The sequence below is a fragment of the Mesocricetus auratus genome, unplaced genomic scaffold, assembly GCF_017639785.1.
Source record: "Mesocricetus auratus isolate SY011 unplaced genomic scaffold, BCM_Maur_2.0 Super-Scaffold_100013, whole genome shotgun sequence".
Classification (NCBI taxonomy): Eukaryota; Metazoa; Chordata; class Mammalia; order Rodentia; family Cricetidae; genus Mesocricetus; species Mesocricetus auratus.
Window position 1 is genome coordinate 6,192,475 of NW_024429196.1, and position 211,311 is coordinate 6,403,785.

At 46.5% G+C, this 211,311-nt stretch overlaps 6 protein-coding genes and 1 long non-coding RNA gene across 11 annotated transcripts; 3 read left to right on the forward strand and 4 right to left on the reverse strand.

The window, feature by feature from the left end:
• Positions 1-2,275: 2,275 nt before the first annotated feature.
• On the reverse strand, positions 2,276-34,360 carry LOC106021872. Its single transcript, XR_005880657.1, has 3 exons — positions 34,016-34,360; positions 15,145-15,455; positions 2,276-2,333 (listed from the first exon to the last, which is right to left on the reverse strand). It is a non-coding gene; the product is annotated as an uncharacterized LOC106021872 (long non-coding RNA).
• A 370-nt stretch (positions 34,361-34,730) lies between these two features.
• On the forward strand, positions 34,731-73,775 carry Egln1 (egl-9 family hypoxia inducible factor 1). Its single transcript, XM_005064687.4, has 5 exons — positions 34,731-35,595; positions 67,238-67,357; positions 68,933-69,069; positions 70,678-70,745; positions 71,578-73,775. The coding sequence occupies exons 1-5, from the start codon at positions 34,774-34,776 to the stop codon at positions 71,634-71,636; spliced, it is 1,206 nt and encodes a 401-aa protein (XP_005064744.3). The 5' UTR covers positions 34,731-34,773; the 3' UTR covers positions 71,637-73,775.
• Positions 73,776-76,896: 3,121 nt separating this feature from the next.
• Positions 76,897-85,768, reverse strand: Sprtn (SprT-like N-terminal domain). Its single transcript, XM_005064686.4, has 5 exons — positions 85,250-85,768; positions 84,166-84,265; positions 82,970-83,098; positions 81,189-81,456; positions 76,897-80,428 (listed from the first exon to the last, which is right to left on the reverse strand). The coding sequence occupies exons 1-5, from the start codon at positions 85,468-85,470 to the stop codon at positions 79,638-79,640; spliced, it is 1,509 nt and encodes a 502-aa protein (XP_005064743.1). The 5' UTR covers positions 85,471-85,768; the 3' UTR covers positions 76,897-79,637.
• Positions 85,769-85,816: 48 nt separating this feature from the next.
• Positions 85,817-88,325, forward strand: Exoc8 (exocyst complex component 8). The gene has a single exon (XM_005064685.4). The coding sequence runs from the start codon at positions 86,008-86,010 to the stop codon at positions 88,156-88,158; it is 2,151 nt and encodes a 716-aa protein (XP_005064742.1). The 5' UTR covers positions 85,817-86,007; the 3' UTR covers positions 88,159-88,325.
• Positions 88,326-95,099: 6,774 nt separating this feature from the next.
• Gnpat (glyceronephosphate O-acyltransferase) lies at positions 95,100-125,267 on the reverse strand. Of its 4 annotated transcripts, XM_005064684.4 has the most exons (16): positions 125,128-125,267; positions 114,514-114,696; positions 111,329-111,505; positions 110,534-110,663; positions 107,404-107,531; positions 106,910-106,985; positions 105,954-106,105; positions 105,710-105,840; positions 104,019-104,242; positions 101,358-101,600; positions 99,845-99,924; positions 98,996-99,136; positions 97,981-98,080; positions 97,807-97,900; positions 96,878-96,939; positions 95,100-95,380 (listed from the first exon to the last, which is right to left on the reverse strand). In XM_005064684.4, exons 1-16 carry the CDS (start codon positions 125,200-125,202, stop codon positions 95,337-95,339), a joined length of 2,040 nt encoding a protein of 679 aa, XP_005064741.1. In that variant the 5' UTR covers positions 125,203-125,267; the 3' UTR covers positions 95,100-95,336. The 4 variants fall into 4 exon arrangements, 3 of the variants coding, with proteins under 3 accessions (XP_005064741.1, XP_021086251.1, XP_021086257.1); XM_021230592.2 differs by lacking the exon at positions 114,514-114,696 and having other exon boundaries at positions 125,128-125,263; XM_021230598.2 differs by lacking the exons at positions 114,514-114,696; positions 125,128-125,267 and adding an exon at positions 112,926-112,947.
• Positions 125,268-125,415: 148 nt separating this feature from the next.
• CUNH1orf131 (chromosome unknown C1orf131 homolog) lies at positions 125,416-137,259 on the forward strand. Its single transcript, XM_005064683.4, has 7 exons — positions 125,416-125,549; positions 127,274-127,617; positions 134,678-134,734; positions 135,378-135,473; positions 135,598-135,684; positions 136,059-136,111; positions 136,845-137,259. Exons 1-7 carry the CDS (start codon positions 125,462-125,464, stop codon positions 136,975-136,977), a joined length of 858 nt encoding a protein of 285 aa, XP_005064740.1. The 5' UTR covers positions 125,416-125,461; the 3' UTR covers positions 136,978-137,259.
• Positions 137,260-142,394: 5,135 nt separating this feature from the next.
• Trim67 (tripartite motif containing 67) lies at positions 142,395-186,610 on the reverse strand. Of its 2 annotated transcripts, none has more exons than XM_040755310.1 (10): positions 184,623-186,610; positions 164,718-164,813; positions 162,905-163,027; positions 157,423-157,533; positions 156,556-156,709; positions 153,731-153,876; positions 152,010-152,148; positions 150,847-151,150; positions 148,755-148,917; positions 142,395-147,916 (listed from the first exon to the last, which is right to left on the reverse strand). In XM_040755310.1, the coding sequence occupies exons 1-10, from the start codon at positions 185,634-185,636 to the stop codon at positions 147,851-147,853; spliced, it is 2,316 nt and encodes a 771-aa protein (XP_040611244.1). In that variant the 5' UTR covers positions 185,637-186,610; the 3' UTR covers positions 142,395-147,850. The 2 variants fall into 2 exon arrangements, with proteins under 2 accessions (XP_040611244.1, XP_040611243.1); XM_040755309.1 differs by having other exon boundaries at positions 156,550-156,709.
• Between the last annotated feature and the right edge of the window lie 24,701 nt (positions 186,611-211,311).

Consider the following 211,311-nt stretch of genomic DNA (forward strand, 5'->3'; position numbering starts at 1 on the left):
TAGATTGAAATAAATGAGTTTAAGTTATAAGAGCTAGTAGGCCAAGCTTACATAATTAATAATGTCTTTGTGCAGTTATCTGGGAGTTGACCATACAAAGAAAGTCTTGCTAGAGTGGGGAATAGAAGGAGAGAGAGAGAATATATGAATATCCTAGTCAGATTTAACTGTCGACTTGACACAACATAGAATCACCTGAGAAGGGAGTCTTAATTGAGATCAAATCAGATTGGCCAAGTCTTTAGGGGATTATCTTGATTGTTAGTTGGAGGAAGACCCAGCCTACTGTGGACTGAGAGAGAGACAGAGAGAGAGAGAGAGAGAGAGAGAGAGAGAGAGAGAGAGAGAGAGAGAGAGAGAGAGAGAGAGAAACCTAAATAAATAAGATATTATTTAAAAAGCTGATGAAGGGCTGCGGGTATAGCTGAGTGGCAGGGTGCTTGCTTGCCTAATGTGTGAAGCCTGGGTCTGATTCCAGGACTTCCTGAACCAGCTGTGCTGGTGCACAACTGTAGTGGCCTTCAGGAGATGAAGACAGGAGAATCAAGAGCTCAAAGTCATTCTTGACCACATAGTGAGTTCAAGACCAGTCTGGGATGTGAGATCCTGGCCCCAAAACAATAATGAATGAACGATGTATGTGGAACATGCAGTGCCTTCGTTGTCAGCAGTGCCAGGACATTTGGATGACCCCCCCTTTTTTTTTCCAGACAGGGTTTCTCTGTATTGTTTTGGAGCCTGTCCTGGAACTCCCTTGGTAGACCAGGCTGGTCTCGAACTCACAAAGATCCGCCTGCCTCTGCCTCGTGAGTGCTGGGAGTAAAGGTGTGTGCTACTACCTCTCATTTTTATGGATAGAGGAATATAAGTTTAACAATGATGGCAGGTAGCCTCTAAATGAGAGGAGAGGGTGTCAACTATCTAGGAAAATGAGGGTGCTTCACGGTGGTGGCAAGAGCTGTGGGGTGATCTGGAGGGGATATAGGGCCATGCTTGTTAGAAAGATGGCAGATGTGAACGCCCCAGCCTATGCTTCATCTGTAGTCTAATGACATGGATGCTGGCTCCAGCTCGAGATGAAGAAGCCCTGCCAGTGCTTGTGGCTCACTGCCACCTCAGTGTCTTGCAGAGACACCCATAAAGTCCCACACAGCTCATTTCCCTAACGGCCTTCTCAGCTCTCCACCAATGACCTCCCCCCCAGTCACCCTGGGCTGCTTATTTATTCCTTTATCAGTAACTGTTCTGCAATCCCTGCTTGTTAACGGTATTAAGAGGGGCCTAGTGACGTGTTCCTGAGGTCACTTCCTATAGCTAGTGTCACACTGGGGCTGCACAGACAAAGACTGGGAAACACTGCAGTCAGTTCCAGTTGACCCACAAAGAAGCATGAGTGTAGCCAGGATTTAAGAAATGATACATAGAGGGGTGGCCACGGGCTGGTGACTGAAGACCAGCAGGGCTCTGTGTTGGTGAAGAACATGAAAAGGACCTCACAGCCTTTTTATTTCCTTATATTTAAATTTTTAATTAGTAGATATAAAAATAATGAGTTTCAGTATGGCATTTTCACAAACAGGTATAATGCATTTTGCTCTCCCCCTTCCCAATCTTCCTCTTGTTACTCCTGCACCCTCCTGCTTGTCCCCTTCCTCTTGGTTCCCATTCTGCATATAATCTAGATTCTGCATATGAAAAAACATGAATTTCTTTTTCCCCATGATTACCTTCTCTTGCCCCCCCATTGGTCCCTTCTTTCGTTCCTCTTTCTTTTTTCCCTCCATATATGTTTTTATTTAAATTAGAAACACGCATGCTTCACATGTCAATCCCAGCTCCCTCTCCCACCCCTCCTCCCTTGTCCCTTCACCAGCCCCCTCCCCCAGCCCAATCCCCACATCATTCCCCAGGGAGGGTGAGGCCCTCCTTGGGGGGATCTCCAGAGTCTGTCATTTCATCCAGGGCAGGACCTAGGCCCTTCCCCCTGTATCCAGGCTGAGAGAGCATCCCTCCATGTGGAATGGGCTCCCAAAGTTCATTTGTACGCCATGGTGAACACTGATCTACTACCCAATGTCCTAGTGATTTCTGAGGCCTCCTCACTGACACTACATTCATGGAGTCTGGATCAGTCCCCTGCTGGCCTCTCAGCCATTAGTCTAGGGTTCAAGAGCTCCCCCTTGTCCAGTCAGCTGTCTTTGTGGGTTTCACCAGCATGGTCTTGACCAGTTTGCTCATCACTCCTCCGTCTCTGTCACTGGGCTCCAGGGGTGCAGTTCAGTGTTTAGCTGTGGGTATCTGTCTTTGCTTCCATCATTCACTGGATGAAGGTTCTAGGATGGCATATAAGGTAGTCATCAACTTTATCATCAGGGAGGAGCTATTAATGTAGTCTCTCCGCTATTGCTTAGTTTGCCAGTTGGTGTTACCCTTGTAGATCTCTAGAGATCTCACTAGTGTCAGCTCTCTCCTCAAACCTATAATGACTCCATCTATTATGGTATCTCTCATCCTGCTCTCCTCTATTCTTACCCCGACTCAACCTTCCTGATCCACCATGTCTTCTTCTCCCCTCTTCTTATCCCCCTCTCCTTTTCCTGTTTCCTTATCTCCTCCCTCAGTGTTCCCAATCTGCTCAGGAGATCTTGCTTCTTTTCACTTCTCTGGGATATAATACATATCTCTTGGGAACCTCCCTGTTTCCCAGACTCACTGGCACTGGGACTGTAGGCTGGCACTCCCCTGATCCATGTCTAAAATCCATATATGAGTGAGTACATACCATGTTTGTCTTTTTGTGACTGGGTTACCTAACTCAGGATGGTTTCTTCTAGTGCCATCCATTTGCCTGCAAATTTCAAGATTCCATTGATTTTTTTTTACCGCTGAATAGTGTTCCATTGTGTAAATGTACCACATTTTCTCTATCCACTCTTCAGTTGTGGGGCATCTAGGTTTCTTCCAGGATCTAGCTATTACAAATAATGTTGCTATGAACATAGTGGAACAGACACCCTTGTTGTATGAATGTGCATCTTTTAGGTATATGCCTAAGAGTGGAATTCTGGGTCTTGTGGTAGACTGATTCCCATTTTCCTGAGGAATCTCCATACTGATTTCCATAGTGGCTGGTTTTTCAAGACAGGGTTTCTCTGTGGCTTTGGAGGCTGTCCTGGAACTAGCTCTTGTAGACGGGGCTGGTCTCCAAACTCCCAGATATCTGCCTGCCTCTGCCTCCCTGGGATTAAAGGCGTGTGCCACCCATGCCGGGCCATTTTAGTCTTCTTTATGACTAAATAAAACACACACTTTGTTATATAAGTGTAGGGGGAGTTTTTTGTTAAGACCACCAGCCAGTCAGCTCTGTCCTGCCAGCCAGCTACCAAATAACCACACAGAGACTTCTTATTAACTACAAATGCTCAGCCAATAGCTTAGGCTTGTTACTAACTAGCTCTACGTCTTAAATTAACCCAAATATATATATATATTTGGTTTTTTGAGACAGTGATTCTCTGTGACTTTGTGACTTTGGAGGCTGTCCTGGAAATCACTCTGTAGACCAGGCTGGCCTTGGACTCACAGAGATTTGCCTGCCTCTGCCTCCCAAGTGCTGAGACTAAAGGCATGCGCCACCACTGCCCGGCTTAAATTAACCCATATTTCTTATCTACGCTCTCCCATGTGATGGTGCCTTTTCTCAGCACAGCATGTTCATCTCCTGTTTCCTCTGTGTCTGGCTGATGACTCCCCATCACTCAGCCCTTCTTCCCAGCACTGTCTTTCTGTCCACAAGTCACGCCTAACCTCTACTTGCTTAGCTACTGTCCTGTCAGTTCTTCATTAACAATGAGAGCAACACACCTTCACATGTAAGTTTTATTACACATGCGCACATACACCCCACATTCATCTGTTGAGCATCTAAGCTGCTTCTTGTCCTAGCTGCTGAATGGTGCAGCAATAAGCAGGGTATGGCCGGGCGTTGGTGGCGCACGCCTTTAATCCCAGCACTCGGGAGGCAGAGGCAGGCGGATCTCTGTGAGTTCGAGACCAGCCTGGACTACCAAGCGAGTTCCAGGACAGCCTCCAAAGCCACAGAGAAACCCTGTCCTCGAAAAAAAAAAACAAAAACAAAAACAAAACAAAACAAAATAAGCAGGGTACGCATATCTCTGTGGGATGCCTACTTGGCCTTCTTCAGTTAGAATCCAGCAGTGATAAAACGGAGTCACACAGTCCAGGACAGCTTTGAGGAACAGCCACTAGTCATACTGCCCAGAATTCAGTTCCTATCTGGTTTGCTCCCTCTGCTGTCTCCTCCCTGACTGTCACTCTAGTGGGATGCTGCTGTGTAGATCTCTGAGGTGCTGGGATGGCAGCCTCCCTGATACCATTCTACCTCCTGCTTCCAACAACTTACTCAGAATGAACTTTGTCAGTCCAGAACTCACACTGCTCCACTGCATAGTAATCATAATAACCTTCAGCGGGGTCTCCAGTCACATATACAGGACAAGATGGGGCTTTTAATGCTTGGCTGCCTTTTCCCCTCTTCAAGTCCTCACCTCTCGTCACAAGCACACACACAGATACACACACAGATACACACACACACACACACACAGACACAGACACGCACACACATTCATTGGTCCTTTCACACGCATGTGCTGCTGCTCTTTCATATCCATTGGAGCTACATTCTTTGAATTCCTCTCACTTTTTCTTCCACTGAAGAAATGAATAGAGAGGCGGTTACTTAGACAGGGACAAACTAACAGACTTGGTAACAAAGATAAAGAGGAAGAGAAGCAAGAAGAAAGAAACAGATCAGTTGAGTCTACAAAGTTTAAAAACTTGTTACATTTAAAGAGACCCCCATTGAAAGCAATCCTGTGCCTTCTCGAGGAGCCGGCTCGGAACTCTAAGCATGCCTGGAGAACTGAAAGGAATCCAGACAGAGGTCAGCAAAACCAAAGGAACTTAAATGCAGCCTTACGGCTGTCCCTTTAAGAATTAATTTTTTTTTTTTAAATCTGGTGAAGCCCTGATAATGGAACACTCTCCAGTGATGAATGGGCCACAGGGCTGCACAAATATGTGGGCTTCACATTCCTGGAGGCTAAAGTCCTGCTGCTGTCAGGGAGCCAAAGACAAATCTCCAGAAAGCGCAGCCAGTTACGGCTGTGGGGGTGGGGCCAGAATGAGAATTCCATCCTTCAAACACACACATCTTGGAAAGAGTGGGGGAAATTTTGCATTCCAGAATATTTGAAAGTCAAAGTTTGGAAGCTTAATTAACATTCTGGAGAACAAATAAGCTGGAAAAACAAAAAAAGAGGGCTGAGTGGTAGAGTGTTTGCCTGGAATACACTTGGCCGTGGGTTCAATGCTCAGCACTGAAGTTGTCCTAAGCCTGGGGTGATGACAACTGGTCCTATGGAAACCAAGGAAGGACTCTATGAGGAAACTGGGTAGGAGTTTAAGAAGACAGACATCTGAATAATGTTAGAAATAATGATAATGGATGTTGCAAGGAAGAGAAGGTAAAGTTATAAGAGTAGAACTAAAGCCGGGAGGTAGTAGAGCACGCCTTTAATCCCAGCACTCTGGAGGCAGAGGCAGGCAGATCTCTGTGAGTTCGAGACCAGTCTGGTCTACAAGAGCTAGTTCCAGGTCAGCCTCCAAAGCCACAGAGAAATCCTGTCTCGGAAAAAAAAAAAAAAAGAGTAGAACTATGGGATTGGAGGAATGTTCAGAGATTAAGAGCCGCTATGGCTGGGCAGAAGTGGCGCATGCCTTTGAGCTTAGTTCTCACGAGGCAGAGGCCAGCCTGGTCTACAAATCAATTTCCAGGACAGCCAGGGCTACATAGAGAAACCCTGTTTGAAAAACAAAACAAAACAACAACAACAACAAAAAAGAACACCTGCTACCCTTGCAGAGGATCCAGATTTGGTTCCCATTACCCACATCAAGTGGCTCACAACTCCTATAACTCTAGTTCCAGGGGATCAAACACCCACTTCTGACCTCTGAAGGTGTTACATACATGTGACACATTTACTTATATACAAGCAAAACCCCCACGCACATAAATACGTTAAAAAAAAAAAGTAAAAATGTGAGAGGAGGCTAATTTGCCTCACCATAATAACAATTTCACCTCTGTGGCATCCCACAATTTTCATTTGATGTTTGTAAGTCTCAAATATGCAGCCCTGGCTGTCTGGAACTCACTCTGTAGACCAGGCTGGCCTTGAACTCAGAGATCCACCTGCCTCCTGAGTGCTGTGATCAAAACTGTGCTATCACTGCCAAGCTAGTTTGGTTATTTTAAGGTACCAAATGGTGAGACCCTGTTTCAAAAATAGTGATGATGATGATAAATGAACAGCAACAACAACAATAATAATAATAACAGACTGAAGCGCTTGGCTTGGACAGACTGAAGAGCATGCAGGAGGAAGCAGCCGCTTGGCTTGGAATTGGGAATTCACTGAGAGAGCAGCCTAATTAACAAACCTCACAGAAGCCCCCTTCTATGAGGTAAATGAGGCTGAATTTTTTGCTGTTGTTTTGTCTGACCCACCCCATCCCCAGAAAGGGGTTCTCTGTGTAGCCCTAGCTGTCCGGAACTCCGGGCTGTAGACCAGGTCTGCCTTGAACTCAGCAATCTACTTGCTTCTACCTCCCAAGGGCTGGCTACGGAGGCTGAACATTCTAATAATCACACTGGTTCCAGGAATTATCTTCATTTTGAATCTGATATCAAATAATATAAAGGAGAAGAAAAAACTGTAAGATTCTAGCTAACTGGTAGGGCATAGGAATGAGATGAATATGAAAGTCATGTGTGCTGGGTGTGTAGAAACTGTCATGTTAGTTGCAAATGTTAAAAGCTGTGGCAGTTTGAATGTAATTGGCCCCCATAAACTCAGGGAGTGACATTATTAGGAGGTGTGGCTTTGTTAGAGTAGGTACGGCCTTGTTGGAAGAAGTGTGTCACTGTGGAGGTGGGCTTTGAGGTTTCATATGCTCAAGCCACACCCAGTGTCTCAGGTCACTTCCTGTTGCCTGCTTATCAAGCTGTAACTCTTTCTCCACTCTCAGCTTCTTCTCCAGCACCATGCCTGCACGCTGCCATGGCCCACCATGATAAGGAACTGAACCTCTGAAACTGTAAGCCACCCAATTAAATGCTTTCAAGTGTTACCATGGTCATGTGTCTCTTCACAGCAATTAGAAACCCTAACTAAGGACCGAAATCATCTGTGACCCAAGGCAAAGGTGGAGTCTGAGCTAGGCAAGAACCAGGAAGAAAACAGAAAGGGTGGGGGGACTTAAAGTCAGTGGGCTGAAATTAGAGGCTCCAAAAGGACTCTTGAGCAGATAAGCATCCTTCATCAGAAACAGACCCATGGAGCACGTTGAAGATGGAACAGGAGTATTCACATACAGGAGACATTTGCAGCAGAGAATTCAAGAGTAAAGGGTAGGTGCTGTGCCTGCTGCGCAGCCTGTATCCAAGAATGTGCGGAGGGTGTCAGGATTGATGACACAGAGACCAGACAGCGGCTTCCAGAAGGCTCTCTTTTATTCCTACCCTGGCTAGTTATTCCTACCAGAGGTGGCAGTGGGTGGGTCAGAAAGAGGCAGTTAGTCTTTGGAAAAGGTCGAGGTCAGGGCGTTCCTGCAGGCAAGCCCTTTTCAGGAACTTACTGCCCTGGGAACTGTATTATTTTTAGTAAACATTGTCTTACAGCTGCCTGGTCCCAGGCTGATGGGGAAGTGGGTCTCTGGCCAAGGTTTGTTGTCCCCACAGGTAGGTTTCAGAACACAGTTTCTCTGGATAGCCACCTGTGTTTGTCAGAGAATCTGTGCCAGAGGTGGGCCTAGTACTGCACACCTGTAATCCCAGCACTTGGGAGATGGAGACAGGAGGATCAAGGTCAAGATCAAACTTGGCTAAATGGCAAATTTGAGACCAGCCTGGGCTACATAAGACTGCCAAAAAGAAAGAAATGAAAAAGAGAAAGGGAAACCAAGCTTTGTTTTGAAGTCAGTGACATGGCCATGAACTTTCTTCATAGGATTCTTCTGAGTTGATTCAAGATTTGGGCTGAAGCAAGGTTGGGGTGGGGGTTGAATCCAGGAGACTTGTTTTGTTTTAGACACAGTTTCATGGAGCCTATCTATATTTCCTTGACTTGCTTTTCTTTTTTTCTTTCTTTTTTTTGGTTTTTCAAGACAGGGTTTCTCTGTATCGTTTTGGAGGCTGTCCTGGAACTGGCTCTATAGACCAGGCTGGCCTCAAACTCACAGAGATCCTCCTGCCTCTGCCTCCCGAGTGCGACTTGCTCTTCTTTTGCTTATTTTTTTTATTTTGTTTGTTGAGGTAGACCTGAACTTCTGATCTGTCTCCTCCTCTGAAGTGCTGGGATTACAGGCAGGCATCATCAAACCTCGATTACTCCACAGATGCATCGTAAGGAGTTCTGGAGGGGCTGGTGAGATGGCTCAGTGGGTAAAAGCATGCCACCTAACCTGACAGCCTGAGTTTGACCCCACAACCCACATGGCAGAAGGGCAGAACCAAACCCTGCCAGTTGTGTTCTGACCACCCTTGTCACAAAGTTCAAGCACATAGACAGAAAATAAAAAAATGTAAAAGAGAAACTAGTAGCAACTGTGTGTGCGTGTGTGTGTGTGTGTGTGTGTGTGTTTTAGGAGAGCTAACGAGACAGCAGCACTGTGTTAAGCATATATAATGCTCTTTCAAAGTACCAGGTTCAGTTCCTAGCACCCACAATGGGCATTTCACAAGTGTCTGCTCCTGCCACCCTCTTCTGGCCTCTGAGGGCACATGCACTCCCATGCATAGCCTCCCCACACACACATAAAGACACATAATTAGATTTTAAAAAGAAACATATTTTTAAAAGGAGAAATAGGGAGACTGGGCAGAACTCCAGAGAATAAACATCTGGCCTTTTAGTGTCTTCAATGGTCTCAGCAGCAGAATAGCCTGCTGCTTCCGATCTGAGAAGCAGAGGACCCACCCCCTGCCCCCAGCTCTCCTTCAGGCCACTGGGGAACCTAAGAGATCTCCCTTACACTGCTGAGGAAGGGTACCTAGCCATTCCTGTGCTCCAACAAGGACAGGCTACCTTGAGGAGCCAGGGAACTCTGTAATCCGGTCAGGTAGAAAGTACGGGTAGCAAGTACTGTGGAATTAAATGTGCTGTACGGTGGATCGATGGTTTGGCAGTTAAGTATGCCTGGTGTTTGTTCTTACAGTCAACCTGAGTTTCATTCCCAGCACCCACACTAGGCAGCCCACAAGTCTTTGACTCTAGTTTCAAGGGATCAATACCCTTTTCTAATCTCTAATGCTCTCAGTACACATACCTACATAGATACAGACAGATTCACATGATTAAAAAAATAAGAATAAGCAGGGCGTTGGTGGTGCACGCCTTTAATCCCAGCACTCGGGAGGCAGAGGCAGGTGGATCTCTGTGAGTTCGAGGCCAGCCTGGTCTACAGAGCGAGTTCCAGAACAGCCTCCAAAACAATAGAGAGAAACCCTGTCTCAAAAAACCAAAATAAATAAACACTGTACGGTTTTTTTTTTGTTGTTGTTCTGTTTTATGACATAGAATCTAACGTAGCCCAGGCTGGCCTCAGACTCTTCTGTCTCTATTTTCTATGTTTTGGAATTGCAGGTATTAATATTCTGTAGGTCTGGAGTCCACATAGGGTCACAACCACTCAGTCCCACCATTGTGTGCCTGGCACAGAAAAACAAGGGTAACAATGTTATGCCTGTGTTCCATTAAAACTATTTACAGAAAAGTACGGAGGGCTAGTTATGGCCCTCAAGCAGTAGTTGACCAAACCCTGATATATCTGATAAAACTCTGTCCTGGATCTGGGTGTTGGTGCTATTTCATGCAAGATAAGATGGAACCTTCCATTCAGTACCCTATGCGTGTGTCACAGTGATGATGGTACCTTAAGCCTGGCTATAATTTGAGAGCAAAACTTTTAATCCCAGCACTCAGGAGGCAGAGGCAGTCGAGTCTCTGTGAGTTTGAGGCCAGCCTGATCTACAAGAGTTAGTTCCAGGACAGCCTCCAAAGCCACAGAGAAACCCTGTCTCAAAAAACAAACAAAAAAGACCCTGAAAACTGACCAGGGCAGTGCCTCATTAGGTGATGGCAACAGTGTGTCCACTCTTCGGGAATTGTGCCTTTCCCCAATCAGAAGGTGAAAAGGTCTCTTGTTCCAAACACCAAGTTCTTTGTGATAGCTGCAGAAATAAGACTTCTGAAGTGGAGGGAGAGAAGCCCCTACGGTCTTTGCTCTTGGCTGTGAACATCTTAGTTTCAAGGCCCACCACACAAAACACCTGAAGTCCCACGTGGGGGTACAACTGACAGCAGCACCAACTGCAGGTCTGTGGGGAGGAGGTGACATGGCAGGCATGCAGGACAGGTGGCACAGATTTGGGTGATTTCAGTGGCTGCTGCTGGAACTGAACTGTAGGAACGGGGACAGTCAGCATGGCTATGGCCTGGGTCAGTATGGCTGTCAGTGGGTACCTAATGAACTGATGACTCCAGCTAAGGAGTTTCCAGACAGCTGTCCTAAATGTAGACTAATTTCTTTAAGCTGCTTATCTGTGGGTAAGGACAAGCATAAACAAAAGAATTGTTAGCAGCATTAAAAATAGAATGGTAATAGACAGACAGACAGACAGACAGACACACACACACACACACACACACACACACACGCTGCAGAAGAGTGGAAAGGAAGGTCTTTAAAAGGTCTGTGTGCCTGTGCTTATCAATTCCCAGCTGCTATGAGATGAGAGCAACTCAATGTTCAGTGAAGACAATGGACGCTGAACTCCAGTTTCTTGTGCTTTGCACGTGAAGGAAGTATCCCCCCAGGCCCACAGGCTCATGAGCTGAACACTTAGCTGTTCTGGTGGTCCTCAGCTGGTGGTGATGGTCTGAGAGGTTGGAATCCCTGGAATGTGGAGCTTGGCTGCAGAGGCAGGGAGGGCCATAGGAATAGGCTTTGAGGGTTGTAGGCTGCCTCCAGTTCTAGCTCAATCTCTGTTTCCTGATCTACCAAGACATGGGCAAGCAGCCTCACACTCCTGCTGACACACAGCCTCTCTCATGCCTTCCTGGCCTTTGTAAACTCTACATTCCCAGTTGTGAGCTAAAAGAAATCCTCTTCCCTTAAGTTTCTTCTCATCAAGCAATTGGTTACAGCAGTGTGACCAAATTATTATTATTAACAAGTTATTAACAAATATAAGAATATATATACACAATAGAATACTATTCAACCTTTGGTAGTACATCTAAGAGGCAGAGAGAGGCAGAGACACACAGATCTCGGAGTTCCACAGCCAGCCAGGGCTATCACACAGAAAAACCCTTTCTCGGAAAGTGTGTGTGTGTCTGTGTATAATTCAGCCTTTTAAAGGAAGAAAATTCTGATATCATAGTAAACACACCTTGAAAACAGTACAAAGTGAAATCTGCTCCCCTCCATGATTTCCACCTGCATGAGAATTGAAAGTAGTCAAAAATCACAGAAACAAGCGGGGCGTTGGTGGCGCACACCTTTAATCCCAGCACTCGGGAGGCAGAGGCAGGCAGATCTTTGTGAGTTCGAGACCAGCCTGGTCTATAAGAGCTAGTTCCAGGACAGCCTCCAAAGACACAGAGAAACCCTGTCTCGAAAAACCAAAAAAAAAAAAACAAAAACAAAAACAAAAAACCCAACCAAACAAAAATCACAGAAACAAAGAGGAGAATGGTGATTGCTAGGGATGGGAGGCAGGTACATAGCTGTTGTTTGTAGGTGGTAGAATTTTGGTTCTGCTGAACAGGGAGGTACTGGGATTTGTTGTACCCCCAAGATGCATTTAGGGGATAATACTAGAGTTTGGAGTTTGGGGGAGGGAGAATTTTATATTAATTGGAATTTGTTACAGTAAGCAAGGGATAAAGCATCCAGACATCCTGGATTCCAAAACAACACTTTAATTTCCAGATTCTCCAAGAGGGAAAAATAAGTTAGGAAATGGGGTAACTCATGTTTGTAATCCCAGCTACGGAAAAGCCTGAGACAGGAGGATGGTGAGTTTGAGGCCAGCCTGGACTAGGTTGAGTTCCTGCAGAGGAGAAGAGAACAGGACGGAAGAAAATCAAGAGATGGCAATAGCAGAAGTAAACCCAGCTAGAGATAAGTCTGTGAGTGTGACTGAAAGCCCCTGTTAGGATCAAGAGGTTTAAGGAACAGATAATAGACATTTCAAAAGATGCAGAAGATTCACATTGGTGGGGACACTCCAAGCTTGCACCATAAGGGACAGAGACAGCAAATGAAAGAAGCCTCTGCATCAGTACAAACAAATAAGAAGAAAACAAAAGGGAAACAGGGACTTTCCTGTTTTTGTGATTTCTTTCCTGAGTCCTTTTTCTTTTCTATAAGAAACCAGTGATGTCATGCAGATGAGAAACTGATTTTTCTTTCTTTTCTGCCCCATTCCTTCATTCTTTCTGTCCTTCTTTCTTCCCCCTGCCTCCCTTCCCCCATTCCCCTCCTTCCTACACAGAGAAACCTTGTCTCCCTTCATATTTTCCTCTCCTGTCCCCTCCCTCCCTCCCTCCCTCCCTCCCTCCCTCCCTCCTTCCCTCCCTCCCTCCCTCCCTCCCTCCCTCCCTCCCTCCCTCCCTCCCTCCTTCTTTTCCCACATAGAATCTTACTATGTAGCCCTAGCTGCTCTGGGACTCATTCTTCACACAGGCTGACTTCAAACTTTTTTTTTTTTGACTTTTTTTTTTTTTTTTACTTCAAACTTTTAATCCTCCTGAGTCCTGAGTGCTTGGATTACATGAGTTACCACTTCCGACTTGCCCTGATTTGGGGAAAGATGTTTCCACTGGACATAGAATTATAAAATTCCATCTGGGCGATGGTGGAGTACACTTTTAATCTCAGCACTCGGGAGGCAGGGGCGAATGGGTCTCTGAGTTTCAGGTCAGCCTGGTCTACAAAACAGGTTTCAGGACAGCCAGGCAGGGCTACACAGAGAAACCTTGTCTTTTTTGTTTGTTTTGTTTTTCGAGACAGGGTTTCTCTGTGGCTTTGGAGGCTGTCCTGGAGCTAGCTCCAGCCAGCCAGGCTGGTGTCAAATTCACAGAGATCCTCCTGCATCTGTCTCCCGAGTGCTGGGATTAAAGGTGTGCACCACCACTGCCCAGCTAGAGAAACCCTGTCTTGAAAAACCAAAACTAAAACCAAAACCAAACAAACAAAAACAAAATCCAAACAAGCAAAACCCCAGATTTTTTTTGTTTTTGTTTGTTTTGTTTTTTTGAAACAGGGTTTCTCTTTGTAGCCTTAGCTGTCCTGAAACTCGCCCTGTAGACCAGGCTGGCCTTGAACTCACAGAGGTCCGCCTGCCTCTGCCTCCCTAGTGCTGGGACTAAAGATGTGCTGCACTATGACCGGCAACAACCCAGAATTCTAAAGTTTCTTTCTTTTAACACTTTTTCTTTAATTTTCCTATTTCCTCCATTGTTTCTGTGGAAAGTCACTGTTAGCATACATAGTTATATAAAATTATATTTTAAAAAATGGAACCTTAGAAGGGCGGTGGTGGTACATGCCTTTAATCCCAGCACTCTGGAGGCAGAGGCAGGCGGGACTCAGTCTGATCTATAAGAGCTAGTTCCAGGACAGCCACCAAAGCCACAGAGAAGCCCTGTCTCAGAAAAAAAAATAATAATGGAACCTTACTGTGTAGTATAGGCCAACCTGGAATTTGCTCTAACCCTGCTGCAGCTTCTTGAGTGTGGAGATGACAGGTATGCGTCACCTGTCTAGCCTCAGAGTTCCCTCTTTCAGTAGGACTTTAGTTTACATTGGGCCTCAGAACATTTGTAACATTGCGCTGCTGATTTAAATCCCATGGCCACCTGCTAGGGAGACCTGCAGTGTTTATATGAAAGTTTAATGCATACCAAACAACAAGGCATTGTTAAATAAAAGTGCAAGTTCCTGGGCCTCGTGACCCATTACATATGATTGAAGTTGCTTTCCATTCTCACATTCCCTGGCATCCAACAGAGTCTAACAGGAGCTCAACCTGTGGGTTTGGTATTACAGATACAAGTCTGCCTGAGCAAGCCAAGGACTCAGCTACAGATGCAGATGCCTGGAGATGACTTACGAACCTTGTAAAGTCAGTAACAGATGTTTTAATAACATACTTCGTGTAGATGGCCATCGCGTACACATCAGAAAACATTGTTCCCTGAAGCTAGAAAGAGCTGAGACATCTGGACACTTCCTTCCCACCCGGTCTTAGAGACATCTTTTAACATTTGCTTAAGATGCAGATTGGCTCATGAAGATGGAATGGTGGCAGGGCTGAGTTAGGCCACAGCTTCTGGGGAAATCTTCTATCTTAGTGTTTCTCACCAGGGTGAGAGGCCAAGAGTTACACAAACTCCCTGTAGGCAGATAGGGCGAGAGGCCGTGGCTAGGTAATAAAGGTGAATTTCCAAGATGGCTAGATTCTTCCTCAACCTACTGACTTACCTGGGAGCTTTTGTCTCCCACCAACAAGCCGCCTACTAATGGACTGGCTCAGTAAGTTCAAGGCTGGGTCAGGACACGGACCAATCCACATTCCTATCTGTCTTCAAACTGATCACCTCTAAAGTAGGGGGGAAACTCAAGGCTTTAAACCCCCAGGCCTTGAGAAGAGCCTAGAGTTCTCCCCGTGCTTTGCAGAGGGTCCCTTTCTCTGTATGTCTGCCGAGTTCATATCTCCTCACCGCCCAATACATGTCTTCCCTCTCTGTTGATTCCGCCTGTGGTATCTGAGATTTCTCTGCTACTTCCTGTTGCGCTTCAAATTTTTCCTGTCTTTGCTTTAACTGTCAGAGAAAATGAACCCATTTCAAGACCCCTAGACTGTTTTGGTAGTCTTTCCAAATAAATAAATAAAAGCAAAAAACGCCCCTTGAACACATGGTGCTGTCACAGCAGATTTCGCAACTTCCTTTTGAAACAAAGGGCACCCACCCAGCGTGTACTCACATGATGGCAGCTGCCAAAGCTTAGTGATACCCATGCTGTCACCAGCTCTCTCTAAGCAGCACCTCCTCCCTCACGGGGCTCTGCCCACTGCAGCTGCTCCTCCACCTGGTTCACACCCCACTCATTTGTCTCGGGCTGTGATTCACTTGTTTGTTTTTCCTGGGTCCATTCTGCAGCTTCTTGGATTTAGGAGTTGATGTCATCCCTCAGGGTTGAGAGTGAGGAAAAATCTCTCCTCGTTGCTTTCTTCTCTATTCTTCTCTCTCCTTCAGGAATTTTGGTCACTTCATTACGTTTCCTTGGGCAGGGAGCTGCGCACAGGAGTCAAGAGGACACATTTACTCTTTCTACCATGTGGATCCCATAATGAAACCCAGCATGCCAGGCTTGTTGGCAAGCATTTACCACTGAGTTGTCTCACTGCTCCCTGTTTTGTTTTTACTAGCTCCCCCACCTCAATTTGGAAACTTTGTTTTCTTTTAAATAATTTTGTTTTATTTTTATGAATGTTTTGTCTGAATGTCTGTCTGGGTACCTAATGCCCAGCCCATTTTCTATTTTCTTTATGCAATTTAATTCATCCTTTTTCTTCTGCTATATATAGTTTTCAGTTAAGATTATCTTTATTAATGCTGGGCAGTGGTAGTGCACGCCTTTAATCCCAGCACTCGGGAGGCAGAGGCAGGTGGATCTCTGTGAGTTCGAGGCCAACCTGGTCTACAGAGCGAGTTCCAGGACAGCCTCCAAAGCAATACAGAGAAACCCTGTCTCGAAAAACCAAAAAAAAAAAAAAAAAAAAAAAGACAAAGTCTGCTGGGCATGGTTACACAAATACCCATAACCCTAGCACTTATGAGGCAGACAGATCTCTGTTAGTTCAAGGCCTGGTCTATAGAGTGTTGTTGGTTGTTTTTACTCTTTATTCTTTTGGGGGGGCTGCCACCCATATCTTATTATTTACAAATGCCTAACTTTAGCTTGGCTTATTTCTTTTTTTTTTTTTTTTTTTTGGTTTTTCGAGACAGGGTTTCTCTGTGGCTTTGGAGCCTGTCCTGGAACTCGCTTGGTAGTCCAGGCTGGTCTCGAACTCACAGAGATCCACCTGCCTCTGCCTCCCGAGTGCTGGGATTAAAGGCGTGCGCCACCAACGCCCGGCTAGCTTGGCTTATTTCTAACCAGCTTTTCTTAAAATTATCCAGTCTACCTTTTGCCTCTGGGCTTTTATCTTTCTCTTACTTCCACATATCTTACTTTCACTCTTACTCCGTGTCTGGCTGTGTGGCTAAGTGGCTGTGTTGCCACTCCTAGCAACCTCCTCTCCTTGTTCTTGCTCCCCCCCCCCCAGATGTCTCCTCCTATTTATTCTTTCTGCCTGCCAGCCTCACCTATCTTTTCCTGCCAAGCTACTGCTATTCAGCTCTTTATTAGACCAATTGGGTGTTTTAGACAGGCAAAGTAACACAGCTTTACAGAGTTAAACAAATGCAATATAAAAGAACACAACACATCTTTGCATCATTAAAACAGATGTTCCACAGCACAAACAAAATATAACACATCTTAAGTAATATTCTGCAACAAAAGAGTGAGTTCCAGGCCAGCCAGAGCTGTTGCACAGAGAAACACTGTCTCAAAAAACCAACCAATCAAAAAAATAAATAAATACATAAGTAGAGACGGAGTCTCCCAGGTTGACCCAAAACTTGATATGTAGCTACAAGTGACCTTGAACTCCTGATACTCCGGTCTCTACCTCTCAAAGGCTAGGACTGTGTGTGTCACGAAACTCCAAATTTTCTTTCTTAAAGAAATCTCTACCAAGTATGGTGGCACATATCTGTAATCCCAGCACCTGGGAGGCTGAGACAGGATAATAGTGAGTTTGGGATTGGTCTCGGTAACATAGGAAGGGGAGAACTTATCACAAAACAAAGCAAAACAAATCCCCAAACCAGCTACATGAAACCCAAACTTACATAGAGCAACTCATGGGAACTGTGAGGATATCCTGTTTTCCTAATTTACTAGGGCTGCCTTCATGCAGGGTGTGTACGCCTGTGTGGGAGGGACCCTTCCAGGACCAGGGACTAGATAGAACACAGAATTCAGGTTTGAGTGTCATCACACAGTCCTGATTTACAATTCTCTTTTAATATTATATATACATTACTTATTTGTGCATGGGGGTTGGTGAGGTTGGTGATCAAAAGACAATTTGTGGAAATTGGTTCTTGACTTCTACCTAGTAGGCCCTAGGGATTGAACTTAGGTCATGAAATTTGGCAGTAACGTGCCTTTATCCACTGAGCCATCTCATTGACCCACAAAAAATTTATTTTATAATATTTCATTGGTAGTGGATATTGACACCATTATTATTACTATTACTATTATTATTGGTTTTTCAAGACAGGGTTTCTCTGTGTATTCCTGGCTGTCCTGGAATTCACTCTGTAGATCCACCTGCGTCTTCCCCTTGAGTACTGAGATCAAAGGTGTGCACCACCACCTCCCAGGCTTTGTTATTTCTTTACTATCTGCCTCGGTGACCTCCCTTCAGTCAGTTCCAGAGGGAAATCTGCAGAAGTCAGGGATGGGTGCCCGAGACGCCTAGAGGAATGCAGAGGGAAACCAAGGGGTTAATATTTAGTGTGTGACACTGACATGAGATTTCACACAGGCTATCCTCTCACAACATAGGCGTGGTCAAGACCAAGACCTTTTCAGATTCCTTCAGCTTCCACTCAGCATACCTAGATGTGCTCAGCATATCTAGATTTGGAGATTCAAAGGGCCAAGGGCATCTTGCAGTCTGGTGAAGGAGAAGGAGGACTTACGGAAAGCCTGCTTTTAGGGCTTGGGAATTGAGGGGAAAAGAGAGAGCAATGAATGGATAGGGTGGTACTGTCTTCTGATAGGCCCTCCAGCCAATCTTGTCAAGGCCACACCAGATTTCCAGATTTAAATGAAATAGAATCTCAAGGCCCATTAGAGGTGGCTTGAGTCTTTTTTTGTGGATATCCTGGTTCAGAAGTGGCTAGTGAAGAATTGAGGAGGCGTGTATTCCCGAAGGGAGTGTGCAGCATGTGGCCCAGGGAAAACTGCTTGGTTTCATGTGGACTTGAGACAGGAAAGGGGCTGCCAGCAGAGCACTAGGGAAACCAGATGCAATCAGGAGGGCATGTGTGCTGACCTGGAGGCCCGAGGAAGGAGGGCAAGTCCATGGTCAAGAGCAGGCCTTTCCTTGTGGCTACATGGCCACGGCCAGCCACACTCTCTGCTGTAGAGATCAACAGGGAAAGGTTGGGATGAAATTGGAGGCTGTTTCTGTCCATTCAGATGAAGGCTTGTGAAGAGGATTCTTTGTTAGTACACGACACAGAGCTCCATATTAGGCAAAGTTGGTGTCATCCTGGCCAGACAACAGGGGCCAGTGAGGAGAAGTTACAGAAAAGAGAAGCGCTGTCTGTGCTTCGCGTGCCCATGAAATGCACAGGCCCGCTGTCCGTGTGAGAGAACTCTTTTAAAGCCATATTGGGTGAAGTCAGGTGCGGTGGCACATGCCCGTTGTCCCAGCACTAGGGAGGCACAGACAGAAGGCATCCTGTGAGTTTGAGGCCAGCCTGGGCTATAACTGTGAGTTCCAGGAAAGCCTGGGAGACTCTATTACAAAACAAAACAAAACTTCAAGGGATATTTGTCTTCTAACCAATTAAGTAAACACTGAAAACATGTGATTCACACTCATTTTTAATGTGACTCACAGGATACAGGGCACACGCATGACCCAAGGCAATATGGCATGAGTATAACAGCAAATCCCAGCTTTAAGAATCCTGAGCTGGTTCCAACAACAGTGAAGACAGGCTGCTTCACCCCCAAAACTCTGCTCTTGAGAAAAGAGCAGACAGCTGTTCCTCCCACAGCTCTTCCCAGAACTGTCAGACTTGAAATATTCATTGGGACATTTCAGTAAATGAGTCCTTCGCAGGTTCGTAGGCATCCATTGGGCAGGACAGGACTAAATAGGGCCAGGCTTTCTTTCATTTCCAGTTAAAACTATTTACAAATTCTCTGGGCTGGGGATGTAGCTCTGTAGTAGAGCACTTGCCCAATGTTTAACACCCTGGGATAGATCTCTATCACCATAAAAAACAAACAAGCAAAGATTGCTTAGTGGTTAAGAGTGCTTCTTGCTCTTTCAGAGGGCAGAGTTCGGTTCTCAGCACCATGTCCAGCTGCTCACGATTGTCTGTGTGTGACTCTAGCTAGTTTCAGGGGATCTGACTCCCTGTTATGGCCACACACAAGGCATAAACACCCTCGAATACACATTAAAACAACAACAACAAAATCCCACTTTTGGAGGACAGGCAGTTCAAGACAGTTTCTTTCTGTAGATTCTGGTGTCCTGGAACTCACTCTGTAGACCAGGCTGGCCTAGAACTCGGAGATAGCCTGTCTCTGCCTCCCAAGTGCTGAGATTAAAGACATGGGCCACCACTGCCTGGCAAAGAAACAAAATAAACAAACAACTAAATTGTTATCACAAACCTTCTGGGTTGAAGCACAAGGAGCTGGACATAGAGCCACCCCAGGGCCATTGCTACAGGGAGCATTCCTTTCGTTAACCTTAATGCCATGCATAAAGCAAACTGCCTCTGTCTTTCTAGCTTTCACCCAGGCTGGAAAGGCCCTAAACGTATGTTGCTTGTTCTTGTCGAACACATGAGCAGTTATATTCCTGGTGCTGTAATAGATGCCACAAAGAGATAATGATCTTGCACACAAGGACACCAGACATGGAATGTCCAATGAAGGGATTGTCACTAAGTATCTCTTCCAATCACTCCAACACTTGGCTTCTTCAATCACTCATCCTGGAGGCACACATGACATAGACAAATGTGTCACTGATAACAAGAACCAGTCTCCTCTCTAGTCTCTGTCTTCTTGTCTGGACTGATCTGAGTACTTGCAAATACTGGTTGGTTCCTTTGAGTTTTCTTGGTGTTGACCTACAAAGTCCCAGGCTGTCCCTGTTTCCTTGTGTCACAGAGACTTTCCAAGTCTGCTCATCCTTTGGACTTCATCAGACTCTGAAAAGCCCTGTCCCTGGAACCTCCCTGTGGTTTCCCAGGGACTTTGTGGAAAGAGAAAACACAAAGTCATCACCAAACATTTCTTGCCTCGGTGATCCCTCGTTAATCCAACCTGTGTTCTGGGTACTAAGGCCTCTTTCCCGGTGGTCCACTGCCTGTGGCGCCCCGCCAGTCTCTTGTGGTTTGTAGATTCAGTTCCTCACACACTGGATATAGAAACTGGAAGGTGGATCCTCAGTTCAGCCTTGACCTTTACCTTATCATTCGTAGTCACAGGCAATCAAACTGGGAAACAAACAACTAGCTTCCTGCTTTCCCTCTGTTCTTTCGACAAAAAACTCAGATCATCACCCCTGTAACCATAAAATGTGTGGGGACACCCCATTCCAGCAAGCTAGCTGGAGAGTTCTGAGGCAAGTCATCACTGACTCTGTCAATCAACACACTCCCCTCAGGTGCTTGTGCGATGGCTAAAGTTGTGTTTTAAGCTTAAATTTCTGTGTTTTGTTTTATAGATCTCTATAAATGCCTCTAACCTGTAAACTCCCCTTGCCCAAGGACAGATAACTTCCTGGAATGTTGGAGGCTGTTGTTCATGTAAGATAACAAGTCAGGTGTTTTTGCTTCTGTAAACAAGCTTGGTTGCCCCAACTGCACAAGATGTGCTTGATCACCCTTGATCACGGTAGGTGGGAGGTATATAGGCCAGAAGTATGTCAGGATATATGCTTGCCCCTCATTGAACAAAGGTGGGAAATTCAAGGCTTTAGGGGTTTTGCCTTTATAATGTAATTAGCCTCTGGCTAATGTAATTCATCCTGGGCTACCTAGGAAATTCTAGACTGGGCTAGAGCTATGTATCATGACTCTCTGTCAAAAACAAAATAGAATAAATAGAAAGGGATGAAAGATTAAATGGCTTGCTCAGAGAACTCCCTGATGGAAACATGCTTGTCCATCTTCATGAAAAGCTTTAAAACAGAAACGGGAAGAGCTACCCAGGGCAAGGTCTGAAGGAGATCCAAGGAGCTTCCCTGCCCTCTCAAGGTGCCACCCTCCAGGAACTGGCACATGACCTGCAAACTGCTGTGGAGCTCTCTGAACCCTGACCCCTGGGTTTCTGTGGAAACATCAGTACATACATCAAGAAGGTAGCCTGGGAGGGGAGCCAAGCAAGGCTGTCTGCCCCAGCATTCCCCCGCCAGCTGAGACAGGCTGTCTAAGATGCCTTTGGGAAAGGGAGGCAGAGGATTTGTTTGTGGCCAGCTCCAACACTACTAGCAACCTGCCTCAGAAAGAGAAATTCTAGTTTCTATGGTCTATCTTGGAGACACCCAATGTTTTGCTGCTGAAGAAAGGAATAAGATGTTTTGTCTCATATAAACCATGCTGGTTAGGTTTTGCCAATTTGACACAAACTAGATCGCCTAGCAAGAGGGTCCTTCAATTGAAGATTTGCCTTCATCTGATTGGTCTGTGGGCCATTTTCTTGATTGCTGAATGATGGTGGAGAGCCTACCCCACTGTGGATGGTACCAGTGCTGGGCAGATGGTTCTGAGTTGTGCAAGAAAGAAAGCTGGAAAAGCCCAGGGAAGCAAGCCAGTAAGCAGCACTCTCCTGTGGCTTCTACTTCAGTTCCTGCCTCCAGTTTCTTGGCCTTGGCTTCCCTCAGTGATATGGACTGTGACCTGGAAGTGTAAACCAAATAAACCCTTTCCTCTGCAAGTTGGTTTTGGTAATAATGTTTTATCACGGAACAGAAGCTTAAGTAGAACAGACCCAATGTCTAAGACTTATTATTTGTCACTGGGACTACAAAACTCTACTCCCTGACCTTGGTGACAGTCCAGTCACTGACAACTGGTATACCAAATGACTGCCTAACAACACACTCTTGGGTGGAGGTGTGGGCAGTTCATAGCAGTTTCTGACCTCTGTGGTTAAAAATTCTTCCAGTGCTGCTGATTTCAAGCTACTGATAGCATGTCGTTAAGCAGGGAAGAGATATGCAGTGAAGTCCCCATGAGCTGGCCCTGTGTACCTCTGCCTACACTGAGTAGAGAGTTTAGAGCTTGATGCCTTGATGTGAAAGCCAGTTTTCAGACACATTTGCTGAGCTCAGTGCTAGTTGATTCTCTGCAGAGATGAAGGGGACTAATGTTCACAGGGTAGTAAATCTCTGTCCAGCTTTCCTAAACTCCACAAGAGAAGGTAGGAAGGTAGACAGTGGTTTTTCACATGAGGCAGAGTGGGGAAGGACTTTGGTTCTGGGTACCTGATGGCAAGGAATAGCACTGGATAGAGAGCCAGAGGCTGAGATCACCCACTGAGTCTCCATTCAAAAAATGGAAGAATCAGTCTTAGGCCAGCTGTAAGCTTTTATAATCCAAAGTCTACAAAAACCACAGAAACTACACTGGAATGAATTCAAGTTTTCATAAAATTATAATACTAAGGATTGAGATGTAGCTCAATTGGTAGATGCTTGCCTAGATGCATAAGGCCCTGGGTTTGATACCCAAGCCCCTCGTAAGATGGGCACGGTGTTATATGCCTGTCTGCAATCAAAGCACCTGGAAGGCAGAGGCAGGAGGAGCAAGGGTTTAGGGTCTATGTGAACCATGCAGTAAGATCCTATCTCAAAATTAAAATGATAATTTTTGTTTGTTTTTTGTTGTTGTTTTTTTTTTTGTTTTTACGAGACAGGGTTTCTCTGTATTGTTTTGGAGGCTGTTGGTCCAGCCTGGCCTCGAACTCACAGAGATCTGCCTGCCTCTGCCTCCCGAGTGCTGGGATTAAAGGTGTGCGCCACCAACGCCCGGCTGATAATTTTTATGTTTTTGAGACATAGTCCAGGTTGGCCCTGAATTTATTATGTAGCAGAGTCAGGCTATCACCAAACTCCTGGTCCTCTGGCCTGTATCTTGCAAATGCTGGGACTGCAGGTACACTCCACTTCATCTGGTTCAAAGTGGTGTATTTTGAATTATGAATAATTTAATATAATAAGAGCATATTAAGAGAAGAAGCATGAAAGCATTTGGCAGAAATGCGTGAGTGTTCTTGGAACTTTGCAGGGTAGAGCTTGGAAGGTGAGGCCAACATTTAATGAATCTGTATGTGTTCTTGTTGGCTCTGGGAACTTAGAAGGAAGCTCTCAGGAGAGGCTTCTTCTGTCAGGTGACTAGACATGAGTTGTGAATTCTTGCAATTGTACCCAGGCTAAGATTAGGTTTAATGAATTTTTAAAATATCATTTCTCTTTGATTAGAATACATGAAAAAGCCAGGCGGTGGTGGCACATGCCTTTAATCCCAGCACTCGAGGGGCAGAGGCAGGAAGGAGGGTCTTTGTGAGTTTGAGACCAGACTGGTCTACAAGAGCTAGTTCCAGGACAGACTCCAAAGCCACGGAGAAACCTTGTCTAGGAAAAAAAACAAAACAAAGCCTTAAAAAGTAGATTCAAAGATGTGCCAAAGTCAGAGATCCTTACCTCCATACCCTGCTTTAAATGACAAGACTGGACACCCTTGTCTGCTGTGTAATTTCACAGAGTCCAGGTGGATCATCCTATCCTGCCCACAGCTCACAAGCAGCTTGCAAGCCCACCGCCAACCCCCCTCCCCAAGAGCTGGCGGGCAGGTACACCCAGGCAGCCTGGCTTCTGAGTGGAACTATGGGAGGGACCTTTGCTTGTTTGTTTTTTAAATGATATTATTTTGGCTAGCACACAGAATAATGGGCTTCATTATAGCTTTTTCAATCATAGGCTGTTCTCACTTCTCCCTGACAGTGCTCATCATTGTACCCTGCCAGCCTGGCCTCCGAGGTGATGTCCTTCCCCTACAGGGTGCTCTCTACTGCTTTATACATATACTATTCCATCACCCCACCCAGATCTGTTCCTCTTCTCAGGTTTTCTGGAGTGGTCCCTCTTGTAACAGGGTACTGGATTGTTCCTCCTCCTCCTCCTCCTCCTCCTCCTCCTCCTCCTCCTCTTCCTCCTCCTTATCCTTTTTGTAAGTAGCACTAACCCTGTCCTGAATTTTGCTGTTCACTATATTGAGAACTGAGCCAAGATACTGGGGAGTGGGAAACATCCCAGAAAAGCAATGGATATATCGAGTTGATCTCAGCACCTGCAGGTTCAACCACCACATACAGATGAAAAACAGCTGAGAAAAAAAGCAAACCAATAGGATTAAAACCACAAGAGGAAAAACTACAGATTCTTTTTTTAGCTTTTTATTTTATTTTGTTTTGTTTTGAGACATGACCTCACTATGTAGTCCTGGAGCCCTGGAACTCACTATGTAAACCAAGTTCTCAAACTCATAGAAATCTATCTGCCTCTGCCTCCCTATTTCTGGGATTAAAGGCATATGCCACAATTCCCAGCCTATTAAAAATTAAAAATAACATGTTTGAAAGACTATTTTTGTTATTCTCTTTTTTTTTCAAGACATGGTTTCTCTGTGTAATAGCCCTGGCTGTCCTGGACAGCCAGGCTGGCCTCAGACTCACGGATATCTGCCTGCCTCTGCCTACAAAGTGCTGGGATTAAAGGTGTGCATCCTGCCAGGCATTGTTGGCTCACACTTTTAATCCCAGCATTTGGGAGGCAGATGCAGGGGGATCTCTGTGATTTTGAGGCCAGCCTGGTCTACAGAGCAGTTCCAGGACAACCTCCAAAGCAATACAGAGAAACCCTCTCTCAAAAAAAAAAAAAAAAAGGTGTGTATTACCACTGCCTGGCTTATTTTTGTTATTCTTAATTATATGTGTGCACGTATGTCTGTGTGTGGTGGATGTGTGCATGTTAGTGTGTGGGGTACCCTCAGAGGCCAGAACAGGGCATCAGAACCTCTAGATCTGAAGTTACAGATCATTGTAAGCCACTAGTCATGGGTGCAAAAATATGTGTTCTTAATGCTAAATTATCTCTTCAGCCCGTAAAACAACATACTGAGAAATATTTATTTATTTTTATCTTTTTTTTTTTTTTGGTTTTTTGAGACAGGGTTTCTCTGTATTGTTTTGGAGGCTGTCCTGGAACTCACTCTGTAGACCAGGCCTGGCCTCGAACTCACAGAGATCCGCCTGCCTCTGCCTCCCCAGTGCTGGAATTAAAGGCGTGGGCCACCAACGCCCGGCTTTATCTTGGTTTTTTTGAGACATGGTTTTTCTATGTCACCCTAACTATCCTAGAACACATTCTGTAGACTAGGCTGGTCTCAAACCACCTGCCTCTGCTTCCTGAGATTAAAGGCATTCACAACTGCTCCATTTTCTATAGTAACAAGTGCCCCCTGATGTGGGTGTCTCCAAGGGTTTCTAGAGCCAGTTAGCTTGTGAATGACATCTCAGATCTCTCACTTTTTTACCTGTTGTGAATGAGGCCTCCACAAGCACATGGGAGGGGGATTCATGGCAGAGCTGTTCACATGTCAGTCAGGAGGCAAAGCCAGAAGAGAATCAGAATCTCACTAGTCCCTTCATGGCATCCCCCAATAGCCTCAGGCTTCCCTAGTAAGTCTGTCTTTCAACATGACCCATCAACTCCCAAGAGCTCCACCCTGGGACTAAGGCTTTGGCACAAATTCAAACTATATTACAACCTAAAAAGCGATTGCTAGATTGCTTACTAGTATCTAACTAGATAATGTTAGAATTTGTCCCTGAAGCACGTGGATTGCTATAAGCTTGAGACCAGGTTGACTACCTAGCAAGACCCTGTCTCAAGAAGGAAAGAAAAAACAACCGAGAGACGGACTATGTTAAGTAAGCAGTGTAACACAGTAAAAAGATTATACAATCCGAGAGGTCCAAGTTCAAACCTCCACTTGGCCATTTATTAGGTGTATGACTTTATACTAAATACAAGAGAGAGTACAATGAAACTAGGCATAAAACCTCTTGCTGTATACTTTTGCCCAAACAATTCAGAATATTTTCACATAACTTTTTACTTTAGGGTTTTGATGGTATGGGAAGATGACTGAGATAGAAAATGGCCTTGGAACCCATCTGTGTCAACTCGAAGGCCTAGGATCCAAGTCTGAGGGATTATGAGTTGTGGGTCAACCCCTACTTCCAATGGCTTCATGCAGTAACCCCCTCACCTGTGAGACACAGTCCCTGAACCCCTAGTATGCACTTGAAATCGAATCCTGCAAATCACTGTTTTTTTCCTTAATTATATGTACCTATTTTTGTCTATTTGTTTTTTCTTTTTTCCGAGACAGGGTTTCTCTGTATTGTTTTGGAGACTGTCCTGGAACTCACTCTGTAGACCAGCCTGGCCTCGAACTCACAGAGATCCACCTGCCTCTGCCTCCCAGGTACTGGGATTAAAGTGTGCACCACCAATGCCTGGCTTATTTGTATCTTGAATTAACAATTCAAACATGGTCTATGACAGCATGGGGGTTGATGTCAAAGACAACAGGAGTCCCTTGAAGTGCTTGGTGGAAAACAGCAAAGAATAGAGTGGAGATGTGGTTTAGTGGCCCCAAGGAAAGCTGCATCACCAGCTGAGCCCTTTGCCCAACCCACTGTTTCGGTGGGCAGGGCCCATGGATACGTAATACTGTGTCTTAGTCTATTTTTCCCCACTACTTTGAGACTGAGTCTTTCACTAAATGTAGGTCTCTTCACTGTTCTGGCTAGACTGGATGGCCTACAAGCTCCCAGGGTCCACACCCTAGAGCTGGGTTTACATGGCATGTGCCAAGATATATATTTTTTTCCTGAGACCGTTTCTCTGTGTAGTCCTGGCTGTCCTGTAACTCACTCTACAGATCAGACTGGCCTCAAATTCACAGAGATCTTGTAGGGAAAAGGGACCAGTCAAAGAAACACACCCTGAGCAGAGCCAAAGAAACACACTTTGGCCCTGCAACCAGAACCAAAGAAATGTACCCTGACCCTAAAACCAGTGCCAAAGGAACACACTTTGTCCCTGGAATCAGAGTCAGTGAAAGAAATGTACCCTGGCCCTAAAATTGGAGCCAAAAGGCTAAAAAGGACCAGAGAAAGAAACACACTTTGGCCCTGAAACCAGAGCCAAATCTGACCCTAATCCTGTGTAAAAAGTAACCAATCCCGGAGCAGAGCTCTAGCCAATCTGAGCTCAGCACTGAAATCGGACCAATCCCTACCCTGGAAAAACTTCCCCAACCCCAGGAACCCCTATATAAACCCTGTGTATGTTCAGCTTGGCTGGTCCAGCTGTCTTCCAATAAACACCTTTGGATGAGCTTTGGGTGAAGATCTTCTTTTGTGGCTGCGACAGAGCAAAGGCGACCCTGGGCAGAGCAGAGCAGAGCGAGCAGAGGCGACCCTGGGCAGAGCAGAGCAGAGCAGAGCGAGCAGCGCTGTAACACTTGCCCGGGAAACCTTCCTTGGCAGAGCGGAGTTGTTACACTCTGCTCCCGCCCGGCTCCCTGCTCTCCGCTCTCGGCTCTCCACTCTCGGCTCTCCAGGAGCAGAGCTGAACTGTAGCAACTTCGCCCGAGAAACCTCCTGCGGAGCAAAACTGCTACACTAGGCGAACATCCCCAGCTGGAAGACCCTGTCCTGCCGGAGCGGAGCTGACACACCGGAGAAGCCTTTCTCTGAGGCAAGGCTGTAAGCTGCCAAGCTTACTGCAACCTGTGGTGATCCTTGGCTCCCGAGCTCCAGGATACCTTTCTACCTGAGCTGTGTAACACTCAGTATCCTTGGCTCCCGAGCTCCAGGATACCTTTCCACCTGAGCTGTGTAACACTGGGTATTCTGTGACTCCCGAGTGCCAGAATACCTGACCCACTCACTCCTGTTCCATCCTGTCCTGACCCATCCCGACGAAACGCTTACAGATCTCCCTGCCTCTGCCTCCCAGGTACTGAGATTAAAAGTGTGAACCACCACTGCCTGACCCAAGATTTTGTTTATTATTTTTAAAAGATTTATTAATCCATGTATTTTTATGTATATGAGTGTTCTGTCCCTATGGACACCAGAAGAGGGTATCAGATCCATTACAGATGGTTGTGAGCCACTGTGTGGTTGCTGGGCATTGAATTCAGGACCTCTGGAAGAGAAACCAAGTACTCTTAACTGCTGAGTCATCTCTCCAGCTCTTATTATTATTATGTGAGTAAAGGGTATCCCTAGCAAGGAAGCACTTGGCTGGCAATCCCAGTACTTGTTCAAGGTTATCTTCAGCTATGCCATGAGTTTGATTCCAGTCTGTGCTACATGAGTCCCTGTTTCAAAAAACTAACAAAACACTGAGGTCAGTGAGACGGCTCAGCGGGTAAAGGCATTTGCTGCCAAGCCTAATAACCTGGATTTGCTCTCTGGGAATCAGAGGGTAGAAGGAAAGAACCAGGGAGTTGTCCTATGACTGGTAGACAAGCACCACAGAACACATGCACATACATACATACACAATAATAATAAAATTTAAATAAAACCCTAAAAAATAAAACCAATAAAAAAGCTGGGTATAGTAGCCCACACCTTTAATCCTAGCATTCAGAGACAGAGGCAGGTGGAGCTCTGTGATTTCTAGGCCAGACTGGTATTCATAGTGTCTTGAAAAACAGACAAAAACTTAAAAATGTACATTATGGCTGGACAGTGGTGGCACACACCTTTATTCCCAGCACTCGGAAGGCAGAAGCAGGTGGATCTCTGTGAGTTCGAGACCAGCTGGTCTACAAGAGCTAGTTCCAGGACAGTCTACAAAGCCACAGAGAAACCCTGTATCAACCCCCCCCAAAACCTGTACATTATATGTAATCAATATATAAGACACATCTAAACACACATTGCCCAGATACTGGTGTGGTGTGTAACAACCTCTGAGGCAGTGCTTCTCAACCTTCCTGACGCTGGGACCCTTACTACAGTTCTCATGCTGTGCTGACCCAACCGTAAAGTTATTTTCATTGTTGCTTCATAACTAATTTTGCCACCGTTATTCTGATATGCAGAACATCTGATACGGCAACCCCTGTGAAAGGGTCCTTTGGCCGAAAGGGGTCGAGACCCACAGGTTGAGAATAGCTTCTCTGTGAAGACAAAATGTTTCAGGGTTATAGCAGCCAGCACTGAACAGTGTTCTGTAGTATGCACAGATACCTTAATAAAGGCCTGTGATTAATTGGGATGGAAATCTTAGTCAAGCAAGGTTTTCCTGCAATACAACTGGTGGCTGCCCTCAAGAGACACACTGCTATCTGCTCCAGCCACTGCATTCACCCCAATATCTGGAGGAAAGCTGAAAGTCAGTTAGGCATTCCTCTCATGAGACTTCATTACCAGCAGACAAGTGGTTGTCAGCAGACAAGCATGCTTGTTGTCCCACCTCTCAAAATGCCTCTTTTGGGTGTGGAGGCCCACACCTGCCACCCTAGTACCCTGAAGGCTGACAAAGGAGCACTGCACAAGTCTAAAGGCCAAACTGCGTTACATTACACAGTGAGATCTTGTCTCAGGACAACAGCACAGATCATGGGACTGGGATGTAGCTCAGTAGGTGGAGTGGTTACCTGGTATTCATGAAGCCTTGGGTTCCACCCTCAGTGCGGAATATCCAGGCATGGGCCCCACACCCTAACCCTTGCACTTAGGAGGTGGAAGCAGGAGAGTAGGATGTTTAAGGTTTTTCTTTTTCTTTTTCTTTTTTTTGTTTTTCGAGACAGGGTTTCTCTGTATTGTTTAAGAGGCTGTCCTGGAACTCGCTCTGTAGACCAGGCTGGCCTCGAACTCACAGAGATCCACCTGCCTCTGCCTCCCGAGTGCTGGGATTAAAGGCATGCGCCACCAAAGCCCGGCAAGGTTTTTCTTAAGTATATAGCAAATTTGAGGTCAACCTGGGCTATAAAACAATATCTGAAAGAAAGAAAAAAATTATTTCTGAGGCCTAGCAAAGTGGCTCAGCGGGTAAAGACTCTCCTCACCAAGCATGAAAACCTGAGTTGGATTCTTGAAACTTGGGTAATGGAACAAGAGAATAAACCCCCTCAAGAGGTCCTTTGACTTACACACACACACTTTCTCTCTCTCAAAAAAAAAAAAAGGTTTTTTTTTGTTTGTTTTATTTTGTTCTTTTAGTCTTTCTATATAGCCCCGATTGTCCTGGAACTATTCAAAGCAGTGTAGCCTCAAACTAACAGAGATCTGCTTGCTTCTGCCACCTGAGCTCTGAGATTAAAGGTGTGCACCACCAGGCCTGGCAGAATAAATGTTTTCATAAAGAAAAATTTCAATGAAATTTGAGCGTAAAATTTTTTGGAAACTTTAAAAACCAAAACTGTTAAGGTTTGGTCACTGGTACATTTTCCTGGACATAAAGTCTTATTGAACTATTTATTGTCACTGGAGACAGATTTGGCAGGAAGGAAGCTCACCGTGTGCCTGGCAGATCCTCTTTCATGGACAGCAGGTGCCGCTTCCAGCCACACCCATGTGTGTGTCCAAAACCAGAGTTAGAAAATGGCTCTGATTTCCAGTCCCTTTCCCCAGAACTCAGAGACTGTCTTCCTGTTTATCTTGGTGAAATGCCTATGTTATACTGGCCCTCTGCATCGTATTCAAACAAGATGGTCACTTGGGGAAGGAAGCCAGAGGTCCTTAGTCACAACCAGGCATTCTGCTTCTAGAGTAGAAAAGACACTATGCTAGGAATGTTTAAAGATTTTCAGGATTTAGGGCAAATTAAACATTTTTAAGAAACTGAACTTCTCTCAAAGGCAAGCCCTCTTCATGTGCTTCCTGAAGAGTCTAGCAGCATTTCCTCCTTTGTGAGGGTTGGGGGGGGAAGGGGAGTGCTGAGGAATGCAGGGTGAGGCAGGAGGATCCTGAATTTAAGGCTAGCCTGGGCTACAAAGAGCCTTTGAAGATGTTCTACAAACTCTGTGTCACCAGGCTGCATTGCCAAGCCTCCTTTTACTTATTACTTGGAGGCTTTGGGCCTCACTAAGTTGTCTAGGCTGACCTTGAACTTGCTGTGTAGTAGTCCAGGCACACTCTGTAAGCAAGACTTAAATTTTCAATCCTCCTGCCTCAGTCTTCCATGTAGCTAGGATGACAGGCATATGCCACGATCACTTCCTGGTCTAATACTTCCTTGGAGCTCACTCTCAGCCTTGTGTCCACCTTTGTGTCACCATCAGTTCTGAGGTGATACTGCTTCATAACTTAGGGGAACAACGGTGCCCAAGAAGAAAGGTGGCCACTCAGGTATCCAATCAACTGTGGTTCAGGTTATCACATAGGAGCTCAGAAAGTAGCACTTCCTTTTATTTCTTCCTTCAGTTTCCACCATGATGCTCCTGACTGGGCCAGAGTGTCATCTGAGAAGCAGACTCTTGCTTTGAACTCCTCCAGTGGGCCTGATAACACTTCCTACTTCCCATTTAAACCCGATTGCTTGACCCATATAAAAATCAGCACATTTTTGTACTGACTGCTACCAAGGTGATGGAAATCCTGACTTGCACCCATATAACTTAACCGGTGGCATACTCAGCAAGACTTCCCTGGAAGAGAATTAGTGGACCTTTGGAAATATTTGAAATGAGTATTTTATATTTGACTTTCTATTAATTATATATTTGATTTGTGGTTCCATATGCTTAATGGCAGCAAAAAGTTAATAGACTTTCTTCTGGAATGCTTGTCTTTTGAGATAGGCAGGCCTAGAACTTGGAACTCCTGTGCCTCTGAGTATTGAGAGTTCAGGCTAGTGCAACCACACATAAGCCACACCTGACTCTGCACCTGAGGTTTTGAATCTGACATCTTTAAGTATAATTAAATAAAAACAGAAGGACATGTAGACAGGTAAACAACTGACGTATCAAGAACCTAATACTGGTCACCTTCTAAGAAACTGTCAGGGCCAGTGGCTCAGCAGGAAAGGTAGTTGCAGCCCCAGCTGTCGACATGAGTCTAATCCTAGAAACCCACATGATGGAGTAGGAGAACTTACTGCTAAAAGTTGTCCTCTGATCTCCAGACACACATAGTGGGCTATATATGCCCACACATGTATATACATAGACAAACTGTAAAAAAATTAAAATTGTTGGACTATAAGGACAACTTTAATACCTACAAATAAGTAAATGTAGACGACTTATAACAAACACCCCATGTTTGTTGTTGCCTGCTAAGAATAGTCCTACTCTTTTTTTTTTTTTTTTGGTTTTTTAAGACAGGGATTCTCTGTATTGTTTTGGAACTTGCTCTGTAGATCAGGCTGGCCTCAAATTCACAGAGATCTGTCAGCTTCTGCCTCCCGAGTGCTGGGATTAAAGGTGTGCACCACCAACGCCCAGCTAGTCCTAGTTAAAATGTGTATCTACTCTAGCAAAAGCAGGCCTAATAACTCTTTGATTTTACTTGTATTTACTTACTTTTTGGGGGAAGCAATTCTTGGGGATCAAACCCAGGCCCTAGGCATGTAGCAAGGGGCTAGACAAGTCACACCCCTACCCCTTATTGTGTTTACATTAATTTGTGCATTTCAAAAAAAAATTTGTTCTAAGCTCCTGGGAATTGAACCCAGGACTTTACACAATCCGATCCAAGCACCCTACCACTGAATTACATCTCCAGCTCAAAATGGTTTTTTTATTTTTGCTTTTGAGAAGGATTTCAATGTAGCCAGGATGGCCAGCACCTGGGTAGCCAAGGATAATTCCTGCCTCCATCTCCCAAGGGCTTGTGTTAAATGCTTGTGCCACCATGCCCAACTTTACATGTCCTCTGCCATTTCTAGGAATTTCTGAGTTGTTTTGCTTGGAGTTTTATTCAAAGGGAAGAAATTATAATGCCTGTGCTCCCTTGGCATCCAAACAGTCCTTTCCTGGGGGCATTTCAACTCTAGGTTGTTGTTTGTCTGAATGGCTACACTCAAACATGTGCGCCGAGTACACTATGACAAATGCTTGTGCCTGGGGTAGTCCTTTCGCCTGTTGTGGAGGCAGGGTGACTGTGCCCAACTCTGAAGCTCTGGCTACATACAGAGCAGGTTGGTCCTGAACTTGCAGAGTTCTTGCTTCCCCCTCTCCAGTGCTCTCCTTGCCCCAGCACTTTTTTTTTTTTTTTTTTTCGAGACAGGGTTTCTCTGTTGCTTTGGAGGCTGTCCTGGAACTCCCTTGGTAGACCAGGCTGGCCTCGAACTCACAGAGATCCGCCTGCCTCTGCTGGGATTAAAGGCGTGCGCCACCAACGCCCGGCGCCCCAGCACTGTTTACTCTTACTGCAAATGACAGGTGTAATAAACAAAATTTCTGGTTTGTTGTGTGATTATGTGTGTGTGTTTGAAAAGGGGTCTCTCTGTCCTGGAAATCACTGTGTAGACCAGAATGGCCTCAAACTCACAGTGATCCTCTTGCCTCTGAGTGCTGGCATTGAAGGCATTCGACACCATGTCAGGTTACGGGAGGTTATAAGGTTTCATGAAAACACAAGTGTGTTCATCTCAATTCCCAACACTGTGGACAAACAAACAAAATCAAGATACTGAGATGGCTTACAGGGGCTCAAGCTAATCTGCTCCCATTGTGGAAGATGAGGCAGGAGAGTCATGTTTGAGGACTACTGGGCTGCATCTCAAAACAACAAAGAAAGACCGTTTTAATTCTCGTAATACAGATACTATTGCAGATTCTAATGCGAGATTTTTAACATCGTGTACAGAGACGTTCATGTAATAATGCTCTTGAGAGCTTCAGGCCTGAACGCGGATCTGGAACCGAGCCCTGATTACCTTACTTAGCCCGGGAGGTCTCGAACCGGAATCCGGAGAAATCTCAGAGTTTAAGGACGCCAGAAAACCAAAACCAAACAAAGCAAAACCAGAACCTGGCCCGGGAGGTTTCGGTAGTCGGTCTCTGAGCCGGCTGCCCGCGGGGGGGGGGGCCTTTGTTGTGCCCTCCGCGGCCTCCGCGGAGCGGCAGACCGGGAGCGCGCAGCAGCCAGTCGGGAGCTCGGAGCAGCCCAGCGGGTTGTCTGAGCTTCCGTTTCCTCCCTGCAATACCAAGGTGGTCAAGGCCGCCGCTCAGCAGCCCCGGAGCGCAGCCCGCGGGCCGCGACAGGCAGGTGGAGTCGCGCGCGCGCGCGCACATACGACGACGCGCGCCCCGGGCGGAGCCGGGAGGGCGGAGGAAACGGCGCGCCCGCCCGCTAGGCCCGGCCCGCCGCGTGCACGAGGCCCCCGCCCTCTCCGCCCGCGCGCCGGGTCGCCGGGGCCGTGGTGTACGTGCAGCGCGCGCGGAGCGAGTGGCGCCCGCAGGCCCGCGCCCTGCCTGCCCGCCCCGACGCAGCCGGCCGGGCCCGCCCGCCCAGGGCGCCGTGCGCCGCGCAGGCCGCGCTCTCTCCGGCGCGATGCGGCGCTAGGCGGCCCCGGGCGAGGCAGGCGAGGCCAGGGCGCGCGCGGCCTCCCGCAGCGGGCGGCGGCCTCGGGCGGGCGCCCCGACGGCCCCGCCGCCGCCCCGCGCCCGGCCCGCGGCCCGCCCTGACGCGACCATGGCCAGTGACAGCGGCGGGCCCGGCGTGCTGAGCGCTAGCGAGCGCGACCGACAGTATTGCGAGCTGTGCGGGAAGATGGAGAACCTGCTGCGCTGTGGCCGCTGCCGCAACTCCTTCTACTGCTGTAAGGAACACCAGCGCCAGGACTGGAAGAAGCACAAGCTAGTGTGCCAGGGTGGCGAGGCCCCCCGCGCACAGCCCGCGCCGGCGCAGCCCCGCGTCGCGCCCCCGCCCGGTGGGGCCCCCGGAGCCGCGCGCGCCAGCGGGGCGGCCCGGCGCGGGGACAGCGCGGTGGCCTCGCGCGTACCGGGCCCTGAGGACGCGGCACAGGCCCGGAGCGGCCCTGGCGCGGCTGAGCCCGGCTCCGAGGATCCTCCGGTTAGCAGGTCTCCCGGCCCGGAGCGGGACAGCCTGTGCCCAGCAGGCGGCGGCCCCGGGGAGGCGCTGAGTCCCAGCGGTGGGCTGCGGCCCAACGGGCAGACCAAGCCGCTGCCCGCGTTGAAGCTGGCGCTGGAGTACATCGTGCCGTGCATGAACAAGCACGGTATCTGTGTGGTGGACGACTTCCTGGGCAGGGAGACCGGGCAGCAGATCGGCGACGAGGTGCGCGCCCTACACGACACCGGCAAGTTCACGGACGGGCAGCTGGTCAGCCAGAAGAGTGACTCTTCCAAGGACATCCGGGGGGACCAGATCACCTGGATCGAGGGCAAGGAGCCCGGCTGCGAGACCATCGGCCTGCTCATGAGCAGCATGGACGACCTGATCCGCCACTGCAGCGGGAAGCTAGGCAACTACAGGATAAACGGTCGAACGAAAGTAAGTGGGGCTCGCGCCCGAAGGAGGGTCTGTGAGGACCACCCCTCTGCCCCCGCAGACCTGGGGCGGGCGCTCTGCGTTAGCGTGGTTCCTTTTGTTCCTGTAGTACTCTTAGCCACAGTGCAGACCCTGCTGGATCCCTGGTCACTCTTTGGGGGGACATTGGGGTACCGGTTACTTCGGGTCTGGAGGGTGCATCTTGCCTGTGTGCCTAAGCTAGTTGAAAGCCCCGCGGTTTTCAGCGCGCACCCAGCTCTCATTGAGAGACAGACGCTATGTGTTTAGCTGGGAGTCTTGTCAGCTGCCCCCAGAAAGGCCCATTTAAAAGCCCGTGGTCGGAAGACTCCCTGTATTCAGGAAAAGCTTGGCGGCCTGCTTCCCCTCCCCCTCGCAGCTTTATCTTGCTGTCTGTCCCTACTGTTTTGAAACCCACTACCAAACCGGGAAAGAGGTGTTTCCGTTCCCAGGGCTCATAGTAGGCAGGTTACACTCAAAGCACAGGTTTCCTCTAGTCACTTTGTTAATGTGACCCTTCTGTTGAAAAAGAGCTGTTTTTGTGGCTTCCTGGGTTTTTTATTTTTATTATTTTTTTTCTCTTGAACAAAACTCACACGGAATTGGAGGTCGGAGACCTCCTTTTAACCTTAGGTTTGGTTTTTTTTTCCTCTGTCCCTTGCTGTGGCGGTTCCTTGCAGTCTGCTCCTCTCTCCCGCCCATGGCAGACAGCGGCTGTCTCCACTTTTCCTTCCCAGATCTGAATCTTCTCTTTGATTCACCGCCCAGGGCCAACCTGATCCACCCTCCCACTACAGTCTGTTTGAGTTTTGAGAGGTTTTGGAAAACCCCGACACACAAGTTTGAACACACAGGCTCTTGCCAGTAATTATTCCTTCTGTAGGTTTCGAACTGTGTTGACAGCCGTATGGAACGGTCAAACTGAGCCTGTTTGGGAGGGGAAAATGCAATGAAGAGAACGAGAAGGCTGGGTTACTGCTGTCTAGCTCAGTACTGAATGGGGCCACCTGTGTTAATATCAACTGAGCTCAAGAAAAAAGTCGCTTAAGATTAAGCTTCATGGCGGGGATGTAGTTCAGTAGATACAGTGCTTGTCTAGCATGCAGAAACCCTGAGTTTGGTCCCCAGCAACATGTAAATCATGCCCGCACTTCTGTGATCCCAGTTCTCTGGAGTTCGTGTAGGTCACCCTCTACTACATCTCCAGTTTGAGGCCAGCCTGGGGTATTCGAGATCTGTTTCCCAGAGCACAATAGAATGAAGCTGGGAAGGGATGGAAGACTGATTAGACCTCAGTCTGGGGTTTCTGTGAGATTTCCATTCATATTTAAAAACAAAGGCTGTCCTGGGTCACATCTGAATATCCCCGTCACTCCAAGAAAGAGCTACTGTTGGGGGAGTCTGGAATAAGTTTGATTCCTCAGACTCTGAATCTGCTTTTCTTAGGTGAGGTGATGGTAAGCCTCGTCCCTCCTGCTCCCCTTCCTCCAGGGAAGAGCCATCAGACAGCCCGGCTCTTAGGGCAGAGGCTTTCCTGGGAAGCTGTTGGGAAATAGACACCCTCTGTTTCGAAGTAGCCGGAGGAAACAGTGTTGATTTAAATCACTTGACTTAATCACTCCAGCAAGGACTAGCCTATAAGCAGGGAGCATGGGTTGACACTCCACATTTCAGCTTAAATTTTCATTCATTTCAGGGATACCGTTTCAGGGTCTTAAGGGCTTCCTTTCATTGAACATCACATTTTTATTTTATTTTGTTTTTCAAGACAAGGTTTCTCTGTATAGCTTTGGAGGCTGTCCTGAACTTGCTCTTGTAGACCAGGCTGGCCTCGAACTCACAGAGATCTGCCTGCCTCTGCCTCCCGAGTGCTGGGATTAAAGGCATGCGCCACCAATGTCTGGTTTGAACCTCACATTTTTAAAGTTACATCTATTACGTACTTATTGTGTTTATATGGAGGTTAGGGGACAGCTCTCTGGAATTGATCTCCTATCAAGCGGGTCCTGAGGATGGAGCTCAGGTTATCAGACTTGGCACAAGTACCTGTACCGGCTGAGCCATCACAGGAGCTCCTTATTGAACATTTTTGGCTAAAAAAAAAAAAAAAAGAAAAAGAAAAAAATTGGGTAATCATGTTTGAACATGTAATTTAAGTATTTCTTTAAAAAAAAATAATGCTTTTGAACACTAAGACACCAGTTGCACACTCCTCCCAAGCATTCAGCAAGCAGGCTGCAGACTAGGCTCTGCGCAGATACTGCCTCAGTGGTGGCAGTGTTGGTCAATGGGTAGCATCCCTGACTTACATTTGGGGTAAGGGTCAGCTCATACTATGTCAGGGCCCGCCACTGGGGCAACCCTGGCTCAGGTTCAAGCTAGACTTGGAGCCTGTGTTTTCCTGCTGCACTAGATGTAGGATGACATCGGGTGAGAAAATGTTTTCCTCGCTGAGCATATGGCTGGAATCTTGGTTCTGATGGACTTTTCTGTTGCTGGTGAGGGGCTAGTACATCATGGTACTCTGAGTCCAGATATGTAAACTTTTTGACCATACAATGTTTACTTGATATACTTAAAAGCCACTGAGTGACACTCTTTTAAGTCTGTCTCTTAGGGGTTGTCAGAATGAGGCTGTAATATTTGATTGCCTTTGGGAATATCTTTGTATTTGTACTGTGAGAGCTGTGTTAAGCTTCCTGCTAGTGTGTGTTTCTCACTTTGGCTTTTGAAGCAGTAGCTGATTGTCAGTGCCTGAAACCCCGCCTCTAGTTTAGAAAAGTGAGGTTGAGGGATATAATCTCTCACTGGAAGTCCTGTAAGATACTAGGATTAACTTTTTTAATTTTATGTGTATTTGTGTTTTGCCTGTATGTATGTTTATCTGTGCACCACTTATGTACATTGCCCAGTGGAGGCCAGAAGCGGTCATTGGATCCTTTGGTGCTGGGAATTGAACCCTGGTCCTCTGGAAGAGCAGCCAGTGAGCTTTTAATAACTGAGCCATCTTCCCAGCTCCCAGATACCAGGATTTAAGCCAGATCTTCCAACTGAGCTCTGAGTTCTCTGTCACTTCCATCATCTACACATATGTCAGGACATGGACATCAAGTTGTGAGACTTGCCAAGTTGACTTTCCCAGTGTCTGCCTCAGACATGCACAGCTGGCCACTACTTATCCACCCGCTTAAAAAGAGGAACCCCCAAGGGAAGATGAAGTAATACAGGAGAAAACCAGAAACGTGATTGTTGCCACTGATGTAACCCAGCTCTACTGTTCACTCTCTCTGGGATCCTCACCCTTTTCTTGCCCTTAAGCTTCCCTTTAACCTCTTACCCTTTCTCACATCCTTCCTTCCATTAGGAAGGCTCATGGTGACGTCAGCAGCAAGGAGCCACAGTCTTCCCCTTGTGCAGAGCTATGTCTGAGCGCTATCAGAAGCCACAGGCGCTTTAACTGGGTAGAGAGAAGTGGTGCCGAGGAATGGGACCTGGGGAAGCACTGTGTTCATCTGCTGCTGTCATTTCTCTGAAGGAAAATGTTCCTCATTAAGATTATTGCAACATCAGGTGTGGTGGTGTACCAGGTCTTTAATACCAGCACTTGGAAGGCAGAGACAGGTGGATCTCTGTGAGCTCAAAGCCAGTCAGGGCTACATAGTGAGCCTCGAAAAAAAGAAAAAAAAAGAAAAGAAAAAGACTGAAGTAGGGGAATAGTGAGCCTGAGACCAGTCTGGGTTGCACAGAGATACCCGTGTCTTAAAAACAACAAAACAAAACAAAAAAACAACAACAACAAAAAACCAAAACAGAAATCACTAAAGAGTGGAATTACTAGAATTGACATTGTATATAATGTTTTTAAATTTAATTCCAAATTTCATATGTTCATTTAAGAACATATATAAAGAGAAGATGTTGGGGATACAGATTAGTGTTAGAGCACCTGCCTGGTATGTGCTAGGCACCCAGGTTCAATTCCCAGCACTGCAAAGGAGAGAGAGAATAAGTAATAGGATGATAGGAACAAGCACCTTATAGTGCTCAGATTTTTCTAGTGCTGCAGTTAATTAGTCAGCTCTGGATGGCTTTTAGAGCAAAGAATAGGATGAGGACGATCCTGCTGCTTTATTGCAACTACCATAGAGAGAGGTGGCAATCCTCTTAGATGCTAAAACCCTGCAGTGAGAGGCAGACACAGCCTGTGCTGCACTGGGTTCAGACTAAAGCCTCCAGACTTGTGAGAAGTAAATCTATCTGTAAGCCTGAAAAGAACAGAACCAGACAGCTTCCGTCTCGACTTACTTCTGCCTTCCTCGAGTTCCTCCTGCAACAGTGGTTCTCAACCTTCTTAATGCTGTGACCCTTTAATGCTGTTCCTCATGTTGTGATGACTTCCAACCATAAAATTATTTTGTTGCTACTTCATAACTGTAGTTTTGCTACTGTTATGAATCATAATGTAAATATCTGATATGCAGGATATGTGATATATGACCCCCAGGTTAAAAACTGCTGTCCTGGAACCTTGGATGTAGAAATGGGAGCAGCCTGCCAGTGGTTGGTAGCTGTATCAGAATGGGAGATTAAAGTTGGTTGTCCTGTGTGCAGAAAGGCTGAGAAGTATTAAACCTGCTAGTCGCTGACAGCTGAGTAAAGATGTCCTTGGAGGTTGTGATGGTGTGCAACTTTAAACCCAGCACTGGGGAGGCAGAGGCAGGAGCATCTGTGAGTTTGAGACTATCTTGATCTACATAGGGAGTTCCAGCCCAGTCAGGACCTTATAGTGAGACTGTTTCACAAAAACTTATTGTTAGCATAACTAAGGAAGACAGGAAGGAAGTCTTGTGTGTTTTGTGCCCCTAGTAGATCTGGGTTGGATGCTGGTTCTGCTGCTGGGACTCCACAACTGGCTGCACTTTTGGGCTGGTGACTCAGTATCTGTGAGTCTTGGTTGATGTTCACAGTACTGTTTGCTTCTCATACTTGCTGTGAGGAATCTGTGTAACCTGTACACAAACAATGCACTTTGACTGGGAGAGCAGTAGGCCAAGTTATTAACTATTTATTACTCTTCCCATGTGAAAAACAAAGTTACCAGTTTTCTGATTCTTTTTTTTTTTTTTTTTTTTTTTTTTTTTTTGTCTTAGTTTGAGACCAGGCTCACTGGAGCCCTGACTGGCCTAGAACTTGCTGTGTACATCAGGCTGGCCTCTGGCCTCTAGACCTCAGAGATCTAGCCCTTACCCTTTCTTTAAGAGATTACTGCTTTCCCTGTTTCTACCTCTTGAAAGCTGGGGAAAAGAGGCTTAGAACCTTTTTTTTGACCCAACCACTCCCCAAGCACACGCATACATGCGCGCGCGCGCGCGCGCACACACACACACACACACACACACACACGTGTACGTTCGCACACAGGCATACACACAGTTTTTTCCCCTCCAAATAGGAAATAAGACTGGAGAGGTTGAGTGGTTGTCAAGGAAGGACTGGAGCTGTTAGTGACAAGCGAGCAGAAGTGGATTCAGCCCTTTCTTCTGCCCACAGTGGGCTTTTCCCATGAAATCGATTTTGCTCTGTTTTTGCCATTGGGGGGGGGGATACTGAACACATTGATTGACTTTACTTTGCTCTTTCCAAACACTTCAGCTAGCATGACGCCCTTTTCCGAGCTGTCTGTCCCGTCGCTGTTAGAGCGGTGTCACCCGAAGCAGGGCTTCCCCCTCCCTTAGTAGACTGTCTCCTGCCATCTTGCTTCCGTCCTTCCCCTAGGCCCTTGATGTCCCGTGGTTCTGAAGCCTGTGCTTTCTATAGGTGCGTCTTTGGGTTGATGTTATCAGCTTGGCTGTTTTAGTATCTAATTTTTGACCTTTGATTTTAACAGATTCTTAGATACTGTTCTGAGCTTCCTTGTGATGCTTAGAAAGCCCTCTACACTGAGCCATGGTTTCACGTAGCCAAGACTAGCCTCAAACTTGCTAAGCAGCCCAGGCTGGCTTTGAACTCCTGATGGTCCTTCTTGGGATTATAGGCATGTGCCACCACGCCTGGCTTAGACAGTCTTCCTAGCTGCTGTGTCCTAGCTGTGCTTGTCTCCAGCTTTTCTACAAGGCCCCCATTCCACACTTGGAGTCTTCTGTGGCTGCACAGGTGATGTTCTGATCTTTACAGTGCTGTCCTCACCGTTTGTCTTGGGCTTTGCTTCCAGCCACCCAATTCTCATTGCAATGTAAGGCCGCCAAAAGACTGCCACACAGACATCCTTAAGCCCAAAGGAAAGTCTTTATTGCCAGCCAGCAGCTACACGAGGAATTCTCCCAAATCACGCAGCCCTGCACCTTACAGCTCTTTGTCTTTTATGTGCGAAAACCACATCCTGGTTGTCACATTTCAGTTAGCAAGAAGTGGAACTCCAGGCACCAAAATGCCAGGTTGGAGACTTCATCTTTGCTCCCATTTGGCAGGTGTTGGGGCCTGTATGCTGGGTTTCAAGGTCAGAGTGGTGCCTCCGACATGTCCGTTGTCTTGCTAAGGTCTGGGGGCCTGTTGTATTCTAAAACAGCAGAGACCAGAGTCTTGCTCTGCCAGTTTATTTCATTTCACATTTCCTAGCTGAAACTTGACCTCTCGCCGTTTCGCACAGCTGAGGGATGTCCTGGGCCGCACAGCTGAGGGATGTCCTGGGCCGCACAGCTGAGGGATGTCCTAGGCCAGGGCCTGAGTGCTGCATGCTGTGCCTGTGAGAAGGACTGCCACCTGGCCCACACCCTGCTTCTGGCATATTCCACTCTTCATTGAATATGGGTAAGGCTTGGGTTCCTGGCTACAAAGGAGGCAAGCCAAAAAGCAACAGAGAAGCTTCCAAGAGCTTAAGCCCCCTCTTCCTAACTAATCACAGGGGCCGTTTCTTGCTCTGCACCTTGTTTTGTTGTTTTGAGTTATGCTGTAGCAGTTAATGATAGTTCACCTTCAGGTGAGTGCCCATGAGGTTGTCATTCATGGTCTGCAGTTCATCTCTATTTAGTCTCTTTTTCTGTCTAGAGATAGATCCTCCTGCCTCAGCTCCCGAGTGTGGGAATTACAGGGGTACACTACAGTCACCGTTCCTCCTTTTTCCTCTGGTTTTTGTTCTCAGCCTAGATGACCATGGGCTTTAGTAAGCACAGGTTCTGGGGTTTGCTGGTTTCAAATTCTTACTGTCCCTGATTGCTCTGGGCTTTAGACACATTCTGCAGCATGGAAAGTGTCACCTTCCTGCTGGATGCATTAGGGGTACTACAGCACCTCAGAAGTGGGCGTGACCAGGACAGTGGAGTGCCAGCATCTGGCTTCTTCATATACACCTGCAGACTCCTACTTCAGTCTCGCACACTGACAGCTGACTGACTGTACAGGGGTGAGAGACAGCTCCGCCTGCATTTTTGGAAAGCTGGCAAAGTCAGGGTGATTCATGCTGAGCTCCCCTGTGTTAGAAGGGGTGAGGGCTGGTCGAACAGGACAGGAGTTAGAGTAGATGAACAGGTTTAAACCATACTGTTTATGACCTCTATGTTTATATAGCATCTGCCTACATACAATATGATATGTATCTGCCCTGTGTGGCCACCGGGTGTGGGTCCAACACAATTCTCTCTGGCCGCCTGGGCCCAGCTGTTGGAGGGAAAGCTCTGAGCTGGGACTGGGTGGATTACTGTATTGGGGACATACAGTAGTAGAACCTTGGCAGTCCGTAGGCTAGGAAAGGTTTTCCTGAAGAAGCTGTCATTTTGGAAAAAATATGGAGTTTCAGAGGCATGTACCTCCCTTTCCTTCTGTCAGTTACTACAGTTTTACTTGTTTAAAAAAAATTCCTGGTTGCAGTGGCTTATTTGACAGAGTGCTTGCCTAGCATGCACAAAACCAGGGGTTCCATCCCCCCGTAAAATGAGGGTAGTGGTAATAACAGTAATCCCAGCACTGGGAGGAGCAGGCAGGAGGATGAGTCCAAGGTCAAACTCAGCTGTGTGGTGAGTTCAAGGCTAGCCTAGGCTACAGATCCACCCCATTACCATCTCCATTTTCTGTTCAAACTCAGCTTCATACCTTCCCTGGAGAGTTCCAAAGATCTTACCTTCCTTTTCTTGTGTCTTTCCCTACTGTCTTTTCTGTCTCTTGTTGCCTTTTGAAAAGAACATTTCATTCCCTTCCACGTGCTTTCTGTGTGGCCTCCTTTGTCCCTTCCCTCTGTGACTTCCTTAGCTCTTGCTGGAGGTGATGGAGTGACTTGCAGCCTGCTTCTTGTCCTGCTGTGGCCCTGACAGCTCCTATCACTGATGACACACCCTTCACAGTGGGAAGCCATGTGGGCTCAGCACCTTGTCTTATCAAATGAGTGTTCCTGGCTGCTTGTATCACGGACTCAGTGAGTGTTAGGTTTGAATTCTTCCTGGACACTCTAATTGAGATTTTAATCATTTTATATCTAGTCCCTCATACAATCTTGTACTGTTGTTTCTCTTGTTTTGTTTTACGATTTCTTTGCCATTCACAACCTACCAAAAGTCGCACTCTGAAGACTGGGGAGACAGCACAGTGGTTAAGCTGCTTGTCCTGCAAGTGAAAGGACAGGTATCCTATGTAATTGCTGTAAGGCATGGCAGCCCGGAAGGCACAGATGAGATCTGGACGCAAGCTAGCTAGAGAGATTAGCTGTTTTGGTGAGTTCTGGGTTTGATTGAGAGATGTTGCACTAAAGGATCAGGTGGAAGGGCAATGAGGAAGACTCCTGACACCAGCCTCAGACCTGTGCATACACATGTGAATACAAATACATATATGTACTCTGCCACAGATAATGCAAGAAAAGAAAAGGATTGTCAACACTTAATAAAAACTTTACTTAAGCCAGGTGTTGGTGGCCCACGCCTTTAATCCCAGCACTCGGGAGGCAGAGGCAGGTGGATCTCTGTGAGTTCGAGGCCAGCCTGGTCTACAGAGCGAGTTCCAGGACAGCCTCCAAAACAATACAGAGAAACCTGTCTTGAAATCCAAAAAAAAAAAAAAAAAAGCCGCAGATGCATTTGTGGGTATGTCCAGTTTTTGAAATTGGGACACAGTGTTGTCATCTACAGAGTTCATGCCTGAGAACTACAAAATTGGGTGTCAGACCTCTCCTTGAATTTGAAGTTAACTTTATCATTAATGTTGGGCTGCACAAAAGGATATCCTGGGGCATGTGACCGTGGGCCACAGGTTGGACATGCTCAGAAGGATATGATTGGATTCTTTGAATTGATTATTTTGGGTTGTGAAAACTGCCATCTCCTCATGGTTTCCACTCACTCCCCAGAACACCAATGAATCAAGTCTCTGGTGGGCCTCCATCGTGATCCTTCCCCAGCCATTTAGACTGTACACCTCCTTACTGTCTGGGCTAAGCCTCCTTCACATATGTGTGCTTTCCCCAACCCCAAACTAATTCAGATCTCCACTGATCTTTTTTGTTTTGTTTTGTTTTTGAGGCAGGGTTTCTCGCTATTGCTTTGGAAACTCTCCTGGAGATTGCTCTGTAGACCAGGCTGGCCTTGAACTCACAGTCCCCCTGGTCTGCCACCCACACCCAGCTTCCACTGATCTTTCTGAAAAACAAAAGACCACTCTACTCCAGGGATGGAGAGATGCCTCAGTTGGTAAGAGTGCAAACATGAAGAACCTGAGTTCAAATCCCTAGAACCTGTGTAAAAAGCTGAGCTTGGCCACATACATCCACAACCCTAATGCTGGGGCAGGGTCGAGGGGGGGTGGAGTGGAAGGGGGGAAGAGACACATAAATTACTCGGGTTACTGCCAGCCAAGCTCCTGGTTCAGTGAGAGACCTCAGTGAAAGACCCCATTTCAAAGTAGTAGTATGGAGGGTGATCCAGCAGGGTACCTGATGTCTTCCTCTGGCCTTTGCATGTGCACACTCAGCCATATGCACACTCGAACACGTGCACACCACACACACACACACACACACACACACACACAGTCCTTCGTGTCCACTGTGGTGGTACACACCTGTAAACCTAGCACGTGGGAGGTAGAGAGAGGGTCCAGAGTTCAAGCTGCACAGGGAGTTCAGGGCCAGCCAGAGCAGCTGTGACGTCACTCTGTCTAGGACAGAGCTCCCCAAGGCTGTGTTTTCAGTATGTTAGGCACATGATAGCACTCAGTGACTTGACCTTGGCTATCCCTGGCTGTCCCTCACCTCCCTCCACCACCTGTCCAAACTCGTGTCTCAATCTGTAGGAGTCTTCCCCCCTCAAGTCTGTGGGTGACCTTCCCTATTGTGGTCAGCTCCCCTCTCTGCTTACTGTGTTGTTCCTGACCCCTCATTTTCCAGATAAAAATAGCCCAGGCCAGCCTGGCCTTAAACTATTTTTAACTCCCAAGTACTGGGAGAAAGGTCTGCTTTGAAGATGAAATGAAGTTGCGTGCCAGTCCCTAAGATGGGAGCCAGGCAGGGTTCTGATGACCTGCCCCCTACATAGGGGTGGCCTATGTGCCTGCCTCCTCACCCCACGAGTGCCTGAGAATCTGTAGGAAATGCCTATGTCCCCAAAGCTAGCAGCTTGAAAGGTGTGATGTTGAAAGTGACCTCTTCGACATAGGTCTTCAGGGTGACCCGCAAGAGAAGGAAAGGCCTGTGGCCAGCATGTGGTCAGAGCTAACATCCCATCCAGCTGATGCGTGGGATAGTCTAAAGCATGCTTTAAACTTCAGGGGTTGATAAGCATTTAGAGCTGTCGCAGACTCCGACTCAAACATGTTCAAGGTTGGCTGAAGCATTTACTTAACCAGGGGCTGGAGAGATGCTTAGTGGTTAGGAGTTCTGTTCTTTCAGGGCCCCTGCAATTGATTCAGCAAGGCTTCCATGTTGTGCAGCTCACAACCATCTGCAAATCCAGGTCCAGGGCATCCGGCATCCCTCTTTCTTCTTCAAAATGGGTTTATTTAATAAAAGAGGGCATGTCCTTAACCTACGCATGAAATGTCTCTTAGGATCAGGAAGCCTTCTGGTTCTGTGCACATGTTCTAGATTCCGATGTTGAATTGACTTCAGAAAAATCTGTGTGTGACAGGAAGGCATGTCAGGAACCCAATTGGGCATTTACTTCAGTTTGGCTTTGAGTGTGGACCCTATGGATAGATGTCTGATAGAAAATTGTCAAGCCGGGCGTTGGTGGCGCACGCCTTTAATCCCAGCACTCGGGAGGCAGAGGCAGGCGGATCTCTGTGAGTTCGAGACCAGCCTGGACTACCAAGTGAGTTCCAGAACAGCCTCCAAAGCCACAGAGAAACCCTGTCTCGAAAAACCAAAAAAAAAAAAAAGTCAACTTCTGCCGGGCGGTCAAAACAATACAGAGAAACCGTGTCTCATAAAAACAAAACAAAACAAAAAAATAATAAAAAAATTTGTCAACTTCTTCCTTAAGTGATCATGCATAGTTTATAGCTCATGTGTTGATCCCATGTTAAGTCCCTGCTACAGGGGCTGGAGAAATGGGTCTTGCCACCAAGCCTAAGGACCTGAGTTTGATCTCCGGGACCAACATGGTGGAAGGACAGGTTGTTTTCTGACATCCATATGCATGCCGTGTTGTGTGATCTTGTTATAAGGGTATCCCAAAAGAATCAAACCAAGAGACCTGGTCCCCAAATTGCTCAGGCTGCCCTGGAGCTTGCAGTGCTCTTTCTTCAGCGCCCAAGTAGCTGCGATTACAGACATGCCCACTCATACTTATTGAGCTGCTTTTCCTGGTGTCTTTAGAACACCAGGTGTTGTGGCTGCCCTACCAGGGCAGACATGTGAATTAAGAGACCCAGCTATGCATGTATGTAGGCTTCAGAAGTTGTTGGCTTTGTACAGTCTCCTCCCAGAAGCAAAGCCTTTCATTATGCCAGTACAGAAGCTGTGATGTGGGGTAGCTGCTCAGGGCATACCTTTGCAAGAATCAGTAGACCAGACCTTGCTTTGGAATCCAGGTGCACAAGCGGTTCTACCATAAAGGATGCAGAGTCCCTTTATTACTAAGGATTGATACTGGATGGCAATTTCTCCTTTTCCTCTCTGCCTTTTTCCTTTCCTCTCCTCCAATGGCATACCTGCAAGTATGTTTTACTTTTGATTCTACCTGTAATGGCAGGCAACAGAGGACAATTTTTTTTTTTTTTTTTTTTTTTGGTTTTTCGAGACAGGGTTTCTCTGTATTGTTTTGGAGGCTGTCCTGGAACTCACTCTGTAGACCAGACTGGCCTTGAACTCAGAGATCTGCCTGCCTCTGCCTCCCAAGTGCTGGAATTAAAGACAAGCGCCACCAACGCCCGGCTTCATCTGAATTTTTAAAGATAAAAGCCTTAGTAGATACCCCAGTATGCCTTAGCTGGGGTACCCTTACTAACAAAAACAAAACCGGGGTTCATATAATTTTGTTCTGCTTATGTTAAAGGCAGCTCCTGTGATTGCTAGCTCCGAAGCATCCCTGATGTTTTGGTGGGAAGGTCTGGGGGCTGATTTCCAGAGACTATGTTTCAGTTTTACACTACGTGTAAGGTGTTTGGTCCTGCAGATGTTTCTTCATCTTAGAATTGTCTGGGAAAGGGAAGGGGACTTCTGTGCTGACAGAAGCCAGCAATGCACAGAGGCTTTGGTGGTTCCAGTTTAGTCCATCAGGCTCCCTTCATGGAGCAAGTTCCTGACTACGGGCCCGGGAGCTCCATCAGAGTATTGGGAGCAATATGAACCTAACAAACAGAAAAGGGAGTAAATAAGGAGCTTTGAGAAAGGTGCCTGTGTCTTTAGTGGGGCTTTCTCAAGTTGTTGGCTCCTGGTACTGGTTGGCAGTGGCTCACAAATTACAGTGCAGTTTCATCTATCCACGTTAAAGACATTCTGTCACTGGGACCTGAACTTGCCAATTAGGCTAGTCTGGCTGGCCAGTGAGTCCGAGAATCCACCAGCCTCTCCCTCTCCAGCAATGGCTTACAAGTGTGTGCAACCACACCCATCTTTTTATGTGGATGTTGGGGAATGAACTTAGGTCCTCATGACTACATGGCAAGCACTTTACCAACTGAGCTATTTCCTCAGCCCTGGAGTCAGAGTTCTTGGTTGACTTTTACTAGACCATAAAGCCTTATTTTTAACTAAAGCCTATCTGTTGTTCCTTGGGCAGTTGGCACATGGCCTGGGCCTGGTGAGAGGAAAGCTGATCTATGGCTAAGGGGATTGTGTACTCATTCACACAGCCTGTTACACCATGGTTGCTGATGACTCCAGCAAAGAACGCTGGATCGGGGATCCAATACGTGTTTTATTGATAATGGTGAATTTAATTATTAGGGCTGCATGTAAAAATTGAATGTTGTGGGTTTTACTTTTGAAAGCTAGAGTATGTGGGGGGAGGGAGGGGCCAGATCTCACCCAGATGCGCTGTTCTAGTTCTTTGATAAACACATAAGCTTGATTGCTTTGAAATTTGTCAATGACATTTTTTTTTTACAGAAGATTTATCTTTGTTTTGTGAATTTTTACATGCATGCATGTTTGTGCACCATGAGCATGCCTGGTACCACCTTGAAGTCCAGAAAGAGGGTGTCAGATGTCAGATCCCCTGGAGCTTGAGTTACAGACACTTGTGAGCCACCATGTAGGTGCAGGGACCTGAACTCAGGTCCTCTGCAAGAGCAGCAAGTGCTCTTATCCACTAAGCCTTAAAAAGATATATTTTAAATTATGTAGTCTCCAACTTCCTTAAGTTTGTTTTTTGTTCATTGCTGAGGATCAATCCCAGGGTCTTCACCTACTAGAGCATTGCACTGTGAGTCACCCCCAGCCTGAAGAAACTTTAGAACCAAATCATGAATAATGAGGGTGCTTTGGGGTACCTTTGCCATGTTCTACTCCCCCATACGACTTCTCTATCCTTAGTTACTCCTGCTGTTGGCTATTATCAAACTTGTAGACTGACTTGACATCGTCACTGTTGAATTCACATAGTAATTGTTCTCATAGTAAAACATGCATTTTTAAAAGCCTGTGTTACTTTCGACTTAAAAAGTAACACAAGTAAACTTGTGGGTCCAAGTTTTTGTTTGGTTTGGTTTTCTTTTAAGATTTATTCTTTTTAATTATGTCTATGTATATGTATATTGCTGGTGTCCAGAGATCAGATCTCCCTGGAGCTAGAGTTGCAGGTGGTTGTGAACCATCTAACATAGGAAATTAAATTTAGATCTTCTGTTAGAGAAGTACTCACTTTTAACTGATGAGCCATCTCTCCAGTCCCTGGCTCGTTTATATTGTTTTGTTGTTGTGCTTTGTATAGGGCACAGCAGTCTCCTGTAGCTTAGGCTGGTATGGAGCTTAGTATATAGCCCCAAGCGGACCTTGAACTTGTGATTCTTCCTTTATCCTCCTGAATGCTAGAGTTGCAAGTGTGAGCCACTGTGCCTACTTGTTCTTCACAGTGAAACAACAGTCTTGTAAGATGTAGATTACTCTGCTTATGTATTAGGAAACTAGCTTTCCTATTGACACTGGATAAAGCTGTGTTATCCATTTACAAAAAGCTCTTTATCTGAAATTAGGCTATGTGTCTATATATATATATACACTTTTCTTGTAAAAATATATGCTATTAGGTATGTATGTGAGGATAACTGTATGATTTAATATGACCTGAGTCTCTGTCCCTAGAGCCATTGCTTCTTTAGAGTTTGGGTATTGCAAGTGCTTATTTCAGCTGTAGAAATCTTGCATATCGCCGGGCGGTGGTGGCGCACACCTTTAATCCCAGCACTCGGGAGGCAGAGGCAGGTGGATCTCTGTGAGTTCGAGGCCAGGCTGGACTGACAGCCTCCAAAACAATACAGAGAAACCCTGTCTCATAAAAACCAAAAAAAAAAAAAAAAAAAAAAGAAAGAAAGAAAGAAATCTTGCATATCATAGCAATGGGTTACTGCTTTGTGACTTTGTAAGATTTGTTATTATTGTAAATATATCACCATGCTCTAAACTATAGGAAGCAAAAACTAAAAGGAACAGTGGGTAGATTGCCAGCTACAGCAGCACAAGACTTTAGTACTTATTTCTCAGTCCTTGTTAGAACAAATAGACCTCAGCCTATCACCTGACTTGGACGACACTGTGCTTACTCTGTAGTAACAGTGGGACATGGAGCACCATGTGTCCAGTGTGATTCAGGTTTTAGTAAACCCAGAGGACTGAAGCCATCAGAGCATCAGTAATAGGTCTTGACAATTGTAGGGGTTCTTCAATAACTGTGAGTCAAAGGAGAACTATTTGGATCAGTGAAGCTGGAGTAGGAGTTCAGAAGTAGATGCATACAGGATTAATTAGTTCATGTGTGTGTGTATGCATATTCAGATAAAGGTCTCACAAAAATTCTGATAAGACTTGGACTTACCATGTAGTCCAGGATGGCCCAAAACTTGTGGCAATCCTCCTTTCTCAGCCACCTATACCAGTAGAAGTAAATATTCTTTAAAAGATACCAGTCTAGAAAGGGATGGAAGAGATGGCTCAGAGGTTCTTGCAGAGAACTTGGGTTTGGTTCCTAGCACCTACATGGTAGCTTACAACCATGTGTAACTCAGTTCTAGGTGATCTGGTGACCTCTTCTGACCTCAGCATGAGGCACACATACATATATGCAGGCAAAGTACTTATAAACATAAAAAAATATGAAAGACAAATTAGGGAGAAAAATACAAAATGTGAGAGAAGATTTTCATGAAATTTCGTATAACTGAGAAATTAGAGAAATGGGCTGGAGAGAGGGTTGAGTGGATGAAAGCTCTTCCATAGGAAGTTCATTCAGTACCTAGCACTCTTGTGCAGTGACTCACAATTACCTGCAACTTTAGCTGTGTGATATATAATTTCCTCTTCTGGCCTCCATGGGCAACTGCTTTCAAGTGCACAAACCCACACAGTAGTAAAACAAAACAAAATCTCCAAAACAAACGAACAAACAAACAAACAAAAAACCCAAACCCAGACATAAGAGAAACAACCCAACAAAGAGATTGGAAAAGCGATTTCACAGAAGAGAATAAACACCAATAGCTTAAGTATGTTAAAAGAATGGCTGAGTATGTTGAAAGATCCTCAGAGAGTAGGGGATGTGGCTTGGTTAGTAGGGTGCTTGCTTAGCATGAACAAAGGCCAGAGTTCAGTCCCTAGTACCATAAACCAGGAATGGTGTTACACGCCTGTAGTTCCAGCACTTTGGAGGCGGAGGCGACCGGGAATGTAGAGCCATGTGAATCCATAAGCTCCTGTCTCTCATCTGACTCATTCTTAGCAAAGTAGAGACCACAGCATCCATCTCTCCAGTTTGTGTTTTCTTCCCTTTATGTCTGTAAGCTCCTCTATTTGGGGTTATTCTCCTTTCTCTTCCTTGCTCTTAGACTTCATTTGTAGAGAAGCCAGCATGCAAGCACTGGGATAAAGAACCTTGCATAGCAAGGGTGTGGAGCCACCTACTCCATAGTAGATTGCCATGAGTATGTATTGGTTTTAGGAATGCAAAATGGCGTAGCCACTTTGGAAAAACAGGTTGGCTTTGGCTCAGAAAGTTAAATATAAACTCATGATGTGACCCAGGAATTCCATTGCGGAGTAGTTACTAAAGAAGTAAAAAAACTGCCCACACAAAGCCAGGAGCATATCATTCATTATTGCCCAAAATAGGAGGCAGCCCAAGTGTCCTCCATCTGCAAATAGATAGGCAGCATGCCGTGCAGTGGGATGACATCGTCAGTAAAAGGACTCATTGTTGTCCTTGATAAAGCAGTGTGGCACTCCCAAGCAGCTAATAGAGGCCACACTGTTAAGGCCAAGCTGTCTGTGTGGGCTATTCTGCTGAAATTGTGTGCTGTCAGGGTAGCTCTGCTGTAGACGTGGTTGGGTTATTCTAACTTTTGGTTGCAACAAATCATTTGTAGGTTTTAGTTAAGAAACCATTCCACAAGTAGAATTGCTACATTGGTGAGCAGTTCTGTGTGTGTGTGTGTGCTCCTAACATTCATTGAGGGTGTTTATGTAGTACCAGGCATTACTCAATGCTCTCTGCCTAGGCTATCACATTGTTGTTTCCCATTTTATAGTCAAGGAAGCAGACACAGAATAATTTAAAACAAAAAAAAAAAACAAACCAAAAAAGAAAACCAAAACAACAAAAAGCCAAATCCAACTTGTTGCACATCTCAAGCCAAAAAGTACACACCAGAATTATTTTGAATGTGAAGCTGCTATAATCCTCAGGACTCAGGCTGAGGCAGGTGGATCACATCCAGTTCAAGGTCAGTCCTAGCTAATAAGTCCAAAAACAAGAAAAAAAATTGAGATAAGTTTGATAGGTTGAGTCATCAAAGCGAGCTTTTCTCATGTGAGTGGGGGGGGGGAGTGTGTGTGCCTGTGTCTGTGTCTATCCATCTGTCCGTCCATATGTCAGAGCTCAACAGATGTCTTCTCTCCTTGCTCACCCTCAGCTGCTTCTGAGACAGGACCTCTCATTGGCCTGGAGCTCACTCTCGGTAGACTTTGGGGTCCTGTCTCTGCCCTGCCAGTGCTAGGGTTAAAGGCTGAGAGCCAGGCTTTCACATGGGTACTGGGGAGCCAAATTCAGACCCCGAATTTACCTTTGTGTAGTGAGCACTTTACCACCTGAGCCATTTCCCTAGCCCCTCTTTTTTTTTTTTAACTGAAATCATTTTAGCAAGGTCCCATCGAAATGTTACTTAATTTGAGCAGAGACTGGCACATTCTCAAAGAAAACAGCAACCATTGGCTGAAGGAGTTTGCTCGTGTGTAGACGTGATGGTTTGAACAGACCACCTCTTGTGTCACAAGCCAGTTCAGGTAGTGCAGGTGACACGGCTTCTGCAGCTGTGAAAGCATCTCTTAGAAACCACGGGCTGTCAAGGCCCCAGTGAGTCCAGGGCTGAGGCACACAGCATCCTAACACTTGGTTTGGGTCTGTGAAAACTGAGGCTGAGGCTGGCAAGGTGACTCAGTAGGTAAAAGTGCTTGTCACACTAGCCTGACGACCTGAGCTCCATCTCCAGGACCCATTGGAGGTGTGGAGAAAGGACTAACTCCCAAAAGTTGATCCTTCACCTACACACACACACACACACACACACACACACACACACACACACACACACACACACTGCTCACTTGCTCTCTCCACCCCTTCCCTCTCTCAATAAATTAAAACAAAAATAAAGTCGTGGGGTTTATCATCTTCTCAATGGAAAGGATCGTACAGATGATGGGTTTGTGCCTTAGGTACCCAGAATGTTTATTACCTCTTTTGAGTACCTCTCCTTACCAATAAATTTGCAAAGAAAAAGACCTTTTTTAATCCTCTGTACCACTGGCTCTGTGTTCATCAGCACACTGATCCCATTTTAATACTTCCCCTTTCCCTAGGTGTCTGCAGTAGGGGACACTGGCTGCCTTTCCTTCCCTGTTCCTTGACCAGCCTTCAAGTGCTGTTAGGAGACAAATCTTGTGAAACCGTTTTGAAAGTCAAGGTTGTTCTGAGTGGGTCTGCCTTCCTGTCCTGCCCTCCCTCCTCCTTAGCCACCCTGCAGCTCTTGACCCTGGAGGAGGATCTGTGTGTTATTTCAACTGAGGAATTCAGGAGTCTGAGAATATGAAATTCCCCATCAGGCAGCTAGGATTCAGAACCCTGGCCTACTGTTGGCTCAGTTTCCCACTAGAGATTTGTTCATCCCTATGTCAGCATCATCAGGAGACTAGATGAGCTAACCAGTGGAAAGCATGTTACCAGCAGAGCCCTGTCATTTCCCTGTCTTTTCTTCAGTGTGTGCACAGGAGTCTGAACAGCCCCGGCTTTCTGTCATCTCTTGACTGTTCCCTGCTGCTTGTTCCCTTCCTTCTCAATAGTTGCAAGTATACACTGGAGCAGTGCCAGAATTGCTGTCTCATGTCTCACGGAATGAGGTATCAAGAAGACTTGGGGGCTGGAGAGAGAGGTTAGTGGTCAAGAGCACTGGCTGCTCTTTTAGAGGACCCAGGTTTGAGTCCCAACAGTCACACGATGGCTCACAACTGCCTGCAAGTCCAGTTCCCGGCAATCTGATGCCCTCTTCTAGCCTCCATGGGCATCAGGCACACAAGAGATACATAAACATACATGCAGGCAAAACACCCATATGCACTAAATTAAAAAAAAAAAACGCTTTGTCAAAGAAATAAAGTAAGAATTAATAAAGACATAAATCAGCTATAGAAAATAACCAGAAGGCCTGGGATTTCTGGGGAAAGAAGATTTGAGTTTGAGTTCTAGACAACACCTACCTGATCTATGACCTTGAGTTTGTTTCAGATTCAGTTTCCAGTTTGCAAAGCCAGACATGTTTCTTTCCTTTTTTCTTTTTTCTTTTTGGATTTTTGAGACAGGGTTTCTCTGTGTAGCTTTGGAGGCTGTCCTGAATCTTGCTCTGTAGACCTGACTGGCCTCCAACTCACAGAGATCCACCTGTCTCTGCCTCCCAAGTGCTGGGATTAAAGGTGTGTGCCACCAACACCCGGCCTAGACAGGTTTCTTTTATTGCAAAATTATGAAGATGACCAGAGATGGCAGGGTCTGACTCGGGGTGGCTTCAAGTAATCATGACACAGATGCAGTCAAGTCACTAATCAATGGTGATAGTTAACATTGATTATCAACTTGTCAGGATCTAGACTCACCTAAGAGACAAACTTTTGGAAATATCTATGAAGGAATTCTAGTTTGGCTTAATTGGGGCAGGAAGATGAATATTGAATGTGGGTGGCACCATCCCATGGGCTGAAAATAAAAAGGAGAAAGTGAGCTGAGCACCCACTTTCGTCTTCCTCTGCTTCCTGACTGTGGACACAATGTAACCAGCTGCTCTGTCCCTCTGCTTCCTGACTGTGGACACAATGTAACCAGCTGCTCTGTCCCTCTGCTTCCTGACTGCGGACATAATGTAACCAGCTGTTCCAACTCCTGTCACCTTTCTTTATTTAAGTTGGCTCTCTAGGCATTTTGTCACTGCAACAAGAAAAGTAACTAATATGCCAATCAAATGGGAACCTAAGGCTAGCACCCAAACCAGCAGCAGGCAAGGTTTGGGATCCAGGGTATGATATGTGTTGTTCTTGTCATCATTGATCTCTTCTCTGTATTTTTTTTCTTCATTTCCTTTGTGCAGGGGTGGGAATTGAACCCAGGGCCTTGCATACAGTTGTCAAGCACTCTACCACTGAGCCTCATCCCAAACCCACTGTTGGTTCTCTTTTTTTTTCCTTTCCTTTCCTTCTTTCCTTTCCTTTCCTCTTTCCTTTCCTCTTTCCTTTCCTCTTTCCTTTCCTCTTTCCTTTCCTCTTTCCTTTCCTCTTTCCTTTCCTCTTTCCTTTCCTCTTTCCTTTCCTCTTTCCTTTCCTCTTTCCTTTCCCCTTTCCCCTTTCCCCTTTCCCCTTTCCCTTCCTTTCCTTTCCTTTCCTTTCCTTTCCTTTCCTTTCCTTTCCTTTCCTTTCCTTTCCTTTCCTTTCCTTTCCTTTCCTTTCCCTTTCTTCAAGATTGGGTTTCTGTGTGGCCCTGGCTGTCCTGGAACTCACTCTGTAGACTAGGCTGGCTTTGAACTCAGAGATCTGCCTGCCTCTGCCTCCCAAGTGCTGGGATTAAAAGTGTGCCTCTGCCACCCAGCCCACTGTTAGTTCTTAATTGCATTTATCTAGTAGTTTCCTTCTTGTTCCATCAGAGCAGACTCAAACTGCCATTAAATGTAGTCATTGTTCCCTACTGGTATCTTAGGTTTTCCCATCATATGAGAACTTCTCACTCTTCCATGCAAAACCTGCTCTGTCTGGTGTGCTCTGTGTTGTCACTCACGGTCCTGACATCCTCCCAGTCACAGTACCTCGGTGCTGACTCATTTGGGCTCTTGTCACTGTTCCTGCTTCCTGTGTACATTCTCAGCTACATGAAGGCTTCTACAGCCATCTTTGGACATCTGCATTTCCAGCAGCCTCCTAGGCTTATATGTGCTCAGGCTCAGGACTCCTTCAACCCACTGTTTCCCCAACACTGCATCCAGACATCCCAGAGCTCTGGAGCAAACTCCTAGGCATATGTGGTTATCTCTGCATTGCAAGCAGACATCATCATTGTGTTGGGCAAGTAGCCATGATCCTCTGGGTTATATTGTGTGCCTCTGAAGCTGGATGTTCAGGCTTTCTCAGATGGAAAGCAATCACCGCCTGATGTACTGGAGCAGGAAGCCAGGCTGTCAGTGTCCAGTCTGATGCCAAGGACTGAAGCACCCAATAGGCATGAGTTGTTAAGGCTTACTAGGAAAGATTACTGCTAGATATTTATTTTGGCCTGGAAGATCTTGGTTTTAGCTAGGTAAATTTGGGAACTGCAGGATAGACTTGCCTTCATAGAAGCCTGCCAGCAGAGCCCACGTAGAGCTGCAAAGATTGTAACTGAAAGGGCAATACAAAATTTATTTTAAAATAGAGGAGTCTGTTGTAAGTTCAGGAAGGAAGTCACTGATATAGAGGCAGATGCTGACTGAAGGTTACACGAAGGAGGTCATGGTGTGGACTTCGAGAAGCAGGACTGGGGGTGAGAACCAGGCCCTGCTTCTCTGAGTGCTGCCCTCACACCCAGCTGCAGGCTTGCTTTACTGGAGGAAATGGAAAACCACAAGCCACAGTCAAACCTTTATTAGTAGACACATCTTAAACAAGGGACTCAGGAGATGTGTTTGCAGTTAAAATCTCAGCGGCCCCAAAGGCAGCACCTTCTGTGGAAAGAAGAACTTCATGCTGTGTTGTTGCTCTCTCGTGGGCTGGAATGGTGACAGGAGGAGTGATAGAGGTTTGAAGGAGCCATCCTGAGGAATGTCAGCCAGCCTGACCAAGAGTGTAAGAATGGCCAAGAAGGTCTGAAGGAAGGGTCAGGGGTCAACCACATAGAGTTGTGTCGATGCATGCAGTCAGAGCCTCTTCTGGTGGTGCCAAGCGGCCTGTGTGTAGTGTATGCTGGGTGAGGTTGAGGAAAAGCCACCTAGCAATCATGTCACGCATATGGAGAGAAAGGAAGGCACAAGGAGTGTGAGATAGAGGAAAGGGGTGAGGATGGGGTCCCCTGAGGCCCCTGGAAAGAGGCTACAGCTGTGGATGGGAACAGAGGTTTCCTGGTTTCCATCCCTGTGGAGAGAATTCTTTCCTGCTAGGCTGTAGGACTTTGGGTTTGCCAGGTGATTCCAGTGCTTTCTGGGTGGAGAGGGTAGCCTAGGAGGAGGCCTGGGGTGAGACGAGATGGGGAGATGGTGGATTTGAAGTTGGAAAGCAGAATTTGTTGGTGGATATGGCTTTGACACCACTGGAAGTGAGGATTTGGCACCTTAGAGGCCGGGCTTGGTGATTGCTCAATACAGCAGCCACTTCTCCATGTGTCGTGGTCAGGCAGAGGCTGAGCAGCTATTGCACATTGGCACATCCCCCAGACCGCCTCTGGGGCCATGTCAAGTCGGGTTACCGATGAGGAAATGCCTCACGAATGCCCACAGTCACGTAGCTGGTAATTGGCAGAACCAGGATTAGGAACAAGAGCCAGGTGTCCTTTAAGCTGGGCTGCTGTGCTGAGTCACCTGCTCCTGGGTGCTGAGTGATACCAGGTTGTGAGGCATTCTTAAGTGGAGGTGGCCAGAGCACAGCACTCAGGCTCTTAAGCTGACTTCTGCAGTCCTTAAGGAAACTGACCAATAACCTGGTTATAGTTGGCAAGGAGCTTTGAGCAACTAAGAACTCGGCCTCACTGGTCTGTCCTTGCATCAGGGTAGCCTCAGTGGTCTTGGTGTGATACCCTGGGGGTAGGGGAGGAGACAGCCATGTTTCTTCCAGTGGTCTGAGGCCAGAAAGTTGGCTCAAAGGTGCTGGGCACATAAGCTTAGTGACCCGTGCTCATCCAAATCTACTGAAGGCAGAAGGAGAGAACCCATACCACAAAGCTGTCCTCTGACCTCTACAGGCCACAGTGGCACACAGGACACCCCTTCCCCAACCATACACAATACATACACAAGTGCTAATAACAAACTGAACATTTAAAAGTCTTCAGCTCTGAGCTCTTCTTAGCCCAGTGGTTCTGAACCTTCCTAATGCTTCAACTCTTTAATACAGTCCAGCATATTGTGGTGACCTAGTATCTTAATTCATAATTTTGAGAGTAGTATAAATAACATTTGCCTTAAAGAGTTTCTCATATTGGAAAATACTTAAGTTTTAATTGAATTTTAAGTTTTCTTCTTTGAAAAATTTTTCTCCATTGCTGGACAGTGTTGGCTCATGCCTTTAATCCTAGCACTTGGAAGGCAGAGGCAAGTGGATCTCCGTGAGTTGGAGGCCAGCTTGGTCTACAGAACTAGCTCCAGGATAGTCAAGGTTACACAAAGAAACCCTGTCTTGAAAAACAGAAAACAAAACAAATTTTCCCCATTTTTGTATTTTGAGACTGGGTTTCACTTTGTAGTCCATGCTAACTGGGAAATTACTGTGTAGCCCAGGCTGGTCTCAGAGTCTTGATTGCTGAATTTATAAGCATATTAAACTGCCACACCTAGCTTTTAAAATGTTTGTGCTTTATATTTTAACCCTATATATGGCCTTTAACACAATAAAAGGCCTTTTAGCATTGCAAGTCTTTATTTCTGACAACTCCTAGACCATCTTTGGGTGTGTGAAATTCTAGTTAGATTGTTTCAGTTTTAGTTTATCTCTAGGGATTGTTTAACTTTTGTAATAATACTTGCAAAACCATATCCAGTGTTTCTATAATACTTTTGGGGAAATAGGAGCTTACAATTCCATTTCAGGGATTTCCTTATCAGAGCAAGTTTTTTTTTGTCCTGTTTGTTAGAATTGAGTATTCTCAGAAGAATACGATGGCGCCCCAGAGTGTGCTGGGTTATGCTGCAGCCGGGGCTGCCAGGTCAGGCAGGCAGATACCCTACCATGGAAGGTGAGGGCGGACAGAGCAGACGCTGGGCACTTCTGCTGCCTCTGCCGCACTGTGTCCTCCTTCTGCATGACAGTGGTAGCCAGCCAGAGACAGCCATCCCCCACTTCTCATTTGAGACAATAAATGTTTGTAGTGCGCAAGAAGCATGCTTAGCTTCAGAGTTCCTGAACATGAGGGAGCACATGGAACCAGGCCAGAGGGTACAACGTGCCTGGGTTATCATCTGAGGTGTCTCTTCTGTGGCCTCAAATCGTCTTGCTGTTCTGACCACTCCTCCATAGAGCAGGGTCTTACCAGTCACGATGAGGATTGAATGTGCCCGGCCCCTAAAAGATCTCTTCGATGATGAAGCTGCATGTGAATGCCTGCCTGGCTCGCATATCCATTCCCCTCAAGGCAGGTGAAATGAAGAAACAGCTCCAGGATCAAGACCAACTTCTCCAAGGTCCTGGAGGTGTTTGATGCAGCTGGTATTACTGCTGTCTGTGCACCAGGCACAGTTTGTAGCACTTCTCTTTGCTGGTTGGTTAGCTTTGCAAGCAGTATGCTGCTTCTGTTTCCATAGGCAAGGGCAGTTAAGTACAGAGAGGATAAGTAATTGGATCCAAAGTGACCCAGCTAGTTAACGGCGGCACAGTCAGAGCTCAGGTACAGATGCTGACAGATCCCTCTGTTCTGAATCCTCCTTAACCTCACACTCCCTCCCTTCTAGAAAGACACACACAGTTTAACCAATTGCACACACTTAGTCACGTTCCTGTGGTCTGTCTGACCTTGTCTCAGGGCATAGCCTACCAGGACTGTGTCTTCCCAGCCTTTCCTCATTGCCTCATTGTCTGTGCTATACCTATTCCTCGTTGAGAGAGAGAGAGAGAGAGAGAGAGAGAGAGAGAGAGAGAGAGAGAGAGAGAGAGAGAGAGAGAGAGAGAGAGAGAGATTTTTATTTTATGTGTGTAAATGTTTTACCTGCATGCATATCTGTGCACCACATATGTGCAGTGTCCTAGGAGAGTGTCAAGTCCCCTGGACTCTGGAAATGGAGTTAAGGATTGTTGCAAGCTGCCGTGTGAGTGCTGGGAACTAAACCTGGGTCCTCCCTCTGCAATAGCAGCAAGTGCTCAACTTAACTACTGAGCGGTCTGGTCTCTCCAGCCCCCTTTTCTGATTTCTTTGTGTGCTTGATACTTAACACCACTTTGTGAGCATCCTGTAATGTGCCCCCAGAAACTGATGCAACCCTCAGGCCTGGCCTTCAACCTGTGGATCTGTAGAACCATCAACTCCTCCTTCATATCGCCCAGCTGGACAGCTATTGGAAGCTGCTGGTCAACCACAATCCTAGGTTTTTCTTGCTTGCTTTCATTTTCGTTTATTTTGTTTTAAAGATACCTATTTGAGAGTAGGACTGGGGATGTAGTTGTTAATGCATGGCTATAACCTCAGACAGGAGGAGCAGGCATTCAAGGTCACCTTTGGCAAAACTAGTGAGTTTGAGGCAATTCTGTCTAAGATCCTGTCTCAAAAACAAAACAAAAAAGGTGCCCACTCTGCCAAACTGCCTCTTCCCCCTTATAGCTGACTTTTAAAAAATGGGAATGGTACCCTCTAGGAGCTGTAAGGGTTAAATGAAAGAATACTGTGAAGGTCCTATAGCATAAGGACAGGTGCATACCCGGATTTTGATAACTCCCCATTGCTGTCTATTGTTTTTGTGGGGTTTGTTTTTGCCATTTTCAAAGTGGAATTTAAGCCAGGCATAGTGACTTTATACTTGTAATTCTAGCACTTAGAAGGCTGAGGCAGGAGGATTGGTAGGAAAGTTTAATTGGTCAGTTCTTTTATGGGTGTGACTTACTGAAATTATGTGAGATGGGACACACACAGTTCCTCTGGGCAGGCAGGCAGACCCTGGGTGTGGGATCTGTAAGAAGAAAGCCTGTATTTAGTTTGTGTTGGTTGTATTTCACCATCTGGTAACCACAAGTGTGAGCGGTTTTTCAGGGGGTCTTTAAGTTGTATGGTTGGTTCTTCCTCTGTTGTTAATTTGTTTGCAGCTTAGTCATTCATCTTCAGAGTAGTCATCCATGTCCTTACAGTTTTGGCCCTCAATTCTTACCATACCCCCATTAGTCACTTTAGTGAGCACTGCAGTGGTCTTGTCACCTATAGCACTAAAATGAATTTCCTATGCTGATAGGATATCCAGTTGTGATACTGAGTAGCAGTGTGCGACACTCTGCCTGCAGATGACTGACATGCCATGATATTGTTTAGATGACCAGGGTAGACTAGCTATTGGAGTCTCAACAGTCTTTGGGATATGATGATTAAACCTGGGCTAATGGAAAACTGTGGCCCAAAGACAGGTGGCTCTGAAGAAAGAGGATAAGGGCCCCGGAGGTAGTGGGAATGAGGGTACAAGACACGAAAGGTTTCTGCCTGTGCGCTCAGTTACTGGTGACGTGAGGGTTTAGGAACTTGAGTTCTTCCTCCCTACAATCAAGGGCTGTGCACTGCCACTGCAGCGTGTACTTGAACATTCTTCTAAATATGCAGCTGACCATGCCAAATGAAACCCCAGCACGCTGGATAAAAGTAGTCTGCAGACATAGATAGCTTGATGTGTGTCTGAGTGTGTGCATGCATGTATGTATGTTGTACATGTGTGGTGGTACACACCTAGAACCCCAGCATGGAGGTGGCTGGTACAGAAGGATCTAGAGTTGGGTTACACAGGGAGAATATTTAATAAAGAGCAAAAGTTCACTCACAGTCAAGTCAGCACAGCATGGTGCGGGAGGAGGGGGTGGCTGTGAAGACCAGATGGGCGTGTGCTTGATCTCGATGGAGTGACAGGTGAAGGCCAGCATCATCTTTCTGGTGTGCACCTGCTGTGTGCTTGAGACAAGGTTCTCAGGCAGGGCAAAATGTCAGATCATACACTCTTTTTCCTCTAATTTAGAATGAAAGTCATTTCATAGCCTGTCAAGTTTTGGTTTTCTTGGCATCAAACAATTTCTGTCTCCAAATAGTTCATTTTGGAAAGAAGGGAGGCAGGCAAAGAAACACAGCTGGTTCAGCTTCATACTAAAGCCGTCCGTTGCCAGAAATAAACACACCTTGGACTCTAGAGAGAGAGATGGCCAACCGCTTCCTTCCTTTTATTCTCCGGGTGAGAAGTAACAGCTTGGTGTCTACCCTCATAAGAATGTCCTCTGTCTTGTGTGTTTCCAGATCAGAGAGGAGGAAAAGCACAGTTTCATTGCTTGCTTCCTCTGATGTTTTCCTCCTGGGGAGTGGAGACATCCAGAGTCATTGTCCACCAGGTTAGGTTAGGGACAGAACATCATTGGCATCACAAGGTGGGCATCACAGTGCTTCATCCCCTGGCTTTTTTGGTTTGCCAGGTTTATTTGGAACTCAGTGTAGCTTTGCATGGTTGTTGCTGGGCTTGCTGCTTGTCTTAGGGCTGGCAGGCAAGTGATTGAGGTGGCAAGCTAACTAACTACAGGCCTGTGGCTGTGCTCGTCCGTCCCCTTCATCTGCATCCCCAGAGCATTGGGGCCTCAGGGTACTAGGAAAGACACATGTGATGATGCAGGTGGTGGGGATATCACAGGGATTGGAAAACTAGTTAGCATAATTAAGTGGATTTTACATCACTGAATTGAAATTGTCTCATCCACACTCTGTCCTCATTAATCCTCTCCTCTTCCCATCCCTTAGCCAGCTTCTTCCGTGAACAAAGTTGGGTGTTTGCCCATGAAGCCCTACTTTGTGCTGCTGTCACCCAGTCTTCTTTATTTCTCCCTTAAAGACTGCATTGAGCTGGGTGGTGGTGGTGCACGCCTTTAATCCCAGCACTCGGGAGGCAGAGGCAGGTGGATCTCTGTGAATTCCAGGCCAGGCTGGACCGACAGCCTCCAAAACAATACAGAGAAACCCTGCCTCGAAAAACCAAAAAAAAAAAAAAAAAAAAAAGACTGCATTGACCACCCCAGTCTGTCGAGCTCTTAAGTGCTGTAGTCTAGCCTTGCTCGGGGACAGGCTTCCAGACCCAGATTCCCCATATCCACCTGGCATGAGAACACGAATTAGCCTTTCTGGTCTCAGTTTCCTTGAGAGGAAGATGAAGATGAGAGTGATGATTTGGATCCCTCACCTGGTGTGTTGGATACACTTACTTAGAGTGCATTGGCAGATGGTGAGTGGCCATAAATATTGCTGAGTGATGCCAGCTGCACAGTTGGTGCCATCTTGTACAGGTCTGATTTTAAAGCATTAATGAGGTGTGCTTGCTATCAGCTCCTTTTGTTTCTGAGGCTTATTTTTTGTTTGTTTGTGGAAGGGTCTCTCACTAGCTCAGGCTGGCCTGTAATAGAGTGTTCCTCCTGCCTTCGTCTCCTGAGTGCTGGAATTATAGATGTGCACTACACATCTGACTTGTTTTTCAGAATAGTATCTACAGTCCTGTGTTTTCTTGATCCCTTCCTGGCTTTTTGGGCCTTACCTGCTCTGCCACAGTGTCCCAGACTGCTGTCCTCGTGTGTGATGCCCAAGCACAGCTGTGCCTCATCAGATGGCCCTGCCTTCTGAACCCCAATCACCAGTCAGCTCCCAGGAGCAGACATGCCATGTCCTAGGATTTCCTGCCTTGGGAAAAGGTAGTAACTTCCCATTACCTGACTGTATCACTCAGGGTTCGCTGGAGTAGCAGAACTTAGAGAATGGAAGGGAATTTGCTAGAACGACTGACACAATGTGGTTCAACTAACCCAACAATGGCTACCTGTGTATAGAAGGTCCCAAGAATCTAGTAGTTACTCAGCCCCTGAGACTGGTGTCTCACCTGGTTTTTAGTATCTGCCAGAATCCTAAAGAAGTAGTCTTTAATGCCAGTGAAAAAATGGACTTGCTAGCAAGGGTGGGAGGAAGCAGGCAGAGAGCAAGCTTCCTTCTCCTGTGTCCTTTATGTAGGCTGCCAGGAGGAGGAGGGTCACAGATCAGAGATGGACAGTCTCACCTCAGAAGATCTGGATTAGAAGCGGATCTTCCCATTCCAAATGGTTTACTTAAGCACAGATCCCTTACTGGTGTGCCTAGCCATTTTTGTTTTTGTTTTTTTGTTGTTGTTGTTGTTTTGTTTTGTTTTTCGAGACAGGGTTTTTCTGTATTGTTTTGGAGGCTGTCCTGGAACTCGCTTGGTAGACCAGGCTGGCCTTGAACTCACAAGATCCACCTGCCTCTGCCTCCTGAGTGCTGGGATTAAAGGTGTGCGCCACCAACACCTGGCTCACTTTTGGGTTTTAATTAATTCTAGATATAGTCAAGTTGACAACCAAGAATAACCGTCACACTGACCTTACATTATGTATGTCTATGGGCTGACACTACTGAGTAGAATTCATAATGCAAACAAGAATAGCTGGATACATTACACACCCGTGACTCCAGAACTTGGGAGGCCAAGGCAGGCCAGCCTGAGCTACATACAAAACCTAGATGAATGAATGAATGAATAAGCGAGCGAGCGAATGAACACAAGGAACTTCATCTCTTTTGATCATCATGTTATTCCCAGGGTCTGTGTGTATGTGTATGTGTGTGGTAAGGCTGAAAACATATTTGCTGAATGAATAAATGGATGGGCAGCCAGTGTGGGTAGGTCACGAGGACTTTATCCTCTCCTTACTGGAATTACCAGATAGGTGCAGAGGTCCAAACTGACTTTAAATATTGTGAACACGTGGGGGAGGTGTGCATAGTGAAGGTCAGAGAAACTGTAGAGTTGGTTCTCTTCCACCTTTACATGCATCCCAGGGATTGAATTCAGGTCATTTGGCTCACAGAGCAAATGGTTTTGCCCACTGAGCCATCTCAACCTCTCCCCAATTTACCTTTTGAAACAAGATTCCAGCAGGAGAGAATTCAAGTTTTATGTTATTCCCCATCCCACTCTTCGATTTCCTACAACTTTCTCAACTAACTACAAGTGGTAGGTCTTGATGCTGAGCTGGTGCTCTCTGACCGTTTTCATGGGAACTGTTGTGAATCTTTGGCAGACTGCTCAGCACTCCTTTCCCCTCTCCCCAGGCTATTTTGTCATCACTAGACACTAACACTAAAGCAAATGTTTATGAAGTCCATTCTGAGTCAGGACAAGTAGAGAGGTAAGGGAATGCTCACCAACCTGCCTATGATGGAAAGCAGGCCGTCACGCTGTTCAAGGATTCAGATCCAAAATGCTTCCCAATCTGTTAGAGATGAACCACTGGCCAGTTAAAAATTAGCATTTGTCACATATCTAAGTCTAATGGTAGATGACTTTTGGAAACATTAGGTAATCGTTCCTGGAGATTTATCCGGAAGCTGTCTCTCACTCGCCAGTGGATAGCCTCCCCTCCAGTTCTGTACTCTGAACTACCGTCAGCTGACAGGAAAGTGGAAGCGGCAGTTGCAAAAATCACAGTGGCACTGAGCAGCTTAAAACAGTTTCGTCTCCGTCATTTTTCGAGGACACAGTGGATTTCTGCTTGCCACTTTTCCTATAAGCCCTTTTGGGCTTTTCTATCATCAAAATCTGACAGTGGCATGGATTTCATAAAAAAAAAAAAAAAAAAAAAAAAACGATGTCCAAGTCACTTTAAATTCAAATACTTGTGCCCTTGAAGGGTTGATAAAAGAAGAGTATAAATACAAAGGAGAAAAAAATTAGCATTTGCCACATATCTAAATCTAACTGTAGATGACTGCGTTGATTGTCTCATTGCTTCCTTTGATCCCTCAGCTTGAGTTCATGGGTGGCATGAGCTGAGAGCTGACAGTGCCACTTCCTCCTAACTGTAGGGTTTCTGTTGACCCATTCTGTCCAACATTAGCTGATTGCATGCATGCTTCCAGAGCACATGGATACTTGGTGCCTCTGTGGACATTATCTCCTTGATGTCTCACACTCAACAGTCTCCTGAGCCATGTCTCGATGAGGTGAGCAAAACATAGTTTCCTTTCCCACTCAGGAGGGGTTGGTCTCTGGTGTTGAGTGAGTTTCTTGTATTCATTGACATGATAAGAGAGGATATTTGGAAATTGCCATCTAAATCATGTTCAACCAGTATCATTAAAAGTCAGGTTGCACCAGGTTGGGGTAGTTCATTCCTCAGATTTAGTTCCAAGGCTAGCTCAGGAAGACAGAGCTCCACTGAGCAGGCCAGAAACCCACCTCCTTAGTTTCCAGAATATACAACAGTCAGGACAGTGAATTCCAGAAACCCTTCTGACTTCTGTTATTTAAAGCAGAGAGGTCACTGGCTTGTGATAGCTCAGGGTCTCCATCATTTGGTTCCCTGACTCCATGCTGGTTCATTCTATTGCTGCAAAGCTGCCACTGAGCTAGGTTCGCCAATCTTGGATTGCTTACTGGCCTATGCTGTGTTCTTTGTAAATGTCAGCATAAGATAGCCTTACCTCTCCTTATCACACTTAGGTGTGAATCAGAGTTCTGTCTCATAAATGTTCCCTCACAGATCATTTACCTTGTTGTTTTTCAGGCCATGGTTGCTTGTTACCCAGGCAACGGAACAGGCTACGTTCGTCACGTTGATAACCCAAATGGAGATGGAAGATGTGTGACATGTATATATTATCTGAATAAAGATTGGGATGCCAAGGTATGCAACTGAATTCAGCAGTAATGGTTTTTCCTCAACTATATTTTGTTTTCCTCACAGTAATATCTGCACTTGCATGGGTGAGGCTGGATTAAGAGTGCAATTCTCTCTCAAGCCCGGTTCAGTCTTGGATTTTTGTGAAGTGAAACAGATCATATTGTGTCTGAAAACTAGCACAAATGTATTAAAACATAGTAGCGCACCTTGCACAGTATGTGTCTATGGGTGGTACTGTGGTAGAAGTGGCCCTGGTGGAGCACACTGGTAGTCCCTGGACTTGAGAGTTGGAGACAGGAGATTCAGGAGTTCAAGGCCATCCTCAATAACAGGGGAAGGCTGCTTGGTTCACGAAGGTTTCCAGTGGGAGATGAATGTCAACCAGCTAGTTAACCTTAAATAGCCGGGTGGAAAGAAAAGATGCTTTTGCCCTCCCAGTCTGACAGGTCTCTAAGTGTTTGCAGGATGCCCTGGCATTCACTGACACACAGAAGTGAGGAAGCAGGCCATTTCCTAGTGACTGACATCACCAGGCATGAGCCCCTAGTTCACTGTCTGGGTTCTAGGTTAGGTTTAGGGCAAGGCATTCACGTGCCTTTCAACTTTGAGCTCACCTGCTCAGGAGCATTGTTTGCTGGGCTTGCTGGTACACTCCTGTGACCTCAGCATTTGAGAGGGCAAAAGAAGCAGGAAGATCAGAGGCTGAGATCATCCTTGGCTACATGGCAAGTTCGGGGCCAGTCTGGGTTGAGACCTTGTCTCAAACAAACAAACATAAAAACAACAAAATTTCTTCAGATTGGTGATTTTAGTCTAGTGTTTTTCCTCATAGTCTAAAAACACAAGGACCAGGTCGATGTGCATGTCCCCAACTCTTCATGTAGAGTCCCATGGCTCCCAGTGCACTTGATATATTGTCTGTGATGATTGTCCAGTCAAGAGAGCTGTGGTCTAGCTAAATGAGTTGTATGGGTGGAGCTGGGCTGTTAGCAGCTATGGTTAGAATTTAGACCAGGCTACATGGGGATAGCTGGGTGCAGAATGAGTTAGGAGTGGAGATGACTCTGTAGGCCAAGGCACCTGCTACCAAACCCGAGGATCTAAATTTGATCCATGGGATTTATCAACTCCCAAAAGTTGTCCTCCAATTTCCACAATTCACATAAATGTAGATTAAAAAATGAATTCAAGGCTGTAAGTTCACCTGCTTGTTACATGTGTTGAAAGTTAAAGCATGATGGTTGTTTATCTGATGGGACAAACAAACCAACCATTTTCCTATGGGAAACCATTCAGCAAAGTGGTTTAGTGCCAACATCAACATGAATAGAAATGCTCACTGGTTTTCAAAACTTGTAAGCAGGTTTGGTGATTTTGTATATTTGACTGTTTCAAGTGCTTTACAACAAAAAGGAATTTTTCCATGCATTAGTGTTGTATGTGGAGTCTTGGCTCACTATCACACCTGTTAGTTACATAATTGTGTTCATTTTGAGTCACTTAACTATCCCGATCCACCCCCCAATTTAACCTGGTCCCATTCTTGGTGGCTCATACTGGCATACTCTCTTTTCCCAGGTAAGTGGAGGTATACTTCGAATTTTTCCAGAAGGCAAAGCCCAGTTTGCTGACATTGAACCCAAATTTGATAGACTGCTGTTTTTCTGGTCTGACCGACGGAACCCTCACGAAGTACAACCAGCATATGCTACAAGGTAGTGTTCTGTTCATGGAAAGTTGCTTGACCGTGTGGCAGGGCAGGGCTGAGTCCAAGGGTGAACCTGAAAGTTTCTGTGGAGCACCTGCCAGCCCTCCAGGCCCTCTGGTTTAATGTCTACTTAATTTGAATGATAATATGTGCGTACTCACACTTGGTCCTGAGAATGTCACTCTTTTCTTGGTTGCTCTTTGCTTGAGGTAGAAAAGGACTGGACCCCCTCCTCTGCCTGTGGCATGGGGCACCTGCTAACACTGCCCATTTCTGGATCATGTGCGTGTTTTCAGAGCACTTTTAGAAAAGTAAAAAAGAAAAAGGGAGGCCTTTTGAAAACCTGAAAAACAATTCTGAGATCAGAAGTGAGGAGAAAGGGGATCTGAGGGATAGACATGGAAGTGGCCATGTGTGGGAAGAGTGCCCTTCACCCGTAGTCAGCCTTCATGTGCTGCCATGTGTGGTCTGCCACCCACGGCGCCCTTGCTCGCCCTGCTTCTGAGCTGTGCCTCCATCGCTGATTCACAGCAGGCAGCAGCTGCATGGTGGAGCCTGAAATCATAGGTGCCCTGACAGGAAGCCTGGGAACCAGGCCCAGCACACACACGAGGCCAGAGGTACAGACAGCAGAGGGGCCACTGGGCCAGAGAGCAAAGGCCAGAGCCCATCCTGGTCTGTATAGCCCAGGCAGAGGGCAGACTGTTGAAGTCTGGAGACAGAGATAGGTGTGAAGAAGGCATCTCTGGAAGCCACATGTAAAAGAAAGGAAAGTAGCAGAGTTTTCTGGGGAGGACTGGGGGGGGAGCTCTGGGAGGAGTCGATAAGACATCAGAATTCTAATTGACAGGTAACTGACAGCCTGGGACACGGGCAAGAGAGATTCAAAACTACCCATGTATCCCTGTTCTCTGGAAGAGGCCATGGTAGAAACAGGAGTGGCGCCTGGGGAGAGCAAGCGAGCTGCTGGCCAGTGGAAGAGTTGATGCTCTGCACTGTCACCTGGCTCTGCCCTGCTTTTGACTCCTCAGGCAGGGTGACACGATTAGGCAGCTGTTGATTTGGGCTGTTGCTTTTCCCATGCACTTTGGCCTGAATCTACATATTCTTACCTAATGTCAGCGAGTGACCAATGGCCTGAAGCACATGCTCACATCCAGTGTCTGTCCCCTTGCTCCACTGTTTACACCAGCAGGCACTGCCACATGCTTTTATCACTGAACAGACCTGTTACACCACATTTATTTGTGGGGTGAAATAGGCCAGTTAGGTGAGATTTTTCAGAAAAAAGTTCAGCCAAACTCAGTGACAAATGTGACTTTCTAGGTAGGAATCCTAGAAGTTTCTGAGTGTGGCTGCTGGCCTGGGTGTCTTTGTCCCAATCACTGCCCCCTCTGGGCTCTTTCCCCTCTTTTATCTGTTTCTGACCATGCAGGCTGGGTGAGTGTGGAGAGAGTCTGTGAGGCTCCCTTGGACGCTGCGGCTCATCTGTGGGATGAACAGGCCACACTTGCCCGCTACATACATCCGTCTGAGGATGCTTCGGGCTTTACAAGTTGTCAGGAACACTTTCTTTCCAGGGACCATTCTGACCCTATCTTAAATTTCCTTCTAGGTACGCAATAACTGTTTGGTATTTTGATGCAGATGAGCGAGCAAGAGCTAAAGTAAAATATCTAACAGGTAAACACAGCTGGGGATCTGGCTTGGCTGGAACAATTGGGGATGGTGTTTTCCAAAAGCTACAGTTCAAGAATGTTTGGCCGGATTTCTGAATTCCCTTACTTTAAAAAAGATTTCTCTAATTAGTCTTTATTCTTATCTGCTGAGATTGTCCAAAGCTTAGCAAAAGTTGAGGCAAGTATGGGTTAGTAACACAGCTTCTGTGATGGCCCTTTAGAGCCTCGAGCTACTCCTCAGTGCTCTTTGGTTACCTAGCCCTCCCCTTCTCCCTAAGATAAGTGAATACCCCTGCTTTTCTAAACACTCCCTCTAAAGAATGTATGACCACAAGGAAGTCAGCTCAGAAAAGGCATACTAAATGTTTTCCCAACCCGGGAGACAGGTATGTGGATTCCCAGGTGCCAGCTCTGCATGTAGGTCTTGTCCTGTCCCTGTGTGTCCTGGGACGGTGGCCTGTGCTGCTCAGTGCTCACTTGCCTGCCTTTGCTTTAGCATCTGCCCAGTAGTCACAGAACCCACTGAGTTTTAAGGAGCTAGACTCAGCCTTTTGTAAGAATGCAAAAATAGGGTGTACTTTGTATCTTCAGAGCTATGGTTTGTATTACTATGGTTTTCCACTACTTTATAGTCAGGTGGCTTTAAATTAAAAGTCAGTGGTGTTGTTTGTGTCCGTGTCTCTGCAGAGCAGTGCACTTGCCACAGTGGCAGTGGGAACAGCTGGTGGGATAGGCCTTGTGGGATGCTGAAGAAATGAGGTATTGCTTCAAATGCTTGGGGTGCAGTCACAGAAGCTCTGGTGCTTAATGAGTGAATGCTTTTCTTTTTCTTGCAGGTGAAAAAGGAGTGAGGGTTGAACTCAATAAGCCTAATTCAGTCAGCAAAGATGTCTAGCAGGGCCTTTGGTCCGGCAGTACCCACATCACCTACAGCCACTCGATTGCCTTCTGTGGACTCGTGGATGGGGATGAACAGAGACTCCTGGCTGGTATCCCAGCTAGGAGCCAGGCGACTTTGCCAGGTGTCGTCCAACAGAGGGCCCCATCTGCTGTGACTGTTCTGTGGGGTCAGCTCCAGATCTGTGACTGCACTTGACTGCTGACTGAAGAGGAAACACTGTCTGAGGAGAGTGGCTTTTCCATCTGGACACGAAACAAGGGCCCTATATAGGATTTTCTTCATTCTTCTATTTTGCCAGATCTGTCATCTGAGTTTATTTCATCTTTTTTATATCAAGTTTGAATTCGGGGAATTTTTGTATTAGGTACAATTTATCAAAACTGAATTAAGAAAAAATTTACAGTATTATTCCTCAAAATAACATCAATCTATTTTTGTAAACCTCTTCATGCTATTAAATTTTGCCCTAAAGACCTCCTATGATGATTGTCGCCAGTGACTGATGATTCGGGTTTTTTTTTTTTTTGTTTTTTGTTTTTGTTTTTTATTTTTGACTGAAAGTAAAGAAAGGGCGTTGAGTTCCAGTTGAAGTCCACAAGGTTTTTGTTGGCCTGTCTCACAGTGATTTGAACTTAAAGGTCTCTGCTGTCACACTTTGACCTTGGTGATAGTGAAACCTAACAGTAGATGGTCACCACTGACTACCAAGTAACTTACAGAATTATGAGAGGAAAAAAGCCACAGGAAAAGGGTTTATCTTAGAGTCAATTTTTTAGCTACACAACTGGCACTGAATAGCTTGAGGTCCTCCTCTACTCTGGTCCCCAAGACAAAGGGCTTTCTTCTGCGTCAGGTCTGGCCTGTCATCAGACCCGCTGCCACAGTTTCCCCGTGGTGTCTGAATTTGACTGTGCTTCCAGATCTTCCCAGGTCAGAGCCTCGCTCTGCTGCAGAGCACCCAGGGCCCCAGGCACATGGACACGTGTATGGTTGTAGCCTCAAGCGTGGTCATCGGCTTCTTGGACAGCTATGAGTCATTTTCACAGCCAGTAATAAAAGACATGTGTAGCTTAGAAATCAAAAGAAGTGTAAAACCTGATACTTTGTTTTGTGGGTTTTTCTCTTTTTAGAGAGAAGAAAGGGACAGTGGCATAGCCACACAAGGCCCGCCAGACTCTTGTCACCACTGTAGTCCCCTTAGGAAGCCAGACTTTGCACAGATTATGGGTGTAGCTCCTTGTCCCCTTGGGTGTTCTATCTCTGACCTTGATCTTTGCCAAAATGTGTGCTATGCAGAACTATTTCTGTGTATTTCACCTTGCACCAGTCTTAGCTGTGTAGTTTGTATCCAGTTAGAAACCTTTTCTGTGGAAAGCTCAGTAATTCTTATTAAGAGATTGCTATTGTTCATGTAAAACATGAAGAAAATCAAGTAAAGCTGAATGTGGATTGGGGGTTACTCAGCACTGTGCTTGCGTGAGGGGCTCATGGCAGGAAGTCCAGTTCTGTCCCACGTCCTTTCCTTCAGCCCCAATAACCGCTGACAACCTCTCCAGCAAGTGCCTCTGCCAGCCGGCCAGCTCAAGGTTTTGCCACCCAGCCCCGAAGCAGCATGTTTCAGAGTTGGCATGGTGGTAGAAGATCTGTCTGATTGGAGCATCAGCCTTGTAAACATGGGAGCCCCTGGTATACTTCGTATGGAACCTTTACTGGTATACCAAGTCTCAGACTCTGCCGCCTGGGGGTATACTTTCCAGACAAAACTTAAATTATATATCTTTTGGAAAGTTTATGTACTTTCCTGGAGGTCACTGTGAAAAGATCAAGAAATCATGCACTTAATACCCGCTTAAACTCTGAATCTCATGTTAGTGGCACGAAGCGGGGCTCTGTTTAAAACTTTGTGGCCTCCATGTGTTAACCCTGGTTAGAGAGAAAGCTTTATGATGCTGTCTATTTAGTACATTAAGCAGCTGTGGAACAGACTTTTATCCATGGTAGGCAGAGCACTTCAGGATTTGCATAAAGAGACTCGTGTGGTTCGGGTGCGGTGTTTTCCTATGAAAGCCTCTCACATTGCTTGTAAAGCTACTCTAATTAAAAAGATGTATAAATGTTCTTGAAAAAACTTAACTGTTGTCACCTCCAGCTTTCTTCTGTTTGTAGCCCATTATTATATGTTGGCTTTCATCATGGGCCCAATGGTCAGTTACTTATTGTCATGCATCTTTGGTCTAGTCCACAGCATGCAGCAATAACCTTCTGCAAGTAACAGCCAGTACAGATGTTCCAGGTGTGAAGACATTACTGCATGGTTAAGGTCAGAGAGCTGCACCTGCATTCTCAGTATCGCAGTTCTTTTCTCAGTAAGCATTCAAGTTGCTTTAAACACCGTAACTGTTGAATGTGTTATCAGTACTCCTGTGCTGCTGGAGGGGGCGTGGTACACACCTGCGGGGCCATTGGTATGCAGCTCTACATACATGATCCTTTGATTTGTGGTCACATGCAAGGACACAAGTTCTTAGGTCAGAGTAATAGGGGTATACTGGAGCTCTAAGGATCTAGCGCGGTGCCAGGTATAGTGGCACGCGCCTTTACTCCTAGCACTTGAGATGCAGAGGCAGGAAGATTGTGAATCTGAGGCCCACCTGGCTAGCCAGGCTTCCGTAGTAAGATCCAGTCTCCAAAAACCCCAAACAATGTTTTGGCTTCTCAGGGTATCTGGAAAACTGTTCTGAGATAGGCTGTGGAGTGGGTCAGAGGATGAGTGAGCTAGAACAAAGACTGAGTGTGCTAATGTAATGAAACAGAACAGCCTCTGGTTCTGATGTAACCTTCCAAGCCTTTTGTCTAGTTTTTGAGACAGGGTCTTGCTGTTACCCAGGCTGGCCTCAAACAGCAGTCCTGCTCAGCCTCTAGTGCTGTGCTCAGTTGTAAGACATCATTCTTGCCTGGGGTAGCTTTTAATTCTCAATGGCCTGCTGGAAACCTGAGCCTGCTTGGGCTGGTGGCCCTTTCTGCCCACCTGGCTCCTTGGACTCCTATTCACTGTCCAGTTTCCTGTTTCTCAGACTCCATGTCCCCAACTCCTGGTGCCCAAGATGTGGGCAGAATAGATGCTCTCAGGCCCACAGCTCAACCCAGTAAAGTGCAGGAACCCACACTGGAAACCTTAGATTCCGAGCGTTCTGGTGTGTAGATCCTGGAAAGCACCACCACTGGTTCTTTATGCTACTGGGCCTGTTAAAGTCTCCGGAATGTTCTTATCCCTGGGCTCTACAGTTTCACAGCTTATGTGCACCTTCTCAGCCCTGGTGAAATCATACCCCACTGCCTGGGACATTCTCTGCTTTCTTCCTGGTGCTACTCTTGCACATTGGGGACAGGGTAGCGTGTGAATTTAATTCTGCCATGTGCTTTTCTGGGAAGTAACTACCTCACCTCTAAAAGTGAGTGCTGAGGGGCATCAAGCAGCCAGAGGTTCTACTGTGTTTGCAAGGCAAGGGAAATCAAGCCTTTCCAAAGGAAAGGATGAAAGTTGAGATTTGGCTGCTGTTGGCAACTGTAAAGCGTAAGAAAACCTAAATGCACCCAAATGAACATTTTCTTGGGTGAAATTAGAAAACCAGGTCCGGCACCATGGTACACTCCTGCAGTTAATGCTACAAACGAGGCAGAAGCCCAACTCGGGAGTTCATGGCAACTGGATTCACATAGTAAAATCCCAAATCTCAGAACTAAACAACCTAAAAGGAAAGGCAGGCAAGGGGAATAGTCATCCCTTCAGGGAACAGAAACAAGATTGAAGAGTTGACTCAAGTTAAAGCCAAGCACCAAGGGCCAGTGAGATAGCAGCCAACACTGCCAAGTCTGACCCAAGTTCCCTTCCTGAAACCCATGTGGTAGGAGAGAACTGACTCCTGCAAGTTGCCCTCTGACCAATACATATGCTGTAGCATGAGCAAGTTCTCCCAAAAATTAAAAGGGAAAAAAGCCTTTAAGATGTTCAAGGAAAGATTCAAATGAAAATACAATGGAATAGAAATGAAGCCCTTAGGATAAAACTGTCCAGAAGTGTTAGAAAGTGAAGCACAGACACACCACACCTGTGCTCTGAGCTTACAGTGCTATGTGGTCCCAGCAGTATCAGAATGATGGTTTCCCTGGTGTATGGAGAAGCCACCCTCCATCTTCCACTTCTGGTCCCTTGGAGTAGCTATGGGAATACTCAACTAAAGTCACTGTGGGTCAAGTTATTTTAAAGGAAACTAGCTGTTGGTTGTGTGGTTTTTTGAGACAAGCTCTCACTCTGAGACATCATACAGTCCTCCTGCTTTACTGAGTGCTGGGATTATTCCTGATCTTGTTTGTTTGTATATGTAAGCATACAAATGTGTATTTATGAATTTAGTTTTTAAGACAGGGTCTCACTGTGTAGCTCTGGCTGGTTTAGAATTCAGAGATCTATTTGCACACACACACACAATGTATGTAAAGAAAAAACTAGAGGTAGGATCAATAGAGATTAAGGATTGAAAGGAAGGTTCCAAGACTTCAAATAGCCAGCTTTGAAAGGAATTTCAGCTAAACATCCTGGACTTATTATCTACAGCAAGCAGTTGATGTTGCTACTGGAAGACTGAGAACCAAGATGGCAAATGTGTGATCTGATTCCTATGTGTGCTCTGCACCCTGGTTTGAGTATGAGATAACATCCTGATGTCTGCCCCCTAGAGTGCAACATTCAGGAGGATATACTTGTTATAGCTTCCCAGCTGATGTTCCCTTTTACTTTGTATCATTCTACTGACTGGCCATCTTCTAGTCTATGCAGATTTTGGGCCAAACTGAGTATGATCTAATATTCTGTATCAAAGAAAGGGGAAAATACCTCAGCTCAGTGACAAAGATGAGAACACCAGAGCTAGTGCTGCATGGCCAGGGTAGTCCTCCTAGGTAATTGTCAGGAGCCAGGCATTGGCAGTACACACCTTTAATCCCAGCACTAAGAAGGCAGAGGCAGGCGGATCTCTGTGAGTTTGAGGCCAGCCTGGTCTACAGAGTAAGTGCCAGGATAGGCTCCAAAGCTACACAGAGAGACCCTGTCTCAAAAAACAAAAACAACAACAAAAAAGAACACATCAGGCCTGAGGATGTAGTTCAGTGGTAGAGCACTTAACCAGGTACATATAAGGAGACAGGTTCCATTCTCAGCACCACAAAAATGAAATCAGAAAGACACACCAACTGCTTTACATCAAAACATTATAATTTATTTTAAAATTCTGTAAAGCTTTGAAAAAATACAATCTTAAGAGTTTTGGAACAATGAGACAGGATGAGGTTTTAGTCAAGTGTTTTCCCATTTACCTCTGATCCCAGTTAGGGTGTGTGTGCACAGTTGGCCAAAGCCAAACAAAGGTTTCTCAATGTTTTGCTAGCCAGCATGAACAGGGATGTAAAGGCAAGGTTCTACAGAAACAGAACCTATGGCTGTGGCCCTACAGTGGGGCACTGAACCAACTTTAGCTCTACTGTGAGGTTAGAAATTTCTTCCAAAGGGAGAATTCAAACAAAATGGAGCACATTTCACTGATAAATGTAAATATAAATGACAGATATAGGGATAACTATTATTAGGGGCAAATTTTCTCTAACAAGTATGGACTCATTAAATTTCCACTTTCCCTCCAGCATTTCAGAAGCTGATGCTGCCTCCCAACTACACTGGTACCTTCTACACCCAGCTCCTCCTTCCCTCCTGCCCTGTGTTACCCAGCACTGCACAGATGACTAGAGTACACAGCACATGTAATCCTACCCTCATGTGGCTAGGCCTGGCTACCTGCACTCTTCCTCCTGCCATTGGCCCACATCGCCCACTCCACCTCCACAGCTTGTTTCTACGGGATGTGCCCAGCTACCTCCCTGCCTATTGAGGCCCTTCATCTCCTTTTAATAAGCTAACTCCACTCACTAAAAAACAGTGCCAGGGTGAAACCCCATCCCAGCACTGTCAATATGGCACTGAAGTTAATCTGCATCTTTCCCCACCAAGGATGTAGCTCCAGAAAGGCATGAACTACCACCTTATTTACATCATAGCCCTAGAACTTCATGTAGCTGGGCTCAAAAAATACTTAATTGCCTATAAACTGTTAAATTTATGAAAATATGGACTATACTTAAACACAAAACTTTAATAGCTATTTATGTATAAACATTTAATACTATTTAAACTTGTTATGCAATCTGACAGGCTAAAGATCCTGTCAAGAATGCTGAAAAGTTGACATTACACTTGCACACTGCTGAAGGAAGGGAATTCAGAGTTTGACAGAGCTGAACACAGACCCTGTGACTAGTCCCACTCTGAGTGGATGTTGTCAGCATTACTTAGCCCTGCACTGGGATACTTTCAATGGTTCAGTAATACTGGGGTGAGGGGAAAACTTCTGGTATCATTAAATTCTACAGAGGAATGAAAATAAACTTCTACACAGTAACAAAGATACTACCTTCACACCCTCTGGTAAACTGTGACCTTGGGAATGGAGAAGGTAGGTCCTATAAAGGGACAACTACAACAGGACTCCCCCATCCTCCCTTAGGGAGATAAAGGAGGAAGTTACACAGTGGAACACTGGGCAAACTAGGTTCACCCAGATGCTCACAAAATTTGTGCACCTTAGAACGTATAAATGACCTTGTAGCAAAGTCAGCAAGGTGGAGGGACAGCCATGAGACAAACTGAGCCGAATAATGTGTCTCTCTGCTGAACATGGAAAGATGCAAGCCCCTTCCGATACTCAGATGATGGTGCTTTTGCTTTTCCCACTGCATAGAGTTCCCAGTGCTGCTTCTGGACAGTTTTCTGCTATCCAGAGAATTAGGCAGCTTTGTGAGATGTTATGTATCAGTTACTTTTTAGCACCAAGTTTTAACCATTCACTTAAGTCCCCCTCAAATCTGGCCCGCAGAACCGAGTAACTGCTCTAATATTCCAAAACAACTGTACTATTATATACTCTGTATCTACTCTAAAATCTGCTGCCACCTCTTGACAAATAAATATGGGATAGAGGAAAAGAAAAGTTTTTGTTTGTTTTGTTTTTGAGACACGGTCTCATTATAGCCGAGGTTGGAACTTAAGCCCAAGCTGGCTTTAAATAAACTCCACAGCCATCTTCCTGCCTCTGCCTCCCAAGTGCTGTGATTTTAAGCATGAGATAGAAAAATTCTTTTAAATACAGGAGGGTCTTTAAAATCTGCCACTTTTTAGTAAAGGTGGGACAGATTTTATATATACATATTATACTTAAAATAAAAATTGCTGAAAATACAGAAGTCTTTAAAATTTGCTACCACCTTTATACAGAAAGTAAATTCTTTTAAAATATAGGAAGCTTATCCACTGTTATCATTTTGAAAAAAAAGAAAAGACAGAAAAAGACAAAGAGCCCTGAGTACTTTTAGAACTACTATGCTTCACACTGTCTGGATAGAGAATCTTACATCTTAGAGATTAACATCAGCTCAAAGAATGGGCCTTAATATTAAAAGTGTTCAACTGTTGGGCTCATGGTAAGATTATCTTAAACTATACAAATCAAAATAGTACTCTAAAACCTTCAAGAACAAGAGAAAACTAAAGTACCTAAAATCATACGTTGATGCAGGACAATCTGAGCCAAAATCCTGGTAAGGCATGGGTGAACACAGCACCTTCACATAAGATCCTGAGACAGTGGCTTTACCCTGTCTCATTACCCAGGGTTATGGGCTCAAGTGATGTTCCTGCCTCAGCTTCCTGAGTACCTGGGACTACAGGGACATACCACCACACCTGGATGGAGACAGACTACAACTGCTCACTATGTATATGTAAAACAGAATACTGCTGGTGTAATAAGTCAGACTGTAACCTACAGGTCCTTCACCTGGAGGGCACCACCACCACAAGCCAGCAGGTGGTATGGGACCCACTGCATTTCAGACTCTTCGAGGTCGGAGATTGGTTTTGTTACCTTCCAGGCAGCGGTCCAAGTGCTCATTAATCCCTGATTCCAAAACTACCCTCTGACAGACTGGACAGTTGACCAGTCGTCGCTGACTGCATGAGCTGCTTGAACTCCGAACTGTGCTGGTGGCTGAGGGCCCTGAGTTATTCTGAAGCTCACCACCACCACTGTGTGTTTGCTCCTTGATGATATTATCCAAAGCAGTCCTGTCTTCCAACCTGTGTCGCTTGTTTGGGAACTGGTCTTCAGATGCACTTTCCTCTTGGGATATGGTTGAAGGTGTCACAGTTGCAGATGCCACAGTTGCCGATGCTGATGCCATGACTTTGGAGGCATTTCTCAGGGATGCCCTGGAAGGTGGACCCTTTCTCTGAGAACCAGATGAGGCTGAATACTTGGTGCCATCCCCAATGGTCCCATTCTTTACTGGGGATCCATTCACATTTCTGAAAGCCTTTTGGTTGGCAACAGAAACTCTGGGGAAGTAGCTGCTCAGGACACTTTGGTGACTAGCAGTGGGAGCAGGGGAGACCAGATGAGGTCTTTTACTTGGGAAACCATTCTGTTCACATTTCACCTCAAGGCTGGAATCAAGTATCAGGCCACTTGCTGAATGGTCTTGATTTGAGAGACCTTTGGCTTCATTAACCATGTGTGAGGTGTTCAACTTCCCAGGTAAAGGGCAAGAGCTTGCATCTCCAAGAACATACCCTTTTCCACTGAATGGGATAAGGGGCTGCACCTCCCCTCTGCATAGCTTGTCTGCAAAGGAAATAGACAAGACTCTTCCTTAATAGACTGCCACAGCGACAAACACTGAGAAAATGGTGGCTTTATCTAAAATGAAGGATTACTTTAACTCAGATCTGTGCAGTAGTCACCTATTAACAAGAGAAGGCAACCTTCAATAGTTAGAGTCCTGTACTGAAAGAACAGGAAGGATGAAGACATTATAGGTGGAAGAATCCAAGTGCTAGGTTCCCCTCATCTGCTCTCTCTCCTTACCTGGTTTCCCTCTGCACCAGTTCTCTAGTCTACTGACTTCTCATCATTTCAGATTAGCAACTACAGCCTACCCCACCAAACTGACAACCTCTGCAAAGAGAAGCATCAACTTCAGTAACTGCTGCCTCCGTGGAGCTCCTAAGGGAAGGAGCAGAGCCTAAGGATGACACAGGGACAAAACACAAGTTGAATTCCTTTCCCATCCTCCCAAGATACCTCGGCAGAAGTCACTGAGATGGGAAGGGTCAGCTTGGTCAGGACTCACACTCTGGGTGCTGTTACTTCAATTACTGTTTCCCCTCTGACAGTCATTTGCCTTGGACTATCCCTCACATACTGCAAGGGGAGACCACTTCACCTTTCCTCATTTCTACACAGGGCAAAGCACACTTTCCCACCATCACTTTATGTTCTTTATATCTGGAAAGAACAGCCCTGCAATAACCTTACCCCAGTTCCCTGACAGGCAACCCTGTCCACGCACTAGCCATGGTCAAGAGATGAGATGGAGAGGTACCTTTAGTCTCCACTGCTGATGCCAGCTGCTTGCTTGGTTTTGTCTTTCCTCTGCCTTTCTTGGAATAGTTTTCTGGCTCCTTGATTTTTATGTAGGTGCCTCCACAAGTTTTCTGGTGATCAGCCCACCAGTAGTCATGGGCAGAGGGTGCCCGGTTGGTTGCACGCTTCACATAGCCATAATAGGGCTGTTTGTACTGGCAGGGCCCATTGCAACGCCACCAGTGCCGACGATACTCATCCACCTCATCATGGAAAGTGTGGTAGACCTGGGCAGAGGGAAGTGCCCAGCAGTCAACACACAGGTTAGACACTCTACAGACATACTTTAGCCAGTGAGCCTTTGGGTGAGGTTTTTTGGGTTTTTTTTATTGTTACTTTTTTTTAAAATATTCTATTTCTCAGACATTTCTAAAAAGTTCTATTTTGGGAAAGCCAGCTACTATATTTAGTTTCTTTTCAAATGTTCACTTTAAAGGGACACATCAGGTAATTTAAAACTTCCTTATGTATAAAAATAGCAGTATATATAAAAAAGATTTTGACGTATAGGGGGAAAAACATAAAATACCTCTATGAATGCTAAATGTTTCAGAGATTGGACATTATTAAAAGCTAGACAGAGGGCTGGAGAGATGGCTCAGAGGTTAAGAGCACTGCATGTTCTTCCAGAGGTCCTGAGTTCAATTCCCAGCTACCACATGGTGGCTCACAACCATCTATAATGAGGTCTGATGCCTTTTCCTGGGGTACAAGCATGTACACAGATTTAAAAAACTGTATGCATAATAAATAATTTTAAAAAACTTAAAAAAAAAAAGCTAGATAGAACTGGCCAGGCGATGGTGGTGTATGCTTTTAATCCCAATCCCAGCATTCAGGAGGCAGAGATGCAGAGGCAGGTGGATCTCTGTGAATTCAAAGCCAGCCTGGTCTACAAAGCTAGTTCCAGGGCTGCTAGGGTTATTACACAAAGAAACCCTGTCTCGAAAACTAAAACCAAACAAACAACAAAAAGCTAGTACTGAAAAGTTGCTTACTATAGCACAGTAATAAGCTTGTAACAAGGAAAAAAGGTTGAAACCAACTGAGAGGGATTTCTCTCACAGAAGAAAGCATACAGATTTCCTTAAAGTGTAAATTCCTAGAAACAATATAAACTGCTAAAGGGCCAAACAGCCAGATCCTTTCTATAGAAAACCGAAAAACTCCCAGTCTCAAGCTGTGCTAATACACTGCACGTCCTTGCTCTCAAGGTCTCAAAAAGCAGGCAGCGTTGTTACATCACTTGCATGATAACAGACAGTTCCAGAAGAGTTCAGTGGTACAAGCATGATCACCAGCATAGGGAGGGTACACCTCAGCCTTGGCTGTGATATCTCCTCCAATACTGCACTGTCAGGACTTAAGAGCTTCTGATGAGGGACTATCACAGATGTGGGAGAAGCTCCTCCTGAAGGTCCGGAACAGTGTAATGCAGGAGGAACAAAGGAGCAGGCCTCAAATGCTGATCTGGAGTTGCTGGAGGCCTCAAGAAAAAGGATTGCTGGCTCTGTAGCCACTCTACCCCTAGGGCCTAGACAAGTCCATTCATTTCTGTAGGATTCTTGTCCTACTGAATGAATGTAAGTATTCTAACTTTGAATGGCTGCTAGCTTGGTGGCACAAACCTTATAAGCCCAGTACTTAGGAGGCTGTGTTAGAATTGCTGAGTTAAGAGTTTGAGGACAGTCTGGTTCAGTGTTTTGCCCCTGCTCCCAAAACATATGTAGCTCAGTATACCGTTATGTTGGCTCCTGTCAGTTGGTTGATTCGATGCATATGTTTACAGAACTCTGGGCCATGTCCTTCCCGGTCTTTATCATTATTAGTGACAAATAGGTAGGCATGTATCATTTCATGCAAAAGAGTCTGAAACAGAAAATCAGCAAATTAATTTTCTAGGGCATGTCTGAAGATGAAAATGCATTCTTTCTTAACCTGGAGTCTTAGCCATCTGCAGGCCCAAGTACACAAAATATTGCATATACTATTTCAAGATCTGCAGATTCCAGTAAAAAAAAAATCCCTTCAAGGAATTACAATTGCTCAAAAAAGGCCTATTTATCTACCAACTCAAACCCTAAAGGTTGGTGCATTCAACCACAAAAAAACCTTAAAATTCTGGTAGAGAAACCCAACATAAGCAAAGCCAAAAGATAATTATGACAACTCTGCAATATATCACAAGCTCTGAATTTTGAACATAAGGGACTCCTGATGCCAAGATGGAAATGCCAACTCCAAAAGAACAAATAGCCCAGGCCTAAATGGGCACAAAGATAAGTATACACTAGGCATGAAGCAATTTGTGATGCCAGCACTCAAGGTAGAGGCAGAAGGGTCAGGAGTTTGAGACCAGCACCAGACTCTACCTCCCTCACTATCACCCCTAAAGACAGCTGGGTTCATGCATGCCAGCTCACTGAGGAAGCTGAAGCAAGAGAATCATACAAGACCAGGGACAACCTGGCTAACAGACTGTCTCTTAAAACTCAAATCAATATCCTAGCCAGCAACAGTAGTGCACAGCTGTAAAAAACCCAATCCTCAGGACAGAGGCAAGGATTTTTTTTTTTTTTTTTTGGTTTTTCAAAACAGAGTTTCTCTGTGGCTTTGAATGCTGTCCTGGAACTAGCTCTTGTAGTACAACCATCACCCAGCTAGAGGCAAGAGGATCTTGAGGTTGAAGCCAGCCTGAAAGATCCTGTCTTTAATTTTAAAAACAGCCTGGGCAGTAGTGGAACACGCCTTTAATCCCAGCACTTGGGAGGCAGAGACAGGTGGATCTTTGTGAGTTTGAGAGAGGCCAGCCTGGTATACAGAGAGAGTTCTAGGAGAGCCAGAGTACACAGAGAAATCCTGTCTCGAAAAACAAAAACAAAAAAATTCCTTCAAATCACTGAGCTGAGTGAGAACTAGGGTTATGAAAAGAATACCTCCACAAGGTCCTTTCTTGGTCTCAGTTTTAGAAGAGGTTCACTGAGACGGATGGAGCACATTCCTCCTCTTCCTTCATAGGTACAAATCCCAGCACACCTGGAAAGCAGTCACAACAGTGGATTAGGTTCACCGAGAATCAGCAGAGACCGATCAAATAAGTAAATAAATCCTAGTCTGTCGTGGTGGAGCACGCCCTTAATGCCAGGACTATGGAGAGAGAGACAGGCATATTTTTGAGTTCCAGGCCAGCCAGGGACACACAGTGAGGTCCTGTCTCAAAAACAAAACAATAAACATAAGCAAATTCTTACGGGTTCTTGGGCAGTTCGGAGGAAAGAGTCCCTGGTGGGAGACAGCTTTCCTGAGTGGGACACTTGAATGCAGGCAGTAAGCCTTGCTCATCGTCACCCACTCTGCTCCACAAAGGCATTCATCAGCAGGGAATGGTTTAGTCCCCACGACTGCCTGGGTACTTCTCCAAAAGGGCCATAGGGTTGGTGTGAAGTTAGATGTACACTACATAATGAAAGGTTCAGGCATTACGCTGGCCTGCCCCTGTCACCTGGGAGAATGCACTCAGGCAGCACTCTGGTCAGCCCAGGGTTCCATGAGTACAGCTGCACGCAGGTGCAAAGGACCCCTTTTAAAAGACAGACCCCCCACCCACTTACACTCTCTGCTCTCTCCTCTTCTCCCTCTCGTCTCTCTCCTGTCTCCCCCCCTGTAATAAACTATGGTTAATGCATCTCTCGTATCTCGTGTGCCATCTCGAGCCTTCTAATAGCAATCTTTAACAAAGGGACAACTCATACTACAGCTCGCCCTGCTTTTTACTGCAGGTTGCTTGCTATGTGTCGGCGTAAGTGAAGGGCAAATTATGATCTCGAATGGGATTTCTCAAATTCAATGGGTAGAAAAGGAATCCTGTTGGTACATCACTGAGGGCCGTTAGGCCCGGCCCACTCTGGAACATAGGCACGTCTCCAGGTGACCTCTCCCTCCACCGCGAGGCGGGGACACCAACGACAACTCAGCGGCCTCGCCTTCCCTACGTTCCGAGCCGTTCGTGGGCGCACTCACAGTGTCATGCGCACACTCCACTTCACTTCCACCGCCTCCAGCTGACCCCAAAAGAAGCGGTCGTTAAACTGCAAGAAGAGCGCCTGCAGGTCCGGGGTGGGGTCCACCAGCTCCCAGGAAGCATCCACCAACGACACGGACTCCCGCGCCGCCGCGCGCCGTGCCACCTGCACGTCCCACTCCTCCTGCAGCCGCAGCGCAACCACCAGATCCTCGTCCATCCCGCCACTCTCGCCCAAGTTACTCCGAAAACGCAGGTCGCGCTCGCGCAGCACACTGGTCTCGCGAGAGCTCCGGGCCCGGCTGCCGGGTGCGCGAGGGCTCGCCTCGAACGCCTAACTGAAAGTGGCCCTGAGCAGCCCCGCGGGCACAGGCTTAGGAACGCGGGGCTCGGGACAGGGAAGGCTCCAGGAAGCCGGTTGCCTCCTGAACGCCCCTGAAGTCCACCACCTCACGTCAAATCTTGCCCGTGCCCGAGCTCCCTCTGACTTCCGTACTGGCTCGTCCGCGCACGCGCCTTAAGTCGCTGCCGTTTGCGCGCAGGCGCGCCGTCGGCACTCCGTCCCTGGCGCAGGCGCAGTACGAGCGTATCGACTCCAGCACAGGCGCAATGCAGCGCTCAGCCCCGGCGCAGGCGTTTGGGTGTTGCTCCCGCCCCGCTTCCTCAGCCGTCTTCTCCGCCGGGCTCGGGTGGGGTGGGGCCCAACGGCGGCGAGTGACAGCGACTGCGAACTGCGGGAGAAGGACGGGTGTCAGCCATGTCGGACAGCGGGGCGAGTCGCCTGCGAAGGCAGCTGGAGTCTGGGGGCTTCGAGGCGCGGCTGTACGTGAAGCAGCTGTCGCAACAGTCGGACGGCGACCGCGACCTGCAGGAACACCGGCAGCGCGTGCAGGCGCTGGCGGAGGAGACGGCACAGAACCTGAAACGCAACGTCTATCAAAACTACCGGCAGTTCATCGAGACGGCGCGCGAGATCTCGTACTTGGAGAGCGAGATGTATCAGCTGAGCCACCTGCTGACAGAGCAGAAGAGCAGTCTGGAGAGCATCCCGCTGGCACTGCTGCCCGCCGCCGCCGCGGGCGCCTCCGCGGGTGAGGACACGGCGGGCGCGGGGCCGCGGGAGCGCGGGGCGGCCCAGGCAGGCTTCTTGCCCGGACAGACAGGCATCCCCCGCGAGGGTCCTGGTACCGGTGAGGAGGGCAAGCAACGCACGCTCACCACGCTGCTGGAGAAGGTGGAGGGCTGCAGGGACCTGCTGGACACGCCAGGCCAGTACCTGGTGTACAACGGGGACCTGGTGGAATACGAGGCCGACCACATGGCCCAGCTGCAGCGCGTGCACGGCTTCCTCATGAACGATTGCCTGCTGGTGGCCACCTGGCTGCCACAACGGCGAGGCATGTACCGCTATAATGCGCTTTACCCGCTGGACCGCCTGGCGGTGGTCAACGTCAAGGACAACCCACCTATGAAAGACATGTTCAAGCTGCTCATGTTCCCTGAGAGCCGCATCTTCCAGGCAGAAAACGCTAAGGTTAAACGGGAGTGGCTGGAAGTGCTGGAGGAAACCAAGAGGGCGCTCAGTGACAAGAGGAGGAGAGAGCAGGAGGAGGCAGCGGCCCCTCGTGCGCCACCGCCTGTGACTTCCAAGGGCAGCAACCCGTTTGAGGATGAGGATGAGGAAGAACTGGCCACCCCCGAGGTGGAGGAGGAAAAGGTAGACCTCTCCATGGAGTGGATCCAGGAGTTGCCCGAAGACCTGGATGTCTGCATTGCTCAGAGGGACTTTGAGGGCGCGGTGGACTTGCTGGACAAATTGAATCACTACCTGGAAGATAAGCCCAGCCCACCTCCTGTCAAAGAACTGAGGACCAAAGTGGATGAACGAGTGCGACAGCTCACTGAGGTGCTGGTGTTTGAGCTCTCCCCGGATCGTTCTCTGAGAGGTGGCCCTAAGGCTACTCGCAGGGCAGTGTCCCAGCTGATCCGACTGGGCCAGTGCACTAAGGCTTGTGAGCTGTTCCTGAGGAACAGGGCAGCAGCTGTGCACACTGCCATCCGCCAGCTTCGAATTGAGGGCGCCACTCTGCTCTACATTCACAAGCTGTGTCACGTCTTCTTTACCAGCCTCCTGGAGACCGCAAGGGAATTTGAGACAGACTTTGCAGGCACGGATAGTGGCTGCTACTCTGCATTTGTGGTCTGGGCAAGGTCTGCAATGGGCATGTTTGTGGATGCTTTCAGCAAGCAGGTTTTTGACAGCAAGGAGAGCCTGTCCACTGCAGCTGAGTGTGTGAAGGTGGCCAAGGAGCATTGCCAGCAGCTGGGAGAGATTGGGCTGGATCTCACCTTCATCATCCATGCCCTGCTGGTGAAGGACATCCAGGGGGCCTTGCACAGTTACAAGGAGATTATCATTGAAGCCACCAAGCACCGAAACTCAGAGGAGATGTGGCGTCGGATGAACCTGATGACCCCTGAGGCCCTGGGAAAGCTCAAAGAGGAGATGAGAAGTTGTGGGGTCAGTAACTTTGAGCAGTACACGGGAGATGACTGCTGGGTGAACTTGAGCTACACAGTGGTAGCTTTCACCAAGCAGACCATGGGCTTCCTGGAGGAGGCACTGAAACTGTACTTCCCAGAGCTACACATGGTGCTCTTGGAGAGTCTGGTGGAAGTCATCCTGGTTGCTGTGCAGCATGTGGACTACAGCCTGCGATGTGAGCAGGACCCAGAGAAGAAGGCATTCATCAGACAGAATGCATCCTTTCTTTATGAAACTGTCCTCCCTGTGGTGGAGAGGAGGTTTGAGGAAGGTGTGGGGAAGCCTGCCAAGCAGCTCCAGGACCTGCGGAATGCATCTAGACTTCTTCGGGTGAACCCTGAGAGCACCACTTCTGTGGTCTGAGGCCTGAGGCCCTGGTCTGCTCTGCGTGTGTTTGTGTATTCATGTACTACAGATGTATTATTTGTATTTACATTAATTATACTTGTCAGCACATTCCTCAGAGTTACAACAGCATATACATGGTTCCCTCTTAGAAATGTAATAAAAGGAGAAAGAAAATGTGTTAAGTGCTCTCCCCATATTGGAATTATTAGAGCATATACCATCCTTTTATATTAACTCCTTAAGGAATGTATGATCATACTGTGGCATTTCAGATTGACCTCTGACTTGAAACAGTTCTCACAGTAGGGCATCCTGGGGCATTGCACTTCTGTGCTACCTAGAAAAATGTGTAAACCTCATAGGGTTTTACATGTTACGAAGTCTCCCAATTCAGCAAAATTGTAACTTTTTTTTCTAAGATTTATTTATTATGTATACAGCATTCTGTCTGTATATATGCTTGCAGGCCAGAAGGGGGTGCCAGATCTCATTACAGATGGTTGTGAGCCACCATGTGGTTGCTGGGAATTGAATTCAGGACCTCTGGAAGAGCATCTGGTGTTCTTAACCTCTGAGCCATCTCTCCAGCCCCAAAATTGTAACTTCTTGATTGTCAGTGCTATGCAATACACACACTTTATGTACTCAGCTAATCAATCGGGTGGAAAGAAAGGAGTAGGGAAAATTGGTTTGGGGTGAATTTGAGTAAGTGGACACCAGATTCTCCAATGTTTGTGGTGCATGGAAGGAAGCCTTCATGAAACAACTGCAGGTATCCAAAAGTCACTGAAAAGGTAGCATGTTCCATAGCTAATTGATATCACAGAATTTCACTTGGGTGCATCTTTTTGATAATCACAAGGACTACAGTGGAATTTTTAACATATTCCAGAACTGAATGGCTGCCTAGCCGTAGGCAAGTAGCAGGCCCCTGCAGACACCACCAGCCTGGTTTAGGAGCCACTGAGACTTAAGGCAAACACAGAGCTCCTTACTTGAATATTTACTGGGAGTTCAGGGTCTCTAAATTAGGAGTTAGAAAAAGAATGCAAATCTCACTGATTAAGAATGCCCCGAGTAGAGAGCAGAGATTTGTTTCTGTTCACTTGAGATAGGTTTCAGCCCAGGCTGGTGCCCTGAACTGGTTTTGTAGTCAAGGAAGACCTTGAATTTCTAACCCTCCAACTCCACTTCTCAAGGGCTGGGATTATAGGTGTGTGCCACCATGCCCAATTTATGCTGTGTTGGGAAACAAACCCAGAGCTTTGTGCACAGTAGTCAAGCACTCTCCACTGAGATATATCCTCTGCCCTGATAGTTTGTCTGTTTTTCTTTGGTAACTTAGTGGATAACTGAGGGGAGATAGATAAGCCTCAAGCACAGGGAATGACCTTTTGTGACTCTTCAAATGCTGTGTTGCACTTTAAAACACAAGATCCAGGAATGCTGGTGTATGCTTTTAATCACTGCACTGGGAGCAAGAGGCAGGTGTATCCAAGGCCAGCTGGTAAACAAGGTGAATTCCAGGACAGCCAGGCCTCTACAGAGAGACCCTGCCTCTAAAGCAACAAAAAACAACTTTTAAGAGAACTGTAGTTTATAATGCTTATTTCAGGTTGTTCAGTAAGGAATAGGGGTGGGAGCTAAGATTCATAAAATGCTCTGCTCTTTACTGATTATCTAATGCTCTCTATTAGAAAGTGTTTTCAAAGACCCATTTTCCCACTAGCTTCTAGCTCCGGTTTTTGTTCATGCTGCCATGTGTTTATACCATTGGTTCTAAGGATTACTTCTTGTCTGAATAAAAAGTAGTATTAAGATATAAGATTAGGTAAACTCTTACATGGTTTCTGCAGTCATTTAGGGTTACAAAACCCCTAGGCTTAGTTAACTCATTTTTTTTCTTTCTAAAATGTTGGAAATCACCATTGCAGATTTTTACTGACTTTTTTTTTCATGTTAGGCTTTTTTTTTTATGACAGGGTTTCTCTGTGTAACCCTGTTTTGGAACTTTTAACGAAGACCAGGCTGGCCTTGAACTCGATAGAGAGCTTCCTGCCTCTGCCTCCTAAGGGCTGGAATCAGAGGCTTGTGCCACTATGCTGGGCTATGTTAGGATTTTCTACATGACCAAACAAAAATACTAATTGGTCTTAAGATCACTGGAAACTTGAATTTCATAGAATTGTGTGGTTGTGATGACTCTTTGGTGCCACTTGGAGTTTAATATGCAAGATGTTCTGTGTGAATCCAGTACTGGGTTTGGGGGAATGGAGAGCTCTCTTAGGACACAGAGCTATAAGAATGCCAATGTGTTTCCCCACATGATAACAAATAGTTGTAACTTTATTGAGATGGAAGGAGAGAATCTTATTCTGTTAAGCCTGGGAAATCCGTGTAGGAAGCTGACTGGATCCATCTTGGTGCCAGACACTTGGTACACTTCACTGTCCCCTCAGATAGGGTCAGAGCTCCTCTGACTCCCATGTTTCATCAGACTCCGAGCAAGTTCTAAAGGATCATCTGGCACAGTGATTGTTCCGTTTGTACTGATACCCCACTTCAACATTTCCTTTTCTTGTTTGCTTCCAAACTAAACACAAGGACCAGGAATCACAGATGGAATGGTTGGGAATTTGGTGTCTGATGAAAGCCTCCTGTCACTTCAGTGCTCAAAATCATTTCTGTTCAAGATGTTACCTGTCAATAGATTATTAGCACTTTCATCCTGCACCTTGTGTCTTAACCAGGATTGGAAGCTGGGGCTTGCTGTATAAGATGAAAGCATTGCTGTGTACTTTGACATGCTGTGAGATGGAGTCGTCTAAACTGAGAAAATAAGTTTACAGTGTTCTCACACTGGATAGAAGTGCTATTGTAATATTTTATGTGTTTATTTGTACGTATTTTGAGAGGGGGCCTCACTCTAGCCCTGGCTGGTTTAGAACTATCTATGTGGACCAGTCTCAGGCATAGAACTCAGAGATCCTCCTGCCTCTGCCTCCAGAGTGCTGGGATTGTAAAATGTGTGCAACCACTGCCCTCCTGGCAGCTCTATTTATGTTTATTCAGTATTCTTATGTTCTTTTATTTATGTGGGGAGAACGGGGAACTACTAGATGATTTTAAGTATTTTTGCATACTGCCAGAATTTTAAATAAATGAAGTTTCTTTAAGTTTTGAGGGCGCTGGAGATCAAACCGAGGTCCTTATACTAAGTACTTGAAGCAACAACCCAGGCCTTAGAAAGCTCATTTTTTTCTTTTTTTTTTTGGAATATCCTTGAGTGGGAAAATTCAAATGTACCAGTTGAGATTTGCAGGGGGATGGGGGGAGAGGGTTGTCCCAAGACAGGGTTTCCTGTAGTTTTTGGAGTCTGTTCTGGAACTCACTCTAGAGATCCACCTGAGTGTTGAGATTAAAGGCAGGCGCACCACCGCCTGGTTACAAAGTTTTATCCACTGACTGAGGTAAATATCACAAAAGTGGGTGGAAAATAAGGAAGCCATTATACAGTTAAAAGACCAGAGGGTGTGCTTCACTTTGCCCGTCCTCTTCCTATCTTTAAAAATAGGACAAAGTTAAAAACAGCTGTACACAGCAGAAACACCCACGCTCAATGTACTTTCAAATGTGGCAGTTTATTATGAAACTACTGGCAGATATGGGTGTAAAAAGAAAGGGAAGTGTGTGCCATGGGCATGTCTGGAAGAGACCTGCCCGAAGGGATTGCAGAGCTAGGGAAAGGTGTATAACAAGAGAGCAACAGGGCCCTCACCTTGTGGAAAGCCCCAGCGGTCTGCCAGATGACCCTGGCAAGCTCTACATGCACCCTCCCCCAGAACTCACAGTTCCTATCTTGTTTTATTCACTCAAGTATTTCAAAGCACCGTCCCACTGTAGCTGTACTTCCCTGGGGTTGTCTGTGATGGGGTAATCTCCACAGTTAATCATGAGTTTTCATTTTCTGGTAACCTTGTCAGCTTCAGGTTGACTTGGAAATACTCCCAGCTGGATGTGATGGCACACATTTTTAGTTCCAGCATCTAGGAGGCAGAAACAAGGGAATGTCTAGCTAGCTAATCAGGGATACCCAGCAAGACCCTGTCTGAAAAACAAAAGAAAACAAAAAAAACAGCCAGGTGTGGTGGCACACACCTTTAATCCCATCTATTGGGAGGCAGAAGCAGGCAGATCTCTTGAGTTCAAGGCCAACCTAGTTTACACAGTGAATTCCAGGACAGCTAGAACTTGAGAAAGAAGATAATGACACCAGGGGGAGGTAGTTGAGTGGTTAAGAACACTTGTTGCTCTTGAGGACCGGGGTTCAGTTCCCAGTACCCAAAATTGTAACCCCAGCTTCAGAAAATGACATCTGGCCTCCTTGAACACATACACATAAGGTTTTTCTTTTTTTTTTTTAATTTCCTGGCAAAGTTTACATATGCATATAGATGCATATATACATATGTATACATCTTTCCTTATGGGGATATATGTATATAATCTATTTCTAGGTGTTGCTGTGCCAAACTGCCTCCTTTTGCTACATACATTAACCCATTTATTGTGAGCTAGAAATCCAATGGTAATGCTTCTACTGGCCTTTCAGTTCCCCCTTCAGTCAGTCCTCTGGTGGCAGACTTGACTGTGACACAGATATGGCATTGTAGGCCTAAGTCCCTCCTGTGACAGTTTTCATGAAGGAACCATTATGCCAAGTGCCCACAATCCTATCTCTTCTGCTTGGTCTTGCCACTGAAGGAGCAAATAAACTTGGTGTGCTGGCTCGTTTCAATTTTCTTCACTATTTTCCTGGAGGTACCAGAGTGGGTCCTGTATTTACCCATGATGCTGTCTTGGTGCACTTGCTGTGATGTCAGCCTTAATTTAGATAAACACTGCCAAATTTGATAATCCAGAAAGTAGTGTAATTCTCCCCAATAATACAGGAAAATTAGTTTTCAATAATCACAATCATTCATTATGTGATAAAAGTAGCCTTAGGTGTAGTAAGATTTAATTTTTCCCCCCATTTTTAGACAGGGCCTGCATAGCCCTAGGCTGGCTTGGAACTCTATACAGATCAGGCTGGTCTTGAGTTCACAGGCATCCCCTTGCCTCTGCCTCGAGAGTGCCAGGTGAAAGTGTTATCACACCAGGCTCCATCACTCAAAAAAAATTTTTTTTGGTTTTTCGAGACAGGGTTTCTCTGTGGCTTTGGAGGCTGTCCTGGAACTCGCTCTGTAGACCAGGCTGGTCTCGAACTCACAGAGATCCGCCTGCCTCTGCCTCCCGAGTGCTGGGATTAAAGGCGTGCGCCACCAACGCCCGGCTTCCAATTTTTTTTTAATTATGTGAACGAGTGTCTCTGTAGTGGCGAAAAGAGGATGTCAGATTCCCCAAAGCGGAGTTGCAAATGTTGTGGGCCACCCAACGTGGGTGGTAGAATCTGAACTCAGGTCCAATGGAAGAACAGCAAGTGCTCTTATCTCTAAGCCATCTCTTCAGCCCCAGATTTATACTTTAATAATCCTTTTTCAAGCTGGGGATAGGCTTAGTATACCTAACATGCCTGCTTTTAATCCCCAGCATTGCAAAACCATCGCACAAACTAACATGGTGGTGTGTGCCTGTAAGGTCAGCACTGAGGTAGAGCCAGGAGGATCCAAAGCTCATTCATTCTCAGCCACCTGGTGAGTTCAAGGCCAACACCTACCTGGTGAACATCTCAGCTCAGACCAGCAGAATGGTGTGCTGAGGTATGGCACGTGACAGTGGTTGATGGTGCTGTGACCTGCCCACTAGAATCCACTGCAGGATCACTGTTCAGTGGTATACTTCAAAGTGCAGGATTCCCTTCTAGTTTCCTAAAGCAGTAAATGCTGTCCTAGGCGTTGGGAACAGATGCACCACCTGGGGAATTTGGAGAGACAGGACCACACTGGGCTTTTCAGTGACCTTCCTTGGTTCTTATATTTCAAACACCTGTCCCTGATGATTGAACTGTACCCCAGATTCTTATACTGATGAGGAAGAGCACCTCATGATGAATCTAGTGATCATTTTGGGCTTTTCTTAAGAGTCCTTAAATTCACAATCCCAATGGGAAATCAAGCATGTACCACCCTGTCCAGCCTGCTTTCTGTGGGTAGACAAAGAGGTCCTGAGTCACATGGAGAATCAGCAGCCATGTACAAAAGCCAAGGTGAACCTACTTCGGATGACTGCGGAGGAACCCTCAATCATGGACTCCAGCTTTCAGAACACAAGAAATTCAAGCATTCGGAAGGTCCTGCTTTCTGCTCTGGCAGCCCCAAGGACCTATCTGAGACCACAATTCTCTCTACACACACCCATAGTCTTTCCTCTATTACCCAGCCCTACCCCCTGATATAGCTCCACCGATGCTGGGGGGGGGGTCATTGGTGACTTCCAGAATGTTCTAACTTGCAGAGCTATCCTGTCTCACTCATCCCCTCCACATACATTCATGGTACATCATATAAGCATGTTTGTTGTACACAATTTGCTTAGTTAGTTATTGAATATACTGAGAAAGCACAGTAAGTTGGGCTGCTTTTTGAGATTTTGGAACACCTGCCGATCCAAAACAAAATGTCTTAGAGATCTGACCTGAGTCTAGACATGAACTTCCTTTGTTTTATATACACTTGACACACACAGTCCGTAGGTAACGATATACAATATTCTTAGTACACTTGTGTTTTGACTGGAACCCTCATGGAGCTCAGGAGAGAACTCTCTTGTTATGCTCATGCTCCCAGCTTCAGGCTGTGGGTTGGGAACACTCACCTGTGTCCCTTCTTCAGTGTTTTCCTGCACAGTGAATGGCCAAAGCTGCTGTTGTACCCCATTCATAAGTCAGCCTGAAAGTGGAGCATTGTGGGAAATCGAGTGGCAGTGAATGGGGCCTGAGCTCTGTTTCCCAAGAATGTTTTCAAAAAAACTGTTTTATTTTAGAACACACAGGTTGACATGAATGCCAGCAGTCATCGTGTCAGGAAGATCACACTGACGCTCTCACTGGTCATCTCCTCTTGGCAGAAGCATGGCTCACAGGTCTCAGGGAGATAGAAGACAAATCCTCCTCTTGATGCCCATTTGTGGCAAAGTAAGTCCTTTATGACTGTCACTATGGAAATGTGTTTTCCACAACTGCTTCATGATTATTAAAGTTTTGCAGTAGCTGGTTTTCCTATTGGCATCTTGCATCCTAAGACAAAGAGACAGCTAATGAGATAACGGTGGTCTTGCTTGTTGCTATAACTTTGTAGTAAGGCTGTGGTCCACTCTGCAAGGCAAGCTGCAAACACTGAGAACTCCACTGATCACTTAGGAGGCTCCCCTGGATTCTATTGACCTTTACAAAGTCAGTGGATGCCTTTTCTAGATGCTCCTTTCTCAGCCTACAGCATCCAGAGGGCTCTTAGCTCCATCCTGTACTAGAAAGTGTGTGATTAAAGAATCCACCACCAGAGTACTCCAGACTGCAGGGGATAGTAAACATCACCACAGATGAGTGTAACTGAGTCAGTATGACCTTGAGTTTGAAGACACTCCAGGCTACAGAGTGACTATAGTGAGGGCTCGATCAACCCGGGATCCAGTATAAGAAAAGAAAAACAAGGCAAGGTATGATAGTGCATGCCTTTAGTCCCAGCACTAGGGGGAGGGGGCAGAGCAGAGGCAGGCAGATCTCTGTGAGTTTGAGGCTGGCGTAGTCTACGTGGTGAGTTTGAGGTCAGAGAGGGCTACATGAAGGTGTGCTGGAGAGCAGGCTCAGTGGTTAAGTACACTTTTTGCACTTACAGAAACATAACAGCTCTCTGGTTCTAGGGAAGCCAATGCCCTCTTCTGGCCTCTGTGGATACTGCACACATGTGGTACATATACACACATGCAGGAAAAAATACCCATACAGATAAAATAAAATCTTTTATTAAAAAACAAAAGTCAGAGTCAGAACAGAATCATCCTCACTACAGCTGAACACAAAGAATTGCATGCTGGACCAGAGGAGGCCTGAGCAACTGACTGTGCTGTAAAGTACTGCCCATTTTGTGACTGCTGTGTCTTCTTGCTTAATACTCTTTGCTGTGCTTTCTTTTCTTTCCCTTTTGACCTTTCCCTGTTCTTTAAACATGGTAAGCAGTATATACCTTAAAATCTTCATCCATTTTTCTCACTCCTCCCCAACTCCCACCTCTGTTTGGTTTTCACCCCTTCCCCATTCTCTATCCCATTTGTTTAGGTTTTTAAGACAGGGTCTTGCCCTGGAGGGCCTGGTACTCACTATGTAGCCCAAAGTTGGCCTTGAACTCACAGCAGTCCTCCTGCCTCAGCTCCCAAGTGCTGTGACTGGCACTTTTCCTTAAGGAAATTCTGGCCTATACTCAGTTTGTGTATATTCGAATCTACAGCTGTTCCTTCTGAATAAGAATACTTATGCTGGGGGCTGGAGAGATGGCTCAGAGGTTAAGATCACTGGCTGCTTTTCCAGAGGTCCTAAGTTCAATTCCCAGCAATGATATGGTGACTTACAGCCATCTGTAATGAGATTTAGTGCCCTCATCTGGCCTGTAGGTAGAACACTGTATCTACAAATCTTAAAACAAACAAACAAAAAGAATACTCATGGCACAGCATACTTCAATGTCTACTTACATACACAGTAAGGAAACTATGTCTGAGCCTATTGAACTGCACTTACCGAGCATTTCTTCTAATTTGCTTGTGGCAGGCTCGTTCACACTAAACACGTAGTTACTATCTCTAAAGAGAACAAAGCTGTGTTACTGTGTGAACTAGGATGGACACCTTTTCACAAATTCTTCCTGACTGTAATATTCTCTCATGGACTGTTACAGGCCTGCATCATGAAGCTTTTATCTCTTCAAGCTTGGGGACCAAATCCAAGTCCTGACACATGCTAGGCCAGTGCGCTACCACAGCCCCAGTCTGAAGTAGCTGAAAGGCTTCTCGCTCCTGTTCTGACCACAGGAGATATACAACTATGACAGTTTAGCTTCAAGACACTTATTCATTCAGGAGATGCTATACCAGTGGTTCTTAACCTGTGGGTCGCGCCTCCTGGAGGCAGGGTGGGAGGTGGTGTTAATTGACTCTTTCACAGGCGTCAAATATCAGATATTTACATTATGGCTCATAGCAGTAGCAAAATTACAGTTATGCAGCAGCAATGAAATAATTTTATGGTTGGAGTCAACACAACATGAGGAACTGTACCGAAAGGTCACAGCATATGGAAGGTTAAGAACCACTGCTCTACACACACACACACACACACACACCCCTTCTGATCACATAGGATACAGTTGTGAGTTTGGCTTCAAATTTATCACTGGGATACTCATTCAGTTAGGAGATCTGTCTCTCCGTATATATATGCACGCACACACCTACACATATTACCTATACTCTTTTCTATAATTAATGTAGGAAATACAGTCTGAGGTCAAGGCAAACCTGGGCTAGAATACATTCTTAATTTTGTGACGTGAAGGTTCCCCGGAAATTTGTACTGATCTAATCTTGAGGGCAAGAAGAAAAGAAACAGCACTGTACTGAAAGACACATTCCTGTGTCCTCACCCTGACGCCATTAGCACCTGGTACTTACACCTTCTTCCTTTCTACTACCCCGAGTCTCACAAAAGCTGCTAAGGCATTTTTCTGCATTTCAGAAGACAGTGCATCATAACACTGAGAGGCACCTGCAAAGAGGGGAAGAGGGCGAGCCATCATTCCTGTTCTCATCTGAGAAACCACCACCCAGAGATGAGATGTGACTGACCTCGATCTAGAAGCTGACTGGTGAACTTCCTAGCTGCAACCAAGTACTGTTTCTCAGTGAAGCAGTCCTCTTCTTCATGCAAGAGGTATTTGGAAAGTATCTGATTTCAAGAGGGAGCATGAAAGGAACACAGAGAAAGGGGGTAGCCAAATACGAGAGCATGGTAGTCACATTGCCCTCATTAAGAACGACACTTCCACAGTCTGCAGAACTTCTAACATAGCTCTTTTGAACTTCCAGCAGCTTTTGCAATTAGAAAAGGACAGCTTGAAATGACATTTGTTGAGTTTAATTTCTCATCTCAGCTGACTGTAAGACAATCACTCCCAGTTTCATCTTAGGCTCCCTGGGGAGAGGACCTACTTGTCTTTCTGAATGCACAGAGTGCAGGCCCTCCAGCACTGGCTGATCCCCAGTTTATCAAGTGCCCATCCCATGCTAGACTTTGTGGGAAGAGGGGGACGAGGTCAGCTCTGGGATTACAGTCACCACTGTCCACCCATCGCAGGTGCTCAGTCAGTATATAAGCAATGAGCTGAGAGACACAGATGCCTCTTTTCTGAAATGCCTACATATCTGACCATTTGCATTTCCAATTCCCTCCCTCCCTAGAATCCTGCTGCAGTACAGTGTCTGAACCCAGTTCTATGCCCTCTTCTGGGAGTCTGGGCAGGATCTTGTTGGAAGTAGAGTGAGTGTTCAGTACAATGAAAGGAGAAGGCACTCAAGTCTTATGCTCACTTAGTAACCACTGTGTATCAACACTAGTTATACAAAGAACACAGGAAGACACAGCATGACTGTAGCTCTGTGTACAATAATGGGCTCACAGGGGTGCTACCCTCAGCCTATGATAGGCCCAACCTCTCCTGCTTGTCACTGAGTAGACATGGAACTTATTTATCTGGACCCACTATGCATCTGGCACATGCTCACCCTTCACCAGAAGCAATTTCAGGAAGAAAGTCTTACAATACTAACATGGGGATACTCAGCATTTGTAAACTTCACATACCTGGTATGATTCCACAAAAGGTTTAAAGAGCCCTACGAGAAATTCTAACACAGCATTCCCTTTGTCTGTGATGATGATGTCCTTGCCAGTCATCTGTATAGCCTCAGTTTTACACAGCAAGTAACAGCCTTCCTCAAAGTCCTAAAAGGAAAGGGGAGGCACATATACCCCAACATCACTAGCCCCACGGCTCCACAGGACCGCCTGACTATGCACTGAAGCTGGGAGCATTTGTTCCAACACTCAAGTGCCAAACCTGAAACATGTAAACACACAGCATCTGTGAAACTGTGGCCCAGGACAGAAAATCTCTCTCTCTCTCTCTCTCTCTCTCTCTCTCTCTCTCTCTCTCTCTCTCTCTCTCTCTCTCTCTCTCTCTCTCTCTCTCTCCCTCCCTCCCTCCCTCCCTCCCTCCCTCCCTCCCTCCCTCTCTCTCTCTCTCTCTCTCTCTCTCTCTCACACACACACACACACACCAGATGTTCTTCACTTGGCACTGCAACACTTCCTTCAATTTAATAGCAAACCAGAAAATACCCCCAAGTGGACTTAGACTCAAACCCTGCAGCACTCACTTCTCGCACTCCAACTCCCACAGAGGACAGGAAAACCCTCTCCTTAACACACACGGCACACAGAAATCTATAGCACTTTCTGTCTGCCTGCCTGCCTGCCTTTGCCCATGCCAGCAAAGACACAGGCCCCACAGCTGTCCCATTGCCAGGCAAGCCTGCCACAGGCCCACTCTCAGAGGAAATGTGTTGTTGTGCTGAAGCATGCCAGGGATCCTCATCTGTCATTTCTGGAACTTGCACTGTGGCATGCCTGCTCTGGGCTGTCAGAACTTACCCTGAGTGTGTTTCCTGGAAGGAAGATGAACTCATCTGAAAACACGTTGCGTAGGAAGGAAAAGCAACTGAAGACATCCTCTGGAAAGAACCCATTTCACAACATTAAGACACTGCTTTTGATATTGTAGTCCTTCAAATGTGTGTGTATGAATGTAACAAGGAAATAATTGAATCCTTAAAGGAAGCTGAAGCCAACCCAAAGTTTATCTGAAGGACAGACTACAGTCCAGCAGAGTTTAAAAGGGCTGAATATAAATTAAACAAGGCCTCAAATCCCTCAGTCTAGAGATGGGCACGATGCCATCATCCTTAGAAGCTCCTCAGCTGCCCCTATTCTCCTGTCTACCATTTCTTCACTGTGGCTGTGTCTCTGGGTCAATCACCAGTAACACACACATGACTAAAGTGTGCCTCCGAGACAAACTGAAGGAGATTCTCTGGGGTGGGGCCCTACCATCCTCAGGCAGATTTGGGTATATCCAGCCTTCACAACTCAGTTCAACTCATGGTGATCTGATACCACTGTGCATGATACAGTGATGGTGGTGGTGTCCTATCTGCCTCTACTAGGACTGTCACAGCAGAAACTGCATCAGACCAGGACCTGGGCAATGGTGTTCCCAATGAAGAGCCTCTCTAGTAATTACAGGGCTCTCTGGATCTAATTGCCCTTATTTATAACAGGCACAGCTAGTGTAAGTTATATTGTGTGTACATGTTTAAGGATGCATGTTTGTGGGAAATCAGAGGGCAACTATCGGAGTTGGTTCTTGATTTCTACCTCACTGCAGGCAGAGCCCCTCTTGATTGCTGCTAAGCTGAACACTCAGGCATAACTGGTACACAAGCTTAGGGGCAAGTCTCCTGTCTCTGCCCCCATCTCCCTGTAGGAATACTGGGATTTCATATATATGCTACGACACCTAGCTTTTTACATGAGTTCTAAGAATCTCAACTCAGCAATCAAACTTAACTGGCAAATATTTACTAAGCCATCTTCCTAGCCCAAAGGTGCAGTACAGATTAGGGAGTCATTAGTTCTTTCCATTTCTGATGTTTTAGCTTTTTTAAAGATTTATTTTCATTTTATTCATATGTATTCATATGTACATGCACTGTGTATGCAGGTACCCTGGAACTGCAGTTTGTTGGCAGTTGTAAGCTGCCCAACACTGGTGCTGGGAACGTAACTTGGCTCCTCTGTAAGAGCAGACACAGTCTTAACTATTGAACCATCTCTTTTGTTGCTGCTGCTGTTGTTGTTTAGAAACTGTATTTTGCTACATAGCCCAAGCTCACTCTAAACTCCTGGAAGCTACCCCTGCCTCAATCTCCTGAGTAGTTGGGGCTATGCCACATGCTGCTATACTTTCCAATTCTAGACCCATAAGTGGGCAGCCTCCTTTATTAGAACAGAGAGGGCCGCACTTAACAGGGTTAACACTGCTCCCTTTCTGGGACTACAGAGCCAGATCTGTTCGGAAATTCAAGGCCACACTCCTGAAAGTTACCTTTCCTAAGCCCAGGTGTCATGTGCAAGGCTACAGCTACTAAGGACGGACGGACAAAAGTGTTGAGCAGCTGGTTCTTGTAGGCCGAGCACATGAGGAGGGTGATGTGTTGGAACACAAGTCCTTTGACCATTTCTGAGCCTCCAGAGTTCACTTTCAGGACCACCCGGTCTTGAACAAGGCTGGCCAGGTTAGAGTGCAGGAGGATGCTGGATTGGATCACTTCCTCAGGAAGCTGGTTATCTACAGAGAGAGCAGCAGAGTGAACTTGGTGAGAAGACAGTCTTTAATTCAACCATGCTTCTCAGAACCTACAGGCTCCAAGGCAGAAGACTTACATGGTCTAACACACCCCCTTCCTGTCCCCAAACTGAAAAGCCAGCTTTCAAACATGCCCACACTATCTGCGGTCACTCAATGCCAGCTCCTGCCCCACCACTACTTCCTTACCTATGAGCCAAGCTGCACTCTGTCCTCACCTCTGAAGATCTCCTTTCCATCAAAGCCACAACTCCAAAATCCCTGAATACAAGTTCTTCCTCAAGGACTCTCAGTAACCTGTATTATGTCCATAGCACTAAGGCTTATCCACTGACCCTAGCGCTAGCTCACCATCACCCAGCGCCCTACCCTACAGAAACCAGAAGACCCGGATCAGCTCGTCCACTTCTATAAATCATGGCCTGGTCTTTCAGTGATTATAATCTAGCTGTAGTCCCGGTGATTTTCAATTTACACTAAATACTGTCACAGGTTCCCACCTTCAAATCCCCAGCATAGTATCCATAACTCCAATGAGGGGTGTATGTTCACATGGTGTGTATGTACAGGTCAGGGGACAAATTTTGGGAGTTGGTTCCTATCTTCCAACTTTGTTTTGAGGCAGGGTCTCTCTACATTTTAAAAACTATTTATTTTTATTTTAAGTGTATAAGTATTTTGCCTGCATATAAACATACCACATGGGTGCAGTACCTCAGGAGGTTAGAAGAGAGGGTCTGATCCCTTCAAACTAGAGTTACAGATGGTTATAAGCTACCATTTGGGTGCCAGGCACTGAACCAGATCCTCGGTGAGAACAGCAAGTGCTCTTCACTACAGAGCATCCTTCCAGCCCCAGGTTTCTCCTCTAGCTTCTTCTTCTGCACTGTGTACACCAAATGCTCCTAAGTGCTGAGCATCCTTCCCGCTGCCTGGTCCATGAGCAATTCTTCATCTCCTCTGCCTCTCATCTTGATAGTAAGCATGCTGGGGCTGCAGATGCATATGACCGCGCCCAGCTGCTTATCTGGTTCTGTGGACTGAAGCCAACTTGTGCCATGCTTGTGTGGCACACACCTTTAGTCACTGAACCTCCCTGGACCTCCAGTGAAGGTTTCATTGAGCTGTGCCTCTTCCTCTTCTTTTTTCCCCCCCTTTTCTTTTTGGAGACAGGGTTTCTTCATATAACACTGGCTATTCTGGAACTGGAAATGTAGACTAGGTTGGCTGTAACTCACAGAGCTCTGCTTGCTCCTGTCTTCTGGAATGCTGGGATTAAAAGGTGTGTACCACTACCTACCGGCGGTGGTGGCACACACCTTTAATCCCAGCACTAGGGAGGCAGAGGCAGAGGCAGAGGAATCTCTGTGAGTTTGAGACCAGCCTGGTCTATAAGAGCTAGTTCCAGAACAGCCTCCAAAGCCACAGAGAAACCCAGCCTCAAAAACCATCCCCCACCCAAAAAAAAAAAAAAAGACAGGGTTTCTCCATATAGCCCTGGCTGTTCTAGAACTCACACAAAAATCTGCTTGCCTCTTTCTCCCAAGTTCTGGTAATTAAAGGTGGGCATTACCACTACCCAGCTCTTCTTTATTTTTTGTAATAAAGATGTGGTCAAATGTAGCTGTAGCTGCCCTTAGACTCTTGTTCTCCTGAGTACAGAGATGATGGGTATGCACCACCATGCTTGCTCACTGAACTAGAATCAGAGATCTGTGGGCCAGTAAGCAGCTGGCTAAAAACACAATGAGACTTAAAGAGGGCTGAGAATGCAGATAAGTGTACAAAGCAAATACAGAACCTCATGTTCAATTTCCTGTGCTGAAAATATCGGAACAAAGAAAACCAGCCCTGGGGCTGGTGAAATGGATGGTTCGGTGGCTAAATGCTCTTGTCATGCAAGCTCAGTAAACTTGAGCTCAATCCCTAAACATAGATAAAGGTGACAGGAGAGAACTGGCTCCACAGAGTTGTCCTCTGACCTCAACACCTCCCATCCCCCAACCATAATTTTTAAAAGGAACTATATTGTAGCAAACCTTGCCTCAAAAAAAAAAAAATGAAGCAAAAGTGAAAATACCTGACATTAACCTCTGGCCTCCACAGGCTCATGTACAACATACATGAGTAAACACACACACACACACACACACACACACACACACACACACACACACACACACACATCCTCAAAACTATAATTAAAAAGAGGTGGATGTGGAAGGGAAGTATTCATGTCATTAGTCTCTGGTCTCTAGCTGCCAAGGAAATGGCACTGTAGTCCTGGAGGTTTAGTCTCAAGGGTGAACAACATACAAGCAATTACTCTCAAGTAGACCCCTCACTGGGTCTCAAGTTAGGAAATGAAAATTACAAACCAAACCCATCCCATGTACGTACCAGGCCAAAGCAGGAATCCTCCAAACGCCTGGGTTAAGCCCTTGAGCCACAGAGTCTTCTCCACCAGGGTGTCCAAGTCCATGGATAACTGGTTTTGAAGTAGAATGGCAACTATCAGAAGCCATGGGTTCAGAACCAGGTTTTCAATCTGCAGAAGCTGTATCCTATAGGCGACTTCAGTGACAAAGGAGTGCACGTCCTCAGACTGCTTCTGAGGAATGCATCTGGAAGGAGGGGCACAGAAGGAGGGGTTCAGCTATCTACATATTGGGTGGGAAAGGGTTCCATTAGCAGGTGGGACATACTTCTGCCAACCAAATTCTCTCAAACCATATACTAGCAGCACCCCCCCAATTTCCCTAGTTTCATAGTATGACCTGCCCAATGTCTCCAGAATATGCAGCTGAAATTAAACAAAATCATTAATTCCCAGTCCTAGATAATTTAAAAGAAGAAAAAGTTCCTCTTTTTTACTTTATAAACAGAACATATTATTGCCACAAGCACAGCTGCTTGGACCATGGGTCTGTACTGCAAGAACCACATGGTCACCAACGACGTTGTCCCTTCTGGGAAGCAGCAGAACTCAGAGAACTGGCCCAACTGCATCTGACAGCTAGATGCAGAGGAAACATGCAGGGTTACCACAGACAGCTACAGAAGAAGGGAGATCAAGGGGAATGTGACAGCCAAAAAGAGGCTGTCCTGCACTGGTCAGGACTCTGTGGTAGAGTGAATGGCTAACATTTGCTTCTGACTCCAGTTAGAAGTGAGGCTGCTGGCCATGCACCTCACTGTTAGAGAATTGCTAGAGCTACAGTGCCACTTGAGAGGCTAACCGGGAAGAGGCTATGTCTGCCTTACTTCCCGAGGGGACTTGTCTAAGTTAAGAGAACACAAACGCTTGGGCTGGTGAGATAGCCCAGTGGGTAAAGGGGCTTGCTGCCAAGTCTGACAACCTACATGTGTCCACAAACACACAAAAGAAATCAATTAATTTAATTGAAAGAAAAATAAATACAAATTCTCATCTGTGCCCTGAATCCTTAGAGAACCCAGTGTGACTGAGAACAGAGGCACTATCCTGCTCACTGCTACTCTGTACTTCTTTCTAGGGTCTAAAGCAGTGCTCGGGACACATCAGCTGCCACACAGTTGTGTCCACAATCCCTGTGTGTGAGCTTCTTAACTATGGTGCTGTTTCTCCCCACTGTTAAGTTGGAGCCCAAGGAGGAAGATCAATCATCTGGTTACACATTGGCACACACAGCTTGCAACTTATCCTTTTTTGTTTGTTTGTTTTATGGGTGAGCACTTTGGGGATGGGGGGGTGTGTGGCAAATAGTTCTTTGGGTTTGCTTGCTATTTGAGACAGGGTCTCATGTAAACCAGGCTGGTCTCAAACTTGCTATGTTGCTGAAGATAACCTTGAATTCCTGATCCTCCTGCCTCCACCTCCTGAGGGCTGGTATTACACACATGCCCCACCATGTTGGCTTCAAACATGAGGTTCCTTAATTGAAGCTTTCCACTGATGAACATGTAATGCCAGGGCTTCCCTGGCAGTTTGCTGGGAGAGCTCAGGCAAGCCATGGTTTGGTCTCAGAGGCTGTCAAGTCAAGAGTCCCGATTCACACTTGTGGATTTTACTTATCATTTCTGTGTCAGGTATTAAAACATGGGCCTTGCACCTTGGCACCAAGTTATAGGGGTTCCGACTGAGCCGCCCTGCCGCTAGAGAGCGTAGTGACACAGGGTCTCCAAAGTATACGTGGATGCTTCCAAAGTTCTCAGAGAGAATCCGTCTAGCTCTCAACAAGCCCTGGTGGCATCACAAGAGAGAGAGAAAACAGGAGTACATTTGTAAATTAGTGGATGGGTAGGCCAGGGTACTCCGCACACACAAACAAAGTCGAGTTCGGCTATCTCACTTACAGTTGTGGATTCCTTTGGCTTAGGAATTCCTAGGAGCTCATAGGCATAAAGAGTTTCTTCCAATATTTTATCATAACTGATGCTAATTGGGACGAAGTAGGTATCAAAAACTTCTCTTTTAAAAAATGGCTCCATCACAACATTCAGGAGACCTGTAAACACAGGAAGAAATATTTTACCATGTACACTAAAGAGCAGGGCACATGAAGGCTCACAGACAATATATCAGCCTCTCTCTTTCCTTCTACACTGTACCTACAGCCTCCCACCCATAGGGTTTAGAAGGTGAATCCTAAATCTGTTTCCAACGTCTCCCATTTTTGTCTAAGATTTTGTCAGCTGGTAGTCAGTCTTATTACTGATCCCACAATGAAAGGGGAAATAACCCAGCTGGGAAGTCAAACCAGGAACAGATATAGCCAGCCTTCCACAAAACACCCACATCACCTGAGCTTCTGCCTCTCATTAACTCATCCAAAACAGACAGAACTGGGCCCAGCAGTTCACACTTAATCACCTCAGCACTTGGGAAGCTTATGGAGGAGACTAGCAGCAAGTCTGAGGCCAGACGAAGCTACATGAGTTCCATGCCAGCATGGGCTACTGAGGAACAAATAAACCATATATGTATATACATGAAGATTACAACCACAATCCGTGTTTCCAGGAGAGCCCCCAAACTTCCTTAGTGATGACAGGCAGTGTCTGCTCTTGCTATATATGCCCAGTGCTTTAATTCTCTATACTTCTGCCCTATCCCATTCCCAGTCAGGAAAAAAGAAATAAAGAAAAATAAACTATCCAAAGTGTCCAAAACTAGCTACACTTAAAGGAACAGTTCTATTTACAAAGAAAACAGTATCTTGTCAAACAAGTATCAAGTTCTATTTGGTAGCTACAAGGACACACACCTGAGGTTTGAGGATTTATATGCTTCTAATACATAAGGGACCTACCAAATTTAGGAGTCAAGGTCTTGGCAGAGCGACTCCGTGTCCCTTCGAGGAAAAATTCAACAGGAGCATAACCATTCTTTAAAAGAAAACACAACAAATACACAAAACCCATTGTCTACTCTCAAAATAGCACAGGCCTACTTTGTGTCCTGCCCTCCTCCCCACCCGTGAGTGAGTGAGTGTGTGTGTGTGTGTGTGTGTGTGTGTGTGTACACTCTGGGACTGAACCCATGACCTCTCATATTCTAGGCAAGCACTTTACCACTAAACCACATCCACAGCCTAAGAAATAGCCTTTTCTGATTCCTTATCCCAAGTGCCCTCTGCCATTTGAACAAACACTGCTCACAGAAACTTAAACAAGGATGCCTCTTAGAAGAGGGCCCCCTGGGAGTTGGTATGCTCCTTGAGGGGAAAAGACAGCTATGGGTCTATTCAGAAGTGAAGAGCGGGACAGCTCTGCAGCTCTGGGTCCCTGGAGTGCCTGCATTTACCCGTAGCATGGTCTTCACATATTCAGAGAATACGGCCCAGTACAGTTTATTTCCACCAAAGGTGCGCCGCATGAAGAAGGCCCCAGACATCCTGAGTAGCTCACCAACCAATTTCATTCCTAGGAAGTCTACAAAACAAGGAAGGGGCAATATGGGAACAAAAAAAAAAATCTAAATGTAAACACTATTGAGAAGTTCATGAATAAGCAATAGTTACACTTGAGAGATTAACTCAGAAAAAGAGCAGAAAGGGAAATAGCTCAGTGTAAAGTGTCTGCCATGCAAGCATGAGGACTGCACTTAGTTCCCAGCATTCATCTGACAAGCAGGGTATGGCAGCACACTCATACTCCAGAGCTGGGTAGAGAAACAGTGACAAGATCTCTAGAATTAACTGGCCAGTCAGTCTAGCCAAATCAGTGAGCTCCAGGTTCAGAGAAACCCTGTCTCTAAAAATAAGGTAACCAATGTCAACCTCTAGCCTAAATCCCCCATACTCCAATGTCACCCTCTGCCCCCCCAACATGCTCACACATACACACAAACATGCACTCACATGCATGTGCATCCTCATACATGTACACACACACACACGCACACAACACATATACACAAAAAATAAAAATGGGCTGGGTGGTGGTGGTGCACATCTTTAGTCCCAGCACTTGGGAGGCAGAGACAGGCAGATCTCTGTGAGTTTGAGGCCAGCCTGGTCTACTGAGTGAATTCCAAGACAGCCCCAAAAACTACAGGGAAACCCTGTCTCGAAAAACCAAAAATAAATGAGTGAAAATGAAAACAAAGGCCATCTAGTAGGATTATGTAAAAGACTCTGAACCAGATGCCTGCTGGGAGGTTACCTTGTACCTCTCTTGTCACCATGGTATTTACAAGCCACTAGGGACAAAGGCAATGGCAGAGCAACATGACAACAATGTCAGAAGGCCAATATCCTCAGCCATGCTTTGAAACTATCAAGTGGCATGTGCTCGCATACTCTGGAGTTCTGGGACAACCTACCCTCATCTCTCCACCACCAAGTAAAAATATCACCTACGTTTAATGAAATTAGTTAAATAAAGCAGGTCTACAAAAAGGCAAGGTTCCCCCAGCAGTTTAAATAGTTTTCATTTTCCCTAGTCTTTATCACTTCCTCCCCTCTTTATTGAGAAGAAAGCACTTTTCAAGGCATGCAAGTCCCTGCAGCTTTAACCTTATTGATTCACTACATTAACACTGGAATCCCTACTTTCCTACAGACCTTGAAAGGGAACCAGTGCAATACAGATTCTACGGATGGATTCTATAAAAGCATGGATATACATTTACAAAGCAGTGTGGTTTAGAGTGACAACACTTATACAGTATACAACCACACAGTGTCAGAATGAAATGAGACACTACTGAAGAAGCAAGGAATTCAGGGCAGAAACTAAAACAGGTCAGGGACTTGGAGGTAGGAGCTGATGCAGAGGCCATAGAGGGGTGCTGCTTACTGACTTGTTCTCCATGGCTTGCTCAGTCTGCTTTCTTACAGACACCAGGACCACCAGCTCAGTGATGGCACTACCCCTAATGTGTTAGATCCTCCCACATCAATCATTAATCAAGAAAGTGGCCTACAGACTTGCCCATGACAATCTGATAGAAGCAGTTTCTCAATTCAAGGGCCTTTTCCCAGAAAACTCTAGCTTGTGTCAGCTTGACAGAAAACAATTGAACAATACACATACCTGATCCCTCAATAAATACATCACTGAGTCACGTGGGAACTTTTTTGAGGTCCACCATACTGTTTCCTGTTGTGTCTATACTGCTGTGTGTTGCCAGCAGTAGTGCACAGAAGTGAGGTCATGTCTCCCCCAGGACTTGGCATGCACGTGCTTTTGTTTTATCAGGAGTAATGGTCTTCATGGGTATAGCATGGTTATCATGGTTTTGAGGTGTTTCTCACTGATGCCTGAGGCCTTGGGTTCTATAAGTAAATACTTTTAAATCCCACATGCATAGCAGTGGGTCCTGGCTGGTTCTGTGTCAACTTGACACAAGCTAGAGTCATCTGAAAGGAAGGAACCTCAATTGAGAAGATGCTTCCATAGTATCCAGCTGTAAGGCATTTTCTTAATTAGTTATTAATGTGGATGGTGGCATCCCTGGGCTGGTAGTCCTGGGTTCTATAAGAAAGCAGGCTGAACAAAGCCAATGGAGCAAGTCAGTAAGCAGCACTCTCCATGGCCTCTGCATCAGTTCCTGCCTTTAGGTTCCTGCCCTGTTTGGGTTCCTTCCCTTACTGCTTTTGATATATGTTGTTATATGGAGCTATGAACAAAATAAACACTTTCCTCCCCAACTTGCTTTTGTTTCATCACAGTGATAGTAACCCTATCTAAGACACAATATTACCCAAATTAACCAAATGACAGAAGCAAATAAAGTGTCCACAGACAGGCTAAAGGATAAAATTAATGTGGTATATCCATACAATGGACTATTATTCAGCCTTAAAGGGGGGGGGTTCAGACACAAGGTACAATACCAAAGTCATCAAGCTAAATGAAATCAGTCAGTCACAGAAGGGTGTGGCTGCAGAGTGTGTGGTACAGAGGCAGGGAGTAGAATGGTGGCTGCCTCTGGTAGGAGAAAAGCAAAGCGTAGCCATTAGTAAGTGTCAGCTTTGCAAGATGCTAAGGGTTCTAGGGCAGACAGGAACAATGGCGCTGCAATAATATGAATGCACTCAGTGCCTCTAAAATTGCACACTGAAACAAGTCAAGACTTTATGTTATATATATTTACCAAAACTGAGAATGTTTTAAAAGCCCTATCTATTTGTGATCTATAATGATCACTATGACTATATTATCAAAATTTAAAAAGCAGGAAATATGACAAGTCAGGATAGCCTCCTTTTCAAACCTAATCCAAAGAATCCCATGCGCACAGAATTCCATGTCTGCTCAGTCATGGGATTGCACAGCACAGGGTTCAAACTGGGCCACCACACCATGGGAGACAGGGACTCACAAAAGTTGCTGTTGGTACCCTTCAAATTCTTTAGTACTCTTATTATCATTCTAGTGAATGGCAATTCTGTATAGTTTAAAACCATGGATGAAGACTATGCACGTACCTATTCCTGCTGCAATAACTGGCACAGGTAGATCATAGCTGTATAGAACAAAAGACAGCATGAGGAAGTCAATGTAGCTCCGATGACTGGGCAGCAGGACTACAGGGTGCTCCTGGATAGCTCGTTGTAGCTTGAAAAAAAAAAGTCGGATTTTCAAGAATTTCAGTTGTCATGGCACTAAAATCATAGCTTAAATCAGAAAACAGAAAGGGCAATCATGGCTGAGCATGGTAGCTCACACCTGCAATCCCAGAGCCTGAGAGAATAAGGTAGTGCATGCCTATTATCTCAGCATTTGGGACATTTTGGAGATGAAGGTGGAAGGATCAGAAACTCAAGGTCATCCTTGGTTACACAGAGAGTTCAAGGCCAATATGAGCTAGAGATCCTGTCAATAAAAGTTAAATAAATAAAGACATCTAAGGAAACAGGGATGCAATACAGAATATAACCAGGGCAAGCGATGAGCTGGCAGTAAGGTCTATATCACATGTGTTATAATCAAGTTAACTAACCTTGACCACCATATCCTAAGGGAATGTCTGTTTATAGGAAATCACACCAGCATAATAGGAGATGATAATGGAAATGTTGGAAAGGAATCTGCATGTGCACAGACAAAAATTCCTTCTATTACTTTTGTAACCTGAGAACATGTTTGTGACACACATCATGTCCCCTGGGCCCACAGTGGATACCTGACAACCTGCCCTCAGCATTCATTCCAAGTGGGATGTCTTAGACTCAATTATACCACAGGATAGGGACAAGAATGTCTGTACCAGCAATTCTCACCTTTTGAATGCCTTCTTCGTTCACACACACCTTTGAGAAAATCTGTTTAAAAATTTTGCTCAGGACAAAGGCAAAGAATCGAATGGCTCCCACCCGCAGTTTGTGGCTCATTTCCTCCAAGATCGAACTGGCTTCCTCTCGGAGGGTATCAACAGATGTAATGGACTCCCTGGAAAGCTGAAAGGAAGGCAGAGCAAGGATGAATTCTGAAAAACAGAAACCAGAGCTTCTTTCACTCAAACCAATGTGATTAATTCCAAACCGACCCTATCTATGATGTGACTCTGAGACAGCGTGTGCTCTTCTTGATTAGATCTGACCCAACTCAGTAACAGTAAATTATGTGTCATTTTTTTTCCTGCTTTAGGCAAAATGTCTCTATGGAGCACAGGCTGGCCTTGAATACACCATTCTTCCACCTCTGCTTACTGACTGCCAGGATTGTAAAAGTATACCACTGTGTTCAGTGAAAAATGATTCAATTTAAGCAGAAGGCTAGAAATTCAAAAAGAATCCACGTGGTTCCAGAGAAATAGTGACCAAAGTTGATCTACCTGTGTTACACACACACACACACACACACACACACACACACACACACAGAGTTCAGTGTTGCCACATCCCTTATCTACTTCTTATCTGTTCTCAGTTCAACAGCCTAGGAAGGAGGGGCTGGATAACCGGCACCTCTTACAGTACTCCTTCATTTTACTCAATAGGTTACTCAAACAGTGACTCAGCAAACAAAGAGTCTACATTAACCCAAGTCACCTAAGAATTAAATAAGCAGGAGGCAGGGAAGAAAAGAAAAAGTCAGAGAAACTAAAAGGTGTGGATAACAATAGGGAGGTGAAAGTTCAAGCAAGAAATCAATACAAAACAAAGAAACACAAACAAACAAACCAAAACCCAAACCAAATGCTTTCTTGGGCCAGGCATGGTCATTCAAATCTGAAACCCCTACAGTTAGGAGTTGGAAACAGAAGGACCCAGAGCTTGAGGCCAACCTGAGCTACACAATGAGTTCTAGGCAGGTCTGAGAAACTGGCTCATAAATAAAACCAATCAAGTGAAAAACAACAACAAAAAGTGGGAGGATTACTCGTGGAGTTTTAAATCCGGAAAGGGAGGAAGATAAGCTAGAGAAAGAGGAGAATGAGTAAGAGTTGAGGAGAGTTGGGGCTATGTACCAGCCTTGCTGTATCCATCTCTGTTTACTCAATGTCCACCACACAAGAAGCACTAGGACTATGGTCACAACGAGAAAGACAAAAGTGCCTAACTTATGGAGCTTTGGCTCCAGATTATAGAAGACAGGTGTCACATAATGAATAGAGTTTTGACTAACCACATACATCTATAAGAATGATTCTGTAAGATTACAATGGCATTGAAAACTTCCCATCACACAGTGCCATGGAATCACAGCCAACATTACTCAAGTGTGTGGCAACCCACAGAACCACCAGCCTATAAAAGCAGAAACTCAATAATTATGCCTAGCATGCAACGCTTGATAATGATAAACAACCATGCTATTGGCATTGGCATATATACTTACTATAGCACACTATTTATTATTCAAGCACACACCTACCTATATATGGAGGAAGAAGTTACTTGAAGTCAGGCTGGTGATGCACACCTGTAATCTCAGCACTGAGAAGGCAGAAACTAGGACTAAAGAGAAATCTGAGCTACATGAGACTGTCTCAAAGTCTCTTCCCATGCACATGAAAAAAAAAATCACATACATGGGTCTGGAGAGGCAGCTCAGTTGTAAGGCATTTGCCTACCATGTGAGGAGCCCTGGGTTCCATTCCTAGAATGGCAAAGAAACCAAATCAAAACAATCAGTATGCCACTTCCCTAAGGACACCCTCAGGCATCAAATATTTAATTGAGACAGACAAAATCATTTTTTTGCTGATTTACTCTTATGTTTTGTTCAACTTGATCAAGAAGCAATAGACTCCGCCATATATGCACACTACTTAACCTAGGAACATGCAGACTGTGCTCCCTAGTTACATGTAAGAATGTTATGGTGCGGGCTGGAGAGTTGGCTCAGCAGTTAAGAGCACTGTCTGCTCTTCCAGAGGACTTGAGTTCAATTCCTAGCACCTACATGGCAATTCACAACCATCTGTACTCCAGTTCCAGGGGATCTAACACTCTCACACATATATCTAAGCAGGCAAAACATCAATGCATATAAAATAAAAATAAATAAAACTTTCAAAAAAATGCTATGGTGCTTCAACATGATGATAAGTATCTGAGAACCCAGCCCATCCCAACTCAGTCATGCCTCTGAGTGTTAACTGGAAAGGAAACTTGTCTTCCGGGTCATGAGACAATCCTAACCACAGAGAACTGATAGAGTCTCCATGATGTTAGCAGCCAAGCAAAGCACAGGGATTAAGGGTATGGGTCAAAGTCCACATCTAAAGTTAAAACCCGAACAGTGCTCCTGTACCCCATCTGCATGGCACACTCCACCTGAGCATCTGAGGGCATGACACCGTGTATGCAAAACCCAGTCCTTCCATGTGGCTTCCAAGCCCCTATTGAGCCCTACTCACCCCTGGAGCTCACTGAATTTTACCACCCTTTCTGTCTTCTGCTGGTCAGACTGAACCACTTTCAGCATTCTGCATGAACTTTCTCTTTGACTTGTTCTGAAAACAAACCGTGGCTCCCAAAGTGTGGGCTTCTTTGGAAAGCTACTGTTACAGCATCCAACTGACATGGGTGAGACTAGGCCCAGGACTCCTCAGAGCTTCTCATGATGTTTTAATGTGGAGGTCTGATGTGAAATGTTCAGGTAAGAATAAGAACTCTCTTTACCCCTTTACTAGGAAGACCTGGAGCTTCTGTCAGATAGGTTAAAAACAAAACCTTCCTTACTCCCTATACCAAATTAGCTCTGCTCATAACTATTCAGCACCCTCAAATTGTGGGTTCTTCACTAGCAAGTTGTGTCTCTTATTTTACTATGCCACTGGCACCATGCTACTTCTCCGGCTGGCCTTCCAGTCTTAATAAAAGGACAGCACACATTTGAGCGTCATGTAGCTAAAACTAAAAGTACATTTGAGATGATAAAATAAATTCATGGAAACAAGAGAAGGACCCGTTTTCAGTGGAAGAGGCTGGCTGTGCCTGAAGAACGGTGTTCTTACCTGCTTAATGATATAACGAATCTCTTCAGAATTGAGAACAATGGACTTGATATCACTTGGCTTGCAGGGAGTGACCCCCCTATACAAGGTGGGTGTGTAGCACTTCATGGCAAACTTCAAGTCACTGACATGCCTCCTCTCCTGTAAGATATCTTCAAACTCATCCCACTTTTTGAGCTCTTTCTGTGAAGAAGGAAGTGAAAGACAGTGAGGTGTGCCCACTGGGAAAGGAAGAATTACTAAGGTTTCCCTCTGCCCAAATGTTTACTGCTTGACACCTGAGCAAGAATATTCTAATATTCTCCTAGACAGAGAAAAACAAGTGTCAACACCATGATCAATAAGTGTTGGGGGAAGTCCTGTGCATTTGTCAATAAAGACTGTCTGGCCAATAGGAATCTAGATAGGTGGGACTAGTAGTCCAGGAGGACTCTGGGAGGAGAAACACAGAGAGAGTCAACATGTAACTGCCATGGGGTAGGAGCCCGGAACTATTCTCCGGTAAGAGACATACTTAGATTAACAATTATGGGGTAATTACTTAAAGCAGAGCTAGCCAGTAAGAGGCAAGCAAGGCCAACAGCTTCATAATTAATACAGCGTCTTGTGTGTTTATTTGAGGACTACAAAGCGGCAGAGCCCAGGCAACTGGCGGGAGATAAACCAAAGCAGCTAGCAAAGATAAAGCTTCTCTTAACAAAATGGTTGTCAGGAGCGGGATTGAATTTCCACGCAAAATGACAAAAGCTTTAAAGGAATTTTAGAAACAGAAGAACGGAGAGAAGCACAGATTTTTGATAGCAGCATTTTTCTCAGGTGTTTTGGTAGCGACATGCCGAGATTCACCTGGCTTGCTTACCGGAGTCTTCCTAACTTGGTATTAAAAAAAAAAAAAACACCAAGGTTGTTTTAAGAGACTCTGCTAACGATTGAAAGGTGTGTACGTATAGCTGGAAGTGGCAGCTTTTGCTGGATGTCAGCATGGACTGAGGCGGTAAGCTGGAATCACGCTTACGCCCGCCATCTTGAAAAAAAAGGCAGTTTAAACTGCCGCGGTTTTACAGATAAGACACGTGGCCAGAAAAAACGTAAAGATTTACAGTAAAGTCAGACTTGGATGAACAAAACCCCTAAAGGTTTACAGTGTGTTTAAAAATATACGTAAGATTGAGAGAAAAAGAAGCCGGCTGTGGTGGCGCACGCCGGTAGGAATTGCTCCAGAGGCAGAGGCAGGCAGATTTCCAAAGAGAAACCCTGTCTCAGAGAAAAATAAATGAAAATGAAAGAAATAAAGTAATAATAGATAAATAAATAAGCCACATAAAGATGGAAAATACACAGAGTCTGGATACTGTACGCTATTGTGTTTTTCAGTTTTTTCATTGCTAAGGAAGGAACAAATGATAAAGTACACTTACTTATAAATGCTGCTAAATTAATTCAACTTATATCTTTTAAAAATGCCTTCACTTCAAAATTTAAGTATAAGGATATGTTATTCAGAAAAGGAGTTTTAGTTTATGTTTCCACAGAAAATGAAAAGCTGAGGATTCCTTCCAGGCTTCTGTGGTTTGACGAACCAAGACCCCCGGAAGCAGTGAACCAGATGTTCCAACAATTGAAACAGCTAAGATGATGCAGTCTTACAGACCCCGAAAATATGGACTTATACAGGTTTCTGAGTTTTGTCATGAACCCCATGGTATAAACAGCGCCCCCTTCCAGCAGGAAGCAGTTTGGAATGAGCGACGTCCTAATTCCCATCTTGTTTATAAATCTTTGTTTTCATTTAAATGGGATTGTTTATAATTGGTTAATGATCACAGCCGATCTCTTATTAATGGTAAAAAGGGGAATTATGTTATGGGTATGGTTTTTCATTTATTGATACAAATTCAAGGTCAATTTTGTGATGTGTATATTTCTCCTCTTGATTAAGTATTGTGCTTATACTGATCTTTTAAAATGTAATGCATAATTAAATATAGACTATAGATAGTTACTTATAATAGTCAGAATTTATAGTTAGGTAAGTTAGGTTTTCTAGATATACAGAAATATATTTGAGATAGATAGACAATCTTCAAACCTCTCAAAGACCTTCAGAAAATGGCATTTAAAATGGTTTAGGGTTTTTCTTGACAATGAGAAATGTTTGCTCCTGGCAGCACCAATTATGTCTGAGAGGAAGATGGGCATCGAAGAAACTTGTTATGGAGTTTGCTTTCAACATGGCAAGATTAGCCATTTGGGCAAGGAACTGCTCTTGCCTAGACTGTTTGACTGTTGTTGTATAATCTGGACATGCAGGGCCCACAGGAAAGTGACTGCTGAACTCAGTCTTACAGGGTTCCTGCTTCATGGAAGAGTCTACGGGACATTCTGCAGGACACAGAAAAATGACTGACAGACTGCTGATGCAGATGGACAGTTTTGATATTTCCTGCTTGGCTGAGAAATCTTCTGGATACATTGTGGCCTATGGGCTGAAGATGGATGCCCCAACGTTACAGAGGAACTTCGAGTGACTGTCCAGGTAGTAAGATATCTCTGTCAATCCTAGTGTTTATATATTATCCTTCTGTGGTCTTTGATGGAGTTGAAGATAGATATTTATAATTATAGTTTTCCTTAGTTATTATAAAAGATAAGCTACATATAGAACTTTGGACTCACAAGGATGGGATGGATGATATTTTCTTTAAATCTTGCTAAAATATTGTAACTATGTTCTTACTTGATAACTGTTCTGTTATATACAATGACTATGTTAAAATTAAGACTTTCCTTTTTGTTTAAACAGAAAAGAGGAGATGTTGGGGGAAGTCCTGTGCATTTGTCAATAAAGACTGTCTGGCCAATAGGAATCTAGATAGGTGGGACTAGGAGTCCAGGAGGACTCTGGGAGGAGAAACACAGAGAGAGTCAACATGTAACCGTCATGGGGTAGGAGCCCAGAACTATTCTCCGGTAAGAGACATACTTAGATTAACAATTATGGGGTAATTACTTAAAGCAGAGCTAGCCAGTAAGAGACAAACAAGGCCAACAGCTTCATAACTAATATAGCCTCCGGCCGGGCGGTGGTGGCACACACCTTTAATCCCAGCACTCGGGAGGCAGAGGCAGGCAGATCTCTGTGAGTTCGAGGCCAGGCTGGACCGACAGCCTGGAAAACAATACAGAGAAGCCCTGTCTCGAAAAACCAAAAAAAAAAAAAAAAAACTAATATAGCCTCCTGTGTGTTTATTGGAACTGATGCGACTCTAGAACCAGGCTGGCAGGAAAGGCTTCTTCTCAAAAAGAAAGCTTCTTTTTACAAATAAGTTTATACTCAACTATTGTTATTAGATACTTTATGTGGCCCCAAATTATTATTATGTATTAATATTACACAGGCCTTTATGCAGCCTCAGCTGGCCTCAAACTCTCTACGTAGCCAAAACCAAACTGGAACTCTTTATCTTCATCTCCACTTCCCACCTCCCAGGTGCTGGCATTATAAGCTTAAGCAACCAGGAATGGAAACCTGTGGTTTCGTTTTGTTGGACCAAGAACTGAACCTAGCCTTTACATGCTTTACAAGTACTTCACCCCCAAGCAGAGGCCTGGCCTATTGACGAGCATATTTCTGATGGCTATCTTTGTAAACTCAGTACCATACTGACAAACTTGCTTTGTCTGCCTCTATTTAGCTTTAAAAAAATCAAAACATGTATTAGAAGCCTCAAACTAAGTTGGGTGTGATGGTACAAGCCTATATAGTCCCTGCCTTTCAGAGCTAGGGAAAAACCATTAGGGTTCAAAGTCAGCCTAGCCTACATGAGATTGTCTCAAAACAAAACTATGTCAAATAAAATAAGCAATCTGTTCAAATCTGTTCTGCCTCATCACCTGCGCTCAGCTTTTGTGGGCCCAGTTTGTTTCCATCCACCAAGCGCTTGCACTGCTTTAGAGTCCAGGGGTGCTTCTAGGACAGTGCTTTCTTGACCAAGTAATTAGTAGTGGTAATGATAATGATCACAGTGAAGGCTGCCAGCTGCTAAGTGCCAGCTCTATTTTGAGAGCTTGGCTCTCTGAAGAACAATCTCCACTACAACCTCTGAGCAGCTGTCCTTACCAGTCCACAGACACCCAAGGTTCAGGGTCACCTGCCTCCTGGGAGGCCCACGGCTTCCAAACACAACAGATACAGTTTGGCGGCATCTGTGGCTCCTCACACTGATACGGTACTTGTTTATGGCAACCTGAAGCACTCACAGCACTATAGCCCAGGAGTTGCCTTATTTTTTTTTAATTTACACCTACAGAAATATGTGTATGTCTTATTCAAAACAGGGGCCATACCAAATATAATTTACCTTTCCTCTTTATCTGTATTCCCCTATAGTAAATACTGTTTTAAAACATCTTAGTTGTTACATAACTACCAAGTGATTTGTACTCACTTAAAAATCCAGAAGATTCAGGGAAAGCCCAAACAAACAAAAAAAACAAAACTCTAACTTTATGTGTAACCCCCTAGCGTAGGTAGAGACTACTCTAAGGAATACTTGTGTCTAAGCACAGGGACATGTCTCTCCCATCAGACACACTGAGACTGTCAACTTGATTTTTTCACATAATGTCATAAACACCCCTTTGTCATTTAAATTTCTTCCATTATTTTTGTCTTCCTCTTTTTAATGTTATTAATCTTAATGTAGCACACTCAAGTTGTATTTCACCCCTTGGAATTCTATGAAAAGGCACACTGTTCTTAAACACAACCACACAGTATTTTCAGTGAGCCCTTGCTTTGGCTGGGCGAGCATCTCCTAGTCTTCTTTCCCTACCTCCAGTGAAACTTCCCCACTTTGGTATTTTTCAGTGCTCTCCCATCAACAGCAGAAAAATCTCCTTCCTTCAATTCAGTGACTCTTAACCCGGGGAAGTTTTCCCCCTCAAACTACAAAGATACTTTTCCTTCCTCACAGGTTCAAAAGCTCACCTCCTCCAGCCGCTGTCTTTGGCCTTCCACAAATGCTGGGCACGCTCACCTATTCCACTGGAGTTTGTTGCTTGTGGATTTTTGTTATTGCTTTGTTTCTCTCCTTTTGTCTTATTTGTGGGGAGTGGGGGACTACAGATGAAACCCAGGGTTTTTAGTATTCATACTAGGCAAATGCTCTACCACTGAGTCACTTGCACGGCCCTGCAACAAGCTTAAAACACTAATTATATGTGCTTCCAAATCATGCACCTGATTCTCTTCTCCCATCACATATTCTAAATTCCTAACACTGCTCCAAAACCTATCCACTTTTTGGCTTGGTTCTACACGCTTATTTTCCTGAAATCTTAACTGCCACCTCAGCTACATCTTTGGGCGTCATTCCACCCAATCCTATTACTGTGGCCTTTGAGAATGTATAGCATCTACTCGGGATCCACAGGCCCTACCCTCAGCTACACTACCCGGCAGCCTGAACTCATAATCTCAATATCCTTGATTAAATGTGCCCTGATCAATCCTGCCAGCCAACTGTATGATTTTCAAAACACAGGTTATTCTTTACTTTTCAAAATACTTAAGTGAGTTCCACCTGCTTAGAATAAGGTCAGTCACTTCCAGAGACAAGTAAGATATAGTATGTCTGACCTCCTGTCTGCTGAGACACAGTTCACTCCCTGGTTAGTATGCTGTGCTGCCACAAGAAGACTTGCTGCCATCCTTCTAAGCATGTAGGCATCTGTCTGGGTTGTCCTGCTGCTCTGCTATACCTGCTGCAGCATCATTCCTCTGAGAAGGCTCTCAGGAACTCCCCCATAGAATCATCACACCTTGTTCAAGACCATTCTACCTGCTATTCACATCTAATACATGTGTGCTCACACACTGTGCCTGCATATCTACAAATGATAACAATTATTCCAAAGGCAGCACATGTCCTTAGCATCTGGCCATTTTGCTAATCATAGCCATCCTAACATACCATAGACTTTTGCTCGTAAGGCTGGAAAGTCTTCTTCAACTTTACAGTTCTAATTAATAAAGTAACAGCTCAAATTTGGACTCAACAAACTACTATTATATAAATGTAAGGGTAATTGAGATTTTAAAAACTTCCCATTAGTGGCCTTAGGTGTGAAACGAGGATAGCATCATTATCAGCAGGAATGCATTGAGGGCGTGGTCCAGGGCAACTAAGAGTCCAAAGGCAAGAGGACCAGGCATACATATATTTTGAGAAAGCTTGACAAGAAGGTTTAGTGACCCTCCCACCAGTCTACCCCCATCACCTTATTTCTCTAGTTCCTGTAAAGCTAAGCCCACACCTTTTTATGAGCCCAGGATAGCATGATCCCCACCACCTGTCCTCCTATGCAAAGGATTGCAGCATGCAGGAGTAGTACTTACTGCCAGCAAGTAAACACATTTGAATGGCTACCCAAGAACGCAGTGCAAGTGAGAGTCCAGCAGGAAGTTGGATGACACACATGCCCCACCTCAGGTTGTACCTTGGTCCCTCCCACAGCCTCCCTCTCCACTGCTATCTGTGCACTAGGCTCCTTGCTATAGACTGGGAATACAACAGTAACAGGGCAAGCAGACACTATCCAGAGAGAAACATTTCTTTCAGCAAACGAGGTCAAGATGAAGGTCACTGAGTGATTTCACTGGCAGACAGTATGCTGGTCAGTGACCTGCAGTGGAGCCCAGGTTTGGGCACTCTGTAGCACATGTACTCCTACCAAGGTCAGCTCACACCAGAATGACCTCACCAGCACTGGCAAGATGCACAGCAGCATGAGATGATACAGGATTATGTGCCACCTTCCCCTAAGAAGCCAACTTCCAAACAGATAAGTTACGCTCAGTAAATAACTGGGAAATGCTGTTTCGTAATACTTATCTTTATTTTGTATAAAATGTATTTCAGTATAAATTTATGTGACTTTAACCTTCAGTTTTCATTAATAGTTATGTTTTACCAATGGGCTTACAAATGCCATAAACATTTAACCATCAGCTCTGACCAGCCAATATAAGGATTGCCATGAGCCACCACTAAATGAGCTCAAGAAGATAAAGCAGGTGTTAACGAGGAAGTACTTTATACTGAGTGGTTCATGAAATGTTTGAGGTGGGTCTTTGATATTAAAAATGAGTCAGCAATACAAGTTCTGACACACAGGAAGGACCACGAACATTTGGAGAGACAGTACACTTCCCACCTGAGAAATACTAAGTCAGGATGGTGATGTTCAGTGAGCAGGATTACACTGGTAAAATCAGAGCAAGAGCAACTGGCTGATCATGTGCAGTCTGAGGTGGGATATCCTAAGTATCTGAACCCTTCACTGGAACGCTAAAAAGCAACCAGGGTTCTGGGTTGTGCAGTTGGGTCACACACACACACACACACACAATCTCAGGGGAAGAGTATGCTTCTAACTTTAGATACATCCCACCTGCGACTCACTTGCCAAATCCACATTCCCAGGCACACCCTCCTCTTTTGCTTGGGTACCACATTCTTTTTTTTTTTTTTTTGGTTTTTCCAGACAGGGTTTCTCTGTATTGTTTTGGAGGCTGTCCTCGAACTCAGATATCCGCCTGCCGAGTGCTGGGATTAAAGGCATGCGCCACCAACACCCAGCTTGGGTACCACATTCTTAACTCTACTTAGATGCTTCCCAAACATTTAGGATGTATCTGGTCCAGATCATGACAATCCACAGCTGACAACCTTACATCCCAGACCGAAACTGCTCTACTACCTGACTAAACCTGCTCCTCCCTTGTACTTCCTATCACTGAGAGATCAGCATCTGCCCAGTTGCCAAACCACAGGAACCCAACAGCCTACTTCTGACTGCCCCCACTTTCCTCCGGTCCTAGATACAACTGGTTCCCAGGGCCAAGGATCTCCTGCCCTAAGTATCACATAAAACCATCATGCTTTGTGCTTCCCAGCCTTACTGAGCTTCACCCCCCTGCCTGCATTAGCCATTTGTCCTAACCGATCTCCATGGTTATGAATCACACATCTTCCCCACCCTGAATTTCTTCCTACCTACAGTCTTCAGAGGGAAAGGCATTACTAATGCAGATAATCATGCCAGAAGTCTAATGATTTTCTTATTTTCTAGAGCATAAACACATAAGAGAAGATTTAATCTTCAACAAAAACCACAAACACTCAGAATATCCATGAAATGTGGAATTCTTTTAGGAAACACATTTGCTTATGGTCTTAATTCTGTCTTATGTTTTCTTTATCATTCTTTAATAAGTTTCCCCACACATGCAAGGCAGTGATTTTCTTACATAATTACTTCAGCAGTAACCACCTCCCAGCATTCATACTACAGAAACTAGTTTTGGTATCATTTTTTAGAAACCTTCTCAAGTCACAAAATGTCCTTTCCTTTGACTCCAACAACTTTCAATGCATGCTTTAACCACTGCCCTTATTTATCCCACTTAACTGTACTACCTGTTTACATTCGCCACTTCCTGTGTCCTTAGAGGCAAGGCAGTCTTTGGCACTGAGAATAAAAACTAGGAACTGCAGGCACTCCTAATGTTTGCTATCATTAGCAATATCTTACTATCACTAAAGAACTACTGATTAGACACACAGTATTGCACAATTAACAGTGTGATGGAAGAAGTTAGGCAGCCTGAAGTAGGCTATCATGTATGCAGTCACAAAGATTAGACAGAACCACTGTTAAAGGTGACTGAGCCAGGCAGCCTTGGCACCAGAGGCAGGTGAAACTTCCCCGTCTCAAAAAAACAAAAGGGGTTGGGGGTGGGGATGATATGCAGTCCAGCTTCAAAAGTGGAAATGCTCATGACCAGTTGCCTTAGTGATTCACACATAAAGTTGACAAACATCTCAGGATTAAAAAAAAAAACATAAATGAATGCTGGGCGTTGGTGGCGCACGCCTTTAATTCCAGCACTCGGGAGGCAGAGGCAGGCGGATCTCTGTGAGTTCGAGGCCAGCCTGGTCTACAGAGCGAGTGCCAGGACAGCCTCCAAAACTACACAGAGAAACCATGTCTCGAAAAAACCAAAAAAAAAAAAAAAAACATAGATGAAGTAAAAACTAACTCCTTTTTATTAACACATGCAAGGAAAATTCCAACCCACACACAAGCCCATTTAAAGGCCAAGGAGTTTCTTGAGTTGGATCTACACAACAACTCCCTGCTTTAGAATAACAAACTATAAAACAATGGTCAAGTATTTCCACCAAAGAACTGCGCGGTGAAGTCAGTGACAGAGACTCCAGCCATAAACGTTAAAGCAGCAGTTCACAACAATCATAAATATAAACTTAAGAGACAGCGAAAGAAGTTTGCCCACATTCCAAAAGATATCCTATTCTCAAGGTAGCAATATTCTCTTAGAAACCAAGAAGTTTGTTTGCTTTGCTCTCTTGTGGTTTTTTCCCCCCTCTTTTGACATTTCTACACGAGCTAACACTACATTGAACTTACATCAGAAACTGGTGTTAACTGCCATGCCATGGAACTATCCTTTTAAAAGCGTTATTTGTCAAGAGTGGTGGTGTAGACCTGTAATCCTGGCTCTCTGGATGTTAGGGCATGAGGATTGCAAGGTCCAGGACACCTTGCGGCTGCATAGCTAGTGCCAAACCACAATACAAACCATGGAGATTGTTTCAAAAATAAGCTATTAAAAATAAATTTCTCCAGGGCTGGAGAAATGACTCAAAGGGATCAGAGCAATTCCCTTCCCAGCACCCACGTGGCAGGTCACAACAATTTTAACTCGATTTTCAGAGCTGGCCTCTGATGCACCAGGAACACACATGGTGCACATATATACATGGAGGCAAACACTTATACACACAAAGTAAAAAGAAATTGTCCCCCAGGATTATACAATCTCACGGGGTGAAGATGTACAAAGCTTTCACCTTGATAATGGATATTGTAAACTCATGAATATTGTAAGAGACCAACATTCTGTTGGAAACCAAACCAAGCAACCCACCAGAAGAGGAAGTAATTCTGCAAGAGGGGTGTCGAGGCAAGTTGGAGTGAAGCCAGTGCCAATGGGAGTCCTATCCAACAATTTTTATGGAAAAATAACTAACAGGAGACAATAATTTCCAGAAGTTTCAAGTCTTCCTCAATTAGAGTGTTAAAAACTCTACTCGCATATTCTAGCCGAATGTTTTTCTCCCAAGAATACTTCAGGGGGAGAAAAAAAAAAAGACGGGAGCCACTGAAGAGCCAAGTCTTTTCGAGCTAGGTCAGCCCGCAGGTTTCTCAAGGGGCAGAACTCTGCAGACACACCCTCGGTGGACAGGGAGCCTCTAGTTTGCCCCTCGTGCGGGTGTGCCGGGCTCCAGGCCTGATAGGGGAAAGGGACAGAGGGGCCACCATCGACAGAAACTTGTAAAAGCAGAAACATTTACCGAGACGCAGACACATGGTTGCTGTGGATACCAAGTCAAGTACCCAAATCCTGCACAGAGGGGCGTCAGGACCCGCTCTCTAAAACAGGAGTCGTGGGCTGGGGGACAGGGTTCAGGAGTGGCTGTCCTTCCCCAAGACACAGTCCCTGGCCTCAGTCCCCCAGGCGCCTACCGCATAGAGGAGCAGAGTGCCGGGGCTGGCAGAGCCGACCGAGAAGCGGGAGCTGGAAGAGTTAGGAACGTCCATGGCGCGGCTGCCGTCCCGGGCGGGGCCTGGGCTCGTCTGCTACGCGGTTGTGGTGCAGCGGCTGGGGGCGGTTCTTTCGAACGGGGCGGCTCCAATCCGCCCAGGGCGGTGGCACTCAGTACGGCCACCGCACGGGACCCCGAGCGCCACCATCTTAGCCAGGACGGAGGCCGCGCTGAGCTCAGTGGAGCACGCGCAGAAACGCCGGAAGCGGACGCGGTGGATTGTGGGCTGAATTTGGAGATGCGTGCAGATTCCTATGGCGGAAGAGCGAGAGTCGAACTCGACAGAGCCTTCTGGCTCTGAGACACTCCTGGATGCCGTGCTGAGGACCCTCTACGACCTGGGTGAGCATGGCTCTCGAGAGGAGGCGGCCGAGGACAGCTGAACACATCCCAGACTCGGCAGAACCGCGGGCCACCCGATCTCCTGGCGCCGTGCCGGCTGGCCTTACTTACCCCTGCGGCATCTCCCGCTCTGAGACCTTCTCACCCACATCTTGCCTCTTTCTCAGTGTGCGGGGAAGAAAAATCAGAGCGTGTTACTAAAGACAGGCAATTGTCTGGCACTTTGGCAAAAGGACAGTCACTCGCAGGCTGAAGAACTCATAGATTGCCCGACTTTGAGAACCACACTCGTTGCAAACACTTTGTTATGTTTTAGAGCGCTTACTCAAAATCTAAGCTCACTTATACGGTTAAAAAATAACTTAGAATGTGGAAGAACTACCAGGTGTACGTGCTCTTGTGGGTTCCCCCATTAACTGTGAGAGCAGCCCTTATATACCCCTACATTGATCCCTGTGTTACAAGCACCAGAGGCTAACCGAGCTTGTTAGAGATTGCCCTTCATAGCTCGGGTATTAGTCCTAGGGCCTGATAATCACGTTTTTCACGGGTTTGCCTTGTCCTGTGCAGGTTCTCTGCCCACGAAGTGGAAGGCAGACAAGACTTGGCCTCCGACTTTCACAAGTCTGAGGACTAATTTTTAAAATCCTAAATGGAATTTGTGTCCACATATGCTGGAGTTCATTGTTAGTTGCTCCAATGGCCGAACTTGTTTTTATATGCCAGAGTTAAATTGTCTCCAAGGACACATTTAGTGAGTACTCAGCTGATGTTTAGAAAGCTCCTGTGCTCATGCTGTAGGTCAGTAACGAGGCCTAGAATTCTGGTTCAAATTCCAGGTCTCTGTTGAGAGTCTGAGCAGAGGAAACAAACAGAAGATGAGAAATTAAGTAGAAAGTAAAGGTGTTTAAATTAAGGCAGTTTTCGATGGGCGGTGGTGGCGCACGCCTTTAATCCCAGCACTCGGGAGGCAGAGGCAGGCGGATCTCTGTGAGTTCGAGGCCGGGCTTGACCGACAGCCTCCAAAACAATACAGAGAAGCCCTGTCTCGTTAAAAAAAAAAAAAAAATTAAGGCAGTTTTCCTGGGTTCTACTTAATTCATAACTGAAAGAAACAGGAAAACTGGGACCTGTACTTGTTACCCTGCAATGTGGTAAAAAGAAATACTTGTGTAGAGGCAAATGTTTTTAGTACAACTGAGTGGGTGACCTGTGGGTTACAGCCCTGGGAAATATGACTTTGATGCCACTATGTAAGGAGCAAGTGTGAGGGCTAAAGCAGTTGTATTAATACAGGTCAGGGATAGATATACAGCTACCTAGGCAAGAAAGACAGCATTTTGATTTCTTAAAATTGTGCAAAAACCCACCTTACTTGAAAAACAAATTGTTTCTTTTTTTTTTTAAGTTGTGTTTTTACCTTTCAAGTTACATTTACTTATTATGTGTGGAGGGGATATTTGTATGGGTGGATGTTATCACCCCTAGCATGTCGAAATAAGAAAACAACATATGAGTATCAGTTCTTTGCTTCCTTGTTGGTCCTGGGGATCAACCTAAGTCATCAGGCCTGGCAGCAAGCACTCTGGCCCCAGACACTTTGTTTCTTTATTTTTATAGATGGATGCCGTGTCTGAGCCATATGCACAGTGACATTCATTTGGTATTGGTGTTAACTATCCGAACTGCCTTTTAATTTTTTTTTTTAATGTTGAAACAAACAGGAGAGACAGAAGGTGAGACTGAGTCTAAAAGGATCAGAAAGAAGAGAGAAAAAAAGACAGGTGTGGAGGCGATAGCACATGAGACAGCAGAGCCGCTTCCCCTGCCTGGATCCCTTGTGAGAGGCCCGAAGAAGAATGCTTCCAGCTTTTTCAAGGAACTCAAAGAAGAGCTACACTCTGTTCCTGCTGTCCCCTCAGCTCCCCCTTCAGGACCGGAAGTCCCTGCTACTACTGCAGTACCGCTCTCTCCCCTAAAGAACAGCAGCAAGCTAGTGGAAGTGGTCCAGTTTCAAAGCAAAAGCAGAAAAAGAAAACCAAAGTCAGATCAAGATGAACACACAAAGGTAATGTGTCAGCTGGTCTGTACCTGTGTGGTAAGGGTGCTTTAGGTGACCATAGACTGTAACTGGGACACCAAGGCTACCTTCAGGCCCCAACATTTGGTAAATGACTCACAGGACTCAGCACTTGGTTCTTAGCCATCTTAGACTGACTGACTGACTGACTGGCTAACTGACCGACCAACCAGAGTTCCCAAACCCAATGGCCCAGAGCAAGCTGAGCACTGACCATAAATCATGAATATTAGGTAAACTTAGGATGTTAGTACCTTGAGGCCTCAGGTATACAGAAACATTCTGGTCAGCAGAGTATTAATTGCTCAGTGCTTGGGAGGTAGCCAGCTGCAAATAAAGAATCCAAGACCGTCTTAAGAGTTTCAGGGTTTGCTAGGCACGGTGACTTACACTTTTAATCCCAGTGCTTGGGAGGAGACAGAAGCAGTTGGGTCTCTATGAATTCAGGGCCAGCCTGGTCTATACAGTGAGTTCTAGGTCAGCTTGGGTTACATAGTGAGCCCCTGATCTCCACAAAAGAAAGGGTTCCAGGTCTTGATAAACCCAGGCCTGCTTAGCTAACCTTTCCTATTTAATAAGCCTTTTGGTTGTTAGTGCTCAGAAGAAAACCAGTTTTCTCTCTGCCATTCCCGTTGTGTGCCCGCCACTATCTTAGGACATAGTGCTGACCAAAATGTACACCAACTCTTGCTCCATGAACTCAAAATCTAGTAAAAAGTAATTTTATTTTCCTGTGCAGCACTCTCCTTCAGATAACTGTAAATGTTACCCCAAATTCAGTTTGTTTTGGTGAAGTGGCTACTCCTACAAATTGTCTTCTCCCCTACCCCCATTTCCTTGCAACAAGAATATACTAATGGTTTTTTTTTCAAATTCTTTGCTAAAATTCAGATATATGCCATTCTTTAGCCTTCCTCATGTCCCATAAACCTTTACCCTTACCTATCAAAAACAGAAAATGGGATTGTGTCATTTTCTTAAGGCAGCTGTTAGAAATTACCACATAGTACCTCAAAGCAATAGAGAATTATTAGTCTTGTAGTTGTAGAGACCTGAATTCCAAAGCCAAGTATGGTAGGGCCATGTTCCCTCCAAGGACTCTAGGAATAGAGAAGCCTTCTAGACCTGTGGCCAGGGTGGCCCCATGCACCCCATGACTCTTGGTGTTATAACTGTAGTCTCTGACTTGCTTCTACATGCTAGTCCCATGGGCCTAAGCCCATAGTTCATGTACCTCACTCTTGCTCTCAGGGCACCTATCATTGGTTTAGGGCTTCCCCTAAATCCAGGGTGCTCCTCTATTCTAGAGAGCCTTGCACTCTTAACATCATTTTTCTTTGCCTGGTAGTGGTAGGGCACGCTTTTAATCCCAGCACGTGGGAGGCAGAGGCAGGCAGATTTCTGTGAGTTTGAGGCCAGTCTGGTGTTCAAAGTGAGTTCCAGGACAGTCTCCAAACGTACAGAGAAACCCTGTCTCAAAACAAACAAACAAAAAAGATCATTTTTCCAGATACGGTTCCATAGACAGATTTCTGAGATTAGGTCATGGCCATTATCTTTTTGATAGCTTCAATTCAACATTATTCTTTATGGCTATGTGAATGTATGTTAATGCCAACTTTTGCTTCATTCTTATTGTTTTAAACAGCATTCCTTGGACTGAGAGGTTCAGTGATATAGCCCTTGCCTAGCATGCAGGAGGTCCTGGGTTCCTTACCCAGTATTGCAAACACAAACAAATCCATTAGTGCTTTTGAATTTAAATGCCATTTCATACCTAGTGCTCCCAGCACTTCCTCAGATTATTAGGACACCGGGCTGCAATCAGTCATACCTGCTCTCACTTTAGGATTCTAGGTCAACTTCCCACTCATGCATCAGTAATTAGTACTGGGACTATCATAGGTGGGCCAAGGAATGGCCCTTGGCCATCTCCTTTTACTTTAGAAGCCAAAAGAATCTGTCTTTTATGTTGTGCCATAGTGTAGGAAGGGAGGAAAGCATTATTTCCAGTGTTAACCAGGTTTCAAAACTAACGTGACCTATCTCTGTACCCTTTCTCCCTGCCTCAAGTGTTCCAGGACCCAATTTCTTGTGTTCACTCTTGCCCTTCTTTTTAGAGTGGAAAGTTTTCCTATTAATAGAATGGACAAAAGAGTTGGCATTGTGTGAGCCTGGGTTTCCTCATTGCTCAGTAATAGAATGGCTGCAGGCTGTCAAGCTGTCGAGTTGGGCCTTGTTCTCTCTTTTTTTTTTTTTTTTTTTTTTTTTTTTGGTTTTTTTGAGACAGGGTTTCTCTGTATTGTCTTGGAAACTGTCCTGGAACTCGCTTGGTAGTCCAGGCTGGTCTCGAACTCACAGAGATCCGCCTGCCTCTGCCTCCCGAGTGCTGGGATTAAAGGCGTGCGCCACCAGTGCCCTGCTTTTTTTTTTTTTTTTTTTGCTTTTTTTCTTTTTGGTTTTTTTTTTTTTTTTTTTTTTTTTTACGAGACAGGGTTTCTCTGTATTGTTTTGGAGGCTATCGGTCCAGCCCGGCCTTGAACTCACAGAGATCCGCCTGCCTCTGCCTCCCGAGTGCTGGGATTAAAGGCGTGCACCACCACCGCCCAGCGGGCCTTGTTCTCTCAAAGCAGGGACACAATCATAAGACATTCCAAAAGGCAGGTGGCAGAGAAAATGACTGATGATAAACTCCATTAGACACTCATGGGATTGGGGAACTTGAGAAAGAAGAGGTAGTAGTGAATTTTGGAAATAGTCCAACTGTCTGGCCCTACCTAAACCCTGAAAATGACCTTTCCCCCAGAACTTAGATCCAAGTCATGAATTCTACAATGAGGCTGTGTTGTGCATCGTCACAGGCTTAATGGGCTTGTCTGGGAACATGGCACCATTTCAGAAATCCTTTCACAGTAAACTTAGAAAAGCGATTCTTTATTCTACAAGTTATTGTGCGCCTGCTACCTGGCTGTCGATAGAGACCAGCAGTGGAATGTGTGAATGCTGTACTGTCTACCGTGGTTATAAAGTTATAAATGTAAAGAGTTGCAAACACAGAAACAAATCGGGTGCTGAGAGAAATAGGTAGAGCCTAGGTAGAGTAGTCAGGGAGTAAGAACCTGCCTGAGCTCAGTATTAAATAGTGGTTGGAGGGGAAGAAGAGAGCCACTTAAGCAGGAGAAACAGCCTTGCCAACCCCTGTGGGTGCAAGGTGTCTGACTAATTCAGAGAGCTGGAAGGCCAGCAGGAGTAGGACAGAGGGGACAGCGGCATGAGATGGTGCACAGAAGCTGGGGAAGCCAGCCCTTCCCAGGTCTTAGAGGCACTGTGGGATTTTGTACTTTAAAGTACATGAAGACAGCCAGGTATGATGTCTTATTTCTATAATCCCTGAGCTCAGGAGGATTACCATGAAGGCAAGCCAGCCAGGGTTACAAACAAAACCGACAAGACTTCCAGGCCAGCCTGAACTTCATGATGAGGTCCTTCTAATCAAAACAAAACAAAGCAAAAATCAGTTCAGTATGTGGGTAGCTATGACCCTGGATGGGTTTGAAATGGGGTGGCCTAGCCTGGGGCTCGAGAAGCAAATGAAAGAACTGTTTTGCTAATGGGAGTGCAGCTTCCTGAGAGGAAGGACATTCTTGGGCTTCTAAGCAGTATGTCAGATAGCCTGAAGCCATTCAGGTGGCACTTGGCTCTTAGGGCAGTGTCAGTGGGGTTGTCCCTGTCACTTCCCTCAAGCTACTCAGCCTCCACTGTCACTACTCTGAGTCTCAGGCTCCTTAATGGTCTAACCAAAAAGGGACCAAAGCAGGGCATGGTTGTGCTCACATTCAGTCCCACCTTTAGGCAGATCCCTATCAGTTCAAGGACAGCCTGGGCTACATAGAGAGACCCAGTTTCAGAACAAAAATGTGGGGACAGAAAAGAGGAATGAAAGCTGGAAGAGAAGGGAACCCTGTGTCCTCATCTCCTCCTCTGCCAAAAGGAACTGCCATTGTTCCCATGTGCTGGTGCTTGTTCCCACCCACTGACCCTGGTGCCTGTGAGGTGATGTCATTGGTTGGCAGCTAAGTACACTGTGTACCACATGTGCCATTCAGAGCTTGTAAGCACAGCTTGAGAGGGTTCTGTTTGGTTCTTTAAATTAATGCAAATTTGTTTTGCAGACAAACCTCATAAGACTTCTCCAAAATCACTTGTGATTCCCCCGTTTGACATGAATTTTACAGATAGTGGTTTATTTCCCTGGTGCTAGGGATGAAACAGGGAGGGGCCTTGCACACACAGGCAAGCCTCTTCCTCTGAGATATGCCCCCAGCTGTTATGGAGGTGTGTGCTGATGGGTTCCAGTCTAACTGAAGGTCCTGTGCCTCTCAGTGTTTGGTATTGCGAACAGAACTTGACCCTGACTGGCTATTCAAATAAAGGATTGTGGATCTGAAGCAGCACAAGTCAGGTTCTGACCCCAGGCTCTCTGGCTTCCAGACTATGTACTTAGCTGCTGCTTGGGAGATAGAATACAAATTACCTGGGTTCTGTGGCCTTTGATAAGACCAGTGGGAGGAGCCAGAGGCATCACCAGACCTAAAGACACCTCCCCAGGTTCTTGCCAAATAGCCATGATAGCAGAGTGCTATGCAGTTCACCTTCATTCTGAGCTCCGGTAAGGCCAGGTTTTAGGAAGAGAGTCATCTAGTTGAGGCACTTCACACTGGCCAAAGTGAGTAAGTCCTTAGTATTTTTACAACTGCCTTCATTTGAAAAGAAAAGGGTTTACTTACCCACTCTCTCTAATTAATAATCAAAAGTTTGTCTACCTAGTTTTTTTCATTACATTTTATTTGTTTGTCCACAGGGTGGTTGGTGCCCTAGTCAGAGGACAGACAACCTATAGGATTCAGTTCCTTCCTTCTACCATGTTGGACCCACTGAATAAATTCAAGTTATTAGGCTTTGTGGAAAGTGCCTTTACCCAAAGCTGATTCATCTCATTAGCCCACTAATAACATTTTCTTTTCTTTGGGTGGGAGAGGGGCTTTGTTTTATGTTTTTCAAGACAGTGTCTCACTATGTAGCTCTGGCTATCCTAGAACTCCTGTCTAAACCAGGCTGGCCTTGAACTAACAGAGATCCTCCTGTCTCTGCCTCCCAAGTGCTGGGATTAAAGATGTGTTCAAAAACACCTGGCAATTTTTTTCTATTTTAAATCCAAGCAACACAGAAGAAAATGCTTTGGGGCAAGTCAGCTAGCCCACAGACTGGTTCACTGAGCCTGGAACCCAGTTCCTATATGGAGAAGAAAGCAGGGACATGAGGTTTGCATTGTGATTGGATATCCTTGCTATGCAGAGCAGGGATTGTGCCCTGAGAAAGCAGGACAGCCACTCTGGTTGTCACCATTGGCCCCCATGTGGCACAACATCTTTTTTAGAGGTTTATGGAATTTACAACTCTCTTGCTGCTGTGACAGATGGAGCCTGGAATTGGATGGTGACTACTGTTGGCCAAATGTCTTTGTCTTTGACAATAGTCTACTTAAAGTTGCAAGCATCTAGAGAGTCCTGTAGACTTGAAGCCACAGCCAGGGGGTGTGACTTAGAAGCCATAATCTTGAAAGCCTTTGTAACAACAGTGTCACCAGCAGTTAGGAACTAAAGCTTCACCATAGCCAGGAAGCTGATGCTTCTCAGAGAACTGTCATTCTAGCATATGGGAAGGGAGCTGGGAAAGAAAGAACATAGAGGCAGTGATTTCAAACCCCTGCTTAGACGTCAGTACTTTGCCCAGCTTCTTGCCAAGCAGAACTTTCTGTCTGGTCCATGAAAGACAGGTGTTTCTTTGCTTTTTCTTGTTTCATCTTCCCCTAAAGCCTTGAGTCCTTCAAGTACCTGCTCTTGGAGTGGAAGAGATGTAAGAGCAGTAACTCACTGCTCTTGCAGAGGACCTGGGTTCAGTTCCCAGCTCACAGCCATCTGTAACTCCATTCCTAGGGTAGATAGCATCTCTTCCAACTGCTTCCTGTGCCCACATGGTGCACATACATGCATTAGGCACACATAAAACAACAAAAACATTTAAAAACAAAAGCATGCTCTCCACCTCTTCTCTGCAGAGTGCTTGTAAAGATTTTGGCAGCATGTGGGATTGATACTTAGATGTGTGAGCTGGCTTCAAGGCTTCTTTTACAGTTTTTCTTTGTGATGAAACACACATGACATAACAGAGCTTGGTACATAACTTATGACTGGTGAGCAGCCATCGCCACCCACCATCTTCAAAGTGTCTTCCTCCTGCAGCTGTCCCCATTCCAGCCCAACACCTCTGTTCTGCTTTCTCTCTTAAGTGACAATGCCCCTTGTGGGATGGGGTTACTACTTGCCCTCTGTAACTGGCTTGTATCACAGTGCCCTCCTGTTCGTCTGTGACACAATATGCATCAGAATTCTGCTCTTTGATTGATTTTTTGTGGTGTTGACTTATGCTTGCTAGATTAGCACTCTTCTACTGAACTATACCTCAACCTAGAAATGCCTCACTTTTAGAGGCTGAGCATAAACCTAAGCTGTTCATCTGTGGGTAGACATCAGGGTTGCCCTTGTGTTTTAGCTGTTGTGAACACTGCCACTGTGACTTTGGTGTACAGATACTTCCGGAAGCCCCTCCAGGGCAGAACTACTGGATTATGTGCCCCACTCTGCTTTTACTGTTCCTAGGAAATGCCACACCTTGTCCATAGCAGCTGCACCTTTAGCATTTTTGCCTACAGTGTGTATAAGGGTTTCAGTTTCTTGACGTCCTTGCCAATGCTTGTTATGGGGGCTGGGGGCTGGGGATGTTGTTTTGCTTTATATATATATATAAATATATATACACACACACAGAGATGTTGGGTTGTTTGTTTTGAGACAAGGTTTCAGGATGTAGCCCAGGCTGGCCTCACATTTGTAGCCACTTCCCTGCCTCTTTTCTCCTTGGATTAAAGGTGTGAGCTACTATACTTGGCTAATTGGTAGTTTCCAACAAGGATTTGTTTTCTCTGCAGAATAAAACAAAGGCCCTTGAAAAAGATGTGGGTATTCAAGAATTTAACCTAGAAAAGGTAAGCATTTTGAAGTAGTTTTTAGTTCCTTTTTAAGGTTGCATTGTTTGTTATGAACTGACAGCTTTCGCACAGCACCTGTCTTGTCTCAAGGCTCACAGTGTTCACATGACTGACCTGCTGAGTAGCACAGGGTTGCAACACAATGGCCAGTGATGCGGTAGCAAGTCAGAAAGATGGGAACATGTGTCCACAGTGCAGCAGGTTTCTAAGATGCCTGACAGAAGGACAGTAGGAAGTCACACGGCAACTGAGAGTAGGTACTGGTGACTTCCTCTTCAGAAAACAGCTGTGTTTGATCTACTGTGTCAGCTTTTGCGTGTGGACAGCATGTTTGGAGAGGCGCTTTTGTCTAAGTGGCTGCCCCTCTGGCACTGTCTTGATGGAGAGCATCCAGTCGCAGTACTGAGTACTAATTGCTACCTGAATCCCAGCACTGTCACTAACTAATTCATGCAGAGACAATCCATTGCTTCAGCTGTGGGATTAAACAAGGAGGAGACACTGAGAGAGCAATGGTTCGAGAGCCTGCTGGTGCTTCCTCAGCCAAGACAACACTGCTGTGCCACAGCTGTGGGGCAGTGGGGCTGGAAGCTGCTGGGGAGTTGTTGGGTGCTGCGGTCTGACTGTTGTGGGTCAACAGGCTCGTCTGGAAGTACACCGCTTTGGGATCACAGGCTACGGCAAAGGAAAAGAGAGAGTCCTGGAACGGGAGCGGGCTATCATGCTGGGGGCTAAGGTGAGGAGTTGCCTACTGTGACCAGTCGGGGGGGGGGGGGGGCGGGGGCAGCACACGGGCACTGGGACTGCCCTTTTATTTGTATGAGAAAAACTGATGATGTGCCTTTATTCTTTCCTTTCAGCCTCCCAAAAACAGTTACGTGAATTACAAGGTTTTACAGGAACAAATCAAAGAGAAAAGGGCAGCACTGGAAGAAGAAAAGAAAGTGGTGGGTGTGATGTTTCTGCACTTTACTCTGTTAATCAGGTGGGGGAGACAGGACTGCCTCATGGCTGGCATGCTGGCAGTCATAGCTTGCCAAGCAGTCAGGACACCAGACACCAGCATTGCCTAATGAACCCTCCTTCCCTGCCCCAGTGTATCAGCTGAGCGTTATCAGGCCAGCTGAGGCATCTGGCCTGGCCATGGGTGAGATGGGGCAGGCTTTGAGGCGAAAGGTCATTATCATTGCCACATTGTCTGCTGAGTGCCCAGCATGTGCCCAGTAAATGACATTCATATGGCCTTCTATCACTAACTTATTGCCCTGTTTTTCAGTGTTCACTATCCATTACTGACACTTTGTCCTAAATGTTAATTTAGGCTCGGGACACAGACATTTTCAAGAAAAAGAAGAGGAAAGTTCAGGAGGACAGGTGAGTAGCGGCCACCAATGCTGGTTGTCACTAGCCAAGCCTGTGCTTGATTCCCTCACGGTGCCTTGAGTGTGTGCGGCACCCGAGCCCTCTCAGGTTTGAGCCTTTAAACGGGATAGATTAGGAAACTGCCCCAAATCAGCCAACTGCATGAGACTGAATCCAGCATCTTCTCTGGTCTCTATTATCAAAGACTAGACACTTCCAGTGACTCATGAGAGCTGAGGTTGGCGGGGCTGGCCTGACGTGCAGCACACTCACAGTGGAAATAGCAGGCAAGGGGCCTGGTACTTGTCTCAGCTTTGGGTGAGGATTCCCCTCTCCTCTGGGCACTCCACACTGGGCTTTTCATCTTAACCCTTTCTCACAACAGTGTCTTTGTCAACTGAGTAGCCACTGTGTGCCAGGTAAATGTTGGTGCCCAGGAGTAGTCACACCAGGATGGCAAGGGGCGTGGCAGTAAAGGAAGCATCCAACTGTGAAAACATAAATTGATGACGATGCATTGGAGCTTGGAGACATTGCTGGGGGGTGAGCTGGAGGTCACTTTAAGGAGGTGATGTCTGTCAGGAACTGAGCAGGGAGGAAGAGTCACCCTGGAAATGGTGTTTCACGCCTTCCTGCAGCAAGAGAACAGTGCAGTTGTGGTGGGTCCTGCACAAGAAGAGAAGGCCGCAGGCTGTGATCCTGCTTACTCTAACTGTGTGGCACCTTTTTCTTACCCTCAACACAGGAGATCCAAGAAGTCGGCTCCCAGCATTTTGTCAAATGGTCGAGTTGGACAAGTTGGAAAATTCAGAAATGGGACATTGATTCTAAGCCCCACAGATATCAAGAAAATAAATTCTTCCAGGGTAGCTAAATGATGTGCTTTGTCAGCACCAGAGAGGAGTGGGAACAAGTGACAGTGCTGACCCAGGACACCACCAAACTGCAGGCTGCTCTTTCATGTTCCACAGGATCTTTTCTCATTTGAGGAGCAAGACTGATACACAGGGTGGTGACCCTGCCGGACGCCTCCCAGTGCCCAGGCTCCACTCCTGTCTCTGGTTACTAGTGTCAGCAACTTGGTTGAAGTCCACTTTTTCACAATTTTACTGTCTCACGAGTGTTTGTGACTGAGATTAAAGTGCCTTTTGGGCTTTTAATGACAGTGTACTGTGTCATGAAAGAACTAAGAACTCTTATCATTTGCTGATTTTGTGGGCAAGCAGTTCTATTGTCAGCCTGCTATGTGTGTGAAATCTACTTTGTAAGAATTTCCAAAAATACACCTCTGTAGTATATGTTAAGCAACACACGGACAGTTCTGACTGGTTTCCCACACATACTTGGAACTGTGACCTCACAAGGCCGTGTTTACAGTGGTGTTGTCCCTGCCTGGGTCAGCATCTTCTCAGAGAGTGAGGTGAATTAAAGGAAAAGCTTCAGTGAGAAGAACAATTCTGGTATTTCCCACCTTGAGAGTTTGGCTCCTTGTCCAGCAAGCAGTGCTATGGGTTTGGAAACTTACACATCATTGCCAGCAGGCACTCAGGTGACTCTGAAAGCATCGCCAAACCAACTCAGATGGAATCCAGTGTCAGATTTTTCAAATGACTTTTTTTTTGTTTTTGTTTTTGTTTGTTTTTTTTGGGGGGGGTGTTGAGACAGGGTTTCTCTGTATTGTTTTGGAAGCTGTCCTGGAACTTGCTCTGTAGACCAGGGTGGCCTGGAACTCACAGAGATCTGCCTGCCTCTGCCTCCCGAGTGCTGGGATTAAAAGCGTGCGCCACCAACGCCCAGCTCAAATGATGTTTTTAAGGTTTATTTTGTACCTACATTAGGGCACTTATGCCAAGGTGTTTGTGTGGAAGTCATAGGACAGAGTTTCAGGGGGCCACAATGAGGGTCCCAGAAATTGAATTTGGGTTGTCAGGCTTGGCAGAAAGCACCTTCACCCACTGAGCCATCTCACCAGTCCTAGTTTAGAGGATCTTAAATGTGACAACACTAGGAAAGTAAATCTTAGAAGATTTACAGTTAAAGGGGGCATTGGATCAGTTGACGCCATCTTTTCAAGGAGAGCCTGGGGGAGGTAGAGTTCTACCTCCATGAGCCAGTGGGGCTTAGACAGCTGAGGACTCTGCCAGCTTGAACCAGAGCCAAGCAGATTCCTAGTAAAAATGACTGGGTCTAGTTTCTGCTTTTTAATTTACTGTGTAAATATTTATGCTCAACACTTAACAAAAAGCAGAGAACTATATTGCATAAATACTTAAAGCTCAGCTTGCTGACCGCTGAGCAGTCTAGAAACACCCAAGAGGTTTGAAGGCAGAGTGATCCACAAACAGCTCTGTATTCCAGGTACAGGTGAAGCTTAAATTGGTGATCTGGATGAAGCCCCCTGGTGAGGTCTCCTCCAGCAAGGTTAACTACAGCAGTGGTTCTCAACCTTTCACATATCAGATATTTGCATCCTGATTCTTAACAGTAGCAAGGTTAGAGTTAAGTAGCAACAAAATAATTTTATGGTTGGGGGTCACCACAACATAAGGAATTGCACTGTGTTAAAGTGTCGCAGCATTAGGATGATTGAGAAGGACTGAACTACAAGGAAGTAATCATCAGGAAGTCATGCTAAGTGAAGCAGGTCATGTCTGAGTTCTTGCTCTAGCCACCAAGTATGGGGCCTGGCTTCAGTGTACCTCTTCAGAGTTCAGTCCATGCAGCTGTGCAGAACACATGATACAGGTAGTACCCTACACAGGAGATGGAAGTGGCCTATACAGGAAACTGGTTGAACTTGCCAGGAAAGGACTGCAGAGCCAACTGCTGACAGTCCCCAAAAAGTGGAAAGAAGCTGTTGGGTAATGTTCTCAGCCATCACTGATTTGAACCAGTATGGCAAAGAAGCACTGTGTTGATATCAAATTAGATTGGTGGGGAAAGCTGACATCACCTCTAATTGCACGTGTTTTACACTGTCACCATTCAGAAGCAGTGCCTGTCCCAGTGCTTCTATTGTAGTCATGTGACTGACTTCCTTAATTACAGTGATTTCTTACCCCCTCTGCATAATCCACCTGTCTATCCTCAGCTCAGGTACTTCTCTGGAATTCATACCTGTCTTGTATCCTATCAAAGTACTCCCATAATTCACACCATACTTTTGTGTCTACCACACCCATGTATACATATGTGTGCATATGTGTGGAGACAAGAGGAGAGCCTCAGCTACCATTCCTTAGGTACTATCCTTGTTTGTTTTGTTTTAAATTATTTAAAAATTTTTATGTGTGTATGTGTTTTTTCTCCTGTCGTGTATGTCTGCACCACTAGCATGGTTGGTGCCCAAGGAGGCCAGAGGGTGATGGATCACCTAGAATGGGAATTACAGATGGTTGAGTGTTGTGGAATAGAATATTTGTTTACCTGTGAAGATGTGTTGCATTTGTTTGTGTTGCAGAGTATGTGTTTAACTATGTAAAGATGTGTTGCTGTTTTACCTTGCCTGCCTAAGGCACCTGATTGATTTATTAATCAATTGGCTGAATGGCCAATAGCTAAGCAGAGGAGAGATAGGCAGGGCTGGCAGGCAGAGAGAGAAAAGGGGATCCAATCAGCCCAGGACCAGCCAGCCCAGGACCAGCCAGCCAGACACAGAGGAAGCAGGGAAGCAGGATGGACAGTACATAGATGAGTAAGTGAGCCTCAGGGTAGCACATAGACTAACAAACAGGTTAACTTAAGTTTTAAAAAAAGCTAGCTAGAAACAAGTCTAAGCTAAGGTTGAGCATTCATAATAAGTCTCCTTTGTCATGATTTGGGGTCTGTCGGTTCAAGAAAGCCTGCTACAGTTAAGCCACCATGTCACGTGGGTGCTGGAAATGGAGCTCAGAGCAAGTGCTCTTTGACTGCTGAGCCATCTCTCCAGTTCCACTTTGTGTTTTGAGATAGTCTGTCAGTGACCTGGAGCTCAGTGTGTAGGCTAGGCTGTCAGGCTAGTGAGTCTCTCCAGCACAGGGATGCAAGCTCTGCCCAGAATCTGTTGATGAGAAATTCCCAGCCCTCAGAGATAAAGGAAGAACTTTAATTAGCATATAGCTATAGCCTCTGGCTATTTCAATAGGTTCAGTCTTGATCAGAAATAGTTTGTGACTTATGCAGGGTTAGGCATTGTCACTATTTTGTGACTGTCTTAGGGAGGTCTTTTTATCCCCATCCCAAAGAGATTTTTCCTAGAGCTAAGCAGGTTTTACAGAAACTAAAATTTTCAAGTTTCTAAGTAAGACATTTGACCTTTAGCAAACAGACCTTGCTGTCTAAGTCATATTGGTGGCAGTCACTTCTCAAGGGAGAAGAATACATGTGGCCCTCTTCAGAAATGAAGGGTCAAGCAGGCTCACAGAGCAGAAGTCAGCATTCAGTGTTAGCGCTGCTGTCTCAGATCAGTGTCCCATTCCATTTTCTTATTCTCATATAGCATGATATTTCCTAAGTAAGCTTGGTTATCACAATGTTAAAACTTACCTGCGTTCCTTTTCTCCTTCAAGCTCAGCTGTGTCAAAACAGGTTTCATGGAGGAGGCAACTCTGGCCAGGTCTTCACCAACTTAGTGCTGCATACTCAGTGTTATACTTAACACTGTAGTCTCATGGTGAACATGAGAACAGTAGAGACTGACATGGCAGCAGGCAACTGGAATACCAGGACATAGCTGAACAGCCCAGCCCTTGAAGAGCAGGGAGGAAACACGGGATAGGTCTTCCAAGAGCTGGCTGTTAACTAGAAAGACGAGGACTCTCTGCTAGTTCTTTTGTTTTGTTTTGGTTTTTGAGACTGAGTTTCTCACTCCATAGCTAAGGATGGCCTGGATTTCATTATGTAGCTCAGGGTGGCTTCAAACTCAGCCTCCTGAGTGACAGAATCACAAGAATAAGCCACTATGCTCAGCTTTTTATTGGGTCTTAATAGTTCCCTTGTTGGGTCCTGCTTGCTCCCAAAATGACCCCTAGGAAGTATACTTCAATACCATAGCTTGCCTCTCTCAAAGTCCAACCTACAGGGTTGGAGAGATGGCTCAGCGGTAAAGAGCTCTGGCTCCTCTTCCAGAGATCGAGTTCAATTCCCAGCAATCACATTGGTGGCTCACAACCATCTACAATGAGATCTGGTGCTCTCTTCTGGTCTGCAGGCATACAGGCACTGTATACATAATAAATAAATCTTTAAAAAATTCAACCTACAGTCACCCCCACCCCACCTACTGAGCCCCATTCACTAGTCTTAGGAGCAGTTGGACAGAATACTTAAAGGTGGTACAGGCATTAAATTCCAGCACTCAGGAAGTCAAGGCAGACAGGTCTCTGTGAGTTTAGAGATCTAGTGTACATAGTGAATTCCAGGCCATCAAGGGCTACACAGTGAGATCCTGTCTCAAGAAAAAAAATTAAAAAATCATGGCACAAGGAAGGTCATGAAGGACATTCCAGATCAGATGTGACTGCTCTCAGTCACATTGCTGAAGGACGTTCATCATCCTTGATGCTCAGCTTGCTTAGAGCTATCCTGGAGTCCAGGTCAGTTTTTCATGGGTTTATCTTGTTTCCCAGACAAGGTGTCACTTCAAAGAACAGGCTGGTCTTGAACTTTGATCCTCCTGCATCAGCCTCCAAGTGCTGAGATTACAAGTGTGAGCCACCATACCTAGCTGAACATTATGTGGACTGTTAATCTTAACCGTATATGGAGTGTTACATATCTCCAGTTTTCTTGCCTTTTACAAAAAACGAATCCATGAGGTAGTCAACTGGCTCGGTTGGTAAAACGCTTGCCATATAAGCATGGGTACATTAGTTTGAGCAATAGGGTCCATGTAGAAGAAGCTGGGGGAACAGGGTGTACTTCGGATCCTAGCACTGGGGTGACAGGTGGATTCTTGGGGGCTTGCTGCCCAGCCAGTTTAGCTGAATTGGTGAGTGCTAGACCCATAAAAGAACCTATCTAAGAAAAACTAAGTAGAGGCTGACCTCTAGCCTCCACGCATGTGGACAAATAACAAATATGTACATGTTCTCTTCTTTTTCTCTCTCACACACACAACACACACATAAAACCATTTTTAAATGAAACCATAACTTCACTGTGGAAATGGTGCTTTATAATTTGAAACTCCACCTTTCCTTTGAGATCTGGGAGTCCACAAAACTAAAACTGATGACCAGTGGTCAGCCAGGGACACTGTGGCAATGGGGAAGTGGCCCCTCACCAGCGACCAGAGACCACACCTGTCTTCCAGTTGTTGGCAGTGTCAAAAGAATTTATTTCAAATCTGTTTAAGAATGTGGTAAAACTCAAGCTTTCCAAAAAGTAATACAGGAAGTTCAACCAACCCCCTAAAGACCAGAAAACACAGTGTTTGCAATTCAAAAAATACAAACGCTTGTGGATACCTATACAAAAATTAGAAAAAATTACTTTCCTTACCACTGCCCACCGCTCTGTGTTTTCAGCGAAACATCAACAACCACAGGACCAAGAGCTGCCACCAAATACCAACCACTGGGGACAGAATCGATGTGGTAGGGAGGGTGGGGGAGAGAAGGCAAGGCAAGGCAGGAAAACGGGGCCAAAACAACAGGACACAGCTTTCTGTTTCTGTTAAATTCCTTTGCCAACATTGTACAAACACCTTTCATGCTCAGTGTGCCGTGTAGTGCAAAGGCGGCGATTCTAAATCATGCATTCATGTTTTCTGTTGTGTCTACACCCCACTCTCCGCTGGTGCTGAGAACATGGGGGGGCTCAGGAAGTCCAGTCTCTGGGGGATTGGAGTTGAAAGGCCACTACGGGCCAATCAAGGAGCTCCAGCAGTCATACCAAGGCCTGTATAGCATCTGCTAAGAACCATGCACAGAGGCTTAGTGCCCAGTGCCAGCCACACCGCTAACCCTCAAACTCTGGGCTCTTTCCCAGGGCTGGGTTGACGGCTGGGTCCTCAGTGTGCTGCACCACTCAAGGGAATCACCTCACTTAGAGTCAAGTCCCAGCTCCTTCCACTGAATTCAGCACTGGTCATGGAAAACGCCAGGCTCCCGCCCTCCATAGCTCGTGCCAGAAGTCCCAGCAGCAATCAGTTGCCTGAAACTGACTTGTCACTAGCCACGCCCTTGAGGTCCAGTTCAGCTGTATGTCGTAACACTCTCAGGTGTCCAAAGCCACCCCCACTGTTGGGGAAACAAAAGTGAAAGGCCATGGGTAGGGGGATTCCTTAAAGACCAGAACTGAAGGAACAGGAGGCAGAAGGCTGAATAATATCTTTTCTTGGCTTAGCGGACACCACATATAGATGCTTTTAGCATTCAAGAGATGGTTACTGACAGGTTTGACCTGTTTAAAGCCCTGTAACGTGGCATTAACCCAGGCTCCCCATTAATGGGATGTGCTTGCTGTCATGTGAACTATCTGAAATGCCAGGCAGCTATGGGAAAAATATTTGCCTGATCACAGGAAGCCTGGGTGGAAGACATTGTGGTTAGAGACATGGTAAAGTCTCCCAGGTTTGAGCCACTGAATGTGAGCCATTTAGCCTGGACCTTACCAATGAGACTATTCCATGATCCACACAATACGGAGAGGAGGTAGGTTGGTATGGCCAGTTCTGTTTTCAGGTGGAGATACTGAGGCACAAAACATAGGATATCTACCCCATGCATGCCATGAGCCAATATCAAAGTCAATTTAGGAGGTAAGTGCTGAGAGACACTCTGCTGTCATGTCTCTGCCTCAAGACTCCTCTTTAGCTTAATTCACCTCTTCACCTTTTACCTCAGCTGTCAGGACTCCCTCAGTCAGGAGTCAATACCAGGCTGTCCATGACAACTGACTGTTCCTGGGGTAACAGAATTCCCAGGACCAGTGTGGACTTTGAACATCTTCTAACAATATATGATGAGATTTCTTTAACACCTCGAGAGCCCCAAATCCATTAAGATGTCCCTGCTCCTTCAGGAAAGTGTGGCCAAGAAAAATGAAGGGAAGGAGCTTTTCTTCCCAAGAATGGAGGTGGTGTTGGCTTCCATCTTCAGTGAGCAGAAATGTGAGCTCCTTTTTCCTCACATGCTCCACTGAAGACCTGTGAATAATTCTTACACTGGGGTAACATGAGATCAGTGGCTTTGGGACAGACCTCCTATGTGACACAGGAATGTGTGCCAATACCGTGAATGTCAACAACCCAACAAACCAATATGACCCAGATCCAGGTCTGCCACAAGGGAGCATCTGGATATCTCTAGGTATTTGGGATTGTCACACTTATTGGGGGTGCTCTTGGCATCTTGAGGACAGAGATGAGGGGTGCTTAATGCTTTACAGCACTCAGTCCCCACCCCAAATGTCAGCATTAAGCACCCCTGGGGTGACTCCCACAGTCCTGTGATGGTGTTCTTCACACTCCCAGATTCCCCCCAGATGATTTTATCCACTCTTTGCCTCTCTGCAATGAGAGGCTATAGGGCTTGGAGGTAGCCTCATGAAGGGCAAACCCAGACCACCTGCACTGAATCATATCTCCAAGCCTTTCAATGGAGTTAAGGCCGACATGTTGACCCAGGTAAATTCACATGGACACTGCACTCTAGCCCTGACCTAAGAGGGCCAGATAAGGGGTAGGGCAACAGGAGCAAGAGGAAGGACTCAGTAAAGTGGGCATTCCCCATCTCTTGCAGAGCTTGCCCATGTTTCAGCGCTCATCCTGGTAGCATATTGCTTCCTGGCTCTGAACTCCCTGGGGCTACAGGGCAGCTAAGGACATTTGTGGAATCACAGAGCAAACAAAGGGCTGAAGGTGCCGCCTGGACCACACGCAGTGTGAGAGTGCCAAGGCCAGGCAGTTGCCCTCTAACACTGAGACCTGCCTCCAGACAGGACAGAGGGGGAAAAGCCTGGGTTGTGGGTACTGCTGTCCAGCTGGGAGGGAGGAGGCGCTGTGTATAGAGTAGGTGCCAGTGGGTACTCGTCAAGGACATTCATTTCAAAGGGATTGGCATTCACTGACCCACACAGACAGCAGGCTTAGAGTTGAATTTCTTTCTTACAGACTTACCCCAAGTTCCTTCTCGGTGGCCCACCAGGAAAGGCCTCACCTTGATGTTTATACACAGCAGTGTCACCTCAGTGCCAGCTGCTAAGGACTCAGTGTGCTAAGACGCCATGATCTGTCTGTAGCTCTCATTTCCTGGGCCTTGCACTGTGAGGAGTTAAGTTCCTTCACTTTTCTGATTGCCTCAGACAGCCAAGAGTGCAGAACTGCCTTACCCTTCTCTTATCCATGCAACCTTGTCCCTGAAAGGTGCCCTGTGCAGAAGGCAAGGGAAATGGCTGTGCAGGGCTGCCTGCTTGTCCCTGGCATCAGCGTATTGCTTCTGGGTTCTAGTGAGCAAAGGGAGACATTTAGCTCCCCCCACCCGTGCTGCTGTGGGATCTGGGAAGGGGGTCTTCCTTGTTCAACTCCAGGGAACCTCCTTAAAGAGGTCACCTGGGTTGGGTGTGATGCTCACCTCTGTAATCTCAGTACTCAGGAGGCTGAGGCAGGAGGATTGCTGTGATTCAAGGCCAGCCTGAGCTATATAGTGAATTCCAGGCCAGCCTGGGCTACAGTGTGAGACCATGTCTCAAACAAACTAAAGAAGGGGGAGGGAGAGTAAGAGGAGGAGGAGGAAAAAGAGAGGAGGAAAGTGACCTCCTAGAGCTCTGGGGGCTCTGTGGTCGATCACTTTCCTAGCATGTGCAAGGCCATGGGTTGGATTCTCCAGCACCAGAAAAAAAAAAGTCACCTGTAATTGTGGTCATTTCCTTATCTCCCCAAACAAAGTCAGCCACAGGTCCAGGTCTGCCCAAGTGACTCCTGCTCCTCGGGCAGGTGCTCGACCCAGGCTTTGAAGACTGTGTGGCTACCTCTGGCCAGTCTTTCTGCTTGTTCTTACTCCAGGGTTTCTGGACACTTCCACGAGAGAGTCAGACACCTGGACCACCACCACTCCTGACCATGGCCACGTGATTTCCTGGGTTCAGGAAGGCAGAGGCTCATCCACATTCTTGATGTTGAAGCACCCATCCCTCCGTCTGCTGGGGTCTTCCAGAGCTGTGGCTGTGGGACATCAGGACCTGCTGAGCAACTGAGGACGTGGTATCCAGGGTCTTGTGGACTGCCCTGAGGACTCTGGACAGAGTTAAGAGCCACTGAGCCAGAGACCACTTAGCAGGAAGAGAGTCTAAGGAAGCCAAAGCTACACCTCTACAATGAAGGTGGCTCAAGAGCCCAGTGTGGAGGCTGGACTTTGCTGAACTGCTCCTGGTGGCATTGGGGTGTCTGAGGAAACAGGGCCACAAGCAAGAACTCTGAGGTAGGACTGGCGGGTCTGTGCAGCCCAGTGGTGGGTACTTGGGAACCGAGGGCCTTTGGACAAAGCAGGTGAGGAAGCACAGTTGGGGCTGGTGGATCGGATTAAAAACGAAAACAAAACCAGCCCGGCTGACAGGCAAGTCATTCCTCGGTGTAAAATGAAACACCTGATGAAGCGAATTCTTCCCAAAGGAGAGAGCGAGGTTACTGCCAGGCAGAGCTGGAGACTGTGGGAGACAGGAAGTGATGGCACAGGACCTGAAGGCGGGATGACTCCGTGTGAGCCTCACCAGTAAGAGCAGCGCTCACTCCTCAGAAGGAGACCTCCCTGCACTCTGGGACTCCTGGCTCATGTGGGAAGAGAAGCTGTAGGGCGTGGTCATCTAGCTTTAGCCTTTCTCCAGGGTCTCATCTGTCCCATCATGACAGAGCCATCCACGTTGCCATTAGGGCCACTTCTCATGTCCATGATGCTTCCAGCAGGGCACAGGGTGAAGCTATAGGGGCCTTGCTTTGATGAAAGGCCTTTCTGGGGTCTACTGCTTCTGTGCTCAAGGCCCAGCCCAGGGAGGCAGTGTAGATATATTTCCATCAATTTCTGGAGAAGCGAATTCTAGAAAAAGCTACCACATCACTGTCTTGGATTCCAATGTTTCCGTTTGTAACTAAGAACAGAATGAATAAAATTTAACTGATTGTTATACACACCGTGTGTGTGTGTGTGTGTGTGTGTGTGTGTGTGTGTGTGTTGATAGCACATGGTTAATAATATAGCCTTAAGGAAGTCCTTCTGAAGGGTTCTAGTTATTCATTAATGATTAATGTTCCTTCCATTAGTCCTGAATTAGCTTACAGTGTATTGAAGACTCCAAATCCCAAAGGCTCACGGTCAGTTTCTCCCAGCAGAGGTGACAAGCTGCCAGCCTGGGACTCCAGAAGGAGCAGAATCCTAGCAACAGGTTACATGCAGACATGGAGTAGCATCACAGTGCTGACTCATCTTGGGATACTGGTTTAAAAGTTAGCCTTCCTCTCTCCTTTGGAAATATAAGGGGAAATCAAGCTTTTCAAAAGATGTCAGAAAACACAAGCCTGAAACCAAAGGCTTCCTTCCGGAGCACTGTCTTGAGGGCACCCTGGGGACCATAAGCTCTGTGGCATAGAGATGAAAGGACATTCTTGACATAGGCAGCCACAGTATGGCCATGTGGCTCACAGCTCATTCATTCTCCATTCCCCACAAAAAACCATCTTCAGATGTTCATTGACTGCTGGGACCCAGGACTTCCTGTTGGCCCTTGTCCTTTGTGAGGGCCTCCATCACAGCCAACTAGGCAGCAGGAGCCACCAGGCTAGTTGCCTGATGGCTTCGGCCGTCCTAGGGTTGTTGGCACCTCCAGTCCTGAGTGCAGGGTGACCTGGAAAAGAAGGTGAAATAAGCAGGGGTTGGCTCAGTGGTAGAGTGCTTACGGGGTGTGCACAAGGCCCTGGGTCCCATCCCTAACACAGGAGACAGGGAGAGGAGGAAGAGGCCGGAGGCAGAGGAAACGGACAGGAATGAAGGGCAGGAGAGGCTGTCCATTAACACCAAACCCATGGTATGGGCTCACGCTGTGTCCTGTCTCCCCTGGCGAGCTTATGCTGTGAGCTGTTACTCATTTGCCCGCTTCATATTGCTAAGGCCGTGTCACCTTGTGCATCTTTCCTCATCACAGGAGCTACGCTGATGACCAGCTGCGTTCCCTGTTTGGCTAGAGCCATCGAACCCCGCAGCAGAGGGGCTTTGGTTCTCACAGGTGACTCTTCGCATCTGCTGTCTCCTCTAGAAACTGACAGCTCACACTGTGCTCCTCAACTCCCCTTTTCAAGTAACCAATGCCAGACTGTAGTGGACCCAGTTGCCGGGCAGTAGACACCAGGTGGGTCCCTTGATGGCCCCAGGGATAGAAGGAATATGCTAAAAGTGAAGGATGCCCCTGTCCTCTGACCTCTCATTTGGCTGGTGTCAGGAGCTCCTGTGTCATCCCATTCCCCTGGAACACAGAGCCCCTGCTCCTCCCTGGAGCCCCACAGAGCCTGTCTGCTCCAAGTAATCAAGTAGTACTTAGGATCGCCTCCATGGCTTCTCAGAGAAACTGGCCAGCGGGCAGACTGCTGATCTGGTGAATGGGGTGGCCAGCTTCATCACAGTACACATTGTTCAGGGAGCAGGCAAGTTTCAGGGACTGGGCAGGCCAGCTGTGCCTCTGAGGATACCTGCACATTTCGGTTGAGGCTGACAGCAGGCATGAAGACCCCATCCACGTGACTGAAGGCCGTAGGGCCCTGCTGCTGCCCATTGATGAAGAAGGTCAGTGTGTGCTTGTTCAGGTCCAGCAGCACGCCCACAGTGGCCCCCTTGTATACACCGCCTTCAGTCCTGGGAAGACAACCAGGAAAACCTGTCACCACACCCAGATCACGATGTCACAGTAGCTGAGAATACCTCAAAGGGTGTTGGGAATACCCGCATACAAAATCAGCTTCCAGGGATGTGTGTCAGATACAAGAGAAGACAGCTCTGAGGGATCAAAGCTGCTCAGCTCCTTTTTATCCACAGTGTCGGAGATCTACACACAGAGAATGAGAGTTTGGCTGGCTGGATCCCTCCCAAAACCACGGGGCACCAAGCATGAGCACAGAGGAGAAGTGACAGGCCATCTTTCTGTCCTTAGTCCCATGGTGCTACTGAACTGGATGGAGACACCATGGGGAAGGGTCCAACAAATGGAAAGGGAAACAAGAACTGCATAGTCAATGCATTTCTAAACCTAAACACCAGGTGGCGGTAGTGACAAGTCTGACCTGCTGGCTTTCTACACAACCACCCCTAGGATCAAGGTCAGGTTTGGGAGCAGTGTGGAGCTGCTTCTGGGAGGAAGGTCACCTGCATTTGCCCCACACCTGAAACATGGGAGGAGCGTAAGCAGGTGTAGTTCCTCCCTCTGCTGCCTTTAGGCTCTTGTCTTCCTTCTGGTTCTCTACTGGGAAGCTGCGGGACTGGCTAGCAAAGGCTCTAGAGCATTTGGGGACTGTGACAGCCTGAGTCCTGGGGATTGAGGGGTCCCCACCACAGGAGACTCCATTGATGTCTTCTCTAAATCCTAACAGCACCTCTTGTTCTCTGGTCTGAGCAAAGTCCAGCCTGCCTAAACTTGCCTCATAACCTACAAAAGCAATAGGGCTTTTGTGAGGATTAAGGGCACTCATGTAGCCCCCTTGCATCCTACAGTATCAAGCAGAGTCAGCACACAATGCATGCTTGAGGTTATTTCTGCCCCATCACAGGCCATCTGGGTTCTTGGTTGGCTCAAGCCAGTAAATCCACAGCACCTGGCCAGCCTGCATCACCAGGTCAACCTGCATCACCTGGTCGTTCTGGATCCCTTGGTAATCCTGGACCACCTGATAGGCCTGTGCCACCTGATTAGCCTTCAGCATGCAGTCAGCCACCTGCAGCATCACCTGGTCAGTTTGTATCACCTGGTCAGCCTGTATCACTTAGTCTGCAGTACGTGGCCAAACTGCTTTACTTGGTCAGTCTGGAGTGCCTGGTCAGCTCCATAGCTCAGCTAACAGTCTATGGGGATAGCTGCTGCCCTTCCCATAAGCCTCTGGAGAGGAGAACACTACCGGTGAAAAGATAGTGGTCTGGTAGGGACCTGAGGGTCCTCAGGCAAGTTCCTGGGGGAGCAGCTGTGTTACTCACTGTGAAGAGAGTACTCAGAGCTTTTTGTAAGAGCAGCAGGGGGCTGCTCAGGGACAGTGCCTCAGGGACAGACCCACCCTGCCAGGAGTCCAGTGAGGTCAGCTCCTTGAGGTTGAAGGTCCTTATTTTTCCCCCAGGGCAGTGGCAGGGTCATTCCAGGCAAACCAACTGGCCATGGTAATGATTTCTGCTCTTGCTGTGGGAAACAGGTCTCCCATTAGCTCTGTCAGTGACTCTGGCTTAGCTTGATGGTTGTAAAGGAAATTGGAGCAGGCCCAGTAAGAAAACCGCAAATTAAGCTCCCAGCAGAAAGTCATTGTGAGGCCAGCTGGGGGGTGGAGAACCACTGGGCCAGAGCTGTTCCTGCCATCAAGTACTTTCATTTATTCTGTAGGCAAATGGTTTACTTCTCCCAGTCATTGTCCAAGTCCTCTGGAACTAGAGTACAAAGTACCCTAAGAAAATCAACCAACCAACCAAACAAACAAACAAATAAAAGCCAACTCCTCTCCTAACACTTGGGGACAATCAAGGGGACACTGATCTGCAAGACACTTGTCCCCAACCCCTGAGCCGGTGGAGGGCAGGGTGGCTGCGCACCTGTTGGTGTGGGAGTTACAGTGCAGGAACCAGCTGCGGTTGTTGTCCACATACATGGCCCAGGCCTTGTCGTCCTTGCCCAGCATCATGTCCTTGACCACGCTGGCCCTGGCCACCCCGAAGGCAGGGTCTGGGTGGTTGTCATACCGGTCCACGTGCAGCTCCCAGTAGTGCACACCTTTGGAGAATGCAGCTGTGCCTAGCACCACGCGGTCATCATAGCTGCTGCAGGTGGCTGTCTGGTTGTCATTAGACAAGATGATGTCCCGGTGGCCAGAGTTGGGGTCAAAAGTGAACCAGGCCACTGGAAAGGATGAAGTCAAAAGGAACAAAGTCAAACAATCTCTCCCTCTTCCATGTGCCTCTCTCTCTCTCTCCCCGTCTTTCCCTCCTTCCCTTATCTCCACCTATACCCCACCCCAAATTTTGCTATATAGTCAAAGTGATTGACAGACTCACTTGCTGTGGCCAGTGGTCTTTGTGGGATGCATATACACTCACACACAATCACAGAGCAAGTCAAGAGGAACAAGCCAGTAAACAGCACTACTCCATGGCTTCTGCTTCAGTTCCTGCTTCCAATTCCTGTCCTGACTTCTCTCAGTGATGGGCTGAGAGTTCTAAGATGAAATGAACCCTTTCCTACACAAGTTGATTTTGGTCAGTCTTTATCACAGCAATAGAAACCTAACTTTCTCTGTCTCTGTCTCTGTCTCTGTCTCTGTCTCTGTCTCTCTGTCTCTGTCTCTGTCTCTGTCTCTGTCTCTGTCTCTGTCTCTGTCTCTGTCTCTGTCTCTGTCTCTCTCTCTCTCTCTCTCTCTCATGCTCCCTGCTCTGTGTGCCTCCAAATTTCCATTCCATGGATCCAGTCTTGCTAAGGAGTACTGACATGCAGGCCATCTGGCCCTACATTCAGATGCATTTCCTGGAACCCTGAGTCCTAGCACCTCCCCAAATGATGCAGGCTCTGTAAGAAGTGACAGAGGAAGTGGTTATCCATGGCCCACCTAGTAGGTAGGAGATTGAAACGCAAAGAGGTGACATAAATGTGGCCAAGGCCACAAATCTCAGGCCTCATTAGGTGGTGGCACTGTCTTCTGCTCACCCCAACCCTCCACCACCCCCAGCATGAAGGAAGTAAAGCACAGCTGAGGATTTCTCACCATCAGAGGTCTGTAGGACCACGGTCTTGCTGTAGGGACCGACACCAGAGGAGTTGAAGGCTTTGACTCTGGCATTGTAGGTGCTGTTAAAGTGAAGTCCGTCAATGGTGCACAGGGTCTCCTTGCCAACATACACTTCCTGCAAGAGTCAAGGGCTTTCATTACACCTCAGCCCTGCCAGAAGTTCCCCGAGGTGCACATCAACACCTACAGAAGTACCACATGAGAGATGGTATTTAATAACCCTACTGGGGCCAGGCTTTGACCCTTCCTCTCAAATTTCTGGCTCCTCTGTCTGCGATGCTGTAAGAGGAATGGGATCCTGTAGAGATGGGGTTTCAGGAGTGAAGCTGGCTAGAATGTTGCCTGAGACCTCTCTGCCTCCACTATCAGCTCTGCCAGAAGCCTGCGAACCCTCCAGCCACTGAGATCAGCATCTTCTGCTCCTGACACCTGTCCCTGCTGGTTTCTGGTTCTTCAAGATGGCAAGTTTTCATGCATTGGAACTTGGTTCTCATTTCCTATGGTTTTTATTTTATTCCCCATTCACTTCCAAGTTTCGTTTGTCCTACTAAAACCCAGTACATATTAACTTGTTTGAAACGAGGCATCTCTCTGTAGCCCAGGCTGACCTCAAAATCTCACTCTGCCTGCCCCAGTCTCTCAGTGCTAGGATTCCAGGCATGAGTCACCACACCTATGTAGCATTCATTTTCTTGTGTCCTCATGAGCCAACTGCTTGCCAGGTTCTGAAGGGCCCAAGAGAACACCTTCCATTGCAGAAACATGCTAACAAGACAGAAGCCCACCCAACCACCCTAGCATCAAAGCCAGAGAGTCAGACTAAAGGCAGTGTGGGAAAGTCCAGCAAAGAATTGTGTGGGAGGCATGGAAAATGTGGGCTAGCCTATGGAAAGTGTATATGTGTAGGCACTGCACTCTCTGAACTGTCAGCTCACAACATCCAGACCTCTCTGACAGACACCTCTCCCTGAGACTGTGGCCACAACTACTACCACAGGAAGTGCTACCTCCCAAGAGCCCAGGCTAGCAGACTCTCTGTCTTGGTGACCAAGGTGCTTGTCTTAGGGTAACAAGAGGGTTAAGAATAGCCTCACAGGCCAGTCCTGTCTGGGCTTGTGCATTAGGGTTCTCAAACAACTGCAGGCTTCACCTGTAATTGCCCTCCAGACAAGTGGGCCTCAGCAGGCCTCTGTTGTGGAATATTATTAAAAATGTGTTATATTCTTTTATGCTGTGGAACATTTGTTTAATGATGCAAAGATGTGTTGCATAAAGCTGCATTTGTTTAACTCTGTGAAACTGTATTTACTTTGCCTCTCTAAAACACCTGATTGGTCTAAGAAAGAGCTGAATGGCCAATAGCTAGGCAGGGGAAAGTGTAGGCAAGGCTAGCAGGCAGAGAGAATAAATAGGAGGAAAAATCTGGGAAGAGAAGATACAAGAGCAAGAAAAGAAGAGGAGGACTTCAGGGGCCAGTCACCCAGCTACATAGCAAGCCATGGAATAAGAAGTAAAGAAAGGTATATAGGATAAAGATGAAAGCCCAGAGGCAAAAGGTAGGTGGACATTTATGAGTAATAGTAAGTCTCTGAGCATTTATTTGGAGCTGGGTGGCAGGCCCCCAAAAGAGCCAAAGAGTAAAAAATAACAACAAGCCTTACTAGAGACTGCCCCCTGAACGGCAGCATCTAGCTCACCCGGAACTGCCCCCCATCACCGTCGTCCAGCTCCAGGATGTAGCCATCAGCAGGGCTGTAGGTGAAGGGTGGTGTCCTCCAGGCCAGGGTGACACTGTTATTGCGGGTGCAGCACTTCTCCAGCTGCAGCAGGGGTACAGGTGGCACTGTGACAGGGATTGTTCTGGTCATCACACAGCATCCTCTTGCAGGCCCCAATCCACCCCACCCCATCCCTTGGAACCCGTGCCCTGAGGAAGGAAGTCCTCTTTCCCATCTTCCCACCAAAATCCCTGGTGCTGGCTTCTGGACCATGAGGCACACCCAAATGACCTCAGCACCATTCATACTGTACATGCTGTAGAGTCACCTATATGGGGACAGATGGCAGGGCAGGAAGCCAAGTGGAAGCTGGCTTACAGCTTACACTTGAGCTGAGAATGGAGGTGCTGTCGCTTGGATCTTAATGCCCCTCAAAGGCCCACGTGTTAAAGGTTGGCTCTCCAGGATGGCACTATTCTGGATGGCAAAGTCTTTAAGAGGTGAGGATGAATGGGCACCTTGGTGGTATGCCCATGAAGGAGATGGTGGGACCCTAGCTCTTTTCTCTTTGTACCTTCTGCTTCCTGGCCACTGGGCGAGGGGCTGGGCTCTAGTATGGCATGCTCATCACAGGTCCAAAGCCACAGGTCAGTCATAGATTAATACTTCCAAAACAGCGAGCCCAGATAAATCTTTCCTCTTTTATCCATTGATCATCTTGGGTGTGACAGAAAGATTACTGACATGGATGAGAGGTATTTGGAATGTCAAAGGAAGCTTTCCAGTCAGGGGACTAGACCATGGCACCAGACAAAACTTCAGAGGGCTAGATAGCCAACCCATGGAGCAAGGGACTGAACTGGGCATGTTCTGAGCTCACTAAAGACAAGCAGAAGAACCTGAATATATTCCAGCTCTGCTCAGGCTCAAGAGCGTTTGGAAAGTGACCTAAGCCACTCTGACCTGGTTTGGAAGGGAAAACGGCAAGACTTGTTCTATAAACCTGCAAGTTTCATTTTGACTCAGCGTGAGCTTTTTGTCTGTCCAGGGTTGACCAGATGGTCCAGGAAGGGGAGTCTGTGTCAACAACAGGCATTTGCCTCAGCCTATCCCTCCCTCCACTCAGCTGAAGGAGACCCTTGCCATCCTCTCATTCCTTTGTCTCCCACATCCTAAAATTCAGCATCTACACTCCCAAGCTTTTTGACCCGGAGCCCCCACTTTCCAGCACTATTTTCCCCAGCCACAGCTGCCCCACCCCCACAGCCCACCCCAAGCCCCCTTGCCACTGTGTCTCATTTCCACCTGGGGCATGTAGAATGTCCAAACCTTACCCAAGTACAATCTGTAAGGGAGTGAGCCTTGGGATGGCCTGAGGTCAGTGATATGGCTCCGTTAAAACCGCACTGCCTGTCTTCCCTTCTGGATGAACCTTAGGCATCTTGGGGAAAGTAGTTGTATATAACAGGAGTCTAGTTCTGGCCTTCTTTCGTAAGTTCTAAGACTAGCCAAGTTGTGCAAGTTTCACTGACTCTTGGCTCTGGGTCCCTGCTGGCTCCCGGAACCAGGCTCATATCATCCTCCACTTTTCCGTTCTGTTCTCCCTCCTGGGATAGAAGCTGGTTCCTGCCTTGGGGCCTTGGCACTCGCCAACCCCTGTGACCTTCAAAGCTCTACCACTATTGCTCCTCATTCCTGCCCTCTTCCCTTCCCCCTTCATCCTTTGTTTCCTTCCTCCTCTTCCTCTTCCTTCCTCCTGTTCTGCCTCCTTCCCTCCCCTCTTTCCCTCTTTTCTCCTATCTCCCTCCTCCTCCTCCACCTCCTCGTCTTCCTCCTCTCCCTCCCTCCTTCCCTCCCTCTCTGTCTCTGTCTCTGTCTCTGTCTCTGTCTGTCTGTCTCTCTCTCTCTCTCTCTCTCTCTCTCTCTGGTTTTATTGAGACAGGTTTTCTCTGTATTGTTTTGGAGGCTGTCCTGGGACTTGCTCTGTAGATCAGGCTGGTCTTGAACTCACAGAGATCCACCTGCCTCTGCCTCCCAAGTGTTGGAATTAAAGGTGTGCACCACCAATGCCTGGCTTCCTCATTCTCTTTTTTCTTCTCTTTTTCTTTCTTTCCTTCCTTCCTGCCTTCCCCCTCCTCTTTACCTTACTCTCCTTCCTCCTGCTCTCTTCCCTACTTCCTCTCCTCCTTTTTCCTTCCTTCTCTCTTCTTCTTCTCACTTCTTCTCTTCTTCCTCCTCCTCATTACCCTTCTCCTCCTTTCTCATTTTCTTCCTCCTCTCCCTCTCCTCCGTTTGTTAGGATTACAGGTGCACCACCATACCTGGCTCCTCCCCCACCTCTTTGTTCCTTCCTCCCACCTCTCCCCCCTTCCTCCTCTTCTCCTTCTCTATCTCATCCTCCTCTCCCCCTTACTTAAGAATATATTCGGACATCTACACCACCCCTCTGCCCTTTCTCCCTAGCTCCTGCTGCTAACATGGATGGGTTCCTGAACTGAGGCTTCAGGAAGTGTAGTCTGGGTGGGAATCTGCAGCCCTGCTCTTTCATATCTGCAACCGGAACGGCAGCCCAGAACATGATGTCACTGCCCCTGTTCATTCTGATTTCTGTCCTTGATCCTTGGTCTAGGAAAAGGAGTTCAGGTTCAGCTGCAGTTGTCCCATCCTGGCTAGAACCCGGGATTCTCACCCTTTCCTCTGCCACCCTGCATAGCCGGCCACTGTCACCATCAAGCTGCCCTCAGCCTGTGTGCCTCTTGGGGAGGCAGCATTACTAAATGGGTCCGACCACGGCTCACCCCTACATTTCATCTGGACGAAATCCAGCTGGTGGATGGCTTGCAGCAGCGGCTCGCTGTCCAGGGTCAGGTCAAACTCTGCAGATACTTTGGGCTCCAGGGCACCTTTGACCCACTGCTCCTGAGACACCTGCACACGTTTGATCAGGGCATCTGAAATCTTAAAGGGGGCACAGAAAGAAGGTTTGGGTTTGCAGAGGAAGATCTGCCAGCCTTTGGGAGGAAGGACTCAGCTGTGTCTATAGCTCATTAAAGGGAAGAGGTGGGCTGACCTGAACATGTGAACCACGGCCAAGCTTAAGTGAACCCAACCACCTAGGGAAGCTGTGCTATCTCAGCTACAGTTCAACCACATAATTGTGTTAATGTAATTTTTATTTTTGTGATCATGTTAGTGTGAGGAATCACCAATGAGCTACAAAAAAAAGTGACACAAACTCTTTTGTGAAGTCACGGTGCTTTTTTTCAGATAGGCAAATACATGCTGGAGCAATGGCCCTGACAAGGCTGCACCATCTCTGGGGGAAAGTAGATTCTGCCCCTCATCTCTCTCTGCACAGTCTGCCCTGCTCATGTGGCAAAGAATGTGTTTTCCCATTACTGGGAGTAATACTGGAGCATGGCATTTAGCCCCTAGAAGTGATGCCTTTTCAACTTCTTGTTTACTGGCTGATACAGCATCAGGGTTCTGCTAGTAAGGGTCAGAGTCATGATGACAGCTCAGGTCTTCTGGCCTCACAGAACAAAAGAGAAGTTATTCAAGTCCCAACCAGGGCAGAAGAGAACCTAGAGGGAGACCTGGTTCAGGAAGAGCAGGGAGCGTTGGTGGAACTGAAGAAAGTTGCCTGTAGTGGTCCTCCAGGGGCTACTCACCTGCAGGAACCCAGAGGGGTCGTCCTCTTTGATCACCTCCAGGCAGTACTCCATCAGGCCCGTAGACTGGCGCAGCTTCAGTGTGCAGTGATTGATCTGGTCCCAGACCATCTGCAATGGAGAGAGAGCTCTGAAGAACCCACTTGTGAGGAAAAATAGTCAGTTACAACAACGGTGTATGAGCAGGTGCCTGGGCAGCTGGGAAGGGCGCTGTTGATCTGTCCCACCTCACAGTCAGCATACTACTCTGCTCCTGAGTTTAGTAGTCATCACCAGGGAATCAATGAACTCACTTCTAGCGCAGCAAAGCTCTCTGAGTTCTGGGCAGTTAGGCACACACAGGCACACAAAGAGAATGATGTACAACTCACCATGTGATGTAGACAGCTTCCTGTCTGGCCAGGGATAGCTTAGTGGGTTTCTCTGTACCCCCTTCCTAGAACACATGCTTCCCTACCAACACTCAACCTTCTCTCTTTAAAGTAGTGTTTTCTGAGGGGTGTGTGACATTCAGGAAGTTTGATAATTTGTGGCCAACAAGGACTAACTACATAGCAAGCTCCTATGTCAGAAAAAAAAAAGATAAACTAAAGTAGTGTTTTCTGAGATGAGTATATAGCTCAGTTCATAGAGTGCTTTGTGTAGCATGCCTGAAGCCCTTGGATTAATCTGCTCAGGAATGATGGTACATGCCTAGAATATCAGAATTTGGGAGGCGGAGGCAGGAGGATCAGAAGTTCAAGGCCATTCTCAGCTACATAGCAAATTGGAGGTCAGTCTAGGCTACCGGTGACCCTCTCTAAAAGAAAAACAAATGTTTGCTAATTCACGTAGATGCCTCTGACATAGAGTTCCTTGGAACCACTTCAGACCGTTCTCAGCCTCTGCCTGAGCCAGGGACATAGTGCTAGATAATCAATGCTGATTATGGATCCATGAGGTATAAGGGTCTGAAGAAGGAGATGGAGCTGGCGACCTGAGCAGAGCCTGACTATTGATAGGAAATGAGCTAAAGGCCTCAGAATTTCATTAAAACAAAACACCATGTCAATAGCAAAGGTTTGAAAAAAGACTTTTCCATCACTTGGCAACAAGCTAAGGAAATTATAAGAAAATGTCCTAATTGTTCTTTGTACAACCAAACTCCACTACCTGCAGGAAGTAACCCAAAGGGTACACAAAGGAATGGAATCTGGCAGATGGATGTGTTCCATTTTGTAGAATTTGGAAAACTAAAATAAGTACACCACACCTTTAATATCTACTCAGATTTTCAATGGACAACTGCTTTGAATTTGGAAAAGGCTGATTCAGTAATTACACATTTGCTAGAAGTTATGGCCATCATGGGTATACCTGCTCAAATAAAGACAGACAATGCTCCAGCATATGTCTCTAAGAAAATGAAACATTATAATTATAAAAATATGATATAAAATATATTACAGGTATACCACACACTCCTACAGGGCAGGTAGTTATAGAAAGATCAAATTGAATTCTTAAGGATATGCTAAATAAACAGAAAGGGATAATAAAGAACCCCACAAACAAATTGCACAGTGCTTTATTAACTTTGAATATTCTGAATGCTAGTGAGAAATGAACAACAGCTGCAGAGAGACATTGGATAATAGAAAAAACTACGGAATTAAACCAATCAGTGTACTTCAAAGATGTCTTGACCTCCGAATGGAAACCAGGACATGTGTTACATTGGAGAAGGGGTTTTGCCTTTGTTTCCACAGGTGAAGAAAAAATATGGATACCATCAAAATTCATGAGATTTTATTTGAACAAGACACCTCTTACTTAGAAGAAATGATTGTTCATTAAACAGCATGGCCATTTAATTTGAACTAACCTATAAAACCAACAAATGTTCTTTTTTTTTTTTTTTTGGTTTTTCGAGACAGGGTTTCTCTGTGGCTTTGGAGGCTGTCCTGGAACTCGCTTGGTAGTCCAGGCTGGTCTCGAACTCACAGAGATCCGCCTGCCTCTGCCTCCCGAGTGCTGGGATTAAAGGCGTGCGCCACCAACGCCCGGCCCAACAAATATTCTTTATTTGATCAGATATAACTTGCCAAGGAGAACTTCCCCAGAATCTAGGGTTAGAGAAGGGTTTTATTTTTTGTCTTTTCAGGAGAATAAAAGGTATCCACCTAAGGAATCTGGTGACCACTGGACAAATGAGACATCTGAAGAAAAAGGACAAATCATCTACAAAAATTATCCCAAGAAAAAGAGTAAATTGGTCTATTGGTATATGACATTTACAACAGGGTAAAATTTCATAAATCTTCCCAAATCTTTGTTTCTTATTTCTATACAGACATATAATACGATTGGTCTTTTTGTAGTCTCAGTATAATTAGAAATCAAAAGCTGGCTTTAGAATTGGAATGTGGCTCTCTCCTTTTCTAAGGCCAAGCATGCTTGTTAAAACAAAATATAAAATCTCTGACTCATGTCAAAAGAACCATCTGATATGGAACAGAAGAAAAACAAATATTTAGGACTATTGTATTGTTACTAATCTCATAATGTTGTCATGATATTAATGGTCATATAGAGTACTACAAATTCTAGAAAAAGGTTTTGTGTCTACATGATTTCTGATTTGAGTCTCTGATCAGTTTTTTACAGTGACCTGTGAAGTCTCCAAAAGGAGGATGAGGCCCTACAATGGCAATTTCACCAGGACTATGACAAAACCATTATGCTGAACAACAACTAAAGATCAGCTTTGGACTACAAACTGCTCATAACAATTTTGGGGTGACTTGCTGAGATGATCCAGTCTCACAGACACTACTCAGAACAACTTCCAGACGGCTAGTTGAGGTGATCCAGCCTCACAGACTACTTTAGCCAGGATTTGAAACAAGCCCTGCAATTGCCCATTACACAGAAACTGGACAACAAATGATAGAGCTTGACAATTCACCCAAATTTTCTTTCAGGATCCCCTAAAGATGTCATTGCCCCCAGACAGAAGGAAGTAACTTTAAGAATATAATGCCCACTTTTCCAAGAGGTGGGGTGGGTGGTTTTTGGTCACTCATTGGGTTATGGATATTTGTCATTGTTTATGGGCATTGGTTACAAAATGTTGTTGCTTACAATCAGGAAGAAAGTTGTATAAAGGGGATTATATTCAGGGTTTTTGTTTTGAAAAAAGAGGAATCCAGATATGATAGGAAAAAAGGGTAGATTATTGTATCTACTCAGAAAAGAATAGAAGGAGGATATAGATATGATAAGGTGAAGTGGTAGATTATTGAATCTACTCTTAAAAAGCAACTACTAGTTTTAAATATTTTACATTGGATTGGACTTCTGTATATTGTATACAAATGTTGTACATTGATAAAATTTTGAGATTAAGTTTGCTAAAACATGCTGTTCACACTTTTCTAATATTGTTCAAGGTATTGCACCCATACAGCTCATTTATGTAATACAAATCTCTAGTCCTTGAAAGTAATTATTATTGACTATATGGAATAATAAGGAAATGTAGGTTTTGTAAAGATTTACTTATTTATCATGTATACATACAGTGTTCTGCATGAATGTATGCTTGCAGGTCAAAAGAGGAAAACAGATCTCATTACAGATGGTTGTGAGCCACCATGTGTATGCTGGGAATTGAATTCAGGACCTCTGGAAGAGCAGCCAGTGCTCTTAACCTCTGATCCATCTCTCTAGCCCAGAAATGTAGTTCAATAATTAGTCAACTGTTAATCAAACTTGTAGTCACATTAGGTATGTTTACAAGGTGAAATAGATATTTTAGAAAGACAGGTCATCTTCAAACACTTCAGAGATCTACAGAATATGGCATTTAACATGCTTTAATAACATAGGGTTTTTTTTATGATAATGAGACACATATGCTCCTGGCATCGCCAATCTATGTTGAAGAAGATGATGGGCATCAATGAGACTCCACATGGGGCTTACTTTATTTGTGGCAAAGGTAAGCCACTGGGCAAGAAAGTGTCCTTGCCTCAACTGCTGACAGTATGCTATCCAAATTGGAAAAGCAGGACATCAAAAAGAGTGACTGCAAACCTTGCCAAGACAAGGTGGTCCAGTCCTTCAGTATATTCTGCTTCACAGAAATGTCTGTCAGAAATGCTAGGCCTATAAGCCCAAGATGGATGTTCCAATGATGCAGAGCAAACTTGGGTAACTGTCAAGGCATCCAGCTGTTTCCGCCATCTCTCACATTTTTTTGGAAGTCGTTAGCTCGCACTTCCTGTTTACTTAGTTAATATTATTTTCTTCTTGAGTCTCTATGGGAGTTGAAGACTGGATAGCATAGTTTTCCTTGTTTACCAGACTCAGTAAAGAAACTCATTAAAGATGTGGTAAGTTAATAGATTTGAAATAAATTAAAAGATAATTTGTTAATGCAAATTATAATAGAAAGTAAATTAGGTATAAGACTTTGAACTCATCAAGAAAGAATAGATACAGAGTATTTTCTCTGAAGATGTCAAACACTAATAGACTAGACATTGCTGATATACTTATTGCCTGTATATATTATATATAGTTATTACACTTATAGTATATAGTTTTTCTTATGTTAATTAATTTTATAAAATAAAGGGGGATATGTGGTGTTATCTTGCTTGTACAAATAAGTCTATCTGAAGGCCAGAGGTCTTCATAACCATAGAGGTCTGGAGACAGACAGGAAGTGAGGTATCTGGGTGGAAACAGGATATGAGCAGGGAGAAACAGGAACTTGCTGTCTTGTCTCGGGAGATGCAAATGAGATAAGGTGTGGTGGTGGCTTGCTCCTTCTCTCTTTCCTCTATATCTGACTCCAGATTTTTATTACTTAGACCAACTAAGAACTACATTTACATTTTTACCCAGAGTCTAAGTTTATTTTTAGTTTATATTTTCTTCATTATTATTATTATTATTATTAATTTATTTTTTACATTCCAATCCCAGTTTCCCCTCCGTCTTCTCCTACTGCTCCTCCCAACCCACCTGCCACCACCTCCCATCTGCTCCTTGGAGAGGGTAAGGCCTCCCCTAGGAAGTCTACTAATCTGTCCCATCATCTAGTTGAGGCAGGACCAAGGCACCTCTCCACTCCCACAGCCCTGTGTCTAGGCTGGGAAAGGTATCTCTCCATATAGAATGGAAGAACTCCATTTACATTTTAAGAACTCCATTTACAGCTGCCCACCCCAGCTAGGCAAGAGGAGAGGAGACTCCAGCAACCCGACAGACATAGGAGTCCAGAGCAAGTGGGAGAGGGGAGACTGATTTGAAGACTGCAGGAAGCTGCAGGCCACCTGACCTTGGAGACTGCTTGAGTACCCCCTGAGTATACCTGGACCTGCCAACTCGGAGCCTCCTAGTCATATCTCACTCACCTAAGACCACCTTGCACTTCAAGCAGTGCCACCCCACGTTGGGTGCAGGCGACATAATAGGGACACTCGGCCCTTACCTTCAGCTTGTGCTCCCTCTCTTTCGTCACCTTGGTGAGCAGCTTGGCTTTCTGTCGAGTCAGTGCATCCCCCAGGGCGTCACACTGTGCCACGAGGCAAGCTTCATAGTCCAACCCATTTTCCTGGGGAAGCAGAAAACTGTGATGAGGAGGTGCTGGCATCTGTGGTCCAGAGGCAACAGCTCCTCCCAGAGCTCTTTGTACTATTTCTCAGTGGGGGGCAGCATGAATCATGAGTGTGCATCAAGGAAGGGTTCCAAGAACCATGACACAGCTACATGATATAACAGTCTACAGTCTGTTGATAGAACAATTTTAATGCCATGGAAAAGTCGTCATGAGAGATGGTTAAAAGGGGAAAAGCCTGGGTAAGGTGGGGCCTGCCTGTCATCCCAGCACCTGAGAGGCAGAGGGAGAAGGATCTTGACCTGAAGGTTAGTCCAGAGACTGGAGAGATGGCTCAGCCGTTAAAGGCTAGGCTCACAACCAAAAATATAAGAAAGGAGAAGGGAGAGGAGGAAGAAAGAAAACAGGACACAAGATTTTCCCATATACATCCACCTATCTATCTATCTACATGAATATATGTGTGTGTATGGTTGTATGTACATGTATGTACAGATGTGTGTATGTGACAAGCATGGCCACAGATGAGGAATTTGGTGAGCTTTTTCTTAGTTCTATCTTCCATAGGCTCTAAAATCTCTGTACTACACACTTTGCAGAAAAAGTAAATCAAACACGAGTGTGAGTCTGTCTGCCTCAGTTTCCGGGTCTCTAGGATCTGGGTAGATTCTGACTTCGGGCTATGAGCTCAATTGTCCCCCTCGATCATATTCTGAATCACAAGCCCCAGGACCTCAGAGTGTGGCTGTGTTTGAAGTCAGAGTTAAAATGAGGCCATCAGGGTGGCCCCAGTCCAATCCAAATGGTGTCCTTATAAGAAGAAGAAATCAGGACACAGACACACAGAAGGACAACCACATAAGGACACGGGGAGGACTGCCATCTGCAAGCCAGGCAGAGAGGCCTCAGGAAAAGCTAGGTGACCTTGCACTGGCAGACTCTGAGCTCAATCCACTTCTGCTGCTGCCTCTGCTCCATCTCTGATCTCTTACGGCGGCAATCAGAGAAAACTGATACATCTTGTGTTCATGAAACATCAGAGCCCTGTGACTTAAGATACCCCATGGGAATTAGGCAAGGTGGGCATCCTATGTTTATCATCTTTTGAAACTAAGGTCAGCTTGAGCTTTGTAATGAGACCTGTATAAAATAATAATAATAATGAATTTTTTAAAGGAGGAGGAAAGTTAGGGGAGAAAGAGGAGGATAAAGAAGAAGAATGGTTCAGAGCCCTTAGTCCTTTTCTCCAGCCAGGCATGAAAATGCTCTGGGCCTTCCTCCATGCAGATAGACCCTCTGCGTGTGCACGTGGACTCTCTGCATGTTCACGTGGGTGAGCTCTCTCTTCCTTGCACATGGCTCACTGAAGTGAGACTCACTGATTTCTATATGTTTCTCAGGCTCAGTATGGGACATAACATAGATACTCAGGTAACACATTTGTTTAGAGAATGAGGAGTTTATATTTTGGTGCACTGATTACACGGTCATGTCTAAGTACAAAAGCTGTTAGCCTGCATGTAAACAGACTGAGGGTGGCACTTTCAGCACCCAGGACTGTACAATCAGACAGTTCAACCCTCTAGAAAAAAAAATCATTGCTGAAAGTCACTTGTCCCCAGACCAGTCCTCCTGTTCTGTTTGGCAAACAGCCCACACCATCGGTCCCGCACCCGAGTCTGCTCACCTGGATCTGCTGCAGTATGTTCTTGAGCTGAACCAGAAACTCCTTCGCCTCTTTGGCTTTATCTGAAACCCCATTTAAGGCCTGAGACAGCTGGGCCTGGAAAAGACATCACGTTATGGAGAAGGTAGTTAGTGTTGAAGGCACGCACCTGCATGCATCATGATAGCCTGTGTTTGTTAGGGAGGCTAAACCGGTCCCACTGGTGAGTTGTCCTCACTTCAAAAGAGCCTACAACTGACTCATGAGCCATACAAACATTCCTGTTTCCCACTTGTTGTTGATGTTGTTTACATGAGGGGCTGAGAGGGAAACTCTGGATCTTGTGCATGCTAAGTAGGCACTCTATCACTGAGCTACATCCCTGAACCAACATATGTCTATTTCCCAGCAGGACTTGTTGAGTTCTAGTTTCATTTCTATTGATGTGATTAAAAAAACAAAACAAGCAAACAAACAAAAACCCCTCAAAACCAAACTAACAAAAAGCAATGTGTGTGGAGGGGAGCATGTATTTGGTTTGCAATTCCAGGTTACGATCCATTATTGTGAGGAGGTCAAGGCAGGTTCATAGAGCCCTACATCCGCTGTTAAGATGTAGAAAATAAATGCATGGATCTTTGCTCGCCTGCTTTCAACTAACTTCTTCCTCTTATGCAGTTCAGGACTCCTTGCCTAGGAAATGGTGCTGCCCACAGTGGACTAAATCTCCCCACATTCATTAGCTTAATTAAGACACCACCACCACCACACACAGAGATATGCCTACAAGCCAACCCAATGTAAGTGATCCTCATTGAGAGACTCTCTTCCCAGGCAACACTATCTGTGTCAGGTTGACACTTGTCCCGCACCTGAGTGTTGACTAGTCCACAGTCTGCCAGCTAACCCCAAAGCTACATTCAAGAATAGTGAGTTAATGGGTTGAAACTAACAGCCTGCCCCTGATGGCTACAGTGCTCTGGACACTTTGTCTGGCCACAGACAGATTTGTCTCTCATCAATAGTAATGTAAACATTTCCCATCCCAGTCAGCTCCACCCTCTACCTACCTACCTACCTACCTACCTACCTACCTACCTACCTACCTACATCTCTACACAGTTGCCTTTTCTGTCATTGAGGACAGGATGAGCCCCCAAGCCAGGCCCAGATCTATGATTTAACCCAAACCATATTTTTCAGAGTAAAAATGTTGAGCATGGAACAAAACTGAACCAGAAAGGCCAGCACCTCTTCTTCTCATATTCTTTTCCTTCCTGTGCCAGCTCAGATGCCACCCTGCTTATTGAGCCCTGGTGAATCAAGCCCATACCTAGCCTTCCTCTGTTCTTTATAACCTTCTATAACTGCCCAACTTAGTAGACTCACCATCCCTGCTTCTCTCCGAGGACAGCAGCCACCTCGGATGGATTATCTAGGATTCATAGCTGAGCTCCTATGCAGTACTGAAGAATGTGTGCTACAGTACCCCTGCAGGAATGAGCCAATGGATGTGATGCTAGACAGTCCCATGGTCTCTGGTGGGGCCCTGAACAGGGAATCAGCATCCAGGAACTTCCTTAGAAATACAGCCTGCTGTTACACCCCAGACATACTAGGGAAGCCCAGGATTCTGGGCCTAACACTCCCCTTAGGAGTTTCTGCTGCACTCTGAGACCTGTCTCAGTAGCCTGTGCAGAGGTTGCCACAAGGAACCTTGTATGCCTCTAAAGACTCAGGGCAATTTGTAGAAAGAGGAAGCACCTAGTTCCAAAAGCACCAAGCATACAAGCCAAGAGAAGGTGTGTGCTGTGACCTCAGAGAATGCTGGAAGCTGCCTTCAAGATAGAAATCAAACCCGGCATGGTAACCTATGACTGTAATCACAAGTTCAAGGCCAGCCTGAACTATATAGTGACACTCTGTCTCAGTAATAACGTAAGTACATTTAAAAAAACCCAAACAAACAAAACAAAGACTAACCAGAGCTCCAATTGCAACAGCTTCGGGAAAACATCCTAAGCTGATCGTCAGCTAAGGAGACGATTCAGTTTTGTACCTGAAACCGGCTACATCTAGCCTGGAAACCATCTCTCTTGTCTTTCTTATGGTCTTCATGAGCAGCTATCTCATGTCCAACAGGCCCTAAGACTAGTCACCCACTAGGCCACCAGATAGGCTTGGTAGGCAGGGCAGCAGCAGGTCATGCTTTGAAGGGGGACAATTCTGAGGTTTGAGTGCAGGTGGTTTTTTTTGAGCGGGGCCAACCATAGGAACCATTGACAGAAGAAAGAGCTGAGTTTGGTCATTTACAACCTATCACTCAGGAAGCTGAGACAGGAGGACAGCTGTGAGTTCAATGGTAGCCTGAGTTACATAATGAGTTCCAGGCAGCCTGGGCTACAGAACGAGACAGTATCAACCAGCCAATCAAGTAAACAAACAGATAGAGACAGCCAGCTTTGCCTCCCTCTGTCTGATACACCGTGTGTTACAAGGGTCTGCAGGCACCAGAAATGTCCTCTTTCTTCCTTGTCTTGTCTGGTCTTGCTGGCTCCAGCCTGGTTGAGGGAGACCCTGTTCTCAGCAGACCTTGCCTTCACTAGATTATCCTCCTGCGCTGACTTTTCCCTAACTAAATTGTTTGGTCTTGAGTGATGGAGACCTTGCTTGCCTCATCTAATAAATATTTGTGGAACAAACGGTTTATTTTTGCTTGGACAACAGGTCAAGGAAGTTTCTAAATTGTACAGAGAATCAGCAGTGAGGAGCTGAGATCTGCTGTGGCTTTGTACCCAGCATGAGAATTAAGATGGCCCAGTTCTGCTTTTGACTCTTTGACACACAAAGACCCTCATTTACCATCAGGCTGCTGAAAACATTACAAGGTAGATATGCCTTGACAAGTGCTGGTATCTTAAACCACTGGTTCTCATCCTTCCAAATGTTGCATCACTTCATGTTGTGGGGACGCCCAATCATAAGATTACTTTCACTGCTGCTTCATAACTGAAATTTTGCTGCTGGTTTGAATCCTAATGTAAATATTATCTGATATGCAGGTTATCTGATATGTGACCCCTGTGAAAGGGTCATTCAGCCCCCAAAGGAGTCTTGACCCACAGGTTGAGAACCACTATTAAAACCACCAGCTTTAATCCTAGAATTAGGGAGGTAGGGGCAGACTGATCTTTGTGAGTTTGGGGCCAGCCTGGTAAACAGAGCTAGTACTAGGACAGACAGGGCTACACAAAGAAACCCTGTCTCAAACAGCAACAACAGAAACCCCAAACCAAAATCCAAACATGATAATCTCCAAAGGTCTTTGCCACATTTTACTGAAGCAGAAGAAACACAATTCAAGCAAACTCCAACTATCTAGAAAAATACCCAGAATGCAGCTGCATGTGGCCATGTTTAAGTTTTTTTGAGGGGGGCAAAAAAATGTGAGTTCAGGTCCTCATGCTTGCACATCGAGTCCTCTCCCCAGTCACAATCCTTGCTCTTTTTGTTGTTCTTTCAGTTATTTGTCACAGTGACAAAAATTCTGACATAGTCACATGGAAGAACCATGTAAAAACTGGAGTTACACTACTACCTTCCATAGAACTACTGGGCCAGATACTTTCCAGATCCTCAGGGCACAGCCCTACTGAAACCTTTGTCTCGGCCTCCAGTCTACCAGTGTGGAGGATGGGTCTATTGTTTTAAGATACCTGGTTTGCACTGATTTTTCTGGTAACTCCAGCCAATGAACCCATTTGGTACAGTCTAGCACCGTCCTTCATGAATATTCATAAGGTGGAATCACACCACTCACGCACTTTCTCCACATAACTCAAATAGACATCCACCTTCCAGAGAAGAGGAGAGGCAGGCCAAGGTCCAGTGCCTTCAGGATGAGTCAGAACCACAGAAAACCAAGTGCTCTCTCTGCGAGTGTGATGGCGCCCTGTCAACTCTTCCCAATTAATCCACACCCAGCCTTTCTTGAGACAGACAGAGGCCAAGAAACTTGAAGACAGTTCCAAATGAACTGTTCAGTCTTGTTTCCATTATGGTTCAGCGGCAGACCCCGAGGTTGGAACAGCTCTCTCTAGGCATTCTCTGAATGTGGCATGGCCTGGAGCCAGCCAGGGGAACAGGACAATGCTTCTAATTCTCTCAAGAGAGCACAGTTATCACAGATGTCCAGTCTAAGCCCCACCACAAGAGGGTGCAGAAGCCAGGCTGTGTTCTTCTGCACCACCTGGACAGGGAGGCAGTCTCCACTACTCTCAGCCTTTTTACTTGTAGTAATAATCATGACAATGACAGTGACAGTGCCTTTCCTTATGTGAAAGTGACATACATTGGGTTAAGTCATTAGAGTGTGTTGTCTCTGGGCTGGGGAGATGGCTCTGGGCAGGGAAGAGGAAAGTTCTTGCTATGCAAGCCTGGGGACCTGAGTTTGGATCCCCAGCATCTATGTAAAAGCCAAGTATCTGTAACCCCAGTTCCGGGGGGTGGGGATGGTGAAAGGCAGACCCCTGAAGCTCATTGGACAGCTAGCCTAGCTCAATCAACGGAGCTGCAAGCTCAGTGATCTCAAAAAACAAAGTGGAGAGCCATTGAGGAAGACACCAGATGTAGACCTCTAGCCTCTGCAACCACGCCAATACAATACAAGCGTAGTCAAATGCACAAGTGTACACACCATCACAGGCATGTACATACACAAGAAAACATGCACACAAGAAAAGTGAATTGTCCTGTTTAATACAAATGGCAAGTGACTGACTTCTACAATCATCATCTCTGTAACCAACTTCCTCTGCCTGCTCGCTCCTCCTTTGTCCATGAGGCATTCCAGTAAGTTGGTTCAGTAAATTTATGGCCACTGTATTCTCTGGGTCAAGAAGAAGCAGGCCACATCTAGGAGAATCACATCAGCATTTCCCAGCTGACTCCTGTCATCTTGTGAGGGCAACTGATTGCTTCTGACACAGAAAAACGAAATCAGAGGCAGGCAGGCAGGGATGGAGGGAGGGAGGGGGAGACAGAGAGGGACAGGGAAGTGGAGAGAGAGAGATGAAGGAGGAGAGGGAACAAAGGAGGGAGAGGGGGAAGGAGAGGAAGGGAAAGCAGGGACAGATAGACAGGCAGCCAGGCAGGAAGGGTGAGCCAGCAGTGAGCTCAGGGTGCAGTGAAATGTGCACCCAGAAAGACGCTTGACTGTTTACCTGTCTTTTCACACACAGATCCCCAGAGTGACCCTTCCTTTGTGAGTCTCTCTGCTCCATGAGTCAGTGAGCAGCTAATAGTGTCTCCTCTGAAGTAATGATCTATGGCATTGCCATTAGCATACATTTCAGGGTTACAACTTATTCATGACTCAACAAAGGTTCTTTCCACATCTTGAGTGCCACCTGCTCTGCTGGGTGCTGGGAGTTCAAAGACACAATAAGGCACACTCCTTGCTCATGGGATCCTTGAATTACATGCTGTTATTTGTGTGTGTGGTATATAAAAATGATGGCTCAGAAATGAAGAGATCATGTCAGGCTCTGTCAGCTGCATGGCATCATTGACAGGTGTGAATAACAAGAGTCTAATCAATATGGAATTCTATTTTTAAGACAGATTCTAGTATTAGAATAAGTGCCCATTGGAGGCCTTGAGACTGTCCAACTGGTGGAAAAGCAAAGTGAAAACGAGCGCAAGTCACACTGCTTAATAGCTCATACCCCACAGCTCAGGCCATACCCCACAGCTCAGGCCATACTCCACCATCTCAGGCCATACCCCACCATCTCAGGCCATACCCCACAGCTCAGGCCATACCACACAGCTCAGGCCATACCCCACCATCTCAGGCCATACCCCACAGCTCAGGCCTTACCCTACCAGCTCAGGCCATACTCTGTGGGGAGCCGCCCCCACATTCTCCGTTACAAGATGGCGCCAACATCCGTTGTCAGTTGGAGTAAACAACCTTGGTGCGCACGTGCCTGCTACTTTTCCATCCCTTAATCTCTGCCTCTCCCGTGGCATCATATGGGCTGACGAGCAGGAGCCAGTCAGGAGATGACACTTCTGAGGCGGGGACTGCTGAGCTATATAAGGGTTGGGCTTTTCGCTCCCCGGGTCTCCACTCTGTAAGCTTATGCTCTCCCTCTCAAGACGCATTAAAGCTGTTCTGCAGAAGGATCCTAAGTGTGCCCCGTCGTTCTTGCTGGCGAGACGGTAGCGCGGGACAATACTCCACCATCTCAGGCCATACCCCACAGCTCAGGCCTTACCACACAGCTCAGGCCTTACCACACAGCTCAGGCCATACCACACAGCTCAGGCCATACTCCACAGCTCAGGCCATACCCCACAGCTCACGCCTTACCACACAGCTCAGGCCATACTCCACAGCTCACGCCTTACCACACAGCTCAGGCCATACCACACAGCTCAGGCCATACTCCACAGCTCAGGCCATACCCCACAGCTCAGGCCATACTCCACCATCTCAGGCCATACCCCACAGCTCAGGCCATACTCCACCATCTCAGGCCATACCCCACAGCTCAGGCCATACCCCACAGCCCAGGCCATACTCCACCAGCTCAGTCCATACCCCACAGCTCAGGCCATACTCCACAGCTCAGGCCATACCCCACAGCCCAGGCCATACTCCACCATCTCAGGCCATACCCCACAGCCCAGGCCATACCCCACAGCTCAGGCCATACTCCACCATCTCAGGCCATACCCCACAGCTCAGGCCATACTCCACCATCTCAGGCCATACCCCACAGCTCAGGCCATACCCCACAGCCCAGGCCATACTCCACCAGCTCAGTCCATACCCCACAGCTCAGGCCATACTCCACAGCTCAGGCCATACCCCACAGCCCAGGCCATACTCCACCATCTCAGGCCATACCCCACAGCCCAGGCCATACCCCACAGCTCAGGCCATACTCCACCATCTCAGGCCATACCCCACAGCTCAGGCCATACCCCACAGCCCAGGCCATACTCCACCATCTCAGGCCATACCCCACAGCCCAGGCCATACCCCACAGCTCAGGCCATACTCCACCATCTCAGGCCATACCCCACAGCCCAGGCCATACCCCACAGCTCAGGCCATACTCCACCATCTCAGGCCATACCCCACAGCTCAGGCCATACTCCACCATCTCAGGCCATACCCCACAGCTCAGGCCATACTCCACCATCTCAGGCCATACCCCACAGCTCAGGCCATACCCCACAGCCCAGGCCATACTCCACCAGCTCAGTCCATACCCCACAGCTCAGGCCATACTCCATAGCTCAGGCCATACCCCACAGCCCAGGCCATACTCCACCATCTCAGGCCATACCCCACAGCCCAGGCCATACCCCACAGCTCAGGCCATACTCTACCATCTCAGGCCATACTCCACCATCTCAGGCCATACCCCACAGCCCAGGCCATACCCCACAGCTCAGGCCATACTCCACCATCTCAGGCCATACTCCACAGCTCAGGCCATACTCCACCATCTCAGGCCATACTCCACAGCTCAGGCCATACTCCACCATCTCAGGCCATACTCCACAGCTCAGGCCATACTCCACAGCTCAGGCCTTACTCCACAGCTCAGGCCATACCACACAGCTCAGGCCATACTCCACAGCTCAGGCCATACCCCACCAGCTCAGGCCTTACCACACAGCTCAGGCCATACCACACAGCTCAGGCCTTACCACACAGCCCAGGCCATACTCCACAGCTCAGGCCATATTCCACAGCTCAGTCCATACCCTACAGCTCAGGCCATACTCCACAGCTCAGGCCATACCCCACAGCTCAGTCCATACCCTACAGCTCAGGCCTTACCCCACAGCTCAGGCCATACTCCACCATCTCAGGCCATACCCCACAGCTCAGGCCATACCCCACAGCTCAGGCCATACCCCACAGCTCAGTCCATACCACACAGCTCACGCCTTACCACACAGCTCAGGCCATACCACACAGCTCAGGCCATACTCCACCAGCAACAAGCAAGCTTAGTTGAGGAAGTACAGGGCACAAAGATCTTAGCCATGAAGCTAGACCACATGCCAAGCAGAGACATACAAGGTCCTTGTCACCCCTGAAACCAAAACAGCTTCTTTAGGACCAGGTAGGTTATAGTTTTAGTATCCTAAAATCAAGATGACCTCTCTATCATCAGGCTAGCTCAAATATTGGTATCTCAAAATTATTGCTTTCTCAAAACCAAATAACCTCTCTAGGATCCGGTCTTGAAAACTATAATAGAATTGCTTCCATGACAATAATAACTAATAAGAATTTGTCTCAGTTCATCTCTGTGGTCAAATCGTCAAAATACATAAATAAATAGCATCCGTCTTGCAGCTTAGATCCCATCTTTATCATCCACGTCCCTCTGCTCCATTGGCTCCTGGCCCGCCTTTCCCATTCCCCCACTCCTTTTTCCTATTTTACACTGAGAACTGGCTCCACGAATGTTCAGTGATGTGTGCACTGCTGCTGTTCTCCTTCTCTCCCCCTCCCTCCCTCCTCCCCTCCCCTCCCTCCCCCTCCCTCCCTCCCTCCCTTCCTCCCTCCCTCCACCTCCCCCTCTTTTCCTTTTCTTTCTCTCTCGCTTTCTTCCTCCTCCTTCTTCTTCTTGGATTTTGAAAGAGAATTTCTCTGTGTAGTCCTGGCTGTCCTGGAACTTTCTCTGTGGACTAGACTGTCCTTGAACTCAGAGACCTGCCTGCCTCTGCCTCCGGAGTACTTGGATTAAAGATATGGGCCACCCTGCTCAGTATTGCTACTATTCTTGGTTTCTTGTTCACAATGTGACAGGTGCCTCTTGTCCACTTAATCAACCAGAGCTAACAACCGCTCAAAATCAACCTCTCCATCAACCTCTTAGATCCCTCTCCACCATTTCCTCATGGAGCCTTTTTCTTGCTTCTTTTCTCTCCCGACTTCCATTCCAGTAGCTTGGAAAGTAAACTAAGATGTTCAAAAGGGGTCTTCTGTCAGGTTTTATTACCAAAATAGAATAAAATGATGAAAATGTGTAAGAAGTCCAAAGGACACTAGCCTGGTTCTGCCAGTTCTCCAGTGAGGTTTAAATGCGGCTACAGATAGATCTTTCTTTGCCTCTCAAGCTAGATAGATGCTCCTTCCATGTGACTCCTCAGTCCCTTTGTTCCATCAGTCTTCTCCATTGTCTGCAGATGTTCCCATAACTTCCAGGTGCCAAAAGAGTGGCTAATAAGTCAAGTTTCCTCATTTTTCTTAGACACAATGTCATATTTCTTAAAATCCTTCTGATTTGTGTCAACATCTCAGCACCAGGTTCTGTACCAGTAGGTGAGCTTTGGTAGGGTACTCTACCAGTAGGTGAGCTTTGGTAGGGTACTCTACCAGTAGGTGAGCTTTGGTAGAGTACTCTACCAATAGGTGAGCTTTGGTAGGGTACTCTACCAGTAGGTGAGCTTTGGTAGGGTACTCTACCAGTAGGTGAGCTTTGGTAGTGTGCTCTACCAGCAGGTGAGCTTTGGTAGGGTACTCTACCAGTAGGTGAGCTTTAGCAGGGTACTCTACCAATAGGTGAGCTTTGGTAGGGTACTCTACCAGTAGGTGAGCTTTGGTAGGGTACTCTACCAGTAGGTGCTTTGGTAGGGTACTCTATCAGTAGGTGCTTTGGTAGGGTACTCTACCAGCAGGTGAGCTTTGGTAGCTACAGGTGTGGAACCTGGCTGGACAAGTGGGGCTGTGTGATGACCAATGCTCAGCAGTGATGACTACAGTAACAGAACCAACAGAGGAGGCAAAAGTCTGCCCCTCCCAACAAGCGGATGGCTACAGTGATGGCATTGACAGGGGCGACGTCAGATGGTGACATGCCATCTCTACTTTCACTGTTGTCATTTTGGTGTCTGCTGTACCCACTGCTGGGAAAAGTAGTTTCTTCCAGTGACCTTAAGAATGCTAGCTTCCTTGGGCTGGTGAAACCCACAGAGACAGCTGACCTGAACAAAGGGGAGCTCATGGACCCCAGACTGATGACTGAGAGGCCAGCATGGAACTGATCCAGACCCCCTGAACGTGGGTGTCAGTGAGAAGGCCTTGGCAATCTATGGGGCCTCAGGTACTAGATCAGCATTTAACCCTGGCATACAAATGGACTTTGGGAGCTCATTCCATGTGGAGAGATGCTCTCTCAGCCTGGACACATGAAGGCCTAGGGCCCTGCCCTGTATGATATGACAGACTTTGGAGATCCCCCATGGAGGGCTTCACCCTCCCTGGGGAGGGGAGGGGTATGGTGGGGGATTAAGGGGGCTGAAGGGTCTGGGGGGCAGGGTAGGAGGGGAGGGAGCTGGGATTGACATTCGAAGCAAGTTGTTTCTAATTTAAATTTCAAAAAAGGAAAAAGAAAAGAATCCTGACTTCCTGCTGTAAACATCTCCAGCAGCATATAGGTTTTGTGATGGTCCCTGGGACACTTCTAGGAAGCAAGGGACCCTAGATGTTTATTTTTCAGAAGACTCATTCCCTCTGGTTTCATGCAAGCTTATGGCTTTTTTGCTTGTTGGCTCATCTGTTTACTTTAAGAGGCATTTAAGGCAGATCATAAGAGTCTATACACTTCAGGAAAGCATTATTCTTCAGGAGCAGAGTGAAGACTTCTCTGTAGCTGAGGGAAAAGAGAAGATAGCCCCTCTCTTCTGGGTGAGAAGCAGTGACTGTCCTGGGAGCACACCCTGAGAGGCTCCTTGTCTTGAGAAAGTGGGCAGAACAACTGAGAATGGCTCCAGGATGGTGAGGCTAACCAGAAGGCTTGGCACAGCCTGGGAAAGACCTAGTGATCTTGGAGACACATCAATAGATGCTTTCCAGACCATAACAAAAGACAAGGAAAAACAGAACAGCAACTCTGAGAAACACAAGGCAATACCCGGCAATCTAACATGCCATTGGAATCCTAGAAGGATGAGAGAGAGGTGTGGGAAGAAACTATAAGAATGGAGATGAAGCAGGGTGGTGGTGGTGCACGCCTTTAATCCCAGCACTCAGGAGGCAGAGGCAGGCGGATCTCTGTGAGTTTGAGGCCGGGCTGGACCAAATGCCTCCAAAACAATACAGAGAAACCCTGTCTCGTAAAAAAGAAAAAAAAGAAAAAAAAAGAATGGAGATGAGTGATCTGAAAACATAGTAGACTACAGTTCTATAAAATAATAAAGGATATCAAGCCACAAGTCCAAGATGCTGAGAGGATTCCCGGCAGGGACCAATGCAAAGGCAAAAGCCCCCCACCCCCACCCCCACCCCCCCACCCCCGCCAACTTGTGTGCCTTTCCCCTGATGCAATCTCCCATTTATAGCTCCATCTATTGCAAAAACCTCTACTTAGACTTCCTGCCTCCCTGTTGTCCCCAGAGATCAGAATGACCTTCTTGGAAATAAACATCTCAGGGCTGGAGAGATGGCTTAGTAGTTAAGAGCACTTGCTGCTCTCTCAGAGAACCTCAGTTCTGTTCTCAGCACCCTCGTCTGGTGGCTTGCAACCATCTATTACCGCTCTAGGGAGCCTGACATAGTTAAAAATAAAATAAATCTTATAAATAATTAAGCGAACATCACTATTCCACCTAAGCCCCTCCAATGGCTACCACGGAGGCCATCACACTCTAGGTCCCCCACCTGCCAGACCTCAGCCTTACATCTTCAGGCTATCTGTCTGTCTCTGCTCCTACCATCTGTTCACACACACACTGGCACACACCTGCCCACAAACACTGCAGACATCTTCCTCTTCCCACCTTTGCTTAGGTTCAGAATCCCCATTGCCTTTCAGTGGGCAGAACTGGTCCTTTCTCCGCCGTCCTCAAGTCCCACATCCTAACTGAAATTCAGCATCTTCAGGGTGAGTCTTTTCACTTTCTTCACCAAGAAAGTCCACTGAGATATTTGTATATTACTTTTATTCATACTTTAGTACATATCACTTATCCAAAATTGCCCCAGCTCATTTACCCATTCGATTGGGTGCGTGATCACGTGTGTGTGTGTGTGTGTGTGTGTGTGTGTCTGTTTGAGAGAGAGAGAGAGAGAGAGAGAGAGAGAGAGAGAGAGAGAGAGAGAGAGAGAGAGAGAGAGAGAAGAATGTGTTCATTTGCATGCATGTAATGTCAAAGGACAAACTTAGGTGTCATTCCTCAGGCACCTTCCTTCAATTTTTTCTGTTTGAGACAAAGTCTCCTATTGGTTGGAACTTTGTCAAGACTAAGCTGGCTGGCTAGTGAGCTAAGGAGACCTGCCTATCTCAGCCTCCCATCTCACAGCTGGTACAATTACCACTTTTACAAAAGCCACTTTATCAGCTTTTAATGTATTTCTACAGATTAAATTCGGGTTCTTACCCTTGCAAAGTGAGCATGTTACTGACTGAACCATCCCCTGGCCCCTGGGCTGAGATTTTTTTCCCTTTGAGGGAAGATAACTGCTCTTTCTGAAGCTTTGGTCTTAGGACACTGACAGTCACAACTCTCTAGTGGGCAGATTGTAGCATAGACCCTCCTGAGGCATAACTCAGCTCTGCTTAAAACAAGAAGTGCCAGCAGTGACTGATAGCTGTGTAGACACACAGCTCAGTGTGTAAGCAATCACCCAGATGGCGGTGGGGTGACAGCAGGGCTTCATTCTCCCTCTAGGAAACCTTTCTGGTTAATCACATTTCATTAATCTCCTAGTTTTGTACACATCACCTAACAAACTAGAATCAAAGATCAAGGGATTGGGTTCAGGCCAAGTATTGCCTAGCACAGCCTAGACCTAATTTTTTTCAAAGTGATTATTATTATTATTATTATTATATTGTATCTAAATAAGTGTATGTGAGTCTACGTGTGAGTGTACCCAAGGAGGCCAGTAGAAGGTGTCAGAAGTCCTGGATCTGGAGTTACAGATGTTTGTAAGCCACTGCATGGAAATGCTACCATAGCCCGGCTGTAAAAGAGTATTTTTTACATACAAGAGGAGAGATGGCCACCATTGCAAAGACAGCAAATAAATCACACGCGCACACTGATTTTTCAAACTTGTGTCGATCCTCCTGCCTCATCCTCTTGAGTGCTAAGATGACAAGTGTATGCCACTATGCCCAGCTGATCATTCTCTTACTTAAATCTTTGCTTACATCTTGATTATTCCCTTAGGTTAAAACTATAAGCACAAGGACACGTGTTGTGTGTAATCCCAGTACTCCTGTGGGAGAGAGGAGATAGAGGCAGGAGAATCACTTGAAACTCCCAGACCAGCCCACCCGGAGTGTGCAGCATAGTGGCAGAAAGGGGAGGACCTATGAAAAAGCAATAGCTTTGGGGACCACCCCAGGCGTTTCAGGGCCGGGGATCTGACTTCGCTGGAACAGCTTACTCTTGTCGTCTTCGAGCTGTGATCATTGGTGGCTGCTTTTGGAAGGCCTGAGTGGGTATAGTAGATGCCAGGTAGCCTGTGAAACTGAAACTAGTCAGAGCATGGCCTTTTCAGAAGAACACTTTCTGACCCGGCTATTGGTAGTAGAGCCTGCAGCTCCTGGGAACTTGTTGGACATACAGAGCTCCACAGAAGCCTGGCCCACTCAAGATCTATGTTTTAGGAACCCTAATAGGGCTGCATTTGGGGCTCTAAAGTGTTGGGTCTGTGACTGTCACTGCAGGTCATATGAGAAGTAGAGAATTCCCTTAGAAATGGACTCCTGGGAAGCTAGGCTTCTGGGAATTTTGATCCCGTGTTCAGCTGGCTCTGGGTGCTGGGAAACAGCAAGGAGTTCGGTGCCTCCTGGCCTGCAGAAGGAGTGATGTTGCTGCAAGGCTGTGGGAGGGCACAGGGGAAGGACTACCAGCCCAGTGACTTTTCCTGCTTTTCCTGAAAAGAAATTGGTTTGATATTGATACCTGGGGTTCCTTTCACTTGTACCTCAGTTGTCCTAGAAAGACAGGGAAGATGCCTCATCCACAGTGAGAGGGCTGTCAAATGCCACAGTTGGAAGGTCAGAAAATCCCAACAGTATGGAAGGCCAACTGGCCCTTCCCCACTTAGAATTCCCACATGCAAAGTCTTCTACCTCACAAACTGGAAAGACAGCATCTCATGTGTCCCTGGCTGACCTCAAACTCACTATGTAGCTGAGGATGAGCTTGAATTCCTGATCCTCCTGCCTCCACTCTGAGTGCTGGAAGGACAGGTGCCAGCCATCTGCTTTACGGGGTGCTAAGGCTTGGACCCAGGTTTTTGTTCGTGCTAGGCAATCACTCTACCAACTGAGCTGCATCTCTTTATTCTCATTTTCTCACCAGCTATGTTCAAGCCTATGAACTGAGGCCTCTTCACTTTCAAATGAAGAGACTTGAGGTGAAGGGGTTTAGCAAACTTGAACAGCAAGGCATAAAATAAGTTTGTCTAAAAATGACCCATCAAGAAGCTGGACAGTGGTGCCACATGTCTTTAATTGGAGTCAGAGGCAGGTGGATCCCTGAGTTTGAGGCTAGCCTGATCTACAAAGCAAGTTCCAGGACATCCAGGGCAGTAACAGAGAAACCTTGTCTTGAAAAAACAAACAAACAAGGACAACAGGAACGAGCCTAAGCCTCTAAGGTTCACTGGGACATTACACCGCCATAGTGGAGTCCGAAGTGGAGCTTCTGCCTCGTCTTCAGAAGTGGCCCTCTCACAGCTCGCCCAGTGCTCTCACGCCCAGCGCCAAAGCTAGACACTGGGCTCAGCTGTGGTCTCTCCTTATCCCCTCTCCAGCCCCAAGTAAGATTCTCACTTTGCTTTGCTTTGTACATGGAAGTGTGTGTTTTCATATGTGTGTGTACACATGTACATATGGATGTCACGAAGATGTTTGTGGTGGTTAGAGGTCAACACTGGGTTTCTTCCTTGACTGTGCTCCACAGTATTTTTTGAGATTGAGTCTGAAATTAACTGGTTTGACTAGACTAACTGGTCAGCAGCCCTAAGACCCTCCCATCTCTACTTCCCTAGGGCAAGGGTTACAGGTGTATGCTGCTGCACACTTTTTTTTTTAAATCCAGGCACTGGGGATCTGAACTCAAGTCCTCATGCTTTCACTGAGCCATGTCTCTAGCCCTTTGTTTGGTTTTGGAGTTTTGTGTGTGTTTGTGTATGCAGGTATATGTGGAGAGGTATGTATGCATATGTGTGTGCATGAAGGTGGTGGAGGGGTATATATGCATATGTGTGTGCATGAAGGTGGTGGAGGGGTATATATGCATGTTTGTGTGCTTGCAGATGGTGGAGAGGGTATATGTGCATATGTGTGCATGCAGGTGGTGGAGGGGTATATATGCATGTTTGTGTGCTTGCAGATGGTGGAGAGGGTATATGTGCATATGTGTGCATGCAGGTGGTGGAGAGGGTATATATGCATATGTGTGCATGCAGGTGGTGGAGAGGGTATATATGCATATGCGTGTGCATGAAGGTGGAGGCCAGAGGACAACCTCAGGTATTCTCAGGAGCCTTCTACCCTGTTTTAAAACACAAGTTCTTTCACTGACCTGGAGCTCTCCAAGTAGGCTAGGCTGGCTGGCCAGGGAGACCCAATGATTTTCCTATCTCTACCTCCCCTCTACCCTAACATTGCGATTACAGGTGCAGACCACTGTGTCTGGCTTTTACATGGGATGCTGGGGATCAAATCCAGGTCTTCATAGTCACAAGGCAAGTACTTTGTGCATTGAGCCATTGTTCACTGAGCCTTCTTCCCAGCTGCTCTTGCTCTTCCCCAGTGAGAGGCTTCACACTCTGTGGTTTCCCTTGAAGCTGGGGAAGGAAAGGAGAGCCTGCCTCTTCCCCTCACATTGTGTCTCTTATGGAATTAGGAAAATGCCTTAGTTCCCAGAGGCTGGAGCACTAGGCACAAGCTTCAAACTTAAGATCTGCACAGCTATTTTATTTTATTTGGTTTTTCGAGACAGGGTTTCTCTGTTTAGCTTTGGAGCCTGTCCTGGCACTTGCTCTGTAGACCAGGCTGGCCTTGAACTCACAGAGATCCGCCTGCCTCTGCCTACCAAGTGCTTGGATTATAGGTGTGTGCCACCAACGTCTGGCGAGATCTACACAGTTATATTCCCACAGGTGACACTGCCCATGGTGCAGGGCAGAGACCTATGTGTTTCCCATGTGTCCTCATTACCAAGCAGAATAATTGAGGTTGAGAAGAGAAACATTTATTAAACTGCTGTTGTCACCAAGCCAGGGATGACCATTGATTTTCCCCTACATAACCTAGGACCCTGAATCCTTAGCTTATTATCAACTTCACTTTTCTACACAAGACATGCCAGGCAGTCTTGTGAGTTCTCTGTGAGATCTCTGTGAGTTCGAGGCCAGGCTGGACTGACAGCCTCCAAAACAATACAGAGAAACCCTGTCTCGTAAAAACCAAAAAAAAAAAAAAAGAGTTCTACACAAGACACTTCCTTTCTCTCATGAGTTCAAATCCTCACCCCAGTTCTCTTGTTTGCAGTCTTTAACATTATACATGTTTGGGTTAACAGGACACAAACTAGCCTTGGCCCTCTAGTCCTTAACCACTGAGACATCTTCTGGTCCTCTGCAAGAGCAGCAGGTGATCCTAACTGCTGACATCTCTCCTCACCAGGTTTCTTAATTTCTAAAATGATGTCTACACACCTAAGGGATGAAACAAAAAAGGCAGCTACACTGACTACCAAGTAATATGCAACAGAATGTGGCATTGGGGACAGACATTCTCAGTTATTAAGATATAAACAATAACTAAGAGAGATGAGGAGATGAGTTTAGATCCCCAGAACCAATATGGACTGAGTGTAGCAACACATGTCTGTGATCCCAGTGCTAAGGAGGCAAAGATAGGAGAATCCCAGGGACTCACTGACCAGCCATTTTGGTCCATCAGTGAACTCCAGATTCAGTGAGAGACTGCCTTAGAATGCATCGATGAAGGAAGACAGTGGACATCAACTTTTGATCTCTACAAGAGCATACACAGGTGTGCACTCATGCACACGTGCACACGAAAACACATAAATACAGTAAAATGAATAAAACAAACATGGAAAAGAACACATGGAGGCTGGTAAGATTGGAAATGGCTTGGTGAGTAAAGGCTCTTGCTGACAAGTTCCATGACCTAACTAAGCTGCTTCCAAGGAACCCAGATGCTGGAAGGAGAGAACCAACTCCTAAAAGTTGTCCTCATACCAATAGACTCTAACCATAGCATGCACAAATGCACACAAACACAAAGAATAACAAATGTAGCTGGATAGTGGTGGAGCACGCCTTTAACTCCAGCAGTAGAGAGACAGAGTCAGGCGGATCTCTGAGTTTGAGGCCAACCTGGTCTACAGAGTGAGTTGCAGGACAGCCAAGGCTACATACAGAGAAACCCTGTCTTGTAAAACCACAAAAAAGTTTAAAAAGCATATCAATTAAAGAAAACAGAAATAAATTCAGAAAAAAATACCCACAGTCACCAGTTGCTGCTTTTTCCATGTCAATGAGGCTAAAAAAGAAAAAGAAAACAAAACAAAACAGAGTGCTGCTGCCCTGTAGCATTCTGCAAGTTCGAGGGTTAAGCATAAGTACTCTAAGATAATGAATGAATGGCTTGAGTACCACGTTGGAGGTTATGCACAGAGTGTTATACTTACCCCTTCCCACAAGAATCCAAGCCAGATCTTATTCAAGAAATTAAGCCTACACAGCTAGTAGCTCACAAGGTTGAGATGTGGAAGCAAGGTGTGGAACCCTAGAGCAAGGTTTCACTCCAGGAGTACATAACAGGGTCTGGACCACTGAGAGACTTTTCATTTGTACTTCATGATCACTAGATGTGGTGGAAGCCAGGTCTCCAGCCCTTTCAGCGTCAGGAGAAGCTGGGGTGGAAATGCACATTGGCCCTGCTGAGAATCTCTGTTCTAGGACTAAGGATCTGACCCCACATCTATTAAACACATGTCCTTTTCCAAGGTAGATTTTCACAGGGTTCTCTGCTTACTTTTTTCTATATTTTTCATTTTTAAAAAATGTAGCTGTATGTTGTGGTTTAAATCAGTAACTCCAGCACTCTAGAGGCTGAAAGGGGGATTTTTTGTGAGTTCAATGTAAGCCTGAACTGCATAATAAGTAAAAGAGGATCTTAAAAACAAAACTCCTCAGCAAGGGGTGGGGTGGGGGCGACCCAAGCCTTTAGACCCAGCCCCTTGGGAGGCAGGAGCAGGTGGATCTCTGTGAGTTCAAGGCCAGCATGATGTACAGAGTTCCTGAATAGCCAGGGCATTTACACAGAGAAACCCTGCCTTAAAACAAACAAAAAAACAAACTCCTCTAAATATTAAATTATCATGATAATACATGCTTATTGTAGCAGATGAAAGTATAAAAGTATCTATGTGTTCACATAGATAAGCCCTATCTCTCTGTACTGGCTCCTCTGGGCTGTTTGCAGTTCACATGGATAAGGTGCCTTGGCAAGCTGCCTAATTTTCCTACGGTTCTACTCAATCCAAATACACACAACATTTCTTGTTGGACATTCTGGGCACCTCTTACATCTTCCAGGGTGGATTTTGAAAATGCAGCCTCTTTAGGGGTTCGTGAACAAGCGATTCGAATCTGCCAGCCTAAGGGGGGCACTGAGGCCTGTCACACAGGCTGCTGGATGGAATGTCGGGTGAGGAACTGACCTGACCTTGCCTCAATGGCTGGAGAACCGTCCAGGCAAACTGTCATGGCTTTTTCTCTCACCCTGTGTCGGAGGAGGGGGCATGCTGCCAGGCATAAGTGGCTAACAGTGGCGCTCCCAGAGGCAAGTCCCCAGCGGGTAAGGCTGTAGGCAGATGTGCTTGGTCTCTTACTCAGAATTTGATCTGCCATTCCTCCACAGCTTCAGGATCAGAGCCTAGGGCTAGAGAAGGACCCTGGGGAGAACCACACCCCCTCATAGAGGACACACCCAAAATCTCTTGCACAGCCCAAGAGGCATCACCTCTTCTCTACAGGGGGACAGGAATTCTGGGCATAGAACAAGCCGGAAACTAATTGAAGGAAGAGACGTTAATTCTCTGGAAGGTGAAAAGGGAAGAGCACATCTGCTCCGTGAGGTGAGGCTGATGGAGGGTATGTGGATGCGGAGCGAGGTAAATGCTGGATGTTCCAGGGTGTTGGAGTTGGGTGTGCAGATTCAAGGAAGATGGGTTCCTACAGCCAACTGTCAACACTTTCACTTTAGAACCCATTTCTGCCTTAGAAGGAGTGTGTCTTATAGTTTAAGAGTAAGAGCCCTGCTTCTGTGCTTTGGCAACCCTTTGCGAAGAATAGGAAAGTCTCAGAGAGGAAACTTAACAAGTCATTTTCATAACCCACCCATCCAACACCCAGTGCAGGGTACCTAATCCACTGACCTGACTATTGGCCAGATAGTGACTGCTGGAATCTTTGGATGGATGGATGGATGGATGAGTGCATGTGTTCATGCATTGATGAACACATGAATAGATGTATCTGTGAACATGTCGATGGACAGATGCATGCATGCATATGCAAATACATGCATAAGTGGATGGAGGGATGAACGGAAGCATGCATGGATGAAGAGACAAATGCATGGCTAGGTGAATGAATGCATAGGTGGACGGAGGGATGAATGAAAGCATGCATGGATGAAGAGACAAATGCCTGGGTAGATGGATGCACGCACAGATGGATGGGAGGATGAATACGTGGGTGGGTGGATGGATGGGTGGAGTGATTCCTGTTTGACCCTCAGGCCCACCCTCCCGCAATTTCCCAAGAAGAGTCCAGGAGACTCTTCCTGACTTGCACCTGGCTGGCATCCCCGCGCAGCCAGTGCTTACCTTGTGCTGCTTCCACGTTGCTCCCAGCGGCTTCACCTCGTGTTTGCTGTGCCTGCCTTCCTCCAGGCACAGGTAGCACACTGGGCTCCGACAGCTCACGCAGTACATGCTGTAGTTCTCCATTTCGTGCTCCGGGCACGTGGGGAACTTTCTCGGCACGCTGGCCCCGGCACCCCCTGGGCTCCGGCATCCTCCTGCGCTGGGAGTGGTGGATGTGCCGACTGAAGTAGGGCTAGCCTCTGGGGGTGTGGGAGGCGGCGGTGGCTGAACTAGCCGATGCTTAGCGAAGGGGCCCCGGGACGGGTGGCACTTGAGCTGGCAGGTGGCGCAATAGAGCACGTCGCATTGCTCGCAGAGAGTGGCTGCCGGCTCCGGTGGGGTGCGGTCGCACAGCTGGCAGATGGCCACCGCTGGGGCTGCAGATGCCCCCGCAGCTACCCCACGGCCCTGCTGGTACCGCTGCACTATGCCCTCCAGCAGCCGGTTGCGCTGGAAGCCTCGCAGACCGCGGTGATCCAGGGAGGCGCTGCGGTGGCACTGAGGGCAGGTGATGGAGCTGGAGGATGAGCAGAGTGAGGAGCAGGCAGCGCCCCGGGCCGCGGCGGCAGAAGAGCCCGGGGGCGCAGGCACCATGGGCAGCACGCGGACTCCGTTGGGGGACTTGAGGCTAGGGGTGTAGGAGCCATAGCCGCTGTCAGTCTCGCTGTACAAGCTCAGCTTGTCCGCGTGGTCTCCACCTGCAGCCGCCCCGCCGCCCAGGCCTCCAGCTGTGCTAGCTCCGGCGCCTCCGCAGGTCGCACCCGCAGCAGCGTCCTGATCCGGAGGGGGCGCGGCGGCGGCAGCAACGGCGGCACCACGCGAAAGCAGGAGCGGCGGGGGCAGGTGCTGCTCGCCGTCCGGTGTCTGAACCGCGATGGTGCGGGCGCAAGGCAGGCAGACATTGTGAGAGCAGGGCAGAATGATGGGCTCCCGGAACAGGGAACCGCACACGGGGCATTTCAGCTCCTCCTCCATCGCCGCTCGGGACCAGCGAAGAATGGTCAAGCTCGGAAGACAAGAGCAGCGGGGCGGAGGAGATCCGCGCTGCTTGAGACAGGAGGCGGGCGCATTACACGGGCATGCCGTCTTCACTCGCGGGGAGCACGCCCCTTTCTGTCCTCAGGCCACCGCCCTAAGTGGCTTGGCCGCCAGAGAAGGGAGGGGTCCTCACCTCCTGCGGGCGAGGCTCCCGCACCAGAGGCGACCGTCTGAAGGTGGCGGGCAGCCCTCACGGTGGCCTCCGAGGTTGTCCGGGCGATGAATCAGCTGCAGCAGCGCCGTCCGGATTCCTCGTGCCTCCCCTCCATGCAGGACGAGTGGCCGCTGCTGTCAGCCAGCTAGGCTACTGAGCTGGGCTCCGCATCGTCGTTGCCCGGAGTCTTCTTCTCCGAGCGCCCCGCCCCTACCCAGCTCTTGGCAGAAGCACGAGCGGCTGGGCCAGATCTGGTTCAGCACCACCAGGCGGCGGACAGCGCCCGCGAGCGGGCGGAGAAGGAGTCAGTGCGGACTCCAGGTGCGCACCGCCCTCCAGGCTGCTGCGCTGCGGCGGCCACCTCGGCATCACCCGGCCCGGAGGCTGTCGCCGTCCCGCTCCCCGGCCACTGCTCTCGGAGCTGCCTCCTCGCAGACCGGTATTGACCCGCGTCCCCGATTCGTCTCGCCAGCTCCGATTCCTACGGCGCCCCTGACCTTGGCCTCACCACGCAGCAGCGGCGGGCGGGGAGCGAGCGCCCGCTGGCTCGGGAATCCCCTCCCGGCCCCGCCGCCTCCCGCGCCCGCCGCGCCAAGCGCCCAGGAGTTGTAATTTCCAGAGCGAGAGTAACGGGGCGGGGGGCGGGGAGCCAGGCGTCAGCTCAGCGAATGAGGGCTCGCCTCTCGCTGCTGGCAGTCAGGGGCCGGTCGGAGGGCTTCGCAGGGAGGATCATTGTGGAGAGCAGCTCGCGATTCGGATGGAGACTGCACGGTGAATTAGCACGGCGCCCCGCCCCGCCTGCCAAAGCGCCCTTGGCCGGCTCCCGCCCTGCCCACTCCCGGCCACCATGAAAGCGTAAACAGCAGCGGCTAAAAGGCCAGTCGCTTAGAAAAAGGCCCCGCAGAACAGCGCGACAGTCGCTTCCTAAATCTATTTTCCCCGCAAAAGCTTTCAAGGCACAAAATGTCGGACAGCCTCCCGCCAAAGGGCGACGTTTGATTTATGCCGCCACAAGCCTTTTTGTCTCCTCGATTCTACTGAGGCTGGTCGTGGACGACGAGGCCCGGAGCGGGACACCGTGAAGGTTGCTAAACACAACCTCCCCAGGGTGCTCGCGGGTGGGGAGAAGCTGGAGGCGGCGAGCAGGTGTTCGCTTTATGAATGGGAGCTTCCTGCTACGCCGCCGCCCGCGCGCCTGGCGGCCCGGCTCCTCCCGCCACCGCGCCGGGTAGTGACAACTACCCAGAGAAGGGAAAGCCGAACTCCACAGGCTTGGAGCTAAGGGCGGGCCGGGGAAGGGAACAGCTTGTTGGGGTGGGAAGAGCGCATGGAACTAAAGGCGCGCCACGAGGCCCTCTCTTCCTGTGGGATTCACGCTGGCTGGGAATAGACAGGAAAATTGTCGATTTAAAAAGAATGTTGTCAGCCAGCAAGGTGGCTCGTGCTTAACTTGAGAGGCTGAGGCAGAAGGATTGCTATGAGTTCAAGGCCAGCTTGCGCTGCATAGTAATTTCCAAACTAGTGCGGGTTACATAGTAAGACTCTTCCGGATAAAAAGCAAACAAAAACATCAACCGTGGTTCAGACCTGTGCTGAAGTGATGCAGGGCACCGAGCCACTGCCAGTGTTTGGAGAGTCAGCAATAGGGAGGAATGAAGCCACGGAAGAATGAGGCAGCTGCCTTGGCCTGGCTCAGTGCCTAAAGGATAAAATCTCTGGCGAGAGGGAGGTCTCTGGAAAGGCCATGGCAAAGAACCCCAATAAAGCCCAGACCTTCACAGGATTCCCCGGGGTTCTGCAGCTTGCTTCCACTTTTGCCTAGTCTGGAAAATACTATAATCGCACTTATGTGTATGCATCAAATTTGTTACTGTAAATAACAGACGTCGTGGCCTACTTTAAGCATCTCACCTCAGCTAACCTGAATAGTTTACAGGAGCCTGGTTTGGTGTTGAAGAGTAGGCCCTTGCTAAATAATAGACATGACATGAATCCTGCCTCTTGCTCCTCAGGAAACAATGCTGTCCCCAGGTGGGAGGTGGGGATGAGCCTGTCCTAATCTGTTCCCTGTAGATGAAACCGGCAACACATTCAAAAACTCTTCAGAAATGACTTTGAACCCAAAGTCTAGGAGAGGGACAGCATGAGTTATTGAATGCTCTTCAAGAGGCCTTTCTGCTAAACCCAGCTGTCCAGCTCAGCCCTGCCCCTGGTGACCACAATGGAAGCCAGGACCTCTTAAAAGCAGGAGGGATCCTGACCTCCCCAGCATCACATACTTGACCCGTTTCATTTTGTCATTTCAGACCATGGCAGCTTGCTTAGGTTTGGGCAGGGTAGCCCTTCTAACTAGATATGTGTCTCTCTGCACAAGCAAGACTTACCATGAAGCCACTCCTAGCCTGGCGTAGTAAGTAGCATGCACATGAAATCTCAGCATTTGGAAAGCTGCAATAAGAACATAGCCAGTTCCAGGCCAGCCTGGACCACAGAGTGGGACCCTGACTCCGCAAACAAACACAAAGAAGCAAGCAAAGTTTCTCCTTTGTTTTTCGTACATCAAACAGAACACCCGGGCATCTCCCCGTGCTCTCAGATGCCAACACTGTGTTCTATAGCCCAAGTCAACTCAGCCCAGTGCTAGACTGGGACCCAGGCTCTGCCTACATAGAGGACTGGCTTCCTGCCATGTCTGCCTGTGAATCAGTTCCAGCCAGTTCTCACACATAACCGCAATCACTGTTGTCTATTAAAAATCCTATCTGCAGCCCGGCCTGGGTGGTGCATGCCTTTAATCCCAGCACTTAGGAGGCAGAGGCAGGCAGATCTCTGTGTGTTCAAAGCCACCCTGGTCTATAGAGTGAGCTCTAGGACAGGCTCCAAAGCAATACAGAGAAACTTTGTCTTGAAAACAAACCAAAAAAAAATCCTATCTGCTGCAACTGTGATATGACCCATATGCACACAAAGATCGTTACTTTGTGGCCAGTGAAATTGCTTAGTGAGTGAAGTGCTTGTTGAGCTAGCCTAGCTACCTGAGTTTGAGTCTTAGAACCCAGGTAAAGGCAGACAGAGGGAACTGACTCCACAAAGTTGTCTTCTGACACACACACCCACACCCACACACAAGGTTTTTTTTCTTCAGGTTACAAAATTTAGAACAGTGCTGGGCAGTGGTGGCACACGCCTTTAATCCCAGCATTTGGGAGGAAGAGGCAGGCAAATCTCCGTGAGTTTGAGACCAGCCTGGTCTACAAGAGCTAGTTCCAGGACAGCCTCCAAAGCCACAGAGAAATCATGTCTCAAACCCCCCAAAAAAATAAGAACAAAATTCATTACTTTTCTTCTGATAATAGAATATCAGTCTATTTGTTGTTTCTAAGAATGATTCATCCAAGGGCTAAAGAGCTGGCTCAGCAGTTAAGAACACTTTCTGCTTTTTCAGAGGACCCGGGTTCAGTTCCCAGCACCCAGGCTGAATTGTTCACAACTGCCTAGAACTCCTTTGAGCTCAAGGGGATGATACCTCCAGTCTCTGCAGGCACCACAATGCACTTACCCATATCTATTCACACAATTTTAAATAAGTGATTTATCTCACTTTAAAAAATATTTCCAAGTCAGAGTTAGAGGCTTACACCTGTAATCCCAGCATTCAAGAGGCTGAGGATGTAGGATTGCTGGGAATTTGAAGCCAGCCTAGTCTACATAATGGATTCCAATCTAGTTTCGTCTACACTATAAGATTCTATCTCAAATAACATTCACAACAACAACAACAATTTCTTTCTTTCTTTTTTTTATGAGACAGAGTTTCTCTGTATTGTTTTGGAGGCTGTCGGACCAGCCTGGCCTCGAACTCACAGAGATACGCCTGCCTCTGCCTCCCGAGTGCTAGGATTAAAGGCGTTTGCCACCACCGCCCGGCAACAATTTCTTAAATAAAGAAATTTGACTCAGTATTGGTATTACAATCCATTTTTCCCAAGTCACTACTAGTGCATTTTTAAAAAGATTTTATTTGTATTTTATGTACATGAGTGATTTTCCTGCATGTCTATAAGTATACCACATGCATGCAGTGCCTGTGGAGACCAGAAGAAGGCACCATATCCCCTGGAACTGAAGTTAGAGATGGTTTTGAGACACTTTGTGGGAGCCGGGAACAGATCCTGGCTCCACTGCAAAAACAGCCAGTGCTCTGAACCACCGAGCCATCTCTCCAGCCCCCTTCCAGGGTTTTTGTTTGTTCTGTTTTCACTTTTTGTTTTTGATTTTCAAGAGAGGGTCTTCATGTCCTGAACTCACTCTATAGATCGGGCTTGTCTTGAACTCAAAGATCTGCCAGCCTCTGCCTTCTGAGTTCTGGAATTAGAGGCGTGTGCCACTACCACCTGGCTTTCTAATGTGTTTTAAAGTCTGGGCTTTTGATAACTCCAGGCAAGTAGCAATATTCACATGACCAATATTCAACAGTATGAAAATAGAACCCTATTTAGTTCTTACGACCTGGGAAGCAGGCTCAGATATACATATTTTTAGATATTGATGTTGGCCACAAAAAAATTATTCAACAAATGACCCACACTTCTCTTCCCACCTTTACCTGGGACCTTTGTTGGTGAATAGTTGTGCAAGCAAATTAGTAATTAACACTATACAAACCAAAGTCCCCCAAAGGTTACTTCAAATAATGTGACTTTTACTCTCAAGTGTCCCAGTAATCCTCAAGAGACAAGTTCGTATTACTCATATAAAAATAGCACGGTTGACTTAAATAATTCACCCCAGCTAACACAGCAAGGTAGAGATAAAGCAGTCCTACTGTGTTGCCTTTAGAACCTTTTCAGATTCATGTTGTGCGGGGGTGTGGTGGGAGTGGGATGGGGACAGGGTGAGGGTGGGGGTAGCGCATGCCTTTAATCCCAGCACTCAGGAAGCAGAGGCAGGCAAATCTCTGTGAGTTCGAGGCCAGCCTGGTCTTCAAAGATAATTCTAGGACAGCTTCCAAAGCCACAGAGAAACTTTGTCTTGAAAAACAAAACAAAACAAAAAAACAAAAAAAAAATTTCAAGTTGCAGTCCAATGAAATTTAAGGCTTTCTCAGTGAAAATTGATGTTGTGGTCTCAAGTATAAACTCTAAATTCTAAAATGAATTTGAAGTGAAAATTCACATTACCACTCTTTTGAGTTCAGTTTTTATAGTTATTGTTTGGTTCTGTTGCAGAATGGACAGATTCCGGGAAATTAGAAACCTATAGCCCAGGAATCAGTGGCTTGCTGTGGTTTGCCTTAGCTCTTCAAGAGTATCTGTCTCCATGTCTGTGCTTTGTAAGTTAACAGCTTCTGTGTGGCATTGCTGAGGAGAGACCATCGTCAGTAGCCACACAACAAGCAGCTGACTTCTTTTCCAGATAACAGACTCCAGTAAACTTAAAAATCTAGCTACTTCCCTCTCTAAACATTATTGACTAGTGCATAAGAATCATATTTTAAGATTTTAAAATTCTCAATTATGTATATGCATGTGTGTCTGTACCTGCATAAGTACAGTTGCTCATGGATGCCAGAAAAGAGCACTGGGTCTCCTGGAGTTGGAGTTGCAGGCAGTTGTGAGCTGCCTGGTGTGGGTGCTGGGAATCAAACTCAAGTCCTCTAGAAGAGCAGACACACTCTCAGTCGCTGAGACATCTCTCCATCCCCAAGAATCATATTTTAATTTTGTGTGTATGTGTACATATATGTGTGAGCTGGCATAATGTGCACAGGTGGTTAGCGATTAGAGATTGACCTTGGGTACCTTTCTCTGTTGTTCTTCACCTTGGATTTTTTTTTTAAAGACAGGATCTCTTACTGGCCACAGGATCATAGGTTCAGCTAGGCTAGTTGACCAGTGAGCCCCACAGATCTTCCTGTGTCCACCTCCCAGTGCTGGAATTACAAGCATGTCACTATGTTTAGGTTTTTTTGGGGGGGTAGGGTGAGGTTTGGGGGAGTCCTGGTGATCAAACTGAGGCCCTCGTGCTTTTGTGGAAAATATTTTACTGATACAATCACCTCCCAGCCTGTGCTTTATTATTCTTTTTTTTTTTTCATTACTAAGTCATGACCCAGTATTGGAGCCTTATTCTTTGTGAACCTGGTGGTTCAGCCTTAAAAGGAACGCCGGCCTTCTCCCACAGCGTCTTTACAATGAAGGACCTTAGAAACAGATCCCAGGTGAGAGAAAGGCATTCTCGTTTTCAGGCTCTTTATGCACCTAGGGCATCTCTCTGGTGCATGGGAAAGCACTAACAGTCTGGTTCTGGGTGTTCTCCCAGTTGCAAATGTTGGCAAAAGAATTGCAGTAGAGTCCCTTTTGTCTTCATCAAACCTTTCATCTCTGTATTTGTTTTAGCTTCATGCAACACAACCTGGTCTGGGAAATGGTGAGACTGAAGGATGGGTCTTGATCCTCCAGGTAAATTCTTGCTAGCCAACCTATATGTAACCTGACACCCAACCTAGGCAAGGTGGTTTCATCAAGGTTGGGGACCTGACCACAAGTAGGCCAGTTAGAATTCTTTCTTACACAGGGTAAGAAATTGTTCTGTGTGTGTGTGTGTGTGTGTGTGTGTGTGTGTGTTATCCAGATGTGGTAGTGCATGCCTGTAATTTCACTACTTGGATGGCTAGGAGGAATACCTGAAGTTCTAGGCTAGCCTGGGCTACAGTGTAAAGTCTTGCCTCAAAAGGTAAGGCAGAGGGGCTAAAGAGGTAGCTTAATTGGAAGTATAAGCATGAGGTTCTGCATTTAGATCCCCAGCACCCACTAGAGTGTGGCAGAACATGCCTGTAATCCAAGCACTGGGGAGGCAAAGAGGGGGGGGGGATTTCTGGGATTCCCTGGCCAGTCTTGTCTAGCTAAGTCAGGCAGAGAAGAGAGAGCCCTCATTTCCCTCATCTCTCTGAAACCAGCTAGGGTCCTTGGGCTCTGTGAAGCATCCTCCACTCACTTGCGCTCACATTGGCTCCCACTGTCTCCCTCTCTTCCTCTCTCCCTCTTGCTCCCTCTTTTCCTCCCTTGCTTTCCTAAAAATACCTGGGGTGAGGGCTTCTGAAGGGTTATGTGGTGGCGACCTGCCTGTTCAAGCAGTCAAGGGGTCCCCTTCTGCTTCCTTAAATTCTTCAGCTGCCTGGGTCTGAACATCAGGGCTTCTGCTCAAACTGTCTCTTTCGGTTTTTGACCTTGACTCTTCCGTGGTTTGTTCTGTTCCTTTTCGAGTGTTGTTTCCTGGCCACAGTTGCCTGGCTCCACTTTGCTCCCATGACCACTCATTTTAATGGACCATTTGCTCTGCTGGGCTGGGCTTCTGGCTTCCTCTTCCTGACCACACTGGGCGCCTGACTTCACCATACCTTTGTCTCCACTCAGTGTCCCCTTTAACAGGAAATCAATAGGATACTAGGGTGTACTTGGGAATGCCTGTGGGTATAGCAGCACCTTTACTAAAACAGAACAAACCCTGAGATTGTGAGTTGTGGGGGGATATACTAGAGGGTGCTAGTTACTCAGTGTCTTGTGGGGATGACAGTGATAAGACTACAATGTGAAGCGAGCACTTTATCTGGCTATCTCCTCTGCAAGGCTTAACCACAAGGACAGATCTCTTATGCCATTTATCAGAGTGCTTAAGACAACAAAGGATCCTGTCATCATACAATCCACTAGCCAACAGCATATTTTCATGTCTTAGGGTTTCTATTGCTGTGAAGCGGCACCATGAAAACATTTAATTGTGGTGGCTCCATTACGGTTCAGAGGTTCAGTTCATTATCATCATGACGGGACATGGTGGCATGCAGGCAGGTATGGTCCTGAAGAGGTACCTGAGATTCCTACATCTTGCAGGCAGCAGTAGTCTGTGCATAGGAAAACTCAAATCCACCATCAGAGTGACACACTTCCTCCAGCAAGGCCACACCCATTCCAACGAAGCCATACCTCCTAATAGTGCCACTCCCTATGAGATTATGGAACCAATTACATTCAAACTACCACACTTCTTGACAGGGAAGTCACCACACATTTTAGCATAGGAATAATAGGTTCTCAATGATGACCACATCTGCCTGATTTCTACCCAAAGAGCCTCAGGTTTGCTGAGAGCCTGGCAGCCATCATCCCCCATCCCAGGTCTGGAGGCAAGATGCAATTGGGGACAGTGGGCTTGGGAGCTGGACCACTGGAACTCTGGTCCTATTTCTCACTAGCCAGGAAAAGTTTGGCAGGATGCTGAGCCTCTAAGAGACTTGACTTTTCCTCAGCTATAAAGTAGAGATAATAACAAGCATATATGTGAAGAGTAGCACAGTTCAGCAAAATGATTTAGAAACTGGAGACTTGAGTGCTCTGCAGAGGCAAGGAATTGCCTTTTAATTCTCCACCCCATATCTGTCACCGTTGTGATGGGAACTGCCGAATGGCTTAATTCCAACAGTATTTGTGAGCAAGGTGTTATGTAGACTTTTGACTGGAGCATCAGTTGCAATCCAGCTCAGGGAGAAGTGAGCCACCTACCCTGAGTGAATGAAAGGGAAGGCAGCCAGCTGGCAGGCCAACATGTCAGGAAGGGAAGAGACAGTTTAGCTCAGGAAATGCTCAGTGTTTCTCAAAGGTGTCCTTCTAAGAGACGAAAACAGCAGAAATGATGGACTGTCTGAGAATAGAGAGCAAGATTTTATTAGTATTGTTATATTTTGTTTATTTTGCGTGCATGGGTGGGGATGTGCACATGTAGAGGTCACAGTCTATGAGAGATGGTTCTCTCTTTTACCACATGAGTCCCAGAGATTGAACTGGAGACTTCAGGCTCAGTCACAGGCTTTTCCCACCAAAACCATTTGGCCAGCTCGATGGCCCCAGAAAAAGATATAAAAAAAAAGAAAAAAGAAAAAAAGAAACATGGCCAGTGTGGTAACTCATATCTGTAATCCCAGCACTTGGAAAGTGGAGACAGAGGTTCAGGAGTTCAAGGACATCCTTAGCTACATATTGAATTCTAAGCCATCTTGAGCAACATGAAATCCTTTCTCAAAATTAATTAATTAAAATAAAACAGAACCAAAACATAACTACAAAGAAGACAGTCCTTTAATAAGTGTTCTGTCTATAGTTCAAGGACTGTGTGTATTAATTCATAAAGCATTTGGTAGAGACCTGTAGATGGAGTTTCTGTCCCATCTGGTCCCACAGCCGGTCGGTCCCAAATAAACACACAGAGGCTTATATTAATTGTAAACTGTTTGGATAATGGGTCAGGCTTCTTATTGGCTAGCTCTCTCTTAATTATTAACCCATTTCTATTGATCTGTGTATCTCCATGTGGTTTTGGCTTACCAAAGAATGTCCAGAGTCCTGTCTTCCTGATAGCTACCTGGCGTCTGCCTGAAGACTTACTCTCTGTGTCCTCTTCCCAGCATTTCTAGTCTGGTAGCCCCACCTATACTTCCTGCCTGGCTACTGAACAATCAGCATTTATTCACCAACCAATAAGAGAAACATATATTCACAGAATACAGAAGGATATCCTCCATCAGAGAAATGCTAAATAAAGAATTATAACCATTCGGGTGGTGGTGGTGCACTCCTTTAGTCCCAGCATTCAGGAGGCAGAAGCTGACAGATTTCTGTGAATTCAAGACCAACCTGGTCTACAAGAGCTAGTTCAAATACAGCCTCCAAGCCACAGAGAAACCCTGTCTCAAAAAACAAACAAAACAACAACAACAAAAAAGAATTATGACCAACTAATACTTGTTTATATTTTATATATGTTAAAGTAATCTCAATAGTTTAAAATTCTCAACCATTACCTTTTACCCTTCCTCTATTTACATTCAGCGTCTATTATAAAGTAATACTTCTCAACAGAACCAGAGAGGAAGAAGGAACTGAGTCTTGGTTTCTGACTCCCCAGTGTGGTCTTCAAATGTATGAATATAGACAATATTTTAGAACAAATACCTGAAGTTTTAGTAAGTCAACATTCTGGGTTCAAAATAACTCAATCCCTGCAGCCTGCATCATGAACAATATCTGGGGAGGCTGAGACCCATCAGAGTCTGTTCTTCATGCATAGCAACAAGAGAAACCAAAACCAAACCAAACGACACTTCCTTGGCAGAAGAGGAAATGAGCAGGAGGAGAGCTGGACAGCTGAGACATGGATGTGTCACCAGGAGAGAGCATCCCTGCATGAGTTCTGGGAAGGGACATGAGATGGAAGTGCCTTTAAAACTGGAATTCAGTTGGTGTCACCTGTCTCTTCAGAAGCCAATGAGCAGAGACAGGAACTGAATCTCATTCAGCTTTGTTCAGAGCATTGCAATCTGGGAAGACAAAGATTCATACCCTAACTGTCTTAAATCTCATCTCCAGCCAGCAGGTTATACAAGAAGAGGGTGTTGGGGAAACAAAAGCGTCAGTCACCCTTTGGTCAGCCGTGTTTCTGAGACTTAAGATACCCATGCTTCTCTCATTAACTCTTCCCTCTTCTCTCATTATGGGTGTTTGAGCACAGGCGTTACTACTTGAAATGTGGGGTCGAGTTAATTTCTGCTGGTGTCAACTTTGTACTCCTCTGGGAGCATCTGAGCTAGGAGGGGTTAACTCAGAACAAACTAAGCATTGATAACATTGTGCTTTTACAATATGAAGTATGTGTATTTTTTTAAAGCATAATATGAAAATAGCCCTATTCCTCACTCCTGTCCCCTGTCCACTCCATGTAGACTGATCCGGAAGCCTAGGCCTCCATGTCAGGGTGGGACCTACCAAGTCACAAGCTCCATAAGGGACCCAGACTGGCTCTGAGGCCTTTCCGCTGAAATGCTACAGACAAGATCCAGGCAGGCAGACAGGCCAAAGTGTCTAGCTGTGTCCACATGCTCCCAACACATACCCCAGAAAACCCAGAATGTCTTTTGTGCAGCTCTGACAGACCAGAAAGTTGACAAGCCAAAAGTGGCTTTCTACTTGGAATCTATGAGAGTCACATGACAAGAAGCCAGGCTGGAAAGCAGCTGTCTCGGCAGATGCCTGTGTGTGTGAAGGTGACAGGAGCAGGAGCCTGGGTGCTGAGCCCACCCACACAGACACACAGTTACAAAGGAAAACCTCACAGACCAAGAGTTGCCCAGGAGGAAGGGGGAGGGGCAGATTTTCCTGGCAAAGACCCAGAGATCACTTAGAGGACCACCACTTAGTACAACGGCAGCTGGTAAGAGCTAAATCCATTTAAAGGCACAGTAAAGAGTTCTATGGGGCTGGAGATATGGGGAGAAAGGCTAAGCCCTTCTTCCACAGGCAGGAGGACCTGAGTTAGATTCCTGGTACTCAGGGAGTATGGTCCTATGTGTTTATATTCCAACTGCTGGGGAGGTGGAGGCAGAGAAGGTATACTCCTGGGGCTTGCCAGCCAGCCGGTCTAACCAAGTTAGTGAGCTCCAGATTCAGAGAGACCTTGTCTCAAAACATAAGGTGTAGAGAGACAGAAGAAGACACCTGCTATTGACACCTGACCCCAACATGTGCACCTGCACAGACATACCTGCACACATAATTGTACACACACACACACACACACACACACACACACACACACACAGTTCTTTTTCCCTAAGTGTGTGGTTCATGTCTAACCTAGATGTCCCACTCTCTATCATAAACACACAGTAGATTTTGACAGTTCCACTTCACAAACAGGAGTGAGAGGGAAGGAGGGGAGCAAGTAACTGCTCACCCACGAGTGATCCTGAGCACAAGCAGCATGACCCACGGCTCTGATTTCACATCACTCTGTCTTTGGAATTGTGTGTGCGCCTGCTGTATGTCAGAAGTGTTTGTGAAGGAAGTTGACTCGATTCCCGTCTTCACAGAACTCTCAGATCAAGAAGAGGAGGAGGCAGGGCTGGGAAGGGTGGTCAACCTGTAGAGCGCACCAGCATGCAGGAAGCCTGGGGACTGAGCCACTGAGCTGCATGAACTGCGCACCTGTAATCCCTGTGCTCTGGGAATCGGAGGTAGGAGGATCAAGAGTTCAGGGTCGTTCTCAGTTACACAGTGAATTCAAGCACAGCCTGGGCTAAGGTAACCCCATCTCAAAAATAGTAATGAAAGAACAGTTTTATGCCAAAGGGAAATACTCCTTAAAAGACACAGATAAAGAAAGCAAACTCAAAAGGAAATGGAGATAGTCTATGTATTTAAAAAACGAAGTCATAGTTAAACATAAAAACCCTCTCACTGTTGAAGGCCACCAAAAGTTTAAGAAATGATACCAGTTTTATATAAATGTGTCCCCAACATAGAAGTGAGGGCACACATTTTCAGTTTCGTTTTGTTTTAAGATCTGTTTTATTTTTCATTATGTGTCTATGTGTGAGTATATGCATGTGAGTTCAGATACCTATGGAAACCTGGAGTTAGAGTTACAGGCAGTTGTGGGTCTCAAGCTGTAGGTGCTAGGAACTGAACTCAGGTCCTCTGCAATAGCAGTATGCACTCCTAACCACTGAGTATCTCTCCAGCCTCCAACTCAGCTTGTGTTTTGTTGGCACAAGGTCTCTCTATGTAGCTCTGGCTGGCCAAAAACACACTGTGTAGACAGGACTGGCCTAACTCACAGAGTTCTAACTCACTTGCCTCTGCCTCCTAAGTGCTGAGATTAAAGCCATCATACCTGGCCCAATCTTAATTATGGTTACTATTGTCATGATGAAACACCATAACCAAAGCCACTAGGGGAGGAAAGGGTTTATCTGGGTTATGCTTCCACATCACTGTTCATCTCAAAGGAAGTCAGGTCAGGAACTCAAGCAGGGCAGGAACCTGGAGACAGGAACTGATGCAGAGGCCATGGAGGAGTGCTGTTTACTGGCATGCTCCCCATACCTTGCTCAGCCTGCTTTCTTACAGAAGCCAGGATCCCCAGCCCAGGGATGGCATAATGGGCTGGGCCTTCCCCCTAAATCACTAATTAAGAAAATGCCCTGCAGAGTTAACTACAGTTGGATCTTATGGAGGCATTTTCTCAGTTGAGGCTCCCTCCTCTCTATGACTCTAGTTTATGTCAAATTGACATAAAACTAGCCAGCACAGCTAGCTTTACCCCTATGCCCAATCAAGGTGAAAGAACTTACAATAGAAGAAAACCACAATCAATGCTTCTTCTGCACACAGGAATATTCTAACAGCTCAAATCATCACATATGGAAAGTATAACACTGCATAATCAAATTTTGCAAAATTGATCAATACACTTTATGTCCTGATCAATACAGTTGTATGACTGCTCTACAAAAAGAAGCAAAAAGAAGAAATAGCATTTGGCAAAACCTAAAATCCACAGGACATTAAAATCTCTTGACCAATCAAGAGCAGTAGTGAGTACTTTCAGTCTGATAAAAATGCACTTTGTGGAACCTTCTAAAGCAAATGAAACACTTACTGTGGAAAACTGAGTTCTCACCCCAGAATGTGTTTGGGGTGGGGGTGGGGGTAGGGTCAGAGGACAACATTCTCAAGAGCCTATTCTGAGAGTCTGTTCTCACTTCCCATCATGTGGTTTCCAAGGATCAAATTCAGGTCATCACACCAGGTAGCAAGTAACCTTTTTCCCCCTTTTTCCAGAGACAGGGTTTCTTTGTGTAGCCCTGGTTATCCTAGAACTCACACTGTAGACCAGGCCTCCAATTCACAGAGATCCACCTGCCTCTGCCTCCTGAGTGATAGAATTAAAGGCATCCACCACCATCGCCAAGCACAAGTATCCTTCTATGATGAGTCATGTGGCTGGACCCAGCTGACTTTTTTTAAAATAAGAAACAAAGGCAATTCAATGGGAAAATGATGCTTTGATCCAGCAGGTTAGAACAAACAATGTTCATGTGTATAAGTCAGGCCTTTGCCATGACCTTGTATTGTTTTTTTTTTTTTTTTTTTTTTTTTTGGTTTTACGAGACAGGGTTTCTCTGTATTGTTTTGGAGGCTGTCGGTCCAGCCCAGCCTCGAACTCACAGAGATCCGCCTGCCTCTGCCTCCCAAGTGCTGGGATTAAAGGCGTGCGCCACCAACGCCCAGCTATGACCTTGTATTGTATAATTGACTTTACATTGCTCTTCAGTCTAATGTAAGTTACTATACTAAAACTATTACAAAAAAGCTTTGTGGCCGGGCGATGGTGGCGCACGCCTTTAATCCCAGCACTCAGGAGGCAGAGGCAGGCGGATCTCTGTGAGTTCGAGGCCAGCCTGGTCTACCAAGCGAGTTCCAGGACAGTCTCCAAAGCCACAGAGAAACCCTGTCTCGAAAAAACAAAAAAAAAAAAAAAAGCTTTGTGATTTTTCACAGAGAAGGAGCCAAAGATTGTGTGGGCAGATAAAAAATAATACCTAACATTCATTAAAATGCAAGAAATTGACCTTCAACAAAATTTAAATTTTCTGTTTTTAAAAGTCACTATTTTGTTTGTTTGTTAATGAAAAACACTGAGTATTATTTTTATTATTATTTTGGTTTTTCAAGACAGGGTTTCTCTATGCAGCCATGGCTGTCCTAGAACTATCTCTGTAGACCAGGCTGGCCTCGAACTCACAGAGATCCACCTGCCTCTGCTTCACAAGCGCTGGGATCAAAGGCCTGTACCACCACTGTCCGGCAAGTGGTGCACACTTATAATCCAGCACTTAGGAGGCAGATATAGAAGGATGAGGAGTTCAAAGTCAACCTGGTTTACACAGCAAGATCTGGTCTGCAAAATTCAAAGGCCTGGGGATGTAGCTCAGCAGTAGAATTTGCCTAGCATAGGGCTCCACCCTCTAGTACCACAAAAACAAAACAGAACAAAAACATGAAACAGAAAAACCATTATAAATCCAGTCCTGGCATTGAGCAGGCATATCCAGGTAGGGCCTGGATTTCTTTGGCCTGCCACAATAGCTGGCTAATTCTTTAATTAAACATTAGGTATCATTTAATCACACATTTAAATTGTTACTCCTTTGAAAAGGATAAAACTATTTAAATTTTGGACCATCTTTGGAGAACCTTGTTGTCATAGGATCTAGTGGCTTTGTGCTATATGTTGGCACAGGCTACCTCTGCCAGACATATGCTAGACATCGTGCACATACTGAGCATCGGAGGCAGCTGATCCACAGGACGTGGGAGGAGTAGAGCCAGCCGAGCAGGGACAGGTTCCAATGCATAGAGCTGGGGTGTGTGTGTGTGTGTGTGTGTGTGTGTGTGTGTGTGTGTGTGTGTGTGTGTGTGCCTGCATATGAGAGAGAGAGAGAGAGAGAGAGAGAGAGAGAGAGAGAGGTATCTCTGCTTTTCTGTTCCCAACACAACAAAGGAAATGAGAACTAGAAAAGAGGATGACAGTGGTGAAGCCAAGAGCGGTCGCTATTAAAAAGTTAATTTCCAGTCTCCTCTGTCTTTGCATGTCATCAATTACCTCTAATTCTGGTGCAAGATATAAGAGTCTCTTGTGGATGTGAGAAGGGGCACTAAGAATCCTCTTCCTAGCAGAGCCATGCCTACCTGCAAAGGTCTCTGAGGACAAGATTATCTGTCCTTAGTCCCCAGGGGTGATCAACATACCCTTTTTAAAAAATGTGTTACATTTATGTAGTACACACACACACACACACACACACGCTACAGAATATGTGCAGAAGTCAGAAGACAATTGAGGGGATTGGTTCTCTCCTTCCATCATGTGGGTCCTGAGGATCCAACTCAGGTTGTCAGATTTGAGGGCAAGCCCCTTTACATGCTGAGCCATCCCACCAGTCCTAAATAATTTTAAATTATTTTTCTTATAAACTGGCAAATGGCATGTGTTTATGACATGCAACACGATATTTGGTATACAGTACCCCTCATTTGAGGGGGTATATCCAAACCTCTGGTGGGCACCCTGAAACAACACAGTGGTGAGCCCTGTGCATAGTGGGTTTTCCTAGATACTGCAACATTGCACTGGACAGACAGATTCTTTTCCTGTTATAACTGCCAGGAGCCACAGGTCCTTTATTCCTTGCTGGTTCCACCTCATCTCGCCTTCTCCTTCTGCATCACCTCCAGCTTCACTGGCCACCTTGCTACTCCGGGGATACTTCAGTCATTTTCTGAATACCTGCTCCGATACTTGAGGTTCCTCTGCTCAACAATCCCCTGTGTCCATGCAGCCTCTGTCACCACACCGCACATGTGTCATCCTGCCCTGAGCACACGTGTCACCTGTTTCCCTGTTTTATGCTGTGATGGTTACTCTGCTCTGTCATCTTGACTGGATTTGAGAATGCCTAGGAGACTCATGCCTGGGCATGTCTAAGAGAGAGTCCAGAAGGGTTAACTGAGGAGGGAAGACCAACAGTAAAGGTGGAGCACTATCCCATGGGCTTCAGCTTCAGACCAAACGAAAAGGAGAAAAGGAGAAAAGGAGAATGTAGGCAGAGTCTTCCCGTCTCAGCAGCTGCTTCCAAATTACCACATAGAGGCCTATATTATAAACAATAGCTAAGGCTTATTACTAACCAGCTCTTCAAACTTAAATTAACCCATTTATATTAATCTACATTCTGCCACCCCTCCCCATCATTCTCAGTTTGGCCTTCTGCCTGACTTCCTGCCTGGCTACCAGTCTATCAGATTTTTATTAACCAATGAGAGTAATACATATTCATAGTGTACAGAAGGGCTGTTCCGCGGCAGGAGAAAGCAAGCTGATCACCAAAACTCATTGGTCTCTGCTGCCTGACTTTGGATGCCATGTGACCAGCTGCCTCAGGCCCTGCTGTCAACCCTTCCCCACCATGAGGACCTTACGCTGCCATCAGGGTCTTCCTCCAGTTGCTCTTCTAAGGTATTTTGCCACAGTACCTAGAAAAGCAGCAAATGCACATACTTTTCCTTGGGGTCTTTTCATAGCCCACTGTTGTGGCTTTCTGGTGTTTACTTGTCTGTGGGTTGTTCCTGACACCAAGACTAAGGTAAACAATCCTGTGCATAAGTCAGGAGGAAGGTGCTGCCCTGGGGGCTTTGCAGGGGACTGGCACACTGGCCCCTGCAGCTGTTCATCGCAGGAATAGGTTAGCCTGGGCTTGGGAAGACGCCAGGGCTAGGAATGCCCAAGCCTTTCAGGGATGCAGAGCATACTCTTGGGTCAGGAGCCAGGCAAAGGGAGATTTGTTAAGCCAACACCCAGGCAGAGATGAGACCGAAGCTCTGTAGAGCCCACCAACCCCTCAGTTTGCCCCTGAATCTGAATGTCAGAACATTCCACTCTTTGTCTTCAGTAGTGACAAACCTATAAGGGTCTCTTTTACCACAGGTCTGCATTCTGTGTCCCTGTTCAAGGTTGCTTAAGCAAAGCCAGAACCGGCCATGCATCAGGACTGACATAAATCTATGTTTACAGCCTGATGAGGGCTTCACCAGCCAAACCTCAGCCCTGGAGCTCTGGGTGACACTGCATAAGAGGTGTGCTTTACAGAGCTGCTGATTGCAGCTCTTTGGGTAGGCCTGCTGTCCCTTTCGAATCTCAGCAGAAGACCAACTTGATATTCTCTTTGCTCAAAACAAAATGTGCACTTTTATGTAAAAAAAAAAACCAAAGACACCACTAAAAACTCAGTTAAAAACCAATAAACAAATTAAGCAAAATTTCAAGATACAAAATTAACACATCATAACTAGTTACATTACTTTTTTTAAATGATTTTTTGCATATATATATAGAGAGAGAGAGACAGAGACAGAGTGTGTAGTGCGCTTGGAGAACAGAAGAGCAGAAGAGGCTGCTGGACCTCCTGGAACTAGAGTTGCAGGCGGTTATAAGCTGCCCAGTATAATATTGGTACTGGGAACTGAGTTCCAGTCGTCTAAAGAGCAGCAAGTACTCCTAACTCCTGAGTCATCTCTCCAGGCTCCCTCAACCCAACAGTCCTTTTACATAAATAGAAATAATCTAAAATTCATATGAAATCGCAAGAAACTCTGAACAGTCAAAACAATCTTGAAAAAGAACAGCTTGGTGTCTCACATTTTTTAACTTCGAAACTTACTCCACAGCTACAGGAGTCAAAACAATGTAGTACTGGCAAAAAGACAGACCAAAGAGATGGGCAGTAGGAACCAGGCTCAAGCCTCCTCAGCACCACAAGTGTCACTTAGAGTGAGGGGTTACCAGGGTCTGTTCTGCTCTCAGGAGCCCTGGAAAGCCAGCGTGGAGCTGGAGCTGTGTGTGTGTATGTGTGTGTGTGTGTGTGTGTGTGTGTGTGTGTGTGTGTGTGTGTGTGTGTGTGTAAGGGGCAGGGCTCTCTGCTCAGCTGCTTCCATGATGATGTTTTATGCTGCTCCCTGCTCTTGTCACTCACAATCCTTCTTCCTGCCCCACATGCAGGGAGGACCATAGGAAGCCCTAGGAAAGCCAGCTGTGAGCCAGGCTCCAGATCAGGAGGTATTCAGTAACCTGAGGTGATGGACACCTTCAGGGCTACATCACCGGAAGTCTGAGAGCAAACATACAAATAATGACAGAGAGAAGAGGCAGATGGGGGGTGGGGGATGGGGGCAGACAGAGATCATGAGACAGAAACACAAAAAGGGGGAGAGGGAGAGTGAAAATAGAGACAAAGAAAGAAATAGAAACAACGAGGCCGGGTGGTAGTGGTGCACACCTTAAATCCCAGCACTGGGGAGGCAGAGGCAGGTGGATCAGTGTGAGTTTCCAGTCAGCCTGGTCTACAGAGTGAGTTCCAAGATAGCAGGACAGACTCCAAAGTTATACAGAGAAACCCTGTCTCAAAAAATCAAAAATAAAAGAAAGAAAGAAATAGAAACAATGAGACAGACAGATAGAAATTCAAAGAGATAGCGACACACAGAGAGAGTCAGAGACCAAGATACACACCGAGAGAAACAGAAAGGCACGGGGCACAGCTCAGCATTACAGTGCTTGTCTAGCTTGCACAAGGTTCTGGGCTCCGTTCCCAGTGCCATAAAAACAGAAAGAAATACACAGAGAAAGAGACAAAGATAGAGGCAGACACAGACAGAGATAAAGAGACAAGGAGGTAAATACACAGACAGGTGGAGATAGAGACAGCAGGCCAAGCCAAGGAGGGTGACGGGGGCAGTTCTGAGAAGTCTGCTGTGGTTCCGTTCAGTCACCACATCATCAAAAGGATCAAATCTGGATTGAGAACGGCAGCGCCTCCAAGAGCAGAAATGCTGCTGACTGGGGAATGACCTCATTAAGAAGCTGCTGTCTGAGGCTGGGTTCTATTTATAGCTGAGTCTGAACCTTCTGACAGGGAGACAAATTGCAGCCTCTATGTCACCAGGGAGGCCAAGTGTGCTTCTAAGTCAGGGGCTGGATATGCAGTCAAGCTCTCTTTGATTGACAGGCCACTCCCTTTGTCTGCCTGAGATGAAACCCAGGGGATGTAGTCCTTACACAGAGATGAGAAGCTAAAGGGCCCGCTGCATATCATCTTAGCTAAAAGGAACACACGTGAGCTCCATGGTGCATCCCAGCCTTGGTGTTCCCGTGTCGTGCTGTGATACTCTTTTGGGGGATCAGTTTCAACAACCTCATACTTCACTGAAACCATTCAAAACCACGTCCACAGGAAAAGAGAAATTCTGTAGAGCCACTTGCAAAGGTCAAAAGAAAAGACTGAGCCTGGTGTGGTGGCCTTTATTTCCAGTACTCAAGAGGCAGAAGCAGGTGGATCTCCGTGAGTTCGAGGACAGCCTGGTCTACAAGTAGGTTCTAGGACAGCCTGAGCTGTAACACAGGGAAACTCTGTCTCGAAAAACCAAAAGAAAAGAAAGAGAGGGAGGGAGGGAAGGAGAGAGGGAAGGAGAGAGAAAGGGAAGGAAAGAAGAGAGACAGACAGACAGACAGGCAGGCCTGGGAGATGGTTCAGCCTGTTAGGGCTCTTTCAGGAAGCTTGAGGTCTCTTGCAAGAGAGAACTGTCTCCTCTAAGTTGTACAACACGGCACATAGATCTTTACATAGTTTTGCCCACACAAGAGCACACAGTGATACATAAACGTGCACATAAGCATACATAAACACCAGTGTACACACTCACAAACCCACGTAGCACACAAACACACACATGCATGTATACTCACACATGTGCAAGCACAAGCTCTCATGCAAGAACACATGTGCACATAAGCACACACATGTGCATGCACATGAGCACTTGAGCACATGCTCCTACACGCATACTAGCAGGAACACCTTTCACATATGTTCACATACACACTCACACTTATCTTTACTCATGTATACTCATGCACATGCACACACATAGTCCAGCACACTGAACAGCACACACACCACCAGATTGTCTCCGCTGCCTTTTCAAATAAATCAGGGTTTTTAAAGGTAATTTCCCATCCGGGTGTCCACCAACATGCTTCGGAAGGCTAGACAACTTCAGCCCAGCCTAGTTCCTGCCAGCCAGCTCCTGTCCTCCCTGCCCAGCATCTCAGGGGAATTTCTGTCGCAATGGGACCCCAGGCTGCAGAGGGTCAGCCGGTGCCAAGGAAGGGGCAGAAAGCAGGGACTGGCTGAGCCTGTCCTGAAAACATAGCCATGAGAAGGCAGCAGGTTCTGGCGAGTGGTGAGGAGTTTGTCCCTTCCTTTTATTCTTTGTGACTTTTGTGAAGGTGGCCTAGGAAGATGTCCTCCAGTGTTGCTGTCCTGACATGCCATTTCCTCTAGATCTGGGAGTCAGATGACCCACTTAGGAGGTTTCAAGGGGACAGAAGTAAGTCACGTGATGCTTTTAGGAGCTTTATTTATGTGACAGTTCCCCTCTGGGACGAGGGAGAGGACCACTGAGGAATGAGCCCCTTGCTTAGCTACAGGAAAGCAGTGTCCTTAGAAAGTGCCCGGGACTGGGGTGTGGCTGGGCGGATGAGTGCCTGTCCACGTATTTGGAACCTTGGTTTTGGTCTCCAGAACCGCACAAAACAAACATACAGGGCTGGGAGATGGTTCAGTTGGTACAGTGCCCGCTGTGAAGGCACAAGGACCTGAACTCTGTGCCTAGCACTGATGTAAAAGGCTGGGCATGGTGGTGTGCACTCATAATCCCAGCACTGGGCGGGCAGCAGACTGGAGGATTCCTGGAACTCACCAGTCATCCGGCCTAATGGAACTGACAAGTCCCAGGTCCCAGTGAAAGACCCTGTGTCAAGAGCCAAGGTGAACAGCTATGAGATGACATCTGAACTTGATCTCTGGCTTCCACATGCATGTGCTTGCATGCCTACACATACACATTCATGCACACACACACACACACACACTATATATATATATATATATAATAAATTAATGTGAACATAATAAAATTTCACTGTCTTTCTTGGTTGCTTTTCTATTGCTATGAAGAGACACCATGACCAAGGCAATTTAAAGAAGAAAGTGTTTGATTGGGGCTTGCAGTTTCAGAGGGTTAGAGTTCATGACCATCCTGGCAGGAAGCTTGGCAGCAGGCAGGCAAACACGGCACAGGAGCAGTACCTGAGAGTTCATACCTGATCACAAGCAAGAGGCAGAAAAAGAGCTAATTAAGGATGGTGTGGCCTTTTGAAACCTCAAAGGATACACATCCTTCAACAAGGGTACACCTCCCAACCCTTCCCAAGTGGTTCTACTAACTAGGAACCAAGTACTTAAACACATGAGCTTAAGGGGACTATTCTGTTTCAAAGCACCTCAAAGACACTGTCCAGAAGTTGTTCCATAAGAGAACTCTCTTAAGGGCCTCTGACTGAGATGTCACCAGGTATCTAGGCACTCTATTCCAGCCCTTTGGAAACCCCCACCATTAGCCTATACCATGTGACCTAAATTACCCTCTCCCTACCAGGGAACCCAGGACTTAAGTTGTCTACCACCAAGTCCCCCTGCAGCCTCTTTATCCTTCAAGAGTCACATTGAGCAGGGCGTTGGTGGCACACACCTTTAATCCCAGCACTCGGAGGCAGAGGCAGGCGGATCTCTGTGAGTTCGAGACCAGCCTGGTCTACAGAGCGAGTTCCAGGACAGTCTCCAAAACAATACAGAGAAACCCTGTCTCGAAAAACCAAAACCAAAACAAAACAAAAAGAGTCACATTGAGCAGGGCTTTGGTGGTGCATGCCTTTAATCCCAGCACTTGGGAGGCAGAGGCAAGTGCATCTCAGTGAGTTCAAGGCCAGTCTGGTCTATAAAGTGAGTTCCAGTGTTGCTTGCCTCCCGCTACCACACCCTGGCGTTGGGGGGTAAGATGGTGCAGACTCTGGGAGCCAGGTGTAAAACAAAAAGCTGACTTCATTTATTGAGAGTATGGGCAGGCCTTTTATACCACCTCCTGGGAAGCAGGGGTGGTGCCAGGCTGGAATGCTGTGTTATCTCTTCTCTCTCTCACTGGCCCAGGTCATCATGACTGGCCCAGCTCAACCTCACTGGCCCAGGTCAACCTCCAGGCTGACTTCAGTTTGGCTTAAGAGGAAGTTGTGAATGTGCATGCTAGCCTCCTCCTATATATCCACCCCTTTTTAATTATTTTTATGAAGGGAACTTAGTGGAGTCAGGGAACTATTGCTCCAGCCTTGTTGACCCCACCTCAGGGACACCCAGCAATTGGACTGTACCTATCTTAGGTTGACTTGCCAAACAAGGCCTTACTTGTCATTGACTACCAGCCCTTTAATAGTGCTTGTCCTGGAGAACATTCTCAGGTGGAAGGAGGGTTAGTCAAATGGAGGCTTCTTGGATCTCCGCAAGCCATGCTTGGCTGGCCTGGAGGCAGCTGTCAGCCTCCTTCTACATTCCGGAACAGCCACAACTGTTAGACAGAGAAACCCTGTCTCGAGAAAAAAAAAAGTCTCATTGAAAGAAAAAAAGAAAAGAATTCCTTTTGGGTCTGGAGAGATGGCTCAGTGGCTAGGAGTGCTTGCTGCTCTCGTAAAGGACCTGAGTTTGGTTCCCAGCACCCGTGTTAGGTGGCCCACAACTGCCTGGAACTTCAGTTCCAGGAGATGAGTGGAAATAGCTCTCTGTCCTTGTCACTCCTGAATGTTGCAGGCGATAACTTTCAGAACTATAAATTAAGCATGCCTTGTACTGTTTTACATATGGGGAAACAGCAATAACGATGAAAGCCAAGCAATAAGGAGCTGACTGGTGGGCTCACAGAGCTCCAGAGAAGGCAGGACTGACTGGTGGGCTCACAGAGCTCCAGAGAAGGCAGGACTGGCCTGCGGTCCACCCTTGTCCTCTCTGCCTGCTGCCTCTGCTACATCAGTCAGGTCTGACTCCATTTATTCTTACACACACTCGGACTTACATGAAACCCTTTTGCCATTCTAGAGTAATACCCCCCCACCCTTTTTTTTTTTTTTTTTTTTGATACAGGGTTTCTTAATGTAGCCCTGGCCATCCTGTAGACCAGGCTGGTTTTGAATTCACAGAGATCCACTTGCCTCTACCTCCTAAGAGCTGGGATTAAAGGTATGCACTACCACCATCTGGCTCTCTTTTTCTGTTCTAAATAGCCTGGGGGGACAAGGACATCTCAGCCCCTCTCTTTACAATGCCAAGAGGAAGGCCTCGATGGAGCATCTCCGGTCCCTGGGCTATGAATCTGTGCTGGGAGCACAGCATCCTCCTGAGATCCCAGCAGGGGGGAGCCCACGAGCACTTGCTTGATTTCTCTAGGCAGCAAGCCAGCCTCACTGACCCCAACCAACACAAGCATCAACCAACCAACAGAAGGAAAAGCAAGGGCTTCCTCCATCAGATTAACTGCCAGCCAGCTAGAGTTCCACACTGGTCATTTGTGAAGGTGACTTGGAGCTTGACAAGGACAGTTGGCTCAGACTGTGCAATGACCAGCAGACCTTGCCTCGTCTGCTCCTAGCTATGTGGGGTTTTCAGCTGCCTCTTCTCTGTAGCACCAATCTCCCAGGACCACCTGGGACTAAACAAAACACCTAACTGTCCAGCAGGATGCCTGGACATCAAGCACAATCACAAGTGGTTCTTTCAAGTCCTAGAGGGAAGAAGAAATGGGTAGGAAGCTAGTTTCTCTCTCCTGCATCCGTGGGTCATATGCAGTTGCTAGAAATACGTTTACGCCCAAGTCTCTCCCTTACTGGTATGGGCAGGTTTGCACTACCCAAGGTCTTTACTTGCCTGAGGCTCCTTTCCACCCAGGATGCTGAGGGTTCCTGAACTCCCCATAGGATTATCCCTACTCTATATGGCCACTCACTGCTGGGAGGCAGCAGCAAATGTTGGCGTTTGTTTGTTTGTTTATCTGGAATAGGACATGCCTGCCATTGCAGGTATATGACCACCAGAGGAGGGCTTTCAGGGATCTTTTCCTTCCACCATGCAGAATTTGTCTGGAGGTTGAACATATGTATGTAGTCTTGCTGGGTGGCAGGCGTCTTTACCCACAGAGCAACCCTCAGGAAAAGGCAGGCTTCCTTATGCCCAGCAGCAGAGGAAACTGAGTCCTCGTGGTGGGCATAGCTGTGAAGGTGTTTCCAGGGAGCAGTAATTGAAGTAGGAAGTTCCCAAGACCAGCTGACTGGGCTTGTGCAGGAGAGCAAGTAACAGGTCCAGCTGTGGTCTTTGTTCTCAGCTCTATAGCAACCCAATCCCTTCCCTCCTAGGTTCCTCCCGGAGTCCTGTGGAGCTTGCCCTTAGGGCAAGCTTCATCTTGCCCAGATATTCCTCCAAGAGCCTGTGGTGGACCATTCCTGTGAGCTTTTTGTCCACAGCTGGCCCCTTGCCTGGTTCTAGGAGAGATTTTTCAGGCCCCTGAGAGTGGTTCAGGAAATACTCGGAAAATGGACATTTTCAGAAACAGAAATACTGGATCAGAAGAGAGCAGTGGAGCTAGGAATAGAGCTCAGTTGATAGTGTATGAATTGAAGATCCCAGGAGAGGAGGGAGAGAGGGAGAAGGGAGGCAGGGAAGGAGGGAGGCAGGGAGAGCTTCATTCTTGTCAAAGATTCTATAAGGCCAAATGCTTGGATTGAGAGATTTCAGGGATTAAAATGTTTCCAACCAGAACCAAAGAATCAGGCTATTTTTAGTTCTTTTGAAAGCCATCAACTGCCCATCCCTATGTCTGACCTAGTTGAATGAAGAAAAAGAAATAAGAAGGAAAAGGAACATTACTGGTCCTGGGTTTCGGCACCAGATGAATGGGGGGGGGGGGAAGGACATGATTGCTCCTAAGTATGGTGGAGGAGAAAGTCTATTATAGATTTGTGGGAGAGCAAAGCCAGAGGCAGGGACATCTGGGAGAGTCCAGAGTGGATATGGCCAGATTGAGCTGGTCTCTGTTAACCACTTTAAAGTGCGGACAGTGTTTTTGCATCAAG

Coding starts and splice junctions, on each gene's coding strand:
- Gnpat (XM_005064684.4), bottom strand. CDS start 125,202: ATGGACGTTCCTAACTCTTCCAGCTCCCGCTTCTCGGTCGGCTCTGCC. Junction 107,532..110,533: donor AGTTATTGCAGCAGGAATAG/GTACGTGCATAG, acceptor CTTGTTTTGTAG/ACTTCCTAGGAATGAAATTG. Junction 105,841..105,953: donor AGCCAAAGGAATCCACAACT/GTAAGTGAGATA, acceptor TGATGCCACCAG/GGCTTGTTGAGAGCTAGACG.
- Exoc8 (XM_005064685.4), top strand. CDS start 86,008: ATGTCGGACAGCGGGGCGAGTCGCCTGCGAAGGCAGCTGGAGTCTGGG.
- Egln1 (XM_005064687.4), top strand. CDS start 34,774: ATGGCCAGTGACAGCGGCGGGCCCGGCGTGCTGAGCGCTAGCGAGCGC. Junction 67,358..68,932: donor ATAAAGATTGGGATGCCAAG/GTATGCAACTGA, acceptor CTCTTTTCCCAG/GTAAGTGGAGGTATACTTCG. Junction 69,070..70,677: donor CAACCAGCATATGCTACAAG/GTAGTGTTCTGT, acceptor ATTTCCTTCTAG/GTACGCAATAACTGTTTGGT.
- Trim67 (XM_040755309.1), bottom strand. CDS start 185,636: ATGGAGGAGGAGCTGAAATGCCCCGTGTGCGGTTCCCTGTTCCGGGAG. Junction 163,028..164,717: donor ACATACTGCAGCAGATCCAG/GTGAGCAGACTC, acceptor CTGCTTCCCCAG/GAAAATGGGTTGGACTATGA. Junction 157,534..162,904: donor AGAGGGAGCACAAGCTGAAG/GTAAGGGCCGAG, acceptor TCTCCATTGCAG/ATGGTCTGGGACCAGATCAA.
- CUNH1orf131 (XM_005064683.4), top strand. CDS start 125,462: ATGGCGGAAGAGCGAGAGTCGAACTCGACAGAGCCTTCTGGCTCTGAG. Junction 127,618..134,677: donor ATCAAGATGAACACACAAAG/GTAATGTGTCAG, acceptor TTTTCTCTGCAG/AATAAAACAAAGGCCCTTGA. Junction 136,112..136,844: donor AGGAAAGTTCAGGAGGACAG/GTGAGTAGCGGC, acceptor CCCTCAACACAG/GAGATCCAAGAAGTCGGCTC.
- Sprtn (XM_005064686.4), bottom strand. CDS start 85,470: ATGGACGAGGATCTGGTGGTTGCGCTGCGGCTGCAGGAGGAGTGGGAC. Junction 83,099..84,165: donor CAAGAAAGGACCTTGTGGAG/GTATTCTTTTCA, acceptor TTTCTGTTTCAG/ACTCTTTTGCATGAAATGAT. Junction 81,457..82,969: donor TGACAGGAGCCAACATAACG/GTATACTGAGCT, acceptor CCCTCTGCCCAG/GTCTACCACACTTTCCATGA.